This window comes from Gopherus evgoodei, chromosome 1 (genome assembly GCF_007399415.2).
Source record: "Gopherus evgoodei ecotype Sinaloan lineage chromosome 1, rGopEvg1_v1.p, whole genome shotgun sequence".
Taxonomy (NCBI): domain Eukaryota; kingdom Metazoa; phylum Chordata; order Testudines; family Testudinidae; genus Gopherus; species Gopherus evgoodei.
In genome coordinates, this window is record NC_044322.1 from 309,038,020 (window position 1) to 309,294,888 (window position 256,869).

A 256,869-nucleotide genomic window follows, 5' to 3' on the forward strand; every position below is an offset into this window, starting at 1 on the left:
GAGTTCAGTGCTTGTAATGCTAGGAGGTGATTGTGATTGGTGCAGACAATGCACTGTGAAGATTTAAGAAAATTGCCTGTTGCTTTGCAGGGCTCTGTTTGTTTTCAATTAATGGAATAAAGATTGCTTTCAAACCAAAACAATTCTTTTATTAAAAATACAACAACTGGAGGAGAGAGACAAACAAACACATCAGCACTGTGGGGGATGGGGAAAGGGAAGGTCCTAGGAGAAGGTGGGGTCCCTGGACAGTTAGATTTGTGTACGTCCAGGTATCCTATGCAACTTTGTCCTTTGGAGTACATTGCAGCGGGTACTGTACTTCAGCAGGGCTAAACTGCAGAGAGAGGGATGTTGAGTGCAGTGGGTACTGGGAGTCCGCAGGGCTGGACTGTGATGGTGTGACAGATTTATGTTACCAGTCTGCCTGAGGTGTCAGGTGATCAGGCTGAGCTGCAGAATCATTAGGGGAGGAGATGATGGAGCACACCAAGTGACTGAGTTTTAAAGCTTATTAATAAAATAATAAAATAAAAAATAACAGTGCTGAATGAGGGGGCTCCCAGCGTCACTCAAAGGAGGAAAGAAAGCGTTAGTACCCCAAGCCCTAACCCACTTTCATACTCACACACGCACTGCCCGGGGATGGCCAAACCTGGGTGTAACGTACAAAGAAGAGGGAAGAGGTGGATGGGAGTTCTTTCCTGTGCACAGGTCGTCCGGGGTCCGCTGTTGATCTTCGATTTGCTTCAGCTCTCAGGAGGGTTTTAAGACCTGGGCTCTTTTTGGTGCTTTTCTTTCAGGGACCTCTATCCCCTGTGCTCTTTGTACCAGTCCAAACTTGCTTTCTGCTGCGTCCTGAGCTTTCCCAAAACACACTAGCTTCAGGGATGCAAGACTCTGTTTTCCCCCTTGCTGGCATTCACCTTCTCACCAGTTTTGCAATCCCCTGCCCAGCTGACCCCCAACAGAAGTGGAGTGATGGCGGTGCACTCAGGGGCAGAGACGGAACGGAGGTTAGCTGGGGCGGGGTGGGAAGTGGCCAGTGGGTGCTGTGCACCCACCAATTTTTCCCTGTGGGTACTCCTGCCTTGGAGCACCCATGGAGTCAGTGCCTGTGGTCCTGCCACTCCTTCAATTCTTGTTTTATGGCCGCAGAGTGCATCATGACATCATGCAGAAAGTCCTCTTTAGTTTTTCGTGGTCGCTTTCTAATTCTGCGCAGCCGTTCAGCTGACGATAACAAAGAGAGGGACTGGGCTCCATCGTCATATCCGTGAAGCCAAAATACAACATTTTACAGAAGCAGTATCTATCACTAACTGACTGACCCCAGGCAAGCATACATGAGCCACAGGACACCCAAAATGGAGAATAACCACAGGGGCAGGGGAAATCAGTGTTCCAGGATCATACTGTACACTGGGCACATGGCTCTTGGGGAGAGACAGCACTGTAGTGGGAGCCTTATAATCATTATTGTCTCACAGCCTGTGGAAAATGTGAATTAATTATGGAAGATATCTCGCTGCTGAGGGTGAGCAGGGAATCAAGGGAGGGTCTTCTCCAAGACCGCAGCTTCCGCCCTGACCCTTATGCAGCTTGCCTATGTGCAGCAATGGTTCTCCCCCCACCCCCAGTGACGGCACAGTGGCGTGGGAAAGGTATCCTTAATGGGACAAGAAGCAAAGCAGCTCTGTCGAAGAACCTGCAGCAGCAGATTGCCCAATATCTCCATGAGAGTTTTGTGGAAATCTCTGAGGCAGATTCCTGTGAAGTTAGGGGGTCAATCCGCTGTTCCGCTGCTTAGACTAGGCATGCAGTGGTATGCGCATCAGACAGACACAAGCCTGCTTTCTGCAACCCTCCTGCCCCCAACAACTCGCTTCAGCGATTTCCAAAAGCCACTTACCAGGGACCTCCTTTCCTGTTTGCACTTCGCCAAGTTCCAACAGCTGTGACTGGCTAGTTTCCTCTGGGGTAGAGAAGAGCTCCTGGCTGCATACATCTCTGATCTCCAAGTTATCCTCTGCCTCTGGGTCCCCTTCTCCATCCTCGTCCAAGATTTCCTCCTCCTAGTTCGGTCTACTCTTGACTGGTGCACGAGCCACAGAAGTATCCACAGTGGCCTTTGCAGTGGAGGTTGGGTCGCCACAGAGTATCATGTCCAGCTCTTTGTAGAACCGGAAGCCTGTGGGCGCAGCACTGGAGCAGCAGTTTGCCTCCTGCACCTTGCAGTAGGTGTTCTGTAGCTCCTTCACTATGACCCTGCACTGCAGTGTGTCCCAGGCATGGCCCCTTTCTGTTATGAATCATGAAATCTGTAGGTATAATTTCTACGGCTGAAACGCAGCTGAGACTAGACAGCCTCCTCTCCCCAACTGCTGATAAGGTCCAGCAGCTTCGTATTGCTCTAAGTGGGGGATCGCCTGGTGCATGGAGCAGGCATGGTTGCCTGGAAAGATGCACTGAAACCACTGCATGCGTCACTGAGCGAACAGGAAGGGGACTTTCAAAATTCCCAAGGAATTTAAGGGGTGGGGAATTTAAGGCGTTGGTCACCTGAGGACAGGACAGTAGAGTTCAAATTGATGAACAGAGAGGTGAGAACAGGCATTGTGGGACACCTCCTGGAGGCCAATTGCAGCACTGTATTCAACCAGGCTGTCTACGCTGGCACTGTGCCGCTGTAACCCCTGTACAGAATGCTGTAGGCCTCTCATCAGGGTGTTTTTTTACAGCACTGCAACTGTGCAGTTTTTGCACACTAAGTGGCTTGGCCGTGTGTACACCTCAGGAGTTACACTGCAGAAAGCTGCTTTACTGTGCAGAAATTTGCCGGTGTAGACATGGCCTAGAAGTAAGGGGAAAGGGCAGATGGGTTGGGATGGTCAAATAATGGAGAATAAGACCTGTATGGGTGCTGGTTAATGAAATCATTTGTATATTGAATGAAGGGTAGTATTGATCTGCTGGAGACTTGCTTAGCAGTTACGGTATACTTTTAATGCTGTATTCTGCTTTCACTAACATCCTGCTTAACTTCAGTCTTTGTGTTTATGAAACAACTTAATAAGAATGCTGTTGTTGGAATCACTCTTTGAGTAATTAACATCCATAAAGGATTGTATGTGCAATTAAGCATTTCAAGGATAATTTCTTAAAATGAAAAGGTTGGCTTAAAATAATATCTTCTCTTGCAAGAAGGTGTGTAAATTCTAAGTGTAAAGTCTGGGACAGATGCCCATTATCCCCATCTGACTATGATCAAGTTCTGTATATATAAAAAGGTAGTAGCTGTAAAGAGTAAATATTTTTATAAAAATAGAGTGTATATCTGCTATATGTCCTGCTATCAGGCTAATACACATGGTACATTTTTTATGTTTACTTTAAAGGAATACAGGGCTTGATTTTTCCACTGCCCTTCAGATTGTGTACTTATTTACTGGTAACCGCGATAGTCTCCCCAAGGGGAGATGCACTGTACCTGGAGGTACTGCAATACCAGGTCAATGCGTGGAGTGGATGGAGCAAGATCCTATTCCATCTCCCTGTTCTAAAAAATCATTTAATATATAGTCCTGTGCAAAATAAGCTACCTTTCTGATTTGGTAGCACCTTATACAGGTGTAAGTGATTATACAAGGTGTACAGCAATGAAGAACTCAGGGCCACTATCTTGAAGGAAATTATTAAGCATATCTTAACTTCTGTAAACTTCTGCAAAATGTTATTTGGATTTCTTTAAGTCTAGCATATCATCTTTAGTTTAAGAAATAATAACTTCCATTTATGTGGCAAAGTAGTTAAAGCAAGAGCCCTCTGCTCCTTCCCTAATTACTGTAATAGCAATTAACTGACAAACACATGTTGGTTCATACTCCATTAAAAACACAAGGTAGCAAAGGTTTTCCAAGTGGGAAACAAATAAGTCATGGGAAGGATGACACTGCTCTTTAGTTTGCTTTTAAAAGAGTTTCCATTGATCTAAAATGCATAAATTTGTAGTGCACTTAATAATACAATAAGTACCACTCAACCATTTTTAGAACATATAGTCAGGAAATCAGCCCTAACTCATTAGTCTTTTTTTTCACCCTTTGTTCAAGAAAACATTCTCTATTTATAAAAACTTTGAAAATGATAGTCACCAAGATACTTCTTAAGAAGTAGTATAAAGTTTGTGATATAACTTAAAAACAAACAACAAGGAACCTTCCCAATGTTTCAGTCCCTGAAAATATCCTTGCAGTAACTTGGCTATATTAAAATACCACTTATGGCCATGGAGAATGCTATGAAAGGTGCTGACTATTATTTATATGCAAAAAGTATAGAATAGTTACATGGCCTCTAAGAAAATTGCTGTGAGTTCCCACATTGAGTCTGATCAAGCTGAAAGGAATCATTGGTACTGACTGGGCATGAGAGACATAGAGAATCCACCCCAGGAAAGGCTCCTGTGGCACGGACATTGACATCGTTACTGCCTGCGGCACACCAGGTACCAACAGACCATACCCTCACTCCGTATCACTGACTCCTTCGGAACAGACATCCCATGACTGACAATCACTTTCGGTACCAACACCTTCGGCACTGCTGGACCTCCGGTACGCAATAGACCTTTTGGTGTCTGATGCACCGGATTCACCTCTGCTCAGTGCCAGGGCCCCCGTACTGAGTTCATCTAGTGTTCCTGACTCACTGGCAACCTCCTGCTGTGCACCACCTTCTTCATCCATTGAGTCAGATAGTGAGCAAGAGGACGTGGTTTCCTGCTGTTTTTCTCGCCCTCCATATAGTGCCCAATTCCACTATGGACCACAACCATACTGTCCATCTGATCCCCAGCTGCCCGGTACAGGCAGCCATGGTACCAACCACCGGGCCCCTTCCCACCTTCTGAATGGTCCTACTGCAGGGGTCTCAAACTCCTGGCCTGCAGCCCTCTGTGGCTCACGAGCCTCCCCAGTGTGGCCCACAGGGCTCCAGCAGTTTTGGGGCTGGGTCTCTCCCTTGGCCCCACCTGCCGCCCCCAGGCTCTTCCCCCTCAGGAGCCCCAGCCCCTGGCAGCACAGCAGAGCTGAGCAGCGTCTGCCTGCTCACTCCAGTGGCTGCCAGCCCCTCCCTGCAGCCCAGGGGTGGGGCGGGGCTATGCCTCCATGTGCTGCCCCTGCCCTGAGCACCCCAGTGGCCAATGGGATGTATGGGGGTGGTGCCTGGGGGCAGAAGAGCATGGAGGCCCCCCGGCTCGCCCTGCCTTGGAGCCCCAGGTAAGCGTTGCACCCCCTAACCGCCTCCAAGAGCCTGCACCCCCAACCTTTCCCCACACACATTCTTCCGCCCCCAAATTCCCTCCCAGAGCCTGCACCCAAGACCCCCTCCCCCACCCACACTCTCTCCCAGAGCCTGCACCCCAGTCCCGCTAGGAAGATTCCAGGACTGGCACTGGCTCTAAGGTAAATTGAGTTTGAGACCCCAGCCTTACTGGGATCCTGGGCAGGCTCATAGACAACATGCCTCCCGTAACTCCAGCGTGACCTACCAGCAACCAAGGAGACATTCTCCTTCAGCTGCTGCTTCGAGGGCATCTGAACCACCCTGAACAGACAAGAGGAACAAGAGACTGAAGTCGAGGAGAAAGCTACCCCTCAGACTAATTTCTCATCATCACCAGACAAGATGGGTATGCCCCCTCCTTCATTATTGGCAGATTATTTTAAACTATTTCAGGAGCTTGCCCAGAGGGTGGCAGAGACACTACAGACATCACTACAGGAGGTGACCAAGTCACATCACAAACTAATGGGCATTTTACATTCTTCTCCCTCATCCAGAGTAGCCCTCCATATTAACAAGCCACTCTTGGACCCTGCCAAACTCATATGGCAGACCCCTGCATCGGTCCCACCAACATGTAACCGGGCTGACAAAAAGTATTATGTGCCAGCAAAAGACACGGAATTTCTCCTCTCCCACCAGCTTCCCAATTCAAATCATAGTGGACGTGATGAACTGAAGAGGCCACCAGCACCGTTTCAAATCCTGCCCACGACAAGGACTTGAAGCGCCTAGATCTTTTTGGGAGGAAAACATACTCCTCAGCCACTCTTCAGTTCCGCATTGCAAACTATCAAGCCTTAATGGCAAAATATGATTACCAGAAGTCTTCAAAACTCAATTCCTGTATTGAGCAACTCCCGGGTTTAAACAAGGAACAATTTAAGGCCATAGTTAATGAATGCCAACTGGTAGCAAAGACATCACTCCAGTCTGCACTCCACGCAGCTCATGTGGTGGCCTGCTCCATCTCTACTGCCATCATGATGAGACGAGCCTCTTGGCTGCACCTATCCCGCTTCCCTAAAGAGTTTCCAACAACTGTGGAGGACCTCCCCTTTGAAGGGACAAAACACCAAAAGACAATGCTTCCCTTCACACTTAAAAAAAACGTCAGGGCTACTCTTTGATCACTCAGGATTTACACACCTGGGTACAAGGAAAGTGTAAACCAGGGTAGGCAACCTATGGCATGTGTGCTGAAGGCGGCACGGGAGCTGATTTTCAATGCCACTCTCAGTGCCTGGGTCCCGGCCGCCAGTCCGGGGGGCTCTGCATTCTAATTTAATTTTAAATGAAGCTTCTTAAACAATAGTTTAGTTATACATTATAGACTTATAGAAAGAGACCTTCTAAAAATGTTAAAATGTATTACTGACATGCAAAACCTTAAATTAGAGTGAATAAATGAAGACTCAGCACACCACTTCTGAAAGGGTGCTGACCTCTGGTGTAAACATTTGTAAAAAATCAAGTTATTCAGTGTCAGTAAACTCAGGAGGAAGTTGATGAAGAATTGTAAAAGCAAGAAGTCTGTGGGTATTTTAAAAAATACCATATTGATCATTCATATTTCTCTAGTGGAGATCAGGCACCTGCTCCAAGTGGTTTTAGATGTACATTTGCTTATTTTGAATAGGCACAATGGATTTAGAGAGACAAGGTAAGTAAGGTAATAACTTTATTGCACCAACTTCTGTTGGTGGACAGTATAAGCTTTCAAACTCTTCTTCAAGTTCTTCTTCAGAGCTCTGTGTAGCTTGAAAGTGTGTACCTTCCACCAACAGAAGTTGGTACAATAAAATATGTTACCTATCCTATCTTTTGTCTTTTATATCCTGGGACCAACATGGCTACAACAACAGTGCAAACAACCATGGATTTTAAGCGGTTTCATAGCAATAAGATGTTTCATAATACCCATTAACTTAGATTATAAGTGAGAATCAGTTTGCTGTATTTACTGTGGCCTGTGGGCGAACATTTTTTCTACTTTTTTCCCTATTCAGAAGAGGGTTTTTTACTAGATTTTATTTTGTAAAACGTTCTTATGAGTTTTTACTTTCTGATAACAAACTTGTTATACCCCAGAACTTCAGGAGAATGGGCATTTGAGGGATTTATGCTTCACAGAATTTTAATAGTTATGGTGTGTCCTAGATGCTAATCAAAACCTAAAGGCTTTTTAACTCTGAAAATGTACCTTGGCAGCAATTAAACTGACATTCTTGACTAGTAAAGGTTTTAAGCTACTATTGCTACGTTTGTTGGGGGGGAAATTGTTGGAATTTGAGAAGCAATTGTGTTATTCCTTTTTTAATGTGTATTTTTTACTTCCAAGGTACATCTTAACATCACTTTTGCAGTAACAAAGAGATAATTCTACATACAAACTAGGGATAATGCAGTACTAAAGGCAGAGTACCAGTGTGATGGTCATGGTATAAAACCCAAGATTCTATAGAAATCAATCACTCAAGGAAATGCAGAATTAAACTTTAAAAATCAATCTTAACTTTCCCACTTAGCATCTCAAATTTTGCAAAATAATATAATACATAATGGATTTTATACAGCCTTTATAAACCATAAGTTACAATATATGCAGTCTTCAAACTTGGTTTGATATTTTTTCCGTCTCTTAATGAGTCCTACCAAACAAGCCAAATTTTAAAGAAAATTTAATTAATGGCTTTAAAAGTTCTATGCATGTTAAAGTTTCCAAATTTTGAGCTAGTCCTGAGTTCAAGTTGATTTTAACTTTTAGATCACTTGATAAAGATAAGTGAATATTCTAAACCATTCTGTATGTGTGTTTCTAATGTGCCTGTCACTGAGGGATTTGTACATCAATAATCATCACAGGTAGATAAATCAGACTAGTGTACAAAGTGACTTGCACTGGTGTGTGGGTCTTATCCCAAATTAGAACGGGACCATTTAGAACCAACTTTGTTCTTGTTTTACACTGGTGTAAATGACTATCCAAGGTGCAAAGATGCAAGTATGATTCTCAAATGTCTACCTTACCACCACATAAAGGCAACTCAGTGACGAGTGACTTGGATTTCAGCCCTTTTATTATTCCTTTAGTGTTGCCATAACTGCCTCCTGACATCGGTGTCCTAGACTTCATAAAGTATTATAAGGTTTGTAGATTTCAAACTTAGCATTAGTTTTTCTATCCAGTTATGTGATTTCTAAAGTTTAAGCTGCTTTAGATCGAGCAAAAGCCTAACAGCAAAGTCCATTGTACATGGGCACTTTTGACATTCGGTGACAGAGGTTTTGTTCCAGTAACTAATCTTATTGAATATTCATTAAAAGAACTTTCAACTTGCATAACTGCAGAAGTACTGAACCAGTTTGAAGAAAACTTGGGATGTTGCTTAGATCATAAAACATGGCAAAGTTAAAAAAAATTGGTTCACCACTCTTCTTGAGTTAGATGTGTTATGCCTCTCTGATCTGAACATAAAGTTATTTTTTCCTCAGTCTTTTAAAAAAAAAAAAAAAAAAAAAAAGCTTGCACAGATTTTGCTTAAACTTTCAAAAATAGTATTTGTCTCTGAAATGTGACTAGGCAGGGAAAACTTCAGTCCAAAAAATATTATGAGCAGCTGAAAAAGGGGAAATTTCAAATCACTTTATTGTATATACTACCAAATAAATAAGCTCAAATAATCATTTTTCATTTCAATAGTGTTTTCCATGAGAGGGGTCAAGGTGCTTGTATAAACATTAAGCCACACAACAGTTACTGTAACACATTTTTCATTTTGGACACTTACCTAACTATGCAGTGTAATTGTAGCCAGCCGTGTTGGTCCCAGGATAACGTTCCCAATTAAAAAAAAATCCCAAAAAAACAAAAAAAAACATGTTAGGCTGGAGTTACTGAGATGTACTCCCAACATTACCTCAAGAAAAAAAACCATCAGAAGAATGTTGTAATCATTCCCAAAACCAAGCATTGCAAACCCAAGAGATTCAGAGTTAAGATTAAACTTATAAAGGTCCTAATATATTAAGATACTAAAATGCACAATTAGGCTCTCAAGCAACCTTAACTCTGCCCTGTATTGGTCCCATGATGGGAAAAATAATGCAAAACTAATCTCTCTTTAAAAATTGATTTAATCTACTCTGGGACTCAAAACACTCATACTTTAATCACAACTGTATGTTTATTACATGGTTTCATAACAGGGAAATCTTAAATTAAAGCAGAATACAAATATGCCTCTTAAACAAATGCTTTTTTAAAAAAACTTTAAAAATACATTTTAAAAAACACTATGAATGAGTATATGTTCCTGCAACATGTGTGAAAAGCAGGGGAAATGACATAATCAAATTGAAAGCAGTATTTGAATCTCTCAGCCATACCAACAATTTCTATATAAATGTATTTTAAAATGCTGATTTTAATTTAATTATTTTTGTAAGGTTTCCTATGTTAACTCATCCCATTTGAACTTTAATTTTATTGCAAGTCACAGTTGCACTGTCAACAGATGACAATAGATGAAATTTAGAACATCCAGGAAGTCAAACTTTCTACAACTTTTAATGATCATATTTTGCTTTTGCTTAGAATTCTGTCTCCCCTGGCAGCTCGATTTTTACAGCAGGAGTATATTCAACTGAACAGTGCTTGCCCAGTAGTCTGGCTCTTAATTTAGTAGAGAAGGTCCTTCAACTTCTAGATGAAGTGCTTTTTATATTGTCTTCCTTCTCTGCTCAGTAATTCCTGTTAAACTTTTATTCCAGAGTTATACTAATATCTGCATGCTTATAAAGAAAGAGATTATGAAATCTTAATGGAGGGGGGATGACTCATGTTGGTCTTGATGTGCAAAGGTGTCAATTGTAAGTAGGAAAGGTCCTATTACTCTTGCAGTAGTGAGCAACCTAAAAATCAGTATGGATAGTTGAACATTTACTTACTGTCTGTTGGACTGAAGCACTAGCCTACGTGTGTATTACCAAGAAAGAATGATGCGAAGTCCCATATTCTGATAAATATGCCTGTAACCCCACTGTACACACTGTATTATTAAATGACATCAGTACTGGCCCCTAAACTCAGTTTACCCCTCACTGGCTCTATGAAGTTACTATCATGCCAGAATTTACTCAATGGAGAAAATAAATGATGTTCTTATTCTACAAGAACCAAAAGGCAAGTCAGGCAGCATTTCAAGCCTTCCTGACAGTCATTGCAGTGAGAGGGAGAGGAGGAACTGTTATGCTTTTCTGTCTCAAGGGGATTTTGGTCTGTTTTTCCCTGACCCTGTCTGGGTTTTTTGTTTGTTTGTTTGTTTGTTTGTTTTCCTCTCTTCTGTCATGGGGTGTACTCACCCTTCACTGAACAAGGAAGGGGCTTAGGAAGCCACATTCCCTCGCCCCTGCTGGGCATGCTCCAACTGGAGAAGCACTATAAAAGGAAGCAGCTCAGCTCAGTCAGGCCTGACCACTGAGAAGGGAGGACACACATTACCAGCTCCAGCCTGGGAGCTGCTGAAGCCCCAGATTGTGGAAGCCAAACCTGCGAGATCCAGGCTGGTACCCAGCCACCTGAAGACACCCAAGGGAGGGCAGAGCTACTGAGAGCAGCATAGGCTGAGGAACTTGTAGACCCTGGAGTGGCACAGACCGCTGCTTAAGGAGACAGAATAGGAGGTAGCCAAGGGGGACTATACATTGATACGGTTGCAAAACCAAAAGCTAAGTCAATGTGTTGCAGTAGGATATCTGGTGACCCAGTGATGAGTGTACTCCTCACTGACAAGACCGGTGGAGTAGGGAGGGTCCAGATCCCTTGGCCCCAACCACTACCACCACCCCGGGCAGTGGCCCACCCCACTATAGTCATTAAATCACACCTATCTGATTGTGGCCATTAGGCCACACAGCCTTAAGGAGGGCAGCTATACTGACTTTGGCCATCAAGCCACATCATTCTGAGGGAGAGGGCAGCCATACTGACTCTGGCCATTAGGCCACACAGCTCTGAGGGTGTGATAAATGAAGCGGGGGAGGGGGACTCCCTTTGATGGACACCCAGTCAGCCAGTTAGTTATAAAACCCCTGTTAGGAGTTGTTCTTTACTTGCTTTACCTGTAAAGGGTTAACAAGGCCACAGGTAAAAGGAAAGGAGTGAGCACCTGACCAAAAGAGCCAATGGGAGAGCAAGAACTTTTTTAAATTGGGGGGGAAAAACCTTCCCTTTGTCTGTGTGGTGTTCTCTGGGAAAGAGGGGAACAGCGAGCAGTTATGGTGTGACAAGCTTTAAGCTAGGTATGAAAAATCATCAATTCAGACCTCAAACCTGCTTATCTGAAACCCCAGATATGTAAGCATATTAAGGAATGTCTAGTAAGACACAATTAGGTTTATTTCTTATCGGCTTGTGGACTCCTCTGTGCTAGCCCCAGATGCTTTTGTTTTGCTTGTAACCTTTAAGCTGAACCTCGAGAGCTATCTTGATGCTTAATTTTTGTAATTGTTTCTTTTAAGATCTAGCAAAAAGCTCAAGTTCCAGATGTATTTTCTTTCTTTTTGTTTTTAATAAAATTTACCTTTTTAAAGAACAGGATTGGGTTTTTTGTGTCCTAAGAGGTTTGTGCATGTTTAATTAGCCGGGGGCAACAGCTGATTTCTGATGTTTTTCTTTCTCAGCTCTTCCCTGGACAGGGGGTGGAAGGCCTTGAGGGTACCTCATAGGAAGGAATTCCCAGGTGCACCTTTCTGGGTTCTCAAAAAAGGGGTTTTTTGCAGTTGGGTGGTGGCAGCATCTACCCAGCCAAGGTCAGAGAAAAAACTGTAACTTTGGAAGTTTAATACCAGCCTGGAGTGGCCAGTATTAATTTTTAGAATTCTTGTGGTGCCCCCACCTTCTGCACTCAAAGTGCCAGAGTGGGGAATCAGCCTTGACAGAGGGAGAGGGCACCTATACTGACTCTGGCCACTAGGCCAGGGTGCCCTGAGGTTAAGGGTGGTCAGGTGGGCTTAGCCATGGGGCTGCAATGCCCTCGCCCTACCCAAGAGGGAGATGGGGTGTACTCACTCAGCAAAATCTTGCTGTGTCCATTCAGCTCCCTGATACTGTACTTCTCATACTCTGAATTTAGTTTCCTAATAACTCCCTCTTCTCACGGGATCCTGCTGCTGCCACTCCTCTATGGTCACCTCTCCTCTTCTAACTGCTCAAATCTAATTGGCATGAAACCTTGTCATTATAACATTCCATCAAGTCCCCTATTTAAAAAGGGTCACTGCCCAGAAGAGTCATCTTGCCATTCAGATACCTCTCCATGTGTATCCTGTTTCATATTGACTGACCTGACCAGAGCATTCAAGAAGAGGATGTAAAGGAAATTGGCCTTCCACTTTCATTTCTTTGTAGCTGCTTTGCCTCCCTGGCCTGCTGCGTTCCTGAATTCCTGCCACAGCTTGGCTCATGCAGTTGTATACTGTGCTACATTAAGGAATTGCTAAGTAAATGTGTGCTTTTTGTGAAGTAAAATATGGGTTAAAAACGCCATTCTGTGGTCAGGAAACTGAGCTGGGATTTATTTTCAGCTACACCAATATTGGACACACCAATAAGTACACACCCAGAATTTTAATGCGGATCAGATTGGTAGCTTGTCCTTGAAAAATAAATTAAAACATATGAACTTACGGTACAACACAATTTAATTTATTAAAAGTGACAACCATATTTTATTGTCTTGATAACTAAATGTAAGGTCCAAGTTATCCTTGGAAAAGTCATTTAAAAAAATTTCTAATGTGGAAAGTTGTTGGCTTGGTTAAGTCTAACTTTCCACTTATATGCATACAATAACGTTTAAAGTCTTTGGTTCCCAAAAGCATGAAGGAACCGACTTAAATATTTTCTCTATTAATAGATGCCACTTCCGTGAGGCAAACGTGCATGCATGCTCTCTCTCAAGCATCCTGTTATAAAGAAAGAAACTTATTTAAAGAATAAACTTCCAGTTTATCAAAAAACTTTTTTTAACCTATCTTAATGAAAAAATAGGAGTTTAATACATTCTATTTAACAAATCAAACTAAAATAGCACAACCATATTATATAACCTTGTTACACTGACATTCTAATAATTAATAATGATTAGTAATTAATTATTTCAGGGCCTGATTGAAGTCATTAGGGTTGCTTGAGGAATAAGGTATTACTTGTCGTATGATTAATCTGCTGAATAGTCATAGGTCAGTGTGGCAACTGTGCTTTTGATGGGATATACAAAAGCAACAAGAGGTTAAGGAACTGCACTGGCTCAGCCAGTCCTGCCCTGCCCCACCTGCAAAAGATGCACAGACTGGGGAGGAGGAGTAAAAAGGGAAGCAGAACAGCTCACTGGTGGGCAGACAGGGAAGAGAGTACACTGTTAATTTGCAGATCCGAGGAAAGGGCTGAGGGAAGGCAGGGACCTTCCCAACTGCAAATGCCTGAAGGTCCTTTCTCAGATAGAACAGAGGACCTGATTCTAATAGCTCCTGAAACGAAGCATTTCCACCCAGGGCCATTCTTAGCCATTTGGTGTCCTACGTAGCCCCTCATGGGGGGCTGTGTGGGGCCCCAGGCTTTTGTGGGAGGGATGCCCCAGGTCTCTGTGGGGATGGGGGGCAGGCTTAAGGGACAGGGGGGAAAACCACCCCCCAGCATCCACCGGCAGAAGGCGCAGGCTGGGGTCCGGTTGCTCCACTTCCTGCCATTCTGGTGAGTGTGGGGGCAGGCTTGCCCCCACACTCACAGTGCAGTGGGAATAGAGTAACCCAGCCCAGCCTGCTCCGCTCTGCTCCCCTGGCTCCCAGACTTGGGGAGGCAGGGGGGAACTGTTCCCCAGCACTCACCGGTGGCACGGAGTGGGCTGGAGCTAGGGTGACTCCACTTATCACTGCTGGTGAGTGCAGGCCCAACCGCTGGTGGAAGTCCTCAGGGGAGTGGAAGCGCAGCTGGGGTGGAGCAGGATGAGGCGGGCTGGGAGTGGTGGAAGGGGTGGAGGGGCTGGGGCTGGGGCAGCATGCAGCTGTGTAGGGCCCCAGGAAATTCCTGGGGCCCTATGCAGCTGTGTACTTGCATGTGGGTAGGGACAGCCCTGATTTCTGCGTCTCTCATACTAACTCAGTTTGTGTTAATTCCTTTGGTTTTGTTTATGGACTACCCTGCAAGGGGAGAGATTGGGAAGTGACCTGGCTGTGGGGGGGGGGCACATCACAGGAGGAGGTATGCCACTGCACTGAGGAGGCAGAGCAGCTGGTGGCTGCTTCCCCCAGGAGAGAGAGTTGCCATGCCACACCTGGCCAGGGGATGGCACCAAGGTGGTGTGCTGACCACCTTCACAGGGCTGCTTAGCAGCTGCTCTACTCCAGTGGGTGGGAGGCAGTAGGTCATCAGAAAGAGAATATTCTCTGGCAGGTGGTGGGGAGGCTGGGAGTCAGGCCCTATTAGGAACATGGTGTTGAAGGCAGTTGGCAAGTTGCCTGTTGGGACTCACCAGCTGTGGGGGCCCATAGAGCATTAGTAGCTTAAGCACTTACAGTTCTTGCCGCAGCCATGGTATGCATAGTATGCTACTGGGGACTGGTTCAAAACAAAGTTTGGTGCCACAGCCCTCTAAAGACCCCACAAAGAGGTGATAATTTCATGAGTAGAGAGGTGGCACAGTCTGTCTCTTCCAGTCTATGTGACTGATCCAAAACGCTTGAAGTCAGTGGAAAAACTCCCACTGACATTAGCTGGCTTTGAATGAGACACAAACTTGATGCCACAATAACTTAGCTACATTTGGGGAACTGAAACTAAAGTTGTAATTGTGAGTGTACTCAGTGATAGGTCCATTCCAAGTTGCATGATTCTGCATAATTCTATGAAAATCAGTAGGTTGGTGTGAATTGGTGAAAGGCATGAATTTGTAGAAAAGGATTCATGATCTGTTAATTACATGGTCTAGATAATACTTAGTCCTGCCACGAGTGCAGGGAACTGGACTAAATGACTCTTCTAGATTCCTTCCAGTCCTATGATTCTATGATATAAACATTGTTACAAAATTGTTGTTTTTCCCAGAAAGATGGATCTGATTTATACTGTTTGCCATCGGATAAAACTGTTAATGTAATTTTAGTCCTGTTGAGCATGTTTCATTCTTCATAATATGCTATCAATCCATGAGGAAAATCTGTACTTTGGAGATTTAAAAAATAATAGAAGAATCGGTGAGAGAGCTGGCAGTGCCCAGATTAAGGTAAAGTGGCTCTCAGTTAATGCCAGTCATTGTTTATTTATTGCTTTAATAATGTTTTCTAACAATATAATTGTTACAAATGTCAGTATTTGAAATGGGGAGAGTTGGGATTCTTAAAAAAAAAAAGTAACATCTTGGCAGGCTTTTGATCTAATGGCAGAGTTTGTCTTTACTCTGTTAATTTCAACAGCAGAGTTTAATTTGCCTTTAGGGGTCAAAAAAGAGGTGTTGATATGTGGGGAGTGAGGAATAGCAAAAGCACAAACCAAATAGACAAAATATTATACTTAGTATCTATATATTTTCATAGTGGGAGGGAAACTTAGACCAGAACAAAGAGTAACAAGGATCTACATTCTGACACTAGAAACAGGCAGCATTTACAGATGTTAATATGCTAACTAGCTTTTTAAAAAAATGTTGTTAATAGAAATAAAGGAACAAAAAGGGAGAAAATTGAAATCTGTGTTTTGCCTAGTTGAGGCCTTTTTCAGCATTTAGAGTGCCAGAATCAATCCCCTTTAATACAGTTAATGGTATCAAATAGCTGTGTCAGCTGACAGGAAATAAGAAAGTTCCTATGGCAACTAAAAATATGCACAAGAGGAAAAATGCATCAAACAATATAGCAAACAAAATGAAAAGGAGTATATTGATGATAAAAACAAAAGAATACACATAAGCCCTACCTTAGTAAATGCATACCTTAACACCTTATTTTTAGTTTTATTTTTTCCAGGTGGGAAGCAATTCTTATGGATAATGGATACTTTAACCATGTCAAATTGTTTTCCTAAGATACAATTCACTCTTACAGGTTGAGCAACACAGGAAACAGAATGCCACATATTTATTGCATACTGTTTCTTGATAGATATATGCCAAACTACCCTCTTCACCACAGCATGGGCTGGAAAGGAGGACTTACTCAACAAAAGTACAGGTAGCGTTGGCATTTAGACTGCAGTGCCTGTATTTCTACCTATTAAAAGATGTGTTTTGAAAGAACTAGATTTCTATAACTAGACACAGGTGGCTTAAAGTAGAAATGAAAAAGAGCAATCCTGTTTATGTACCTTACTAGCTTACATATCTGGATAATCATCCTCTTGAGGATTACAGCATGCTGCAGTATCCACTCTCATAGCAAGATGTCACAACAACTGTAAGATTTTTAAGGGGAAGGGAACTTTGGAAGAGCTTCTTCAAGATAAGTGAGCACAGGAGGGTCACAGTTACCTCAATGGAAGTCAGGTAGAATTAAGATGGTATGTGTTAGTAGTGCTAAAGTACAAGACAGATTCTGCTAGCAGCTGCAGAGACAACAGCTACTGTACAAAATATCACTGCAGGAGGCTTGTTTTTTGAAGGACATCAGTATGGGAGTACAGTGGGTGGTCAGTACTCCACTAATTTACTCTTCAAGAAGGTATGGTTAGCAACAACAGTAAATATATAGTACAAATACAGTAGGACAAGAGGGGACCCTTCTGAAGGGACCATAGCAACTGAGCACGTGCCTATTCTCATCTCTTACACTGGTCAAAGAAATTACATTCCTTAAGTAATCAAATTCTCATGGATGTCTACCACTTTCTCTCAGGATTACTTTCCAATATCCAATAGGATGCCTGGGTTCTATCCTCGGCTCTCAGAGAGGAGTGGGGTCTAGTGGATTAGAGCACGGGGGGCTGGGAGCCAGGACTCCTGGATTCTCTGCAGGCCCATCCCATCCCCCACATCTTGTCCACTCTAGGGCAGCCATTTATCTGAGTACTGTGTGGGGGATCACCCATTTCTACCACGTGTCTCTGTTTTATATGATGTACATAAACCGAGGAGTTGAAGGATCTCTCTGCTGCCTCCCAGACATTGACACCCTCTCACAACAGGCTGCTGATGAAACTGACTCTCATGTCCTGGGGGGCCTGAGCTTCTTTCCTTGGGGTGGTCTGAGCCACTGCTTCCATTGTAATGTACTGTGGCGGGGTGGTCACCCCGCTCCTGCCCTGAAGGGCTTAAAACAGCCCTGGGAGAGCACTGTGGTGGGGAAAAATTTGGCTGATGGGGCCACGCCCCAATCAGGCCACAGCTGGCCCTATAAGAGGGCTGAGGGTCAGAAAGTGAGAGATGTACTCTCTCTAGCTTATTTGAGAGAGAAGGACCTGATTGCCTGGGAAGCTGATAGGGTACTTAGGGTGGAGCAGTGCTGGGGAAGGGTGGAGGAAGCTGGGGAGCTCCAGCCTAGCAAAGCCCTATGCTGCAAGCTGAGTAAAAGGCCCACAAAAGGATACTAGGGCTGCAGAGGAGTAGCCCAGGAATAGGCAGAGGCAGGTGGTCCAAACCCCCTTGCTGATAATGAGTGGTTTACAGGCTGCAGTCTGCCCCAGTGAGCAGGGGCTAGACAATGACTGGCAGTAGCCACTGAGGCAAGGTTGGGATAGAGGGTTAGGGGTACTGTGGTGGGCAGAACCCCTGGGCAAAGGGCAGCGAGGTCTGGGAAGTACATGGGACCAGTGGCAGGTGAGACACCGGCCTGCAGACGGCACTCCGGGCTGGAAAGAGCTAATTCCCTGGATGACCAGCAGGAGGTGACGCACCGATGAGTCATCACCCCTCCACATGTACATTAAAGACTAAGTGTTTAGCAAAAAAAAAAAAAAAAAAAAAGTCAAAGTATTTTAGAAGTGGTAAAAGGTCAAAGGGAGCAAGGAATGATACCAATATATTAGATTAGCTTCAATATGTTGTTGAGTGTTTAATTCTCAGGCAAGGCTAGATAGAGCATATTGAGGTACAGGAATATTTGTGTCATTCTGTAATTCACACAGGAAAGCATTAGGCTGAGATGAGATTGCTTATCTTGGCCATTTTCAGCACATGAAAACCTGAAATGCAAGACATGGGAATAGTTGGAGGCTGTATGGACTGGGATTGTAGGTGTTGTGGCCTAAGTAGTCAGAGCAGGAGTCAGGTCTAGTGGGTGGAGCAGATGGTCCAGGTTGGAGAATGAAGCCAAGGGTCAGCACCAGTCTCAACTGCCAATTACCACAGCCAGGGGTCAAGCCAGAATCTGAACCAAGGAATTAAAGCTGAGAGTCAGAGCCAAAGGTCAGATACCAATGCCCGAGCTTGAGGGTCAAACCAGAGTCAGGTAAGAAGCATAAGCGTGCGCAGCACATTCCATTAGGGTGTGCACCCAGGGAATTTTATTTATTTATTTTTTATAAAGGTGAACATCATAAAGGTTGAGGTGTGGGAGGGAGTGCGGGGTATGTGTAGAGGGGAGCAGTGTGCAGGAAGGGGCTCAGGCAAGGGATTGGGGCAGAGGAGGGGTGTAAGGTGTATGAGGGGCTCAAGGCAGGGGGTTGGGGGTGCAGGAGGGGTGTGGGGTGAGGCAGGGGGCTCAGGGCAGGTATCTGGGGTGCTGGGGGCTCAGGGCAGGGAGTTGGGTACGGGAGGGGTGTGGTGCAGGCAGGGGGCTCAGGGCAGGGAGTTGGGGTACAGGAGGTGCAGCAGGGGGCTGAGGACAGGAAGTTTGGGTGCAGGGAGGGGTGCAAGGTGCCAGGCAGGGGGCTCAGGGCAGGGAGTTGGGGGGCAGGCTGCAGGAGGGGCTAGGGCCCTGGCCCAGCGCCACTTGCCTGCAGTGGTGTGCTCCCTGCCTGCCTGCATGCCCAGGCCCCATGCCACGCCATTCACCACGTCCCTGCGTGGCCCCTGTGGGGGCGCACAAGGCTCCCTGCGCTGACCTTCCCATGCCTCCAGGTACCTCCTCCGAAGCTCCTATTGGCCACAGTTCCCCATTCTCAGCCAATGGGAGCTGCAGGGGGGCGGTGTCTGGAGCAACGCACGGAGCCCTCTGCCCCCTCCCCCAGGGCCCCAGGGACGTGCAGCTGTGCCGGCCACTTCTGAGAGTCATGTGGGGTCTGTGGCACCATGGGGGGGCAAATCCCATAGGCTGGATCCAAAGCCCTGAGGGTCCGTATCCGGCCCACAGGCATTAGGGTGTGCCTGGGCACACCCTGTGCGCACGCCTATGGTCAGAAGTCAGAGGCCGGGGGCAGAACCAGACTGGTAACTGATGATTGGAAATGAGTCAGGGATCAAGCACAGAGCAGGAGCACAGTGAGAACAGGAGTGAAGGCAGGAGTGAGATAGGAGCCAGGGGAAGAGTTGGAATCAAAACAGGGTCGGTGCAGGAGGCAGGCACAAGCAGGGTCCAATGCAGCTACCATTGGAAATCACCTTGTTGCTCAGACAAATGTCCTGTGTCTCTTAACATAAGAAGATAAGAATGGCCGTACTGGGTCAGACCAAAGGTCTATCCAGGCAGTATCCTGTCTACTGACAGTGGCCAATGCCAGGTGCCCCCAGAGGGAGTGAACCTAAGAGGTAATGATCAAGTGATCTCTCTCCAACCAACCATCCCCACCCTCTGACAAACAGAGGCTAGGGACACCATTCCTTACCCATCCTGGCTAATAGCCATTAATGAACTTAACCCTCCGTGAAGTTATCCAGTTCTCTTTAAACGCTGTTATAGTCCTAGCCTTCACAACTTCCTCAGGCAAGAAGTTCCACAAGTGACTGTGGGCTGTGTGAAGAACTTCCTTTGTTTGTTTTAAACCCGCTGCCCATTAATTTCATTTGGTGTCCCCTAGTTCTTATATTATGGGAACAAGTAAATACCTTTTCCTTATCCACTTTCTCCACTTCACTCATGACTTTATACACCTCTATCATATCCTCCCTTAGTCCTCCTCTTTTCCAAGATGAAAAGTCCTAGCCTTTTTAATCTCTCCTCATATGGGATCCATTTCAAACCCCTAATCGTTTTAGTTGCCCTTCTCTGAACTTTTTCTAATGCCAGTATATCTTTTTTTGAGATGAGGAGACCATATCTGTATGCAGTATTCAAGATGTGGGCATACCATGGATTTATATAAAGGCAATAAGCTATTCTCAGTCTTATTCTCTATCCCCTTTTTAATGATTCCTAATATCCTGCTTGCTTTTTTGACTGCAGCTACATACTGTGTGGACATCTTCAGAGAACTATCCACAATGACTCCAAGATCTTTTTCCTGATTTGTTGTAGCTAAATTAGCCCCTATCATATTGTATGTATAGTTGGGGTTATTTTTCCCAATATGTATTACTTTACATTTATCCACATTAAATTTCATTTGCCATTTTGTTGCTCAATCACTTAGTTTTGTGAGATCTTTTTGAAGTTCTTCACAGTCTGCTTTGGTCTTAACTATCTTGAGCAGTTTAGTATCATCTGCAAACATTGCCATCTCACTTTTTACCCCTTTCTCCAGATCATTTATGGATAAGTTGAATATGAATGGTCCTAGGACTGACCCTTGGGGAACACCACTAGTTACCCCTTTCCATTCTGAAAATTTACCATTTATTCCTACCCTTTGTTCCCTGTCTTTTAACCCGTTCTCAATCCATGAAAGGATCTTCTGTCTTATTCCATGACAACTTAATTTACATAAGAGCCTTTGAGGGATCTTGTTAAAGGCTTTCTGGAAATCTTCTGCCTTAAATTGCATGGTTGGACCAATAGGTGGAGCCGGGTGATCCTTCAATCAAGTATCCCGTGGATAGTGTGTTGGTGAGACTATAGTCCTACTAACTTCTTGGCCTATCAGGTTTTAGCAGATAATGGGTGGAGGCCAGGATGCAGCAGCCATGGTACAAGACCCAGGACATCACAGAAGCAAGAAACAGAACAAGCAATAAGGTAGAATCAGCAATGGTCCTAATAAAATCAGATTCATCATTTGTGTATCAAATAAACTACTTTAAATACCTTAAATTACAAATAAACAAGACAGTGTGTCTGATATACTAGGTTTTTGTTTTCATCTTATTCCTCTTGGCTGGTGGTAGGAAATGTAAGCATTTATCTGAGGTAAGCATCATTATTAAATATGATTTAATGCCTATGAAAAGTTACAAATTGACCTTGATGGTACTAGGTTTACTGTACTAAACTTGCATAAAATATATTTAGTCTCTCTCTTCTTTTTGTTTCCAGCTTTTACTTTTATAGATCACTGTATATCTCTTTCCCTCCTGACCCACACCCATTAAGAGATCTCATGAACTGAGATCACTGCTAAGTGGACTCTCAGGGAACTTAGAGAAAGAGTCAATGATTTCAGATGTAACATACTCTAAAATGTCCTGAATCTTAGCATCTGTTGCATTTACACCCTAGTGACTGAAAACAGATGGAAAAATGTTTCCACTTGGCTAAATAAGCAGATCTAGTGGAATGCTTTCTGCAAAATATTTTGAACTGCCAAAGAACAATGCTTCTCTGTTTTCATCAAGCCACTCAATAGCCATGGTGTAAGGTGCAGGCTGTTCACGTCTGGGTGTAATAACTGACTGTGGTGTTGAGACAGTAGATCTGGAAGTGTAGGCAGAGTCCAAGGAAGCCAAATGGAGAGGCTGTGAAGATCCGAGAACCAGCACTGTCTCAACCATGCTGGTGGTTCTGAGAATTACTCTGGCATGGGCTTGTTTTGATATGAGGCTCACCTGTGGAAAGGAATGCATACATGAGGTATGGCCCCCACCAAAGGAGAAAAGCATCAGTCACTTGGGCTGTGACCTGCTTGAAAGCAAAACTGACAGCATTTCCTGTTGTCATTCATTGCAAATGGGTCAACCAACAGGATTCCCCAGGCGTGGAAGATAGTTCCAAGCACACTGCACTTCAGAGACCATTTGCGATCCTGAGAAAATCTGCAGAGATATTGGCCAACAGTTTCTGGGAGCCCAGTAAGTAGGAGGGAATGAGAGTAATGCCTTCCTTGATGTAAAACTCTGGAATGTTTGCCTCTTTGTGATAAAACTGATTGGACTTTGCTCTTCTTTGTCTGTTTAGGTAGTATACCATGGTTGCATTGTTGGTCAGAACCTGAACTGACAAACCCCTGATGTGAAGGAGAAAGGTATGACAGACCTTATGAACTGTATAAAACTAGGGAATATAGATATAAGGTTCATTTCCTGTTCTGACCATAATATTCAGGTTTGTAAATCCCCCAGGTGAGCACCCCATCCCATGAGTCACGTCAATTATAATTGTTTTGGATGGAAGAGGGAACAGGACACCTCTGCACAAATTGCTCTGATCCATCCAGCACTCCAAAGATGCCAGACTGCAGCAAGTACGCAGACCAATTTGCCCACATAATGCCTGATTGGTTGATAGACTTGAGATTAGCCACCCCTGGAGGCTGTACCGGCAAAGCCTGGCACGTTGAGTTGCATAGGCCACATGGCATCAGGTATCTAATAACTTTAGGATCAAAATGTGGTGTTGGAGTCTGACTTGAGTGAAGCTCTCAGCTGAGGAATGTCCCAGAATCTTTCCAAGAGTAGATAGCCAATCAAATGTATAGAGCTGAGTAGAGTCCCAGTGCATTTTGAGTTTTGTGTTGGGGCTAACAGATTTCCCTTTACTTTCTATGGGCCCCAGATGATCGGACAGACCAGTGTATTGGATATTGTGGAGAGCCAATTGTTCAGATCTGCCTCAAATTAACCAACCATCCAAATATGGAAAGACATGGATCTTTTTTCTCCTCAGATAGGCTGCCATTTCTGTCATGCAGTTTGTGAATAATTAGAGCCAACAACAGGCCAAGCCAAGTACTGTGTACTGATTATACAGCTTGCTATCACAAATCTTGGAAACTTCTTGTGACTTGGCAAAACTACCACATGGAAGTAGACATCCTGCAAACCAGTTGGTACAATCTTGGGAAGGACTAATTAGTGCTAGAGACAATGTGAAAACTTACATATTTGACAGACTTGTTGAGACTTTGAAGCTCTAGAATGGATCTCAGGATTCCCTTGAAATGTGGAATTAGAAAGTATTGTGAATAACCTCCCCGCCCCTTTCCCAGTGTCAAATGGGAAATTCCTCTACAGCCCCTACATAGAGCAAAGTCTGAACTCCTTGAAAAAGCACTGACTCGTGAGAGGGTTTCCTGAAGAAAGATGGGGATGATGAGTGAAGATGTGAGATAGGAAGAAACTGGATAGACTATCTCAATCCCACAGTGCTTATGACCCATTTGTCCATAGTTATGGACTTCAAAGCATTGAGGAAATGAGAGAATATACCCCCAAATGGTGGGGAGGAAGAGGGTAGATTGCTGATGACAGTTTTGCTGTCCTTGAGTGGGAAGTCAAATGGACTGCTTCCCCATAGCTGATTAAGGATGGGATGCTAGTATAGTGGTAGAATTAGACTTTCCTACATTGAGATTTATGACTCTTCTTTGAAAAGCCTGTCTATGTTGATGGATAAAATAGCTGCCAATAATACCACTGTTGCTGAGGCCTATATTGGCATCTCCTGGGTGTTGGAGTGAAGAGTCACTTGAGAGTCCTTAAATAAATGTAAGTCTCATCCATTTTATTAGCAAATAAAAACTATCAACGGGAAGGTCTTCAATAGTTTTTTGAATGTCTGTAGCTATGCCTGAGTTTTGCTATCAAGATACTTTCCTTATTGTTATTGAAGATGCCATCATGCTTTAAGAGCATCAGCTACATCAACATAGACTGTAGTGAGATCTTGGCCACTGTGTGGCCTTCTGCAAGAAAAACCTTCATATTCTTCCCATGAATCTTCAGGTAACTTATCAGTAATTTTGGACACCGCATGCCAGTTCACAAAGCCATATTTAGCTAAAAGCACCTGGTGAATCACTATGCACATTTGGAGAGAGGAGGTTTGATATACATTTTTCTACCAAGTAATCAAGTCTCTTGGGTTTTTTTCTCTTTGGGAGTTGATTTAAGTATTCCCTGTCTTGATCCCTCATTGGCAATCATATCTACTAGAGAGTTGGATGCAGGATGAGCATAAAAACCGTTCTGGTAGTGGGAACATGATAGTGCTTATCCATGTGCTTAGAACTAGGGGCCAAAGTCTTTGCCAGTTTTAGAAGAACTTCATTAATAGGGGGGGCTTCCCTCCCCAGCGTGGAAACCTGGAGAATATTTAAGAGTTATGTGTGTGTTTTCTGACACGCTCACTTTGAATGCCCAAAGATATAATCATTCTTCTCAGTAGTTCCTGATGAGATTTAAAATAATCAGGAACTGGAGAAGACTCATCCAGAATTATAAAATCATTTGTGAGAAGGAGGAAACTGCTCCAGCCTCTCTCATGATGCCTCACCCATTTTATATATGACTAAAAGAATTTGAATTTACTATTGAGAGAGATATTCCTTTGCATTAGTAAATAAAGGGGAAACTGAGACAGATGCACCTCTCTTTCCACAGGAAAGTACCCCAGGAGGAGCTGTCCTATGACCAGGACTGACATTTCTTCTCTTTTTTAAATGAGAGAGAATAGAATGACTTACTATCTTTTTAATTAGATTGTCAACTCTTCAAGGCAGGGGACTTTCGTTCCATGTTTGTACGAGGCCTAATACAGGTGACAGAATCCTGATTGGGGGTCTCTGGGTGAAACTGTTAGGCAAATAATAAATAGGGCTGTCGATTTTAATTGCAGTTAACTCACATGATTAACTCAAAAATAAAGATTCAAAAATTAATTGTGATAATCAAGTTTTAATCACACTGTTAAACAATAGAATACCAATTGAAAATTTATTAAATGTTTTTCTACATTTTCAAATATATTGATTCCAATTACAACACAGAATACAAAGTGTACACTGCTCACTTTATATTATTTTAAAACAAATATTTATATTGTAAAACTGCACTGTATTACCTGTATGAAGTGAATTGAAAAATACTCTCTCTTATCAACCTCTTTAATCATGAAAGTACAACTTACAAATGTAGATTTTTTTTGTTACATAACTGCACTCAAAACCAAAACGTATGTTCCAAAGTTTTACATCAGTCCTACTTCTTGTTCAGCCAATCGCTAAGACAAACAAGTTTGTTTACATTTATGGGAGATAATGATGCTAATTTCTTATTTACAAGTCATCAGAAAGTGAGAACAGGAATTCTCATGGCACTTTTGTAGTCATCATTGCAAGGTATTTACATGCCAGATATGCTAAACATTCATACGCCCTTTCATGCTTTGGCCACATTCCAGAGGACATGCTTCCATGCTGATGATGGGTTCTGCCTTCAATAACTGTCAAAGCCGTGCAGCCGATGCATATTCATTTTATCATCTGAGTCAGATGCCACCAGCAGAAGGTCAATTTTCTTTTTTGGTGGTATTCTATTATTGTTTTAACAGTGGTGATTAATCATAATTAATATTTTAATTCACTTGACTGGCCTAATAAATAATTTGTACTGAATTTCTCATATTGTTGAGAACTCATTACAAGCTACATCAGTCAAAAAGGTGCAGAGACTGCAGCCAACAATGGGTCTTTCATTACTGTGCTGCTGTACAGCCCTGAACAACATGGTGATCATGGGCCAACATAATTTGCTGCTGACAGCCTTGCTTACATTAGCATTTCCACTGCTTTGTTGCAATGGTGGGAAACTCCTGTGACAGGGTGGCTGGGATTGGCAGTACTGAGAATGCCACACTCAGGGCAGATTGCAAGAAATAGGGCAGACCATCCCCAGAGCTGGTGATTTATTCTGTAATTTGATTCACCAAGCCAGTAACAGAAGAGCTTTTGAAGTACTACACTTGTTAACTGGAAGCCAAACACAGTTCCCTTTAGGTATTCCAGTCCTTGGCTACAACCCAGACAACCAAGTCAGTGAGGGGTTATTGAAAACCCATTTCACCATATGTGAGGTTCTTACTAGTCCCAAAGAATCAGACACTTACCCCCAGGTCTATATGACTCTCAGATCTTATTCAAATATCATGCTATCAGCCAATCCTTAGTAAACTAACTAAAGATTTATAAAGAAGAGAGTTATAAATGGTTAATAGATTATATACATACAGATGATTGCAAAGTCCTTATATCAGGTTTGTAGCAGTGATTGAATAGACTGCTGGCTTGCAAAAGTCTCTCTGGTAACTTCCAAAAGATTGGAAGGTCCATAGGTGCCGACTTCCTCACTGCCCCAATTCACCCCCTCCCAAGGTATCTGCCCCTCCACCGCCCTCGCTCTGCCCCTGCTCTGCCTCTTCTTCATCGCCTCCCCCGAGCGCACCACATCCCCACTCCTCCCCCTCCCTCCCTCAAAGTCCTAAGAACTGCCAAACAGCTATTTGGCGGTGGGCAGGAAGCACTGGGAGGTACAGGAAGTACCGGGGATGTGGTGTGATTGGGAGGAGGAGGAAGAGGGGCAGGGGGAACTTGGCTGCCAGCGGGTGTGGAGTACCTGCTAATTTTTCCCTGTGGGTTCTCCAGCCCTGCAGCACCCACGGAATTGGCACCTATGGGAAGGTCCTCAATCAATGGTTCAAAAAAATACTCCTTTCAGTTGTAAATCCACAGTCCAGAGAATTGGAGCAGGAAAGAGGCAAAATGGAGATGTTACAGGTGTCTTTTATGCCCTCTGCCATGTGCAAAGAAAGTTACTGTCCCAAACAAAACCCACAGCCCCTTTGTATGGAAAGTTACTAGCCCAAGATGGAGTCCAGGGTCACTTGAGCATATCACATATCCTTACACGTTTTGCAGAATCACAAGGAGTGGCCTCTAGCTCTTTGCTATCTGAGGCATCCGCAGGAAAGGCTTGCTGGGTGGGATGAGATTCTTCAATGGCCAATTGTGAGAGTGGAGTGTCTTTAATGGGCAATCAACACATAGCTGTCTAGCCCTAATGTAAATCTATTTGGGTGTCAACCAGGAATACAACACATGTCAGATACAAGCACATAGCCACTGTTCATAATTTCAGACACAAAGATGATACATGCATATAAGTAGGATAATAATATTTAGCAAATGATAACTTTTCCATTGATCCCTTACAGGCTACACTTTGTATAAGATTTATGGAAATTGTGTAACATTTTAACAACAGTGATATAAATGGTCACCTTTCTTATACACAGTATCACAACTTCCAAAAAAAAAAAAAAGGGCTATTGTAGCTGCAGCCCTAAATACTATTTAAAATTAAAACAGTGTCAATCTAAATTTAAATCATAGAATTGGACTGGAAGGAACCTCAGGAGATCTTCTAATTCAGTCCCCTGCAGTCAAGAGAGCATTAAGTATTATCTAGACCATCCCTGACAGTTGTTTGTCTGACCTCCTCTTAAAAATATCCACTGATGGAGATTCCACAACCTCTCTAGGCAATTTATTCCAGTGCTTAACCATCGTGATAGGAAGTTTTTCCTAATGTCTAACCTAAACCGCTCTTGCTGCAATGTAAGCCTGTTGCTTCTTTTCCTATCCTCAGAGGATACAGACAACAATTTTTCTCCCTCCTCTTTCAATCTTTTATGTACTTGAAAACTGTTATCAAGTCCCCCAGCCTTCAGTCTTCTCTCCTCCAGACTAAACAAACCATTTTTTTCAATCTTCCCTTGTACATCATGTTTTCTAGATCTTTAATCATTTTTGTTGCTTTTTCTAATTTGCCACATCTTTCCTGAAATGTGGTGCCCAGAACTTGACACGATGCTCTGGCTGAGACCTACTCAGCACAGAGTAGAGCGGAAGAATTACTTCTCATGTCTTGCTTACAATACTCCTGCTAATACATCCCAGAATGATGTTTGCTTTTTTTTTTTTTGCAACAGTGTTATATTGTGATCCACTATGACCCCAAGATCCCTTTCTGCAGTACTCCTTCCTAGACAGTCATTTCCCATTTAGTATGTGTGCAACTGATTGTTCCTTCCTAAATAGAGTACTTTATATTTGACCTTAGTGAATTTCATCCTATTTACTTCAAACAATTTCTCCAGTTTGTCTAGATGATTTAGAATTTTAATCCTGTCGTCCAAAGCATTTGCAACGCCTTCCAGCTTGGTATCATCCACAAACTTTATAAGTGTACTTTCTATGCCATTATCTGAATCATTGACGAAAATATTAAACAAAACCAGATTCCAGATAAGCTCTACCCCTTTCTTGTTAGGTGAACTCCATCTCTGCTTAGCAGCTCATCTTAGAACAGCATACCACGGTCAAGGAATCCTCACAGCCATCCTCGCAGCCAGGCATTCACCTCCAGGATGCATCTGTGTCTGCCTGGGCCCCTGTGCTTGACCAGAAGGGTCGAAGAGAACACCTGTGCCTCTAGGTCCTTCACTCTTACTTCAGGAGCCCTGTAGTCACTTCTGATCTGCTGAGGGTCATAACTCGCAGTATCATTAGTGCCCACATAGATGAGTAGCATGGAGTAGTAGTCAGAGGGCCAGATGATCCTCAACAATCCCTCTGTAACATCTCAGATGTGGACAGGGGCGGTTCTAGGCATTTTGCCCTCCCAAGCACGGCAGGCAGGCTGCCTTTGGCAGTGACCAGCAGAGCGCCCCCAGTGGCTTGCTGCCCCAAGCATGTGCTTGGCGTGCTGGTTCCTGGAGCCATCCCTGGATATGGGCCCCTGGCAGGCAGCATACCTCCTGGGATGCCATGTCAGACTGACAGATGGGTGCCTCCGTCTGCCTCAGAAGAGAGTCATCAACCACCACTACTCTATGTTTCCTCCTGGGAGTGGTGGCTGCAATCCTCTCAGCCTTGCGGTACATGGCTTCTGCTCCTCCACCTTTGGGGGCAATTCCTCATTGCTCATTCTTCATCACTATGGTGGGTGGGTTGGGGGTAGGGGTGGAGCACAGCCTGCTGTCAGAAGTAACCAGCAGCCAGTGTTCTCCCTGTGGCAGAGCCATAGCCACCTCTCCTGGGGGCACAACAACAGTCCAATCTATTTGGATATCTTTCTCAGCCTTGGACATCTCCATATGAATACTTTCAGTGAATTCCTCATGTGCACAGAGGCTCCTCAGCATAGTCACCTCCTCTGTATCTCTCCCACCTGCTTCCTGAGAGATTGCATCACCAGGCACCTTTCACACTGGATGGTATCCCCCCAGCTTTCTGAGTGGGAAATGCAGGCCACAGTCTCTGCAATATACACCAGGATCTGGGTAGAGGCATCCACAATGAGGTTCTCTGTATGGATATAGGTGCAGGTGGAGGAGACATTGCCCGTGCCAACACTGCTCCTGCAACCTTTCCCAACTGTAGTGATGATATTCTGACTCTGTCTTACAAACTCTTTCTCAAGCTCCCCTGTTTGCAGTCCCTTGGTCGCTTAGCCTCTGGCTTTTAAGGCCTTTTCTCCTAGGTCAGCCCACACCCCCTCATTAATCACACAGGGGGAGAGTGATCAACGATGATCAAGGACGATCCAGGGAACAAAGGTTTAGACAGTCCCAAAACACAGAATTCCAACTGACCTTGTAACTTTATGATAACCTGAAAGAGACAGAAAAACACAAACAGCCAAAAACAAACAGCCAAACAAGTGCACTCACCCTCAGATTAATACTTGCACCTTGAGGGGGATCTCCTCCTTTCCCTCTCAAACTTCCCTGTTTGTGGTCCCCTGTTTGCTAGCGAAATTGAAAGTGTAGCTAAAAATCCCAGTTTGGACAAGGCTTAAGTCTACGGCCAGAAAACTTGGCACAACAACTGTGCCAGCTGAATCACTTTATTCGTCTCAGTTCGGTGACTTAAGTCTGAAGACAATTTAAACGTCAGAACTCTTTGCTTATCTGTTTATCCATTTTAACTGTATATGGTGGTAGTTAGAGTGGGGCTCTCCCTGCTGTCATCACTCAAAACGTACACTGCTGCAGTATAGTGCAATGGAGGCCTGAAGTTTTTTTTTCTTTCTCTGTCTTTCTGACTGTCAAGGATTTGGTTTTCCACATAATTGAGTGTATGTGCAGTGTCAGCATAGACGGAGGAGAAAACTATTAAACTATAAAAAGGAGCTTGTTACTCTGAACTATTAAAGTAATTGAACATGTTCATTTCCATTCCAGAAATATGTATATGTTCATAGCATTGGGTGGAGGAACCCCACCCCATCTCAGGTCCAAAAGCAATATGCCTCAAGAAGAGATACACAAATTCCACTCACATTAGTGGAGAGTTTTATCCTTATTCATAACTTTTAATGTAACCGAATTATTGTTTTGTCCATTTTGTATTCATTACGCCAGCTGTGAAAAGCATGTAACCCCGCTTTCAGTTCTAGCATGTGCATCTTACAGTGCAGCAATCTCATTCAGAAGATCTGAATCTTGTCCAAATTCATTTTATCCCCTATATTTTGCAACGAGATTAGTGCAGTTAGTAGGCCACATCTATTGTTCCAGTGAGATTTTTCATTTTCACAGTTGTGCTGTGCTTGTGATATTACATTGCAGGTATAGACCGTTATTACCAGACTCATGCTGCAAGTCGCTGCATGTAACCACAGGCATGGGGAACAGTAAGTAGACATTAAATGCTGATGCTATTATAGCTTACTCTGCACTTTGGCTATTCAGGCTGCTATAGGTAATTCTCAACCGCCATACAGAAGCACTGTCATTGACTTCAAGAAAAGCACAAATACCTTGGCAGAACTTTAGGAACTGATCATTAAGTAATTCATAACAACGAACCAGAAACTGGGTAGTATAGCTGGACAATGGGAACCATTTTCTTAAAGTGGCTTGTGGCATCAAATACACGTTTTATTTTGTGTTAACAGAGACCACAACTGACACTGCCAAGAAATTATCACCCTTCTTACTGAGCAAAGGTGTGCATCCCTTAAGTACCTCAGATGACAAAAGGGCTCTGAAATCACCTAAGTCAGGATGTATTTGAGAAGTGAGGTTGCACATTGTACACCAAAGCAATTCCAGGAACAACTGTTGGCTGTGTACAGTTACCTCTTGATTCACAAAAGAGCTGGCTCTTACATACTGCCTTTGCTAACATAGTTCAGTTCACATCTGTAACACTTGTGGATTATACCTCATGGAATGTTTGATTTCTGTAACTTGCGTTCATGTTTGCAAAGTCACACGGGTGTAATCAGAAGCACAAATCAAAACGTTCGGCAGTACTGATTCCAGCATTTGCCTCTCCCCTCATTAGCGCTTACTGCTGTGTGTGCCTGAGTAAGTACTCCCTCCCAGCCAAGATTGTACCTGTAACTTGAGCGGCAACAAGGAAAGCAGAGGGCTACTTGTCAAATGAGCAAATGGTTGGAAGCATTGAGATGGAGGAGCTTAGAGTAGCTGACCAGGTAGATGGAGTAAACATCTTCATGTGAAAGCTGAAGTAACATTATTTTTCCCTCTGTTCCTTCGTCTGAGAGCAAGGCAACAAGAGAGGAACTATGCAAAATATGACTATTTTGGAAGGTTGTGTCAGCTGAAGAATCATAAAACAAGACAAGATTTGGGAAAGAAATAGTAAGACAAGAAGTAAACGCAGTTTGTATATTGGAATTGGAAAGAAACAAGCTTTAAAAAATATGCAAAAGAAAGTTAATAGATTCCCCCCCCCCCAATTAAAAACGCTTTCATTAAAAAGGACAATTTTTGTGTTGTACCTCTCAGGAAAGTTGGTTGTAGGCCAGAATGGACTAAGAAAGATGTGCAAAATACAAATAAGACCTGCGCAAAAACTTACTTTTAATATCTCAAAGTATGACTGCCAAAATGCTGACGATGCAATTCAAAATGCCAAAATTCACCAAAGTTCAGATTTTAAAACTCTCTTGAGCAAAAATCAGTTTCTCCTATAAAAAGTGTAACTTGTGTACTGTGAATACACTGAATTCCAAGAGCATTAGCTGCAGATATAACATATAAAGGCTCATTCTTGTCTCCTGTGAAATTTGTAACTTTGTCCCTCCATAGAACACCACCGCTGAATCTGGCCAACTGCACCTGAGCCTGCAATAGCAAATTATTTGGTTTATTCATTATTTTGGTTCCAAATGCATTCTTCATCAATAGCTAGCAACCACTGAATGGTAATCTGTCTGTTATCAACTCCTGTACAGCATGTCTATACTAGGAAATGGCACTGTTTCAACAGTTGGGACTCAGCAATCAGATTAGCTGATTGCTGGCCATGGTTTATTTCCTAGTGCAGAAAAGAGAGTAGTCTTGCAGCGAAGGAATGGGTGAATAAATCTGAAGTACTTGCATGCTACACCGTTCAAAAGCATGATCAGATTGTTAGGAGAAGAACAGCACTGACACTCTGAGTAAGAAAACATAACACTGCCATATTGATCTTCACTGTGAATTTTTACACCCATCACCAGGGGATACTTGGAGTTAAACTATGAGCTTTATTATAAATGATTCTGTATTTTTTTAATAAATCACTTTAGATTTATTCAGATTATTTATGTATTCAAATTATATTTGAAACTTCACTTTCCCTCCCATCTCTCCCCAATATGTCAACGAAGCACAAACAATTATAATTTGCTTTATCAGTTACTCAGTCATTAATCATTGGAATTAAATACCGTTCATGGATTTTGATATAACTTAAAAATAATGCTAATGAAATTAAAGATAAAAAAAATGGACATGGAAATCCAGCTATATGCAAGAGGGCCTTGCTCTAAGAAGGAACACTGGGAATTGGACGCTACCAACAACACTGCAAGAAGGAATTCTATCATCACGCTCCAAAGAAAAATCAAACACTTTCATTTACCAAACCATATTTATAGCAGAGAGGTGTTAGGCACACTGTTCTTATGCAGGTAGGAATATTTATTTGTACATCTGCAGACCAGACAGTGTGACAGTGCATTGTGTTTTTTGTCATCCTCATAAATTGAAAGTTGTCTCTGAAAGCCATAGACTAGTGGCTGTCAACCTTTCCAGACTACTGTACTCCTTTCAGGAGTCTGATTTGCCTTATGTACTTCCAAGTTTCACCTCACTTAAAAACTACTTGCCTACAAAAATCAGACATAAAAATACAAAAGAATCACAGCACGCTATTACTGAAAAATTGCTTATGTTCTCATTTTTACCATATAATTATAAAATAAATCAATTGAAATATAAATATTGTACTTACATTTCAGTATATACAGAAGTATAAACAAGTCATGGTGTGTATGAAATTTTAGTTCATATTAACTTTACTAGTGCTTTTTATTAGGGCTGTCAAGTGATTAAAAAAATGAATTGCGATTAATCATACGATTAAAAAAATTGATCGCGTTTAATTGCGTGATTAATTGCACTGTTAAACAATAGAATACCATTTATTTAAATATTTTTGATGTTTTCTACATTTTCAAATATATTGATTTCAAAAACACAGAATAAAAAGTTTACAGTGCTCACTTTATATCTATTTTTGATTACAAGTATTTGCACTGTAAAAAAAATAGTATTTTTCAATTCACCTAATACAAGTACTGTAGTGCAATCTCTTTATCATGAAGGTTGAACTTACAAATAAAGAATTATGTACAAAAAACCTGCTTTCAAAAATTAAACAATGTAAAATTTTAGAGCCTACAAGTGCACTCAGTTCTACTTCTTATTCAGCCAATCGCTAAGATAAACAAGTTTATTTACATTTGCAGGAGATAATACTGCCTACTTCTTGTTTACAATGTCACCTGAAAGTGAGAACAGGTGTTTGCATGGCAGTGTTGTAGCCAGCGTCACAAGATATTTATGTGCCAGATACACTAAAGATTCATATGTCCCTTACTTCAACCACTGTTCCAGGGCACATGCATCCATGCTGATGATGGGTTCTGCTCAATAACAATCCAAAGCAGTGCGGACCAACGCATGTTCATTTTCATCATCTGAGTCAGATCTCACCAGCAGAAGGTTGATATTCTTTTTTGGTGATTCAGGTTCTGTAGTTTCTGCATCAGAGTGTTGCTCTTTTAAGACCTGAGAGCATGCTCCACACGCTGTCCCTCTCAGATTTTGGAAGGCACTTCAGATTCTTAAATCTTGGGTAGGTTAGAAATCTCACATTAATTCCTTCTTTGTGTTTTGTGGAATCTACAGTGTGGTGAGCCTGGCACTGCAGCATCCCTTTGTGGCAGGGATGGGATGCAGGGCTGGCTCTAGTTTTTTTGCCACACCAAGCAAAAAAATATTTGCCTCCCCCCTCCTTGTTTTGGCTTTTACACATTTGCACTTTGCAATGTTGTCGTTTTGTTTTGTTTGACTGGGTGCGGTACTGATGCAGCATTGGGTAACAACTGCATCTGAATCTGCTTGAGCTGGGTGTATCTGCCTGAATTTCTTATGGAGAGAGGAGCTGAAAACCCCATGGGCCAGCAGAGCGCCTGAGTAACTCGCCGCCTGTGATATGTGCAGAGGGGAAATACAGAACAGAGAGGGACATTTCAAGAGGCTTAAATCACCACGTGCTTTTCTGCCCCTGTGTCACGCCTGGGTCTCTTGAAGGAGGGCTACAGAGTTGTACAGCCACAATTGGAGACAGCCCTTGGCTTTCCTGGGCACGCTCCATATTTTAGTCTTACTAGGAGCTGGGATGTTGCTTCTGCTCACTTTCTGCTCCTTTTGCTCATTTAAAATGAGCCTGGCGTTCTCCAAATCATTAACTGACATGGGTAAGGAGCATGCTGGAGAATTGCCTGCTGTGTGACGGATGCTAATTCCGACACTGCCACTTGATCAAAGGGTCGGGTCATTATCTTTAAAATGTTGTGCCTGAATGAAAGGATTTCTCCTGGCTCAGATTCATTTCCAAGGAGGTGGGGGCAGGAGAAAAGAAGGGGAAAGCCTGGCTAACCCTTGGGGGGGTATTTTCATGGCACTCTCTGCTGGTGTGTCCCCCTGAGCCCCACCGGCTGTATGGCAGCACAGAGTTACCTGGCTGGCAGCACTGACAGTGTTACTGGCCGCTTGGGGCTTCCTTCCCCGCCCTGGTAAGTTCTCGGCAGCTTTCTTGGTGTTCCTCGGGGGACTCCGGCTTTAGGAACATGAAGTTGCTCTTGGCGGACTCCGGAGTCAGGCAGACTTTGTAGCTGTAGCCTGGAGGGCCTCTGCCCGCCACATTAAGGCAGTTGCTGGGCACGTTGTTGCCCGAGGAGAGCTGGGACTTAGTGCTGGACTTCTTGAAGAAGGCAGCCAGAATGCTGCCCCTGGAAGTGTGCCGCCCCAAGCACCTGCTTGTTTTGCTGGTGCCTAGAGCCGGTCCTGGTAGGATGGGGTGTCAGCCCCTCACTACTCTCCAGTCCTTGCATCCGCCTCCCTGGGGGTGGGTGTTTATGGCCTCCTGGCCTTCTTTCCCCCTATCGCTCTGTCTGGAGGGGTAGCATGACCTAGCGGCCTGAGCCCATACAGCCCCCTACCAAGAGCAGGGTAGCACGGCCTAGTGGCCAAAGTGCATGCACCCTGTGGCGAGCCTGGCACCGCAGCATTCCTTTGTGGCAGGGGTGGGATGGGATGTCAGCGCCTCAACACTCTCCAGTCCTTGCATCCACCTCCCTGCAGGCAGGCAGTTACGACCTCCTGGCCTTCTTCCCCCCTACTGGCTCTGTCTGGCGGGGTCGTGTGGCCTAGTGGCCAAAGTCCATACCCTCACCCTTACGAGCAGGGTAGTGTGGCCTAGTGGCCAGAGTCCACACACCCCCTCCTTATGAGTGGGGTAGCATGGCCTAGTAGTCAGAGTCTATACAACCCCTCTTACGGGTGGGGGTAGCGTGGCCTAGTGGCTGGAGTCTCTAGGATTCCTCACGGTTCGGGCGTAAGGGGGCAGGGGGACTCAGGCCCACCCTCTCCTCCGAGCCGCGACCCAGGGCCCTGGTAGTTGCAACCTCTCCTTGCCACTCACTCGGCGTGGATTCGCCTGCAACACGCTGAGCTTCAATACAGCTCTAATGCCATATGTCTCTAGAGTTCCACTGGGTCACTTCCTACCATGAGTACCAGTTCATCTGCAGTGGGGGGTCCTCCGGTCTGTTCCTCCCCTATGACATCCTCTGTCGGGATCTCAGGAGTGCCTCGACTTGGCTGGATCCTGGCGTGCAGGCTGTCCCTCTTCAGGAGCTGGCAGTGTCCATCCTTCTTCTCCAGTGGTCAGCCCAACTGAGCTGCTCTGCAGGCTTTTATACCTGTTCTCCAGTTGGAGCATGCCCAGCAGAGCTTCCAGGGCATGGCTTCCTCTGCTAGGAAGGAAGAGTTAACTCCTGTGGTACCAATGCGGGGCCGCTCTGCCCCGTCACATATAGCAAAAGTGAACATGTTCTGGGTCATCATCTGAGATTGCTATAACATGAAATATATGGCAGAATGTGGGTAGAACAGAGCAGGGGACATTCTATTCTTCCCCAAGGAGTTCAGTCACAAATTTAAATAATGTATTCTTTTTTTAACAAGCATCATCAGCATGGAAGCATGTCCTCTTGAATGATGGCCAAAGCATGAAGGCCCAACGATTGTTTAGCATACCTGGCATGTAAAAACCTTGCAATGTCAGCTACAAAAGTGCCATGCAAATACTTGTTCTCACTTTCTGGTGACATTGTAAATAAGAAGAGGGCAGCATTATCCCCTGTAAATGCAAACAAACTTACTTGTCTGAGCAATTGGACAAGAAGTAGGACTGCGTGGACTTGTAGGCTCTGAAGTTTTACATTATTTTGTTTTTGAGTGCAGTTATATATAAAAAAAATCTACATTTGTAAGCTGTACTTTCACAACAAAGAGATTTCACTACAGTACTTGAAAAATACAATTTTGTTTTATCATTTTTACAGTGCAAATATCTGTACACTTTGATTTCAATTACAACACAGAATACAGTATATATGAACATGTAGAAAAACATCCAAAATATTTAATACATTTCAATTGATATTCTATAGTTTAACAGTGCTATTAAAACTGGGATTAATTTTTTTTTTGCAATTTTTTTTGAGTTAATTGTGATTAATTGACAACCTTACTTTTTAGGTAGCCTATTGTAAAACTAGGTAAATACCTAGATGAGTTAATGTACCTCATGGAAAACCTCTGCATACCCCCAGGGGTACATGTACCCCTGGTTGAGAACTCCTACCATAGACCAAATCCTCTGCTGATATAATTCTATTGAAGTCAATGGAATTATTCCAACAAAGAATTTGGCTCATAAAAACACTCATAAGTGCATGTAAATTTCACACATGGAACTGAATTCTTGACTAACTTATGACTTGACCCTTCAAGGCATGGTGGGATCTACAAAGGGACTTAGGAATTGCAGTGTTTAGTATCATAGCACCTATTGTTTAGGTGCCTAGAAAATCTCAGAAACAACACTGCATTCCACAAAACCAAGTTAGGCACCTTTTAGAGTCATTCTCTCTTGCTCTCTCTGGCCCAATAACTGTTCCACTGTGGACAAATACTTAAACTGTCAGGTTATGTCTACACTGGAATAAAAGACCCACGATTGTCCTGGGTCAGCTGACTTGGGTTCATGGCCTCAGGCTGTGGGGTAAAAAATTGCCATGTAGACATTTGGCCTCAGGATGGAGCCAAGGCTCTAGAGCTCTTCCTTCTCATGGGGTCTGACAGCCCGCACTCCAGCATGCTCAGAGGCCACCTACCTGAACAGGTTCCCCCCTGGGACTTAGGAAGCTGAGTGCTTATCTTCCCCCAGTTCATGGATCACTCTGGGACTTAGTTGGCAGATAGACATCTGGATGCCCGAGGAGGAGGCAATGCGCATCCCCAAGGATCTAAAATTTAGGTGCCTAGTGAGTGGAAAGTTAAGGGCCAAGTGAGTTTAGGTGCCTAAAGGGATAAGTGGCAGTTAAGCTGGAGTTTCCCAGATCACAGTGTGGCTGAGTCCAGGGATTTAGGTGCCTAACTCTGGAGTTTAGGCACCTATGTTGTTTCGTGGATCTCACCATTTGCTCCTCCTAAGAGTTGCTATGTGCTCTTGACTCCCATTTGAAGTTACTCAGCACCTTGTAGGATGGGGTCACATTAGTAATTAGACATGACTACTCGCATGCTGCACCTCAGGCAATGTTGTATGAGATTGTGTTGCAGTCTCTCTATAATAATCTTTGCATTGTAAAATATAACAATCCTATAAAAGGCTCATTGCACATATTAACCTGAAAACAAACAAAATGTTTTATTCTATCAGTAGATTAAAAATATTCAATTGTCTGTTTAGTACACTGAAACACCAGAATTGAGTGTTAATTTATTTTAACTCAGGTACACATTTCTAGCTATCACTGTAGCTATTTTTCTTCAAAAAATTATACTTTGGGAAGTAGCAGAAAGGTGATTTATAGGTTAAAATCAATCATAGTGGCAAATTCAATATCTAATGAAGTCTTTTTTACTAGCATTTAAGATTTGTTAGTGATTGAGAAAATATGAACAAATATCCCTATATGTTTTGTAACAGTTAATTTTGCTTGCTATTTTAAGGTCAGGAATGCACTGTCGCTTAATTTCTATCAGAATTATAAGTAGGGTGACCATATTTCCCTATGCTGAATACGGGACACCTGGTAAAATTATTCATATTCAAGTGAGTTCAACACAATTAATCAGAACTATGCACTACAAACGTTCAATTTAACGTCAAGTTGACTGAGCCCCTGTTAAAAAGAAATACTGCATAGTTGGAATCTTTTTATTTACCTTCTTCTCTTTAGGCTTTAGGGTTGACACAGGGAGAGGTGACACACACATACACTTCCATTCACCTCTCTCACACGTGGGGGGGCAACCTGACCCTCCCTGCCCAGCACTCTCCACCCTCTATGCCTGGCTGGGCCTCGGGACGGACCCACCTCTCTTAGTACCTGATGCTCCGTTTTCCAGAGTCTACAAAGCAGTGGGGCGGGTAAAGTCCCAACCTCCCCTACCCCCAGCTTTCTGCCAGGGTTCATAACAGAATGTGGCCAGCAGTAGCCTTTCAGCACTGTGCGGGAGGGAAAGGACGGAGCCGCTTCAAGCCCTGAGGGAGAAGAGGGGGAGCGGGGAGGGCTAACCTGGCCTGTGTCTTTGCAGAGTTCATCTCTTCCCCCGCCTGCCCCTGCTCCCCTGTGGCTGGAAGCAGCTTGTCCCTTCCTGCCTGCACAGTGTCGAAAGGCAAATAATTCCTCCAGGCTGCTGTTGGTCACTGACATAACTCAGCCACCTCCTGTTCCCTTGCTACAGCATGGTTCCTGGCCAATGGGAGTTGTGGAGGTGGCACTTGGGGCAGGAGCAGCCCCCTGGTTGCCCCTATGTATAGGAGCCAGAGGGGGGACATGCTGCTCCTTCTGGGAGCCACGGCACGTGCGAAGAGGGGCAAGACCATGACCCCGCTCCCTGGTGGAAGTTCAAGGGCCAGATTAAAACCTCTGAAGGGCCGGATGCAGCCCCTGGGCCATAGTTTGCCCACTTCTGCTCTAAACTAAGGGGAATGACATAAAGGTTGCACAGAGCCCAAAGAGGGTGAAGAACTTGCTTTGGGCATTTGTTTGTTGTGTCTTATTTTGGACTTTGTTTATCTTGGAAGGGCCAAATCACCTAAATCTTCCCTGAGGGAAACTAAGTCAATGAAGAAAGAAAACTGAGGCAGGGCTGCAACCTGATGCTGCAATGAGGTAAGCTGTGTTCTCACACCATGTTTTGCTTACATTTCTTTAAAATAAAACACTGACTTCTATATGAACTGTTAAAATGATCTTGTGCTTTGTTTTGGCTTCCTCCAAGCTTCAAGAGTAAATAGTCTACAATTAAATCAGTTTTCCATGTTGCTTAGCTTCATATGTCACACAATAAAAGATCTGAGAGTTGTTTTATATTCAGGGAAGTATCTCAGCAGGTAAGATTGTCAATTTATAGGTTTCATTATATCCTTTGTGTGTTTTATTATCATTCATACGTGTATTATGTAAGCAGAGTCTGAATGAGCTCTCCCATGACATCTAGTGGTGAGTTGTGGAAAAGGACTTCAGGGGCTGATCTCATTTGCATGGACACACCCACTCTGCCTAGGTGCTTGCCCAAATGATCACTTCTGGCTGGTGTTGGATCCCCAGTCTCCTTATTATTGGGGCAAGAGTAATAAAGGGTTGTTATCCTTGTTGTGTGAACCAAGGGGAGCAGAACTGTCCCTGGTATACCCCCAATGGAGTGACTCACCCTCAATGGAATGACACTCACTAGGCAGGGGCCATGGGTTCCAAAGCCCAGTGAGTTGAAAAAGGGTGGGTGTTGTTTAACTTTCTTGTCTGTCTGTCTGTCATGATATACAGTAAAAGAGCTAATTTTGACTTCATGGGGAGTCTTGTTGCATGCTGTAGAGCTGAAATCACTGATATCCAGGTATTAGATCTACTCTGGCACAGCTTCTCCATTGCAAGAGACTGCCTAGTGTGCACCAGCAGTGACCCCTACTAACAGCTGAAATCATTGAGAGCTGTGTTAAGTGGTGGGCCCTGAAGACACCTTGGCAAGTGTGCAGCTGGTGAAGAGATGTGGTAAGTGGCTAGCAGTATGGCTAGCAGAGAGACATGACAAGTGGCCAGCAGGGTGGCTGGTAGAGAGGGCCAGAGCAGAGCCCTGCAGAGAGGTGTGGCAATTGGCTGGTGGGGTGATGAGTGAGTGCCTGAGCAGTGGAGTATATAAGGTGCCTCCTTACCCCCCTGCCACTTCCACACAGAGTGGGAAGTGAACTCTGTGGATGAACCTCTGAACTCTGGGCTTGCACTGGCCAAGGACAGCAACTGTGAGAGGGGTACAGAGAAGGAACAAGCACGTTAAATGGACTTTTGGGTTGCTAGACTTAAGAACCCGAGGGGAAAAGGACACTGTGCAATTTACTTTTTTTTTTTGTGTCCAATCTTTTGCTCCTGGTTTATGTTTATGCATCCTAGTTGCAGTGTTTTCTCAAATTAATGCTGAGTTACTTCCCTCTTTTTAGTAAAAGTTTTTACTACACTGAGGGTATGTCTACATCTAAAATTTTGCAGCGCTGGTTGTTACAGCTGTATTAGTACAGCTGTATAGGGCCAGCGCTGCAGAGTGGCCACACTTACAGCAACCAGCGCTGCAAGTGGTGTTAGATGTGGCCACACTGCAGCGCTGTTGGGCGGCTTCAAGGGGGGTTCGGGGAATGCGAGAGCAAACCGGGAAAGGAGACCAGCTTCGCCGCGGTTTGCTTCGCGTTCCCCGAACCACCCTGCAAACCGCAGGGAAGGAGACCTGCTTGCTCGGGGTTCGGGGAACGCGAGAGCAAACCGGGGAAGGAGACCAGCTTGATTACCAGAGGCTTCCTCAGGTATGCTGGGATACCTGCTTATTCCACGGAGGTCAAGAAAAGCGCTGGTAAGTGTCTACACTTGATTACCAGCGCTGGATCACCAGCGCTGGATCCTCTACACCCGAGACAAAACGGGAGTACGGCCAGCGCTGCAAACAGGGAGTTGCAGCGCTGGTGATGCCCTGCAGATGTGTACACCTCCTAAGTTGCAGCGCTGTAACCCCCTCACCAGCGCTGCAACTTTGTGATGTAGACAAGCCCTCAGACTCTGTGCTTGTGAGAGGGGAAGTATTGCCTCTTAGAGGCACTCAAGGGATGGTGTGTAAGTGTCCTAGATCACTGGGTGGGGGCTAGAGCTGGCTTTGTGTTGTATCAGTGAAAAAGAACCCCAAGACACTGAACCTGGCACTTGTTGCTGCTGGCTCCACCTGGCAGAAGGGTTACAATTATATAAAATAAAAAACACAAAAAACGATGCAAAAGAAATGTTAGGGTTAAGTCAAGCAATTAAAAATTAGGAAAATCCAGAATTAAGGTTACCTGTACAATCTTAATTGTCCCCTTGTGCATCTGCATTATGACACGATCTTTAATTACATGATCACATACTAATTTTTTGATGGGACCCCGCCTTAATCACTGCACAAGATGGATGGTGCTCAGTTAATGAGCATATTCAATATTCTCTTTTATCCTCATTGCTCAATGTGTAGCCTTCACAGCTTATTTACTGCATACCATTCAAACCCTGCTGCAGAGATGACTCGTGCCTGTTGATATTGGGGGGCACAATGTAAAAGGGGAGCCACATGAGTGCACCACATGTTGCCTCTGGGAAGAACATTAGCCCCAGCTCCCTAGGCCAGAGCAGTGAATCCCGCTGGCTCCTGGGGAGCTGGGGCCATAGGAGTGGGAGCACATGTCTCTGGGCAAGGCTGGGGCTGTCCCTGGCCTGAGGAGACTCACAGCATCACAGTGTCTCTCTGACCTCCAGTGTCCTCACAGATACCTCAGCAGAGGAGGTACAGAGTGCAGGCAATACCCCTAGCTCAGGCTGAGCAGGGAACCTGCTCCCAGCTCCTTCACCAGCAACCCCCTCACCTATGCCCGACCCGGGGCCGCTGTGCTCTCCCTGCCAGAGTTATCTGCAGGGAGGACTCTTTCCTTCTTCTGCTGCACTTCCTCCTCCACCTCCCCCCAGCACATTTCTGGCTCACTTGGCCCCTGTCCCCAGCAGCCAGGCCCAGTCAGGGAGTGGAGGGGGCAGGACGGAGCTGCTTCTCACACCAGGTGAGGGTGGCCGCTCAGGGTCGCTACCTCTGTGCAGCATGGCGGCTGCCTGAGAGAGCCCAGCTGGGGAGGTGGTGGTGGCCTGCACATTCTGCTCCCCACCTAGGCCCCGCTGCTGGGAACAGGGGCCAAACGAGCTGGAGCCCCCCCGACCAGCATATTTCCGGCTCGCTCAGCTGCTGTCCCCTGCAGCTGGGTCTGGGCGGGGAGCAGAGAGGGTGGGCTGCTGCCACCTCCGCAGCTGGGCTCTCGCAGGCAGTCGTGCTGTGCCGTGCTGTACAGAGGCACCGACCCTGATCAGAGTCAGCCGGTGTGAGAAGCAGCTCCGTACTACTATCCGGCCAGGCCAGGCCTGGCTGCTGGAAGGAGGGGCCAAGCAAGCTGGAAATGTGCCAGCAGGGAACAGCATCCCCACCCCGCCTGACAGGCCAAGCAGAGAAAGACCTGCGAGGGCAGTTCAGTGCTGTGAGTACAGATTTATAAATATCTTCATGGGCTTTCCTATAGCAATCATCCTATTGTATCTGAGTGCCTCATAAACCTTTATTTATTTACTTTCACCACATGCTTGTGAGTTGAGGGGGTGGGATTATCCCCATTTTGCAGATGAGAAACTGAAGCACAGAGAGATTGAAGTCTAAAGTTTCTACTATTTTTAGTGCCCAATTTGAGGCACCTAGGGTCTGATTTTTTTCAGAGCAGTTAGCCTTATATAGCACTTTACATATTCAATACACAGCTCCCACTGACTTCAGTTGTAGCTCTGAGTGCTAAAAATTTCTGCAAATCAGACCTCCAGGTCTCAAGTCAGGAAACACGCAGTTAGTGGCTACCTCTGAAATAGTGTTTTAAATGTATTGCCTAGCATTGGACAAAGGACTCTGTGCCAGAGGTGAGGGTAGAATCCAATTCTCCTGGGCAGCATTCAACTTTCTTAACCTTGAGACCATTTTTTCTTCTCCAGCCATTCCCTGCATCATTCACTACACACCTTTTAGCTGCTGATACAGAACAAGCAGGGTTCCTACAAACAACAATCTCCACTAATCAACCCTGATTCATCCCCGGAAAAGGTCCATCTTGTGACGTACATGAGGCTAGGGTGCAATGGAAAAATAGTAGCTGATCATGTAGTTAAAGGCATAGAAACTTTCAGCCCAAACAATTAGTTTGAAAAAGCAACTGAGAACAATATCTTATAATGAGAAGCATTGGGTTGTAAGGTGGGTCTGAATGAGCTCTACCCTGACATCCAGTGATGAACTGGGGAAAGGACCTCAGGAGCAGATTTTATTTGCATAGACACACCTACTCTGTTTTGGGGATGTGTGTTACCACAGTGATCAATTTTGAGTGTTTTGGATTTGACCCTTCCCCTTTGGTATTTAAAGCAAACTAGACTCATTTGAGAGTTCTGGTTCTTTCTCAGCGATTGCTAGAGCTGAGCTCACTGATGTCAGAGGGCTGAATCTTAGACCTGGCGTGGATAGCATTTTGGTGAAGAGACAAAGGAGGAGAGGTAGCAGCAGAGAGGTTCCCCATTATGCAGTGAAATGATTGACAAGCTGAAATCACTCAGAACTCTCACTGCGAAGTGGTGGCTGTCATGATGGAGGCAGCTATAAGTAGTGGTAGTGATGACAATGGTGGTAGCGATAAACAGCGTCAGACTGCTGAGTGGAGACAGAGGCATCAGCCAATCCACCCAAATGCACCCCAGACTCTGGGGACGTTGCTGACCTCAGACAACAAGTTGTGAGTGGGGTTCAGTGATGGGAAAAGGGGAGTGGTGTATTAGAGACATTCATCCCTTGGACTTTCCCACCACCATGTGCAAAAAAGATTTTATACAGCCTAAGACAATGTGGGGCCTGTGTTTTTCTTATTGGTTGTTTACTTTCAAATGGTTTTTGCAGTATTTTCCCCAAATTAATACTTTTTTTCTTATTTTATTAAAAGTTGTCTTTTGTTATACATAGACTCAGTGCTTGCACATGGGGAAGTATTGCCTCTTAGAGGTGCCCGGGGTGGTGTTTAGTTTTCCCAATTTAGAGGTGGGGTCTCAAGCTGGCTCTGTTTTGTATTGTCAAGAGGAACTTCTACATATTGAACCCAGCCTTTGTTGCTGCATATACTACCTAGAAGAAGGATTACAGGTGTAAACAGCACTACCAGATCAGTCTATAATATGGATGGTAAAAACATACTGCTAAAAACTCAACATATGACAGTATATTATGATAAAATTATCAATAGTAATAGATGCTTTTCCTTCAGTACACATAATAATGAAGTCTCTCAGCTAATTTATTTCTCTGTTGAAAATCAGAGAAATAAATCCAAGTAAGAAGTTATTTGCTTATGTATAAGTGATATAGTGATAACCTCTACTTTGATCATTTTATTTTGCAATCAGTATCAGATATGGCAGATTTAAGATACTTACTGTAGATTGCTGCTCAGCTTTTATTAAATAGGTCTGATGTGAGCAAGATACATACCACAATATTATCAGTCTTGCTCTTTAGCTAAAGTTCAGTATGTACTAGTTACAGCAAATCATTTATATGTAGGTATCTGATGAGATAATGCAGAGTATGTGTCATTTCCTTGGCTTAGCTCAATGAAACTCAGGAGTGCGGTATCAGAACTTACATTATATGCTTCTAATTTTAGAACATGCAGAAAAGAGGTCCAAGTCCTTCAGGGTGTTGAGTCCTTTCAGGTGTGTATACTCTGCAGCTAGGAGTTAGCCGCCCAGTCCTGGTAGACAGACTCATGATAGCAGGGCTCAAGCTAGCCCTCTAAAAATAGCAGCATAAACATGGTGGCTCTGCTGGAGACTTGGGCTAGCCACCTGAGCTCAGGCCCAGGGAGTCAGGTGGGCTTGAGAGCCCAAGCTGCAATATCCACACTGATATTAGTAAGCACTTTAGCTGAAGCCCCATTAGTGTGAGTCTGTCTAGCGGGGCCGGGAGACTTGCTCCCAGTTGCAGTGTAGACATATCCTTTGACTCCAGTTGAAGCCAGAGGCTTGAAGAATCAGATCAAGAATTGTCTAACAAGCGGTACAAAATGGTATTTTTTACATTTTTGGAAGTTTTCAGTCATTTTGTCCATTTATTTTTCAGTCAGACTCCACTTACAGGCTGCTGCTAGGAAGCATGCTAATAGGAGTTCAAAAATACAGGGTTGAAGATATTATATAGTAGGGTATTATCAGCATAGTTTGTGTGTAGATAGCAAGTACTTCCCTTTCATTTGACATCCTCCGGCTGACCTAGTGATCTTGCTTGTGTTCATGAGGTTAACCCCACTACACTGATTCAGATAGAATTGTCAATGTGATCACATTCTTCTTTTCACTTGTGTGTGTCGTATTATAACAGAATAAAGGAAATCAATTTCTCATGGTGGCACAGAATCTGTTGGACATTGTGAAGCTATAAAAACCAGCATCCTGAAACCACATTTTATCCTCTTGTGACCAAACGAAAAATTAGAGGGCAACAAGATATTCTTAGCAAGGTACCAGAAAAGGAACTAGAATATTAAATGGAAGATTTGTCTTTTTAACTAGGTGTTTCCCCCATATTTCAGTATCCTTTATCTTTAAAAATTCTAACAGCTTTCCTAGGCCAAAGGAACAACTTTTTGAATAGCTGTTTTTTATAGTGTTCCATTGCAAAACCACATCTACCCTCAGCAGAAGCAGATTACCTAGAATTTACAATGTAATATTGTTTCTCTGAGTCATTGTAATGAATCCACATTAGTTCATTATCACTTTCACTCAGCACTGGCACATTATCCAAATGATGTTAGGTAGCTTGCATATCTGAATGTTGAAGTCTTATAAATGTTAGCTGCTGCTCTGATTTAGAACCTGAAGGGACAAAATGGTCTTTATAATGAGCATTTGTTTATTAAAAGAGTGATAAAATCTTAGGCAAAGCTTTACAACAAGATCAGGACTACTGAAATGTAGTGAAAAGTTGTAAATAAAATCTATCTTAAGTTTTGCTTGAGTGCCTATTACTGTACTGTCTCAGCTGTGGTCAGATTCTAATAGACAATACTAATATCACATCCATTACACTAGAACATAAATAAAAGGGCTTGATGTTTGAATTAGTGTCTGGAACCATAGGTCAGGTGCCAACAGTAACCCACCATTCAGTCGGTCTCACTCCCTTAATTTAAATCTTTATGGCCTAACGTCACATCACTGTTGACTATTTTCTACCTTTTTAGTTTGTATTGTAAATGTCAATGCCTAGCTCTTGGCTTTTGTTACTCTAGGAAAAGTGAAAAAGCACATGTCTTGCAGTCTATAGCCATTAATGCAATTTCTGTCACTAAACATTTTTCTTCCCGTGATAATCGTCTGATTTCTCTGTTTGATAGAGCCAACTCTGCTCCCATGGTTGTCATGCCCTTTTGCTGCTGAACATAATTGCAACCTGCATTTAAGGACTCTTGCCATTGTGACAATTCATACACCAATAACTACATTTGTGGCGTTACGTAAAAGATTATGCAGCCACAAACCCTATATATTGTACTATATTAAAGAATTTTGGATATCTCAGCATACGACTGGAAAATTCTTCCCAGCTTGCACGCAAGACATGGTTGATAAAAATCAATATGATTTTTTTTAAATCAAGAAAATTGGATTTTTTAAAATTTAAATACATTTTTCTTTTTAAAAATAATTTCAATTATTTATAATTTGAATTTTAATCTAATTTACTATTCTTTATTTAAATTATTTTAATAGATAAAATAATATTCTGCATCAATGAGCCATCTTCACATTTTTTTGAGTTAAAAGATGCTGCTTTTTTAATTACACACAGAATCAGGGGGAAAATGTCTAACTGTTGAGGTCACCTCATGCTTTATAAACATACCACAATGTCAAGCATTGCATTAAGTATCTATATATTTTGATCTTTAGAATGGCACAAATGCCGGTATGTATAGTTTTCCAAATGTAAGTACTTCCAATTTGTTTTATGAGGAAAAGCTTGTGCCATAATTACTTTTATTTTAGTTTAGCTAGTAGGTGCAGAGAGAATATTTTCTTCATTTGGACTACTTCATTCAAAGGTGAGAAATCGATTAGGAGTTTAAAAAGCAGGAAAGCTTCATTTTCCTTTTTCAGTCAATGATTAAAAACCAGATAGTAAAGGAAGAGATTACTAACTCTAAAAACTTGAAGGAGATGGAGGATTTTTAATAAGTGTTTACAATGCTTCAGGGGTGTCTAAATAGGTTAGGCCCCTAACTCCCATTGGGTGCTTTTGAAAAATTTACTGAACATCTCTTTACCCACCTAAATTTCTTTGAAATAGGTATGACCCATGGTAATCAGAAACAATCTGTCAATTGACTTAACTATAGCTAAGAACAGCCATACTGGATCAGACTAGTGGTCCATCTAGCCCAATATCCAGGCTCCAACAGTGGCCAGTACCAGGGTTTAGGGGGAATCTGCAGAACAGAGCAATTTGAAGAGATCTACCCTGTCTTCCAGCAGCCAGAGGTTTAGAGTCACCCTGAGCATGAGGTTACATCCATGACCATCTTGGCTAATAGCCACTGACGGACCTATGCTATGGACTTATCTAATTCTTTTTGAACCTAGATATACATTTAACCATCACCACATCCCATGGCAATGAATTCCACAGATTAATTGTGCGCTGGGAGAAAAAGTACTTCCTCTTGTTTGTATTAAACCCACTACTTAATAATTTTATTGGATGACCCCTGTTTTTTGAACTGTGGGAAAGGGTAAAAAACACTTCTCTATGCACTTTTCCCACACCATTCATGATTTTATAGACATCTTTCATATTCTCTGTTAATTGTCTCTTTTCTAAGATGAACAACCCTCAGAGTCTCTCCTCATATGGAAACAGTTCCATATGTTGATCATCTTTGTTTCCCTTCTCTGAACCTTTTCCAGTTCCACTATATCCTTTTTGAGATGGAATGACCAGACCAGGACACAGGTTTCAAGGTGTGGGTGCACCATGGATTTATATAATGGCATTATAATATTTTCTGTCTTACATTCTATCCCTTTCCTAATAGTTCCTAACGTTCTGTTAGCCTCTTGGACTGTCGCTGGGCATTGAGCTGAAGTTGTCAAAGAACTATCTGTGATGATTTCTTTCTTAAATGGTAACAGCTAATTTAGAACCCTTCATTATATATGTGTGGTGGGATTATTTTTTCCAATATGCATTATTTGGCAGTTATCAATGTTGAATTTCATCTGTCATTTTGTTGCCTAGTTACCCAGTTTTGTGAGATCCCCATAACAGCAAATATTTCCTCTATTTCATAAATCAATTTTAAATACAAAACATTTTGATAAACTTATTTTTGTTACATATGCATCACACTTAAGATTGTTTTTATTAATTAAATAAAACTATTTAAAAATGCTTTAAAAATTTTAAATTTCCATCCAAATGCAGCTTGAAACACATTCCAAGTAAAAAAGAGCATTTAGTAAATAAAAGCCTTATTCCCCATTTCTTAACATAATGAAAAAAGTAATAAAGAATCTGAATAAATGTATGATAAGCTATATAATTACCCAAATAAATGTGTATAGTAGATATAGTGTATCCTCCTAGTTAGCAGAACAACGTACCAGATTTAGCATGAAGACTATATTTGGTTTCAAATCAACATGTTTTAATAGTTGTACCAACCAATGAGAATGAATCTTTCATTAGAAAATAACTAAAAAAGTGCAAATGCAACACAAGATTCAATTGATTTAAATGAAGGTTTCCTATTTGTGGATTTAAATCATGATTAAAATCAGTGATTTAAATAAATCCACCCTGACCCAAGAGACAAAATTTTAACAAATGCTTTAGGCAATTTTTATTACAAATCTGCATGACTTCCTGAGTTTAGAAAAAAATTGGTCTTTGGAAATGGTTTCAGTCATGCTAGGAAATATCTGACAGCAATGCTTTCAGAAGGGGTCAGCAGTTTTGGGTGCCCAACTTGGGATACTCTGAACTTGTTTATTTCAGAAGTGCTGAAGGCCCACAGCCCCCATTTGAGTCAGGTAGCTGGGGATGCTCAGCACTTCTGAAAATCAGGGTTTGTCTATTTGGTGAGTTTGTGCCTGGCAAGCCAGAATGTGAATCCACAGAGTGCAGTAGGCTGATGCACTAAGTGGCCATGTCAACTCTACGGCTGTGCACTAAAAGTTCCCTATGGTGCTTTGATCTACTGGAATAGTAATAACTGTTTAAAATATTATGCAACATAAAATAATTTTGAATGTGGATGTTATGTTAAGATTTTTGTTGTATTTTTAGTGTTTTATGTAACTACTTGTGAAATAGTACCAGAATGCTGGAAATGAAGATTTGTGGGTTCTCTGCCTGGCTCTAAGAACAAAAGAGAGTCTCATAGTTAGATATAGCATAGCCAAGAGTTATGATACTCCTGTTTGGGTCATCTGCAGGAACTGAATGTAGGACCTCAGGATCAAAAAGTACAAGCCTTCATCATTCGAGCTAGAGGACCAGGTTCAATAGCATGGAGAGGAGACAGGTGCAGAAGGGGACAAAGACATATATTGTGTTAATGTGGGTACACAAATATAATTTGGTATATTTCTTCTTAAAGGCTGTGTGGCAAAGTGAATGAGAGTTGGGTCTGTTTAGCTTAGAGTTGGGTGTTCTATTTGTAGCTCTGCCTAAAGTGATATTGCAGACACAGTCATATTTCTTATTTGTAAACAGGTGAAGGATAATTGCCTCTCATAAGGGGAGATATAAAGCCTTGGTTAATAATAAAGTTTGTGAAATATGCAGAAATACTAATTAGAATCAGTAGCTGAACTGGCATGAGTGCTGATGGATTCTGACTTTACATGTTAGCCAGTAGTCCAGGGGAATATATGTTATCTTGTAGATGAGCCTGACATTTTCCAGTTCTGTAGGAATGCATAACACGCCTATCAAATGTGAGATATGTGACACTAGGCAGGTCTGCAATGCCACTGGCTTACTTAGGGATCTGCAGGGTTTGGAATTCTCTGTTGGAGCCAGTTAATTTCCTTCTGCACTGGAGGAGGAACGGCTGAGGGAACAGCAAAGAAACTCTTGCGTTATTAGGATAAATTGTTTTACAATCTCTGTGGAAGGGAAAGATCTGGGCCCACCCAGACGACCCAGATTCCCACAATCTAGTAATTATTACAACCCTGATGACCACACTGTGTTATTAAAGTGCCGCATTACCAGTAGTATTGACTGCTGCTGATCCTCCTTCACTAAACCTGACTTGTTACTGTCAGATGCAAGATCTTACTCAAAGAGAAAAAGAAACGACCTGCTAATTTTTAGACTGAGCCAAAGACAGTTCAGGCAGCATTCAAACCCTCTCCGTGGTTAGTGCAATGAGATATTGAAAAGCTGCTTCACTTGTGTGTCTTCAGTGGGATTTCAGCTGCTCCTTGCATTTTTGATTTCCTCTCTTGCTTTTTTCCCCACCTCCCTGACAGTGTTCTTTTCTCCCACTGAACCTGGCTTCTTATCAAGTTTCTCTCAGGGCCTGCTTCCCCCTTCTCTTCTCCTCACAGGGATCCAGTTGCTGCTGTTTGGTTATTCTCTCCAGAACTCTCCTATCTAATCTGAAGATCACTCAAGTCAACGGAGAGTCTCCCATTGACATCGGTGGACTTTAGATTGGGTCCTAAATGACCAAATCCAGCTTCAATGGAACCTTCTGACCTAACTCTTTGTCCCATACCCTTTTACAAAGGGATAGTGCAGAAAGAGTCTATCAGCTGTTTAAATACCAGAAGAGAGGAAAAGAATCATTCTTTGTGCTGTTAGTGTATCTTTCTGAGACCAAAATGAAAACTGACGTTCTTCCTGTCCCTTGCCACCTCCAGTTAATATTGTTATATGTTGATTTGCCTGCCTGGCTTAACTCAGTTTGTTTTGCCCCATAATCTACTTTGGGAAGAGTGTGCCTGACTAATTTTTATGTGCTCTCCATAGCCATTCCGTGGCATATACAAAGATATTGAGGCTTTAGGCCATTTTTCACTTAGCTTCAAGAAGGTGATGCTAGTCAGCTATTATACCTGGGATCTTCTTTTCAATAGTTTATTCTTAATTGCATCTTTCTTTAGGACACAGAAAAAAGTAATATAAGTAAAATTCACAGACACTGTACAAGTACTCTCTTTCCTCATTGCTTGCAAGGAACGATTTCAAAATCATTATCCTATATAAGACACTTGGACAGACAACCTGCTGGACTCCTTCCAAGAAACAGTGAGACATCCATCATAACAACAGAGTGTAATTACTTTAAGTTTGTATTCTAATTAATCTGAAAATAGTCCAGACATTAAAGAAGTTCTCATCTGGCTATTTTTTATCGACACAATGCTCAGGGCTGCCTATAGAATTGGATGTCCTGATTAAACAATGGTCTAATCAAGTCTTGCCTTTCTAAAAATACTTCCTGAGTATTGCAATGTGGAGGTGGTGAACTCTATCTCTTGAGGTTTTCTTATCCATGTTGTCCTCAAAGTTTTTTCTTTACCTGGCCACAGTACTGGTACACAGCATATAATGTCAATATTTTACACATATCTTTCTTTAGAAATTGATTTCTGCTGGAAAATGTCCTAAAATGGAAGAGACTTTTTTTCAAGTGTACAGTACCTTATGAACCGAGATCCAATCTAAATCCAGCTTTGGACACTTGCAAGATTTGTGTAAGACCATACCCTTTTCAGTAAACAGGAACAAATATTCTCTTTAGGATGACAGGGGGAACTGAAAATCAAGTTATCCTTCTCTGAAATTCCCTCCATGAGAGAGAGAATGTATTGTAGTCACATGCGTGTTGAGCATTATTTCTGACAGTCTCACTTTCAGGGTTCTCATTAATTTTGATTTTCTTCTTTATCTTAGATAAATCATTAAATATTATATGCATTATTTGTTTCAATACTTGTCTTCATCTCTCCCAAAGGAATTTTTCACCCAAATCAAGTTATACATATGTAGGTTCCTTTGGAAAGGGACCCAACTGCTCTCTCTTGAGTTAAGGGCAGGTAAGACCATTCCCCTCTCCTGATCCCAAGGGTATTCTGGAAGCCAGGAATTCCATTCTGTTTAGGGTCTTATATCATGCCTATTTCTGTGGTGTCTGAGCAACTACTAGAGTTAAAAAGTTTCTAATGTCAGCCAAATGAAGTTTCTTGTACACTTTCCCCCTATGTGTGAATCAGGAACAAATCAGTGAATTTTTCATTTGGACCAGAAAGTGGTGTGGTTTGCAATCATTCTGGGCCAGATTCTCTGCTTTGTCAAGCTTATGTTCAGCACAGCAAAGAGGATCAATTAGGGAGAGAGAGTCATGGTGTGCTGATCATCTATCTGCTTCTTGTGCATGTTACAGCAGCAGTCTGAACTAGAATAAGTCCTTCTACATCAGGGACACTAGCAGTTTAGTATGTGGATTCTTGTACTACAGTGTCCACATTATGGTCCTGATCTTGCAGTTTTGGTCCACATGGGCAGACCCATGTCTCTCTGCAGAGATCCACTGAAGACTATGAAGTTCTGCCTGCGTGGATCAGTTTGCAGGGCCGTATAACTCTTCCATGGATAGACAGAGGACATAGTTCTTTGCTTCTACTAATTTTGCACCTTCCCAAACACTAAAGTAATTATGACTTTAATCTCTTCTTTCTACTGCATTCTCACTCATACTTTTGCTTGACCCCTCTCCCCTGATACCCTGGTCTATTCCAATGCTTAATTACTTTAACTGTTACACTTTGCCTTCCTTAGTTTTAGGCCGTTACTCTTTGTTTTGTCATTTTTTTTTTGGTAATGTGAATAATCTTCTTCCTTTGAAAATATTTATACAACATGATCTTTTCTCCCTTGAGTCTTCTCATCGGAAGTCTGTAGAATTTGAGCTCCTTCGGTCTAACTTCCTATTTGATATTCACTAGATAATTATTTTTTTGCTGTGTGTGTATTCTTTAGCTTTTCAATGCCCTTCTTAAGCTATGGGTCCAAACTGGGTGGGGTCACAGTGATTTTCTAAGCTCCAGTATTCTATAACCCAGTGTCACATTTATGATGTTAGCTTAAATTCAGTCACCCCTCTTGAACTCTCTCTACATATCTCCAAATGAGGACAAGGAGGAAGGAAGAGGGAGCATCCATTAACCCTGCCATTAGCTAATGTAAAGTTTATGTAAAATATACAATTGATTATAGCCATCATGCACCTCTCAGATCCTCAATAATGTATTAAGATTGAGAAATGTAAATGTATATATTTCAGAGTTTTTGGGCTGAGCCTTATCTCACCTACATTGGCTAACTCTGTTGATTTAGGTGAATTTATGCTAGATATGCAGTAATGTGAAACAGAATTAAGCCCTTTGTTTCATAAATAAAACTATTCTTCCAAGGTATAATTAGATAGAAAGCTGACCTCTTGTGAGTGGATAGGACTTTTGGTGAGGATACAGTGAATCTTTGAAAAAATCAGAAGCACTGATATCCCCATGTGCTGGGTTTTTCCCAACAGGGAAATTTGTAATAACTTTTGAAATGTCTTCATTGATGATGACAATATGGATACCCAGTTATTCTGCCTCTTTGATAATTCTGGATGAATGAACTCTGGCCAGAAGATGAACAATAATTTATGATGTACACGTGTATTTACAGCAAGTGCTGAACTAATGTCTCTGCTGGGTATCTTGGGGCATTGTGTCTTATCTATGTTTATTTTTGGGCCCTGATCCTGTAATTGGCTCCATGTGGACACAGAACTTCACCTACATGGAGCTCACTGCAGGATCAGAACTTTAGACTGTAAGCAGGGACTGTGGTCATGTGTGCTGGGTACACTGCTGAGCATATCACCTGCCCTTAACAAAATAAACGTTCCATAGTATCAGATATCTTAGTTACCTTGAATCAGTCAGGACTTTTAAAATCCCTCTTGGTCCAAGTGCAATTTACCTAGGTAATCAAGAAGCAGCCAATTACATTCCCAAAAGGCATGAATAAAGCTTGTTTAAAAATGTTTATATATACATGCACACACTCAATGAGCAATATTAAGTATCTCTGGAAGAAAAGAAAACTTGAAGCAATTATTTTTCTAGTATCCTTGTTTATCTCAGGACATTTGTGCTGCATTACCTTCTTTTTAATATAGTAAGTGATAATTACACCCCTTGGGTACATCTTGGTGGCTGCCTAAAAGACATCTAGAGTTGTTTTCTTATTACTATGAAAAGTATTTGAAATGAGAGGCTATATATTCTTTAATATGAGGAGCACAAAAGGACACATGAAGAAACCTCTATCTTTTAAAAATGCTAAGTGCCTCTGAGATATGCTAAATACTAAAAATGAATGGCTCACCCCCCGCCCCCATAACTGTACCTCCCTGTTTTATTACTTTTATTTTTTCACCTCTGCTTTTTAATCAACTTTATGCACTAGGAAATCTAGTACAGATGAGAAATACCCTGTTGAATTCCCAAAATGTTTATAATCTGGCATAGAGATGCATGCATTGCAAAATTTCCCACCATAGTGTTCAATGACTTCAGTGGAGCCAGGATTTCACCTTAAGAGACTAACTTGTCTACAGAAATTACTCTGATAAAAGCCCCTGCCAAATAAAAGAATATAATTAAAATTGTTTTTTAGCAAAATGTGGTTACATATTGGTTGGAATGTGTATGCTTCTGTATATGGGGTGAAATGTACCCCGATGTGGCCAGCACTATGCTGAAATGCCCACTTACACCCTATTTTCAGTGGTACTTAAATGGTGCATAGGTCTTTTGCTGGCACCTGCACGGGGGGAATTTCATCCAGTGTATTAAAATGGCACAGTCAGTCTATCTTAAGTTACAGGAGATCAGTAGCCATCTTAAGTCTGTCTTTCCAGAAAAGCAAGAAAGTTTTGTTACTGAACAGCAACTGAAGCATTCTTTACTTATTTGCAGGTCCAGCACCAGGTTTTTTGCTGCCCCAAGCAAAAAAAAAAAAAAAAAAAAAAAAAAGGCTGGAATGCCCCCCCTTGAAAAGGGCCGCCCCAAGCACATGCTTGGAATGCTGATCCCTACAGCTGGCCCTGCTTATTTGCTAGTTTATTTAAATCCAGACTTAACGTGGAAAATAGACAGTGGTATTTACTAAAGATCAAGGCCTCATGGATTCTGTGGCACGATGTGACCAAACTCCACCGCAGCCGCTTCTTAATTCTATGGTGACATACATTTATTCTATCATCTTGAAGCAGACTTCACTCACTTGTCTCCTGCTCTTTGCTGCCCCCACCCCCACAATCATGGTTCATAGTTAAAAATACTTACCGACATAACATTGGTTGATTTTTCCACCACGATTATTTCTGAAGACAGGGTTTTTGTTATGGTCTCTTGGCAGCCCAGCTGCACTTCTCTGGCTTTGGTTCCCCATGATATTGTTCAGGAGACAACTACCCCTTCAGAGCCTCTTTCTCTCCATGTGCACCTGGGAAGAGGGAAGCTTGTAGCTACCTTCACCAGCTCTTCAGCACAAATCCCAGGCTTTGGCTGTTGCATTGTTCTCCAGGCTATCTAGCTTGCCAGCCTACACATTTGTCTCCCCAAATCCCTGGCCACAAGCTGGATTCTAGCTCTCACTCCTCATTAAAATGGAGCAGTGCAGGGAGCATAGCTAAATGGAACAGGGTCAGGAGCATTCACAGTAATCCAGTTTGTGACGGGATGGATCACAGAACCCCCCTTAGGAGCTGCCACCTGATGTGCCAAGACTACTAGTACCCCAGCTTTCCCTGCCAGCTTGGGACCCCAGCACCCTGTCTTGCTGAGCCAGACACTCCTGTCTGCTCCAACGAAGACTCAGAGTCTGAATTACTTGCCCAAAGCTGCAGGTTTACCTGAAAGCAGCTAAAAGAAGTGTTCCTGTCTTTAACACTCAGGTGCCCAACTCCCAATGAAGTCTAAACCCAAATAAATCCATTTTACCCTGCATAAAGCTTATGCAGGGTAAACTCATACATTGTTCGCCCTTTATAACACCGATAGGGAGAGATACACAGTTGTTTGCTCCCCCAGGTATTAATACATACTCTGAGTTAATTAATAAGTAAAAAGTGATTTTATTAAATACAGAAAGTAGGATTTAAGTGGTTTCAAGCAGTAACAGACAGAACAAAGTAAGTTACTAAGCAAAATAAAATAAAATGCGCAAATCTATGTCTAATCAAACTGAATACAGATAATCTTACACTCAGAGATGCTTCAGTAAGTTTTTTCCTCAGACTGGACACCTTCCAGGCCTGGGCACAATTCTTTCCCCTAGTACAGCTCTTGTTCCAACTCAGGTGGTAGCTAGGGGATTCTTCATGATCATGTCTCTCTTCACTTTGTTCTGTTCCACCCCTTTATATATCTTTTGCATAAGGCGGGAATCCTTTGTCCCTCTGGGTTTCCACCCCTCCCTCACTGGAAAAGCACCAGGTTAAAGATGGATTCCAGTTCATGTGACATGATCACATGTCACTGTAAGACCCCAAGCCTTAATTCCTCCCAGCCTGACTCACAGGAAGGCTTGCCTGCAAACAGAGCCATCCACTCAATTGTCCTGGTTGATGGGAGCCATTAAGATTCCAAACCTCCATTAATGGCCCACACTTTGCATAATTACAATAGGCCCTCAAGTTACATTTCATATTTCTAGTTTTAGATGCAAGAGTGATACCTTTGTACAAATAGGATGACTGCATTCAGTAGACAATGAACTTTGTAATGATACCTTACAAAAGACCTTTTGCATGAAGCCTATTCCAGTTACTTTATATTCACTCATTATCAATGTTTTATAAAATCATATAGACTGCAACGTCAGACAGTTAACTCTCCCTGGTGGGGAAAGCTGTAGAGTAAGAGGCAGCTGCAGACTTGCAATGAGCTCAAACATAAAATGGCAGATGCAGGGTGACAGCAACATTGGGAAATCCATGGCAGAAATGCTGGATTCTATGGCATCTTGGGAAAATATAGAATTGTTTAGTCCACGGGACCCTAACTGAAATGAACAGGCTGGTCACACCCCTCAGAACTATTTTTTCAGTCCCTTTGCAGACATGGGCATATAACATCACATTGGTTTACACTCATTTCACGCTGGAGGTTTCCTCTGCTACTATAAGGCCTAAAAACATAACCTTTTAAAAATGAAAGGTTTGATTCTGGTGCACAGTTCTGCAGCAAGGGGGCATGGGTAGGATAGGATTATTTGGCAAATTGCATGGCCCTGACTGCGTGGAAGTCTTGTGGCCCTGCACATGATTCATTAGATTATGGAGTCAAGATTTCTGTGAGTTTGCTCTTACTCTTTAACAGGTTGCATACATCTCTAGCCTATCAGGGAAAAACCACCTTATGTGCACAAACCTTGAGAATTCAAAGAATAATGCGCATATAATATGACAATCCATTATCTGCTTGCCACATAATTCTATGTTTTAGAAACTTACCCCCTGCACATAGCTTTCAGAGTCTGAAAGCAAAGAAAAAGCAGATGCAGTGCAAAACACAACCTACTGTTAAGTGAAGAAAAAATCAAATGTGAAAATAAAAATTTATGCTCAGTGAGCTGAGGAACACAATTTTTAAAAGTTGGCTGAAGAAAGTATGTGATGTTGACTTCAGTATAAAGACATATTGAAATTGGAGAGCTATATGAAATAAGTGCAAATGAACAACTGTCTAGAAGCTAATTGCTCCTGTTTCCATATAATTTAAAGTGATAACATTCACAATAGTTACTTCATCATAGAAATATTCCAGAAAAGAGGAAGAGTTCTGTGAAACTGAAAGAAGGATTTTGCCCTAAATCTCTCAAAAAGCCTTGGGCCTCCGTGCTCTCCTGTTAAGGAAAAACAATAGGGGATTCAAAAAGCCACTTATTTGAATTCACCCTTTCCATAAAGGGTGGAATTTGCCCCATGAAACAGCAGGGCACTTGGCCCCCAAACTCTGTGGATCTTAGATGAGCTAACAGAAGAAAAGGTCTATCCACAAAGAGGTTCCTTGCTTCTATAGTCACTTGCCTATCCCAGTACCTGCAAATGGTACACAGCTACCTGGCTATCTGCCTCCTCTTGACAGTATGGTTCCTGCAATCGGTATCCATGCTGCTAGGGACTCCCTATACTGCCTGCTGTTCCCAGAGTCTCTTGGAGTGTGTTGGTTGCACTCTTAGGCCATGTCTACATCTAAAATTTTGCAGCGCTGGTTGTTACAGCTGTATTAGTACAGCTGTATAGGCCCAGCGCTGCAGAGTGGCCACACTTACAGCAACCAGCGCTGCAATTGGTGTTAGATGTGGCCACACTGCAGCGCTGTTGGGCGGCTTCAAGGGGGGTTCCGGGAACGCGAGAGCAAACCGGGAAAGGAGACCAGCTTCGCCGCGGTTTGCTCTCGCGTTCCCTGAACCACCCAGCAAACCGCAGGGAAGGAGACCTGCTTGCTCGGGGTTCCGGGAACGAGAGAGCAAACCGGGAAAGGAGACCAGCTTCGCCGCGGTTTGCTCTCGCGTTCCCGGAGCCACCCAGCAAACCGCAGGGAAGGAGACCTGCTTGCTCGGGGTTCCGGGAACGAGAGAGCAAACCGGGAAAGGAGACCAGCTTCGCCGCGGTTTGCTCTCGCGTTCCCGGAGCCACCCTGCAAACCGCAGGGAAGGAGACCTGCTTGCTTGGGGTTCCGGGAACGGAGAGCAAACCGGGAAAGGAGACCAGCTTCGCCGCGGTTTGCTCTCGCGTTCCCGAGCCACCCAGCAAACCGCAGGGAAGGAGACCTGCTTGCTCGGGGTTCCGGGAACGAGAGAGCAAACCGGGAAAGGAGACCAGCTTCGCCGCGGTTTGCTCTCGCGTTCCCCGAACCACCCTGCAAACCGCAGGGAAGGAGACCTGCTTGCTCGGGGTTCCGGGAACGAGAGAGCAAACCGGGAAAGGAGACCAGCTTCATTACCAGAGGCTTCCTCCTTCCACGGAGGTCAAGAAAAGCGCGGGTAAGTGTCTACATTGGATTACCAGCGCTGGATCACCAGCGCTGGATCCTCTACACCCGAGACAAAACGGAGTACGGCCAGCGCTGCAAACAGGGAGTTGCAGCGCTGGTGATGCCCTGCAGATGTGTACACCTTCAAAGTTGCAGCGCTGTAACTCCCTCACCAGCGCTGCAACTTTCTGATGTAGACAAGCCCTTAGTGATGCATTGTAAGTTGACAGGTGAGAGGAAAAGAAGGAAAAGGTAGCACATGATGACGCCCACAGGCCTGGATCAACATGAAGCACCCACACAGGGACTACACAGGAACAGGGGAACATGATGTAGAACTGGCACTCTCTGTCCCTTGAGCCTGGATTCTGGATTTGAGGTTGCCTCCTATCACAAACGTAGAGGAGTGTCTCTTGGGTCTCTTGGGCTTAACAATGGAATTAGATCACAAAGAATACTGTGGAAATCAAATACCTGATAAAAATGCAAGTGACTTTAGCATTGTCTGAAAAGAGCAAAATGACTTTCTAAGAATAATAGACTAAAAATGACAGTGAAAAATCATATTTAGTCAAAAGCATATATCAAAATATGTTTTCTTTAGAAATCCAATAGCAATTAATCTATAACCACAGTGACAGTATAAACTTAATAAAATCCAGGCACCAAAAACATTTTAAGAGTAAAGTGTTAAAATTAGTCAAGCGAGTACAGCAGAAACATTAAGAACAAGATTTAAAAAATGATAAAATCAAGAAGAGAGTATGCAGGCAAGGGTTCAAACAAAGCATTTTCCCTAGTTCAAACCACATTTCGTGGGATATAATTTTGACCACAATCCAATTTTATGCATCTGGCAGAAAAACTTTGAGCGGTTTTTCTTTAAAGAAGCAGCACAGTGGCAGAAAGGAACCAGTTCTGATCAGGGCTCACTGGAGGAGCCTTCAGAAATGCTAAGGTCATAAGGGCCTGTGTGTCTGGTTCACCTGTTGTATCCTCTCTTGCACCTACACTATAAGATGTGTAGGACAAGTACCATCTTCTTGGAGTCAGTGACCTAGGGCAGGAGACTTGGGTTCTGTTCCCAGCTCTGCCATGGGATTATTTTGGACAAGCTACTTTCCCTCCATGGGCCTCTGTTTCCTGACTTGTAAAATGGGAATAATGATGTGGACCTCCTTGGTAAAATGCTTTGAGATCTATGGATGAAAAACACAGTGTAAGAATTAAGTTTTATTATTATTGTTCGTTTGTTTGCACAATGCTCCCCTGATTCTAATACTACCATAATAGAAATAAGAAACAACAACAAAAGGAACCCTGATGATCATCTTGTCAGACCTCCTAAATACCACAAGCCATAAAATTTCACCATTGAGTTTGATCAGAGGAACAGTAGACCTATTTTTCATTTATGTCTTTGTTTTAAGAACAAAGGCCCTGTAAGTGGGTGTTGGGAAATTATTTCTTAGCTCTGAAGATAGAACCCAATATGCAGCAGGTGATGTGAGCGAGAGCAACATGTCACATTTCAAGCTGACTACCCTTCTCACTGTATTTGCCAGTGGTTATGTACGTTTTGATATACAGCAAGGAAAATAGCTCTATGTAAACATAGCTCCCTTTCATTTCTTCTTTCTCCAGCTGGTCAGCCACAGTCTAACTGTTTCTTCTTTTTATTTCTCAGCACAACCAGGACCACTACAAAGCTTTTATCCTTCAGGGAGTAACTCCTCCAGTCATTTGAATCAGAAATGTAAGGAGGTCTGAGGCCTCCTCTGCCCCCTGCTAGAGGCAGTAGTGCCCTGACACCTCCTTGCTTAAAAAAAAATCCACTCAGCCTGGGCTACCAATGAGACTTAGTTTTTGAGGCCTAGAAGGGAATGGAGGAGATGTGGATTAGTAGGGAGGTGGCAGTCCAGTTAAGAAGCCTTGCCTGGTTTCCTCTAGTGCTGAGTGAGCACGGGATGAGAGAAGAGCTGCTTAGTGCTACCCCAGGGCCCTGAGGCCTTTGCTTAAGCACTGTGACTAGGTGGTCACCTTTTGTGTTTGTTTATAGTTTAAAGGCACAGACAGCCAAATCTTGCATTTGTTTATTATTAACCATTGAAGACTGACACTGAACTAATAGCACAGGTTGATTTGCTCCAGCCTGGGTGCCACAAGGGGCAGGGAAGCTATCCTTTTTTTAACAACCTCCGCCCCCCCCCCCCAAAAAAAAAGTTCCAACCAAAAACCATAGCCTCTTTGTTTCATAAAAACATGATTTTAAGTATAACTAACAGGAAAGAAGAAATTTTGCCACTACCCCTTTTCCCGTCCAATAAACTGACCTCTTCAGGGTTATAGCTGCTAACTAAGGTTGGCAACTATTTAATCGCACAAACCCAAACACCCTTGCCCTACCCCTTCCCTGTGGCCACGCCCCTGCCATGACCCTTTCTCCAAGGCCCTGACCCCTCTCATTCCATCCCAGGGCTGGCTCCTACAGTTTTTGCAGCCCCAAGCAGCGTGCTGAATTGCTGCCATGGGTGGCGGGGGCAGTCCGTGTGCCCTTAGGGCAGCAGGCGCATTTCCGCGGTGGCAGCAATTCGGCGACAGCTTCTATGTTTAACTGAAGCCACTGCGGACAGCTAAAACATAGAAGTTGCTGCCGAATTGCCGCCCCTGTGGAAACGTGCGTGCCACCCGAAGGGCACCGGACTGGCCCCCCCGTCTGCAGCGGCAATTCAGCGCGCTGCTTGGGGGCAAAACAACAGGGACTGCCGCCCCTTGCATATTGCACCCCAAGCACCAGCTTGGAATGATGGTGCCTGGAGCTGGCCCTGTTCCATCCCACCTCCTTCCATTGCTCATTCTGCCACACCCTCACTCATTTTCACTGGGCTGGGACAGGGGGGTTGGGATGTGTGTGAGGGGTGCAGACTTTTGGCTGGGGGATGGGGCCAAGGAGTTTGAAGTATGGGAGAGTGCTCCGGGCTGAGCCTGGGCAGAGGGCTGGAATGCAGAAGGGGGTGAGGGGTGCGGGCTCTGGGAGGGAGTTTGGGTGCAGGAGGGGGCTCAGGACCTGCGGTAGGGGGTTGGGCTGCGGGCTCCAGCTGGGCGGCGTTTATCTCAGGAGGATCCTGGAAGCAACTGGCATGTCTGGCTCCTAAGTGCAGAAGTGGCCAGGCAGTTCTGTGAGCTGCCACTGCCTGCAGGCACTGTCCCCACAGCTCCCATTGGCGGCGGTTCCTGGCCAATGGAGCTGTGGAGCTAGTGCTCGGGGCGGCTGCACACAAAGACTCCCTGGCCAACCCTGCGCCTAGGAGCCAGAGAGATGTGCTGCGGTTGCTTTCGGGAGCCACGTGGAACCAGGGCAGGTAGGGAGCCTGCCTTAGCCCTGCTGCGCTGCCAACCGGACTTTTAGCGGTCTATTAAAATCTCCCAGATTACTTTCTGTAGCAAAGAGGAGATCAAGGCTGATTCCAAAAGATTCCTGGCCAATCCGGGAGAGTTGGCAACTCTACAGCTGACTGAAGTTATAACTGGAACAAAAGAAGTGTCTGTCTGTGCAAAGGCAAAACTCTGGCTAGAGAAAAGCAGACAGATGCTGTCTGTAGCTATTCAGCAATTGGAATCCTGCTTGGTACTTTATAAAGCAACTACTTGTGCTTATCAAAATGATATTGGTTAAGGTGTGAGTATGGATGTTTCTTTTTTTCTGGAGGGAGGTGGGGAGGGAAGATTAATAAATGGCTTTGGGCCTATTTGGTGCCACAGATGTGGTGAGCAAATGCATGTGAGCTGAAATCCCCTTGATTAAAAGGGAAGGAGCTGTTGCCAGGGAATTTTTTCACAACAGCCCCAGATTTTAGAATAAACTCTTCCCACCCTAGTCTGCAACAGCCAAATCTCAATCTCCAGGGCAAACCAAATCTCATATCTTCTCCCACGCTTTTGAGGAAGGATGGGTGAGCTGATGTTTGAGATGAGAGTATTGTGGCCTCCCATGACTAATCTCCCAGTATTTTTGGGTTGCATGGGAGAAGAGACAGTTTTTGGGAAAGTTGTGTTTTGTTTCTGATTTTGGAAGGTTCTAACTAAAAGACGGTTACTCACCTTTGTAACTGTTGTTCTTCGAGATGTGTTGGGCATATCCATTCCAGTTAGGTGTACGCGCCGCGCGTGCACATTCGTCGGGAAAACTTTTACCCTAGCAACTCAGTGGGCCGGCAGGTCGCCCCCTAGAGTGGCGCCACCATGGCGCTCCATATATACTCCTGCCGGCCCACCCGCTCCTCAGTTCCTTCTTGCCGGCTACTCCGACAGTGGGAAGGAGGGCGGGTGCGGAATGGATATGAGCAACACATCTCGAAGAACAACAGTTACAAAGGTGAGTAACCGTCTTTTCCTCCTTCGAGTGATTGCTCATATCCATTCCAGTTAGGTGAATCCCAAGCCTTACAAAGGCGGTGGGGTCGGAGTAGTGAAATGTGGCAGAAATAAAACTGCCGAGCCAGAGGCTACAGCCTCTCTTGACTGCTGAACCAGGGCATACTGCGAAGCAAAGGTAAGGACCGAGGACCAATGGAGCTTCGCGACAGGTCTCGTGGGTAAAAACACGAGCCAGCAAGGCGGCAGATGAAGCCTGAGCCCTGGTAGAATGCACGGTGATGTGGCTTGGGGAAATATGAGCCAAATCATAACAAGTGGGGATGTCCGCCATCACCCAAGATGAGATCCTCTGAGAGGAAAACAAGCAAGCCCTCCCTTTGGCCCGCTACCGGGGCAGAGCTGGGGCACCTTAGGAAATGATTCTGTCAGCACAATATAATGCGAGCACTCCACAGATGTCCAAGGAGTGCAACGGTTATGCCCATTGCGTTGAGCTGTGGGTAACATGAAAGGCCAAAACACCTTAGGGAGGAAAGCCGGGTGCGGTCATAACTGCACCTTGTCTTTGTGGAACCTTCGTAAGAGCTCTGATCTCAGAGACCCGTCTGGTCAAGACTAGGCTGAGGTCCCAGGGCGGGGCTGGGCGGCGCACCCGAGGGGCAAGCGCTCCAAGCCCTTGAGGGACCTCGAACCCATAGAGCGTGGGACACTGAACGTCCATCTTAGCCTGCTGGAAGGTAGGGATGGCCACTGAGAGTATCCTCAGCGATGATACCGCCAGATCCTGCCGCTGAAGGCCAGAGGCAGGCCAAATAGAGGGGATCGAGACCTCGGCAGGAGCAAGATCGAGCGTACTGCAGCTGTAAAGGAAACGCCTCCACCTGGCTCGGTATGTTGACCAGGTGGAAGGCTGCCTGTCACCCCGACTCAGGTACGCAGAAGCCACCATGAGGCGAAGAGGCTGCAGGTCCGAGTGACGAAGCCTGTCATTGCCCTGAGTGATGAGGTCTGGGCTGACAGGCCGAGCAACGTGGTATGTCAGTGCTGCCTGGTCCACTCTGGAGTGATCATGATGATGCACGCTCTGCCCCTGCGGAGTTTGAGCAGGACGTAACGAACCAGTGGGAACAGTGGGGAGCATAATGCAGTTGGCCGTTCCACGGCATCAGGAATGCGTCCAAGATTGATTCCGAGGAGAGACCTTGGAAGGAGCAGAACACCTGGCATTTCCTGCTCTCGCGGTGAGCGACACAGGTCTGTGTGAGGAACCATCTCCACTTCCGGAAAGCGGGACGCCTCACATGGGGCAGAGTGATCACTCGTAAGACAGGAAAAACCTGCTGAGTCAAGAGTTAAGACGTTCCGAACGCCTGGGAGAAAGGACGTCGCCAAGCTCCATCGAGTGGGCCATGCAAAAGACCCGGAAAATGGATGGCCTCCTGACAAAAAAGGGGGAAGGACTATGTCCCCCCTGAATACTTATGAAGCACCTGGCCATTGTGTTGGCTGTAAACACCGAGATACAACGGCCTCGCAGCTGCCGCTGGGACCCCTGGCATGCCAGGCGGACTACTCTCATTTTTGGGGCATTAATGAGGAATGCCAGCTCCCTAGAAGACCGAAGGCCCTTAAGCTCGGAGGTGACATGAGCACTCGAGCAGAGAGATGATGCGTCCGCCGTCAGGGGCAGTGAGGGCTGGGGCGGATGAAACCGCATCCCTGTCCACACCAAGGAGGGAGTTAGCCACCACTCTAGGGAGCCTAAGGCGTCCGAGGGGAACGGTGACTACCATGACCACTGGCTCCCTGTCCAAGCGGTACACTGAGGTGGGCCGGACTTGGAGAGACGGAGGCGGAGCTTGGCGTGTTTGGTTACAAACTTGCGGGCAACCATGGACCCAGGAGACTGAGACAAGAACGAGCTGAGGTCGTTGGGAAGCCTTCAGACCTCAGATGATTGTTGCCATCGCCTAAAACCGCAGTTGTGATAAGCAGGCTCCGGCTAGGTAGGAGACCAAGAGAGCCCCTAGGAAGCCCAACCTCTGCGTGGGAACCAGAGTGGATTGCTCTATAGTAATCATCAGGCCTTGATCTGTGAATAAGACCGTGACGATGCCCAGGGCTGAGTGGTTTGTGTCTCAGAGTCTCCTCGGATAAGCGAATCGTCCCAATACGGAAAAAACGCATATCCGACATAGCTACGGTAGGCGGCGACTATGGCCGTAAACCGGGAGTATTCACCGCTGGCTATAAAGCGGAGGCATCTCCCGTGCGGAGGGAAGATGGCATTGCGAAAGTACGCGTCCTTCCTATCCAGGGCGGCATAGTAGCCCCCAGGAGGCAAGGATGGAATAATGGTTCCCAGGGATACCATGCAGAACTTCAACCTTATCCCAACCGGTTGAGTCCATGCAGGACCAGGGAGGTCTGAGACCTGTGTTCGAGTGGGGGACTAGGGCATAACGGGAGTAAAACCCCTAGCCCCTTTCGTCCGCTGAAGGGGGACAGGGCTGGAGCAATTTAAAGGTGGTACCTATGCTCCATCGTGCGCAGGACCCAGCGATCTAAAAGTAACTGGGGCCATGCCAGGAGAAAGCGGGATCAGGATCCCGTCCTGCGACTGGTACACCGCCCTCCGGCGAACCTTGGAAGGTCCGTCTTTGGTCCCAGTGGTAATTGCGAGGGACCTTGACTTTGGCTTTTTAGGGGGCCTGACGTTTGTCTGCGACCACCTTGGCCTTGCCGTTTTCCAGAGTTCTGCCTCTGGCTAGGCACAGAGTATGGCGGCTGGGGCCATAAAGGCCTGCGTTTGGTCGCAGGCGTATACATGCTGAGACGCATTAGGACCCTATTGTCCAGCAGGCTTCGCAGTCTGGGGCTGTCTCTGCCGCGAAGATGCCTTACCAACAAAGGGTAAATTCTTTCCCCCGTCCTCCAAGACGGCAGCGAACTCCAGGTGGGAGGTTCGAGGGAGAAACTCCTCCACCCAGGTGCTATAATTATCGCAGCTAAGCAAGGCTTGTTGCTTTGCTACCCAGAGGTGCAGGGCCCCTGCAGAGTACACCTTGCATTTGCCAAGGCTCTTTCTGCTTCGGGGCTGGCGCCCGCTGGCCATCATATCAGGATCGTGGTCCTGAGCATAAAATCTGCGCATATGGGCTGACACGGATGCGTGTCCGGACGGCCATGGAGGTACTAAAAGAAGGCACGGGCCGAGACTCTGACTCACTCGGACCTTGCCCAACTCGGCACCGGGGACCGGCATCGGGAGGCGTATCGGTACCTGGAACGAGATCCAGACCCGCAACCAGAACGGTGTTGGGAGGTCGACCGAGATCTCGAGGCTCGGAGAAGAGCTACAGGAGTCAAGGTACCTGCCCCGGTGCCAGATGTCGGAACGGTGCCGATAGCGGGTCGGCGAACGGGATACCGACCGGTGCAGCGAGTGTGACCAGTACCGAGGAAAACAGCACCGGGACTGCCAGTGGTGTCCGGCGTGCCGACAGGACTTGGAGTGTCTGCGGGACCGTGATCATGAACGGTGCCGCTCTGCTGTACTGACAGGGGACAGTCCCTTGAAGAGACTGTATTACCCGTACCGGCGGTGCCCGGGTCAGGCAGCACTGACTCTGTCATGGCACTGAGAGCCCTCGCCGTTGGTAACATCTCCGGCGTGCAGGGAACAGCAGGCTCAACCACAGTGCGTACTGGGGAGCTGTCAGGCACCGGATTCGACGGCCCTCGTGGGGCCGGGATCCACGGTACCGAGGTCATCAGAGCTTCGGTAGGAGCCGGAGCCGGGCGAACCGAGTTAGATAAGCTGTCTGGCTGCGGTGCCGTCAGCACTGAAGCAGCGGGAGTAATACGCTCAACCACGGCGCGTGCCGGGGAGCCGTCGGGCACCGGATTCGATAGCCCTTGTGGGACTGGAATCGACGGTGCCGATGTTGTCGGTGCCTCAGAGGCTTCGGTTGGCATGGAAGCAGCCGGAGCAGGAGCTCAACCACGGCGCGTGCCGGGGAGCCGTCAGGCACCGGATTCTACGGCCCTTGCGGGACCGGGATCGACGGTGCCGACGTCATCGGTGCCGCAGCAGGTGTCGGTGCCGGGCGATCCGACTTAGACTAGCCCTCTGGCCGCGGTGCCGTTGGCACGGAAGCAGCCGGAGCATTAGCTCGACCACGGCGCGTGCCGGGGAGCCGTCAGGCACCGGATACTACGGCCCTTGCGGGACCGGGATCGACGGTGCCGACGTCATCGGTGCCGCAGCAGGTGTCGGTGCCGGGCGATCCGACGTAGACGAGCTCTCTGGCTGCGGTGCCGTTGGCACGGAAGCAGCAGGAGCAATACGCTCAACCACGGCGCGTGCCGGGGAGCCGTCAGGCACCGGATTCTACGGCCCTTGTGGGACCGGGATCGACGGTGCCGACGCCATCGGTGCCGCAGCAGGTGTCGGTGCCGGGCGATCCGACGTAGACGAGCCCTCTGGCTGCGGTGCCGCTGGCACGGAAGCAGCAGGAGCAATACGCTCAACCACGGCGCGTGCCGGGGAGCCGTCAGGCACCGGATTCTACGGCCCTTGTGGGACCGGGATCGACGGTGCCGACGCCATCGGTGCCGCAGCAGGTGTCGGTGCCGGGCGATCCGACGTAGACGAGCCCTCTGGCTGCGGTGCCGCTGGCACGGAAGCAGCAGGAGCAATACGCTCAACCACGGCGCGTGCCGGGGAGCCGTCAGGCACCGGATGCTACGGCCCTCGTGGGACCGCGATCGACGGTTGACGACGTCATCGGTGCCGTAGCAGGTGTCGGCGCCGGGCGATCCGACTTAGACGAGCTCTCTGGCTGCGGTGCCGCTGGCACGGAAGCAGCAGGAGCAATACGCTCAACCACGGCGCGTGCCGGGGAGCCGTCAGGCACCGGATTTCTACGGCCCTCGTGGGACCGGGATCGACGGTGCCGACGTCGTCGGTGCCGGGCGAGCCATCTTAGACGAGCTATCTAGCTGTGGTGCAGCTGGCACAGAAGCAGCAGGAGCAGTAAGCTCTACCACGGCGCGAGCCGGGGAGCTGCCAGGCAGCGGATTCCCTGGTCCTGGGGGACTGGAATCGACGGAGCCGAAGTCATCGGTGCCTCTGCAGGTGACGGTGCCGGATAACGCAACTGAGGCGAGCTCTCTGGCTGCGATGCAGGTGGCACGGAAGTAGCGGGAGCAGGGGGCTCAACCACGGCGCGTGCCGGGGAGCCGCCAGGCACCAGCAGGAATCGTAGACTCTCTCGACCTCGGAAGAAGGGAGCGGTGCCGAGTCGACATCGGTGCCGGCGACGGTCGGTGCCGAAAGGCCTTGGTGGTACCGGCGGGGTCCGGTGCCGAGGAGGCGCTTCTGCCCGCCGCTTGAACATCGCTCCGCGCCCAAGGTGGAGGGGCAAGTGAAAGTCCCGCACCTTTTTGTTCTCGGCTTAAAAGCCTTGCAAATGGGGCACTTATCTGTCAAGTGTGATTCCCTGAGGCACTTCAACAGGAGTCATGTAGATCTCTCTTCGGCCGCGGCTTCTGGCAAGCCGGGCCCCTTTTTAAAACCCGGTGAGCCATGCATGGCTCCGGCACTGGGCTCATGGAAGGGGCTACTTCCTGAACCCCGCTAACTATACAAATATATATATAAAAGTGTTATAACTGCATAATTATATACGAGAAAACGAGTAGCTAGGGAAGTGGAGGTCAGCTAAGCCGCGCTCCACTGTTCCAACGACCGACACGGGCGGTAAGAAGGAACTGAGGAGCGGGTGGGCCGGCAGGAGTATATATGGAGCGCCATGGTGGCGCCACTCTAGGGGGCGACCTGCCGGCCCACTGAGTTGCTAGGGTAAAAGTTTTCCGACGAATGTGCACGCGCGGCGCGTACACCTAACTGGAATGGATATGAGCAATCACTCGAAGAAGAACCTTGTTGCATCCAGAGAACATTTTCTTCAAACTTGAGTTTGAGCAGAATTCACATCTTGGCTCCTGGGTATCTTATCTTTGTTTATGGCTTGGGAAGATAAAATTTATACTTCCTTAGTCTTAGCCTATGAATTTTCAGTCCAAAAAAAGCTTTAATGTCTTTAAGTTTAACTTATTTTTTGGAGCACATTAGTAAGGTAAATCAATTTCTGCTTGTTCTCTGATATTGCTCTATCCCAGTTTCTTTTAGATTATTTTATAACCCTTTTATTTAATTATTTTCAGATCTGGCTAAAAGGAGTAAGCCTTTGAGTAATAAAACAGACTATTTCTCATACTTGATACAGCATTTGGGAGGTTATTTAACTTCCTCTGATTTAAATCTTTGACACCTTTGTTTGTTTTTTTTTATGACAGGGAGATCCAGTACATTATGCTTTCTTAGCTACCCAAGTTTCCCTGATAATAGCTGTAGGTTTTCAAGATTGTCACTGATAAAGTTCAAAAGGAGAAAATTATGTAGATGTAGCTAGCATATGAAAAATAATCACAATCCCTGGAATCCCCTTGAACAAATTTTTTCAGCATCTTTTACAGAGCATACTACAGCCACATGATCAGTGCCAGAATGGTAAGAGTACGTTTGTGGTTGTTTGGGGCCAGATTCTCGGTTGATATAAGTTGACCTATTTTTCACTGACTTAAATTGTTCCTATGCATTCATACCATTTTTATTTAATGGAATTACAGAAGTGGCCTGGCTCCTAATCTGTTAATTTAGAAGACATTTCTATCTGAGCAAAAAATTGTACGTTGTATTAGAGATGGAAATATTTCTGAATGCCATCACCTTTGAATATTAATCATTTTAATAATGAATACCAAATGCACCAATTTCCCTTCTCTTCCTTTTTGGAGAGTAATTATTTTTGCAGTTAGGTAAGCTTGAGAAGCACTTTCTTTATATTTTGAAAGACTGATGATACAAAGAATCAAAGAAGAGGAAAAGATTACAAGGAATGGTAGTGTTTAGAGAAAGGTTAATGAGGGCAATTGTGCTTGCGTAGATGTTTTTTTAAAAGCCCTAGTTCAGGCCTAATCAAAGTTTAAAGACTACCTAGGAAGATAAGCAGTTCTAACCAAGTGTCCATTGATTTTTACCTGAGTAGTTCAACTGTCAAAGTGGGTTAAACTCATCATGCCAACTGTTTCCAGCATTGTATTTCTAAGTGCAAGAGCTAAAAGTGTAAGTGTAGAAAGGATCACAGGATATGTTCAGTAGTGCAACTTTTTTGACATACTGTGGACTTCTCCATTTACATATTTCTGTGCAGGGGCTGGGCACATTCCAGTTCTTAGGCTTCTGGGGCACAGGATTATTGAACCTTAATACCTTCCTGTGCCTCCTCCTAGAACTGGACTGGCATGGAGAGCACATACTGCACCATTTAGAAGCATGAATGAAAAAATCACTACTGAGTGTACGTCCCTAGTGCCATAGAAGCTGCCCTATCTTCAGTTCAGTGTGAGCTGTGGCTAAAACACACAACAAAGCCAGAAATGAGTGCAGGTCTGTTGGCTGTTTGGCCAGCTCCCTTATCTTTCCTGTGGCAGAGTGGAGTAAGGTGTTCTGTCTTTGCAAATGGTTAACAACAGTGTTTTAATTCTGGTGACTCTTTGATTTGCTTCCCTGGGCTCAACTGTATTATCTACATGTTGGGGACTGGGAAGAGACCTGTATAGTCTATACTTCTCCTTTGTAATTGTTCATAATCTTATCACATAAATGGAAACTCTCCAACACAGAAACTGCTCATTTACCATTTTCTATTTGGTGTTACATCTACAACTTGGCATGCTCAGAGAAATTCTCAGAATTGATCCAAGATCAGCATGTTAGAGAATTCTTCCAGCTTTTATTTTCAGACTATTAAATAAATAAATAAATGAAATTCAATCTTGCATAGCTTTTCCTTAAGGGCATCCACTTTAGAAACCGTGAATTCATGGAAACCCTGCCTGTTAGATCTCTTCATTACATCAGAGTAGATGTACATCCTATACTCTCAAAACTTTTTACATGAAGTCACTAGACCTCCTCCTGGCGCTGGCCAAAGTAGCCGTCTACAAAACCAGGAGGAGGATGCTGGATGGGCAGGTGCTCTGCGACTCTGGGGCCTATTTCATTCCTCCCTTCTCTTACGTATCCGAGTAGAGTTCCTTTGGGCAGTGTCTGCAGGGCTCCTTAAACTGCTTTGAGTAGCAGTGGGCCCTGTCCGGCATTCTCTGCTCAATGTCCCCTCTGGATCCCTAGTTTTGAACCTATGACCCCCACTCCCGACCCTGTTATTCCTTACTTGTCCCACATCATCAGTTGAGTCCTGGGTCCAGTGGTTCCTTCCACAAGACTAGGGGAGGGACCTTTAGACATGAGCAGGCCTGTGTCCACCCACCTCCCAGAATTTCGATAAGGATCATTTCCTCTATGGATCATTTCCTACTGGTCTCCTCTTTCCCAATGGGTAAGGAATCAAGGATAGAATCTCAGACCTTCTGAGAATCACAAGTCTCTTCCCTTTGGGGTTATCATAACTCTAGTCCCAGATTTGGACCTTAGCGTCCAAAATATGGGGGTTAGCATGAAACCTACAAGCTTAGTTACCAGCTTGGACCTGGTACTTGCTGCCACCACCCAAAAATTAGAGTGTTTTGGGGCACTCTGGTCCCCCTGAAAACCTTCCCTGGGGACCCCAAGACCCACATCCCTTGAGTCTTACAACAAAGGGAAATAATCCTTTTTCCCTTCCCCCCTCCAGGTGCTCCTGGAGAGATACACAGACACAAGCTCTGTGAATCCAAACAGAGTGACTCCCCCTCTCCGTTCCCAGTCCTGGAAACAAAAGCACTTTCCTCTTCACCCAGAGGGAATGCAAATCAGGCTAGCAAATCCAACACACACAGATCTCCCCCTGATTTCTTCCTCCCACCAATTCCCTGGTGAGTACAGACTCAATTTCCCTGAAATTTCCCAGTAAAGAAAACTTAACAGGTTTAAAAAGAGAGCTTTATATAAAAAAAAAATACATACAAATGGTCTCTCTGTATTAAGGTGACAAATACAGGGTTAATTGCTTAAAAGAAATATGAATAAACGGCCTTATTCCAAAAAGAATACAAATCAAAGCACTCCAGCACTTATATTCATGCAAATACCAAAGAAAAGAAACCATAAACTTACTATCTGATCTCTTTGTCCTTACACTTAGAAACAGAAGATTGAAAGCAGAACTACTTCTCCAAAGCTCAGAGAAAGCAGGCAGACAGACAAAGACCTCAGACACAAACTTCCCTCCACCAAAGTTGAAAAAATCCGGTTTCCTGATTGGTCCTCTGGTCAGGTGCTTCAGGTGAAAGAGACATTAACCCTTAGCTATCTGTTTATGACACGCCCCCAAATTGCAGACAGTGGGGAAGCTCACTGGCGGCAATTTCCTTCTAGAACTTTAAAATAAACAGATTACTACAACACATGCACCTTTACATATACTACTAAGTATATAACTAACAGACTTTCTACATTTTAAGAACCGCTTTTTAACTACTAATTCTGGGAAACCTCTCACGGGAGAGAGCATCAGCAACTTTGTTAGAAGCTCCTGTGATGTGTTGAATTTTAAAATCAAAATCTTGGAGAGCTAAACTCCAACGAAGAAGTTTCTTGTTGTTCCCCTTGGCAGTATGAAGCCACTTTAGTGCAGCATGGTCAGTTTGTAGTTGGAACCGCCGTCCCCAAACATATGGGCGTAGCTTTTCCAGGGCGTACACAATGGCATAGCATTCCTTTTCACTGACTGACCAGTGACTTTCCCTCTCAGACAGTTTCTTGCTGAGAAACACGACAGGATGGAAGTTGTGATCTGTTGCTTCCTGCATGAGCACTGCTCCTATACCACATTCAGATGCATCCGTGGTTACTAGGAATGGCTTGTCAAAGTCCGGGGCCCTGAGCACAGGGTTAGACATGAGTGTCGTCTTAAGCTGGGTAAAGGCCTTTTGACACTGATCAGTCCACTTAACTGCATTTGGCTGGGTCTTTTTGGTCAGGTCGGTCAGTGGGGCAGCGATTTGGCTGTAGTGTGGTACAAATCGCCTGTAGTATCCGGCCAAGCCTAAGAGGGATTGGACCTGCTTCTTGGACCGTGGGACAGGCCACTTTTGGATAGCATCCACCTTGGCCTGTAGGGGGTTTATGGTTCCTCGACCCACCTGGTGCCCCAGGTAGTCACTCTGTTTTGGCCTATTTGACACTTTTTGGCCTTAACAGTTAGTCCAGCCTGCCTGATGCGCTCAAAGACCTTTTCCAGGTGTAGTAGGTGTTCGGGCCAGGAGTCTGAAAAAATGGCCACATCATCGAGGTAGGCGACTGCAAATTCTCCCAGTCCAACTAGTAGACCATCTACCAGCCTCTGGAAGGTGGCGGGTGCATTTCGAAGGCTGAAAGGAAGGACATTGAATTCATACACCCCCGCATGGGTGACGAATGCTGACCTCTCCTTGGGAGGTTCATGTAGCGGTACTTGCCAGTACCCCTTGGTTAAGTCTATGGTAGAGATGAACTGGGCACGTCCCAACTTCTCCAATAGCTCATCGGTGCGTGGCATTGGATAGTTTCTGGACGAGTTACTGCATTTAGCTTACGGTAGTCCACGCAAAAGCGTATTTCCCCATCTGGTTTGGGTACCAGACCACTGGAGATGCCCATGCACTGGTAGATGGTGGATTATACCATCTGTAGCATGTTCTGGATCTCCCGTTCTATAGCAGCTTGGGCATGAGGAGACACCCGGTAGGGTGGGGTTCTGATTGGGTGAGCATTACCTGTGTCAATGGAGTGGTATGCCCGTTCAGTCCGTCCTGGGGTGGCTGAGAACAATGGGGCAAAGCTAGTGCACAGCTCCTTGATTTTTCACTGCTGCAGACGTTCCAGGGTGGTTGAGAGGTTCACCTCTTCCATGCCACCGTCTCTTTTTCCGTCGTAGTAGACACCGTCAGGCCACTCAGCATCATCTCCCTGGACTGTAAACTGACAAACCTGTAAGTCTCTGGAATAGAAAGGCTTGACAGAATTAACATGGTACACTCTAGGCTTTAGTGAGGAATTGGGAAATGCTATGAGGTAGTTTACAGTTCCCAGGTGCTCTTGGACGTGAATGGCCCTTCCCATGATGCTTCCATCTTATGGGCCTGTTGCGCCTTCAAGACCATAACCTGGTCTCCTACCTTGAAGGAACGTTCTCTGGCATGTCTGTCATACCAGGCCTTTTGCTCTTCCTGAGCATCCTTTAGGTTTTCTCTAGCAAGGGCTAAAGAGTGTCGGAGGGTGCTTTGTAGGTTGCTTACAAAGTCCAGAATGTTAGTTCCTGGAGAAGGCATAAACCCCTCCCATTGTTGCTTCACCAACTGTAATGGCCCCTTAACCTCGTGACCATACACAAGTTCAAACGGTGAAAACCCTAAACTGGGATGTGGTACAGCCCTGTAGGCAAACAGCAACTGCTGCAACACTAGGTTCCAATTATTGGAGTATTCGTTGATGAATTTACGTATCATGGCCCCCAAAGTTCCATAAACCTTTCCACCAGGCCATTGGTTTGATGGTGGTACAGGGTGGCAACCAAGTGATTCACCCCATGAGTTTCCCACAGTTTTTGCATAGTCCCTGCCAGGAAATTAGATCCTGAATCAGTAAGGATGTCAGCGGGCCAACCGACCCTGGCAAAAATGTCTGTTAGGGCCAGGCACACAGTGTTAGCCCTGATGTTGCCCTAGAGCTACTGCTTCCGGCCATCGAGTAGCAAAGTCCACTAAAGTCAGTACGTACTGCTTTCCTCTGGGTGTCTTTTTTGGGAAAGGACCCAGAATATTCACAGCTACTCGCTGAAATGGGACCTCAATAATGGGGAGTGGCTGGAGAGGGGCCTTGACCTGGTCTTGAGGCTTACCCACTCTTTGGCATACCTCACAAGACCGGACATACTTGGCAACATCCTGCCCATCCCCTCCCAGTGGAAGGACTTCCCCAACCGGTCCTTGGTTCTGTTCACCCCAGCATGGCCACTGGGATGATCATGGGCTAAGCTTAAGAGCTTCCCCCGGTACTTAGTTGGAACCACCAACTGTTTTTGCGGCTGCCATTCTTCCCGGTGTCCACCAGAAAGAATCTCCTTGTATAAAAGTCCTTGGTCTATAACAAACTGGGATCGATTAGAAGAGCTGAGAGGCGGTGGGGTGCTCCGTGCCGCCGCCCACGCTTTCTGAAGGCTGTCATCTGCTTCCTGCTCAGTCTGGAACTGTTCCCTTGAGGCTGGGGTCACCAGTTCTTCCTCAGACTGTGGACTTGGGCTTGGTCCCCCTGGAAGCGATGTAGATGAGGGGTTTGTTTCCGTTGCTGGTGAACCGCTCTCCGCTGGTGCACCTGAGGGTATTTCAGGCTCTGGCTGAGCCTTTTGGGTATGGCTGTCTTTTGCTTCTGCCAGTTCTGGCTCGCTGGTGCCCTCTGGCATTGAGTTTGAAGATGTGTTGCACTTGCTGGTGCTGGTTGCTGTTCCAGTTCCGGGCCTGGGACTGGAGGTGCTGTGGCTGTTTCAGTGGTAGGCATGGAATCCGGGTCCACTACCTCTGTCTGGGTCTCTGGTAACACAGACGGGGCCTCTGTGGACAGCTCAGGAACAGGAATGGGTCTGGAAGCTTGCCTGGTTTGGTTATGTGTAACCATTCCCACTCTCTTGGCCCGCTTCACCTGGTTGGCCAAGTCTTCCTCCAGTAGCATGGGGATAGGATAATTGTCATAGACTGCAAAAGTCCACATTCCTGACCAGCCTTTGTACTGGACAGGCAGTTGAGCTGTAGGCAAGTCTACAGCTTGTGACATGAAGGGGTAAATTATAACTTTGGCCTTTGGGTTGATGAATTTGGGGTCTACGAAGGATTGGTGGATAGCTGACACTTGTGCCCCCGTGTCTCTCCACGCAGTAACCTTCTTTCCGCCCACTCTCAAATTTTCCCTTCGCTCCAAGGGTATTTGAGAGGCATCCGGGCCTGGGGATCTTTGGTGTGATGGTGGTGTAATGAATTGCACTCGCATGGTGTTCTTGGGACAGTTGGCCTTGATATGTCCCAGTTCATTACACTTAAAGCATCTTCCATCTGTTGGGTCAGTGGGCCGAGGTGAGTTACTGGAGACTGGTGAGGTGGAAGAATAGGGCGTCTGTGGCTTGACTTGGGTTGTATGTGGGGTCTTTGGCTGTCCTCGGTTGTAAGGTTTATGGTGGGTGTGCCCCCTGGGGTATTCGTTGCCCTTGACCGTAGCTTTCTTGCTTTCTGCTACTTCCATCCATCTGGCTTCAATTTTCCCCGCCTAAGCGAGATTTTTGGGTTTTCCATCTTGTATATACCGTGTGATGTCCTCAGGAACACCATGCAAGAACTGCTCCATTTGTATGAGGAGGTGCAGTTCTTCCAAGGTTTTAACATTGTGTCCTGATATGCAGGCCTCATAATTTTTCCCAATGTAGTAGGTGTGTTTGGGAAATGACACATCTGGTTTCCACTTTTGGGTTCTGAAACGCCGACGGGCATGATCCGGGGTTATCCCCATCCTGTATCTGGCCTTGGTTTGAAAAAGTTTATAGTCGTTCATGTTTTCTTTAGGCATTTTAGCTGCCACCTCTGCTAAAGGTCCACTGAGCTGTGGCCTCAATTCTACCATGTACTGGTCTTCAGGGATGCTGTACCCAAGACAGGCTCTTTCAAAATTTTCCAAGAAGGCCTCGGTGTCATCACCTGCCTTGTAGGTGGGAAATTTCCTGTGCTGTGGAACGATAATTGGCGCAGGGTTGTTAGGGTTGGCTGTGTTTTGCTTAGCCTTTTCTAATTCCATGGCCTGTTGTGGGCTTCCCTCTGGAGTTCCATCTTTTTTTGTTGTTTGCCACCATATCATAACCTCTAGTCCCAGATTTGGACCTTAGCGTCCAAAATATGGGGGTTAGCATGAAAACCTCCAAGCTTAGTTACCAGCTTGGACCTGGTACTTGCTGCCACCACCCAAAAAATTAGAGTGTTTTGGGGCACTCTGGTCCCCCTGAAAAAACCTTCCCTGGGACCCCAAGACCCACATCCCTTGAGTCTTACAACAAAGGGAAATAATCCTTTTTCCCTTCCCCCCTCCAGGTGCTCCTGGAGAGATACACAGACACAAGCTCTGTGAATCCAAACAGAGTGACTCCCCCTCTCCGTTCCCAGTCCTGGAAACAAAAGCACTTTCCTCTTCACCCAGAGGGAATGCAAAATCAGGCTAGCAAATCCAACACACACAGATCTCCCCTGATTCTTCCTCCACCAATTCCCTGGTGAGTACAGACTCAATTTCCCTGAAATTTCCCAGTAAAGAAAACTTTAACAGGTTTTAAAAAGAGAGCTTTATATAAAAAAAAAAATACATACAAATGGTCTCTCTGATTAAGGTGACAAATACAGGGTTAATTGCTTAAAAGAAATATGAATAAACGGCCTTATTCAAAAAGAATACAAATCAAAGCACTCCAGCACTATATTCATGCAATACCAAGAAAAGAAACCATAACTTACTGTCTGATCTCTTTGTCCTTACACTTAGAAACAAAAGATTAGAAAGCAGAAACTACTTCTCCAAAGCTCAGAGAAAGCAGGCAGACAGACAAAAACCTCAGACACAAAATTCCCTCCACCCAAAGTTGAAAAATCCGGTTTCCTGATTGGTCCTCTGGTCAGGTGCTTCAGGTGAAAGAGACATTAACCCTTAGCTATCTGTTTATGACAGGGTGCAACAGCCAGACCTCAGATAGCAGGCACACAGCGTGTATTTCAGTTCCCCTCCACTATCTGCTGGCTTTGCAGGAGTGGCAGGGTGGAGCTGCCTCGTCTCAGAGCAGCTGCTTAACTCCTTTCTTATTGGTGGGGATTAAGAGTGGGGTCACAAAAACCAAAAACAATGTAATATACATAACTCACCAATACAGCACAAATTTGCAAATTGCTAGTCTCAATGTACTCTTCATGGACAATCTCCAGAGCAAGAATTAGTCACAGAAGAAATTGTCGAACAAGAGATATACCCGAGAATTTTGCAATTTGTTTGCGGACAGTTCACAAAAGAAAAAAGTGAATAGTTATCTAATAAATTATTGAGGTTGAATTATTGGCCCAATGCTAGTAAATAACACAGGGACAGAAGAATTACTGTCTTTTGACATATCAGAGGTCCTATCTAGTCTGTATCCTGTCTCTGACTGTGGCTAGCACCTGAAGCTTTAAAAGATGGTGCAATACATCCTATAATTAATATTATGTAGCTATCTGCCCACAATACTAGTTCTTAATTTCAGGTAGTTTATGCTTGGCTTATGCCCTGCGTCATAACACCAAACATCTCAAAAGGCTTTTATTTGCCTCCTCCCCTACTATGACCCTGTTTAAAATAAAATCAGAATAAAAACTAATTTCTAGAATTTACTTATATGTTGTGCTTTTTTTTTTTAAGTGACTCAAGGTATTGACTTGACAGTCCCAGAGAATGAAGTCCTGTATTTAACCAAATAACTGATACAGCATAGGCAGTGGCAAAGGAAACCTCCCCATACTGCCATGCTGTGTATTTTAAAGTAGTCCTTAAAGGACCAGCTCTGGGAGGGGAGGCTGGTTCGGCTTCCATGATCACTTTTGCTTTGGCTGCTCAGACTGCTATCTCCCGTGAGATTCATCACCAAATGTCATGGTAGATTTTTGTTATATAGCTACCTGTTTACTATTAGCTGTATTGAGATCAACATTTAATTTCACATACAGGTTCTCTGCCAAACATATACAGGTTGCCAAGCATTAACAACTTTCAGTCACTACTGTGCAGACTCATTTTTCCTTGCTATTTGAAAAACTTTATTAACTTTTTATTACGCATGCATGTGACCTTTTCTCCTGATATAATTCAATTCTCATGTTAGTATTTCATGATAATAAGTCTATAAACTCCATGAATTCTCTGAAATGGGATGTGTCACCAGATGATTTGAACATTCTGAACATGTTTTTCTTAATGATCAGTTATTATCACGTGACTTGAGTACTTTATTTTGTGGATTTCTGATTGTTTCTATAAATAAATGTTTGAGCACTGGTTAGCTATTCAACTGCTAACATGAGTAGACACTGTGGACTGATGGAGCATTACAAACAACTGTTTATAGAGAAGATTAATAAGACAATGTGCTCACTAAACCTAAATCCTGATACTCTCCCATTTTATTGAGTGCCCGACTATTTTCATTTTCATTGCAAAGTTAAGGAATTAGTTCTCTTGCGATATTCTTTACTGTTGAGAACCTATTTTAATGACTGCAAAAACAAATAGATGTAAATGAACAGAACGTTGCTTGTGCATTTCAGTGATTTCTCTTGTATGGATGACCTTGAGGACTTTTCTTATTTTCTCTAGTCCTTCTTCTATTTTCTGTCTCCTTGGGATTTTTGTGCCTTGTTCTCCTATTCTTCTGTTCTTTGAGTACTTTCAGATTATTTCACTCTTCTTGGGCTGTTTCCTTACTTCTTAAAGATGTCTGGTTCTTAACTCTTTCCGTTGGTGTTCTTTCTTGTGTCTCTTGTAGCATCTTTCCTGTTTCAATGCAACAGCCTTAATTAACATGCAGGTTTTCTTTAATAGATGAAGCACTCATGTCTTTGGAATGTACATAATCTTGTTTTAGAACACTGAGTTTTGTTTCTCAACTTACTAGGTAAAGGTGTATTTACTTTCAGCCATTTTGTACAGCTAATGTATCCTGCCAGTATTTCATATTGAGTAATACATTCATTACCAATACCAAGCCATTCCTTTTGTTTTCCTAAAATTAGATAGGAATTCACATAACTTGTGACTCATTAATAAGAATGGGCTAGATTGATACATGTACACTCCTCCATTTATATGAGTGGAGCAAGCAAGACTGGAACATCTGGGGTGAGAGCATGGAAGAAGGACAGAGGTGGGTCTGGTGCATGCTCTCCCACTTTGGAATCTATGGAAATCCCTCTGTAACTACTGGAGAGTGCATGTTGGGGGAGAAGTAGAGGCACCAATATCTGCACCATGTTCCCTAGACACCTGTTGGATATCCACTGAGAGTGAAATCCTGGTGCCTTTGAGGTCACTGTGAGTTTTGCCATTGACTTTAATGGGACCAGGATTTCACTCAAGAATTCCTTTCAGAAGTTAATGTTAATGTAGAAGTAATATTAACCCCCCCACCACCCCCAGTAGCTTCTGCAGCCATGATGAATTAAAACTATTCCTGCTAGGCCTTAATGCAAGGGGAGAGGGACAGGATTTGTCTATGCCTTCCCCCTCTTTAAAGAGCAATCTGTAATTCCTCAGTTCTGTTCCTGCTAAAAGCTCTCCCCATCCAATATATGACAATAGAGTTAAAAACTGTCCAAATGTTTTCACCAAAATGTTCCCATTTATAAGTTTCAAAAATTAGTAGGTGTGGAAATACTGTAAAAAGTCTCAAAGAGATGAAATTTCTGAAAGATAGTTGGATTTAAGGTGAGAATTCATAAAAATGTCTTTAGTTAGGCATAACTGAAAAACTTACAGCTATCTATGACATACATTTATATTGATTTGATTTTTTTAATTAGGAAATTTTTTTCTTTTCATTGTGAAAACCTCTTTGAGCAAAGCATTAATCAGTTGTCTTTGCCTCTAGACAACTACTTGACTGTATTGAATCTGTAGAAGTCTTCATAATACAATGCACCATGTCACAGAAAACATTTAGATGTTAAACTGATAATCACTATTAAATGTCAAATACATATCTGAGATAAGACCCTCCAGACTGGGGTTTGACACTGTGAATACACCTAACTCAGTGCTCAAAGGCACTTATCTGAGAGAAATGGATGGTAACTGCTGATGGACAGTTCTGTTCCCTGCTCTGTCACTGGCCTGTTGTGTAACTTTGGTCAGGTCATTACATTTTACTGTGCCTCAATTTCCCCCTCAATAAAATGGAATAATTATGTTCGCCCTTCTTTCTAAAGTGCTTTGAGATCTAATGATGAAAAGTGCTAGATAACCCTGTTGCCAAGCTGTTGAGGTGAATAGAAAGGTTTCTGTTGATATCAGTGGAATTTAGATCAGACACTGTGACGGACAAATGGTGGGAGTAGTAGTAGCACTATGTAAGATATTGGGACAAATTAAAGCTTTGTAAAGCAACTGAAGCTAGTGGAGTTACACCAACGATGAGTTAGGCCCCTTATCTGAGAGGGAGGTTAACTGAATTGGAGAAGATTTCCTAGATATTGCAGAGCACATGGGCAACGGGGAACAGACCACTCACCCAGCATGAACAGACATCTATTACAGGCAGAGAAAGATTTCTTATGAAGAAGGTTTGAAATGATGGGACAGTTTTGTTTAGAAAGGCAATGAATAAGAGGATATGAGAGGTATACAAAATTATTAGTGTTATAGAAAATGTGAAATCGGGCCTGCCTATCTGCACAATACAAAAACAAGTGGACATTAAATGAAATTGAAAAGTAAAACCAGGGGTGAAAGTAACTTAAAGAACTTACCAGTATGCCGGAGTTCTGAGCGGGGGCATGGCCTCAACCAGAAGAGGCAGGGCCTCAGCTGGAAGAGGCGGGGCCTTTCAAGATTTAAAGGCCCTGGGGCTCCGGCTGCGGCTGGGAGCCCCAGGGCCTTTAAATCACCCCAGAGCTATCAGCTGCAGACGTGGCTGGAAGTCCTGGGGCTCAGGGGTGAATTAAAGGGCCTGGGGCTCTGGCCACTGTGGAGCTCCAGGCCCTTTACATCACCACGGGAGGCCAGCTGCTGGAGCTCTGGCAGGGATTTAAAGGGCCCAGGGCTCCCCGCAGCGGCGAAAGCTCCGGGCCCTTTAGAGCCCCACCTGAGCTCAGCTGCTGGAGCTCCAGCGGGGATTTAAAGGGCCCGGGGCTCCCTGCAGCGGCAGGAGCACTGGGCCCTTTAAATCCCTGCCTGAACCCGGCTGCCAGAGCTCTGGCGTTGCTTAAAAGGGCCCGGGGCTCCACGCAGCGGCTGGAGCCCTAGGCCCTTTAAATCACCACTGCAGAAGCTGATCCAGTCTGGCATGGCTTACTGGCTCTTGCCGGTATGCTGTACCGGTGAGTACCAGCTTACTTTCACCTCTGGGTAAAACACTGCATAATTAACTTATGGTACAGATTTCCACAAATATTACTGAAGCTAAATGTTTAGGAGGATTCAAGCAAGGAGAAATTCTTTGTATGGATAATGAGAATATCCACAACTATATTGGATAGGACTTTATGGCACGAACTGACCACTAGCTGACAGGTTAGGGGAAAAGAACCAAAGTGTGTAGGATATTTCATGAGTGTCCATTATCATGTTTCTTGCTACTTCCTCTAACATGTCTGCACTGGTCAGAAGGGGATACTGAAGTAGATAGACCACAGTTCTGAACAGGCATAGCAGTTCCTGTGTACCTGGTTTTAATTACAGTTTCTGAAACAATACTAAATACAGTTATTTGCATTTACAGTAAAACTGTGTTCAGCACCAGTTCAGTTTCACAAGTTGCTGACACCTGTTGTCAGGAACAGGTAATTTTCAGGATTGATAATTCTACAGAAACTGAACTCTGCCTGGGAACTTAACTGAAGAGGAGTAAATTCATCCTTGGGATAAACCCATTGACTTCAGCGAAGTTACATCAGAGATTAATTTGGCCTTAACCTGTTTTGCTGTAGTTCTGTCAGTGGAGCTGCGTCTGCTGGCAGCATTGCTGCTGCTTGGGCTGTTCTATCTGTCTTTGTTCAAAGCAATAACAGGAATTAGATGGGGGTCAGAGAAGGGTGATGAAAATGATCAGAGCCACGGGAAAACTCTTTGTAGAGATAGATTGGAAAGACTGGGATTGTTTACCTTAGGAAGCAGATTAATAAGAGGGGATACAATAAAAGCACATAAAATAAGGAATGGTCTAAAGCAGGGATTCTCAAACTTCATTGCACCGTGACTCACTTCTCACAACAAAAATTACTATGCGACCCCAGGACGGGGGCCCAAATCTGAAGCCCAAGGTGTGTGTGTGTGTCAAAGCTGAAGCCCGAGGTGGGGGAGCTATAATCTGAGCCTGGTCACCCAGGGCTGAAGCTGAAGCCTGAGCCCCTTTGCCCAGGGCTGAAATCCCTGGGCAGTGGGGCTTGGGCTACGGCTTCAGCCCCAGGCCCTCCAGCAAGTCTAACGTCAGCCCTGGTGACCCCATTAAAATGGAGTTGAGACCCACTTTGGGGTCCCAATCCTCAGTTTGAGAACCGGTGGCAGCTGGTTTCAACCTGTGGTCCTCAGACCCCTGGGGGGTCACAGATTATTTCCAAGATTTCCAAAGGGGTCCGCACCTCCATTCGAAAAGGTTTAGGGGGTCCACAAATGAAAAAGGATTGAAAACCACTGGTTTAGAGCAGTGAGCTCAGGAGCTTCTGTTATCGGTATTTGATGACACAAGAACACAGAGACGTTCAATGAAATTAAAAGTTGGCAAATTCAAAACCAGTAAAAATGGAAATACTTTTTCACATAATACATAAACAAAGAGGGAACCTCATTGCCACAGGATGTCATTGAGGCCAAAATTTTAGCAAAAAGGGTTTGGGCATTTATATGGCTAATGAGAATATCCAGAGATGGGATAATTCTAACTACTTTTGGAAGCGATATTGACTTCATGCTTCAGGATTTAACACAGCCTACAACTATTAAAGATTAGGAGGAGACTAAATGTGCGGTCAGCTGCCTAATGCAAGGTTTCTTGCACCCTCTTCTGGAGTACCAGGTACTGGGCACTGTCAGAGCATACTGGATGCTGGACCACGGGACTGATCCAGTCTGACAAATCCTGTTATATATATCTATTATAACTTATAGTATACCAGGAAAGAGTGTCCTGAGTCTGAATGCACCTCCCACCTCTGTCCTGGCATGGAAGTAACTCACACTTCGAATTCACATCTTTTCTCATCATGCAGAAGCTGGGACAATTTATTCACTTATCAGAGATTTATATAGTTGTAAAGGGGTCTTTCCCATATTCCCTTTGATTCCCCTCCTCTCCCACAGACATCATAAGTGGCAGAGTCATGGCAAAGGAGGTTGAGATTGGGCTCTACGGAAAACCATTAAATACATTCCTGCGTCAGTTAGAGGAGTTGGTTTGGCTAGACAATAACTGAGGTGGTCAGTGACTCTTTTGTGCTCCCAGATCTTGCCAGCTCATGCCCAGACCTTTAAAGGCATTTGGGTGCCTGAGTTAGCTACCTAAATACCATTGAAGATCTGGGCCTCGGGGCCTTGGCTTGTGTTCTAAGTGATGCTGCTATTTTTTTCATTAATTTTAACTTCTCTCCTTTCTTCCTAAGAGATTCTTTGAATTTTAGAAGTTCATTCATGTACAGGGACTTACACAGATAACTCCTGTTAGCTGTCACTAATGGGAACTTTGCGCTTAAATCCCTTGTGTGTTGAGGCGATAACATACCATTAAGTCTTTCAAAGCAAACTCTAATTTATGATCATTCAGCGGAGAAGTAACTACAAAACTTCTCCAATTAACTAAAAGTATGGAGTGTAGAACTCTAGACACCCAGCTATATTATGCTCATCAATCGCTAAAGTAAGTGACTAGGTAGAGAGCCCTTACGAAGGGGAATCTGTTGTTAACATTACAGATGTAACCTACAGACTTTCTAAAAAAGATATTAACAATCTTCTTCAAAAAAGAATAGATTGCAGGTGTGCAAACTGCTCCCTGTTTTCTCTGTGTCATGAAAACGCAGTCTGTACTTTCAAGATCAGAAGATTCAGTTGCAAATGTTCCCAGGGTACTTTTCAGACAGACTGTGGTCATATCTGAATCTTGCAGTTTGCAGGTGTGTGAGCTCCCTGTGGACACTACATACGGTTACTGCATCTTTAAAGCCTGGCACCTTCTGGACACAGAGTACAAAAAGACTTGTTAGGTGGAGAAACAACATGGGTGAGGTAATACCTTTTATTGGACTAAGGGTACGTCTACACTACCTGCTGGCATCTAGTGTAGACGTGATAAAATTGATCCTCAATCGCTCTGCCATCAACTCTGGAACTGCACCGCGGTGAGAGGTGGAAGTGGAGTCGACAGGGGAGCGGCAGTGGTCGACTTGCCACCGTCCTCACGGCCAGGTAAATCAGCCTAAGATACACTGACTTCAGCTACGCTATTTGCGTAGCTGAAGTTGCGTATCTTAGGTTGACACCCTCTCATTGTAGACCTAGCCTAACTTCTGCTGGTGAGAGAGACAAGCTTCAAGCTACACAGAGCTCTTGTTCAGATCTGGGAAAGGTACTCAGAGCATCTCAGCTAAATGCAAGATACTTTAGCGTAAGTAATTAGCACATATTGTAAGGTACCATTCAAGGTAGAGTGGTCTGTGAAAACCTCTGCAGTCATAGGACATAGGACATAAAGAAGAAGCTGGTGGGTTACAGAATGTAAATTCAGTGTTAGGTGGAAGCAGTTGCAATTGGAATGATTTGGAGACTGAAAGGGGTCTGGATGCAGCTTGCAAACAGGGACTCTCACTGTGTTAACTTGAATTTGTTTTTACTTTATTGTCTTGTTGCTCTCCTGATCAAATTAGTCATTTTACTTAAAATGAATTGCACAACTGGTTGATTGGATATTGGGATACATAACAACCCTACTGCTTTATTTTAATTGGCTAGATTATTTTAATTTATTATAGAAATAACTATTTGGATTGTGACCCCTCAAATGTTTGTGCGCACACTTCATTGAAAGCAAGGGTGTTGTTGCAGTGACTTCATGGTGGCAGGGCTGGCCTTACCATGAGGCAAATTGAGGCAGCCGCCTCAGGTGCCAGAGTGTGGGAGAGGTGCCACTAGGACCCAGAGCAGGAGAGGGCAAACTTTTTGGCGTGAGGGCCACATTGGAGTTGCGCAACTGTATGGAGGGCTGGGTAGGGAAGGCTGTGCCTCCCCAAACAGCCTGGTCCCTGCCCCTTATCCATCCCCTCCCACTTCCCGCCCCCTGACTGCCCCCCTCAAAACCCCCAACCCATCCAGCCCCCCATGCTCCTCATCCCTTGACTGTGACTCTGGGAAATGTGCATGAAATAGTGCTTGGCTTTGCAGAAAAGATATTTCCCTAACTGTAGAGGGGCAATAGATGGCGCACACATTCCCATTTTGGCACCAGACCACCTTGTGATGGAGTACATCAATAGGAAAGGGTATTTCTCCATGGTATTGCAGGGGCTTGTGGTGTTTCACTGAGATCATCGTGGAGTGGTCTGGGAAGGTGCATGACACATGCATTGGCTGGAACATTGTCCTGCATAGAAAGCTAGAAGTGGGGACTATCTTTTCAGACCAGAAGATTACAGTGGGGGATGTTGAAATGCCCATAGTGATCCTGGGAGACCCACTATATCCCTTACAGCTGTGGCTCATGAAACCTTATGCAGGAAACCTGGACAGAAGTAAGGAGAGGTTCAACAACAGGCTGAATAGGTGCCGGATGACAGTGGAATGTGTCTTTAGCAGATTAAAGGTGCACTGGTGATGCCTTTATGGCAGGTTAGACCTCAATGAGGATAACATTCCCATTGTCATAGCCATGTGTTGTATGTTGCATAATCTTTGTGAAGCTAAGGGTGAAAGGTTTGCTCAGGGGTGGAGTATTGAGGCAGACTGCTTGCCTGCTGATTTTGAGCAGCCAGATACCAGGGATATCAGAGGGGCCCAGAGAGGGCCAATTTGAATCAGGGAGCCTTTGAGGCTACATTTTGAAAATGAGAACCACTAATTTATATCACTGTGATTGGCACTGCAATGTTATGTTACATGTAGTTTTCCTAGGAAGCAATGGTGATATCTTGGACCTTACATTCCAGTAAGCAAATGATTAAACTGCCTGTGTATGTATTGGTAGTGCCTGCTATCTTAATTTGTAGAAAGCAAAGATAAGTTACCATTCAAAAACTTTTCTTTTGTTGCACAAGAACCAACATACATACACAAAGATGCTTGGTGGGAAAGGAGGTACCAGGGAAGGGAAGGGCAGACTTTCAGAGCTGTGTGTAGGTCCAGCTATTATTTTGAAAGTTGTCTGAGGAGGTGGAGTGATGGGGAAACCGAGAAATCCCAGAAAGTGGAAAGGACTGTGCAAGTGGAGTTTGTGGGTGTGTGAAAAAGATTTCTGAATGTGCTGCAAGGGAGGGCGGGCATGCATCTGCTCAGCCTGTAGCATTATTAAGGACTTCAGCACCTGCATTTGGTCCTCCGTGACTTTAATTATCCGCTCAGTAGCATCCTGAACAAACTCCTGATTTTCCTTTCTGTCTTTCCTTTTGGCTTCCCTCCATTCTTTCTGTTCCTTTTTCTCTGCATTGGAGCAATGCAGTATGTCCAAGAACCTCTTTTTCACTCCATCTTGGGCACTTTCTTATCTGGCGGAGACACTCGGCTGGTGTGTGTCGGGTGTTCCTGAAGGCCACATCTGCCAAAGCAGAAGGACCAATGCACAGAAGCACGATTGTTGTGTGTTCATGCACAGCATTGAAACATTTCAGTAAAATACACCTTTTGTAACATAACAATCACTTTCTCATTGGCCCTGCCAACTTTGAACATTTCTATATCCTGAATCCACCTTTGCACTATACAAACCACAGCCACTTACCAGGCATCTCCTGTCCTGTTTCTTATTCACCAGAGAACAACTGCTGAAATTGGCTAGATACCTCTGGAGTAGAGAACAGTTCCTGACTGCCTGCCCGCCCCACAAGGTGACCCCGTCAGGAGCTCCACATCATCGTCTAACTCCACCTCTTCATCAATGACTTCATCCTCTGAGTTAGGTCGTCTTTCCTCTGCCTCCAAGTCCACCAAAGTATTCATGGAGCTCTTGGCGGTGGAGGTGGGGTCACCACCAAGGACAGCATCCAGCTCCTTCTAGAACTGGCAGGTCTTAGGTGCAGCACCAGAGCTATGGTTTGCCCACCTCGCCTTATGGTACGCCTGCTTCAGCTCCTTTATCTTCACTCTGCACTGTAGTGTGTCTCAATCATAGTCCTTTTCACACAAAGCACGAGAAATCTGCCCATAGGTGTCAAAATTCCTATGTCTCAAGCACAGCTGGGACTGTACAGCCTCCTCTCCCCATATACGGAGCAGATCCAGCAGCTCTGCTATGGTCCAAGAGGGAGAGCGTTTGCTGCGATAACCTGCCATGGTCACTTGGCAAGATATGGTGAGACCATGCCGAGCCAACAGAAAATGGAATTTCAAAAATTCCAGGGGCTTTAAAGTGGTGGGGTGGATGGTTGTTTACCTGGCTGCAAAGCAATGGAGGTCAAATTGCTGACCAGAGAAGTCACGATGGTCATTGTGGGACACCTCCTGAATCCCAATTAAAGTGATAAAATTAAGCGTGGTGTCTACACTGGCACTTTGTTGACAAAAAGCCTTATGTCTCTCATTAGGCTGGTTTTATTTTGTCGCCAAAATGGGGCCTTTTTGCTGTCAAAAGTCACATCACAGTGTGTATGCATCCACTGTTTTGTCAACAAAAGCTGCCTTTTGGGGACAAAACTTTGTAGTATAGGCAAGGCCTAAAATCAGAATCAGGGCTGCCGTTTTTCCATTTTGTTATGCTAGAAGTTGTTAGTTGCTACCAGTATGCATATCTTTGATCTAAAGGCAATCACAGAAAGTGTTAAAGCTGATGAGCACACTAACCATCCCCCCATTCAAGCTATTAAGTCCCTTTTTCAGAGTAAGCTGAAACAATAACAACCACCATCCAAGGCACTGGGCCACATGAGAAAGCTTAAGCAAGAACTAACTCATAGGGCTTGTCTACATCAGAAAGTTGCAGCGCTGGTGAGGGAGTTACAGCGCTGCAACTTTGAAGGTGTACACATCTGCAGGGCATCACCAGCGCTGCAACTCCCTGTTTGCAGCGCTGGCCGTACTCCCGTTTTGTCTCGGGTGTAGAGGATCCAGCGCTGGTGATCCAGCGCTGGTAATCCAATGTAAACACTTACCAGCGCTTTTCTTGACCTCCGTGGAAGGAGGAAGCCTCTGGTAATCGAGCTGGTCTCCTTCCCCAGCTTGCTCTCGCGTTCCCGGAACCCCGAGCAAGCAGGTCTCCTTCCCTGCGGTTTGCAGGGGGGTTCGGGAACGCGACAGCAAACCGCGGCGAAGCGGGTCTCCTTTCCCGGTTTGCTCTCTAGTTCCCGGAGCCCCGAGCAAGCAGGTCTCCTTCCCTGCGGTTTGCAGGGGGGTTCGGGAACGCGAGAGCAAACCGGGAAAGGAGACCAGCTTCGCCGCGGTTTGCTCTCCCGTTCCCCGAGCAAGCAGGTCTCCTTCCCTGCGGTTTGCAGGGGGTTCGGGAACGCGAGAGCAAACCGCGGCGAAGCGGGTCTCCTTTCCCGGTTTGCTCTCTAGTTCCCGGAACCCCGAGCAAGCAGGTCTCCTTCCCTGCGGTTTGCAGGGGGTTCGGGAACGCGAGAGCAAACCGCGGCGAAGCTGGTCTCCTTTCCGGTTTGCTCTCTCGTTCCCCGAACCCCGAGCAAGCTGGTCTCCTTCCCTGCGGTTTGCAGAGGGGTTCGGGGAACGCGAGAGCAAACCGCGGCGAAGCTGGTCTCCTTTCCCGGTTTGCTCTCCCGTTCCCCGAACCCCCCCTTGAAGCCACCCAACAGCGCTGCAGTGTGGCCACATCTAACACCACTTGCAGCGCTGGTTGCTGTAAGTGTGGCCACTCTGCAGCGCTGGCCCTATACAGCTGTACTAATACAGCTGTAACTACCAGCGCTGCAAAATTTTAGATGTAGACATGGCCATAGAGAATAAGAGAGCGGTTGCCCTGGGGACTGATTGCAAATAAATACAGGGAGTGGGTCATGGATTTGTTGGAGCTGTGTGTGGTGTTTGTGCCTTCTGTGTTCAGGGAAACAGAACTCTGTGTACATGCTTTGTAAATAAACAGGATGGTACCAAAGAATATAACTAACTCATATAATCAATTTCTTCTCCTGATGGAAAACTATCAGCAAGGCCCCGAATATTGGCTAAATGTTCACAAGTGTCTCTTTGCCTTATGGACCTGGTCTTCCCACATGTGTAGGAGTATTCATTACTTGCATAAGTAAACATTTGTAGTACTGCAATGGCCCTGACTCTATGAACATTTGTGTTTAACTTTGCATTTGGAATCTGATTGCTAAATGAAAGAGGCACTCCCTCTACAGGACACTGTATAAAGTGAAAAACCTATTTTTAGGAATAAGCATTCATGTTTCTTATTGGTAAGAAATTTAAGTCACCATGGCATTACTGCAGGTAGTAGGAAGTGCAATATATTCTTTTAATGCTACTACAGTTTCTACTGTTACTGAAGGCATTCTAAATGTAATCCAGTACTTTAAAAAGACACAGTATTGAACATAAAGATATGTTTTGCTTCAAACTACTTTATACTTTCCCCATTTTGTTTGTAATTTTAAAATCTGCTATACAATAACCAAAATGTCAGATGTATAATAACATATTATGAAATATTTAACACCATTTCAAAATTATTTTATTCACATTTTTAGAAAATAGCAAAATGTATTTTCCATTTTACTTATTTGTAATTGCTGAAAATGTGCTCTCACCTATGGTGACCAGACAGCAAGTGTGAAAAATCAGGATGGAGGTAGGGAGTAATAGGAGCCTATATAAGGAAAAGACCCCAAAATCAGGACTGTCCCTATAAAATCGGGACAGCTGGTCACCCTACTCTCACCTTTGGTAGGTAACTAAGGTCACATCTGTACAGCTGTGCTGGTGCAGCACATCTGGTGACAATGCTTTATGCTAGGGGTTCTCAAACTGAGGGTTGTGACCCCTCAGGGGGGTCACAAGGTTATTACAAGGGGGATCATGAACTAGCCTCTACTCCCAAACCTTGAGTGTTTTTAATTTATAAGGGGAGGAGGGGCACACTCATTGGTTTGCTGTGTGAAAGGGGCAGGGGTGAAAGTAACTTAAAGGACTTGCTGGTACTCCAGAGTCCTGTGGAGAGGGAGGGGCCTCAACCTGAAGAGGCGTGGCCTCTATCGGAAGAGGTGGGGCCTTTAAATCCCCAGGCTTTTAAATCAGGATTTAAAGGGCTCGGAGATTCATCTGAAGCTAGGAGCCGGGCCCTTTAAATCACCCCTGGAGCTACCAGCTGCAGAGGCAGCTGGGAGCCCTGGGGTTTGAGCAGGGGTGAAAGTAATTTACATTTCTTACCCATATGGTCCAATTGCAAGCAACCCACCTCTCCTATGTACTTCATGGATCCCTCCCACTGCATGACACAGATAGAGAAAATAAAGCTACTATTACTACTACCGGGACTGTCTGTAATAAAATGTTACTACTGGAAAAAGCCTGACAAAGTGAAAACTCACTGTCACATTTTTCTCTATGACTTCCCTCCTCCTCCAGCCAGGCTGAGGACACTAGGCTCCATGCTTTCTCCCTGCCTGGCACTGAGCAGCAGCTGCAGGGGCTTCCCTCTAGCTTGCAGCAGGGAGACTGGCTGAGAGAGAGAGAAGCCTGCCTCCTGCATAAGAACAGTTTAAACTCAGCTGTTCCCTGCATGGTTCAGTAACATTTCAAAGAGGATCTGCAAGCAGTCGGGACATCACAACCATGATCCTCTGCTGGGGAGGGAATGGGATAGATCTGAACATGGAAATGGTTCCTGATTTTGACTGTGTTTTTTGTGTATAGAAGATTCCCTCATCCTGGGGGCAGAAAAGAACTGCCCCTGCCATGGTCACACACTGTTCTTATGCAGGCAGCAGCAGCAGGCATCTCAGCCAGTGTCAGTGTCAGCAGTGTCTACTGCAAGCTAGAGCCTAGAGGAGAACCCCTGCTGAGGGTGGGGGTGGGGGTGGGGAGAAATGCAGAGCCTTGTCTGCAGCCTGGCTGGAGGAGGAGGAGGAGGGAGATGAGAAACCAATGTGACAGTGAGTTTTCCTCTTCCACCTGCTTTAATTAGCTCTAGATTTAAGCTGTGCAGCCAAATGCTTGTATTTGTTGTGTATATAGGTATTGGAGACAAGATCCCCTCATCCCAGGGACAGACAAGGACTGCCCCTGCCATGGTCAAACACACCCTCCCCACTCCCCGCAGCTACTGTGAGTGAAATTAACAAGGATGCCAGAAACCACTCCTAACCCTGAGGGCTGAACCACACAGGGAACAGCTGAGTTTAAACTGTTCTTATGCAGGGTCCAGGCTTTTCCCTCCCTCAAACAGTCTCCTTTTCTTACCAGTCCTCTGTACCGACCTGTACCTGCTTACTTTCACCTCTGGAAAGGGGTCACAATACAAAAGTTTAAGACCCACTGCTCTATGTTGATGGGAGAGAGCTCACCCACTGGCATAACAAAACCATGATGGGCAGAAGCTGTGTTGCTATGACATAGCGCTGTGCACACAAGCACTTATGTCTGTGTAACTTATGTCACTCGGGCGGAAGTATTCACACCCCTGAGCGACATCAGTTATGCTGACTTAGGCTACAGTGTAGACATAGCCTAAGTCTAGTCCAATCTCTCTCATCCAGCGCCACAGAGAAACTACACAACTCATAGCCTGTGATCACATGATCAACACCCATTATCTAGGAATCCTCATATTGCAGTAAGCAATATACAGATTAACCAAAATTAGGCAAAGAAACACTGAAGATTTGGGAGCCATGAAGAGTGTCAAAAATGAAAACAGAAGAGTGTTGATGGAAGCTGGCAAAATCATTAGAAGATAGCAGCAGTTCTGTGAGAAACTGCTCAATAAAAAGGATCTGAGGAAACTGTTGAGGGAAGTGTGTGTAAGCAACAACCTCACAATTTCTTAGCATAATGAGTTGTCAGGCAGCACTAAAGAGGATGAAACATGGCAGTGGGATTGGATGGTGCAACAATTGAGGCATTTAAAGCATTAGGCCATAAGGGAGTCGTGGTGATGATGATAAACTTTTTCCACTTAATCTTGAATTGGAAAAATACCCAACAAATGGAAGAAGAGCACATTGGTCCCAATCTTCAAAAGTAAAGGTGATGTTCAAGAATGCAGTAAATACAAACCCATCGAGTTAATGAGTCACATGGTGGATGAAATGGGTGGAAAGAATTATGGAGAAGAGATTTCATGAGGAACCAGAACCCCAAGTAAATGACAATCAATTCAGGTTTATGCCAGGAAGGTCAACCATAAATGCAGTATTTGCAGCCTGAATGTTGCAGAGCAGAAGTACAGGGAGAAACACAAAGAATTGTGTTTGGTGTTTGTGGACTTGAAGAAGGCTTATCACAGAGTTCCTAGAGGATTGATATGATGATGTCTGTGGTCATGCAATCTGCTGGAGACATCAGAGAATTTACAAGTGTAACACAACAGCAGTGAGAAGCAGCTTCAGCTACAATGAGCCATTCATTATACAGATAGGCCTACATCAAGGATCAGTCTTAAACCCATGCTATTTGTGATTGTAATGGACATGGGATCAGAGGAGAGACTCCATGCAGCATGCTTTTCACTGATGACATTATATTGTGTCATGAAGATAAATACTCACTGGAAAAGGATATAGAACAATCGAGGGCTGCATTAGAAAAAAATGGTTTACAAATCAGTCAGCATAAGTTGGATTACATGTAATGCTTCTTTCAGAGGGACACTGAGAAGCCAGTAGTTCTAAATAGTATAGAGTTAAAGTCTGTGGAACAATTCAAATACCTCAGTTGAGTGTCAAACTATAATGGGGATGTGGATGTTAGGAGCTGTATGAAGAGCACTTGCTGCAAATACATGGAGCTGATGGGAATTCTCTGCGTTAAGGATATGCCAAGTAAACTGAAGAACAAAGTGTATAAGACCATGATTAGGCCAACCATGACATATGGGTCAGAATGCTGGCCAGTGAAGAACAGAAAACAACAACTACATCAGAGTGCCAAAATGAGAATGCTCAGGTGATGCTGGGTAAAACAAGAGCTGATATGCTGTGCAGTAAAATAGCATGAGCCATGATGCAGGTAGCTCTTATAAAGGAAAAGCTGTGGAAGCATCAACTGAGAAAATTGGATCATGTGAAATGACGAGGCATGGGATGTGCTGGTCAGAGAGTACAAGATCTAGTAGTCATAGGACAAAGACCACAAGGAAGACTCAGAAAAAGATGATTTGAGATGCTGAAGGAGGACATGAAGAAGGTCAGTATCTGCTTGGAAGATACATTCAACAGGAATGCTTGGAGATGAAGAACAAGAACTGCAGACCCCGACTAATGGGGCAAGGTGAAGACAAAGAAGATTATATTGCAGTGATCTCTCTGTCTCCACTCAGGTCCATTCTAAATTCTTTGATTTCATTATCTTCCCTCAGAAAATGAAGGATACCACTAGCAGCTGAAGGCGCCCCATCATTCTGGAGGTCCAGGAAGCAATCCAGAAGACAAGGGCTAGCTAAGCTTTTGGAAATGCTGGTTTCCCAGTAGACTTCTTCCAACACCTATCCGAAACACTTGCCTCTCTGTGTGTACATTAATCTGTGCATGTTAATAAAATCCTAAAAGGAGATGTTCTACTTCCTATCCTGCAAACTGCCCGTATTTCATTACTGCTAAAACCCAAATTAATATGCCAGTTACTGCCCACTGTCTATGATAAATAGCAACAGTAAAATATTGGCACAATATCTGCACAGAAACTGAAGAAAGTTCTCCCAACCATTAAACATACCAATCAGATGGGCTTCATTAAACCACCTGCAACATTTGATAACCTAATATTAATCTCTCAGACCTCCATTGCACCTGTCTCTGTAGATACAAAGGCATTTGACAGTCCCAGTCTATGCTCTTGTCTCCATAGGGTTAGATTTGTCCACAAAACCTCTATATACAGCTTAACCTATGGATACTTACTTGTATTTGGGACACAAGACAGCAGATACCGAGACCCCATTCTCATTGGGTATCTCTCTATTCACAGATCATGAAAAAGGAGATGGTGCTTTTTTCCATCCTCATACTCAAAAATGGCTGAGCAGATTTTCCTCAATCTTCCCATAGAGATAAAAACAAACACACTTCAACTCTTCAACTGACCCCAACTATGGAAAATTCAGCCAAAAGGAGATGAAAACAGTCTTACAATGGAAACTCTTTTTGCACCTATAATAGTCAATCCAGTCACATATTTAGACACTGAATGGTCTCATGAACTGCATAATGTTAATTAGCTTTGTTTGAGTGAGATTAATATAAAAAAAATCATATATTTAAGATTATGGGGCTCTAGTCAAACTGTGTGAAGGGAAATTATGGAAAATTGGAAGTTGGCATTCTATCAGGATATACTGCATGTATTATGAACTTGTCCAAAAGTCAAATTTTTATTATTACTGTCAGGGAAAAGACCACCACCCAGTTGATTTTGGATCAGACAGCTTGAGGCACCTTTAATTGCTATAACAAGACTAAAGATTACAAGTATGCATACAGGGAGAGACAGCGTAATCCCATGCAAGGGGTAGGCTGCTCTGCCCTTTACAATTTTTACCAAGCTTATAAAGGTTAAAACCGCAAAACGTCATTCTGGTAAATTAATATTGCAAATCAGCAAGCTATTTCAACATGTATCATGTGTACCGTATCTGGTATAAAATATTATAATTGAGCAAGCTATTTCAACACCTATCACACATTTTGGCAGTGGGTGAGCTGGTCATTCTATAATTGAGCAAGCCATTTTCACACTTATCATGCGTTTTGGCAGTGAGTGAGTTGGTCATTCTGTAACTCCACCTTGCAGTTATCGTAAGCAAGCAATAATTATCATGCTATATTTTGGTTAAAGCAGCTGGCACTCAAGTGACCCCTTGTCCCCCTCCTAGTTCCTCTTTTGTCAGTGTTTCATACCCCGCTTTCTTATATCTAGTTTCTCCACACCCAGTGCCACAGTATGCAGATAAACAACTATGGCTTTTATTTTGCATTTATTTAGCTTGCATGGGCCTGTAAACTAATAAAGCTAAAAGCATATAATTGTTACAATATTATATGTTAAAATCACAGATGCTTATATCAATGGCAGGGCTCTGCAGCAGGGACTGATAGATTACTATTTCAATTAGGGCCCTGATACAGCATCCGACCAGTGACAGCAACCTCCCAAAAGGCTTTGGTGGCAAGACAAGATCCCATATAAACAGTTGCAAAGCTCTATCCAATGAGACGGGTGTGTGTGTGTGTGTGTGTGTGTTATGTTCCCTCACATTACAGTAACTATTTTGGCTGAAAAAATGTATTAACTGTACATTTCATTTATTTTGCAGTATCCATAGATAAAAATGATTTTATATTTAGGTATTGCCTTTCACATGTTTCTATGGGAGTAAATGTTTTTGCTTTCTTCTTTGATTTTTAAAAAGTAACTGTCATAGTTAAGAAATTGCTATTTTACTCTGAAAGGTGCTTGATATACAGTGTTAGCAGATTGAACTAGCTGATGTTGCTGCTTTGAAGAGAATTACACAAAGGCATTTTAAATGGTTTAAAAAAACTTCTTGGAAATGGCTGCCACAAAGTTAATTATGTGTTTAAATAGGAGGAACAGATTTCTGGAACACAAGAGTGCTTTTGAAAACCAAAAGTGGTGTAGAGATTCAGTCCTCAAGTGCAGGAAATTGTGATGTGGCAAATAAGTAAAGAATTTGGGTACAAAGGTGGGAGGAAAATATCTATTTTATAAATGCATAAAGACAACATCGCTCTAATGTACTAATTGTACTGTAATAACAGCGCTTTGGCCCTGTCTTGAAGAGTACTCAAGTTATATTGCTATTATGGTGTAATATATGTCCTGCCTTGTGTTACTGCATACTTGAAATATCTAATAGACTTGTCATTGGTGGTGTTTTAGTTCCTTACATCTGAAGACCATTGGCGAGATCTTCAGTTAGGGCTTGTCTTCATTATGGGAAGATTGATGCTGCTGCAATTGATGCAGCAGGGGTCAATTTAGTGGGTCTAGTGAAGACCGGCTAAATCGAAGGCAGAGCACTCTCTGGTCGACCCTGGTACTCCAGTTCTCTGAGAAGAGTAGTTGAAGTTAACTTGAGAGCATCTCCCATTGACACTGCGTAGTGAAGACAGTAGGGTAGGTCAATCTAAGCTACAGGTTTCAGAGTAGCAGCCATCTTAGTCTGTATCCACAAAAAGAACAGGAGTACTTATGGCACCCTAGAGACTAACAAATTTATTTGAGCATAAGCTTTCATGGGCTACAGCCCACTTCATCAGATGCATAGAATGGAACATATAGTGAGGAGATATATATACATACAGAGAACATGAAAAGGTGGGAGTTGCCCAAACAACTCTAAGAGGCTAATTAATTAAGATGAACTGTCAGCAGGAGAAAAAAAACTTTTGTAGTGATAATCAAGATAGCCCATTTAAGACAGTTTGACAAGAAGCTGTGAGGATACTTAACATGGGGGAAATAGATTCAATGTGTGTAATGGCTCAGCCATTCCCAGTCTCTATTTAAGCCTAAATTGATAGTATCTAGTTTGCATATCAATTCAAGTTCAGCAGTTTCTTGTTGGAGTCTGTTTTTGAAGCTTTTCTGTTGCAAAATTGCCACCTTTAAATCTGTTACTGAATGGCCAGAGAGGCTGAAGTGTTCTCCTACTGGGTTTTGAATGTTATGATTCCTGATGTCAGATTTGTGTCCATGTATATTTTTGCATAGAAACTGTCTGGTTTGGCCAATGCACATGGCAGATGGGCATTGCTGGCACATGATGGCATATATCACATTGGTAGATGTGCAGGTGAATGAGCCCCTCATGGTGTGGCTGATGGGATTAGGTCCTATGATGGTGTTACTTGAATAGATATGTGGACAGAGTTGGCATTGGGCTTTGTTGCAGGGATAGGTTCCTGAGTTAGTGTGTTTGTTCTGTGATGTATGGTTACTGGTGAGTATTTGCAACAGGTTGAGGGGCTGTCTGAAAGCAAGGACAGGTCTATCTCCCAAGATCTGTGAGAGTGAGGGATCATCTTTCAGGATAGGTTGTAGATCTTTGATGCGCTGGAGAGGTTTTAGTTCGGGGCTGAAGGTAACAGCTAGTGGTGTTCTATTATTTTCTTTGTTGGGCTGGTCTTGTAGCAGTAGTCATGTTTTCTTTTAATCTAAGCTACATTGACTCCAGCTACGTTATTCACATAGCTGGAGTAGCGTAACTTAGGTTGACTTACCCCGATAGTGAAGACAAGTCCTTGGTGTAAATAGGCATGGCTATTTGTAAGTCAACTTAGCTCCCTTATATCTGGTGAGAATATGACCCTATGGTGTATTTAAATGATACAAGATTTATAATAGAAGGTAACATACAAATTTAAGAGGTTTCCCAACATATTTTTGTTGTCTGCAGCGACTGTTTCTCTTTTTCATTATTACTGTATATATTTCACTTGGGCTTTGCCTTTTAATCTAGTTGGTCTCCCTCAAACTGCTCACATGAGCACATTCTACCACAGAAAGAGACATCTGCTTTTGCGTGTATTAATAATATGCTGTTGTATAAATGATTAATATAAGACACCACAGGCCTTGAGTTACGATGTGGTAATTCACACTTAGCTCTTAGACGGCTCTCAGCCTGCAACCTTTTGATTCACAATGCACTAGGCATGATTTATTACACTGTAATTCACACTCTGTTGTTTCTAATTGCTAAAATTTAGTGTCTGGCATGTACAGAATGGATGATACAGTTGATTAGGATGTGCAGATCAGATCTTGCACCCAAAGGGTACAATTGAAGTAATTCTCCAGATTGGTTAATTATGCACCATTTGAGATGACAACTGAAAGACAAAACAGTGAAGCAGAGTGTAAGGGCTCAATCCTTCAAGGTGCTAAGCACTCAGAACCTGATCCAGCAAAGCCCTTAACTTTGATCATGTTTAAAATTAAGCATATGCTCAAGTACTTCTTGGATCAGGACCAGATTGCTTAGTATCTTGCAGGATCAAACCCAAAGGAAACCTGTACAACCCTTTCAAAGATGAGTCTAGGAGCTTAAATTCATAACTTTGTTAGACATTAAAAATCACAACCGTAATAAAGACATTGGATTGATGGCTTATTACAACAATCCGTAACCCAGTAACTCCCCTTTTTGTCCTGTGACTACAGGGGTGTTGATGGGCACCTTCACCTTGAATAGTACCTTAGATTATGTGCTAACTACTTATACTTATGCTAAATCACTCATTCCATCTTGTATTTAGCTGTGATGACACTCTCCCTATCTTTCCCAGACCTGAAGAAGAGCTCTGTATAGGTCAGAAACTTGTATCTCTCACCAACAGAAGTTGGTCCAATAAAATATATTACCTCACCCACCTTGTCTCTCAAATCCTAAGACCCTGGTAAACACATGCAGGTTTCTTGAGCATCTGTGTTCATAGGATCTGATGAACAGAGGGTCAGTAGGATAGAACTGTACAGCTTTTGAGGTCAAAGGTGTTATTTTCCTATTTACAACCATGGTGAAGGGTGAAGGAAAAGACCATTGTGTACAGAAAAGACCAAGCCCTTGCTCCTTCTAAATAGAGGAGATAATTACAGTTATTAACTGGCTATGGATATTGAAAATATCAATTGAAAATTGAAAAAAACCCAGAAAAATACTGCAGATTCCTAAAAAGATAGGTCAGATTGGTTGAGAATTAACTAGCCTCAGAACTCCATGTTTAAGAGCTATGGTAATTTCCCTGAATGATCTAGTAAATTTCTTGTTTACATTTTTTTTACTCTTTGTCAATCAAATGATTGATTGTCACAGTTGATTGGTCGTGAAAAGAAACCTTTAAGTCTCAGTTTGCAAGCTTGTCTACACAGGGAACGGCTCCCGGTGCTGTAATAAAACAACCTCCACAAAGGGAATAGCTCCCAGCACTGTAGCACTATCTACGCTGCCACTTTATGATGCTGAAACTTGCATTGCTCAGGGAGGTATTTTTTCACCCCCCTGAGCGAAAACAATTTCAGTGCTGTAAGTAGCAGTGCAGACAAAGTCTTACTCTGACACATAGCTGCATGCATTCTGTCCATGCCAAACTGAGGATCTGAATCCTGCAGAGAACTGCTCTCTGGATGTGAGCAGAAGAATCACCTTAAATTATGATGAAGTCTCTGAACCTGAACTACAGAACGTTTCTTTTTACAAATAACAGGAAAACAGGGCAGAGGGTCAGATGGTGAGATGCAAATCACACAGCTAAGTTCCACTTAATCAGCATGACAATCACACTTATTTGTATAACATTGTGCTTCACAGAGGTTGTTCTCACACTGATCCTTAATAAAGGGGATAAACAGCTGATGAGAATAACAGCCAGAGGAGATATTTCTAGTCTGCTATTGTTCTTTTACTTGGCCAGTCTCTTTGCAGCCTAAGGGTATAAATAGAGAGACCTGTACAGGGGATTAACATACTTTCTTTCCAGCACTACTGATAAGCCAAGGTGATGACTCTATTGGCATTGTTTCATTTGAAAGGTTTATTTCACTCAGACTTTCTGAAATCCATCACAAAAGCAAAAACTCAAGAGTTCTGGGGCTCAGTTTCTTCTTCCTTCCCCACGGGAACGAACTAGGCAAAGATTACCTGCTTGGTCACTGAAAGATCATTAAGGATCTAGCCACCCTGTGGGCATTGTGGCAGTAGATGTAGCCCTTAAGTCCTGTAAGTGCTGCTTAAAACAAACCAACCAAAGTTCTACCTCACATTTCCTGCTTAGCTCTGCCTATGGACCAGGAAACCACAGTCAAGATGCATGTGAATATTATGTGCCCTTACAAGCTCCCGATGGATACGAATATGGCAGAGCCACTTTTTAACATACTGTGGGTAATAAGATTGATTTCAGCTTCACTATAAATTGTCTAGTAAAAAAGATAGATGCTCTTGCCCTTCCAATTAACTTTGGGGGTGGTGATGGTGGAATAGAACAAATACAGCACTCTTTCCCACATATTTCATCCTTGAAGGGAGATCTCTATTTGATACCCAAACAATTAAACAATGGGGGATGACCAAGCCTGGGGAATTTCTGATCTTATAGGAAACTACTTTTCAGCTCAGTTTCTCAGCGTAGCCCATGCCAGGGCAAGACAGAAAATTGACCTCCTGGGCCCCCAACGCTCTCAGCTTTTTATCGGAACGAAGTCTCATATTCCCTAGAAAGATGAGAATCCTTCCCATCAACAGAATCTGTGTGTTATCTGTCCACAGGGTAACGAGATGCAAGTGCTCTATACTACTTTATAGAAATGTCTGTGTGCTGATTGTCCCATTCAGGCTGCCACTGAGTTCCTGATCTGCAAAGACACACTTCACGCATGCTTAATTTATGCTGATGGAATTACTCACTGCTTTTAAAGTTAAAGGGTTGTTTTGGTGAACGAGTGCCTATGGTATTTATGGCAGTGTTGAAACCAAACAGAAACCAAACATGGTTTGTTTGAATTCCGCTCTGCAAACTGCAGTCACTGAGATTTGCAGAACTCTTTGCTGTTTTTATATTCACTGAAATATCATAGGTACTTTTAGAAGAACAGTGGGGAAAATTGCAAATTGTTTCACTAGAAAAAGACAGTGACTTTCAGGTGGTTGGCATGTATAAAACTTGAAGACTCCTGTGTGGGGAAAATTATGTGTGGACAGCAAGTATAGCCCCCATGTACTCCAGGCTGCTAAATTTAGAAATTTTGAATAGATTTAGTGATTCTCTAATCACATTCAACCTTTGATAGTTTGAAAAACTGTGACCAAATTTAAGTTTTCACTCTAACCGTACACATATAGTTGAGGATAAATTATTAGACAACCTGGATTTAAAGGAGTCTTCTGACCCTGTTGCTTGACATTCTTGGGAAATAAATTAATTCTTTGAGCCTCACAGCTGAAAATTTCTAACCCTGCCAATATCAGAGGATCAAACTAGTTTATTTATAGGGCACTCTGACCTTTCCAGTTGTAATACAGTTTTAGGCCAGGTAACAGGAATTAATGAAACCTCTGTGTACAGCAAGACCCTAAAATAGGGGATTCTGTATTCACTGAGCTGTGGGATTCATACACGTGGTTTAATTATAATTAAAGATGGACCAAAGAGGTAGCGTCAGATTAGGTTGAATTATTATTATTTGTGTTGCAGTACTAGAAACCCCGGTCATGGATCAGGACCCCATTGTGCAAGGGGCTGTACAAACACAGAACAAAAAGACAGTCCCTGCCTCAATGAGTCCACAATCTAAATATAAAATGAGGTACCAAAGGTGATACAGCAGCCAGGAGGAGCGCAAGGAACCAACTGAATAAGCCAATAATGTTTTAAGAGTTTGGGTCCAGGTTTGAGGCTGAATCAAAGCTAGTGCCTGGGTTCAGATTTGATGGTGCTGAATGGCAGAAATATCACAAGAGCTGCTGACATTGTGAGACTTCCACCATCTTGGGTCAATGTTTTGTGACAGCAGCTGGTCTTATGAGATTTTGGCTGCCCTGAATTAGATGTGCTAAATCTAGGCACTTCCTGGTTTTGAATCAGAACTGGAACTAAAACTATGGAGTTCAGGGTTGAATATTCTAACCCAACTCAACTATTTTATACTGGATTTGAGTTCTGGTTTTGGACATCTTTTTCTTAGAAAACATGACTGAGTATAATGTAAACTATAGTGTAAACTTTGGTGGATACTTATGAAGCAGTCTCCTGGACAGGAGAAGAGGTAAGTTAGCGATGACCTGTCAGATTCTTTGCTTTAGTTGGACAATGGAAAGAGGAGCGGGATACCTTTAACCACTTTTAATAGTCCTTTAAAGAAAATGGTAGACAAGAACCATAGCTTCTCTGTAGATCAAATGACAGCTGGGACTATCCCACCTATTTGTTCTAATTATTACCCCTCTAAAAATGTGGTTGATTTTTAATCTACTCCAAATTTTCCCTTCCTTGACAAGTTATCTTTGAGCTGAAAGGAACATCTGGAAAAGGAAAGCCCTTTCCTGAGCCTTCTGTCTGCCAACTTGGAGGAAGGAAGGAGCTGCTAGTGGCACATCACTTTTAAAAACTGAAGCCTCCGTGGTTAATTAATCCATCCATCTTCTCCAGTGACCAATCCTGGAGTTGTTTTCAAATTGTAGGTGGAGTCTCAGCTCTGTCCTTTTTCACTTGCTACTATCCTGGCCTTTGTTTATTTGTATTCCTGTAGCACATCTGAACTCTAGCTCTGGATTATGACTCCATTGTGCCAGGTGTACAAACACAGAACAAAATGACAGAGTCTGACCCCAGGTGCTTACTTTCCCCAGGTCTTTACTTGTTAAAATACCATAATTACAAGGTAAAAGACATTACACAGTGCCCAGCAGACTGTATATGCTAAATGCAGGACATTAGTCTTAACCTTGGCTTCATCATCAATACATTTAGTATTTATTTCAAAGTTATATTTGATACAAGATTTATTAAGGATTTAATATTGACTAGGTGAGCTTTTTCTTCTCAGTGTATTTTGTTGTGTGTCATTAATGAGAATGTATACATTGGTGTTATAAACATATACACAACAAAAAAGAACAGTGCCATCCCTGAGCCCCGAAGACCCTTGCTTTTGATGAAATGTTTCAATTCTAATAGTTGAAGGCAGCCCACACAGTGTAACTTCTTATCACGTTTGTAAGGTCTGTTCCTGTCTATGCCATTTGACTGAGCATTTTGGTGTAGGGATCCAATTTTTGTTTGACACTGACCTTCAGTTGTTCAGTATCACACATATATACAGAGCTAGAGTCTCATTTAAGATCTGCAGTAGCCTCTCCTTTGCCCCATCCTGCGCTCTGTCAGGAGGAGCTTGTATGTAGAGGAGAATCTGGCCTATGGTGTGGGTATAAAGGTTAAGGCTAAGATTCTGACATGGAGGCCATGGTGTAAATGGTAACCGTTAATTTTAATGATGTCTGTGACCCCTGCAGCAGCTATAGGCCTGGCTTCTACTTTAGGCATTGCGATCTGACCCACGTGGTCGCAGCACCACTCAGGTTTGCTATGTCTCTCCCTCAATATAATCCAACTATACATATAAAATGATGGGGTCTAAATCGGTTGTTACCACTCAAGAAAGAGACCTTGAAGTCATTGTGGATAGTTCTCTGAAAACATCAACTCAGTGTGCAGCAGCAGTCAACAAAGCTAACAGAATGTTGGGAATCATTAAGAAAGGGATAGATAATAAGACAGAAAATATCATATTGCCTCTATATAAATCCATAATATGCCACAGCGTGAATACTGCATGCAGCTGTGGTTGTCCCATCTCAAAAATATATATATATCAATTGGAAAAGGTTCAGAACAGGGCAACAAAAATGATTAGGGGTATGGAACAGCTTCCGTTTGAGGAGAGATTAATAAGATTGAGACTTTTCAGCTTGGAAAATTGATGACTAAGGGGGGATATGATAGAGCTCCATAAAATTATGACTGGTGTGGAGAAAGTAAATAAGGAAGTGTTATGTATTCCTTCTCATAATACAAGAACGAGGGGTCACCAAATGAAATTAATAGGCAACAGGTTTAAAACACACAAAAAGAAGTACTTTTTCACACAACACATAGTTAACCTATGGCAGTCTTTTCCAGACGATGTTGTAAAGGCCAAGACTATAATAGGTTTAAAAAAAAACTAGATACAATCATGGAGGATAGGTCCACCAATGGCTATTAGCCAGGATGGGCAAGTGTCCCTAGCCTCTGTTTGCCAGAAGCTGGGAGTGGGTGACAGGGGATGGATCACTTGCTGATTACCTGTTCTGTTCATTCCCTGGGCATTGTCCACTGGCGGACAAAAGGATACTGGGGTAGATGGACCTTTGGGCTGACCCAGTATGGTCGTTCTTATGTTCTTTTGAGATGGAAAAGCTGCAACCTAACATACAGGGTCACAATGCTCAGAGTGGAGAGCTAGGTCCAGCCCTGTGGTATAGGAGCTGCTATTGTGGGGTATATGCATGATGGGCTTACTCCAGCCCTACGCCTGGGGCATCTCCTCCTCACTGGGGTGGGTTTGCTCACTAGCCACCCTCCCCTCCCTCAGCCTCTTCTCCACACCAGGTGTGTTCATTCTCCATCCCCAGGACCTCCCCTCCTCTCTTGAGTGGGCTTGCTTATCAGGACTTTTGGGGCTGCCTGTCCTTGCTGGAGTGAGACCTTTCTTCTACACTCCTCCCTCTCCTTTGGGCCATGATCTTTCCTGACTATGGGTTTTTTCCCCCCCATACCTGCACCATGAAATCAAGTACAAATTTGCATGACAAAATTGTAGCCTTAATAATAATGGATTAAGAACAGTAGTGGGATATATTTTCAAAAGGGCAAAGTTGCATGTGCATGTCATCAGTGAAGGGTTTGCTTTCCTTCAGCCAATTTTTGGGCCAACCACAGTGTTCATAACCATGCTATTTGAATTAATTTGACAAGATATGATCATGAGACAAATGCTAGCAAATTAATTTACAAAAATAGCTAGAGAGACAAAGCGGGTGAGGGAATATCTTTTATTGGACCAACTTCTGTTGGTGGAAGGGACAAGGTTTCGGGCTTGTAGCTCCTCTTCCCATACTACTTCTTCAGAGCTCTGTGTAGGTTGAAACCATGTCCCTTTCTCCAATAAAAGATATTACCGCACCCGCCCTATCTCTCAAGTATCCTGGGTTACAATACTGCAAACAAAAATAATTAAGTAAGGCTGAATTAGACCTTTAACAAACACTTTGCACTCTCAGGCCCCATCACATAAAGTCCAGTCCTGAGACACAGTTACAACATGGTTTGCACATGTACTACTTAACCCTTTTATTTGTCTCATTCTTTATTTTAAGCAGGTCCCCTTACTCAATTATGTTTAGATGGTTAACAATGCCTCAGTGAGCTAGAAAGAGGTTTCAAGCACCTCTGACTGCCAAAGGCAAGCTGAAAAACTAGTGATTTAGTCTTTGATTTAGTAGCAAAACCTGTTTTCATTACTCAGCTTGAAGTCCTGAGGACAACCCAAATTCCTGTAACACTGAGCTTTCAATAAGACACTGTTTACTCCACTGTGCTGTCAATAAGGTGTTATTACTTTAATTGCAAGATACGAAAGGATTTTCTAGTTGCTCCAATTAGGGATGGTGAGTGTCTTATTCTTTTCCTTGCAGCTCACTGGGAACAAACCAGGGAAAGAGAGAAACACAAGGAAATTTGATGAAACTATTCTCTGAGTTTATGCCTTTCAATTAAAGCATTTAAGATGTAAAGTTGCATGAGGTCTCTTATTTTTAAAAAAATGCTCCTGGTGTAGAAGAGTATATAACATGCAACATTATGGAAAACATGAAAGCCTGTGTGTGTGTGTCTGTGTCTGTGTGTGTGTTTAAAACAAACCATTAAAGGTATAAAAAGCAAGACACATTTTTGTCAGGGCTTGTCTACATCAGAAAGTTGCAGCGCTGGTGAGGGAGTTACAGCGCTGCAACTTTGAGAGTGTCCACATCTGCAGGGCATCACCAGCGCTGCAACTCCCTGTTTGCAGCGCTGGCCGTACTCCCGTTTTGTCTCGGGTGTAGAGGATCCAGCGCTGGTGATCCAGCGCTGGTAATGCAATGTAGACACTCACCAGCGCTTTTCTTGACCTCCGTGGAATAAGCAGGTATCCCAGCATACCTGAGGATACCTCTCTGGTAATCAAGAAAACTCCTCTGCCCTGTGCTCACCTGACCCCTCCTTTAAATGCCCCGGGAAATTTCAAAAATCACCTTCCTGTTTGCTCAGTCAGGCGTGGAGAGCAATTAATCAATCAATCATTCAGCGACCATGCCTCCACGCAACAAACGAGCCCCAGCATGGACCAATGCAGAGCTGCAGGATCTAATTAGTGTGTGGGGAGATGAGGCTGTTCAAACACAGCTGCGCTCTAGAAGGAGAAACTACGATACCTATGGTCAGATATCGCAGTCCATGATGAGAAGGGGCTACGAACGGGACGCCTTGCAATGCAGAGTAAAAATTAAGGAGTTGAGGAGTGCATACTGCAAAGCCCGTGAGGGAAACCGACGCTCAGGAGCAGCCCCCACAACCTGCAGGTTTTACAAGGAGCTGGATGCCATTCTTGGGTGTGACCCCACCGTGAATCCTAGAAGCACGATGGAGAGTTCAGAGCAGGGAGACGTGGGGGATGGTGTAGAGGATGAATACAGTGATACTACTGGCGTTGAGGGGGACACCCCGGAGTCTCAGGACACAGGCAGCCAGGAGCTCTTCTCTAGCCCTGAGGAGACTAGCCAGTCCCAGCAGCTGGAAGCGGACGTTGATGAGGAAGCTGAGGATCGTGCTCGTGGTAAGTAGATTGCAATGCTTTGTGCTAGCAGGATTCTCGTTATGGCTGACTGCATGCATGCCTAAACGAGGAATAGCCTATTGATTTGATCTATGACATCTGTGTAATCTGCCTGAGTAATCTCTTGAAAAGTTGCAGCTAGATCTTGTGCAATGTGCTTTAACAAGTTTATAGGTAGAGCCACCGTGGTCCCTGTCCCGTTCATGCTAACTCGTCCGATCCACTGTGCAGCGAGGGGTGGGGGGACCATGGCCGCACACAGGCGAGCTGCATAGGGGCCAGGGCGGTATCCGCATTCCTGTAGAAGACCCTCCCGCTCTTCCTTGGTAACACGCAGCAGTGATATGTCTGGCATTATGAAAGCCTGTGGATAGTTTAGGGATAATTGAGGGCAGGTACCTAGAAGCACGGCTCCCCAGCGCAAGGCGCTCTGTTTCCTCTGCCCCAATCCACCAAACCCCCCCCCCCGCCCTTCCCAGCACGTAGGCATCCAGACGGAGTGCTTCTTCCCCCCCTTCCAAGCGGGAAACGTGTCCTGCGGGGTGCTTCTTCCTCGCCTATCCCCCCTTCCAAGCTGGAAACCTGCCCTGCTGTGTGCTCTGTCCGTCCACCCCCCCCCTTCCAAGCGGGAAACGTGTCCTGCGGGGTGCTTCTTCCTCGCCTATCCCCCCTTCCAAGCTGGAAACCTGCCCTGCTGTGTGCTCTGTCCGTCCACCACCCCCCCTTCCAAGCTGGAAACCTGCCCTGCTGTGTGCTCTGTCCGTCCACCACCCCCCCTTCCAAGCGGGAAACGTGTCCTGCGGGGTGCTCTGTCCGTCCACCCCCCCCCCCTTCCAAGCGGGAAACGTGTCCTGCGGGGTGCTCTGTCCGTCCACCACCCCCCCTTCCAAGCGGGAAACGTGTCCTGCGGGGTGCTTCTTCCTCGCCTATCCCCCCTTCCAAGCTGGAAACCTGCCCTGCTGTGTGCTCTGTCCGTCCACCACCCCCCCTTCCAAGCGGGAAACGTGTCCTGCGGGGTGCTCTGTCCGTCCACCACCCCCCCTTCCAAGCGGGAAACGTGTCCTGCGGGGTGCTTCTTCCTCGCCTATCCCCCCTTCCAAGCTGGAAACCTGCCCTGCTGTGTGCTCTGTCCGTCCACCACCCCCCCTTCCAAGCGGGAAACGTGTCCTGCGGGGTGCTTCTTCCTCGCCTATCCCCCCTTCCAAGCTGGAAACCTGCCCTGCTGTGTGCTCTGTCCGTCCACCACCCCCCCTTCCAAGCTGGAAACCTGCCCTGCTGTGTGCTCTGTCCGTCCACCACCCCCCCTTCCAAGCGGGAAACGTGTCCTGCGGGGTGCTCTGTCCGTCCACCACCCCCCCTTCCAAGCTGGAAACCTGCCCTGCTGTGTGCTCTGTCCGTCCACCACCCCCCCTTCCAAGCGGGAAACGTGTCCTGCGGGGTGCTCTGTCCGTCCACCACCCCCCCTTCCAAACGGGAAACGTGTCCTGCGGGGTGCTCTGTCCGTCCACCACCCCCCCTTCCAAGCGGGAAACGTGTCCTGCGGGGTGCTTCTTCCTCGCCTATCCCCCCTTCCAAGCTGGAAACCTGCCCTGCTGTGTGCTCTGTCCGTCCACCACCCCCCCTTCCAAGCTGGAAACCTGCCCTGCTGTGTGCTCTGTCCGTCCACCACCCCCCCTTCCAAGCTGGAAACCTGCCCTGCTGTGTGCTCTGTCCGTCCACCACCCCCCCTTCCAAGCGGGAAACGTGTCCTGCGGGGTGCTCTGTCCGTCCACCACCCCCCCCTTCCAAGCTGGAAACCTGCCCTGCTGTGTGCTCTGTCCGTCCACCACCCCCCCTTCCAAGCGGGAAACGTGTCCTGCGGGGTGCTCTGTCCGTCCACCACCCCCCCTTCCAAGCTGGAAACCTGCCCTGCTGTGTGCTCTGTCCGTCCACCACCCCCCCTTCCAAGCGGGAAACGTGTCCTGCGGGGTGCTCTGTCCGTCCACCACCCCCCCTTCCAAGCTGGAAACCTGCCCTGCTGTGTGCTCTGTCCGTCCACCACCCCCCCTTCCAAGCGGGAAACGTGTCCTGCGGGGTGCTCTGTCCGTCCACCACCCCCCCTTCCAAGCGGGAAACGTGTCCTGCGGGGTGCTCTGTCCGTCCACCACCCCCCCTTCCAAGCGGGAAACGTGTCCTGCGGGGTGCTTCTTCCTCGCCTATCCCCCCTTCCAAGCTGGAAACCTGCCCTGCTGTGTGCTCTGTCCGTCCACCACCCCCCCTTCCAAGCGGGAAACCTGCCCTGCGGGGTGCTTTTTACTCACCCGGCCCCCCTTCCAAGCAGGAACCAAGACATCCCACTAACATGGGAGAATTTTAAGCAAAAGTACTCACCCCACTGCTAGACATGTCAGCTTTCTTGAAGTCTACAGTGTTATGTGAGGTATGTGAGAGGGATGCTACCTACAGTTTACAGTGTCCTTCAAAAGTTGATAATAAACAATGATGCCCTGTGTTTTACATGTCTCTGTCTCTACTTTTTCTAGGCAACTCGAGTAATGCAGCTGTGTCACCAGCCTCACGTAGATTGCAGAATTTGAGGCGCAATCCTAGGAAATCAAAAGAGGAGCTGATCAAGACCGTTCTGAACCACTACAACAGGGAAAGTAGGAAGACTGAGGAGTGGAGAAAAAGTGAACAGGAATGGAGGCAGAGTTTACAGGAATGGAGGCTGACTGAAAGCAGGAGACAGGAATTGTCTGCCAAAAGAATAGCCAGGCAGATGATGAGACTCCTGTCTCGGCAAACCAAGTCTTTTGAGTCTCTTGTAGCCATGCAGACAAATATAAACCGTGATATCCCACAGCCTTCCCAAAGCACTGTTACTTGTCCCCCTGTGTATCCTCAAAATAGCTTTATGCAGCACCCAGTTCCTTATTATCATCAGCTGCCCCCAACACCTATTAGGTCACCTAGTAACCAAGATATGTTTAATTCTTACCCAGTGCACTCCACCCCAATCGTCCTGCAGCAAAGCAACGGTGACTTGCATCAGGCGGTTTCAATTGAGTAAAATAGGAAATATTAAAACATCTGAATGTACGGTGAACTACCCATACCCCCTTTCCTGTTTTTTACTGTATGACAAATAAAAGGATTTGGTTTGTATTTCTTTCCCTATGTTTTATTGGTGATAGAAATGGTTAATTATACACAGCAATGTAAAGCAAAGCACAACACATGCACCAATCATTACTGCTGGCTCTCAGCATCAAATTGCTCCCTTATAGCATCCCTAATCCTTGAAGCCCTTTCCTGGGCCTCCCTGTTAGCCCTGCTCTCTGGCTGAGCAAACTCATTCTCCAAACGTCTAACCTCGGAGGTCCATTCCTCACTGAACCTTTCACCCTTTCCTTCACAAATATTATGGAGGGTGCAGCACGCGCATATAACAGCGGTAATGCTGCTTTCCATCAAATCTAGCTTCCCGAAAAGACTGCGCCAGCGGGCTTTCAAACGGCCAAAAGCACGCTCCACAGTCATTCTACAGCGGCTCAACCTGTAGTTGAACCGTTCCTTGCTCCTGTCAAGCTTCCCCGTGTATGGTTTCATGAGCCATGGCATTAATGGGTAAGCGGGGTCTCCCAGAATCACAATGGGCATTTCCACTTCCCCTACTGTTATCTTGTGATCTGGGAAAAAGGTCCCGGCCCTAAGCCTCCTGAACAGGGCACTGTTCCTAAATATGCGTGCATCGTGCACCTTTCCAGGCCATCCAGAGTAAATGTCAGTGAAATGCCCACGGTGATCCACAAGCGCTTGCAGAACCACAGAGAAGTACCCCTTGCGATTAATGTACTCCGATGCCAGGTGGGGTGGAGAGATAATAGGAATATGCGTCCCATCTACTGCCCCTCCACAGTTAGGGAAGCCCATTTCTGCAAAGCCATCTAAAATGTCCTGCACGTTCCCAAGAGTCACGGTTTTTCTTGTCAGTGTTCGATTAATGGCCCTGCAAACTTGCATCAGCACCATTCCAACGGTGGACTTTCCCACTCCGAACTGGTTCGCCACCGATCGGAAACAGTCTGGAGTTGCCAGCTTCCAGATTGCAATAGCCACCCGCTTCTCCACAGAAAGGGCATCTCTAAATCTCGTGTTCATGCGCCGCAGGTTGGGGGCGAGATCATCACAAAGTGCCATGAAAGTGGCTTTCCTCATACGAAAGTTCTGCAGCCACTGCTCGTCATCCCATGACTGCAGGACGATGTGATCCCACCACTCAGTGCTGGTTTCCCGAGCCCAAACGCGCCGCTCCACGGAGCAGAGCATGTCTGTTATTGCCACTAGCACTGTACTGTCTGCATATTGATGCGATTCAGTACCATTGTCCCACTCCTCAATGTCAGTCACACGCACATTTAGCAGCCTAAGGATTAGATCAACAGTAAGGCGAGATGTGCTGGCAATAGTCATTAGTACGGTATTCAGTACCTGAGGATCCATTCTTGAAAGATAATGCAGAAAAACCGCTTTAGAGTCACAATGCTGCCACAGTGCTCCGCATGTGTACCAAAGCAACGCTGGCCGTTGGAACAGGAACAGGAACAGGAAGCAGAAGGACAATCACACTTCCTTCCCCTTCCCACAAGCCCCAGCGCCGCTTTGGGACGAGGTGCCCTGTGGGATAGCCGCCCACAATGCATCACTCCCAACAGCGCTGCAGTGTGGCCACATCTAACAGCACTTGCAGCGCTGCTAGCAGTAGGTGTGGCCACTCTGCAGCGCTGGCCCTATACAGTTGTACTAATACAGCTATAACAACCAGCGCTGTAAAGTTTTAGATGTAGACATGGCCTCAGTTAGGGAAAAAAAAATCTCCTAGTTCCTCCCTCATTAAAGGAAAATTGCAGTGAATCGTTATGGGGCCATAATCTGCCATTAATCCAGAAGCACAGGCCTTTGAGATGTAGCTCAGTGGCAGGATATGGCTTTTACATAGCTAACTAAGTAGTTACTAATTAACAACAGCTATGGAAAGAATTTTCAGTTTAGTTCTTAAAAATACCTGCCACCAGGCTATGGCTCCATAACTGTGAATGGAGCTGCTCTTCCATTGGTGACCAGTGCCCCATTACCGATACTTCTCAGCAGAAATTGTTGTCTGATCTAGTTTATGACACAGACTTTTAAAAGACACAATAGTTAAACATGTCAGTCTCGGGACTTCCTCACATTCTCCAATGCTGCTCAGGTACATTTCCTGTCACAGATTCCACTAGCAGGCTGTCAAAATGGCAACTTCCTGTTAGATTCTTGCTTATTCCTTTTAAAACTACATTTAAGGCCCAGTTCTGCACACTTGTAGCCATGTCTATAATTTTCCCATTCCTTTAAGTTGCACACATGAATAATAGGGCTTGTCTACACAGAAAAACTAATCTGGATTAAGATAGGGTGAATAGTTAAAGCACTGATATCCACACATGGAGTTATTTGGGAATAACTATTGCACTTTAAATTCACATCCTACTTTAATCTGAATTAATTTCCATGTGTAGACAAGCGTTTGCAGCAGTGAAGGATCAGCAACTAGAGTCTTTAAAGATCAAGTAGGACTTGATCAGCAGATTAATCAAGTAAAACACACGTGGGAATGAAGCTATCTAAACGTTTCATTCATTAATTCAGTAAAAAGATCCATAGGCAATGGGACACATTGGGCATACTAACTGTAGGAAAGGGATTTCCCAGGTAGAAGAGGTAAAGATTTGCTCCTTCTCAATGGCCAGAGACTCCCTCTTCTCCCCGCTGCAAAAGATGCTGTCTAATCTGCTTCCAGACCTGCAGACCCTAAGGAATTAGCAAATCCCTGTACCATCCACTTGCAGATTAGTACATTTCCTACCCATTGACTGCTGAGCTGTAGATAATTGTCACTAACTTGCACTAGTGTTGCACTGGAGATGAACAGAAAAAAGCCCCCACAATTTTACAATGGCTTATTTGTAGATGACTCAGTGTGATTCAGTTCAGTCTGGGCAGGGCAGGGCCAAACAGTCAGACTGGTTTAGAAAATGACTGGTTGAATGAGAAAGGTGTGTCTGTAACAGGAGACAGTGGTTACGCAGGGCTAACCTGGATTCTGTACAGTGGAGGTAATACACTAGCTGGCTGTATGGCTGTGGATATAAGCAGATATTGCTTATTGACTCATGGGCATTAGCCAAGGGAAATGATACAGGTGGCTGGTTAGTAAGTTGATACTGTCAATAAAAACAACTTTTATTAAACAATTGTTATTAATGGTGTAGATTATTAAAATGGAACATTTGCTGAATTTATTTTTCTCCACTTATGCTGGTAGTTTGGATTTCACGCAACTTGGACAGTGGGAACAGATGTCTCAATCTAAACTCATTTAATTAAATTTTTCCATTAATATTGTGTTTTAGAATACATACATGCCCCCCCTGTGCGAATTCCTGCGTGCCTTTCTTCACCACTTCCGGATAAAGCTGCTGCTTCTCATATTCAAGGCCCTCCTCAACTGGTCTGCTCTTTACTTTTATCAATAGCCCCCTTACTCAAGCACTCTGCCAACTGTGCTAGTCTTGTCTACCAATTGATCAGCTGCTTGCATGACTGTCTCGATATCTGCCATGATGCCCCTTACACACCCTCACTGAATATGGAAATGGAGGGCAAAGGAGAGAATTGCCCAGGGGCCCTGGTGGGGGCCCAGCTGCCATTACTGGCAGCACAGCATGGCTAAGGCAAGCTTCCTGCCCGCCCTTGCTCTGCATTGCTCCCAGAAGCAGCCAGCACATCCCTGCGGCCCCTATGAGGGGGTTGTTGCACGCTGCCCCCACCCTGAGCGCTGACTCCGGAGCTCCCATTGGCTGGTAACTGCAGCCAATGGGAGCTGTGAGGGCAGTGCCTGCAGGCAGCAGCGCTTGGAGACCCCTTGGGCCCCCTGCCTAGGAGCTGCTGCCAGAGGGGTGTGTCGGTTGCTTTTGGGAGCCACCTGAAGTAAGCGCCCACCCAACTGACCTCCTTCGACGCTCAGCCCCCATCCCAGCCTAGAACCTGCACTCCCAACTCCCTCCCAGTGACTCAGTGTTACCTGAGTCTGCTAATCAACTTAAGAACACTTTTTTTTTTCAGTGAAGCTGTGCTCTTCAAGTCCCACCTCTGCTATCTGCCAATTAATAATGCTTATTTGCAAGAATAACAGCATTTTATTTATACTTTAAAATTAAGCAAATGTGTTTATTTTGGTATCCTTTTCCCCTTAGCTGCCAATGTTTTTGGGGGGGTTAAAAGCTCTTTGATGAAGGGACAGCTCTTAGCACAGTAGGACCTGATCAGGGCTCTGGCACTACCACAATAAAAATAATAATGTACAAAAACTAAATCTTGAGACTAAATTACCTACCCAGCTGCCCAGTGTACTGACTGGAGAGCCAGTCATAGCAAGAATGTGATCCACTCTGATCACAGTTTGATTTTGTTTGGAATTTGGGTTATATTTTAAAAGTAAAGGAGGAGGGACTGGGAATAAAATATGTATGCAGATATGTTATAACCATATTGGTCCCAGAATATTAGAGAGACAAGATGGGTGAGGTAATATCTTTTATTGAGCCAACTAGAACAGTAATCTTGAGACTAGACAATTCAGCAAGCAGGCTGCAGTGACTAAACTAAGATGCTGGTGAATTAATGAGGGACCCTTGATGAGTATGCGTAATGCCCATGAAGATAAATTGCGGGACCTGCATGTGCCAAAAGGCTCAGCGCAGTGGAGGTGATTCAAAGCAGTAACATGTTCTGTACTAAAGTTGTGAGTTCTGCAAAGGGGAAAACTGTCCTGGGGGGGGAGGAAAGGGCCTGGCCCAGTTGCGGGGGGGTGGGGGGGGTTGGTGGTGCTATTATAAAACACATTTTAAAAAATTGAAAAACCACCCATGGTTGAATATAAATAGTTTCTCAAAGGGCTGGGGGAAAATTAGAGCGTTAAACACACAGGCTCAGGAAGAATTCAAATCTCCAGCATGTTGCCAAACACTGTGTGACTTGCACCTGGGTCTTGCTAGCTGGGTGACCTGCAAGGCATTGGCTAGGAATAGGGGTGGGGGAGGCAGCACAATTCCAGCTGTGTACCCCCTGTTTGATGTGTTCAACTAGCTCTTCACCAGGTGTGAGTGGCATGTTATGAATGCAACAGTGTGCAGTGCTGGTGCAGGGAGGATGGAGCTTGGACAAGAAGGGCTGAAGAACCAAACTCTCACCCAAGAGTACCCACTGCTTCTATCAGCATACCCACTCTCTCCTAGGAGCACCTCCCCTATTACTAACACATCCAGCAGCACCCATCCAAGCACCTTTTCCCACCCAGTAGCACCCATCAGAACTCCTCCCCATCCAACAATCCTTATCAATGCCAAACCAGTCAGATTTCTTCTGTGACTACATGCCTTTGAAGGCTCCTAATTTTGGGTGCTATCTTGGTCTTCCAAGTGGCTGGCTGGACCTCCCATTGGAACAGGGTGCCTTCAATTGAGCTAAAGACTCTACACTTTTGCAGGGTGACTGTCTCCTCACTAGCCCTGCCTCCTCCCACAAAGCCACAGCCTGGCTGCAGGCTTCAGCAGGAGGGAGGCAAAACCCCTCACCAACAGCCTGGGGAGGGAGCAAGATTCTGGCTTCCAAACACATAACCGAGATGAGGAGACTTCCTAGCTCCACCCACAATGCAGGAGAAAAGGAACGGCTGCCCCAGGGGGAGCCAGAGAGATGGCTGAGTGCAGGGACACTCAAAGTGGGCAGGGGGCACCAGGGAGAGGAACGGAACACATAAAGGGAAACAGAGCAAGAGGTGGGGAATTCGTCAAATTCAAGGACTTTAGGAGGATCCAGGAAGAGAGGGAGAGATGGGGGAGATGAATGATCTGAGGGCATGGAGGTGGGCAAACTGATTAATTTAACTGTGGTTAAATCTACAGCAATATCTATCAAATATGCAAATTAGGCTCTAGTTGCATAAGCTCTCCAGATTCCCAGCCCACATCTTTCACAGGTACCCTGTGACCCACCTGGATGATTTTTGGCAGGTGATATGTGTGGATTTGAGCTTTTTTGCCCTCTAATGGCTGGCCAACTGAGGCTAATGCACCATAATACTACAGAGACCTACGCAAAATTCTTCTATAACTGGAGGGAGCATCCTCTGCCATGAACCAAGTGTGAGTTCTGTTCCTTGAGCGGCATGGCGATGGTTTAGCTGATGACCAGGGTGTACGTGTGTGATCCTGTATTGTTAGTGTAACAGATTAAAGCTACTGAACTACTGAATGGCGAAAATATACCAACTCAGCGTGACGAAAAGCAAGAGTGGTGAGTTAATAAGTACAGTTGCTAAGAACCTAAATCAATTCTTTGCTTCATTGTTGACTAGCAAAATGGAGTTGTATTCCAGAGATTAGTGCTGTTTTTTAGGAGCTAATCATATCAAAGCACACAATTAACAAATTAGGAAAATAAAAGGTGCCAGTCCTAATGCTGTCTGAGCTTGCAAATAAAATCCCATTTACAGAGCAGGCTCAGGAAGAATTCAATACTGTGCTATTACTAGACTACTGAGAAATATTTCTTTCTTACTAGAGAAATATCCCCAAAATAAATGAAAGTTCACACAGGTTTTGTTGTTGCTGTTATACCAAGTCATGTCCTAATCACTGGGTACATATACAAAGCCTAGTATAATGGGGCTCAGGGCTGGGGCAGAGGGTTGGGGTAAGGGGGTGGGCTCCGGGGTGGGGCCAGGGATGAGGGGTTTGGGATGCAGGTTGCCCTGGGGCTGCAGTGAGGAGAGAGGACTCCCGCCCACCCCCAGCCCTCTCTTACTGCAGCAGCTTGGGGCTGGGGGAGAGGTGCCTCTCCCCAGCTGAAGCAGCTCTGGGTGGGCTGGGCTGAGGAAAGGGCTTCTCTCTCCTGGCCCCGGCAAGTCCAGGGCAGGTCTGCACTGGGGCCGGCAGAGAGGGGCACCTCTCCCTGCCGTGGCAGGTCTGTGCTGGGGGAGAGGCAGCTCTCTCTGCTGCAGCCCTAAGCCCCTGTGTGGGGCTTAATAGGCAGCTGCATGTCCGCCCAGCTTAGTGGGAACTTAGGCCCTGATCCTTGACTGGGTTGTATATGCCTAGGTAATACAAGTAAATATTTGCTCCAAAGCCACTTTGCGTGTTTCTTTCCTGAAAGGAATTACAGTAACCCCCATCCCCCTTTTACCAGACATGAAATGACAATTGGAGCATTAGGCAAAATCCAGATCTGGTGTAAATTGGTATAACGCCAAAGGCAATCTCTGGGCCAAATTCTTTTGTGAGGGATGGGTGAGATTCTGTGGCCTGCATTGTACAGGAGGTCAGACTAGATGATCATAATGGTCCCTTCTGACCTTTGAGTCTATGAGTATACAGTGGAGTAAGCTACACAGCTGGAGTATGTTAAAAAAATGGGTGCAACTGGTGAAGCGGTGGAAGCTGGTATGCAGTGGGTATGCAAAATAAGAGCAATTCACTCGAACAATGGCAAAAAGGGAAGGAGACAGCAGGGAAACTACTAACAGGAAAAGCAACTAACGGGCTGCAAAATAACTTATTCTTGCTAATGCATATGAGCTGCTTGAAGTGTGAGCCCTAGGCTGGACTGCCTTGTCTACAACAGGATTTAAGCACATTAACACATTAGCTAACATTTAAAAATAGATCCATTTTCCTAGCATAGACATGGCCAAATATGATGCTACAACCTCTATACCCATAGCTTGTAAATTGCACTCAGCATCAGCTGAGTTTATGTCAGTGAGAGTTTATGTCATCACAGCACCTGGCCATGTGAGAGCAACAGTGTAGATGGGGTACTGGCATTTTTATGGCTGGGCTGTCAGTCTGCTCAATACAGGGCTAGACACCACTGTGGTAAAAACAGCTAAACTAGTGCTCTACTGTTACCACCACTATGGAGCTACACTGGTGTTAAAGAGCAGCTGTGTGGAAAACATAAAAAAAGGCTAGTGCAGAGAAAGTTTGTGTCTGAAATGGCCAGAGAATCTTTTATCCTTCAAGCTGATCCATTCTCCTAGGCCTCTGAAGAGGGTATTGTTGGGCTAGAGAGGCATAAGAGAGTTAAGTGGCCTGAAGTTTGAATGGATGATGGGAAGAGGAAGAATTCATGAGTGCAGTAAGATCTGTAGATTGTTTCCAATTGTACATACATGCCCAAGTCAAATAAACACCCCAACCCCGTATACAGGGGTATAGGAGTAACAAACAGTAATTCAAGCTGATTGTGCAGTCCCAGATAGGGGATAAACCTGGACTAGCAGGACCCCCAAGAAGGAACCAGCAGGCTGAATTACCTGGAAGTGGGGTGCTCATTATAGGCCTGATCCTGCTGGAATAAACTGAATCCCATATCTTAAGTTTTTATGAGCGCATAATGATTTCCCCCCTCCATATCACAGCTCTGCTGTGGAAAAGGAGGAATTCCATCATCCAGAGAATTTAGAAAATAAGCTGATAGTTCTCAATAGCAGTGGCACAACTTCATGGCAAGAACTTGGAAAAGGACAGTAATATGGAAAACAGACAATACTGATATTCTAATAATTTAAAAATGGTACTTGGCAGCTCTATTCTGCTTCTAAAAAAGGACAACACAAATGAAGACACTGAATGCATTTTAAAATAAATTTTATTAAAATGATAAATATAAAGAAACATCTTAATGTTCAGAAAGTAATAGCAAATATTCTTAACAAAAATACAAAATGTATATTCTTATGTGTCAAATCATATCAACTTCTGAAGAACCTTACAAATATTGGCATTGTTATGTAGTTTATAAAGTTGCTCAGATAGACTATTAAAGAGACAAGGTGGGTGGATAATATCTTTTACTGAACCAACTTCTGTTGGTGAGACAGCCAAGCTTTCGAACTTACACAGACCTCTTTATCAGGTCTGACTTCACTGAATTTATACCAAAGATGATTTTGGCCCACAGTGGATGCTGATGTCACAATTTGTGATCTGCAGCATCAAAAGCGAAAAACCTATTTATATTTCAAGCAGATTCTAATTTCCCTTTAAAAGATTAGTGAAATATTCTCCGAGTGACCTAGTTTCAAAAGGAGTTACAAATACTGTTGTTTTTCCTCTCCTGAATGTTTCATTCTTATGCTTCAAAAAGTTCAGAAAGGCCTAGTAGTCCCATCTTTAGCAGGTGTAGATAAAGTCTATGTAAACTGCACAGAATGTTAAGTATCTTTTTATTTAAGATGTTCTTTATTCAGGCACCATACTTTTCACTATCTGTAATTTTGAACTGTGCTTAAAATAAGACTCTCTCTCTCTCTCTCTCTGTATATATATATAGATGATATAATGGATCAAAGGCACTCCTGGTATAATGTTATCCTGAAGAAGGAATAATTGCCAGATGTGGATTAAGACTACTATGTTCAGGAGAATAATGCTAGGTGACAGCAAAAGGAAGAGATAGTACATGCCCTTGGGTATACAGGGATGAGGTCCAGTGGATTGACTAGGTCACTGGGGACCGGTAGCTCCTGCATGTTAATCCTAGCTCTGCCACAGATCACTGTGTGACCATAGGAAAGGCACTTAACCGCTCTGTGTCACAGTTTCCCCACCTATAAAGTAGGTGATAAGTGTTGTGAGGTTATTTACATAAGGCCAAATCACGGTCCCGTCTCAGGCTGGTCTCTCTTCCATTCCCTCGTGATTTTGTCCTTTTTCATTAGTTAAATATTTCCCCCACCAGCACTGTTCTATAAAAGAGTCTTTAAGGTTAACATGGATTTTTTTTTTTGCATGATGATCATAGATGCGTGTGGCACTGGGGGTGGCTCTGGCTAGCTACCCAACCTCATGGGTAGGTACTCACATGGCTAGCCTGAGCTACTGTAGCTACACTGCTCTTTTTAGTCTGCTGGTTCAAGCAGAGCTTGCAGGTGTCTGTCTACCTGCCCTGGAAATCACATTTCCTGGCTACTGTGTTGACACAGGATATTTGGTGATGGATTGAATTGAGGCTATCACAGTAGGTCCAACCCTGCGTTCCTTGCACAGTGAAAACTATCACTAAAGTGAATGGAGTTTTGGTTGTGAAAGATAGAAAAGTGAGCCCTCTGTGGATATTGATTTAATGTGTGACAAGAATTGAAACTCTCACTCTTGTTACAGGTAAGAAGCCTCCAAGAGCATACAGGTTCAAAACACAATGGGCAAAATGAACTACTTAATGTACATCAACTGGCTAAAGACACATCACCTGATTCTCCTCTCACTCATACTGCTGTAAAAAGGCGGGATCTCCACTGACCCTATGCAGGTATCAATACGAGGAGAAGCAGGCTTGCAGTGCTTCCTCTCATTGTGATTCAAATCCATTCTTATCACGTTGATTGAAATATCTTGTTATCTGTATAATCCCCACTGTGCATTTCTTAGCTTCTATGGCACATAGCAGGCTTATCGTGGCAACAGCAATGGCTGAACATCCTAATGTTTAGTTGTCATCATCTTTTTTCTTCTGTCTCTTTCTGATTTTGGCTTTTCCTCTTAGCTTAATTATATAGCCAGTGATGGAATTATCAAGTGACAGCTGCTTCAAGTGATCACAACTCATTCAATGGCAGCTAAAGTGACCAGACAGCAAATGTGAAAAATCGGGACAGGGGGTGCGGGTAACAGGAGCCTTTATAAGAAAAAGACCCCAAAATCAGGACTGTCCCTATAAAATTGGGACACCTGGTCATCCTAATGGAGGCTGTATTGTTTTTAATACAAATGATTTGGTTTCTGAGATTATGTGCAAATTGAACAGCAGACGAAATAACCAATGGCTGAATGAAGTGGAAGGCACCGTGCTGCATTTCAGAATGAATGTGCCCCTTCTTACAAGGCAACAGTTTAGAGAAAACCAGATGACTTATTTTCTGTCCAGCTAAAACTATTAAATACGTCATTTCTCTTTTTCCAGGTTATACTGGATCTCAAGGTTTTGTATTTCTATAGCCAATGATGTTCCAGACATGGCCGAGAGTTACAAGACACTATTTGCTAAAGGGAGTTAATCCTCAACTTTTGATTAGCCATTAGTAACATTTTGATTAGCCATTAGTAACCTGTACTGAGCCGGTTAAGTACTGTCTGTGTGTAAAATTCTTAGTCAAATTTAGGTCGGAAAGTGCCATCTTCTCCTTTCCAGATTCTGTCAGCTATTTTCCCCATATTTTTTTTCATAACTTTGAGATGATTCTCATGCAGGAGTGTCTGTGTTAAGTATTTCTCTCGTTTGATCTTGCTCTTCGTCTTTTGTGATACATCCGGAATTACGTACGAAACAATAAACTTCACACAGTATATGACATGCTAGGGAAGATGAAAATCAAGAATGTCATTCATGCAGAATAGCCTATTATTATTATTACTAACTAGGAGTTAAAAGCCCATGCTGTCGCACAGGTGTAATTCACAAAGTCATGCATGGAAAAAAAAAAGCCAAAAATGACTGAGATCTTAAAAACTGGATGGTAACTGATCACAAATCCCATTCATGACTGAACCTGGTGATATTTTGAACAAAAAGAGCTCTCAACCATGTTTGTAGCTGTGTCCATTGCTGCACACTGACTCAACAGATATTTTAGGCTTCAGAGTGATGTTTGGGGTGACTGTGTGTGCTGGCTGTATGGTTGTGCGTGTCCTTGTGTTGATTTGTGTATGAGTTTTGTTTTGGGAGAGTTGTGTGGATCTGTGCAGAAAGTAAGCAAGGGACAGTGTGCGGTGAGTGTGCTGTGGTGAGAAGCTGTGTATATTTGGGGTTATTGTGTATGCTGGCTGTGTTGCTGTTTGGGTAGTTGATTTGTATCTAGGGGGAGTGTGCTGGAAGAGTGGTGTTGATTTGTGCGGGTGGTGAATATGCGTTTGTGCTGTGATGTGACAACTGGGCCAAGTAATCCACCCTCTGTGCAGTCTCCCTCATACAACCAATGAAATTGTTGCATGCAAATAGGGGCAGAGTAAGGGTGACGGATGATTGAGTTATCTCTGCTATCACAATGGCTGAGGCCTCTTGGCATGGCATAGATCCATGCCTTACTGTATTATGCACTGCACAGGTATAATTTGTATAGTTATAATGGCTGAGAACTTAAAAACTGGATGGTAACAGACCACAAAACCAGTGATGATTCAACCTGATAATATTCTGAACATAAATAGCCTCCAAAGCATGCTTATAGCTGCTTCCATCACTTCACGCTGATTGTACAGACATAATAGGCTTCAGAATGACACACAAAGTGACTTTCTTGCAATCTTATTATATAGATGAAATGTTACATTAAGGTACATTTGTGTTTTATACCAAAGTAGCTAAATGTCCCAATGAATACAGAAGTCTAGAAAGGAGCAATGTCCTGGGAAAAATTAGTTGTCTGAAAATAAGAGAGACCCAGGAACTCCTAATTTGTAATCCTGGCTGTGACAGTGATTTCTCCTGTAGCCTTGGGAAACTTGTTACCTGATGACTTCCTTTCTGGGATTGACCTCTCCCCACTTTTCCTCCCCATCTGGCTTGAGTCTCTCTCTTCCTGTAACTATTGGAGCTGCGGCAGACTTGTTCAGATGACTCTAGGACTTGGGTACATCTCCTCTGACCTCCTACCTGGACACTGACCCAATAACCATTGAAGTCAGTAGGAGTCTTTCTATTGACTTCAGTGGGCCTTGGATCAGGCCCTTGATGAATTTTATACAGAAACATTTAACTAGTGTGCTCCTCCCACAATCCTAAACTGCTTCATACCTCCCCAGATGCCTCCACAAAAGCCTCCACCTTTTCCCAGATGGCTTCCACCATTCAGTACTTCCAAAGCTGTATGGAAATACAAATGTCTTACTAGTAGATGAAATAGAATTTTTGTAACAACAGTGCTGTATTCCACTCTCTATATGGCCACCCAATAGACTTAGCTGGGGTATACTAGGAGGCAGGTCAGTCCCAGAAAGGAAATCATCATGTAATACGTTTTCCATTCTGGATCCTGCCCTCTCCCTGAGACATTTGGGATGTGATGGGCATTAAAGAAAATTAAAAGGGTGGGACAGAGAAGCAGAAAATAATGCCAACTCTTCCCTAAACTTAATAATATTAGAATATTTTGAAGCAACTGCTTGGAATATCTTCCTTTAGAAGGCTGCTTCTGCAGTGGAATAGAGGCCAAACCTGTATTGTTTTACTGAAGTGCTGATGGATGACAAGGTGGCACTTTACAGATCTTCTGTGATGGGCAATGCCCTTTTTGTGTCGAATGGACTGTGATCCCTTATAATTTATTATTTGCATTGTGGCAGTACCTAGGAGTATCAATATGCAAGGCACGGTACAGCCATAACAAAAGAACAGTCCCTTAGGCTTGGAAGTGTTTACAGTATAAGGATATGATGAGACAATGAGTGGATACAACAGATTTGGAGCTGGTGTGCACAGAACAATGGAGGGGACAATTATAATTAGTGTAAGTAAGCAGTGGTCACTACACACCAGCCGCCTTGCAGTGGGTAAGTGTTTTGGCAGAGACACTGGTGAAAGGGCAGAAGGAGTGTGGCCAAATTCCAGAGATGGAAGAACCAGTCTGCATTGCCTCCAATATTTGTACGAAGGGAGGCACAGCCCAACTCTCTTGCACTGTGGGAGAGGTCAGAGTACAGAGGTCATTCAACCTCTCTGACTCAGAACCCCCATTTTTAAAATTGGGATAATAACATTTCCTTATCTGCTATATCAGATATGATGTGGATTAATGTCTGTCTGTAAACTGCTTGGTAGATGAAACATATTCTATAAATTACTATTATTACTAATATCAGAGGGGTAGCCTTGTTAGTCTGGATCTGTAAAAGCAGCAAAGAATCCTGTGGCATCTTATAGACTAACAGACGTCTATTAGTCTATAAGGTGCCACAGGATTCTTTGCTATTATTACTAATGTCTGCTCTGCTACTGCTTTTAGCTGCTTACCCATCAGATTTGCAGTTCAAGATTTTATTGCAAGTCTCATGATATTTAACTCTTTCTTAATCACTGGATTCCAGTAACTGGGGATTTATGTTAGAATCTTTGCTTTTCCTCTTTTTTTAAAAAATAGTAAGTTTCTAGCTCCCATGATTACAAAGAAAAGCTTGAAAATGCAAAACCTAAATGCTCAAAACCCAGACAGAAAATAAAAAGAATCTAACCAAGTTGGCTTCACACTTGAGAACCATGCAGCTTCTCTGCTGCTCCTTTCCCAGCTAGAATTACAGATGCCCATATCTACCGTATAATGCTACCGAGCAGCTATTTTGCTGTTCACAAAACAAAATGAATAACTTTGAGTGAAGAACATAATTAATTGCAAACTGAAAGTTCTCTTTTTATTGAGGGGAAACCTAAAATTATATTTAAAAAAATCAAGACCGAATGTACTGACCTCCATGACAATGATGAAAGACAACTTGGCAGCAATCACATGCCAGTAATATATGTTGTGTTCATACTGATGTTGGTGCCCAGGAGGGTATCGGAAATCACGATATCTAAAGACAGTTCAGAAAAGTCAAGAAATAATTTCAGTAACCCCTGCAGTAATGAACTATGGCCAGGGGATGGAGCAAAATATGTCACATTTAACACAGCCCACAGTCATGAGCTGTATACAACTGAAAGGATGGGTAAATTTTACATCTACAGAATAAGCTGAACTTAATGAAATACATTTTTTCTCTACTATACCAAAAATATGTTTAAATTACCTTTTATATTATTTTGCATAATGTATTATTAATTATTGAGGGAAATATAATGAATCAAAGATTTAGAAAACTCCATGCTGTTTTATTTTACCTTCTGACTGTTCTTGAGATTAGCTGAGTCTTAATATTACTAAAGAGATTTTTATAAACAAAATTAGGATATTTTCCAATGACGAGAATAATTATTTGACACTTGCCTGCACGTTGTTTGGTTGCCAAGCCAAGGAAGTGAAACTGGTTTGCTTCCATTTTTGAAGTCCGCTATATTGAAGACAGAAAGCGTATTGTTGATATAGCCCTTCATGGTGTAATTACTGTGATTCCCATAGGGAGGGACTGAAAAGGACCAGTAATAAACCAAACGAGGAATCATGTCAGACGTAAAAGCAATGATCATTGCCTGTATTTTAGAAGAGGAAGACAAAAAGGGAGTAGTATTTAACTGGCAGCCTTAATACATACATAGCTTTTCCATGCACTTTAGATTTCAACAAATATGCATTACTGCACTAAAAATCAGAAAGTTTGCACTTTTCCTTTGAATGGTTCTCTCTGCAAATAGATGTGCAGTCATTCAGTGGCATAAAACAATCTCTCTGGAATGCACATTCTGTATTGTTTCTAAATTACATCTTTTGTGCAGGACACCTTCAAAGAGTTGCGCAATTAAAGTTTTTTTCTTACGGCTACTCTCATACTGTATATTCCACTTCAGTCCACATGTTTCCTATCGACATCTGCTCACCACATATTTTAAACAACTACTGCCTGATGAATTTCAAGTAAAATGACACACACTAAGAACCCTACCATTACAAATAAATTAAAATCCACAAGGAACATTTTAAAGATAATTCAAACTTAAAAAGCTACAGATCTTTCACCTATAACCTCCAAAACATTCCTTAGGGGTCATACCCAGCCCACATTCATTTCTGCAGCTGCTGGCTAGGAGATTCCAGTTATCAGCAGATGTGGAAACCGCTCCTGATACCAAGACAGTATTTCCCATCTTGCTAGCAGCTGCTTAATGCCAGTTCATATATTACATGGCCTCTTATTGCCATCCTGTTCCAAAGAGTACCTATACCCTACTCAGAGTGAGTGCCATAAACTGTATGTGGTAATCAGCCCTGTGGTTTTTTGCGGGGTGGTTAAAACAGTGACTCACAAAGACCTCCTGTTCTGGAAGAGTCATAGATTCCAAGGCCAGAAGGGACCACTGTGATCATCTAGTCTGACCTCCTGTACAACACAGGCCACCGAACGTCTTCAAAATAATTCCTAGAGCAGATCTTTAAGAAAAAACTCAATCTTGATTTAAAAACTGTCAGTGATGGAGAATCCACCTTGACTCTTGGTGAATTGTTCAATGGTTAATTACCCTCACTGTCAAAAATGTATGCCTTATTTCTAGTCTGAATTTGTCCAGCTTTAACTTCCAGCTCTTGGATCATATTATCCCAGCGGTAGGCAACCTATGGCATGGGTGCCGAAGGCAGCACGCGAGCTGATTTTCAGTGGCACTCACACTGTCTGGGTCCTGGCAATTGGTCCAGGGGGCTCTGCATTTTAATTTAATTTTAAATGAAGCTTTTTAAACATTTAAAAAATCTTATTTACTTTACATACAACAATAGTTTAGCTATATATTCTAGACTTATACAAAGAGACATTTTAACATTTTTAGAAGGTATTACTGGCACACAAAACCTTAAATCAGAGTGAATAAATGAAGACTCGGCACACCACTCCTGAAAGGTTGCCGACCCCTGTATTATACCTTTCTCTGCCAGATTGAAGAGCCCATTATTAAATATGTTTTCCCAATATGGAGACTTATAGATTGTGATCAAGTCACCCTTGATCTTTTCTTTGTTAAATAGATGGAGCTCCTTGAGTCTAATCATTCTAATGGCTCCTCTCTGAACCCTCTCTAATTTATCAACATCTTTCTTGTGTTGTGGACACCAGAACTGGACAGCAGCAGTCGCATCAGTGCCAAACACAGAGAGAAAATAATCTCTCTTCTCCTACTTGAGATTCCCGTGTTTATGCATCCCCAGATTGCATGAGCTCTTTTGGACACAGCGTCACATTGGGAGCTCATGTTCAGCTGATTATCCATCACAACCCCTAAATCATTAGATAGGTTCATCCTGGCTAGTCAAATGTTCTCCTTGGCTGCCTGATATTTAAAAGGCTGCACTATGAAGAAGGATCTTCATTGTTAAACTCTGCAATTGAGGGACTAGGCACAGGCCCAGTTTAACAACTGGGCACAACAGGCTTTTGCCCCGCACTCCCAGTTCTGGCTGACATCTTGTGTTCCAGAATCTAAAAGCCAAAAAAGTCTTTTGTCCTTGTGGCAGCAAATAAAACCTTGTCAACGTGAACAGAGTAGCTGATGCATTGATGGGGAAAGAGAATGGGAGCCAACTGGGGAGACCAAAACCCAGAGTGGGAAATAGAGAGGTAAAGACAGTGAATGAATGAAAGCCAAAGAAAAAGGGGTGGGATTGAGTGAGAGGACAAAATTAGATACAGGGACAGAGGCAAGATTTAACAAAATCAATAAAGGCAGTGAGGAAAAATGGACAGAAAAGAGGAAAAGGAACAGCGATTACAGAAAGTGGAAAATGGAAGGAGAGAGAAGGCAATAAAGTAATGGAAAGAATAAGGGAACATGTATAACTTCAAAGTTGGTAAAACTGTATTCTAGTCACATTCATGATAGCCTTTATGTTTAGGAATGACGTTCAGGGTGAATTTATATTTAATATACATAGTTCCTCACTTTTGGGGTGAGGAGTGACAAATATTCTTTGCCAAGGAGCAACCTTTGTACCTAAGGGAAGACTTGATTTGAGGACATTTGTGATGGATACAAAACTCTGTGTATGTATGTGTGTGTGTGGTGGGAGAAGGGGGTAGACGGAAGACTGTGGAGATCTCTCTCATATGCTGGGTAATATGTCACTCACCAAGTAGACCCACTGTAAAGAACTTGATGAGCAAGGTGGCAGGATCAAGAGTCAGACCCTGGTTCCAACTGGACAAAACTCCCATTGACTTCTATGGTACCAGGATTTGGCTTTAAAAACCTGATTTCAACTTTTAGCGTGTTCTGATACTTTGAAGTTTAGCTGAGAAAACTCTCATCCATTTAGCTGACAAAAGGAAAAATGGCAGTAGCCTATGGGTAAGGAATCTTGTTTTTAAGTTTTTGAGGATAAATAACTACTTATGAAGGATTTTTGTAACATATTCTAGCATAAATTAAATGTAGGGTATGTCCTTTTAAAAACCATTTTCAAGAAACTCTATGAAATGCTACATTGTTTAAATTTACACTAAGATTAGTTGTTTTTAGCATACAAATTCTCTCCAAAGGGTAATGTTAGAACAAAAATGCATGATATTAACAAGTTTTCTAATTGCAGGGGTGGGGTGGGGGGTTCCCCTCCTGCAGAATGATCTCCAGCTGTGTTGCAACAAGGACAGAAACATGAAAGCTAATTCTACTGTGTCGTCTAAAAGGAAACGCCATCCCCTCGCCCCCAAACTGTGGGCTGCTTTTTGGAAGATCATGCTGAAAAAGTACAAACCAGTAGTGTTCTCCATTTCCCAAGCTACACTGAACACAGTTTTCCATTTATACCATAACAAATTAAAATCAGTCTTCAAATCAACAACATCTGCTCTGGCATGGTACAACAGCAGCTCTGCTGCTTGAACTGCAAGTCCTAAGACTGGTAGTTTTACACACAAGTTTCTTGTAGCCCTGCAGGTGCTGCAAAGGTAATATATGCAGTGGAAGACTATATGGTGCCTTAGGCTATAATAGCTAATCAGCAATAGCAAAACCAACAGTTGAGTGGAGAAGAGGAGATATAGATTCTGTATATTCAGGCTAATCAATCAGGTGGGAGGTACAGATGGTGAGGGAAAGTTCACATATGTATATGTAGAAGCCCATACCACAAACAACAAAATAAAACAAAAAACAAAAACAACACCAACAAAAAGCTCCTTCTTATATTTGGGCTACCGCACCATATCCTGGTGCTTAGCAAACTTCCATCCAAAATGAATCTTGAATCCCTTGTATTATTGGAGACGCAGTGCAGCCCCAGCTAGAAAATCCGAAGGATCTTCTGGAGGCTGGCCAGGGATCCCAGGTGCAGGACCAGGGACTTGAACTGGTGCTAGAGCAAGGACAGGACCAGCTGGTTGAGCACCTTCACCCTCCCTTGAAAAGAAAGGCACCGGAGTAGCCTCTGCAACTGGTTAGCCACCCTGGCCTCGAGATCAACCAAATTCTCCAGCAGGGAGGGATTGGTGGCAGAAAGATAGATGCTCAAATAGAGCAGTGGACCTGTGCCCCAGTGGACGGCCCATAGCGCAGATGGGAGGAAAGTCACTTGCCACCTGTCCCTGACCACTGGGCCAGAACTCTTGACCCAAGAGTAGGCTGCCAAATAGATGGCTTGGCAAGTCTCCATTTGCACTACGTCTCCCACATCCTGGAGGACCAGGTTGTTGGCATACGCTGACTGCACCACCCACAAGACCAGTTCTCAAAGCACCAACCCCAACATCCCTTTACGGAGAAGACAGAGGAGGGGCTCAATAGCCACAGTACAGAGCTGGCTGGACAGCAGGCAGCCCTGATGCACCCCTTGACTGAAAACGATGGGTTCAGTCAAGTCCCATTTGAGCTTGACCAGGCACTCCGCAGAGATGTACGGCACCTGGAGAAAGCCCATGAAGCAGGGCCTGAAGCCAAAGCCCACAGAGCACCCATGAAATACTCACGATCCATCCTGTCAAATGCCTTCTCCAGGTCCAGGGACAGGAGGGTGAGTGACAGACCATCCTGGCATATGAGATGGAGTAGGTCTTGGACCAGATAGAGGTTGTCAAAGATGGTCTGGCCTAGGATGGTGTAGATCTGGTCAGGGTGGTGTATGTCTATCAGCATGGACCCCAGCTGCAGTGAGATGGCTTTTGCTATGACCCTGGAGTCCATGCTAAGGAGCAAGACTGGGCACTAGTGCATAAGGTTGCAGATATTCCCCTTCTTAGGCAGCAGAGCAAGCATGTCCCACTTGCTCGACAGGAGGAGCACCTGCTTCCTAAGGACTCGGCCCAAATGGAGGTGAGGTCTCAGCTGAGGACATCCCAGAACACGCAGTAGAACTGCACGGTCAGCCTGTTGATGCCCAGAGATTTGTTGGTTGGCATCACACAGAAGGCTTCCGAGAACTCAGACCAAGTGAGAGACTGCTCTAGCCAGTCCTGGTCACCTGTGCTGACTGTAGGGAGTCCGTCCCACAGGGTCCTGCAGGCTTCAGCATCGTTTGGCTCTTGAGTCCCTTGTGTTTCCTAAAACAACTGGGACTGGAAAAATTGCAGACGAGCCACTCACTGTGATCCTGCAGCCCTTATGTACTAATAATTTCACTGAAGTGAAAGGGAAATGTGTTGGTACTCAAGGACTATAGGATTGTAGTAGTAGTAAAGCTGCATTTTAAATTTACCTGACTAGTGGTGATTACAAGTATTATACATTTAAGAGCTGTTGCCTGCCTTTTGAGAGAGTGTTTACAACTAGTCTGAGGTAGCAGGATTTGTCTTATGGGAAAATGGCAGACAAGTAAGTAATCAATTGTAGGGGGGAATGCATCTTCAATAATCTAGAACTCCTTGTGCTGGAGAATGTGAGATAGTCCCCTCTTCTGTCTTGTGGAGGGAAAAGAGAGAGAGATAGACCAAAATTAGTTCTTTGGGTCAGTTTTCTATAGAACCTAAAAATAGAACACTCTAACAACTTCCCGGGCACTAAAAGGAATCCAAACACATTAAGGTATCTAAATGCATAGTATCAGAGGGGTAGCCGTGTTAGTCTGGATCTGTAAAAGCAGCAAAGAGTCCTGTGTCACCTTATAGATTAATTGTTAGTCTATAAGGTGCCACAGGACTCTTAAATGCATAGTTAAATCACCAAAACAATCTTAACAATCTACAGTCTGCCTCTGACCTGTAGAGACAGCATACAATAACCATAACGATTATGATGAAGACATTTTAGGGTTTGTGCTCCCAGAGTAGTTTAAACTAATTTTTTAAAATGCATTACTTTTTTTTTCATGATGTCTTTACAGGGCAGAGTTAAGGTTGTTTGGATGTCCTAACTGTGCGATAACATGTTTGGATTTCTTTTGGTGCATAACTGCATCAGGGTTATATGTGTTTTATTATTAGGTTTGTAGCAGAGTGACCCAAAGGAAGTTACTAATAGGTGCTCAGAACCTTACCTGTAGCTTAATAGAGCTATTTTTGTCTGGGAATTTTCCTGGTTTTTTTAATCGAAGTTATTATTAAAAACTTTGTAAATGAACACTAAATAAGAAAGCCCAACCCCCTGCCGGTGCCATGAAATATTTCTAATGATATGAAGATATGTACTATCAATTCTGAGTCATTTGTATGTTAACTTTTAGCACCAGATTCACCAATAAATTCTAGCTGCTTGACACCACCCTTGAGCTGCACAAATCAGCCAGACATTACTGGACATTTAAGCTGGATTTACAGTTGCTTTGTATCACCAGAGTAGCACAAAGCAACTTGAATGTTTCTATCTCTTGTTTTCCACATTTGCTTGTGAACTCCCCTTGCTCTAAGTTGTCTTCTTGTCTGCACTCCCCTCTATAATCCTTTATGCATCTGCATACACATGCACAGGAGTAATAGTAATTTTTTGTTATTTGTCATAACTGAAAAATGAATCTGTCAGCAGAGGGCAGGGCTGCCCAGAGGATTCAGGGGGTCTGGGTCAAAGCAATTTTGGGGGCCCCTTCTATAAAAAAAATTGCAATACTATACAATACTATATTCTTGTGGGGGCCCCTGCGGGGCCCGGTGCAAATTGCTCCACTTGTTCCGCACCCATGGGTGGCCCTGGGAAAAATAAACCTTCTGCATCTCGGCACAAACCCAGTTTTGAGAAAACTTCTTTACAAGGTGTCACTGGTTCTCAGCATCAGCTAGTACTAAAAGACACTAAAGCTCATTAAAAGGGGGTTGGACAAATATTTCCCGTCAAAACTTTTTCTGGATCGAAAAAAAGACGGTTACTCACCTTTGTAACTGTTCTTCGAGATGTGTTGCTCATATCCATTCCAATTAGGTGTGTGCACGCTGTGTGCACGTTCGTCGGAAGATTTTTACCCTAGCAACACTTGGTGGGTCGGCTGGGTCACCCCCTAGAGTGGCACCGCCATGGCGCCGAATATATACCCCTGCTGACCAAACGGCCCTTCAGTTCCTTCCTGCCGGCTTCTCTGACAGAGGGGAAGGAGGATGGTTTTGGAATGGATATGAGCAACACATCTCGAAGAACAACAGTTATAAAGGTGAGTAACCGTCTTTTCTTCTTCGAGTGCTTGCTCATATCGATTCCAATTAGGTGATTCCCAAGCCTTACCTACGCGGTGGGGTCAGAGTGAGATGTTGCAGAATGCAAAACTGCTGAGCCAAAGGCTGCGTCATCTCCGGACTGTTGACCCAGAGCATAATGAGAGGCAAAAGTGTGGACTGAGGACCAGGTAGCTGTGTGACATATCTCCTGGATGGGTACATGAGCCATGAGGCAGCAGATGAAGCCTGAGCCCTGGTAGGATGTGCAATGAGGTGGCTCGAGGGAACGTAAGCCAAGTCATAACAAGTACGGAGACAGGTAGGCCCTTCATTCGGTCTGCCACTGTGATGAAGAGTTGGGGCGTTTTACGAAAGGGTTTTGTCCGCTCGATATAAAATGCGAGCGCTCTACGGACGTCTAGGGAGTGCAATTGTTGCTCCCATCATGATGAGTGTGGCTTCGGGAAGAAGACTGGAAGGAAGATATCCTGGTTGACATGAAAGGCCGAAACCACTTTAGGAAGGAACGCCGGGTGTGGTCGGAACTGCACCTTGTCCTTGTGAAACACAGTATACGGTGGGTCCACCGTGAGACCCTGAAGCTTGGAGACTCATCTGGCCGATTTAATGGCTACGAGGAAAGCTGTCTTCCAGGACAGGTATAGTAGCGAGCAGGTTGCTAACGGCTCGAATGGGGCAGACATGAGTCTGGTTAGAACCAGGCTGAGGTCCCAGGTTGGGGCGAGGCGTCGTACTTGGGGGTATAGGCGTTCCAAGCCCTTGAGGAACCTAGAAACCATAAGGTGCGAGAACACGGAGCGGCCACTCTCCCCTGGGTGGAAGGTAGAGATGGCCGCCAAGTTTACCCTCAATGATGATACTGCTAGGCCCTGCTCTTTGAGAGACCAGAGTTAGTCCAAGATGGTGGCGATCGAGACCTCAGTGGGAGTAACATTCTGCGTTTCGCACCAGCAGAAGAAACGCTTCCACTTGGCCAGATATGTTGACCGAGTGGAAGGTTTCCTGCTACCCAGGAGTACTTGTTGTACTGAGGCAAAGCAATGTAACTCTGACTGGCTTAACCACACAGCAGCCATGCCGTGAGGTGAAGGGATTGCAGGTCTGGGTGGTGAAGTCTGCCTGGTCCTGAGTTATGAGGTCTGGGTGAAGAGGTAGGGTAATGGGGTTGTCTATTGACAGGTCAAGCAACATGGTGTACCAGTGCTGCCTGGGCCACGCTGGAGAGATCATGATCAAGCGAGCTCCATCCCTGCGGAGCTTTAGCAGGACCCTGTGAACCAGAGGGAACGGTGGAAAGGCGTAAAGCAGTTGGCTCGTCCACGGCATCAGGAAAGCGTCCAAGATTAAGCCCAGGGAGACGCCTTGGAAGGATCAGAACATCTAGCATTTCCTGTTCTCACGGGAAGCGAAGAGGTCTATGCGGGGAAATCCCCACTTCCGGAAAACAGAATAAATAACATCCGGATGAATAGACCACTCGTGAGACAGGAAGGATCTGCTGAGTCGATCCGCCAGAGTGTTCCAAACCCCTGAGAGAAAGGATGCTACCAGGTCTATTGAGTGGGCTATACAAAAGACCCAGAGTTGGATGGCCTCCTGACAAAGGGGGGGAGGACCGTGCCCCTCCCTGCTTGTTTATGTAATATATGGCCGTTGTGTTGTCTGTGAACACTGAGACACAACGGCCTTGCAAGTGCTGTCGAAACGCCTGACACGCAAGGCGAACTGCTCTCAGCTCTCGGACATTGATGTGCAAGGCCAGCTCCTGAGATGACCAAAGGCCTTGAGTGCGAAGATGTTCGAGGTGAGCACCCCAGCCGAGAGATGATGCGTCCATCGTCAGGGACATAGAAGGCTGGGGTGGATGGAATGGCATCCCTGCACACACCAGGGAAGGTGTCAGCCACCAGTCGAGGGAGCCTAGGATGCTTGGGGGAATGGTGACTATCATGTCTATGGCGTCTCTGCCCGGGTGGTATACCGAGTTGAGCCAAGATTGGAAGGGGATGGAAGCGTAGCCTGGCGTGTTTGGTCATGAACGTGCAGGCAGCCATGTGACCCAAGAGACTGAGATAAGTGCGAGCTGAAGTTGTTGGGAAGTTCTGTAGGCTTTGGATAATTGTTACCATCGCCTGAAACCGAGCCGGTGGTGAGCAGGCTCTGGCGAGATTGGAGTCCAGGATGGCCCCAATGAAGTCTATCCTCTGTGTGGGAACCAGAGTGGATTTCTCTGTATTGATCATCAGGCCTAGACGTATGAATAGGTCCTTGATGATGCTCACATGATGGATGACTTGTGTCTCAGAGGTCCCTCGGATGAACCAATTGTCCAGATACAGAAAGATGTGTATCCAGCGGCGGCGGAGGGAGGTGGCGACTACAGCCACGCACTTTGTGAATACTCTCGGGGCTGTAGAGAGGCCAAATGGTAGGACCGTAAACTGGAAATGCTGACGGTTGTGCAGGATAAATGGCGATTTGAAAATACGCGTCCTTCATGTCGAGGGCGGCATACCAGTCTCCGGGATCCAAGGCTGGGATGATGGTCCCCAGGGATACCATGTGGAACTTCAACTTTATCATGTGATGAGTTCTCGCAGGTCTAGGATAGGTCTGAGACCTCCCTTCGCCTTGGGGATTAGGAAATAGCGGAAGTAGAACCCCTTCCCCCTTTTGTCTTCTGGTACTTCCTCCATGGCTCCCATGGCAAGGAGCATCCGCACCTCTTGTAAGAGGAATTGCTCGTAAGAGGGGTCCCTGAGGAGGGACGAGGGTGTGAGGTGGAAGGGGGGGGGGAAATAACCTGGAGGTGGTACCCAAGTTCCTCCGTGTGTAGGACCCAACGATCTGAAGTTAGCTGGGACCAAGCAGGGAGTAAAAAGGAGAGGCGGTTGGAAAAAGGAGGGAAAGGATCCTGGAAAGTAACTGGTATGCCATCCTTGGGCGCACCTTCAAAAGTTTGGCTTTGGCCCCGTAGGCGGTTTGAAGGGACCCTGATTTTGGCCCCCTTGGGGTCCAGACTGCCATCTACGATTGCCTCGGCCTCACCTTCTGCCCACGTCCTGTCTTGGTCTAGGCGGGGGATAAGGGCAGTGAGGCTCGGGACAGAAGGACCTGCGCTGAGTCACCGGGGTGTGCATGATGACCCTGTTGTCCTTAAGGCTCTGCAGCCTGGGGTCAGTCTTTTCAGAGAATAGGCCTTGACCGTCAAAGGGCAGGTCCTGTATGGTGGTTTGTAACTCAGGTGGAAGGCCTGACACCTGAAGCCATGATATTCGCCTCATGGCGACACCTGAAGCCAGGGTCCAGGCTGCGGAGTCAGCTGCAGCCAGGGAGGCCCGAAGAGAAGTTCTTGCCACCTTCTTCCCTTCCTCCAAAAGGGCAGCAAACTCTAGGCGAGAGTCTTGGGGAATGAACTCCTTGAATTTCTCAACCGCCATCCAGGTGTTATAATTGTACCGGCTAAGCAGAGCTTGCTGGTTTGCCACCCTGAGTTGGAGGCCCCCAGTAGAGTATACCTTGCGGCCCAATAAGTCCATGCGCCTAGCCTCCTCTGATTTTGGAGCAGGAGCTTGCTGGCCATGGCGTTCCCTTTCATTGACAGATTGCACGACAAGGGAGCAGGGAAGAGGGTGCACGTACAGGTACTCATATCCCTTAGAGGGTACCATGTACTTCTGCTCAACTCCCCTGGCCATGGGTGTAATAGATGTTGGAGATTGCCAGATGGTATCGGCATTTGCTTGGATCGTACGGATGAATGGCAAGGCCACTCTTGTGGGGGTGTCAGCTGACAGGATATCCACCACCGGGTTCTCTATCTCCGGGACCTCCTCCACCTGAAGATTCATATTCAGGGCCACCTGCCTCAGGAGGTCCTGATGTGCCTGCAGGTCAATTGGAGGAGGGCCGGAGGAGGATGTCCCCGCTACCGCTTCATCTGGAGAGGAGGAAGAGTAAAGGCTAGGGACAAGAGGGTCCTGCGTGGGCTCCTGTTCTTGAGTAATGTCAGGCTCAGGTGGAACTTGAGAGACCGTCGGCTGAATGATAGCCTCCTCTGTACCCGCGAGGGGGGGAGGGGGGGCGGCTGACCGTTGCCTACGGCACCCAGTGTTCCGATGGTGCAGAGCGGGATGGCACTGGAGGCGCACCTTGGGCTTGATGGTATGCCCAAGGTGTCCAAAATGACCACTGATGGGGTCCCTGTTCCTGAGCCTGGGTCTCCTGGAAGACAGGGCCGGGCACTTCTGAGTCACGGTCCTGTGCATGGGAAGCAATGTCCACGTGAGATGACACAGATGTGTGACGAGATGGCCAAGGAGGAGCTGAAAAACCCTGGGAAGGGTCTCCATCTCTAAACGACCTCTCCCTGTGTGGCACCAGAGAGCGGTACCGGGTGTCATACTGGTACCGGGAACAAGACCGGGACCTGCGACTGGAGCGGTGCCGGGAGGTCGACCGGGATCTGGAGGCTCGATGTCTGGAGCGGCTGCAAGAGGCGCGGTGCTGGGAACGGTACTGGGAGCTGGATCAGTGCCGAGAGTATCGGGCCAGCGAACGGGACGCTGAGCGGTGCCACGAGTGCGACCGGTAGCGAGATGGAGAGCGGTGCCGGGACTGCGAGCGGCGTAAAGACCGGGATCGGCGACGGGACCGAGAGCGCTGGTGGGACCGTGATCGGTGCCTCTCGATGGTGCTGACAGAGAGTGGCCTCAGCAGGGCAGGCTTGCCTATCGATTGAATGACCCTCACCGGCGGTGCTGGGGGTTGAGGCAGCGCAGACTCTGTCAGTGCGATCAGCTCCCTCGCCGTAGAAAAGGAGGGAATTGTGAGCTCAACCACGGCATGCGCCGGGGAGCTTTCAGGCACTGGACTCGACGGCCTTTGCGGGACCGGAATCGATGGTGCCAAAGCTGTCGGTGCTGTGGCAGGTGTCGGTGCTGGGAGATCCGGCTTAGGTGGGTGCTCCAACTGAGGTGCAGGTGGCACGGAAGCCGCAGGAGTCTTATGCTTCTTAACCCGCGGAGAGAGGGAACGGTGCCGAGCAGACGATGGTGCCGGCGACGGTCAGTGCTGAGGGACCTTAGCGGTACCGGCTCAATCCGGTGACGAAGAGACGCTTCTGCCTGATGCGGACTGTCCAGCGCTCGGTGCCGAGGGCGGAGGAGTAAGAGCTGCCTCCATCAGGAGCTGTTTCAGACGAAAGTCCCGCTCCTTCTTCGTCCTGGGCTTAAAGGCCTTACAGATCCGGCACTTATCTGAGAGGTGGGATTCCCCGAGGCACTTAAGGCAAGAGTCGTGGGGATCTCCTGCTGGCATCAGCCTGTGGCAGGTCGAGCACGGTTTGAAGCCCGGTGAACCGGGCATAGGCCCCAGTACCGGGTGCGGGGAAGGGGCTAATTCCCGAACCCCTCTCAACTATATACGCTAACTATAACAAAGAATGAATAAAACTAACTATAACTATAGAATTTATAACTATATACACGAGAATTAATAAAAGAACTACGAGTAGCTAGGGAGGTGAGGATCAGCTAAGCCGCGCTCCAATGTTCCAACGACCGACACAGGCGGTAAGAAGGAACTGAAGGGTGTTGGGTCGGCAGGTGTATATATTCGGCGCCATGGCGGCGCCACTCTAGGGGGCGACCCAGCCGACCCACCGAGTGTTGCTAGAGTAAAAATCTTCCGACGAAGGTGCAAGCGGCACATGCACACCTAATTGGAATCGATATGAGCAAGCACTCGAAGAACTAGGGGTTTTTAAAAAGCAGAAAAAAATCACGGACTATGTTTGCTTTCCTTCAACATTTGTTGTGGTTTTTTTAATTGAAAAGCTGAAATTAGTCTGCCAAAACCTGAATATGGATTGGGGTTTCAGAAGTGTGTGGCCAAATATTTGCTGCTTGCTGTGTTTGATTGTTTAAAGAAACAATACAAAAATTCTGCTTAAAAAAAATCCAAAACTTCTGAACCACCTCAGCTTGTGACCAAACACCTGAGCCCATCCAGTCAGAGATTTTTTCAAGTTTCTGATACTCTGCTGGCTTTCTTGACTCATATCTGTCTCCATAACTTTGGGTTCATACTGGGTCAAACCAAAGATCCATCCAGCCCAGTATCCTGTCTCCTGACAATGGCCAATGCCAAGTGCACCAAAGGGAGTAAACCTAACCAGTAATGATCAAATGATCTCTCTCCTGCCATCCATCTCCACCCTCTGACAAACAGAGGCTAGGGACACCATTCCCCGCGGGGCTGCGAGCTCCAGTGGGGCCTGAGTTTCCTCCGCTCAGCCTGGAGCTCGCAGCCCCGCCTCCTTACCATGCGGCTGTGAGCGAGGCGGAGCTCAGGGGCCCCGCCGGAGCCACACTGCCACTGTTGAGCAAAGCTCCTGGATGGGCTGAGGCTCCAGGAGAGGGGCGGAGACGGGGTCGGGTCAGGCTGGGACTGGGGAGTGAGCCTCAGCCATTCTCGTGGGGGCCCCTGCGGAGACCGGGGCCTGGGGCAAATTGCTCCACTTGCTCCTCCCCCGGGTGGCCCTGGCAGAAGGTTACACAAAACCTCCTTCAGAGAAACTCACCACAAATTGCCCTCTTTCCAAATGACTGATTGTTCACTCAATAGTAGCGAAGCCAAACTGCCCTCTGGGCAGATGATAGCACCATATGAAGTCAGAACTGGCTATCTTTGCTAAGGACAGCTTGAGGCCTCAGTACTATTGAGAACAATGGAAGATGGTGGCCATTTTGAGAAGGACATTAACTGAGAACACTCTGTGGCTCAGTCCTGCTGAGGGGGGAAAAGGCAGCCATTTTCAAAGAGGGCAGTTGGTGGAAATTTCTGAAGGATGAGATTATTTGTTAGCTTCTGCTGGAGAACAAACTCTTGTGTACTTCATAATGGCAAAAAAGACCAACATAGTCTATGCATAAGATTTCAGTATGATTTAACTATACGAGACGTTTGAAGAGTCTGCACTTGATTAATAAGACCATAAAAAGATCTGAAACCAAGTACTAAATTTCATAAAGGACTTTTTTTTTTAAATTAACTTTAACTCAGACTGATCAATGGATTTACTTGCAATTCTCAGAAAATTCATTTTACACTCAAAGGATAAGTGCTGTAATTTTGAGGCTCCATTGTATTTTTCAAACCTAACAAAGCTGTTGAATCTCTGCTTTAAGTGCAAAACTACTTAGAGGGGGGAAGCACAACCATAATAAATACAATAATAATTAATAAAGTTTAATTACAACCTAATTTCTTCAAAATCCATGCAGTTACCTGAAAATTCATTCTGCATTCAGTGAGCATTGTAAGTTTAGGGAGGACATATTCTTCATACATAATGGAAGGTTGGACACAGAATTTTCTCAAGGATGTCACATTGTGAAAAGTGAAACTTCCTTTATTTAGGCCTAGGGTTTTTGAGAACATGTAAATGACTTTGGAGCCAAAGTCTCATTTTCAAAAGAGACTTAGGATGCTAGATATTTACGCTCCTAAACGCCCATGTCACTTTTAAAAATGGGACTTAAGATCTAAGTTCCCTATAAGCTGAGTGGCCACAGGCTATCAAGGGCTGCACAAGTGGGGTGAGTTGCCTCTCCTCCTGCAGCAGTCCCGGGGCAGCTTGGACCCCAATCTCCTCATCCCAAGCCCCACCCCAAAGCCTCCTGCACCCTCAGCTGGAGTCCTCACTTCCTGCACCCCCATCCTCTGCCCCAGCCCTGAGCCCCCTCCAACACCCCAAATCATTCATCCCTGGCCATACCCCAGAGCCCACACCCCGAGACGGAACCCTCACCCCCAAATCCTCTGCCCCAGCCCTGAGCCCCTCCCACACTCCGAACACCTTGACCCCACCGCCGCTACACATCACCTCTCTATTGGTGTGCATAACAAAATTAATTCCGCACATGGATGTAAAAAGTTAGAGGGAACATTGCTTAAGATCCTAAATTACTTAGATGTTTTTGAAAATGTTACCTCTAGTCAGTCTGGCACGATACATATTAATATTTCACATCCTCACTTGACTAGAATATTTAGAGTATTCCATTTTTTATAGTTCTCAGGTCATACTTACATTGGTCACCACTGCCAGAATTGCTATTCCTTGCATGATTGGCTGCCATGCTCCTATATCTTGTGCTTTCTGTGGCACCATGCGTCTGAACTGGGTTGTAATCTTCCAGGCGTCAACTCGTATTTCCAACAAATTATTAACAAGAGCCAGAAGAGGAGCCAGTGGGAACGATGCCACAAATAAAGTGACAAATCCAAACTGTATAACTGCCAACGAGAATGTGACATACGTTGGTGATGCCTTAACTCCAATGTGTATATATTTACCCACACCATGACAAAGACAGGAATGCATGTTTTAAAGGTTAATCAGAGACTTTCTCTCTCTCAAACAGCAGACCTTGTTTGAACATACATGCAGAAAAGTACAATAAAGCCCTGAAAGATAGTGAGGCCTACCAAGAATGAACAATAGACTGTAAAAGTATGTGAGGTGCACACTCGCACAAAAAAGCCATAACTCGTATATATGAACTGTTCTGAATATTTAAATATCTGCTTCTTTTATATGTCTTCTTATCTTTCAGGCATGTAAATTTATTTATTAATCCAGTGCTATGCTGAAAAGCCTCAATTACGAATCACATTATTTGGTGTTTGTGTGCTGAAATAAGTATGATTACAATCACATTAAAGTATGGCTGGTTGCAAAGAAATTAAAGTTTTGACAGCTTCCAAAAAGCAAAAACTTGAAAGCTGCTGTAAATCTACAGTAAACTGGTATAGGAATGTGATGCTGCAGTGCTGGAGTTGAAGATGGCAGTCTTCTGGCCCCTGACTTGCGGATAGGGTAATAGATGAAGAGGTAACAGACGTAGTCATACAATCCCTAGCTACTGAAGCCATATTGTCTTTGGTTGTAAACTGGATTGTCATTTATTTGATTTAGACTAACAATTTTTTTTACCTTTATTCATTTTGCACAAGCTTTAATCTCTATAACATGTTTACACTATCTATAAAATCATCAGACATTATTCATCTGAAGAATTTAAAAAAAAACACCTTTGAGTACTGAAAATATTTCATATGAATCAGAATTGCACTGCTGACTTACCCATTTCCAGATACTCATAAAACAATCCAAGTTTTCCAACGGGTTGCAGATGGTAGTCCTGCTCCCAGCGGGGAATAGTCTTTTCTGATCTGGCAGCTGAGCGACATCTTCCAATTAGATTCTTAACCCAGCTATCAGTCAGGAGAGAAATGATGATTCACATCGTTAGTCTACTCTGCCAAAGGCTGAGCTATTGCAAAGATATTGCTCTGGTGGTACAGTCAAGTTTGAAAATTCGTTTTTGATCATAACTGAACTACTGAAACTTCTTAATACAAACAATGGGTCTGGGATCCGCTATTGCCTTGTACCTTGGGCAGTCATTTACAGTAATGCAAAGTGGGTGTACAACACTACCATTCTGATCTGTTAGCATTTCACAACCACTTTGCACTAGTGTAAAAGACAGCATCAGGTGAAAAGGCAACAGAGAACCAGGCCCAATATGTTCCTCAGACTGCACAGTTTTTAATCCCTCCCCCCCAAAAGCTCTTGGTCTGAAATGCGAGCACCAGAATTTAGGAAAATTGATGGTGTAGTTATAACTATTTCTATCTGTTACCTTAGAATAAGGAGCGGCAGCAGATGAGCTTTTAAGAAAAAAAGAGGGGTATTGTTTGCACATAAATGTCCTTCATAATAAGGGAAGAGAAAATTTCCATTTGTAATAAGAGAAATGCAAAATGAAATATCAGCCAAATGCTTTTAAAGATTTGCATGAGGCATCACAGTTTTACAAAAGATGGGTTATTCCTTAAAATATACAGGAAGGATTGCTTTTTCAATAGTGTTCCAAATTTCCCATGAATCCACCTTCTAATGCATCCCTCACTGTGGTATCTGGGCTTAAAGTAGTCCTTAAATATATCCTGAGACACAGATGCACTGAGACTGAATCTGAAACTGTTTAATATCAAGTAAAATGTGACACTCTTCCTTTATACATTATTCTTTCTCCTTTCTCATCTTTCTTACAATTTTTGGCCTAATCATTGCAAATAGGAGTTCAATGGAAGCAAGATTTGGGCCTTCTCTCTTTTCCTCCATTTCTAAGTCTTCTTTACCCATATTTGTGTTTTAGGTCACTCCCTATTTCCAATCCCCTTCTCCACATTTTCTTCCTGGTCATTTCCTCTTACACTTCCCTCCTGCCCACCAGCCACCTGTTATCAAGGCCCCAAATCTACACTCCCTAATAAGGTTCTCAATATTCTTAATGTTATCTTGTTTAAAGCAGCTTTATTTGTCAGACAGCATGCTCTCCGTCTTGTAATCTTTCTCCTTCATTGCCTTCAATCCATGTATTGTTGTAGCCAGTGTGTATTGCTTGTGTCTGATTTAGATTGCAAGATGTTTGTGTCTGGAATCATTTGTTTTCTGTATTTGTATAGCCTTGTGCATTCTCTCAGTGCTCAATAAATAATAAAAGTCCCTGATGCATATCCAACTCACTGCATACTTCACTTGCTCCTCTGAATCACCGTATGTAGACACATTTTAATCTTCACAATTCAACTTTTCTCATCCTAAAGCAATAGTAATGCCTGTTGCATTACTGTTACAATGATTAAAAATGTCAAAATTGGGTGGATCTAGTTCTTTAAGTGCAAGCAATACCAGGCCATGTTAAGAATTGATCTGGGAAGGAAGCATGAACCTAGGACTTGACTACTGGTTGCAAGTGGTGATACATCGTGTGTGGTGATGGATAGACATAAGTAATGGGAAGAACAGATAACTGGCTAAGCAAACTGGGACAATCACTGGCATAAATGAAATCAACTAGCACAATGAGACTTATTGGCTGTCAGCCTGAAGAAGGAAAAACTGACTCCTGTGGCAATTTTTTTAAATCTACAGATGTAAATACACAAAATAAGGCCTGCTGATTCTAAGGGACATATTCTGCTTGTATTTGCAACAGGGTACACTTGAAGTAACTCTCCTGAAGGCAGTGGAGTTACTTTGGGTTTACACTAGTGTAAATGGGAACAGGATCTGACCCTAGTTTCTAGGACTCCCACCTCCAGTTTTCAAGATACAGTCAAATCTCGCAATAACGCGCCTCGCCATAACGCGAAATCGAATAGAAGGTGATCATAAGTTGGCTCCTCTTCAAGGCCTAATATCAGTGGTCCCCAACACCATGGTGCCCGCCGGGACATTGATGTGCCCCTGCCTAGTGCCCAGCATGGGAGAGAAGCTGCGGCCCTGCGCCTGCCGGGGACAGATAGCACCAGCGCCCAGAGCCTCGGAGTTCTCTGTCCCCGGGAGGCGTGGGGCCGCGGCTTCTCTCCCCTGCTGGGCACTAGGCACTAGGGGCACTAGGCACTAGATGGCGCACATAAATGCACCGCGTTGGGGACCACTGACTTAAACTGACCGGCTTGAAACCCCACTATACTGCGACCCTGCATTTATTGCGATGGAATTTTTTGGACCCCAAACATCGCGTTATAACGGGGTTTCACTGTAATTGTTATTATTTACAATTGTGCATACTTGATCAGTGAAGAAATGTCATAAATTTCCATTACAACTCCATCAGATACGTATTTAAATGAGTTTGTGCTGGTTCCCTCTCTTCGCCACCTCCCTTTGCTATACCTTTTCCAGCTTTCTGTACTTAGATCATTCCCTGTCTCCTGACGAGGGCCAGGGCAAGTGCAAAGATGTTTCACGCCCTAGGCAAAACTTCCACCTTGTGCCCCCCGCCCTGAGATGCTCCCCCCGTGGCAGCTCCCCCCCTCCGCCCTGAGGCGCCCCCCTGTGGCAACTCCCCCCGGCCTGGGGAGCCATGTGGCAGCTCCCCGCCCCAGCTCACCTCTGCTCTGTATCCTCCCCGACTACGCCATTGCCGCTTCACTTCTCCTGCCTCCCAGGCTTGCGGCGCCAATCAGCTGTTTGGCACCGCAAGCCTGGGAGGGAGAGAAGCAGAGCGGGGCGGCGTGCTCGGGGAGGAGGCGGAGCAGAGGTGAACTGGGGCAGGGAGTGGTTCCCCTGCGTGCTGCACCCCGCCTTACTTGCTGCAGACAGCCCTCCCCGCGCCCCCGTACCCCAGGTCACTCCACCTAAATGCCAACGATGACCAGGGCGGCCGCAAATCCAGCCATCGCGGTCGCCGCCAAAGGTCCTGAAATGCTGCCCCCCAAATGCTAGTGCCCTAGGTGACCGCCTAGGTCACCTGATGGGTTGCACAAACCCTGACAAGGGCAATACTATTTAATAAATTTGTATAAGTTACATAAAAGAGATGCAGCCTATGGTTTTACTGTATCATTTACATTCAACATTACCCTTTGGGAATGTCTGTCATATGAACAGAGCTGTGAATGTCAAAATACAACTACAAAAATATATTTAAAAAACTAAAATAGCATTTTGAATACTTGTTCTGTGGAAAGTCTGACACAGAACAGTAAACACTAAATCGCGGTATGCCATTTAAAGCAATAATAAGGTGAAAATTGTCAAGAGTAGCCTCCAGTTTTGGTTGCCTCAGTTTTGGGCAGTCAACTTGAGAAATGTTGGGCCTGATTTTCGGTAGCGCTGAGCATCCACAACTTGAACTGAACTCAGTGGGAACTGGGAATTGATAGCACCTTTGAAAAATCAGGCCCCAAGGCTTTTCAAGCTGGGCACCCAAAAATGGCACCCAAGTTGGAAAATGTTGGTCTTGTTGGTCATATGCTCAGGTGCCTGAGCATATGCTGCTATTGAAATCTAAATGCCCACTTACTTCAAACAGAAGCAGGGCCTCAGCCATCAAATATTTGACTTTTTTGTTGCATTAGGTCACTTTTAAAAAACATTAGGTACTTACGGAAGAAGCACTTCTTGAACGTTATTCCAAATTGCTTTACCTCCCATTATTATTGTTAGCTGCGTTGTAAGTTCAAGGAGACAACCACCTGGATCACACTAAAAGTTGAAAGAAGTATGAAAAACGCTGCATAATTCTTCAGGCAAGATTAAAGTGTTTTAAATAAAATATATACTAAAATTTTAAAAATTATATCATTTTAACCTTAAAAATAACCCAGGAAGACAAATGAGACAAATCCCTTTGATAATTTAGACAAAAGGTCTAATAGACCAAATCTGACATTGCTATAAATGGGCAGGATACCAGTGAAGTCAATGGAACAATAGCCCAGATCACACAGCCTCTCTGTGTTGCACTGTCATTACAAGAAGATCACTTTAGTGGAGGGGGATCCACGGATGGTGGAGAACTGGTGCAGAGGATGTTATACCACCCTCTATCTTCTGTTGATATAGGTGTTCATGGGAAAGCGAGTATGGCTGGGTCTTTGTTATGCCACAGTGGGTTCCTTGTGAGTCAATGACAACCTAAGTCACTTTAAGAAACCTTGAAGCTACTCTAAATTATGCTAAGGGGCCAACCCAGCACACCATTGGCCTGGAACTGGGGAAGTGAAAAGGCTAGCATTGAACTCCCCTTCTGTGCTGTACACTCCTTAGCAATAGCTGAAGATCTAGGGCTTGTCTACACTCAAAATGCTACAACGGTTCTCCTGCTGGTGTAGGTAATCTGTCTCTTTGAGAGACAGTAGCTAGGTTAATAGAAGAATTTGTCTGCTGATCTAGCACTGTCTACACCGGGTATTAGACCAGAATAATGACATTGTTCAGGGGTGTAGATTTTTCACACCCCTGAGCGCCATAGCTGGAATTGACCAAACTTTTTAGTGTAGGTCAGGCCCTAGGCTAACATTTTACACTATAGTGGATTCTTACCTCTTCATTTCTGTATTTTCCTAACCAATAAACTGGGTCCCCAGGGTATCCTACAAATTTACCCTTAAAGAATGCAATGTAGAAACATGAAGAATAATAGTTGACAAACTGGAATAAGAACATCTTCATGGTCAGACTGTTTTCATAATCAGTCTGCGTCCTTGGTAGTTCTGTAGTTTAAAAAAAAACACATCAAAAAACAAAAAGGAAAAGAAAATTAATATTTGAACAGCTTTAGTGCCTCCGTCAAAAAATGTGCATGTGCCTTGCATGCTTGAATAGAATTTACAGCACAATTTAGATTGTTTAGGTTCCCTAATACAATGTACCCATTATGTTAATTATAAGACTATTGTAAAGAGGAAAGAATTTGTTTTTTGATGCTAAAAGAAAAAAAGCAATATAATTCTCTATTGCTTTCATAGAAAGAGAAAATTCTCACAGACTCAACAAATAACAAACATAACATTTTGACCTGACGGAAATAAACTATATTAAAATACCACTACTTTACACATCTAAAGTAGAACAGCTACTTTAATGTAGATGGCCTGGATGGAAAGAATAGTAATATTTGTGAATGGTTATCTGTTTAATAACGAGAGAAAATCATCTAGCATTGGACCAGTGACCATATTCTATTTATTTACAAAAAAGGGGTTGTTCCCTCCATAAACAATAGCTAATGTACTTGAATGTGTTATGCGGTACTGATCTGTTTTCACAAAGCCTGGGTATTATAGAAATCTTCCTAGCTTTGTCTATTTCACAAATACAAAGCTGTAAACAATTGATCTTTCATGCTGGCTATACAAGGATTTCTTAGGCAAGGAGTAAAATATATTTCTTTGATGAAACTGAAAAGCTATATTTGAAAAATTCTAGAAGTCATTGCATGCTATAGAGGGAAAATTCTGAAATACTTGGTGTAGATATTCATTTACTGGGAGAATGATGTTGTTTTCTGTTACAGTTCCTAGCTAAAGCATAAACTTACCAAAGTCAGTAATCATGATTGCCACTTTTTCATAGATGATGTTCAGAATCATGATGATTATAAAACTGATGATTGAAGCAGTTACTGAAGTGGCTGCCTGGGGAGTCAGGTACTTCTGAATTGCTTCTGTTCCATTAATGTGCCGTGGCAGCTTTGCAGAAAACACAAAGAAAACTGAGAGTCTGTAGATGATGATGCCAATAACTGAAGCAATGATCAAAAGAATCTGAAAATAGAATACAATATATATATTGGTGTAAAATCATATGGCTTGGGAAAAACAGTGGTTTGAAATATATATTACGAAGGGCAAAGTGAAATTAATTGGAACCTCTTTCTCCCCATCCCATAATATGAGAGCAAGGGGATGCTCTGTGAAGATAAAGCACAGTAAATTAAAAACCCATAAAAGAGAAGACTACTTTGTGTAGCATACAATCAACCTGTGGAAAAAAAGATGGATAATTTTATGACAGATAATGTTTGTAGCTATACAAGCTAAGATAATGAGAAAGGTATTCAGATCTCATGCTTTGGGGCATATGATGGTCACTTCCTTGGGTTAGAAAAGAATCTTCTCTTCCCAACACCCCATGTATGGCACTGCACAATTGGCAGGATGCATTCAGGAGGAAAAACACTGTATATGAGCCAGGTATTGTTGTTGTGGATTGTAGCCAAAAAAAAGCAACTGCCCCTCAAGAGAAACAGGCACATTTTAATTAGGGCTGTCAATTAATCGCAGTTAACTCGTGCTATTACCTCAAAAAAATTAATCGCTATTAATTGCGCTGTTAAACAATAGAATACCAATTGAAATTTATTAAATATTTTTGGATGTTTTTGTACATTTTCAAATATAATTGATTTTAATTACAACACAGAATACAAAAAGTGTACAGTGCTCACTTTGTAGTATTTTTTATTATAATTTTTACAGTGCAAATATTTGTAAACAAAAGAAGTAGTGTTTTTCAATTCATCTCATACAAGTACTGAAATGCAATCTCTTTATCATGAAAGTGCAACCTACAAATGTAGTTTTTTTGGTTACATAACTGCACTCAAAACCAAAACAATGTAAAACTTTAGTCTACAAGTCCACTCAGTGCTACTTCTTGTTCAGCCAATCGTGAAGAGATACAAATTTGTTTACATTTATGGGAGATAATGCTGCCCGCTTCTTAATTACAATGCATCTGAAAGTGAGCACAGGTTTTCACATGGCACTGTTGTAGCTAGTGTTGCAAGATGTTTATGTGCCAGATGCACTAAAGATTCATATGCCTCTTCATGCTTCGGCCATCATTCCAGAGGACATGCTTCCATGCCGATGACAATCGTTAAAAAAATAATGCATTAATTACATTTGTCCAATCTCTTTATCATGAAAGATGAACTTAAAAATGTAGAATTATGTACAAAAAAACCCTGCATTAAAAAATAAAACAATGTAAAATGTAGAGCCTACAAGTCCATTCAGTCCTACTTCTTGTTCAGCCAATCGCTCAGATGAACAAGTTTGTTTACATTTCCAGAAGATAATGCTGCCTGCTTCTTGTTTACAATGTCACCTGAATGTGAGAACAGGCGTTCTCCCTTAGGGGAGAATTGTATGTCTCCTGCTCTGTGTTTTACCTGCATTCTACCATATATTTCATGTTATAGCAGTCTCGAATGATGACCCAGCATGTTGTTTGTTTTAAGAACACTTTCACTGCAGATTTGACAAAATGCAAAGAAGGTGAGATTTCTAAAATCTGAGAGGGACGAGGTGTGGAGCATGCTTTTAGAAGTCTTAAAAGAGCAACACTCTGACGTGGAAACTATAGAACCCAACAACCAAAAAAGAAAATCAACCTTCTGCTGGTGGCATCTGACTCAGATAATGAAAATGAACATGTGTTGGTCTGCACTGCTTTGGATCGTTATTGAGCAGAACCCATCGTTAGCATGGACACATGTCCTCTGGAATGGTGGTTGAAGCATCAAGGGACATATGAATCTTTAGCGCATCTAGCATGTAAATATCTTGTGATGCTGGCTACAATAGTGCCATGCAAACGCCTGTTCTCACATTCAGGTGACATTGTAAACAAGAAGCAGGCAGTATTATCTTGTTCATCTGAGCGATTGGCTGAACAAGAAGTAGGACTGAGTGGACTTGTAGGCTCTAAATTTTACATTGTTTTATTTTTTAATGCAGGTTTTTTTTGCACATAATTCTACATTTTTAAGTTCATCTTTCATGATAAAGGGATTGGACAACTGTACTTTTATTAGGTAAATTGAAAAATACAATTTCTTTTGTTTTTTACAGTGCAAATATTTGCAATAAAAATAAATATAAAGTGAGCACTGTACACTTTGTATTCTGTGTTGTAAGAAATCAATATATTTGAAAATGTAGAAAAACTTGAAAATATGTAAATAAATGGCATTCTATTATTGTTTAACAGTGCAATTAATCACGATTAATTTTTTTAATCTCTTGACAGATTAAATCCCTAATTTTAATCAGTCATATCATCTGCACTGGTTGAAATAATACCTTTATGTTCAGTATTCTCTTTTCCCTTGTTTTTTGTCATATCTGCTTCTTTCCCCATTTTTATTTCTTATTAGCTATCTAGTTTTTATTCAGATTGTAAATTCTTCAGGGCAGCGAGTTTCTCTTCTTATACGTCTGTAAAGTGACATTTATCCCCTGCCCCCCCCCCATAGACATAATACCATAGTAATAAACCAAATCACAACACATGTTACAAGATTCTCTTAGCATTCTGAACCCCAATCGGCCAGTTAGTTATTTTCCTCACTGTGCTTGAGACATGAAAACCCAGAGCATAGCCTCTTCCCTGCTGGCCAGTCAGCATTCTGTACAGTCCCTGTGCTCCAGCTTCATTTCTCATCACTGGTGATGGTTTTCCAGCTACAGGATGTTGTACAGGCTCTGGAAGCATGCAATATATTAGAGCCCTCAGCTTTTAGAGATGGCTTTTCTGGGCCGGCCCACCATGTTACATATTGTTTCATGGATGGCTGGACTTCTTTCAATTTTTAGTTTTAATTAAAGTAGCAAGATTGGGAAAATCAAAGAGCTCCCAGCTTTGCTCTTTTAAGTGAAACGAAAAAGCTGAAAGAGGCCCAGTCGTCCATGACACGCTATTGAACTGAATGGCTGGAACAACAATGAAAGAAACTGTGAAGAAGGGGGAGAAAAATGCAACCAGGTCTGTCCCCAAGGTAATCCTCTGTTCCACTTACTAGCAAAACATGTATCTGAAAATGCTGATGGAGGAAACAGTGGACCATATTTTCAAACGTAGCCCACAAGTTGTAGCCACAAAATATGCATAAGTATGAACTTATATGCACGAATATCTTTTCTGCATATGCAAATGCATGGTTGGTGTATGCAGTTATGTGTTTGGGCATGTGTGCAAATGATTTTTGGGTGCAACTTAAACATCCATATTTGAAAATTCAGACCAGCCTGCCACTTTATTGACTCATATATAGTTTAGTTTTTCATGAAGCTATTATTTGTCAAGAGAAGTATATTATATTAAAGAATAAGATCAATAGAATTTTACCCAGAATAAGACTGCACTTATACCGAAGGTCATCCGTACACACTTTCCACAGGCAGTGTATGGCACATGCTCTTCTTGCTGGAAAGAGAGTTGATTTAGAAGGGGTTAATCATACATCTGCTCTTCTTTTAAATATATTTTTCATGTGATCTGTTAAGCACTTTGATACTTTTAGGGCACAAGAATGGGAATCAGGATCCTAGTTTCTATTCCAAGACCTGACATCTTTCCCGGGTCCCCCTGGCAATTCATGTGGGCCCACGCTTAAAAAAAAAAAAAAAAGTGTCCACTGATTTTGGGTGGTTCAGTTTTTGGGTGCCCAATTTGAGAAACGTGGGACCTGATTTTCAGAAGTGCTAAGCACCCACTCACATCAGCTGGATTAGTGGGTGCTTAGTACTTCTGAAAGTCAGGTCCCTATGTACCTGAGATTTGGCATCCAAAAACTGTCACCCAAAATTAGTGGACACGTTGAAAATTTAGGCCTCAGCCTCTTTGTCTCTCAGTTTACCGCCCTGTAAAATGAGGTTGATGCCTACCTCACCCAGGTGTGATGGGACTTCACTGATGTTTTAAAAAATCTTTGAGACACTCAGATGAAAGGTCTATATAATGGCAAAAATATTATTTTTTAGCCAAATCTTCTCTATCTAAAAATACCTTAAGAATTGTTTAGAATTATCCTTGTGTAGTAAAGATAAGCTTTGTGACAGACCCAGACCAGTAGGGTATAGGAGTCTGGTAGAGGGCAAATATATTGGTCACTGGATGAATAGTTTTCTGTTTCCTGAGTGACCAGAGCAGGGCCTGCACTAGAGTAATCAGGAATCTGCTAGAACCAATTAAGGCAGACAGGCTGATTAGATCACCTGCTGCCAATCAAGGCAGGCTAATCAAGGCACCTGGGTTTAAAAAGGAGCTCACTCCAGTCAGGCGAGGAGGAGCCAGAGGAGAGGAAGTGTGTGTGAGGAGCTGGGAGCAAGAGGCAGAAGGAGCTGAGAGTGAGAGTGAGAGGCTGTGCTGCTGGAGGACTAAGGAGTACAAGCGTTATCAGACACCAGGAGGAAGGTCCTGTAGTGAGGATAAAGAAGGTGTTTGGAGGAGGCCATGGGGAAGTAGCCCAGGGAGTTGTAGCTGTCATGCAGCTGTTACAGGAGGCACTATAGACAGCTGCAATCCACAGGGCCCTGGGCTGGAACCCGGAGTAGAGGGTGGGTCTGGGTTCCCCCCAAACCTCCCAACTCCTATCAGACACAGGTGGGGCTAACCCAGACTGTGGGGAAGATCACTGAGGTGAGAAAATCTGCCAGTAAGTGCAGGACCCACCAAGGTAGAGGAGGAACTTTGTCACAGCTTATTAATAAAACCAGGTATCCTGTAGCACAAGATTATAACACAGAAGGGGCCACTTAGGGTAGATTTTTAACCATGTCAGTCTAGTTTTGGAACTTTTCAAGTCCTCTATTATAAACATTAATATAGTATGACTAGAACATGAAAGCAAAGCAAATGATCCGGTAAACCAGGTAGTGATGCAATAACAAAAAAGAATAAAAACCTGACAGCTGAGTTGGAGTGAACCGCTAAAGCCACTTGAAAACGTATATATATAAAAAAGGAGCTCTAAACTAAGAGCCTCATAAATGTGTATTGTGTTTCACTAGAATGAGAATTATTCCTGTCCAGGTGAACTCATTAATGTTATTAGCATCCATATATGCTTGACCATAATACCTGTTTGTGCTTCTCTCATTCAGACACCTGTGGATAACAAAATCTGAATACTGTATGAAATGCAACTTCTCTTCCTCCATTTTGTCTTGTTTTTTACCTGGCATAGCTCCAGGCTTTCAAGAACAATGAACAATCAGTGAGTCTACGGTTGCCAACCCTCTAGGATTGTCCTGGAGCAGAGGTAGGAAATCTATGTCACGCATGCCGAAGGTGGCACGCGAGTTGATTTTCAGTGTCACTCACACTGCCCGTATCCTAGCCACCGGTCCGGAGGGCTCTGCATTTTAATTTAATTTTAAATGAAGCTTCTTAAACATTTTAAAAACCTTATTTACTTTACATACAACAGTAGTTTAGTTATATATTATAGACTTATAGAAAGAGATCGTCTAAAAAACGTTAAAATGTATTACTGGCATGCGAAACCTTAAATTAGAGTGAATAAATGAAGACTCGGCACAGCACTTCTGAAAGGCTGCCGACTTCTGTCCTGGAGTCTCCAGGAATTAAAGATTTAATATTATGTCATGTGATGAAACGTCCAGGAATATGTCCAACCAAAGCTGGCAATCCTATCAGTTACCACTGTGGGCTTTTCACAACAAAAATTATTCAATGCCAGGCTGTTACCTGGGTTTAGAGGTACCATTTTGTGGCACCAGATCACTGTACTGCAGTCCCTCTGGCTGTTCGGAAACTGCCCTTTAGTAATCCCCCCCACACTTGGTATTATGAATTACAGAAAGTTGTCAGTCCCAAGGTTGCAGTAATTGGTACAACCAGCTTCAGTGATAAATTTGATTTCTGTGAACTCCAGACCTCACATTTTAGCCTGATACAGACTGGTGTATGCTAGGCCTGTAATTTATTAGATCAACATATTGAGTCAGATCCTCAGCTGGTGCAAACAGAGGTAGCTCCATTGACTTCAGTGGAGAAATGCTGATTTATATCAGTTGAAGATCTGGCCCATCACTTTCATGAGGTCTTTGTTTGAATTTCTAGCTTTTACAGTTTACAGTATGACCAATTCTAAAAACATTCCTTACCTGTGTGATTTCATTTGTTACTACATGAGTGCATCGTGCTTCGTATTCTGGACGTATATATTCTTCCTGCTCTAAAAATTCAACAGTATCCCATTCATATTCCAGTTCAGCCTGACGTCGCTTCCAAAACTCCAGAAACAAAGTAACTAACCAAAGGATAACAAACAGAATGCTATCACATGTGCACTGTATAGCGTTTGAACTCCTATCCTGTAACATGTGAATCATTAATTTTTTAGATCACTTTTCAGAGACATAGAATATAACCTTTACTGACAGTGCCAAGACTTTCTCAGGGAGAAAATAACTGGATCTATTTCTTTACCTAATTACTGCTCTAATGATGTAGATGTTTTTATGATATAAACCTGTGGATTCTTTATGCTAAAGAATGCACAAAAGTTTATTTTTCCTTTCTGAAAATGTATAGAATATGAACAATTTGGATTTTATATTGCAGGATGGGTTTCAAAGCAGATTGTTTGATTAATTGAAAGGAAAATAATTTTGGAGAGTTATGGATGTTTTTAAAATAAAACCTTAGCGCATATAAAAACTTGCCATAGGGAAAAGGCTAATGCCCATTTATTATACACTACAGAGTGAGTGCCACACCTACTAAAGGTTTTCCAGAAACAGTTACAGTCAATTCACCAAAATCAAGCATGCAATAAACAGACAGGCTCTAAGGGCCAGCTTGGGAGAGGCCATTGCATGAGCACATCCATGGATGGAAGGTTCCTACCTTTACATGGCTTCACACGGGCCTCTCACACTGGCAATCCGTGTGCTCCTTGAACTCTGGGGTGCACAGAAACTACTCTTTCCAAGCAAGAGGCCAAAAAAGGGGAAGTGGAGTCCTGATCTTCTGTATCAGCCTGCAGAGCAAGGCCAGTGAACCAAAGAGGAGCAAGCTCCCCCATCCCTACATCGGGCCATTGGTCTGTTCCCCAGAGTAATTTAGAGAATCTCATCGATGCTCAAATTAGCACCAGCTTCAAAAGGTCCTCAAGGACTGTTCCAGTGGCCGGGAATTATCGGAGTGCATGGTTGTCCTGGCCTTACAGCCTGCTGCCCCTCACCCTGCCACAATTCCCGTGCTAGCAGCCAGGAAGCGGATGTGGCCCAAGAAATGCTATGATAGCTCGGTCACTGAGGGAGCTGCCTACACAAAGGGAATCCTCCAGGTGTGATAACTTTACAGCTGTTTTGTACCGCTCAGGCCTCAGAGCAGGGAGGGTTCTTCCGTCTGTATTTTAACTGATCTTTTCTTTCATTTATTCTGTGGAGGCATTCTCTACTGGTTAAAACAAATGACGGGGAGTCTGGAGATTTAGGTTTTAATCCTGTCTGGTCTTGGACATGTCACTTACTATAATTTAGTAGTCCAGACCCACTTTGCAGGGGGTATTGTGAGGCTGAATTCATTCATGTTTTGTAATTGAGTTCTCTGAAGGGAACATATTACAGAAGTACCTTTATTAACAAGTATATTAATGGTAGCAATGCAATCATAGGGCTAAAAATGTATCATTCCTTAAATTATTTGGACCAGTCTATTTACAAAAGTATTACAATTCAATGAAAATTACAACTGAAATGGCATCACTTGGATTCAGTACAATTTTGATCGTCAATTCACCTCCTTATAGAGCGGGTTTATGATGAGAATACTAACAGACCCTTGTAAGCAATATTGTAGTTATGCAGTTTAACTTTCCATTTATCATTTTTGGAACAATACTACAAAACAGAAAATCACAATTTTCAATTAAGAGGCAAATTACAAATAAGATAACTATTGGGACAACAGAAAAAGGATCAAATTAACATCAAACTGTTCTAATCTTTGATTTAGGGAATTTCCTGCTGGATCTTGAGCATAGTATATCTTTGAAAATTTCTTAAAAAAATCACATTTAACGTAACAATTATTTTATTGAAATAGTTACTTTAAAGCACGTTATATTAAGTTCATTATCAAAAGATCAAGGTAGAACATGTTTTACAATAACAAGCATATTAACCTTTCGTTATCAAGCTGACATATTGTTCTAAAATGTTACAGTAGTTGTCTTCTGTACACTATCCTTCATGCAGCACCACTGATAACAAATAAAACTTACTTCTGTAACTTTGTTGACTAGCTTCCAAGCCAACATTACTTATTAATCACCCACTAGTAATCACTCTGGCTAAGGGGCTACAGTTAAAGCCAATTAGCAACCTTGCTAATGTGGACAATCCACAGAGGCTTAATGAAGGTGGGGCCCTCAGGCTCCTCCCTTGGCCATAGACAATGTTGTTATTACTAATTCACAGTCCCCATCTCTCTGATGGGAGAGGAGGGGTGGGAGGAAATGTCCTGACTGCTCCCAATCTCTCTGGTAGAAGGGGAGGTAAGGGAGTAGAGGTCCTGGCCACTCCCCATCTCTCTAGTGGAAGGAGAGGAGGGGGTAGAGGTCTCGGACCTGGCTCCCCACTTCTGTGAACCCTGGGCTGCCATCTCACGCTGCCTCCTCCACCGCATCCACTTCCAGGCTTGCTCTGGAAGAAGAGATTGTGGCTTGGTGAGGACATGGGTGACACTATGAAGTGGTGGTGGAGGGGAATGAGAAGGAACCCCATATACACCTGCAAACCTCCTGGTCAGGAGTGCATGCGTAAAGCAGAGTCCTGTCAATGAAGAAATTGGGAAGTAACACATACTACTACATCTCTGCTACTTGGCAGGTAAGGTGGGCCCCCTTGTTAAGAAAATGCTAGTTCTGCCTCTGCGGTCAGTGAAACAAGACACTTTCTGGAAAAATAAACTTTGCGTTGTCCATTGAATCTAGTACAGAATAGAATCAGTCAGTGGGAACCCCATGATTAAAGAGACACTTTCACTGCCACAAGATGTCCCCAGTGCTTGTAATTACTGCATGTTTAGCATACCAATTACGTAAATGAAGAAGGAAAGAAATAATTACTAGAGTATATAATAAATGGCTCTATTTTTCCCATTGCCTTTCTCAGTCATGCAGCTGCTAGTAGGAATAGACAGCTCCAAGATTCCCTGGAGAATAACAAGTCCTTTGCCAGATATGTTTAAGCATGTGGGCTCCTGCCGGCTTAACATTGGGCAGTTCTAATCCCTTCTTCTTACTTTTCTCCAAATTTAAAAGGATGAAGCAAACACTGAAAAAACCCCAACATTCCTATCTGCCACTGGAAATCCTCAAATCAGTCTCCAAATGATGCTGAAAAGAGTTACCGTCATGCTTAATTTTTTCGTCTGAATCCCCTTTTGTAATATTGCTGAACACTAGAAACTGAAATAGTTGTTCATTTAGCTACATTTTTGGCATATGCCTTAGGTCTGCCCAAAATTAGATGACAAAACCGTAGATAGAAAGCAAAGCCTTGAAATTGACTTACCCCATATTCCCATAAATACCGCAAATACTAGTGTTCCGAAGCTATCGAATATACACAGTTTCTGTAAAGAATTAAAAAATAAATGCTTTAGCTATAATGGGTCAGTAATTTTTCTACACGGGATAAGAATGCTGAAAGAACGTTGCACATTTTGATTTTAGTTTTACATGGTTTAATAAAGAATCTTCACCTTTCCTCCCAGTATTTTTCCAATATGCAAAATCAAGGAAATTAAATGAAAAAAACCTACATTAAATCTATGAGACAAATATGCAGCAAAAGGATATACAACTGCTGTCGTATCAATGTTGCACCAATTCACTGTACTGGAAGAGGAGAGCCAGTACTTCAGTGCTAGGAATTTCAGTTGCCATGACACACACACATTGTATTCTCTCTCTCTCTCACAAACACTCACAGAGCAAATGAACAAGTAATTCTGAGGAACAAGAAGTGACATGAAAAACATTAACATATTTAATAAGAAAACACTGTTTTGATATGGTAATTGTGGGGTTGCCCTCCGCCTTTTCCTTCCAACATTTCCCTTTTCATGTGTTTCTCTCTTGTACCTTTCATATTTCTGTGCTGAAGAAACATTAATCTTGCACTGGTGGGGGGAATAACACTGCTGCTACTTTACCCCATGGATGGTGTAAGAGAAAATACAAAGGCTATTGTAAGTGAACTTAGAAGCCCATTTCTGCAGGATATAAATGGCACATTACCTTAGAGGATTCACAGGTGATAGTGAGGTTCCAGTATGTACATTCATGATCACACTGCGGGCACATTATGATGTTGCCGCCGATGTTGGGATCACACACTTCTTGGCTAAAAATAAAATCAATCAATAACACAAACACGAAACTCAGACTACCTTTTAATGCTTGTAGATGATGGGTACGTCTACACTACAGGATTATTCCGATTTTACATAAACCGGTTTTATAAAACATTGTATAAAGTCGAGTGCACGCGGCCACACTAAGCACATTAATTCGGCAGTGTGCGTCCATGGTCCAAGGCTAGCGTCAATTTCCGGAGCGTTGCACTGTGGGTAGCGTAGCTATCCCATAGTTCCCGCAGTCTCCCCCGCCCCTTAGAATTCTGGGTTGAGTGGCTGTTGGGGCAAAAATCATTGTCGCGGGTGGTTTTGGGTAAATGTCGTCAGTCATTCCTTCCTGCTGGAAAGCAACGGCAGACAATCATTTCGCGCCCCTGGATTGCCCTGGCAGATGCCATAGCACGGCAACCATGGAGCCCGTTCAGCTTTTTTTTTTACAGTCACCGTATGTGTACTGGATGCCGCGGACAAAGGCGATACTCCAGCGCTACCCAGCAGCATTCATTTGCTTTTGTATGATAGCAGAGGCGGTTATCAGTTGTTCTGCACCGTCTGCTGCTGGTGTAAATTGGCGATGAGATGACAGTTATCTGTCCTTCTGTGCTGTCTGCTGCTATCATGGGTGCCCCTGGCTGAGATCGGCTGGGGGCGCAAAGGCAAAACTGGGAATGACTCCCCGAGTCAATCCCTCCTTTATGGTTTCTAAAAATAGAGTCAGTCCTGCCTAGAATATGGGGCAAGTGTACTAGAGAACCAGTGTATCAGAGATCACAGCTGCTCCGTGTCAGATCCCTCTGAAATGATGAGCTACATGCGATTCATGGGGGGTGCCTCTGCAACAACCCCACCCGTTGCTTCCCTCCTCCTCCAACCTTCCTGGGCTATCATGGCAGTGTCCCCCACATTTGTGTCATGAAGTTATAAAGAATGCAGGAATAAGAAACAGTGACTTGTTAGTGAGATAAAATGAGGGGCAGGTAGCCTCCCGGTGCTATGACAGTCAAGGCAGTACATTAAGCGGTGCTGGGGAGAGGAGCCCAGCATGCCGCTGCTATGACAGTCCAGGCAGGACAGAATCTTTTCTTTACACAGGAAAGGGAGGGGACTGATGGAGCTCAGCCCCTAGTTGCTATGATGAGGACGGTTACCAGACGTTCTGTACCATCTACTGGGAATGACCGAGAATCATTCCTATTTTCACCCAGGCGCCCCCAGCCAGCCTCACCTGAAGCCAGCCAGGAGCACTCACGGGTTGATAATAAGGACGGTTACCAGTCCTACTGCACCGTCTGCCACCGGGCAGGGGAGAGGAGTGAATACTGCTCTTCACTGCTGCAGCATCGCGTCTACCAGCAGCATTCAGTAGACATAGGGTGACATTGAAAGAAGTCAAGAAACGATTTCTTTCCCTTTTCTTTCACGTGCAGGGGGGAGAGTAAATTGACCATCTATTCCCTGAACCACACCGGACAATGTGTTTGAACCTACAGGCATTGGGAGCTCAGCCAAGAAAGTAAATACTTTTCGGAGACTGCTGGGGACTATGGGATAGCTGGAGTACTCAGTACCCCTCCCTCCCTCCATGAGTGTCCATTTGAGTCTCTGGCTTCCCGTTACGCTTGTCACGCAGCACTGTGTAGCCTGGAGATTTTTTTTTCAAACGCTTTGGCATTTCGTCTTCTGTAACGGAGCTTTGATAGAACAGATTTGTTTCCCCATACAGCAATCAGATCCAGTATCTCCCGTACGGTCCATGCTGGAGCTCTTTTTGGATTTGGGACTGCATTGCCACCCGTGCTGATCAGAGCTCCACCCTGGGCAAACAGGAAATGAAAATCAAAATTTTGCGGGGCTTTTCTTGTTTACCTGGCCACTGCATCCGAGTTCAGACTGCTGTCCAGAGCGGTTACAGTGGTGCACTGTGTGATACCGCCCGGAGGCCAATACCGTCGATTTGTGGCCACACTAACCCTAATCCAATATGGTAATACCGATTTTAGAGCTACTCCTCTCGTCGGGGAGGAGTACAGAAAGCGGTTTAAAGAGCTCTTTATATCGATATAAAGGGCCTCGTAGTGTGGACGGGTACAGCGTTAAATTGGTTTAACGCTGTTAAAATCGGTTTAAACGCGTAGTGTAGACCAAGCTGATGTGATAACTCAGTGAAGTAAGGAATATGTTGCTAAGTGCGCTGCTTTCAGACAATGTGCCTCCTCCAATTCCACTCTTAGCCTTCAATATACTGCAAATTAGACTATGAAGCCTGGAAGGAATTATCTCCCATTACTCTTGGTGCTATTCTCTAAAACAAATCATATTAAGAAGAAAACAGAGATCTTAAAAAATCCTATTGTTCACATTTTCAGGATTTCAGGGTGACTCTTTTACCTGATTTACAATGGGCAAACTCACCCTATAATGTTCAGTCTGAGCATGGTGGTAGGGGAGATCTGACCCAGAAAAGTGAGGAATTCTCTTCAGGCCAGAGAGTGGCTGCAGAGTCACTTGGACCTGGTCTACACTACGCGTTTATACTGATTTTAGCAGTGTTAAACCGATTTAACACTGCACCCGTCCACACAACGAGGCCCTTTATATCGATATAAAGGGCTCTTTAAACCGGTTTCTGTACTCCTCCTGACGAGAGGAGTAGCGCTGAAATCAGTATTACCATATCGGATTAGGGTTAGTGTGGCCGCAAATCAGCGGTATTGGCCTCTGGGTGGTATCCCACAGTGCACCATTGTGACCGCTCTGGACAGCAATCTCAACTCGGATGCAGTGGCCAGGTAGACAGGAAAAGCCCCGCGAACTTTTGAATTTCATTTCCTGTTTGGCCAGCGTGGAGAGCTCACCAGCACAGGTGACCACGCAGAGCTCATTAGCACAGGTAACAATACAGTCTCCTGAGAATCCAAAAAGAACTCCAGCATGGACCGCACGGGACATACTGGATCTGATCGCTATATGGGGAGAGGATTCAGTGCTAACAGAACTCCATTCCAAAAGACGAAATGAAAAAACATTTGAAAAAATGTCCAAGGCCATGATGGAGAAAGGCCATACCAGGGACTCAGTGCAGAGCAGAGTGAAAGTTAAGGAGCTCAGACAAGCCTACCAGAAAACCAAAGAAGCAAACGGAAGGTCCGGGGCAGGGCCGAAAACATTCCGCTTCTACGCTGAGCTGCATGCAATTCTAGGGGGGGTCAGCCACCACTACCCCACTCCTGTCCGTGAATTCCAAGGTTGGGGTGGTAATCTCAGCCATGGCTGAGGATTCTGTGGACGGGAAGAGGAGGAGGAGGAGGAGGAAGAGGAGGACGAGCTTGCAGAGAGCACATAGCACTCCGTTCTCCCCAACAACCAGGAGCTTTTTCTCACCTAGATGGAATTACCCTCCCAGCCCTCTCAAGCCAGTAGCCCAGACAATGAAGCCATGGAAGCGACCTCTGGTGAGTGTACCTTTGTAAATATAAAACATAGTTTAAAAGCAAGTGTTTTTTAATGATTTATTTGCCCTGAGGACTTGGGATGCATTAGCGGCCAGTATAGTTATTGGAAAAGTTTGTTAACATGTCTGGGGATGGAGCGGAAATCCTCTAGGGACATCTCCATGAAGCGCTCCTGGAGGTACTCCAAAAGCCTTTGCAGAAGGTTTCTGGGCAAGGCAGCCTTATTCCGTCCACCATGGTAGGACACTTGACCACGCCATGCATATAGCAAGTAATCTGGTATCACTGCATGACAAAGCCTAGCTGCGTATGGTCCCGGTGATTGCTGGCATTCAAGCAACATCCGTTCTTTATCTCGCTGTGTTATCCTCAGGAGAGTGATATCGTTCATGGTAACCTGGTTGAAATTTAGGAATTTAATTAATGGGACAGAGATGGCCATTCCTACTCGGCTGCTTGCCTGTTGCTTAAAAGAAATCCTTCCTTGCAGATAGCCAAGTAGGGGGAGGGGGGGTAATGGCGCTGAGCTTTTTCGCTAGCAGGGATCTTCCCTGCTACCAGCCATGCAGTGGGGGGGGGGCAGGGGGGTTATTAGCAGTGATCTTCCACGATACCAGCCACGCGGTTGGAGGAGGGGTAAAGTGATCATCCCAGATAATTGGATGGGGGGGTGCTTTCTGCTGTTGCATGTTAACAGGAAAGAAGCAGCACTGAATGGGCTTTGCTTGGTATTTGGGAAAGGAGGGCACTCTGTATATGAAGGCTGCAGAAGCCGAAAGACAATGGCTTACCATGGACGCATACAATTCTGAATTCTGCTGCCTGGACCTGCGTCTGTGAGATCTGTAACATCAGAGCCGCAGGCACTCAATATTAAGATGCAAAATGGGACTTTGTAGTAAAATCACATGTGCTATGCAAGGTGAATAGTGTTGTTCATTGTGAAAGGGTATAACCATTGTTCTGTAAAATGTATCTTTTTAAATGCTTCTCTCCCTTTTTTACCTCCCTCATGCAGCTGCAAATTTTTCAAGCCTCCCTACTCCATCCCGAAGGCTATCTCAGATAAGGCGGAGGAAAAAAAAAGACGCGAGACGAAATGTTCTTGGAAATCATGGAAGTAACCCGCAATGAAAGAGCTCATCTGAACGAGTGGAAGGATGTGGTATCAAATTACAGGAAAGATGCCAGTGAACGTGAGGAGAGGAGAGACGCTCGAGATGAGAGGTGGCGGCAGGAAGATCAGAGGTGTAGGCAGGAAGATCAGCGGTGGCGGGATGCAACGCAGGGGCTGCTGCGTGATCAAACTGACATCCTCCGACGTCTTGTGGAGCTTCAGGAACAGCAGCAGGGTCACAGAGTGCCTCTGCAGCCCCTGTGTAACCATCCTCACCACTCACCATGTTCCATATCTTCCTCACCCAGACGTGTAAGAATGTTTGGGGGAAGGCTTCGTGCACCCGCCCACTCCACCCTAGTGGAGAGCCCAACCAAAAGGCTGTCATTACTTTAAAATATTTTTAGTGGCCTTTTCCTTCCCTCCTATCCTCCTCCCAAACCACACCCGGGATACCTTGTCAGTTCTCTGCCTCTTTTTATAATGACTTTTTAATAAAGAATAAATGATTTTTAAACGATAGTGACTGTATTTCCTTAAGCAAGCTGTAATCGAAGGGGGAGGGTGGGTTGCTTACAGGGAATAAGTCAATCAAGGGGGGTGTTCATCAAGGGGAAAAAAACACAACAGTCACACCGTACTCTGGCCCACGACGAAACTCGTTTTCAAAGCTTCTCTGATGCGCACCACTTTGTGGTGTGCTCTTCTAGTCGCCCTGGTATCTCGCTACGCGTAATCAGAGGCCAGGTGATTTGCCTCAGCCTCTCACCCTGCCATAAAAGTCTCCCCCTTACTCTCACAGAGATTGTGGAGCAGCAATAACAATGGGGACATTGGTTTGGCTGAGGTCTGAGCGAGTCAGTAGTGTGCGCCAGTGCGCCTTTAAACGGCCAAATGCACATTCTACCACCATTCTGCACTTGCTCAGCCTGTAGTTGAACAGCTCCTGACTACTGTCCAGGCTGCCTGTGTATGGCTTCATGAGCCATGGCATCAAGGGGTAGGCTGGGTCACCCAGGATAACTACAGGCATTTCAACATCCCCAACTGTTATTTTCTGGTCTGGGAAGTAATTCCCTTGCTGCAGCTGTTTAAACAGAGTAGTGTTCTTGAAGACGCGAGCATCATGAACCCTTCCTGGCCATCCCACGTGGATGTTGGTGAAACGTCCCTTGTGATCCACCAGTGCTTGCAGCACCATGGAAAGTAACCCTTGCGGTTTATGTACTGGGCGCCCTGGTGCTCCGGTGCCAAGATAGGGATATGGGTTCCATCTATCGCCCCACCACAGTTAGGGAATCCCATTGCAGCAAAGCCATCCACTATGACCTGCACGTTTCCCGGAGTCACAACCTTTCGTAGCAGCAGCTTAATGATTGCTTTGGCTACTTGCATCACAGCAGCCCCCACAGTAGATTTGCCCACTCCAAATTGATTCCCGACTGACCGGTAGCTGTCTGGCACTGCAAGCTTCCAGAGGGCTATTGCCACTCGCTTCTCAACTGTGAGGGCTGCTCTCATCTTGGTATTATGGTGTTTCAGGGCAGGGGAAAGCAAGTCACAAAGTTCCATGAAAGTGCCCTTACGCATGCGAAAGTTTCGCAGCCACTGCGAATCATCCCAAACCTGCAAAACTATGCGGTCGCACCAGTCTGTTCTTGTTTCCCGGGCCCAAAATCGGCGTTCAATGGCTAGAACCTGCCCCATTACCAGCAGGATCTCCAAAGTTTGAGATAATTCTGTGTCCATGTCCTCATCACTCTCGTCGCCGCTCTGCCGTAGCCGCCTCCTCCTCACCTGGCTTTGCAGGTCCTGGTTCAGTATAGACTGCACGAGAATGTGCGAGGTATTTACAATGTCCACGATTGCGGTCTTGATCTGAGCAGGGTCCATGCTTGCTGTGCTATGGTGTTTGCACAGTTCAGCCAGGAAAAAAGGCGCGAAACGGTTGTCTGCTGCTTTCATGGAGGGAGGGGTGAGGCTGTACCCAGAACCACCCGCGACAATGTTTTTTGCCCCATCAGGCACTAGGATCTCAACCCAGAATTCCAAGGGGTGGGGGAGACTGCGGGGACTATGGGATAGCTACGGGATAGCTACCCACAGTGCAACGCTCTGGAAATCGATACTAGCCTCAGTACATGGACGCACACCGCCGAATTAATGAGCTTAGTGTGGCAGCGTGCACTCAACTTTATACAATCTGTTTTACAAAACTGGCTTATGTAAAATCGGAATAATCCCGTAGTGCAAATATACCCTTGGAGTAGCCAAAGTGGCTGAAGTAGTTCTAGCTACAGAGGGCGAAAGAGGATCAGGGGATCTGAATAAGTGCAGATCCAGTAGCCCCTTCCCACCAATGTCTCTTTTCAGGGTGTAAAGAGGGAGCAGCATTTCCCCTGTGCTGCTGTTCTGCCTATTCTCCTACAGAAGAGGGGGGGAAGGAATGTCTTGAGTTCCAAGCAGTGCCTTTTAGCAGGCCCTCCACCTATATGTGAATTTCACCTATGAGAAAGGTTTTTCTCTCCCTTAGGGATTAGCAAACATAAATGGACATGCTATGGTAAACTGTACTGAAGTTTTGATTTTTCACTGTTTTCTTTACATTTTTACATTATATGTGGATTCACATAGAAATGTCAAACTATAAAGAATGAAAAAACCCAAAATCTTAAATACAAGTCATTCGTAACCTTTCACGTTTGTCTATTACTTTTTTGCCCTGTACACTACATCTTTAATTTCAGAACCAAGTCAGTTGCTATTCTTATTCTCTGTATTTGTTTCTCCATTAACTTGATTTTTGTTCGGGCAGGGATTGATCCACCACTCACTGTAGTCAATGGGAATCATTTCAATGACTGACTAAGTATTGGATCAGGTCCTTAGTGAGCCCTTTTCATCCAGTTCCCTTGATTCTGTTTCAGATGCTGTGCTGTATTCTTTATTTTCTCCGCAGGATTTATTGTCATTTTCTTTCCCTGTTTTTTAATTTCCTTTTATGTATTCTTTATTTTGAAGGCAGAAAACTGATTCATATTTTGGGATGCTCTTTTAATGTTTTAGTTGCTTTAATCATTTTGCTCATCTGCCCCTTTCATTCCATGTCCTTTTTATTTGACATGAATGTCTCTGTATATTCTGATTTGTAAAAGCCTTTGGGCCATAACGTGCCATCAGATTTATAGCACAACTCCCCACTGATTTCAATAGGGAGTTCCGCTTAAAAGCTGATGGCATGATATAGCTCTTTGTTTGCTTACAGTATGTCAGGAATGAGAAGGAGGACAGAGAGTAGAGGAGGGAACATGCACAATGAGAAAGGAGGATGCAAGGGAAGTAGAAGAAATAAGAGGGCATCAGAGGACTTTCATGTCCCTTGGACTAGATGACCCAGGAATGTTCTTGTAGCCCTGATATATACTTGTCATTTTCTTTTCACAGTGTTCATTCAACAGCACCATGAACTTCAATCTGGGATCACTAACAAGGTTCCTTTTTTCTTATGCCTAGAAAACTCTGTGCTATTTGTGAGTATTCAGAACTGTGTCAATATGAAAATATATTTGAACTGTCCATCTGGTACCTCCATGTGCAGTTGTCCTTTGTTATGTAGCCATACAAAAAACAGGCAAGTCCTACTACTGCTGCCATGATCAGCATGTGAGTGTAAAAACCAAGCCAAGCAAAATATATTCCAATTTTCTCTCCATAATATTTCCTGTGGGGGGAAAAATATTCTTTGAAAATGCAAATAACTCCACATTTCTTTCTCAGACAGCTGTCTATTCCAAATATTTAGGGCTACTCTATTTTCATATTTTTACACTGTGTGACTGCAGAAGTACAACAGCTAACCATTTCTGTGAATTTACATGATTTTTTATATTTGCATGAAATACCTACTTCTCACTGAAGCTCAATTTTGATTGGTTACATGTATCTTATAAAGTCAGAAACAGAGCATGCTCAAACGTTTGTGCAGATATGGGCGTACATATCTGCAATTAGAATTAAGGCTTGAATCTTCAATGTACCAAAACATAAAAATGTTACCTGAATTCCTAGGTCCTTCTGAATTGTACTGATCATATGCATACCCACCTGACAAGATCCAATGGCTGCAGTTTGTAAAAACTTCGAGGGTGAGCCCATTCCTTGTAAAGAAGATACCGTTCACTAGGGCAGTTGGGGTCCTCTAACCGGCGATTGAATCTAGACTGCAAAAGAGAATGAATATGGAAACACTGTCCCATAAAATAACTGCTTATAGTACCCAAACTTTATGGGCAGCTGAACCAGTTTACATGACTAGACTGTAACTGTACCATCCAGTGCCTCTTCAGCCCCACTGGCTGTGTGAAATCTGATCCCCGTGGAGCTACACTTGTGAGACTAGTGTCTGGAGTAATCTCTTAGCCCAAGTTCCATTGCAAATTACAAAAAGAAGTAGGAAGTAAGCAAACAGTGACAGTACAGAGGCTTGTCATTAAGGATCCATTCTTGCAAATACTTATGCACATGCTTCATTTTAATTATGGGAGTCATCTCATTGAAAATAATGGGGTTTAGTCATGTGCTTAAACATGCATTTAAGCAGTTGCAGGCCTGGGGCCTAGAATTGGGAAAATAAATAGAAAAGAATCAGTTCTAATTAAAAATGAGACTTTAAGTACCTCTTACATACTATCAGGCACTTTCCTCAGGACAGTGATGTACTATAATGAAGGCTGAAAACTCTGGAGAATAAATGAAGGGCTTTCAGCATCTGTTTCAGATTCAAAAGAGGGTACAGAGGGAAACAACCCTTCATTTCCTTGCCAGGTTGATTGTAAACATATTTGGTGAAAATGTGAACTTGTATTAAGAATTTTTAATGGCGTTTTCCATTCTCATTCTATAGTGCAACAAGAAAGGTGATGAAGAAGAACACTTGGCTTTCCCTCTTTGAAAGGGAAGTGATGCATCCTGGGAGTTTCTGGCCATGGAGCATCATAGAAGATATAGACTGGCGGGGGAGCCTGGCCCATAGAGGACAATAGGGACATGAGGCAACTGAACTACATACAACTCCCATCAGGGACCTCTGCAGCATTTCCAGATGAAAATATTTCAGTTTCTGGGTGTTTGGTTTTTGAAAGGAAAATTGAAATCTTCTGTGAAAAGACACTTTTTGTGGAAAATTCTGTTTACTGGAAAAATCAATATTCCTCTGAAAAAGAGTTTTGAAGGAATATTTTCTTCTAGTCATTGTCTTCAGCTATGACAGTCAGTGAACAAATAAAATCAATGCCCATATGTATTTTGCTATAGGAATTATACATATGTCTTCAATTAGCATATAAATTTATTCCCAACTAAGACACCTGTTCCAAGCATTGGACTTACATCGTGAAGAGGAAATGCTGCCTTGTAGATCCCAGAGTCCAGGAGTCTGTTAATACCAAACTTTTTCACATTGTCTTTTACTGCATATTCCACACGGGAAAGAATAAAATGAACCTGAAAAATACAAAATGCCCTGAATCTCTTGCAATTTGTAAGTGAGGAATATAAACTATAACTGTCATAGAATATTAGGGTTGGAAGGAACCTCAGAAGATCATCTAGTCCAACCCCCTGCTCAAAGTGGGACCAATCCCCAAACTGCCCCCTCAAGGATTGAACTCACCACCCTAGGTTTAGCTGGTCAATGCACAAACCACTGAGCTATCCCTCCCCCCCAAATCATAGATATCACCACATCTATGATTGTGACATAGATGTCACCACAGAATCATAGATGTTAAAGAGGGGCAAGTTCTCTGTGTGAAATTCACTGTACAAGGCCACTGCCCCATTTAAGTCCCACTTAAACTCTATTTTGGGGCATAAGTGGAACCCAAGTTGGACAAAGGTTTGGAATTTCACCTCATTAGATCATCCAGTCAATTTCCTAGTCAATGTAAGATTGTTCCCTACATTTCTATGTGTCAGGAGGGTTGGTTGTTATTGGTAATGGTGGTTGTGTTGCTCTGATTGACTTTGGCATGGTCTACACTGTGGTGGAGGGAGATCGATCTAAATTACGTAACTTCAGCTACCTGAATAACATCGCTGAAGTCAATGTACTTGGATCGACTTACCGTGGTGTCTTCACTGCGGTGAGTCGACTGCTGCTGCTCCCCCGTCAACTCCGCCTGCGCATCTCACCGAGCTGAGTACAGGAGTTGACGGGAGAGTGCTCGAGGATTGATTTATCATGTCTATACTGGACACAATAAATTGATCCCCGCTGGATCGATCGCTGTCTGCTGGTCCGGCCAGTAGTGAAGACATACCCAAAGGGAAATAAACAAATGTCTTCATGTGGGTATAGAGACAGAAAAGATATAAATATTTATATTGACTTACAATTCGGCTTCTGGTTGCAGGGTTGAAGAAGATGTCCTTGTCTTGAATATAAAAATCAGATATACGAGCCTTTTCAAATGGGGCAGTGAAAAACTCTTGCTCTGGTTTGATGATATTTTCATCCACTCGGAGGAGTCTGCTAAACCAGTTGAAAGCTGAATCTCGGGTTTTCAGGTCATTGGGCTTCAGAGGCAATTTGATGTGCATAACTTCAGCATATGTACATAGCACTTCCCAAGGCGCGTGCACTTTTACAAAAATAAGCTTTTCATTTAAGACCTAAAGTGAAAGAATATTAAAAATATATGTGCACAAAAAATGAAAGCAAGGAGCCCTTCATAATACTTTTAAGTAACACAGATTTTCCCTTCTTTTTAAAACCCGTAGAAGATCAATTCCAAGGTTTATTCTTTATCCAATTTAGTGAACATCTCATTAACTTCTGTAAAGACACTGAAGGGAGATGAAAACTCTCTGGAGAGAATGGTATTTTAAAAAGATCACTAAATTGTTGCTTTAATGGTAACACCTTGCAAAATATTTTACAAAGCAATTTAAATTTTAACACACGTTATCTATATGGATTTCTTAATGCTGTTTATAGATCTAGTCCTCAGGAAGCTCACTATTAAAAAAGATTTTGAACCATGAGCATTGCAGGATTACCAAAACCTGCACAAACTTACAATGTACAATTTCCAAGTAGCAATATATCCATGCTGGATTTTCTCCTCACAGTTCTCCATGTTGCACGCTGAGGTACATGTTATGGTCAGAGGGCCAAATCATGTGCTGGGATGCACAAGTGGAGCTTCCACTGCAAGTTTCTATCTAATCAAAAGCCTAAAGATGTGGATTTTGAGCCCAATTTGTGAGGAAGTGGCATGTTCCAGAGCTCATTATATTAGAAAATAATCATAAAAGTACTTCGTGCCAGATTCTGTGCAGCATCTTCTGGGAGCCACAGCACAGAAGATGCAGCTCAGGAGGAAAGGAAGGGAAGATCTATCTTTGTGCTGTCTGGATTCTGGGATACTGTAGTGGCTAACGTGGCCTCCATTGTAAATAAGAATATCCCCAGTGGCTGCATCATCTTGTAGCAGTCTATCCAGGGCTGCCTACAGGCTGGAATGCAGCCCAGAATCTCCACAATGCTGAGTGCTACAGCTACTCCCACTATGCTGGGACTTGCAAGGAGCATCCACCTAGGGCCACTTATGTCAGATCTATGGCTGCTCTTTCATTAGGCGAATTCTCCCCAGCCCCTGGTGTCCCATTTACAATTTCTATATGCCACAAGGGCAGGGGGCAGACCTGGCCCCTTAGAATGTTTACAGGGCTTAATGTTTTCAAAGTGCTGAACAAAGTATTTAATTTTCCCAACTTGTCTGTGAAGTAGGTTACTACTACCTCCATTTTGCAGAGAAAGAAACAGACACAAAGCTTAAGTGACTTTGCCCAAGGCCACAGAGCAAGTCAGTGACAGATCCATGATTTCAGCACAGAGATTCCTGGCTCCTAGCCAAAGAATAGGGAAAGAGGCAGCAGGGGGAACCTCTTATGACCCGAACATTCGGATCTCATAGGAATAAAGAGGGGGAAGAAGCTATAGTGCATTCATGGACTTCATTTCCTTTTCCATATGGAGCCAAAGTCTTCCTTCAGACACATTAGTCCACACAAAGGAAAGGATACTCACTGATCTTGTTGCTTCAAGTTGCAAGCCATTGCTTATCAGATTAGACTCATATGCTTGCCTCTTCCTCTGTTAAAATCAATTGCAAATAGTAAAATATCTTTGTTTGCTGATTTATGTCATTCATATAAAGTAGTGTACATAAAATAAAGGAACAGTATTGTCAAACAAAAGTGAAGAATTACCCAGATGATAAGTTATTATCCTTAATATCTACATTATAATTGCTATGGCAATCAGTGCTCTATTAACCACTAGTCCAGGCCTGCACAACATGCGACCCTCGGAGGCTCACTGTGCAGTCCACGGGCGGTGAGTATGTGGGCTCACTGTGTGGCTCGTGGGGGGTGAGTAGGCAAGTGGCAGGTGAGGGAGGGGGGCTGAAGAGGCGGGTGGGTAGTGGCGGGGGGTGAGGAGGCAAGTGGGTGGGCAGTGGCGGGGAGTGAGTAGGCGAGTGGGGGGATGAGGGGTTGAGGAGGCGAGTGAGGAGTCAGTGGTTGACCTGTTCTACTGATTTGGTCTGGCTCCCATCCCCTCTCCAAGGGTTGCAGCTGTCTGGAGGTGCTGCCTTCCACGCCTTCCTCAGTCACACCTCATTCATTCAACAGGGCAATTGATTACAAAGTGGGGGGGAGATCTTATTCTACTTCTAGCAAAAAGACATTTTTCTTTTACCTTAATTATACTACCTTAGGGGCCTGCTCTATAACATATTACCAAGGTTCAATACTGCTGTTTCAGTGGGGAAGTGCTGGGGAAGGAGGGTTTGTTTCCGAGGGGCGGGCGGTGCTGGGAGTGCGGGGGGCACGGTGGTGGGGGTGTGTGTGTTGTTTTTTGAGTGGGCTTGGTGGCGCTGGGGGGGGAGGACAGGGCTGGGGGGTTCGGCCCTCAGCTGTTTTCTTTGGATTAATATGGCCCTCGCCACTTTACGAGTTGTGCAGGCCTGCACTAGTCTTATACTCTTTTCTAACAGCAATAACACTTTAAAATGCAGTTTTGTGGAATACCTGCTCTCTTGGATTGCTGAAGGCACTTGACCTTTAGCCCATGTTTTACAATTACAGGTGGGCCGAGCCATGAGTTCAGATCTTGATCTGTATCTAGCATTTCAGTCTGATGCATCACAGAGATAAGTCAGCCCCAAATTTTGTCTCTGTGAAAACGGTCATCCACATTGGCAATCTTCTCCTTCTTTTCTCATCTAATTTAACCACTGAGGGAATCCCTCCTAGTAGCAAATATTCTTCCCTTCCAAAATCTTGCTATGACAACCAATCCCCATTTCCCTGCCAATAGCCTGCAATTTTTTCCATCTTTCACAACAATGACATAACCTTATATTATGATTCTAACTAAATCCTTACCAATCTCACAATCCATAAATGCACCATCCTAAAATTAAAAAGCTGATGGCTGGAGCGGCTGGAGGGGAAGTGGTGTTGTCCCAGTAGTCCTCAGTATCCCTAGGTGGGGGCAAAGCCTGGTTTCATAGCCTTTCCTCATGTAACAAAGGAGTTGGCTGATGGGGCAGCTACAGACCCCAGATGTGTACAGTGACAGTAATTTGTTGAAATCCGTGAGAAATGTTAATTTCACTCACAGACTGTATCTCACTTGGCAATCTATCCAGAGGCTCAAAAATCTGAAATCTGTCTCTGATGCTCAACTCTCCTCTGTGAACTTCCTCAAAAAATCCTGAATAGAACAAAATAAGGAACTCACAAAGAGATTTGTATTTTAAAAGTTGATGTGAAGTAGACCAAATTAAAGCTACTTGAAACCGTCTATATAACTCCTCTATGAACAGTTTGTTCATCCAATTGATCACATATTCTAGGTGAAGATCCATATTTAGTCTTCTGGGTTATTAAGTGCAATAGATTGTTTTCGTACCCCAGACCATTTTCTTAGTTGTTTGTATTGTCCTGTGCTTAAGGACTTCTGGTCTCAAAACTTCTCAAACAAGACTTCTCAAACAAAAACAGCCCAGATCCACCTACTCTCGTACCCTGCATCCGGCTGTAACCTCTGTACTTAAGGTTCAGTCCTACTCCAACCATCAATGGCAAAACTCTCATTGACTTAAGTGGAAGCAGAAGCAGTACCTTGATAGAAACATGGGAATTGGCATACTGGCTCAGATCCAAGATCCACCAGGTATCCTGTCTCTGATAGAAGTCAGTACCAGACACTTCAGAGGAAGGTCTAAGAACCCCACAGCTGATGTTGGATAATCTGCTTTCAATTTAGGTTTCATCCTAATTGCAAATAGTTAGAGATTGGTTTAAACCCTGAGGTTTAAAATCCCTTCCAAAATTTTTGTTAGCATTAACTATGATAAGTCTGGATATTCTTGAGAGCCCTATAAATATCCAATCCCTTTTAAGAACTTGTTCAATTCTTGGACTCAACAATTTCTTGTGGTAACACATTCTACAGTTTAATCCTACATGTGAAAGAAGTATTTCCTTTTATCGGTTTCGAATTTCCAACTTTTATTTAATTAAATTGAATATTCATCCCGTTGTTCTTATGTTATGAGACAAGGATAACAGAACTATCTTCTTTATGCCATTTATTATTTTAATCTTTTTATGATGTCTCATCTTAGTCATATTTCTTCTTGATGCCTGCTGTCATTTAACTAATACATAAAGCACAAAGACAGAAAGCCTCTTTTTTCTAGAGAACGTAAATGTTGATACTGTGCTTATTGACATGTATCTAATCCTTTTTTTAATCTTGCTAATCAGTTTTCTTCAATAATAGTAGCATGGCAATGACATCCACAAGTTAATTTGGTCTTCAGAACATTAAAGGGAGATCTGTCAGTCACCAAGAGAACATGGGCTCATCAGGCTTAAGGCATCCTGCTGATAGTTGGGTGGGAGAGACTACAAGAAACAACCCTTCAATCTTATTATTGCTATCTCTCATGATTTTTTGGGGAGGTTTTCTTAAAGCTACTAGTTCTGTCATCACAAGATTCTCCATTTCGTTTTTTTCTTTAAAAAAGTAAGTTTCTATTGCTCATGGTTGCAAGACTAATGCTTGAAAATGTGAAGTGAGTGTACTGTAAAGGCTCATAAACCTGAAGGCAAAGAAAAAAGAAACCCTATATAGTAGAGTTATATATATCGTTACGTTTTAAGCAACTCGTGATTTCCGCAGGACTGACTCATGATTTTTGAACACTTGGGACTGGTAACACTGATGACTCCACCCTGACTGTCAATGATAATTTTTAATAATTGTACTTGGAAAGAAGTTCTGGACCCATCTCCCCATGCCCATTTATAATTCTTGATTTCTCTCCTGACCCAGTAGGTGAGGTGAGAAACTGGGAGCAGGATACAAGTAGGGCTGCCACAGGAATAGAGACTTTATTTCCAGGAGTTCCTCACTACCCTCAGCCCTGCCAAACAAATCTCTCTACCAGACTGCAGAACAGGTGTGGTTGCCCTCCTTCCTTAACTTAATGGGCTCATCCATCTTTCTTACCTCACTGCAAGATGGGTCATCTTGGCACACAACCAGTTTATGTAGCTTGCTGTCTTTTGCAGACCCAAGCAATGGCATAAAATGGACCTAAAATATGATATTTGTTTGTAGTGCTTATTTTAATAACACAGATATTGTTCCTTTTCTTCAGGCATGACACATTCAAAAACAATGGAAGAAGTAATGTTTTTTTAAATTGTTCAAACCAATTTTCCGTTTGTCAGGTAGCTAAACTAATTTAGATGAATAATATTTGATTAGCAGGAACAATTTAGAAAAAGACTGTTTACTTATGAAATCAAACCTCTCATATCCTGCTAATCTAGAGTTCTCTGTAAACTCTCTGTAGAAATTGCTGAATATCAAATATTTGCTGTTGGTTGTTTCTTTGTTGTCTGGATAAAGATTTTTTTTTTAAATTATTTTTATGAAGCATGGATTGTTGTATCTTCATTGGTGACCATGATCAGAAATGAAGGTTCTGATCCAACTCTCACTGAAGTCAGGGAGAGTCTTTCAATGTAAATTGGATTAGGACGAAAACCACATTATCTGTTAATGTATTTTGAATTTACCTTTCTATTGCTGTCTCATTAGTTTTCAACTACAAGCTATTTAAGGATCCCAGCAGGAAAAAAAAAAGGCATATTGGAACACTTACTGAAACTCTAATTACTTGTAACAGAAAATAGTCCACGGGGTCTGAACTGAGCACATCAATTGCGAGGATTTAAATTCATACTTCATGGGAGAAATTTTAATCTCAGACATGCTTAGCACACCCTCAGATATCTTATAAAATTTACTTGAAATGCACTCCACCCATTGGAGTTTGGAATCTAGTCCTCAATTGTTGTGATTTTCAACAGTGCTTGCTATGTTAGTTTCAGGTAAACTTTAAAGGGCTCAAAGTTCAAGTTCAGATGCTTATATGAAGCTTATCAACTTCATATATATTAAGTGAATTGAAAAATACTCTTTTTTATTTTTAAAGTGCAAATATTTCTAATAAAAATAAATATAGTGAGCACTGTACACTTTGTATTCTGTGTATTCTGTGTTGCAATTGAAATCAACATATCTGAAAATCTGGAAAACATCCAAAATATTTACATAAATAGTATTCTATTATTTTTTAAGAGTGCCATTAATCACAATTAATTTTTTAGTTGCGCGAATAATCACGATTAATTTTTTTAATTGCTTGACAGTCCTTAAATTAACATGGGTCAATTTCTGTCCTCAGTTACACTCATGCAATCCCATTAGAATTATTAGGGATGTGATGCTACTGAGCTGTCACACTGCAAAGTGACTCTGGTGAAAATCCCTTGACCAGGCTGACCTTCTCCATTACAAATTCATTTTCTGATCATTCAGTTCTACCATCTTCCTACCTAAATACCTGTCCTACAATGGGGTGTAGGCAGTGTGACTTACTGGTCAGAACAGGAGCCTGGCCTACTGGGTGGAGAAGAATCAGAGGGTAGAACCAGAGGCATGGTCAGAGGCCCAGCCAATGGCTGGAGCCAGCAGTCAGAACAGAACCAAGGTCAGAAGCCAAGGTCATAGTCAGCAGATTCTAAGACAACGGTTGGAGCCCAGAAGTCAGAAAAACTGAGGAAGAGAGCTGGAACTGGAGCAGGCATAGGTTAGAGCAAAGTCCAGTACAGGAAGCAGGCCTGGAACAGCTGCAGGAAAAGAGCACATTGAGCAGCCACTGTGCAGCTCTCGCTTCAAGGCTTAAATGGTGATCTGTTGGCCCTTTTGTCTAATCAGGGAGTATAGTCACCTTGTGAGGTTTTAATGGTCCCTGCTGAGCTCAGTGGGGTGCTAGGTGATCATGCCTGGAGCTAGCTGAGGTCCTGACAGTACCTCTACACTGCCCCTTGAGGGCTCCTGCAAGGGTCCCTCAGCCCTGGCTTGTCAGTGTATCTTCCATGAAATTACTGCAGGAGACAGGGAGTATGAATGTTTTCTTTTGGTTTCCAGAATTGCTCCTCTAGTCTGTACCTCTTCCAATCTATCTAGAGCAGGGATTCTCAGGACAAATTTTTTGCTCGCCTCAGAGTGCGGTCACCAACTTTTGCGGGTGACCGCTCTCACACTTTTTCCTAGAGTACTTAATTAGTTTTAGGAAAAACAAATAAATATGCACATAGATATGTCCAATCATTGCAATTTATTTATTGCTAACCAGTAAGTCTGCTGTGAAAAGTGGTATTAACCAACATACAAGTATCACTTTTCACAGCAGACTTACTCAGCCCTGCCAAGCCTGGGGACAAATTAAGCCCTGGATATCCGGAAGGATGCGGAGGCTGCCAGGGGCTAGAGCCTGAAGCCCGGAGCGGGATGCTGGGGCCTGCCGCCGTGCAGCTAGGGCCCAAGGCTGAAGCCCAAAGCCTGAGTCCCATCACCCCGGGAAGGTAGGGAATTCACCAGCTGCCAGTTCCTCCAGTGTTGTGCCCCAGGTGTCAGCCCAACCCGTGTTGGCAGCCCCAGCAACCAACACCAAGGAAGCACATCCAGGAGCAATCGGGAAGGGGAGGGAATGCTGCTTTGCCCTCTCCTCCCCCTCAATCAGAGTCCAGGAGGCTGTGGCCGCAAGAAAAGCCCCTGGTGGTTGCATGCGGCCAGAGTGGCTGCATCTGAGAAATGATGATCTAGAGCTTCCCCTGACCTGCTTGGAGTCAAGGACCAATGAACTTTGTATTCCTCCTATCCCTGGACAGTAACTGGAGCATGGATGGAGAGGATGGTCTACCAGGTTGGGGAAGGAGGTTGTCAATGAACCATGTAGGGAGATAAACTTAAAACACGGGTGTATCTTTGAGGCATTCTGGGAGTTGAAATTTGAAGGCCACTGGGTTTAAATCAGTGGCCACTTCTGAATACATGGATCCTAACTATCATTAATTTTAATGAGTCAATGACCTAATTTCTGCCCTGACTTACATGTCACAAAATAGGTTGTGTGGAGTTCAATTCAGGTCAGAACTTGTCCCAGTAGGTATTATCCTTATCTATCAAGGGTGAAATCCTGTTTCCATTGAAGTCAATGGGAGTTTTGCCATTTTCTTCCACGAAGCCACAGTTTCACCCCAGGAGAATATACCCCTTTGGATCTATTACTCTTCAATAAACCAGAGTTCTAAAGCTCTATATACAATAAACCCTTGGGTAATAGGTATGTAAAGCTGCTAGGAGAGTCAAAGAAAGAGTAGTACAAACAAGGAAACTCAGTCTTTAAGCACCTTGAATTACACAATGTGCTGGATATAAAGTTTGGTTTTTTTCAGTTTATTATTGATCAGGGACAGGCAGTGAATATGCAGTATTTAAAGTTGATCATAAATGACAACATTTCCCATTTTGGTTACTTGTAATAGTATTGCATCATAAAAGTAGTAGTCAATTTGCCCCAAATGAAAATATAAACAAATAAGTAATAGAGCATGTAAAAGACAACATAAAGATTAGAGATTACTCCAAGGCAAATAAAATCTTTATACATAAAATATTTCCACATCTTTCTGGGAATTCTGATAGGCCAAAATGCTAATTCTGTCATTACATTTTCTATTTATTAGTATTTTCCCAGGCTGCAAAATTTCATAACAAATAAATAAGCCGTCTTCCCTTCCACCTCTTAGTTACCGAAGCTTTTGTTTTATCCCCTCCTCAATTATTCTAACTCCCTTTATTTCTTTGTTTCTCTCTCTCTCTCTCTCTCTCTCATAGCAGGGTGCAGTAAGACCCAGAGAAAATCCAGTGCATTACTTGGAAGGAAACAGGAAGTTTTACATGTCTATACATAATTTGCTTATGAAATGAAGTGGTGTAGAATACTCTCTCCACAGCAGGTGCTCTGAAATGAAAACAAGCATCTATGCACTGGAGATACTTTTGAAAACTGGGTTTTAATAGTGCACATTTCAGCAGAGATTTTTTTGTAATAAACCTAAAACCATCTAATAAACAAGTGAGGTCTAATTGCACAGAGTGAATAACAGAGTTGATGAGGGAGGGACAGCCCAGGCAAATCCTGCCTTTATCTCAGGAGCAAATGTACTTGGAGCTCGCCCTCATCTACTTTATCATCAAAAAGGCAGAAACCTCTCACCTTTTAAAGCTGCCAGAATCCTATTCCTTGACTAACAGATAAGGAAAGTGTATTATTAAATCCATGCCAGCAGTATTTGATGTGTTTTTCAACATTTATAGAAATTCACCACAGGATTCTGGTCACCGTGAATAACTCACTTCCTCTCATTCCACAGTACAAAAACTTCCCAGATTAAAAGGGAAACAGTCAATTTTTCTTTACCCTCTTCTTCCTCCTCTTTCTCAACCTTTCACTGTCCTCTCGCTTCTTCCCTTCACTCATCCATCACCTGGTCCATATCACCCTCCAGCTTTGAATCCTTTTACTGGTTCTCCATCTATGAATATATCAGATTCAAACTCCTTGTTCCAGGCTTCAAGACCCTGCATAATTTTGACTCTCCCTAGTTCTCCATCCTTGTCTCTTTGTGTCACCAGCCATCTCCTTGGCTCTACTGATACCAATCTCAACATAAAGAACGAGGAGTACTTGTGGTACCTTAAAGACTAACAAATTTATTTGAGTGTAAGATTTTGTGGGCTAAAGTCCACTTCATCAGATGCATGTTTGTCCTAAGATCCTATAACACTGCCGTGCCTTCACACTGTCCCTATTCATGGAAGGCCCTTTCCTAAAGGCTACTACCTCTCTACGTTCAAATCTTTCCTGGACACCCACTTCTGCTGTGAGTCCTGCAAAAACGTATCAGATTGATAATGGCAGAGTTGACAAGTGATTGGAAATAGTGTGTATATATCATGGAAAATACACCCTCCACACTAGTCTCCACCATGGCCACTTGTATTCCACTATCCCCTCTTTTTGTGTCCTATGGACCCTGGTCCTACAATTCATAATATGTAGGTATATTACTGCACGTACACAGAGCCTCACTGACTTCAGTTGGGCTCCACAGGGGCACTGCAGTCCGGGCACATGCAACAAATTACAGGATGACGCCTTAGATTGTAAGCCCCAGGGGACAGGCGACTGAACCTTCTTTTATGGATGGAAGGCACCTAGCATAATACTGATACTCTTACTGGTCTGATAATTCAAGAGTTAATTTTATCCACATAATAAAATACCAATAGTTTATTGCACATGTTTAATTTTATAACTATTTGGAAAAGACACTCATTTAAAAAAAATACATTTGGGTTCTGACCAAAAATGACAAACAAAAACATAAAAATGTAATTGATACGAACGTGTTTCCAAAAGGGCAGCTTTTTGTTTTTAATTACCTCTCCACTTCATTTTATTTTTGGTACTTGTGACCATGTGTAAAGCTACATCCACCCACTGTTGTACTCTATTAAACACCACTAATGACATTCCTTATGGCTGCCTCAGCAATGCCAACTGCAAGCCTGTGCAATGAATATCAACCCATCTAGCTACAAGGCTTTTTACTCCAACTCCTCCTTTTCTCTAAGGCAAGTCACTATTCATAAACCTGCTGCTTTTGGTATTGTGTTGTATCCTTGGCCGTCTCCAGCATAGTCTATTAAAACTCAAAGATTTAAGAGAGAAACGTTGCTCGGATACAAGAGTGAAGTCCTGTGTTAAACAGGGCTGCTTGGGGGGGCAGCAAGTGGGGCAATTTGCCCCAGGCCCTGGGCCCCGCAGGGACCCCACCCCACGAGCCCTGGCCTGGCATGCATTTTGGCGGTGGGGAGCCCTTCAGTGCTGCCGAAGACGCAGAGCGACTGAAGGGCCCCCGCCGCCGAAGGCCCGGACTGCTGCCGGGTGAGTACAAGTGCCGCAGCTGCCCCACTTTGCCCCAGGCCCCCTGAATTCTCTGGGTGGCCCTGGTGTTAAAATGCACCTTTCAAGTTTAGGGATGTCTACATAATCCTAAAATTAAAGGGACAATATCAAGAAGTCCAGGATTAAAATGTGACCTACAATGCCTATGCGCTGTAATAATACGGCTGGTAATGTTCTCTTGGTTCTACGTCTTTATCAACAAAATCTGCTGTTGGGCATATTGAAGAAATTAAATAGCCATGTCTGACCTTTCTCTGTAGCAGTTCATTAGCACTATTCCTACTGTAGCACTAACAAGACACTGGTGTGAATAGGAAGCTGACATATTACAGGGGATCATGGTGGAGGATCAGACTGTTGGGGTGACATGGGAGAAGAAAATATTGGGGGAACCGTATTGCTGGGGGAGGAACACGGAGAGTAGGAAGGTATGGTGTTGCTGGAGTACATTTGTGTGTATGTATGAGAAACAGGTGTTCTGGAGCAGGCATGTGGAGTGGGAAAGATGGATGGAACAGATTAAAGCAGGGGCTTTAAGGCAAAGCGGGAAGAGGGCCCTACCTCCTGCCTCCATGACCTGTTTATCTCCCTCCACACCTCAGGCTTAGCCCTTTTGTATTTTGTCCTGATCCCTTTCTTATGTGCATACATTTAATGCTGAAAACTTTACCTATGTAAATGTTATACACCTTAAAATATGTTGAGTTTGGAGTTCATTGAAAAATAGGATGCATTTTTCATGAACATTATCCTTTTTTTCTTGTTGAAAATTTTTGGAATTTGAAACTTTTTGACCAGCTCTTTCTGGGGCAAAGGACTGTGAGGAGAGAGGATATAGGAAGTGACAATCTGCTCTCTTTCTTCATGCCCTTGCCCTAGTCAAGATTATTCTTTTTAACACCCTATTTCTCCCTGGTGCAGAAAAGAGCAACAGGGATGATTAAAGGCCTGGAAAAAACTCTCATCTAAAGAAAGGTTTAAAAGATTGGGGTTGTTTACCTTGGAAAAGAGATGAATAAGAGGGTTATTATATATGCACATAAAATAATAAATATCAAGAAGGCAGATCAGGAACTTCTGTTCTCCCTGTTTTATAACACAAGAAGAAGGGGAAAATTTAAAAAGTGGATAATTCTGAACTGATGAAAGGAAATACTTTTTCACGCAACGTGTAATTAGACTGTGGGATTCAGTGCCATAGGAAGTCATTAAGGCCAAGAACTTGACAAGATTCCAGTAGGGATTGGGTATTTATATAGTTTTCAAGAAAATCCAGAGTTGTCATAATTAATGATGACTAAATCTTTGGAAGGTCTATTAAACTTTTTGCTCCTGGGTTTAAGCCAGTCTCTAACTATTAGAGACTAAGATGAGACCTATATTTGGAACAGACTATTGAACATCTGTTTACTGCTGGGTTCTAACACCTTCCTCTGAAACATGTAGCTCTGGCCACTGTCAGAGGCAGGATACTGAACTAGATGAACCTCAGATATGATCCGGTCTGGCATTCCTGTTTCCATGTTCCTCCTCCCACCCACTCGTAACACCCATGTTTTCCCTATAACTCCCAGCAATGCCCTCTCTTTCCCATTCCTCTCCGTGCCCCCACAACTGTTTTCCAAATTAACCCCTCCTCCATATCCCCCAAAATCCTGGTCCTTCAGGACACCTGAGTTCTCTGCCAACCATCTACTACCCCTAGCGATCCTTAATATGTATCAAGTCAGTGATGAAGCCCCAGAGCACTTCAGGTGCTGATGCTTTCGTTACAGAAATCTAACCCTGTGAAGTGCACAGATGGATCACCAACTGCAAGCTTGGCCCAAGCTCCGAGCCATCTGGGAGCTCAGGCATGGAGGTCACCACTAATCCCACAGTTTATGATCATCCCTCACATTCAAGGCCAGATCCTTGGCCCCACTGCTGGTTGCTTTGTGCTAAAGCTGCCCTTATGGGGCTGATGGGGATTTCCTTTGTGTAAGCATAGCCCTGAGCAGCTTAATGCCAGCACAGCCAGCTGTATGCTCTCTATTCCCAGCACCTTCCTCCTGCAGCATGGTGGGGCACGTCAGGAGCAGGAGGGAGTGTGCTCAGAGTACGCTATGCCATCCTGTGCTACTGAAATGGCCCTAACAGGTCATTCCAGCTGGTGCAAGTTGGGGTAGTCCTGTGACTGTTACAGCTTGTGCCAGCATCCAAACCAGCCTTCACTCGTGCTCAGGAGAGGGGGAGTGGAAAAGTGGTGGAAAAAAACTCCCCTCAATGTGTAAAGCAGAGCTCAGCCACACCTGAGGATCTGGTCCTCTCTGTCTATAGGTTTCCACAGTGAAGGCCTGGGGTACTCCGGTGCTCACTTGGGTGTTTAGGTCAACACAGTGACACTTCTGGCTTTGGTACCTTTCTAGCACCGGCTAACTTGTGGAGGAGACAGCCTACAACAACAATTCCTTGATGGTTCTCTCAAGGGAAGTGGTCTGTGAATTAAAACTGCCCTATTCCTCACTGCCTAAAAATCAGTCTTTATGAGTGAAACTTGAGAGTTCAGAAAACTTGCTGCTGCTGAGAACATGTGGGCTGAAAAATCAGCAACCACAGGGAAAACACATGTAATTTTTGACTAAGCAACATATAAACATCTCTATTCCAATTCCCTGAAAGAAGTTTCACAGGCTAGGTTAAGCATTCCAATGCACAGACACGTTGGTTACTCCAAACAAAAGTGAGAAATAGTGCTTAAAATACAAATCTGGCTTCACTCTGAACTATGGAATGGGTGACCTTTTTTTGGCAAAAAGTAAATTCACTGAAATATGCAGTTTTCAGGGGCATTGATACTATTTGCCAAACTGCATTTAGAGAATAGTTTCAGCCAAAAAAAAAACCAAACAAACAAAAAAAGAAGGGGAAAAAACAAGAAAAAAAAGGACAAAAATACTGAAAAAGTCAAAACATTTTGTAACATTTCATTTTGACCAATTCCCCTCCGCGCTCCCCCAGCTTTCAGTTTAGCCTGAACTGAAAAATCAATTATTTTTTCCATGGTAATTATGACCAATGCCTCCATGAAACAAAACTGAGAAACACCTTACCATTTGCTTTTTATTCACACTCTTCTTGCGATTCTCATTTTTGCTCTCATCTTCATACACCAAAACAAAGTCAATTCTTCGCTGGCCGTCGTTAAAGAACAAGGAGTCAGGTTTTTGATCAAACTCTGCCTGCAAGGAGTGCAGAACATTTTAAATATGAAGATCTTTACAAGTCAGTTTTTTTTCTCTGTTGACTATGTACAGAAGTTGAGGAGTAGAAAAACTCAATGTCAAGTCATTACAGTAGCAACAAAACTCAGGATCATACTGTTCTCTTTTGTAAAGAGCCAGGTGTCTGTATGACATAAGGACAGCAGAACCTTTACCTAATTTTCTCCTTCAAAAATTGCAGATTAACTTTTGCAAATATGGCAATGGAAGGATCTTAGGTGACAGTACCATTACCAAATAAGACATCTGTCAAGTAACTTACATACCATTGTGATATACTGTTACAGATCCTTGTTATAAAACATTTTGATTCCTGCAGGGACTCTCACAATAACTGGCTTCCCATCTTTCCCAGAAACTTTGCCAGAAGTCTGAGCTTCTCAACAACTGAAAAATCCTTTCATGGCTCCATACATACTAATATCTATAAGAACCAGTGTCACATGCATGACCCTGAATCAGAGAAGGATATGGCCACAGTGCAAATGCATTCACAAAATGTAACACATCCCATGTGGATATACTTCTTATTTTTATCAGCAAAATCTCAGCAGCACAGAACATTGTTAAACGCCACACATCCATCATGTTATAATATATGCCAAAATCAAAAAGATTAATATATCCATAAACCATCACCCAGTCCCTAGAGGAACATAGGATAGATTGTCATATCCACTAATAACATCTCAATGTGTTAATTCATGTGTATGATATTTTAGGCACAACTGATGATGGGCTTGATGGAGAAATTTGAATGCTGGAGTTACATTTTTGCAGTTAGTTTGTGGGAATACTGGTGGTCATCACCACGTGTAATCATGCTTAAGGTTAAGATTTCATCACAGTTATTTTTAGTAAAAGTCACAGACATGTCGTGGGCAATAAACAAAAATTCAGGGAAGCCAGTGACCTGTCTGTGATTTTTAGTAAAAATCACAGGGGAGGAGGGGCTGAACACCAGGGGGTAGGACTGAAGTCCGAGCCCCACAGAGGGGGACTGACAGCTGCAGGGCAGAAGCTGAAGAGATCTCTTATAGGCCTGGTCTACACTCGGCGTTTAAACCGATTTTAGTAGCATTAAACTGATTTAACGCTGTACCCGTCCACACAACGAGGCCCTTTATATCGATATAAAGGGCTCTTTAAATCGGTTTCTGTACTCCTCCCCAACGAGAGGAGTAGCACTAAAATCGGTATTACCATATCGGATTAGAGTTAGTGTGGCCGCAAATGGACGGTATTGGCCTCCGGGCGGTATTACACAGTGCTCCACTGTGACCGCTCTGGACAGCAATCTGAACTCGGATGCAGTGGCCAGGTAGACAGGAAAAGCCCTGCGAACTTTTGAATTGCATTTCCTGTTTGTCCAGCGTGGAGCTCTGATCAGCACGGGTGCAGTCCCAAATCCAAAAAGAGCTCCAGCATGGACTGTACGGGAGATACTGGATCTGACCGCTGTATGGAGAGACAAATCTGTTCTATTAGAGCTCCGTTACAGAAGACGAAATGCCAAAGCATTTGAAAAAAATCTCCAGACTATGATACAGAGTCCACAACACAGTGATGCGTAACATGCGTAAAGGAAAGCCAAAAAATCAAATGGATGCTCATGGAGGGACGGAGGGGGTTCCGAGGACTCCAGCTATCCCACAGTCCCCACAGTCTCCGAAAATCATTTGCATTCTTGGCTGAGCTCCCAGTGCCTGTAGGGTCAAACACATTGTCCGGGGTGGTTCAGGGTCTATCTCGTCAATTTACCTGCCCCATCATAAACAAATAGTTAAGGGTTAATAGAACAGAAGTACTTCATGTCTCTTTTGCCTGTAAAGGGTTAACAAGATCAGTGAGCCCGGCTGTCACCTGACCAGAGGACCAATCAGGGGACAGGATACTTTCAAATCTTGAGGGAGGGAAGTTTTTGTGTGTGCTGTTAGTGTTTAGTTGTTGTTCACTCTGGGGGCTCAGAGTGAAGAGACATGCAACCAGGTTTCTCTCCAATCTCTCTGATACAGTCTCTTATATGTCCAAAATAGTGAGTACTAGGTAGATAAGGCGAGTTAGGCTTATGTTTGTTTTCTTTATTTGCAAATGTGTATTTGGCTGGAAGGAGTTCAAATTTGTATTTTGCTGAAAGGATTTTACTTTGTACTTGTATACTTAGGCTGGGAGGGTATTCCCAGTGTCGACAGCTGAAAGACCCTATAACATATTCCATCTTAAATTTACAAAGATAATTTTTACTGTTTTTCTTTCTTTAATTAAAAGCTTTTCTTGTTTAAGAACCTGATCTTTTTTTTTATTCTGGTGTGAGATCCCAGGGGACGGGGTCTGGATTCACCAGGGAATTGGTGGGGAGAAAGGAGGGAAGGGGGAGAGAAAGGTTAATTTCTCTCTGTTAGGATTACTTTCTCTCTCAGGGAGAATCTGGGAGGGGGAGAGAGAAGGAGGGGGGAAGGTGGATTTTTCTCTCTGTTTTAAGATTCAAGGAGTTTAAATCACAGTGATCTTCCAGGGTAACCCAGGGAGAGGAAGTCTGGGAGAGGCAACGGGGGGAAAGGGTTTACTTTCCTTGTGTTAAGATCCAGAGGGTCTGGGTCTTGGGGGTCCCCGGGAGAGATTTTGGGGGGACCAGAGTGTACCAGGCACTGGAATTCCTGGTTGGTGGCAGCGCTACAAGTACTAAGCTGGTAATTGAGCTTAGAGGAATTCATGCTGGTACCCCATCTTTTGGAAGCTAAGGTTCAGAGTGGGGAATTACACCATGACACCTTCCGTGATAGAAAAGGGGAAAAAATCGTTTCTTGACTTTTTTATATGTCACCCTATGTATACTGCATGCTGCTGATAGACACGGTGCTGCAGCAGTAAACAGTAGCATCCTCTCTCCTCCCCTTCCCGGTGGCAGACGGTACAGTACAGTAGGACTGATAGCCATCCTCATCATGAGCCCGTAAGTGCTCCTGGGTGGTCTCAGGTGAGGCTGGCCGGGGGCACCTGGGTAAAAATAGGAATGATTCCCAGTCATTCCCAGTAGATGGTACAGAACGGATGGTAACTGTCCTCATCATAGCAACTGGGGGCTGAGCTCCATCAGTCCCCTCCCTTTCATGTGTAAAGAAAAGAGTCTGTACTGCCTGGACTACCACAGCAGCAGGATGCTGGGCTCCTCTCCCCCGCACAGCTTAATGTCCTGCCTGGACTATCATAGCAGCTGGAGGCTGCCTCTCCCCCATTTTATCTCAGTAACAAGTCAGCGTTTCTTATTCCTGCATTCTTTATTACTTCATCACACAAATGGGGAGGACACTGCCACGGTAGCCCAGGAAGGTTTGGGGAGGAGGGAAGCAACGGGTGGGGTTCCTGCAGGGACACCCCCTAGAATGCCATGCAGCTCATCATTTCTGCGGGATCTGACATGGAGCAGCTGTGCTCTCTGGTTCTCTGATACACGGGTTCTCTAGTACACTGCATATTCTAGGCAGGATTGACTCTATTTTTAGATACCATAAAGGCGGGAATGACCTGGGGGGTCATTCCCATTTTTGTCTTTGTGCCCCCAGCCAACCTCAGCCAGGGGCACCCATGAGAGCAGCAGATGGTACAGAACAACAGATAACCGTCATCTCATTGCCAATTTACAATGGCGCAGCAGACGATACAGAACAACTGATAACCGTCTCTGCTGTCATGGAAAGGCAAATAAAAGCTGCTGTGTAGCACTGGAGTATCGCCTCTGTCAGCGGCATCCAGTACACATACGGTGACTGTAAAAAAAAAGCTGAACGGGCTCCATGGTTGCCGTGCTATGGAATCTGCCAATACAATCCAGGGAAAAAGGGCGCGAAATGATTGTCTGCCGTTGCTTTCCAGCAGGAAGGAATGACTGACGACATTTACCCAGAACCACCCACAACAATTATTTTTGCCCCATTAGGCACTGGGATCTCAACCCAGAATTGTAAGGGGCAGGGGAGACTGCAGGAACTATGGGATAGCTACGGAATAGCTACCCACAGTGCAACCCTCTAGAAATCGACGCTAGCCTTGGACCATGGACGCACGCCGCCGAATTAATGTGCTTAGTGTGGCCGCATGCACTCGACTTTATACAATCTGTTTTACAAAACTGGTTTATGTAAAATTGGAATAATCCCGTAGTGTAGACGTACCCATAGTCATGAAATCCGTGATCTCCATGATTAAATCGTATCCTTAATAATGCTCATCCTCACGTCCATTTTGTTAACAACTAGACTTTAATGTCATTAGAATTCTCACCCAGTTTGAAGAAGTGGGTGTCTGCATGGCTTAGGTTAAACTGGAAGATGTTCATGACATTGGGCCAGATCCTCAGCTGCTGTAAACTGATATAGCTCCACTGAAGTCAATGGAACTATGTTAACTTATGCCAGTTTAGGATCTTATTTCCAAAGTTGTATGAGAGAAGACATGTATTCCTAAAGGTTTGCAAAACTGCTGAAAACAAGAACTTCTTTCCCTGCCTTTCCTATATTGACCCAGATATCAAAGTAACGACTTGCATGAGGCAAGATAAGGTTATATTCTTCCTCCTTAAGCAAAATAAATACACCTCTACCTCGATATAACGCTGTCCTCGGGAGCCAAAAAATCTTACCGCATTATAAGTGAAACCGTGTTATATCGAACTTGCTTTGATCCACTAGGTGCAGCCCTGCCCCCCTGGAGCGCTCCTTTACCGCGTTATATCCGAATTCGTGTTATATCACGTCGCGTTATATCGAGGTAAAGGTGTATCTCTAAACAACAAACAGGGGTACAAAGGTATTTGGAATGGCTTTACTCACTGTTGTTTGAATGGTAATGTTACTTATTATTACTAACGAGTTTAGATACAAGTGTTATAAATTACTCCAGCCTTTAAAGGTTTGGGATAATTCATGTTTAAAACTTCTTGACATCCAGCATCTTTAGCTTATTGCAATGACACAGAGTATCTGTTTGAACCAAATCAATCAGCAGTTCTCATTTCTTAGAATTATAGGAGTTAGAGCTGAAAGCGACCTATTAGATCATCCCACTTGGCCATTCAAGGACTGTCTGCAACAGCGGTAGTTTTAAATATAAAATGCAGCACTGCTAGTGCAATCTCCAGACTAGTTTTAAATGTCTTGTAATTGGGCTTAGCTGCATGGTATCTACATTTTAGTGTGGAGTTAAAATATCAAATTACTGTAAAATAGTTATGTTTTGTTTATAAATTAGCACCCTCTCTTCTCCTGAAGCAGAACCTGATCATACTTTTACAGCTTATTACATTTCTTGGAATTAAAATAAACAGTGGAGTGATGTTAGGCATTGGATTTGTATTTTTATCATACTGATTCTACCTTGACAACTATACTATCATTTGCATTTTAAAAAACGAAACAATATGAACTTGGGAAAGAGTCAAATGACTAAAATCAAGTCAGCAACCAGGTGTTTGAAATATAACAATCATACTAAAAAGAATGTATAACATTCCTGTTACTTAAGAGATAAAGACAATAAATGCTAAGTGGGCCAATCTCTATGCTCATAATTACAATAGACTCTCATGTATCTAAGTTTATAATAGAAAGGGGAAGATAGAAGTGACCCATATATTTAGGTAGCCAAACACCTTCTATTATAAAAGGATTCTTGTAATTTTTTAAAGAGAAATTCTAACACCTCTGTTGTTTGCAGAAGGCCTCAGACATTCAGCAGAAAGACTTCAGGTTAGAGAAGAGCCTTTTCTTTGTCCCATGAAATTCTGTTTAGGTTTTCTTGAGATTTAAACTGTTGAAAATTACTATTTCCCTCTTCTCACTTGTGTTCCTCAGGAAAATTCTGGCAGTATTTCAAAATATCTGAACATGAACATTCTAAAGATCTGGGCATTCACCCCCACTGAAGTAGCAGCAGATACAATACTGAAAATACAACTGAAGAGAGCTGTTGTAGCAGCTGTTGCAGTGGGAGTGGGGGAAAGGGAAGAAAGCCAGGCCAGATTTCTGCCAATCATTCCCTTCTTTCTCCCCGTTGGACCCAACACATGGTCCAGCAGACTATGCCCTCCCCTGGGCAAAAAACTTTTTTCAAACTGCTGGCTGGTTTGGTCCTGTAGCTCAAATGGTAAAAGTTGCAATGCTGAATGTACAGCGTTCAGACTTTTACGATGATGAATAACGGGGGGTGGGGGGGATTGTTATGGTTGCACATAAAATTTTTGTTTGCTTTAATAGGAAATTACATTAAAAATCCAATGTTAAAATAAAGTCATTTAGGTTGCAAAGTTAAGCTCTCAAAAGTAGGGCCGGCTCTAGGTTTTTTGCCACCCCAAGCAAAAAAAAACGAAAAAAACCCAAAGCTGCGAAAGGTAGCCAGAGCGCCGCCCCTGAAATTGTGCCGCCCCAAGCATGTGCTTGGTTTGCTGATGCCTAGAGCCAGTCCTGCTAAAAAATTAGGAAATGACAGATTTAAGGTTTCCCATGCCACCTTAATTTGCCCCCCCTTGTGTGCATGCATTATGAGGCAGACTTTAATTACATGATCACTGAGGCCAGTGTTTTCCAGCAATGAAAACAGAGTAATTTCAGATTTTTCAAGCTGTATATTTTGGAAATTTCAGATATGAATTATAGTGATACAAAAAATACACGTATCGACAAACCTGAGCAATACGTAATCCTTTACAGAAGGAAACTGCACTGGGGAAGGGGATAGGAGACAGCTGCACTGGAGAGAGATGGAGAACAGATGCTGGGCACTGAGGGCTAGAGCCAGGCCAGCTGTGTGCTGGGGTGAGGGGGCAGGAGCCAGCTGTGTAGGGGAGAGGAGAGACAGATCTTGGGCACTGACAGCCTAAAGCCAGCTGTGTGATGGGGAAAGGGGGGAGGAGCCAGCTGTGTGCAGGGAAGGGGAGCAGGGGAGAGGAACTGTGAACGCTGCCAAGAGTAGGTTCAAGGGCCATCCGCTCTGCAGCATGGTGAGGGAGCCTGGCCCCACTGCCAAGTGCCCTGCCTGCCCAGGAGAAGCTCCACAGAGGTTTTTCCAAGCACAGGCCTGTGTAAGAATGGGAGAAGTTGGCGACGAGCCTCAACAGCAGCCAGCCCCCAGCTTCTGCCCTGTGCCCTGGGGATGAGTCAGGTGTCTCCAGCCAGAAATTGGTGGAGGGGGGGGGGCGCATCCCCACCCCTCCTTTGATTGGCGATTCCAGAACTGAAGAGTCATTTTGGAAAAAATTGTGGCAATAGCAGCAATTTCCAGAAAACACCGGCCCTAATGATCACATACTACTTTTTTCACAGGACACATGCCTCATTCAGTATGCAGGACAAACATATAAAGGGGTCAATTGAAGATTGCATGGACAACTTTAAATCTGGTATTTCCTAACTTTTGAGTGCTTGACTTTGCAACCTAATTTTCTTTTAATAATGTAGAGGTTTTTTTGAACGTAACAGTATATAGGGGCAATAACACTATAAGCATGCAGAGGCTGGTAAAACATTCCCCAGTGTCCTACGTTTCACTAGCATGCATATGTATCACCTTTTATGTAGCTGAAAGATTAAGCAATTTTATTGCAACTTCATGAATCCAGGTCCACAAAGGGTTCACAGTTGTGAAAATATAGCTGGAAGCCCATTTTTCAAATGTAAGTCCACCAGGAAGCCTTTGTTTAACTTTTGTTTTTTGCTACTGTAAATAGTGTCCAGTTTTCCCCACATTACACACTTTATAAAGCATTAAAGTAAAATAACAGATTAAACATGGGTATTTATCATTTTGTTGTAAAATCAAAATTATGAAATACACAAATTTACATTAATGTAATAGTAAGTGCTACAAAGTTAAAATGTTTAAAGTCGGAAAATGCAGAAACTCAGGTTCCAATAGTCACACTAACTCAATTGCATTGTACATCCCATATATTTTATTGCACAGCTTTTGTAATGTACAGTAATAGATTAAGCAACACATTTAATTGAAAAAAGAGAGAAATAGAAAATAGCATATCTGTGTAATGCAGCTAAATTAACAAAAAATAAGATTCCAGCAGAAATGTTATTTCATCTATTCAACTATAATGTTACATTATTATACTCTCTTACTTTTCATTTTCAGGTTTAAAACTGTTAAAATGATGCTTCAAAATGCTGTTATCAGGGATTAAATGTGAGTGGAGGGAGTGTGGGGGGGGGTTCCAGGAAATACTCTAGAAGAATTTAAATTTATTATTAAAATTAGCTGAACTGGGCTGCAAATTTAATGAGTTCTGCTTAAACATCAATGGCTTAATATAGCCCAAACATTATAGAGAGGTCCTTTGTATCTGATAGCCCTCTGTTCGGGAAGAAATAATCATGGGTCCAATTTTCACAGCCACAGTTTAATCAGCATTTTAAGTAGTGATGCAGATACCGCTATTCCAGTCTGACATTATAATGCCCTAATATATAGCAGACTGATATTGATCAATAATGTTAAACAATATGAAACAATACATTTACCTGGTGAATAATTACATTTAGCACATATTATGTCATGTTTTTGAAGACTCAAAGCACGACACAGTACACTCCAATCAATCAATCAATCAATCAATCAATCAATCAATCAATCAATCAATCAATCACCACAACACCTTTGTTAGGTAGGTACCAGTTATCCTAATTTTATACATAAGGAATCCGAATGAGAGGAGACGGGCTAGATTGTGGGTAAATGTTTCAAATGCACCAAAATAATTTAGGAACTTATGTTCCATTTTCAAAAGTGATTTAGACACTTAAGTCACTGAGGTGCTTTTGGAAATTAGACCCTGTAATAACAATTGCCCTGAATAAAGAGTGGTGTGTAACGTCTATGCCCTAGAAGCCAGACAAAGGAAGAAACTGTGACTCAGAGTGACAGTCCTCTGTCTTTTCCTGGTTCTGTATTTAGTAAATTGCTGTCCCCGTGAGCCTAACTAGCTACTATGGTAAGTGAATTAAGGGGCACTGAGGCAGGGTTGTGCCCTCTCCCCATTTCTCTCCACTTCCTTCCCATCTACTTGCTAATATGAGCGAGTATCAGGCGAGTAGCCCTTGCTCTCTCATCGTCAGGACAAAGCTGCAATCTGAACAGGGAAATAAAGGGGATTTTATCCTGAACAGCTAAGTAAGATCTGGGATAACTTGGCTGGCAGTGACTGGACCAAGGCCACGTGGCGAATCAGTGAGAATCTGTAGTGGAACTGAGGACATCCTGACTCTCGGTCCTGTGCTCTAGATCACTGTGCCTCTCTGGCACAGAATGCTATTTGAACTTTTATCATACATATGTGAAACCTCACTGCATGAGACTTCTCCAGCAGAAGACAAAAGGGTAACATTCTAGCAGTGAGCATTCTTCAGCAACAGCTTACGTTTATGCTCCAGTTTCATGGAAACAAAGCCACATGGCATTAGCCAGCGTGAAATGTGTCTACATTTACAGCAGTATCTCAGGACACTCAAATGGTCTGTGGGTGGAGGCAAGGAAGATCAGTAAAAGGATGAGAATGAAGAAAAATGCGTGAACTAGTAAAAGCCAAGATTCTTGTTTATTTATCTTTTACTACACCATGAACAAGCACAACATTTTAAGGTCTGTAGATAATCTAACAGAAGTACTTGTGGCATCTTAGAGACTAATAAATAAATTTGTTAGTCTCTAAGGTGCCACATGTATTCCTGTTCTTTTTGCGGATACAGACTAACACGGCTGCTACTCTGACACCTAGATAATCTAAGTGACAAGACCCTCTGCAAGAGTGACTTGTCCAACTGGCATTTTCATGGCAGAAAACCTAAGATCGCAGTATCTTTGAACTTATGGAAGACGCCTTTCACAAGATTAATTGCTCTTCAGTAATTCACCATTGTAGTAAAAATGTGCCTGCCTTGGACATCATGTTATATATATTGGGCCTTATCTGCAGCTGATGTAAATCCCTGTTAGAGAGACTCGATGTCCTGATATTAGGGGCTTTGTCTTATATAGGCAACTATGCTCCCTGCACCCTTCCAAAAAAGTATCCTGATTTTTCACATTGCTATCTGGTCACCCTAATCCCTATAGCACTAGTGAAGTCAATAGGACTGTGTCGTTTTACACCACCTGAGAATCTGACCCATTGTTTTGCTTTATCTTTAAATTAATTTTCCCTTACACATAGAATAACATAACCATAACACAACATCACAGAAGCTCCTTTGCACTAGTGTAGGCTGCTTTTTCATTGATATTCAAGTGCCAAGCTCACGATCCATATTATGACTCAGACAGTTCTATTAAAAATCAAAAGAACTATAGTGCTTTGCTGAATTTCCTTTTGTTGCCAGATGCCATCAGCCTGACATGGAATTAAGTTCTGGTCCCCGGATGTCAGCAGTTAGTCTGGAAACAAGTTATCCTTCTGTCATGCCCTGAGCTTAACTATTCAACTTGGGCAGAGGGAGAGAGACTCTCTCTGAAAGGAACTCAGAAAGACTAAAACAAAATAATTTCCATATGGCTTGGGACCTCTTCAGGCCAGAGATTTTCTTCATTGTGTGAATTACACAGAGCCAGACTCATTGCTGGCACTTGACATAATAACCATGTAGGCCCCTAGTTCTGCCACTCTTGCATTGAGTAGCACTTTACTCTGGAATATTCCCAAAAGCTCCACTGTCCCTTGACCTAAAAGTCACAAAGCGCATGAGACGGTCAGAACAGCAGGAGGGAAAGCAGCATTTTAGAAAGGCTGAAGGGATGCAAACTAAGAGTTGGGCAGGCTGGACTGCAGGAAGTTGCTGTAAGGCTGGTCTGTATGGCGCGGCAATGTGCACTACAGGGATGTGATTTCTAAAGTACTCCAGCATGTGCTTGCTGACTGGCCTGTGTAAACCCTGCTGGCTCACATTAAAAAGTCCCAAGCATGCATTAACATAGTGATGGGGAAAGGGCAGATTTTGGAAAAGATGTAAGACTACAGAACTTGCACTGCTAAAGCTGTAGTACAAATCTTTCACAAGTCTGTGCTTGAACAAGTGACCTGTTGGGTGTTCAACCAACCAGAGGCCTGTGCATGACAAAGCATTCACTATTTACCGGGGATGTTTTCCAAGATATGTTTTGTATCTCCCATGACAAGATGAATGCTGCTAGTGCTGCAGTGGTGGTGCAGGTACATCCCACACACATTCTGGGTGTGGTGTTCTGTCTCATCGAGAGGCACCGAGACCACCTGGAGCAGGGGTGGCCAACCTGAGACTCCAGAACACTATGCAGCTCTTCAGAAGTTAATACGCGGCTCCTTGTATAGGCACCGACTCCGGGGCTGGAGCCACAGGTGCCAATTTTCCAGTGTGCCAGGGGGTGCTGCTCACCGCTCAACCCCTGGCTCTGCTGCAGGCCCTGCCCTCACTCCAGTGTAACGAAGTGCTAAAACAGAGGTAAGTTTTAGTTCTGTTTTTAGCAACAATGAGATTAGCAAGCATCAGTCAAAAGGAAAACTTTCCTAAATGGTTTCAGTAGCCAACATGTAAAAGGAGAAAGCTGCTTCCCTTCTATTTACTGAATGAAGCTCAGTACTAAAACTAAAGCTTTTGCACCAGTTGGAACAGAGAAATATACCAGGAGTCATTCGTACCCCCTTGACTTAAGAAAACTGATGGTAACTGCTGACATATGATGATGTCAAAGTCATTTGACTGCACTGTGCTAACATGCATCCAACGAAGTGGGTATTCACCCACGAAAGCTCATGCTCTAAAACGTCTGTTAGTCTATAAGGTGCCACAGGATTCTTTGCTGCTTGTGCTAACTTAGGTTAGACATCCAGCTGACTTCATGTTATATTTTTCATGTAACTTTTGCAACTGACAGAAGAAATTTGTTAAGCTTTATTAGGAAGAGGCCAGAAGTCTTTACCTTTACATAAGGCTGAAGCCAGCGCTCCCTTGTAGGACTAGTTTTCACCCCCCATATATGGGAAGAGGTGGGGAAATTCACACTTTCAGGATCTTTGGGTGCCCTCTAAGGCTACATTTGCACTGCACTCCACTGATGGTAGCGTATAGGGTATGTAGCTACACATGTTGGTTAAAGACTCTGGCAGCTGGGAGGCAGCAGGGCTTTCCCTGCTGGAGCCTTTTCCCACTACCAGAATCTTTCCCTGCGGTGGGGAAAGACTCCAGCAACAGGACACTACATTGCTAAAAGAAGCAGTGTAGACAGGGAAGCACTGCGTGGGCAGGGAGAGAGCTGTCCAGGGTTATGTACTCGGGCACATACACACACCCTTCAGGCATGTCTTTACTTGCCTCACAGTTTACACTATTTATACTGGGCTAGGGGAGCTACCCACGTATATACTTGACATGCTTCTTTCGGCAGCCTACAGTGTAGATGTACCCTCAGGCTGAAAGGTATGATCTGAACGGGTATGCTAATTTACTAGTTAGAGTTTTTGGGATGATTCCTCCCATGAAGTTGTTGAACTTAACTCTCTTACAGATTACAACCTTGACAAATTGGAGAATTGTTCTGAATTCAATGAGATGAAATTCAGTAAAGACAAGTGCAAAGTACTTTGCTTAGTAAAGAAATTTCAGATACATAGCTACAAAATGGGGAATAACTGAGTAGGTAGTAGTACTGCAGAAAAGGTTCTGGGGTTATAGTGGATTGCAAATTGCATATGAGCTGACAGTGTGATGTAGCTGTGAAAAAGGCTAATACCATTCTGGGGTGTATTAACAGGAGTGTTGTATGTAAGACATGGGAGATATAATCCTACGCTACTTGGCCCTGGTGAGGCCTCAGATGGAGTACTGTGTCCAATTCCGGGTACACAGAGGTGTGTGCAAGGGAGGGGCAAGCAATCAGAGCAGGCACAGAACTCTTCCGGGGCCACAGGAGAAGGGGGGAGAGCCAAAAGCAGCCAAATTTTTATTCCTGTGCATGCTCCTGTGGGCACCACACCTTAGGAAAGATGTGGACAAACTGAAGACAGTCCAGAGGAGAGCAACAAAAATGATAAAAGGTTTAGAAAACCTGACCAATCAGGAAAGGTTAAAAAAACTAGGAATATTTAGTCTTGGGAAGAAAAGACTGAGGGGAGACCTGAAAACAAGCCGGTTTCCAGCCAATAAGAGCTGTGAGGATGGTACAGGGGGCAGAGGCAGCACACAGAGATATGTTTTCAAACCGGTTTGAGGCCTGACCTCCATATTTATGTGTGTAATCTGAGATCACATTTTTCACCCTAAAATGAAGTGTCAGTGCAAATCTGAGTAGCTGCAACTCCAACTTACATGAATTGTGGCCACAGTCTTGTTAGAGATGCAGCTATTTTGGACTCATGCATGAATCTGAGCTGCAGACACTAACTGCAACTGCAAAAGGAAAGCCACTCTTCTGGAAGCCTACCCTTAAATTCTACAAAACACTTTAATTTCATTGGAAATCCAAAGGTAAACTTAAAGTGAAAGAGTACTCACCCACTCTGAAGTATGAAGCTTTTGCTGGTCTGGCGTTGTTCCATAGCTGGGAACAATAGTCTGTGCCATTTCTTCCAAGACTAAAAAATAAACAAACAGAAGTATAACATATTGTAGTGCATTTTTTGTAGCTTTTAAATAAGTGGCTTGGTGACAAAGTGCTTTACTGCACTTCACATTTTCAGGCTTTGCTTAATTTTGTCCTTCCACACTTTCAAATACAGTCAAGCTTGATTAATCAACATACAGTTGGGGTGACTCTTGACTCCTTTAGATTGATTTTGTCTTTGGAGTTATTCTTTATTCAGTTTTGCTAGTGTAACACCCTTAATTTTTATTTGGAGTAGAAGACTTTCTTTTAGCACCTCACTATTCATAGTGGAAGAAAGGTTATCATTAAGTCTAGATTCCACCACCTTTACTCACATGCTAAATAGTACCTTACTCTGCAAGGAGCCCTGTTCACGTAATATAACTAAAAAGCCAAAGGGGTATTTTCCAACTTAGGCCTGGTCTACACTACGAGGTTAGGTTGAATTTAGCTGTGTTAGGTTGATATTATAAGGAATGCGGCTACACAACCAACCCCATTCCAACCACCTACAGGGCTCTTAAAATCAACTGCTGTACTCCTCCCTGACGAGGAGAATAGCGCTAAAGTCCACCTTCCTGGGTTGAATTTGGCGTACTGTAGACGCAGCGCTGTGCAAATCGATGGTATTGGCCTCCAGGAGCTATCCCAGAGTGCACCAATGTGACTGCTCTGGACAGCACTTTCCACTCCGATGCACTAGCCAGGTACACAGAAAAAAAAACAGGAACTTTTTAATTTCATTTCCTGTTTGGTCAGCATGGTGAGTTCAGCAGAACAGGTGGCCATGCACTCCCAGAATCACAAACAAGCTCCAGCATGGAGCAAATGGGAGACACTGCATCTGATTACTGTATGGGGAGAAGAATCTGTGCAGGCAGAACTTCAATCCAGCAGAAGAAATGCTGATATATGTGCCAAAATCACACAGGGCATGGTGGACAGAAAATTAAGGAGCTCAGGCAAGCCTACCAAAAGACAAAGGAGGCAAACAGTTGCTCCCGGTCACAGCCCCAGATGTGCTGCTTCTATGATCAGCTGCATGCCATTCTAGCGGGGGACCCTACCACTACCCCACCACTGTCCGTGGACACCTGCAAGGTGGCAGCCTCATGCAACATGGAGGAGGATTTTATAGAGGAGAAGGATGAGAATGTGCAGGCTAATTATCAGATATTTATGAAAGGTGAATCATTGTGAGCCATCAGGATTGTGACCTTCCCTAAGTTTTAAATATGAATTTGACATTATTCCCATTTCGGATTCTAAAAAGAAATGCCCTACATGCCTTAAAAATGGAAGGGATGGCCTTCACCATGGAAAGGGTCACTGGGGCACGGGCACCAGCCCAGAAGTACTGAGTGAGGAGCCTGGGCCCCAGCATCAACCCTCGCCAACTGTAGTAGGCAATTTGATTAGATGGTGCTTTTAGAAGGCTATTTAAACAAGTATCAGATAAACAGGCGAGACTTACCAACCTCACTAGTACTTAAACTATATTATATATGCCCAAATCCTCAGGAGGTGTAAACAGGTATTACTCTGTTGACTATGCTGACTTACGTCAGCTACGGATATGGCCCTACAATGCTTGCAGATCCAAGATGTAAAAAGACTTTGAACAGTGTACCACAAAGGAGAATAATGTTTATGGTTCCAAAGCTGTACATTGTTAAAGTTACTTATAGTTTGGTTGAGACTTTGTAGTAGATGTTGAGCCATCATTTTCTAGAGCTTTAGTGTGGCGATGGTATTTACTCCAGGGAGTAAAGCAAAAACAACTCCATGAATTCTCCATCAGCCTAAGCTTCAGAAACATTTGAGTCATAACCTAAATATTGGCCCAGTTGGATAATCAGAGCTGGTCAGCTCTCAAAATAATCATTTCTGAAGCTGATGGGGGAATTACAGAAAAATCTTAAACGCTGGCCAGCACAGGCAAACATAAAACAGGAAGGAGCCCAGCAGTGCAGTTGAAATATCAGACACATACTAAATCCTATTACAGGTAATGAGATAACAATGATACAATTCAGCATTTACTGTAAGGTTACCACATATGCCCATCATTATTCTTTTTGTAAAGGCTCAATCCAAACCAGTGTGTGGAAATGTGAATTACATATCTCCTACATTAGGCTCCTGTTCATCACTTATACTCCTAAACATCAGTGCTGCACTGAGTTAAAGGCCTCTGCATAGTTTATCTCTGTCCGTGGAATATGTCTGAAATCCTATGGAGGAGAAAGGGAAATTGCCTATACTGCAAAAGGGGCAGGGGCTAGGTGGAGAGTAGATATTTTGTACCATTGGGAGATGCGGGCAGCCGTGCCTGTGGACAGTCATGCCTGTGGACAGTCAATGTAAACAAACTGCCTTGTGACCTGCCAGTGGATTACCCTGATGGGCCATGTGTGGCCCACGGGCCTCAGGTTGCCCACCACTGTTGCAGACAAAGCCGTAGTCTCAGAAAGAGAACACAAGAAATCTGATAGGTTTGTCTGGCCTGTGATCCTGCTTTGTTCTGATTTTTTAAGTGGCCAATCCACCAATTCTTCTAGTTTTGGATGGTCCTTTTTGGCAACGTAATTTTTCTGTGTTTTTACATGGACAAAATTTCATCTTAATTTTCTCATTTTTATCCTAGTTTGAGTTCATTGCTCAATGATACTCATTTCTTTATTATATTCCTTCCAACAGATCCTACATCTCACTCAAACTATAGTTCCTAGATTTATATACATTACTTTATTAAATATCCTAACAATAGCTTAGAAGGAAGCATGACCTACAAGTTAAAGACCAGGGGGTCAGATTCTGTGCTGCATCTCCTGAAAGATGCAACTCGGAAGGCACATTTCAAGAAGAGGGGGGGACAGAAGTCCCTTTATGGCACCTCTGTGTTGTCAAGATTCTGGGATGCTGTGAGGGAGAAACAACTTGCAGCGTAAGGTAGAGCAGAGCCAGGAGTTGCTCTAACTCACAGTGTCCCCACAGCTTTCTATAGGTTACTCTGCAGCCAAGATTAGCCACACTGCAGAATACACTGACCATATCCCTGGACGTATCCTTGACATTCCCTTACGAGGCTTATGAGGCTCTTTTACAGCCAATATATTGCTGTGGACAGGCTGTGGGAGGGGTCAGAATTTGGCTTCAGGACTGCATCAGGAGGCCTGGGTTCTGTTGTTGGCTCTGGCACAGATTTGCTATGTAATCCCAGAGAAGTTTCACAGCCTTAGTTTTCCCATCTGTAAAATTTGGATATTTGCCTAACTCAGAGGCATAGTGAGGCTGGATTTACCAAGGTATGTAAAATGCCTTGAGAGCCTGTCACAGGGTAGCTGGCCCTTTAAGGGAAAATGGGGCCTCAGCTCACAAGTGACAAGATCAGTTCACCTCCCCAGGTGGGTAATGAATGAGGTAATGAGATTAACTCAGGCCAGGTGTCAGAAGGGAAGGCATGAAGGGACAGATTCCTGGGTAGTCCATGGAGAAGGGAGTTTTGAGTGGGAACCTAATACTCCAGGTAGGAGGGCTGGGCCTGAGAATCCCAGGCAGGACAGAAGCCTGGAGAATTGCACCTGGCTGGATAAAGCAGCTGTAGGTGAGTGCTGCTGTGAATAAACTGAACTGAACACAGTTCTGGGAGGAGGACCTGGGGTTCTTGACTCAAGGAATGTGAGGAACTTGAGTGACAACCAAAAGCTGGAGCAGAGAGAAGGAAGTGTCTTTTTTTATTTTTTGTTTAGTTTATGTAGACCCAAAGTAGGCCCCTGTCAGAGGACTTACGTTTCATACCTTTGGGACTGTGTGGTGTTGTTTGAATGTTGCTAACGGTAAACTGAGGCAGGGTGCTGGCAGGGACACCCTGGACTCGTGAAGGAGTGACTAGGTGGTGGCTGACCCTGTTACAGAGCCTGAGATGGAAGGCCCTATGGAAGTGTAAAATATTACTGAAATACAAAGTATGTCATTTTATCATTTGGCTGCTTTTGTGTTGCAGTTTCACTGAAAATGAAAAATTTCTATTATGCAGCAGCTAGTTGATACTAATTGTAAGCTGTTTATCTGCTTTTGTAGTCTCTTTGCCTTATTTTTCAATCAAATAATTCAGTTTTACATAGCATTACACTATTTCCATTTTATGGTGGAGGATGGGTGAAATCTCATTGAATCTGATGGGTATAATAACCATCCTTCACTAAGGATAAATGGAAGAAGTGGTTGGAGTAAAATAATTGAAACAACAGTAGACACCACCTGAAACACAGACCAAATGCAAGCCTGGTCAACAGGGTTTTGCTAGGTATCATTTGATGGAGGTGTGCATTGTTGAGCAGAAGCAGATTGAAGGAGCTTGGCTTATTTATCCTAATGAAACAAAGGCTGAAGGGAGCTCTGATTGCTGTCTATAAACATGAGAGGGATAAGCAGCAGGGAGGGAGAGGAGTTATTTGTTAGGGGTCAGTGTTGGCACAAGACCAAATGGATATAAACTGGCCATCAACAAATTAGATGGTTTCTAACCATCAGGGGAGTGAAGTTCTGGAACACCCTCGCCAGGGGAGTAGTGGGAGCAGAAACCCTAACTTGTTTTAAGACTGAGCTTGATAAGTTTACATAGAGGATGGTATGATGAGACTGCCTATATTAGCATATGGACCATCTATGACTGCTATTAGCAAATATCGCCAGTGTCTGGAGATGGCACACTACGTGAGGAGGACTCCGAGTTACTATAGAGAATTCTTGCCCAGGTGTCTGGCTAGTGGGTCTCGCCCACATCCTCAGGGTCTAACTGATTATCACATTTGGGTTGGAAAGGAATCTTCCCCTAGGTCAAACTGGGAGAGACCCTGGGCTTTTTTTTTTTTTTGCATTCCTCTGCAGTGTGGGATACAAGTCACTAGCTGGTTTGAACTAGAACAAACAGTGAATTCTCTATAGCTAAGTTTTTATATCAAGATTTGAGGATACCAGTAACTCAACCAGAGGTTATGGACCTATTCAGGAGTGGATGGGTGAGGTTCTGTGGCCTGCGATCAGGAGTGGCTCTAGGCATTCTGCCACCCCAAGCACGTCAGGCAGGCCGCCTTTGGCGGCTTGCCTGCGGGAGGTCCGCCGAAGCTGCGGGACCAGCAGACCCTCCGCAGGCAAGCCGCCGAAGGCAGCCTGCCTGCCGCCCTCGCGGCGCCGGCAGAGCGCCCCCCGTGGCTTGCCACCCCAAGCACGCGCTTGGAGTGCTGGGGCCTGGAGCCGCCCCTGCCTGTGATTTGCTGGAGCTCAGACTAGATGATCACGATGGTCCCTTCTGGCCTTATACTGTGAGTCTTGGGAGAAAGCGGAGAAGTTTTTAGGGCGAGTGCTAACTGGAAAGAGGCTTGCAACAGAGAGCAAATAAACTGCCACCTGTTTGATTCTTACTGAGTTTGGGGAAACAGGATTTTGTGCACATTCTTTCATGCAATCCTCTTTACTTACAAATAAATACCTGAGTCATCAATTTGTTTGCATTAAAAGGAGAATCAGCATGACTGTATATTGACTGACTGCTTGGTGAAAAGGGAAATGGTTATTCAGGCTTCTAAATCATAGCAGGGTGACAGCTCTTCTATACTTTAGGGTAAGACCAGCTTTCTGTTTAAAACTTGGTTGTTCTAAAATCCATACAGTTGATCAGACTTGCTTGAATTTTGGTGTGCCTCACAGGGGTGTGGGGAGTAAAACAGCTTTTTTCTTAAAGTTGACACATTCTGGCAATTTGTGTGGAGCTGTGTGTTTCCCCCTACCCCCTCACAGATGGAGATCAAACTAAGGCTCATTGCACCAGGGTCTCAAACACTTGATGGTTACCGCAACAGAGTGCAGGGCACCCACCAGCTCTTTGAGGAAATCAAATTAAAATGTTATTTGAAAAAGTTTGCTTTTCTATTTAGGCACCCTGAGGCTTCAGCATCTGTTCACATATTGAATGCACTACACTGAGCATACACTGAAAGAGAGGCTAACTATTTGGAAAACGACTCAGGATTTATACAACCTGTGTGGCTCTGGGAGTATGCTATGGGCTTGGAATTCAAGTACTGCATGTTCAAATCTGGCTCAGGGTAGGAAGGGGAGGGGAAAGGTATACTGCCTTTATCAAAGGGAGATTTTTATTTTGGTGAAATGTTATTCAGTACAGAAGAATATTCAGAAGGCACTAAAATAAATAACGTCTATAAATTAATATAATGTATTTTAATGAAGTATACTACACAAATGCTTGCTGGGAGTGGAGGGTGATTGAGGTAGAAGGATATGCAGGGAGATGGATTGAGAGAATCACATGATGGGGACTAGACAGAGTGACGGGGTACTGAGGGAGACTAGGACCGGGGTGCCTGTAAGCCCCACATTCCACTCCCATGTGTGTCACATTCAGGGAGTCACCCAACCAATCTCCAGGGGTGTAACGGAGGTAAGGTCGCCCTGTAATAGCTAATACCCTTCCAAAACACTGAGCTCAGCAAAACTCAAGATACCTGAAAACCAGGAAATACAAAATTATGCTAAATGCCCACATAACTTTAACTGTGCCCTCTTTGAGCAACGCCCCAATACACACACACATTTCTTTTTCCCTGTCTTTTCACTACAATGGATAGGTGTTACTTGCACTTGTCCTTTTAGCCTCAAACACTAAGCCTACTTCCCTGGCAGAATACCATTCTGGTAAAATTTAACCATCATTTTATACCCTTTTATACCCCCTTCAGACTTGCACAGAGGATACCGCCTAAACATATACTTCCCCCTACCCATCACAGAATCCACAGATTGCTGTCATATTCCACTATACTACTGACAGTATCCTTGTCATGAAGACCCTAGTGCCCTGTTACTGACACAACCTACACAATTCTGTATTGAAATGAGGTAGACTGGAACCTCAGGGTGCACATGCACTGTTGATAACAAGGCAGGGGGTGGTGGTGCTCAGACCCAGACCTCCTCATATCACAGCTCTTCCAAACTGCTCCAGCTTATCCTTCTACTGTTCAGTACAGCTACACCTGAGGGCTTGTCTACATTTACATTTTATAGTGCTCTAACTTGCTGGCTCGGGGGGTGGAGGGGAGATGAAAAATCACCCCTCTGACAGCAGCAAGTCTGAGTGCTTTAAAGTGTTGGTGTAGACAGATTCCGAGCACTGGGAGTTGCACTCCCAGCGCTCGGAACTAATCCCCTCGTGAAGGTGGATTACCAGGAGCACTGAGAGAGCTCTTTCCCAGTGCTCGTGAGTGATCACACTCACACTTCAAGAGCTGCTGCGGGAACGTTCCCATGGCAGCGCTTTGAAGTTTTCAGTGTAGACATACTCTAACACCGTGAATGCAGCTGGAATGCATGCAGATAATTCCCAATAGTGATTCCCAGCTTCAGGGATGTAGTTAAGGTTGTGTGGGTGTTTACCTTAACCCTGCATTTCCTGGTTTTCAGATGTTTGAATTTTGTGGCACTCAGCACTCTGGAGGGGCTTGAGCTATCACTGGGAAAGTGTCAAGTATCAGAGGGATAGCTGTGTTAGTCTGGATCTGTAAAAGCAGCAAAGAATCCTGTGGCACCTTATAGACTAACAGACGTTTTGGAGCATGAGCTTTCGTGGGTGAATACCCACTTTGTCAGATGCATGTAGTGGAAATTTCCAGGGGCAGGTATATATATGCAGGCGAGCTAGAGATAATGAGATAGTTCAATCAGGGAGGATGAGGCCCTGTTCTAGCAGTTGAGGTGTGAAAACCAAGGGAGGAGAAACTGTTTTGTAATTGGCAAGGCATTCACAGTCTTTGTTTAATCCTGAGCTGATGGTGTCAAATTTGCAGACGAACTGAAGCTCAGCAGTTTCTCTTTTAAGTCTGGTCCTGAAGTTTTTTTGCTGCAGGATGGCCACCTTAAGGTCTGCTATAGTGTGGCCAGGGAGGTTGAAGTGTTCTCCTACAGGTTTTTTTATATTGCCATTCCTAATATCTGATTTGTGTCCGTTTATCCTTTTCCATAGCGACTGTCCAGTTTGGCCGATGTACATAGCAGAGGGGCATTGCTGGCATACAATGGTGTATATTACATTGGTGGACATGCAGGTGAATGAGCCGGTGATGGTGTGGCTGATCTGGTTAGGTCCTGTGATGGTGTTGCTGGTGTAGATATGTGGGCAGAGTTGGCATCGAGGTTTGTTGCATAGATTGGTCCCTGAGCTAGAGTTACTGTGGTGCGGTGTGCAGTTAGTGGTGAGAATATGTTTCAGGTTGGCAGGTTGCCTGTGGGCGAGGACTGGCCTGCCACCCAAGGCCTGTGAAAGTGTGGGATCATTGTCCAGGATGGGTTGTAGATCCCTGATGATGCATTGGAGAGGTTTTAGCTGGGGACTGTATGTGATGGCCAGTGGAGTCCTGTTGGTTTCTTGAAGGTAAGCATAGCGGTCAGTAGCTTTTCGGTATAGGGTGGTGGTAATGTGACCATCACTTATTTGCACTGTGGTGTCTAGGAAGTGGACCTCCCGTGTAGATTGGTCCAGGCTGAGGTTGATGGTGGGGTGGAAGCTGTTGAAATTGTGGTGGAATTTTTCCAGAGTCTCCTTCCCATGGGTCCCGATGATGAAGATGTCATCAATGTAGCGTAGGCAGAGCAGGGGCGTGAGTGGACGAGAGCTGAGGAAGCGTTGTTCCAGGTCGGCCATAAAAATATTGGCATATTGTGGAGCCATGCAGGTGCCCATAGCGGTGCCACTGATCTGGAGATATATATTGTCATCAAATTTGAAATAGTTGCGTGTGAGGATAAAGGCACAGAGCTCAGCAGCCAGTTGTGCTGTGGCATCATCAGGGATACTGTTCCTGACAGTTTGTATTCCATCTGTGTGTGGGATGTTCGTGTAGAGGGCCTTTACATCCATGGTGGCTAGGATGGTGTTTTCTGGAAGGTCACCAATGCATTGTAGTTTCCTCAGGAAATCAGTGGTGTCACAAAGATAGCTGGGAGTGCTGGTGGCATAGGGTCTGAGTAGAGAGTCCACATATCCAGACAGTCTGGGAAAGAGATAACTTACCTCTGTGTTACTGAAGTTTTTTGCCATTCAATTATCTAGAGAAGCCAAACCAATCAGAACAGAACTACTCCAAGCATCAAGATCTCTTTGCACAATACTGATAGCATGCAATCTTAAAAACTGAGTTCTTTGCTTCAATCCTGTCAGACACCCCAAAAACTCAGGCACGGCAATGAGTAAGACACCTACTGTGTAATCATGAATGCAAGGCCAGTCTGCCAGAACTTTCAATTCTCCAATGTCCTCAAACATTGTTACCTTGCCATAAATGTCATCTCTCACTTTCCTGAGAGTACCTGGTAAATGAGAGCACTGACTGGTTGTCACAGCAGTTTAAAAATAACAGAGTCCAAATCCTTCACTCACAGGGGAAAAAAAGAAATGGAACACTGCACTCTCATGGGGTACAATCCACTCCTGAGCAAAAGGTCAATACAAAGCCTATATGCCAGTCAGCACCCACTGAGTCTTTCAGAGGGATTTGCCTGCTGCACAGGCTTTATACTTGTGCCCTCTGCACATGGGAAGAGTTACAGAGAATTATTTAGGGGAATTCACTGACTGACTGAATAAAAACATAATCATACATTTTGAGACAACTGGGTATCACCAGTTTAAGGTTTTGGAGGGAGACAGAGGTACTTACTAACCTAACAGAAATGTCACAAATTAAAAAACCCAATAAACATTTACAGTTAGTAAATAAAATACAATAAGTTTTTATGTGAATTTAAATATTCCCCTGCAGTGTTCAGTCTAACCGCGAGAAGCAGTATATGAAATGGATTAGACTTAATTGTCCAAACTGAATGAAATGACAAAATAAAATAAAGGGGTTAACAGATCTAGATTTGCAGCTACTGAATGGAGTCAGATGGCCCTGGCTCTGTTCTGTTCATCTGGTATAAGCTACAGTGTCTAAGTGCACGTCCAGACTAACCCGCGGCATCGGCGGGTTAAAATCGATTGCTCGGGGATCGATATATCGCGTCTAGTCTGGACGCGATGTATCGATCCCCGAGCGCGCTTACATCAATTCTGGAACTCCATCAACCCGAACGGATTTCCGGAATCGACACGGAGAGCCGCGGACATCGATGCCGCGCCGTCTGGACGGGTGAGTACCTCGATTTTTGAAATTCGACTTCAGCTACGTTATTCACGTAGCTGAAGTTGCGTATCTAAAATCGATTTTAATGCCCTAGTCTGGATGTGGCCTAAATGTAGTGGAATCCTAGGGCTTTCTTTCAGGATGCTCCTTATTAAGGAGTGCTAATTGTGTGACTGAGTTCCCTAAAAGAGGGACGGATGCTCACGTTGGCATCTGATCACACCAGTGGAAGAGTCTCCATCAAGGAAAGCAGATGGGCCCACCTCTAGGGCACAGGCCACTGACGCGCAAAGAAGCAAGGAGCCTTCTGAAGACTGCCCCTTGCTCACAAGGCCACATCTCACAGGCACTGTTCCAGGAGCTCTGGGAAGGGATAAAGAATGATACAGGGATACAATCTGGCTCCTGAAATGAAGTCTATTCTGCAGCTTGTTGTCTAAAAATCATACGTCACTCCAGAAGACCATGGGATGACTATGAGTGGTCTCTCCCCGATTCTGAGGAAACCAAAGGTCCACAGATGAATTACTTTGACCTGGGATAGGACAAATACTCAGGCAAAGGCATCTCCTAGCAAAGGATGGCTATCCACACATCAGACATGAGGAACTGACAATTGTTGTTTCTATCACAGAAGAGGTAATGCGAATATCTGCCAGTACATAGCTACTGGAGTCTGGCTTCTTCAAAGTCTACAGAGCACATGTAGTATTTGGGGAGAGATTGGTGCACAGCCTGAAATGGGCTTTATGCATCTGCTCACTCTAAAGAGGAGACCCAAGGCTAGGTCTGAAGTCCCCTGACATTTTGGTAAATAGAAAAATATTAATTAAAGCCTAGAACCTTGTTCTGGCATTTTAGAAGGTAAACGTCTTGTTGCTTTAAGCTAGGATCTCAAGCACACTTGAAGACCAGTGGTGGGAGAGGCTGAATCTGAAGATGTAACTATCTTGGACTACTAAAGAAATTCCCAATGAAATAAAGAGTGTCTCCCTAAATGTGTGAGGATTTCCCTTTTCCAAGTACCAGTATCCAACTGTGGAAGGCTGAAGATGCAATTGAAAAAAAAAAAGCTGTGCACCATAGGGCCATGGAGTCAATTGAGCTGCGCATGAGCAAAGGATGAGCTGAACATACGCTGATATAAGGTAACCTGACAGAGTGTACCAACCCTGCATGGGGCAGGTGGGGGTAAAAGAGCTGTTCCAGGCCCAGGAGGTCACACCGCCTTGCCTCTGCTGGGCATGCTCCCAGTGGAGGGAGCATTTAAAAGGGAGTGACTCGGATCAGTCTGGGCTGACTGCAGCAGAGAGAAGTGGGGTGCAGCAGCCTCCTGCTGGGAAGCTGCCAAGCCTCCATGCCACTGGCACTGAGCCTCATAGCGAAACCACTGGAAGAGTGGAGGCTGATGACTCACCAGGGCCAATGGGAGAGACACCGGCTACATACTGGTGGAGAATACAAGAGAATCCCATGTCCAGCTCATGATGACCCCAGAGTGACTGGAACAAGGGTAGGAAGTGACCCCAGAGCATGCTCCCTGGGTATCAGGCCCTGAGCCCTGCACGAGGGCTACTGCTGCAAAGGGCCATGGGTCGGAACCTGCTGGCGTAGGGTGGACCCAGGTTCCCCTATCCGCCCTTGCCAGTAGATGACGCTACCCCTGAACTGCAGCCACTGGGTGGAGTGACCTTTGGTCTCTTGCCAGTGGGCGACACTACCTTGATCTATAACAGACAGAGAAATCGACCCTTGGACTCTCACCATTAGGCGTTACATCTTGGAATACTTTGCATTGTGCCAGACCGGACCACACAGCCACCTCCAACATGTAGGAACTGGAGCATTTGCTTCCAAAGCTTCAACATTTGCTTCAAAATTACAGGATGGGGTGAAGGGGATGACGACCTGAGGAAGACTTCCAGAATACACACTCTTTTCCCAGTCTTGGCTGAAACTCAGAATTCACAGCCAGCAAAAACTACTCCTTAGTTCAGGAGATAAGATACTCTAACCTGCTGTTTGGTTTTGGGACTGCGTAGATTTGTGGGGGGGGGGGGGGAGATACTGAATTAGGACTAAAGTAGTGAGGCGTGATCTTTACCTTTCAAAAGAAGGCAAAAAACCCTAAAAACCCGAGGAAGAGGGGTGGGTTGCAATATTGACACCAGAAGTAAGGGAGTCTTCTTTCCTCCTTGTTAGGTGGATATGTAGCACTATTTGTCAGGATCTTTTCAATTGTTAGATACTATCTGGGTAACAAGAACAGTTGTTCTCTGGGATAAACTATTTTCAGAACTCACTTGTGAGCCCAGCCATTATGTTCAAAGACTACAAAGGGATCTTTACATTGTTTGCTTTATTACCCTTGTGCAGGTCTTAGCTTAAAAATACATGCTACTAAAACCTGTGCTCCATTTTATGTAGGGGCATGTATTTAAAAATGAAATTGATCTTTTTCTTTCTAATGAGCTGTCTTATGTATGCAGTATTTATAGTTAACAAGGTCATATCACTTTTTAATATTAGAACTTAGTTCTCTCCTTATGGTCACTTACAGCTCCTAATAAGGGTGGGTAAGAAATAGATAGCAATTAGTAATGCCACAATGGCTTTTAAACTGTTGGTAAATTACATTGTTAGCATAGTCACAAACCGCATGTGTGTAAGTATTATTAAACCAAAGACCAAACTACATCACCTAATAAACATTTATTTTAGTTTCAGAATATACAACCTGTATGTAGTAACACACACACACACACTACTCAATCTTAAAAGAAGTGCAATGGCTGTCTTGAGAGACTCTTCTTTTTTGTTTGGAAGACTTATTTTTAAGTTGTTTCCCCCCCCCCACCCCCTACAGCTGTACAAACAGAGCACTGAGAACAGATGATCAGAAATCTAAAACTAAAATATCTGCTAAGACTAGCCATAAAGACAGAGACAGTTCTGTGTTGAGAATATAAATACAAAGAACACCACTATAAAGCCCTGTTGCTTGAAACTGGTCCGAGCCAAGGTAACTCTTAAGAAAAGGAAGCTGCAACTCGCTGATTGTTACAAAGTGACAGATGAGGGAAATGATTATGCTAACTGTAGTGTACATTAAAAAGGCACGAGACTGGAACGTTTGGGGATTCAGTAACCAATTATTGCTCAGTTCTTGTGTCCAAACCTTGATTTGAAAGTTGGCCACTTGCCCAAAGGCTGGGAAAGGCTCTTAACTGCCTGTTTGTAGGCAATGCTGACTCATCAGAAAAACAAAGGGCCATTGAAGTCCATGACAAAACTCCCATTTATTTCAATGGGAGCTGGATTGGGCCTGATGTTAGTTTATATAATGGACCGTGGGCCAGAGTCTGATTAGTTCCACTGCTATAAATCCAGAGTAACAGCAGTGAAACCCAAATGCTAATGCCAGATCTTCACTAGGGTAATTCAGACCAGAATTGAAACTCCAGAGTAAATTGTACTGATTTATACACCACACAATCTCAATGGGGTGCACAAGGAGTAAATTAAAGCAGAAACTGATCCATTAGTTTGGCAATGGTAAAGACTCATTTTAGAGGCCAAGCAGTTATTCTTCCTGCAATGTGGTTAAGAATTATTACAAGTTTCATGTATCACTAAGGCCAAATCTAGATGAGGAAAACAGCTTGTTTTAAGATCTGTTTAACACTATTTAAAGCCTGTTACAAATAACAATGCAAGTAATGTTTAAAAAGATGTTATCTGGTGTGGTCAAACCTAGGGCATAATGGACTAAACTGACCAGGAAATTCAAAATCCTTTCTGTTGACATAGGCCTGCCTTGTTCCCTGACAGCAGCGCATTGAGAGAAGACCTCCACACACGGATCTTCTTCAGCTATGTGTGGGCTTAACCATCTCTGTGCCATGGTCCCTGAGTCTTCACTGAGAGCCTTTGTGGGGCTGGGGATATGGACTGGAAGAGGGTAGAATAGTAGCCATGTTACCTGACTCCTTTCCCCTGAATACCAGAAAGAATCTGCTGAGATGCAACCCAGTCTTCTCTTCTCCAAATCACGCTCTGCATCATGGAGACCACCTCCATTTTTAAAGGGGATATCTGAAGTAGTGGGGAGGTCCTGGCCAGGCTGCCAGGAAGCTGGCAGATTATGGATGTGAAGAAAGGTGCCCCGAGCTAGTACAGAGGGCTATGAGCTTCCGGGCTAGTGGACTCATGAAATTTGGAAGCTGAATCAAGCACCAATGCAGGATTTCCACCTCCAAGAATAAATCCCCTAAGGAGAAGACATCTTCTACTCTGGCCTTGTGGGGATGGGATTTCATTTCTCCCATTCAACTACCTTGGGAGGAATGGGAGGCATGATTTACACTGCAAGCACTACAACACAGAGTGAAATCCAGAATCCGTTGAAGTCGATAGCAAAATTTCTATTGACTTAATTGGGCCAGGATTTCAATCTACACTGATAGATTTGATAGTGATTGGGTTACTAGACTTCCATATAACAGATGGTGTATGTACCAATGTCCATAGTTAAGGTGCACAGAGGATACCAGTGCTAGAGTATGGACAGAACCATTGGTTAACAACCAGTGCCCTCCCCCAAAGGAAAGACTGCACATGGTGGAGGCTCAGGTTCTCACACCTGATGGGGAGAGCAACTAAGGGGGAGACCTGTCCCCTCCAGAGGGAAGGGCACTCCCGGGGCGGGGCTGTAAAAGCTGAAAGGGAAAGGAAAGAGGCTTACAAGGGAGCCTGTCTTCCCAAGTGAAAGGGCAGGGCAGGGCCAGGCCAAAAAAGGGGAATAAGGGTGGGGACAAACAAACAGACCAAACAATCACAACAGGGGAAGGGAGATCCTCAAACAAAATGTACCAAAATGAACAAAGGGAAAGGGCACCAAAATGGAGGGCAGGCCAGGCCTCAAGCTGGAACTGGGGAAACAACAACACTGACAAAAAGCTGCTGCTACTAGGAGACTACAGGCAGCAGAGGGGGAGCCTCGCTGCAGCAACAGCCGCAGTCAAGACAATCTCCCACCATCAATGCCTGAAAGAGTAGTATGAGCAGAGCAGCCACATACCCTCCTCCAGCTCCAGCTGCTGGAGTAGCAGCAATGGCAGCTCCACACAACAAGGAAGCATGCAGGATGCAACTGCTCTGGAAATGAAGCTGGGTTGGGTAATGAAAGAGGCCGTTGTTTATAGGGCCCTGCCACATTTGTGCCAGAAGCTGGAAAGTATGTACCTATTGTGGTTCCCCGGGGACAGGGGCCTAAATCTGCCCAAAGCTAAAGTCCCACCCCTTCAACAAAGGGGGAAAAGCCACTGAACCTAGACCACAAGTAAATACTGGGGACAACAAATGAAAAAACAGGAACAGGATGAGGTCAAAGGTTGAAATTCAGGGCGAGGGGTGTGGGGGCGAGGGGAAGACACCAAGCAGAGAACTCCCGACAGCACCCACTGCTCCTCAAAGGTGTCTAAAGAGTCAATGGACACTGCTTGGAAAGTATGTTGTGAATGAGGCAGGGGATTAAAGGAAGAGAAAGGATGGTTTTATGGTTAGGACAGTTTAAATGCTGCCCTGGAGAATTCATTCTAGCCCTGCCTCTGCCAGAATTGCTATGTGATGCTAGAGCTAGGCAAGTCACTTAAATAACATTTGTCCCAGGTGGCTACTAATTGTGATTCTCATTTTCTAGATACTCAAAGTGAGACATGTGAGGCTAGATTTGCAGAAATGCTGAGGACTCGCAGCTGAAGTTTGTTCAAAGCACTGCTCTGATAAAATAATAAAAAATGTTACGTACTCTGAGAAATCAGGCCCCAGGTGTCAAGTCAGACACCCAAAAGTACTAGACATGATCATTTTGGTCTCATCCTCTGTCTTTCCGTCCCCCACCTGTGAAATGGGGATGATGTCGTCATCTGATTTCACAGGGGAATTAAAAAGTTAAATTCATTCTTTGTGAAGCCCTCAGATACTACAGAGAGAGGACTGTAAAAAACATCCTTGAGGAAACAACTATTCAGTGCAGGATTTGGATAATGGGTATTAAATAAAGTGGATGGAGGACACATATCTTTTGAGGGTAAAAAACACTGTACTAACTACTAATTTATTGAATGAGGCAGCAGACCTGTAGGGGAAAAAATAGTGTGATTACGTAGTTAAAGACTGTATCATAATGTATGTGCACAAAGAAGGCTGAATTAAGATAGCACAGACTAGCTTAACTCTGGCACTTCCTAACTTCTGTGTGCTTGACTTTGCCACTCTAATATTGGGATGTAATGTACAGGGCCGGCCTTAGGATTTATGGTGCCCTAGGCGAGATTATTAAACTGGTGCCCCTGTGCCTGATCTGCTCTTAGCAACACAAACATAAGCTTACAGTATTGGAAAACTTGCCACATTCACGTTATTAAAACCAGTTTAACTTAATTAAGCACACTGTGATGCTGATGGACTAGCACTAAAGAAGCAGCACTATAGAAAAAATTCTGATATGACAGATTGATGCAAATAATATTTTTTTTAATTTATCAAAATTTTATTGGAAATTTATATGAAGAGGTATTGAAACAAAGATTTGTTTTTAATTAAAAGCAATCTTTCTGGCTTTTTGGGCTGCAAAATCAGTAATAATGTCATCGTATGACAAAGACAAAGTCGTGTCTTGTTCGATTGCAAGAATAGCAAGACCAGTTAAGCGTTCCTCACTCATTGTAGAGCAGTTTTTAATGAGCTTTAGTTTTGAGAAACTCCGTTCTCCTGATGCTACTGTTACAGGAATTGTCAGTAGAATACGAGTGGCAATGTACACATTAGGATATATGTCAACAAGTTGCGGGTATGAATAAACTGTACAATGTCCATCACCGATTTTGCATGTGGCAACATTGATGACAGTGTACTCAATTCTTCGTACAGTTCAAGTCCATTTAAATCAAAACTATCTCCGTGCTTCAGGAGGCTCTCTAGGTTCTTGCACTTTGTCATTAGTTGCTCTTGTTTTCCTATTTCGTTGAATTTAGTTATGTCATACAAAAATCCAAACTGTTCATGGTGTACTTGCAAGGTATTAAACCTTTCATCAACAGCAGATACTGCTTTATCCATCACAACATTAAAAAATTCAACCTCAAATTTCTTCTCTGGATTGTCTATGGGCATGATCTGCTGTACAGATTCTTCACAAAGAAGTGTCCCTGGCCTTTGTAACTCATATTAACTATGTATTTACTTTATGAAAGTTGGAGAACACATTGTGAAAACGTAAAACATTGGCTGCCCAACTTCTGGGCTGGCAAAAGTTATACTGACTCACAGGGAAAAAAAAAAGCAGGAGAATCTTAGTACAACATATGGTCACTCTATACCAGGGGTCGGCAACCTTTCAGAAGTGGTGTGCCAAGTTCACTGTAATTTAAGGTTTCTCGTGCCAGTAATACATTTTAATGTTTGTAGCAGATTTCTCTCTATGTCTATATTATATAAATAAACTATTGTTATTATCTGAGGTCTTGGCCACCGGTCCTGCTCAGGCCACTGCCAGCTGAGTAAATGAAACCCCAAACTGGCAGCGGGCTGGTGGCTGGAACCCTAGACAAGGATCCCAGGCCCTGCTCAGCCCGGTACTGGTCTGGGGTTCTGACCACCAACTCCTGCCAGCCAGGATCCCGGCCGCCAACCCCCCCTCAGCCCACTACCAGCCTGGGATTCTGCTCACCCAGGCTGGCAGGAGGCAGAGTGGCGCTGGCAGCTGAGCTCCTGACTGGCAAGGGGCCGGCAGCCGGAACCCCGGAGTAGCAGTAGGCTGAGTGCTGCTGGCATCCCAGACTGGCAGCAGACTGAGCCACTCAACCCCCCACAGGCCCTGCTCAGCCCGCCACCAGCCCACTCAGCCCGCTGCCGGCTGAGTGAATGGAACCCCAGGCTGACAGCAGGTTGAGTGGTTCAGCTGGCCTGCTCAGCCCACTGCCAGCCTGGGATTCCTTGGGGGTCCCCAGGCCAGCAGCAGGTGCTGAGTGGGGCTGATGGCTGGTATCCCAGCTGGCAATAGGGCAGCAGCCGGAACCCCAGAGCAGTGATAGGCTGAGCTACTCAGCCTGCTGCTGCATACCATCAAAAATCAGCTCACCTGCCACCTTTGACACATGTGCCGTAGGTTGCCGACCCCTGCTTTATACACTAGTAAGGAGATGAGCATATTACAGTTGTTGGAGGGCTCTTATCAGGAGTAACAAGCTATAGGAAAGTCAGTCAACATTTTTTGTTTCTCTAATGAAAACTGGCCCACTCCCTGCCTCAAACCAAACCTGTCACTAATAATTGTCAACAACTTAATTTTCTGTTTTTGGCTAAGATATTGATTTTTTTTTTTAAAAAAATATTGAAATTGGATTCAGGATTGTTAGCAAGAATTTTTGGCAAACAAAGTTGTTAAATGACAATCTAAATGGCAACACAGTACTGCTTTCATGCTTGGCTCACCCCCCAACCTGCTGGTCCAACAGCTGCAGTAGAGGAGGAGATAGGTGGAAAACTGCAGGACCCCAAAATCCACCTCTTGGGGTGCAGAGTGGCAACAGCAGCAGCAAACCCTCAGGTCCAATCACACACCAATGGGCACCACCACCAGCCTTACGGACCATGGTGAAGTTAGCACAGCATCTGATCTCAGGGACGGGGCACCCATGGAGCCACAGCAGCTCATCCTGCCCTGTGCAGCTCCCCCCGGATGAGATGATCGCTGGCAGCTGCCAGCCCGGGGGAGAGGCGCTCCCCAGCTAGGGTGACCAGATCCAGATGTCCTGATTTTATAGGGCCAGTCCCGATATTTGGGGCTTTGTCTTATATAGGCACCAATTACCCCCACCTAGAGTGACCAGACAGAAAGTGTGAAAAATCAGGACAGAGATGGGGAGGGGGTGTAAAAGGAGCCTATATAAGAAAAAGACCCCAAAATTGGGACTGTCCCTATAAAAATAGGGATATCTGCTCACCCTACCCCAATCCCCTATCCTGATTTTTCACACATCTGGCTAACTCCAGCCAAGCCCTGTGTGACATTCCAATCCTGGCTGCCTGCCGAGGAAGTGAGTTACTTTCACTTTCATTCCTCAGCAGGCAGCCAGCCAGCCTCCTCCCCCCACCTATCCCCCAGCACCTCACCCAACCCAGCCCTGACGGAGGGGAGGGAGGCGAGAGAGAGGGGTGCTCCTGGGGAGGAGGGAGAAAGGAGGGGTGCTCCGTGGGGCAGGGGAGGAGAAGAATGGATGTTATGGGGCACAACAAAGGATACTGGTTCCAGAGCCGCAGAGCCTCCCTCACCTCACCTCAGCCGGGGGGAAAGAGTCACACTCATAGGTGAGCTTCTTCCCCAACCCCTATCCCCTCCCCTTCCCAGAGACCCCAGCAACCAATGCCATTCCTCAGACTGTGCTGCATTCGGCTCTTTCTAGGACCCAGCAGCCCTGCTTCTACACTGTCTGGGCTGCCTGCAGAGTGGTGCCCTACACGGCTGCCTATTCTGCCTATGCCTAAGGACGGTCCTGGTAATGTATGACTGTCAGCTGTTGCCAATAAGGAACCAATGAGAGCTATATTAAACTGATATCTGCATTTGAGCTCACACATGTTTAAAGGCTTGTGTCTTTAACCAACAAGCTGGTCCAATAATAGATATTACCTCACCCACCTACAGTCTTTAAATTCTTGCTGGCTACACACAATGTAATTAAACAGCCAGTTACAACCAAACGAATATTGAAACATTTTAGAGGTGCCCCTGACCAGAAATGATGTAGCAGTAATTGTTCCTGAAGGAGGGGAAACTTTGTTAAGGCTCTAGAATTACACCTAATCAAGTGATCTGATTAGTAGAAATATGTGTAGAAGCTATAAAAAACACTTCTTACTGCCTGATCATCTTAAAGTGTGGGTATTATGAAATACGTGACTGACACAATTCTTCAGCAACTTGCATATCAGATTTGCTAAGTTTTCAAAGTCAGTACAAAGTGTCTAATTTAATGGAAATGTAACTTAATACCAGAAAACAAAGCTGTATTTTGGCTTTGCACAGCCACTATTAATAAAAAGTTTTGGATCTTGTTGACAATTCATGAAACTCAATGACTACAGCTTGTTCCTAGCTGTGTTTTGATAACTTAATGCAAAACAGCTGTGGCTTTGAAGACAGTGCATGTAAGCTACCTTTTGGTGGAAAGAGGCAAAGAAGGAGCAACAGGAAGGATATACTTGTGCTCACAGCTTTCTATTAATGTTCAGCCAAGTACGATAGTAAGGGTAATTTATTTTTGTCTACAGCCAGAGTGTTGGGTGCACTGTACAACAGAACAAGAACAAACCAAACATGACACTAACATACAAAAACAAATTTGGAAAATGTGAATAAAACAAACAACACAGGGCCAAGAGTGATTAAACAAAATCCCACCCTGAAGGTGTGGGGGTAAGGGAAGTTGGATGATAAATGGCAGGCCTTTTATAAAATGGAGATGGACCAAGGCCACGGATGTCACTGGGGAAAGAATTTTACACTATAGACCCCACCACCTTATAGACTCATAGACTCATAGGTCAGAAGGGACCAATCTGATCATCTAGTCTGACCTCCTGCACAAGGCAGGCCACAGAACCCCACCCATCCAGTTTTATAACAACCCCTATCCCAGAATCGAGTTATTGAAATCTTCAAAACTGGTTTGAAGACCTCAAGCTGCAGAGAAACCACCAGCAAGCGACCCGTGCCCCATGCTGCAGGGGAAGGCGAAAAACCTCCAGGGCCCCTGCCAATCCGCCCTGGAGGAAAATTCCTTCCCGACCCCAAATATGGCGATCAGCTAAACCCTGAGCATGTGGGCAAGAGTCACCAGCCAGCACCCAAGAAGGAATTCTTCTTCTGCCTGATTGTCTGATGACCTTAATCAATGGTGGAAACCATAAAATTTGGGTGATGTGTGAGTGCAGTGATCGATCGATACTCTGCTAAATGAGCAATCCTGAAATACAGCCAGGGAAAATAACGTTACAGGCTTTAAAAGCCGATACTGCCAGTTTAGTTTACAGTTAGCTAATATACAGAATGGAAAACAGGAAAAATATAACAGCCACCTCAAACCAGTGAACAATTGTGCTGCTGCAAAAGACGCCACAACCCTTCTGAGAGCCATGAAGTGAGGGGATTACACCAAATGAATCTTATGGTCACAAGGCCAAGTGTACTGTTGCAAGATCAGCACAGTATAAATAAAGACATGACTGACAAGTTATGCAACTAAAGCAAATTCCAGGACACATCATGTGGAAAGGCTATCGTGTTTCACCCTGCTCCTCTCAATGCTCTTTTCTTTGCTATATGTGAACAATTCTCATTGTGAACAGATGTACAGGAGTGAGCTTCCTCTATGGACAACTGCTACCTACCGGCAAAACTATGGTCTTCTCAGGGTTGAGGACAAAATAGTTGCAATGCATCCAGCTGGCAACATTCATTTTTCCAGTGCAGAACTTCAATTTACAGAGTACACAGCCCAAGAGGTACGTACAGAGCTAGATCATTGCAGGCCTTGCATAGTTACAGAGTTAGCAAGAACCCACCATCTGCAACTGTACAACAGTCTCACACAACAGAACGAGCACAAGGACAGCTTTCTCCTTCCTGCCCCTGCTCGTTGAAGCTGTAGAAGGGTGGGGCAGGGACAGGATCATGCCTTCCAACCCCCTCCACACCCCCATGGATTAAGAGTGGTGCACTAGGAGGAGCAGTATGCTCCATCTAAATGGGTGAGTGCATTGCACTTCATGCTCAAGGAACAGCACTGGCGGAGACTATATCCCTAGTGCTCCTCCTGGGGACAGTGCAGGATCTCGAGGACTCTATGCACAGATGAGATCTGAGTGCCACACTCTAGCCCACAGCTGTGTACAATACTGATGTTACTCCACCACAGGGATACTCAGACTGAGATTCAGGAGCCTGAAGTGGCTCTTTAATGTGACTCCTGTGACTCTTTGCAGCACCTGATATTAAAACACTGTTTGATTTAATTATTCACCAACCTAAGTTATTAACCAATCAGGTTGCTTTTACTATGTTATTAACGACTTGTAGTTAATACAATAATAACACTTCATCAATCATTTATATACTAAATATTTTTTCCTGTCACACTGTTTAAATATGACTATACAGTACTATCGTTAAGGCTAAGATTTTGTTGCACATAGTTTTAGTAAAAGTCGCAGACAGGTCACGGGCAATAAAGAAAAATTCATGGGAGCCCGTGATCTATCCATGATTTTTAATAAAAATATGCGTGACAAAATGGGGAGTTGTGGGGTCCCCACACCATCCTGGGGGTCCCGGCTCAGAGCTGCAGAGTCCCTCACCACCCATGGCTCCAAGCTCCAGGGTACCCTTGCCGCTCATTGTGACTGGGAGCTCAGTGCCCTGAAGTTCTCAGCCACCACAGGAGACAGGGGGACCCTGTAGCTCCTGTGGGCTCAAGTCACAGAGGTCTCTGGAAGTCACGGATTCCATAGCTTCTGTGACAAAATCATAGCCCTAACTACAGTAAATGAAACAATGAATTCACACTACTGTGGGTCTTTTGGGTAAGGAGGGGAGGGATAGTTCAGTGGTTTGAGCATTGGCCTGCTAAACCCAGGGTTGTAAGTTCAATCCTTGAGGGGGCTATTTGGGGAACTGAGGTAAAAATCTGGGAATCAGTCCTGCAGGGAGCTGGGCTATATGACCTCCTGAGGTCCCTTCCAATTCTATTGTTGATCACTAATTTGGCTCCTGAGGCTTTAGGTATCGCTGCTCTAACACATGCTTAGAAACCTTCTCAAAGGGCTTCTTTTGTGCACTAAACACATGCACATTTCCTATTCCATAGTGATGAGATGGCTGACTTCTGTCTTCTAGGGCTGGAACCAGTGAGGCAGTTTTAGAACATCAAAGCACACAGTAAATACACTACAAAGGTGCAGTTTGTAGACTCCAGCAGTAACTTTACCCTCCCACAGGATTGGGCAGGAAGATGACCAGAAGACAAAATAAGACCTAATGTAAAAAGAACATGAGTAAATTTGAGTCTATAGCTGGAGCTGCCACAGTTGTGACTGCAGATGGTCGGCTGCTCGCGCGGCTCCGGTGGACTTCCCGCAGCCACGACTGCGGCAGCTCCACCGGAGCCGCGGGAGCAGTGTGCATGGCGGCGAAATTGACTTGCGCCTAGGGCGCTAAAATCCCTAGCGCCAGTCCTGTGCACAGTATATAAACAGTATAAACAAGTCACTGCCTGTATGAAATTTTAGTTTGTACTGACTTCGCTTGTGCTTTTTATGTAGCCTGCTGTAAAACTAGGAAAATATATAGATGAATTGACATAACCCCTGAAAGACCTCTGAGTACCCCGAGGGTACATGTACCCCTGGTTGAGAACTACTGCTCAGGAGCACAGTTGGGGGGAGGGTGGGGCGAGGGGAGTGGGTACGGAGCTTGAGCAGAACTGTCAAAATAATGCACTGACCACTCCTTAATTATTGCCTCAGGAAAAGCTAGTGCCTCAAAGGGGGCAGAGAGTAAGTGGAGACGTGTCCACTATATGCTAGCCAACAGAGTTGGCCTGCTGCACATTACATAGCATGCTACACTCTTTAATGTACTTATGTATTAGGGACCTATGAGACAGAATGCCTCCAGTGCTCCTAACACAGGGCTGTTTCTACCAGGAGCAATCTAGCCCTGAATGAAAAACAAAAATACTGCACACTTGGTGTATATTTTGGAAGAAAGAGGAAGAGAGAAACCAAACCTAAAACCACACAAGATCAGAAAGAAAAGGATTAGGCATAGAAAGAATAATACAAATATGACCCACTGATTTACACAATACTCAATATTACATCCTAATAAGCGTTGGTGATGCAACCGTATGTGAGAATGTTGTTGAGTGTGATTATTCTTATACTATCCCTTACCAAAGCTAACAGAACAGCATGCTGATACATACCACCTGTAGATATGAAACAAGCTACATTTTAAAAAAATGTTGGCACATTCTTTTTTAGTGTGTTTAAGAAATGAAACTCAGATGTTCAGTAAGAAATGGAAAATTGTGCTGATACAGTCATGGATAATGGGAAAAGATGCAGAGTTGTTTCCTAGATGCAGATATATATAAAATATTTCAACTACCTCCAAAGTAAACTTTGCTTCTTCAACTGCAAGGTATTTTTATAATGTCAAATATATACATTTCTACTTTTGTTAGCTTTAGTCATTGTTTTTAAGCACAGTTAAAATGGAGGCTCTTTATCAATGCTTTTTAATTGTAGCTGTTCATGGTCATACTACTTATGGCCTGATCCCATATTCCCTATGTAAGAAAAACTCTCCCCTAGGAGTTTTTTTAACATAGAGAATATGGTGTCATTGCTTTGTTAGACTTATTACAGATGAGATGCGTTTATGCTGAATTTACATTAGTAAGATTTTAATGATCACCCTCACTCCACTCACTTGGCCAACAGACTGTAGTACACTCGACTTAGTTCAGTATGAGAAATTTAGGGTTGCCTCTGAGGTGCAGAAGTAGGTCCGATTTTAGGACTGAGCTCTGTCTTTTCCTGCAGGTCAGCCTGTGCTATGTACATCTCAATACTGAGTGCACCTTGTATCACCCTTGACTAATTTTCTTCTGGTTGATATTTTGATTAGCATGGATCAACTCTACAGGGAATCACATTCTGCCTCCTAAGGTCAGGCGGGCTATGGGGGGGGGGGGTCACTTGAAGTGGTGGAACAAAGAGGGAGAAAGTGAAGGGGAAGCTGGATGGCAAAGAATTGTGCAAGCTCCTCTGAGAGTTAACAACGAGATCTTTGCTTGGCTGCAAAACAGGATGATCAGAGTTTGTTTCAGTGTGAACTGCATATGTTGAAATGTACAGAAAATCTATGTAGCTGCCACATGCATTTGGTCTTTAGTTTTATCTTAAAAATATAGGATACACATATACTCCCAAAACATTTAATTAAACTCTTTCTCCACTCAAAGCAGCCATAATGTTGGAAACTTCTGAGGGAGACCAGGGCATAATTCACAGGTTCACATAATACCATCATTAACAATCTCTTCAAATGGGGTTTCTCTAATGACCTGCATGTAGATTCAGTCAACTTCAGACTATGTCGCATATCCTTGATGAGTGCCCACTGACTGACTTTGAAGGCAGTTTACAGGCTTTTCATCTGGCTGATGATGAAGCTATTAAATAGCTTGTGATTTGAAAGCGAAACCATGGCTGAGAAGGAGGGAGGCATGGATAGCTCAGTGGTTTGAACATTGGTCTGCTAAACCCAGGGTTGGGAGTTCAGCCCTTAAGGGGGCCACTTAGAGATCTGGGGCAAAATCAGTACCTGCTAGTAAAGGCAGGGGGCTGGGCTCAATGACCTTTCAGGCTTCCTTCCAGGTCTATGAGACAGGTATATCTTATATTATATTAACATTCACGGTACTTAGCCCAGTAAACATACACATGAATAAATTTACTCATGCAGATAGTTCTGTTTCCAGGATTGCAGCAGTGAGGGAAGTCATTTATAGCTAAAGGTTTGTGTAATAAGCTTGTAAAATGTGTGGTGTGTCCTTCTGTAGGGGCTGGTACACAGCCTGTTGCTGCCAGTTAGTGGAATTATTCCTTTACTCAAGCAATAAAGGTCTGGATTCTGGTCTGAAGATCCTAGATTCAAAGCCTACTGAAATCCTGTAAACATAATAATGCATTTCATGGATTGTGCCCCATATGAGGGGAACAAGCAATGTTTCTACACATTAATGAATAACAAGACACTAGAAGCATTGTGCAACTCATGTCAAATTACATAGGTTGTGATTGCTTTTTCCAATGTGCTTTCCTGGGAAATGTCTAAGGTGACAGTTGTTACTGAGATCTGAAATAGCCTAGCACAAAATCACAACAATTCTGTTTTGAGGGTTGCAAAGGAAACAAGTAAGCAGCAGCAAGAGCCGTTTGTTATTTGGTGTCTATATGTCCTATAGCCTGTCTATCATAATCAAGAGACCGTCCAGAACCTTGCCTAATTAAAAAACAGATATACTGTATGTGTGACTTATTGAATCACTGTTGTCTCAACTTCTAGAGAGGCTGCAAAAATAGTTAACCTTATAGTCAAGTGTTTGGCAAGCTGCTTCCTCCAAGTGTTATCTGCCCCAGAACCAAAGAGCATCATTTCCAAATGCACCTGAGTTATGTCAGCTCAGGGAGCTATTCTTGAACCTGTGTCTAAGTATGTGTCACCAATGCCAAATCTCCAGGCAGCTGTGAAACTAGGTTTTAATGAGAACTGAAATCATAAAATATCAGGGTTGAAAGGGTCCTCAGGAGATCATCTAGTCCAACCTGCTGCTCAAACCAGGAACAATCCCCAGACAGATTTTTGCCCTACATTCCTAAGTGGCCCCTTCAAGGATTGAGATCCCAATCTTAGGTTTAGCAAGCTAATGCTCAAACCATTGAGCTATCTCTCCCCCACACTGTAGTAACCCCTAAGTTACGTGGTATTGTTTCTGTTCCTGACCAGATGATGTAACTGTTATAAACAGGAAGAGTCATTCTTGGCCCATGAATTACCCATGAGCAAATTGCCACTTTTATGAATTCATTCACTATGTGTAATTATTTGTGTCTTCTAAAGAGAGCTGTGACAGCACTTCTGCTGCTGCTCTTCATTCGCATTAGCATTTGCAATACTTTTGAGTTCCATGAACACTCTTGGAAACAAGAAAACACCCATTTGCTTAGGAGTATGTGAACAAGGGGTGTGAGCGGCAATGAAGTGTGTTGGTAGGTTGGAAGAATAGCTTTGATTCTTTTTTTTAAATGGTTTGACTTCTGAATCTGGATCTTTGTCCATCCGTCATATCTTTCTACTGAAGCCCCATCTTCAGCCTCCCTGCATATTTTCAACTCTTCCCATCTCACCAAACTCTTCAATCTAGATCCTGCCCCATACTGTGGCTTCTTTACATTACCTAAGCCTAGAGCTCTACCCTCTAGTTCAAATGCAGTGTTTACACTGATGTCAACAATACTCCCCAGCTTGTATTTGAGAGCAAAAGTGGTAGATCACTGGGCCAAATCCTGAGAGCCTCACTCTATTTTTACTCATACACATTTTAACAAGTGGTTTCCCAGTGCTGTACTGCCAAAACTTTAATAAGGGGCTCATTCAAAATTTCCACTTCAATTCGTGATGCATGTGACATTTCCTGGGTAAAACACTCTACTCTTCCACGAAAAAATCCATCCGTTCCACACTCTTTCTTCTCTCCTCACAAATACAACAACTCTATATCTTCTCCCTGCCCAAACAACCAGTCCCCTTGCCATCAAACTGGGAGAGGCGAGTGCCATTTAACAATTGTGCTTCCTCCTCCTTAGCACCTCCTGAAGGCTCCTCTAGATGGCTCCTTTACTTGGCAGCCATTCCCTGCAGCAGTGATGGCTGAGGGATTGTCCTGTGGATTCTGCTGGCAGTAGTGGTGAGAAGCACCGAGAGTCTTGTTTACAGGCCCAAAGGCTGGCTCTGTTAACAGGGGCTCCCCTTAAGCCCTGTCCAACTCACCAATGAGCTCTCCCTGCGAAAGGGCTGAGAAGAAACTGAGCAAGGTCCTCTGAATTTGACACAATGTTAATCTATAACTTAGTCCTTTCATTCGCTCCACAGAATAGAAATAACACCGAACACCCAAATTGTCATACATTTAGCCCACTATTATCCGTCATCTGCAAGGGCTCTTTTCAACTAGTGCTTGTGTAGAAAAGGGATGCCTGCAGTTTTTTAATGCAAAGAGAATGGCGGAGTGGGAGTTTGTTCTGAATTAAGTGCTGTATTATGTAAATATTTAATGTCCCATGGTGAACCACATTTAAAAAAATCCTGAAGAACTTGATTGACCAGATTAAAGTGGCAGGGGGAGAAAAAAAATCACTCCACATGAAACTGAAAGGAACAGAAACTGTAAAAGAAAAACAAACCCCACAACTGGTGGCAGTCACTACAAACCTTGGCTTTTCAGTTATTTCAAAAAAAGAATAGTAACTAATGATTTAGATGGAAAGTATTTAATGTAAATGTTAAATGAGGAGGTTGTTCTTATTCAGCCTTCTTTTTGAAAGTGAGCCGCAATTTCAACCACATGAGGCATGAAATCAATTAATGAAAGTTTATGCCTCAGCACACTTGTAACTACACTGTTTAAAGTTGTCAATTTACGCTTTAGTACATTTTTGTTAATTTCCCAATCTGGATGTGTAATAACTAAATATATGAACACACAGCATAAGCTTGTCTCTCTAAACCATTTAGTCTTCCTAGATTTTCCTGATAAAAGGCCAGTTTAACTGGTTTGAATTTTACCCCTGTACAAACATGACATGCAAATTTAACTAATATATCCACTACTGCAGACAAAACAACTAGCCTCTGGCCTTTTCATTATCCTCTTCTGATTAAATAGTATTATGCACTTTTAATAGTTTCATTATTGTACAAAGACTGAAGTGGAGCAAATACAGTAGGACATTTATATCAATACAGTTTAGAAGTGACAACTTTATAAAGGAGAAACGTAGTTGGACATAGTATTGCTGTAGGTACAGACAAGGGGTACAATCATAGTTCCTGATTCATACACGGGTGGTACTCCATCTACAGAATAGGGAGGAGGCAGCTTCCTCTACAGCACCATTTCTACTATTACCTTGGATTCTGCGGAGTAGGGACCAATCCGTGAGCCCTGGAATGAAATCCTGGCATTACTGATGTTAATGGGAGTTTTGGAATGGACTTGAGTGAGGCCAAGATTTCACCCCTGAACATCACAAGGGGAGCAGGGAGGCACAGTGTTCTCCAGCTGTACAGTGCTCGGCACTGAAAGAAGGCACAGCTATACTATCTTAGCAAGCAGAAATGTATTTCAGTTGTTCATATAATTCTCCAAGAAAATGCCAATATACCTATCCTGGTGTGAAGCAGAATCACATGAAAATGACAGATATTTGGGTTAAAGCATAAAGGGTGAACCCGATGAAGGATTCTACAGGAAGACATTTGTTTTACATAGGGCTTGTCTATATGGAGAAGCAGTGCACACTACAAGGATGTGATTTCTAACACACCCATAACATTGCACATTAATGGATCTATATAGACCCTACCAGTGCACACTAAAGGTTCAATAGCACACTTGAACATAGTACTGTTTTAAACAGCATTACACTAAAGCGCAATAGGGAACCTTTAGTGTGCACCAGCAGGCAGGGTCTACATGAACCAATTAATGCGCAACACGTCAGTGTGCTTTAGAAATCACCATCGGCAGGGTACATTACCCTGTTGTTTAGACAAGCCCTTATACAAACTGGCAGACAAAAACTATATTTACTGACTTTTATGTTTGCAGGAGGACACAACCCACCCACACAAATCTTTAAAAGCACAACCATAAGAAGTTGGGAGAACAGACTCCTTTCCGCCTTCATATGGCTTACAACACTGTCAATAAAACACTCCAGTGTGCCATTTCCATTTCCAACAGACATCCAAAAGCAACACAAACCTCAGCTCCATCAAGCTTGCACTCTAATGCCAAACCTTAAGATTGACCTCATATGTTTATATATTAGACCATTCAGTGTGGCAGGTTCTTTCAATTCTACACTGCTGAATGATGAATTTGGATAGCAAACCTGACAGAATACGACTGCAGGTACAAGTGATCTCAGGGACATTACCAAAGGAACTGTTTCTCATTTTAGGTCATTAAATGCTTGTGGGTCAAGAATCTGTTTAATAGTACATCTATACTATAGACCAACACTTCACAGTTGTTACAAAGGACGATGCCAAAGACACATACTGAAGCAATGACTACAGCACAGAAAATGAAGTTCTGTTTTTCATTATTTTAGGCTACAAAGCTCAACAATTGCATTGATCCTTCCACAATTCTTCTCTTCTGACTCTTGCACTCCCAGTACAAAAACAACAAACACAAACCCTCTGTGCTTCCTATTTCTGTTTACGCGCCATTAAATTCATGTCTTGTTAAAATACGCACCTGCAGAGTCTTTATAATCTTAATGTCTTCTACACTGTTTAGAAAATGTTTTTTCTTATATCAAGTACAGCATGCTTAGTTTCTCTAGCGCACACTTAACTATTTCATAGTGGAATGGACAACCCTTTTCCTGACCTGCTCCTGCTAGGCAAGACTTGTCTAATGGTGCTTCTTTCTCCCCGTCTCTTTCCCGCCCCCGTTGAATACCGAGTAAGTCATCTCACACTGCCCAATCCAAACAACCAAAGAAAATTCTTTCAGCTGTCTGTGCAAAAAGAAAAAATGGAAAATCAGTGCAAGGCCAGTTACATTTGCTATTGGCAAATGCTCTTACCCACAGCTCAATGGTTAGTTCTTGTTTTTTAAATGCAGTATTAGAAACCTCAGGGTTGTGGTTAGTTACCCGCTGGGGTTTGGCACATCTCTAGTTGCAAACCAGACCATTTGAATCCACAGCATCCAAGACATCATCTTCTATGAAATTACAAGCCTGGGTGCCAAGAAATGCTAGGATGAAGTGGTTTAAAGGATATGGTAAGATGTACCTTGACAAGAATGGTGCCCTTTAAAAAAAAACTTTTTATTTTGTCATTAACATACTTGACCTTTCCATGCATGTATTATTAACAAACCTTATTCATAACCTATATCTGTTACTTTTAAAAGATCCATTGATGTTTGGTCAACCTCTTATAATCTGTGTATATATTCTGTTCAAAGTCCCAAAATGGTCACCATACATCCTAAAATCTACTTGATCCTGATATAAGGCTGTCATTTTTCCATATAAGGGGTTTCCCGTACTTTATTTCTCCATGCCACTGACGTTGGGGGATCTGTCCATTTCCAAAACAAGCTATCACACATTGGGTAATTGTGTTATCAATGGGTCCTTCTTCAAGTCAATAATCGCTAAAGTAATAGAGCCGCTATGGATTCTGTGGGTAACCTAACTTCAGTTGTCTTGAAAGTTCTATTCTTTATTTTCCTCCAAAATACTATTGCCTTAAGGCATTCCCACCATAAGTCAGGAAGGTCCCTATTCTGCCACATCCTTTTCAGCATTTATGACTAAAGCTGAGCAAATAATGGGGTTTTTTGGTTCAAGAACTAAACCAAAAAATCCAAAAGAAAATCCAGTTTGATTCAAACCAAATCAAAACCAGAGTCAACCAAAAAAAAAAAAAATTGATTTGGTTGTTCCCCCCTCACCCCATGGCTTTTTTAAAATAGGCTAAATTTGAAATAAAAATGCTGGTTTGATTCAAAAATTTGAAGCAGGAGGAAGTTCAGGAGATGAGAAGTTCTATAAAGAGAAGCAGGAGGAAGTTCAGGAGATGAGAGGCTTCTACAGGAAAGACCATGACATCAGGAGAGTTTTGAGTCCTGTGAGTGAGAGGCTCCTGGGGGAAACTCTGCTTGGCTTTGCACTGGGAGGCCAGAGCCAGAAGGCTGAGCTCTAGCTAGTAAGAGCTTGGAAGGCTGGCTGAGAGAACAGAGTGGGGCAGAAGAAGAGCTCCGGTTATGATATAAGATGCCAGAGCTATATATAAACATTAGTGTTCTTGTTTTGTGGTTATTTTGGGACCCTGAGGATTGTTTTGAACTGTTACTGTTATTAAACCAGTTCCAGGCAGGAGTGGAAGCCTAATGCAGTTCTAAAGGGGCTGTGAAGCAGGGAAAACAGAGGCAGGGTGCTGCAGAGTAACCTTTGGGCACAAGCGAGCACTCAGGAGGCAGCGGCTCAGTTATAGTCAAATTTTGCCCAACTCTATTAATGACTCTTTTTAATACATTTTATACGAAGTAAGGTACCATTCATAAAGTATTTATAATATTTTTTCTTAATGATTACACAACTAGATGGGTCCTTCCTCCGCTTACTTTCCCAATCATAGAATTGGAGGACTGGAGGGGACCTCGAGAGGTCATCTTGTCCAGTCTACTGCACTCATGTCAGGACTAAGTGTTATCTAGACCAACCCTGACAGGTGTTTGTCCAACCTGTTCTTAAAAATCCCCAATGATGGAGATTCCACAACCTCCCTAGGCAATTTATTCCAGTGCTTAACCACCCCTGACAGCTCGGAATTTTTTCCTAATGTCCAATCTAAACCACCCTTGCTGCAACCCAAGGCGCATTGCTTCTTGTCCTGGCCTTACAGGTTAAGGAAACAATTTTTCTCCCTCCTCCTTGTATCAACATTTTATGTACTTGAAAACTGTTATCATGTCCTCTCTCAGCCTTCTCTTCTCCAGACTAAACAATCTTCCCTCGTAGGTCATGTTTTCTAGACCTTTAATCATTTTTGTTGCATCTTTCCTGAAATGTGATGCCCAAAACTGGACACAATACTCCAGGGTGATTTCTTATTTCAGATCCTTTCCCCATTTTTCTATAAAGGTATTCTTATATTCTAGACACCTCAGTAACAATTTGCTATACCTGTGTTTCTTAAACTTTTAAGGTTGGTGACCCCTTATTCAAAGTGAAAAACTTTCACAGCCCTTATATGTACTATAAAAGATACTAAAGAGTATCACTGATAGGCCTGTATAATTTGTCTATGTTTTTGCAAGATGTTGACAGACTACTTGACCTTCAGAGGCAAGGGAGTGCAAGGAGTGAGTTTTTCTTTGTTTCAGATTGTACTATAATTTCCAACACCTCGCAACTCCCTTGACTGCCTTTTGTGACCACTTCTGGTTCATGACCCACTGGTATAGAAATACTATTATACTATGTGGAGATCAGGTCCTTTGAGGTGGCCTTTTCGGACTAAGGGATTTTGTCCTTGTTAATGGTCTTCTGAAATCTGGACTTTCTACATGGGTTTTGATATAATGCCTTAGTTGCAAAATAGCCAGTGCTAGTGTATTAATACACAGTATGAGTTCTTTGATGTTAATTTCCATAATTGAATAATTATGGAACATCTGGCCAATGGTTATACAGCTTTTTGTCTCAGGGTATGGCTACATTTGGAATTTCAAAGTGCTGCCGCGGCAGCGCTTTGAAGTGTGAGTGTAGTCAGAGCGGCAGCCCTGGGAGAGAGCTCTCCCAGCGCTGCATGTAAACCACATCCCTTACGGGTGTGGTGTGCAGCGCTGGGAGCCGCGCTCCCAGCGCTGCTGCCCTGATTACACTGACGCTTTACACCGCTGTATCTTGCAGCGCTCAGGGGGGTGTTTTTTCACACCCCAGTTGCAGCGCTGTAAAGTGTGAGTGTAGCCAAGGCCTCAGACATCATATTGTATTCAACAGAGCTGGTTGTCTTTAACTGCCTATTATGGTAAGTTTTCTTTATGAATCAGAGCTGAGAAAAGCTTGGTTATTTTACTTCAGTTCTGTTTTAGCCAGTTAGGTGCTTGGGACAAATAGTCAAACTGGAAAAATTTTTGTGAATAATAATGACAGAAAAAAACTACTACCTCTGACATATTCAGCAGCAAATTCTGAGAGAAATTTTGTTTTAAAAAAACCCTTTGTGGAATGTGTTAAAATAGTTAAACCTTTAAGGAAGCCATTGTGATATACATATTTAATAAATATCACAGGCACATAAGAAAACAAAATAATTGCTGGTAAACTTATCAAATAACACAAATTAGTTGAATAAATAGAGATATCCTATCTCCTAGAAGTGGAAGGGACCTTGAAAGGTCATCAAGTCCAGCCCCCTACCTTCACTAGCAGGACCAAGTACTGATTTTTGACCCCGATGGCCCCCTCAAGGATTAAACTCACAGCCCTTAGTTTAGCAGGCCAATGTGCAAACCACTGAGCTATTCCTCCCCCCACCTTCTGCCTACCATTCCACTCAATGAGCATTTGACTATATGCAATTTTCACCTTACGGGCTGACTTCAGAACCTAACCCTCAGGTACGATGCGACTCCCCTGTATACACCGGACTCAATAAAGTAATTTCACTTGCAAGATCAGGGAGTGTATTTTGGAGAGCCAGGACTTAGGGGGTTATAGTGGATAACCAGCTGACCATGAGCTCCAATATGGAGTGTGACAGTGGCTAAAAGAACAAATACTATTCTTGGATATTTAAGAAGATGTTATTTTAAGCATATACAGCATTAGTAAGACCATTACTGGAATGCAATATTCAGTTTTGGTGCCTGTACTTCAAAAGGATGTCACAAATAGGAGAACATTCAGAAAAAAGCTAGAAGAATGATTTTGAGTTCTGGAACATCTCTCTAAGAGTGGGAAAAACTAAAGAAACTTGATCTATTGAATTTTTCCAAGAGAGATAGTTAAGAGGTGACTCATCATTGTAAGTGTGCATGAAGAGATGGTATTTATAGAGGGCTCTGATCTGGCAGACAGTCAAATAAAAAATTAAATTATTGGAAGCTGAAGCTAGATGAAGTCAGACTAGAAATGTGTTGCAAATGTTTAACAATGAGGGTTACAATTGGAATACTCTGTCTAGAGAAATGGTGGATTTTCCATCACTTAAAGTCTTTAAATTAAGACTTAAGATATGGGCTAGATGTAGAAGTTGCCTGGTGAAATTCTATGGCATATGTTATTCAGGTGACTGGACTAGATGATTATAATGGTCCCTTTCTGGCCTTAACATCTAAGAAGATATGTGAACGGTGTTTGCATTTCAATCGATTTTTACAGAATACAAATTCTTTAGTGTGCTGATCCGTACCAAGGGTTTAAAGAAGGTGCAGAACTGCCAAAATCCTTCCCACTCTTTCACTTATTTAAGTTGAAGAATTTTAAAGAATCACATTCAACATTTTACTATCTCTCACTAGTGTTTTCCCAGAGGGCCAACACTCCATGAAACTAGAACTATCCAGCATTTAATTACTGGCATATATATGTGACCAATATTAAAACACTACCAAGATCAGACAAGCATTCCAAATCCATCATAGACTCAATGGACAATCTCATCCAAACATTAAATGCATAACATAAAGCCTTGTATTAACTGGGTTAACTATTTCATGGCTACTAACCCCTCCTAGCCATCCTAAGGTTTTATTCTGCTGTCCCTCTCCACAATATCTGAGGGCCTTCCACGAGACATAGGCTGGAATAGTGAGGTCCTTAAAGGATTTCATAGAAACACTCTGTTTAAGGTAGGGATTATTTTTTGTTTGGCGATTTTTGAATTTGTTTAGCTTGTTGATTTTCTTTGTTTTTAGTTTTTTGTACATAGAGGGGTGTTGGTGGTGTTAACGTCAGAGAGGGAATGTCATTCTGCTGGAAAGGTGGAAAGTCTTTGTCATTCAGAAAGATCTTGGAAATTCCTAATGTTTGCCAGACTCTTGATTCCTTTTGTTTCTTAAATGTTCTGGTATCTTCCAGAGATTGTAAATTACAATTACTGCAAAGCAGTAATTATGCTGTAGTTACATATGTATATTGCCACTTACATGTATTTTAGAAGATTTGTGGAAAAAATAATAAAGACTATTTTAAAAAAAAAGCGAGGTAGCATTCGTGTGGGGGAGTTCAGGCATGATTACATTCTATTCTATTTTGTTGCTGGGATGCTGTGTAGTAAGTGAAAGTAAAATGGGGACAGAGTAAGATGTTAGAAGGAAGAGGGGAAGAAGAGATGCATGTAAACCAAAGGGTAAGATGTATAGAAGGATAAGTAGGCAGAGAACATGAGCAATAATTAACAATTGGATGGCTATTACAGGGATGAATCATTGTTCTGTGTTTGTAAAGCGCCTAGCACAATGGGGTCCCAGTCGATGACTATGGCTCCTAGGTGCTATGCTAGTACAATAATAAATAAAAACTGCACTCCAAAATTTCTGAATTTCCACCATATTTGTCTGTGAACGTGCAAGAAAGTCCACTTACTACAAATATGTTAAAAAAAAAGAAATCCAACTTCTGTCTTCATATGCTAGAGAGGCAGTGAACATGGAAATGGGGACCAGAAACTAATGAGCTCTAAATCACCTCTGCCACTTGCTATGTGGCACTGGGTGAGGCCCTTCATCTCTCTGTTCCTTAGTTTCCCCATCTGCAGACCAGAGATAATACTTACCCACCTGAGAGATTCTCACACAAAAGATGCCAGATAGATGCAAAATATGTAAATCAAAACTAAAACTAATCTAAGAATTTGTGTTTTTCAGATTAAGTTTGTCAACAAGTTTCTCTCAATCTTTTGACAATGTTAGGAGAAAAACTGCCTGTGGAAACAGCAACAGAACTGTTGTTGCCATAGGGTATGTCTACATTACAGGATTATTCCGATTTTACATAAACTGGTTTTATAAAACAGATTGTATAAAGTCGAGTGCACGCGGCCACACTAAGCACATTAATTTGGCGGTGTGCGTCCATGGTCCGAGGCTAGCGTCGATTTCCAGAGCGTTGCACTGTGGGTAGCTATTCCGTAGCTATCCCATAGTTCCCGCAGTCTCCCCCGCCCCTTAGAATTCTGGGTTGAGAGCCCAGTGGCTGATGGGGCAAAAATCATTGTCGTGGGTGGTTCTGGGTAAATGTCATCAGTCATTCCTTCCTCCGGGAAAGCAACGGCAGACAATCATTTCGCGTCCTTTTTTCCTGGATTGCCCTGGCAGACGCCATAGCACGGCAACCATGGAGCCCGTTCAGCTTTTTTTTTTTTACAGTCACCGTATGTGTACTGGATGCCGCTGACAGAGGCGATACTCCAGTGCTACACAGCAGCATTCATTTGCTTTTGCATGATAGCAGAGATGGTTATCAGCTGTTCTGTATTGTCTGCTGCCGGTGTAAATTGGCAATAAGATGATGGTTATCTGTCGTTCTGTACTGTCTGCTGCTATCATGAGTACCTGGCTGAGGTCGGCCGGGGATACAAAGGCAAAAATGGGAATGACTCCCCAAATCAATCCCTCCTTTATGGTTTCTAAAAATAGAGTCAGTCCTGCCTAGAATATGGGGCAAGTGTGCTAGAGAACCAATGTATGAGAGAGCACAACTGCTCCGTGCCAGATCCCGCAGAAATGATGAGCTGCATGCCATTCACGGGGGGTGCCCCTGCAACAACCTCACCTGTTGCTTCCCTCCTCCCCCAACCTTCCTGGGCTACCATGGCAGTGTCCCCGCCATTTGTGTCATGAAGTTATAAAGAATGCAGGAATAAGAAACAGTGACTTGTTAGTGATATAAAATGAGGGGGAGGCAGCCTCCCGCCACTATGACAGTCCAGGCAGGACAGAATCTTTTCTTTACACAGGAAAGGGAGGGGGCTGATGGAGCTCAGCCCCTAGTTGCTATGATGAGGACGGTTACCAGCCGTTCTATACCATCTACTGGGAATGACCGAGAATCATACCTATTTTCATCCAGGCGCCCCCGGCCAGCCTCACCTGAAGCCAGCCAGGAGCACTCACGGGTTGATAACAAGGACGGCTACCAGTCCTACTGCACCGACTGCCACTGGGCAGGGGAGAGGAGTGGATACTGCTCTTCACTGCTGCAGCATTGCGTCTACCAGCAGCATTCAGTAGACATAGGGTGACATTGAAAGAAGTCAAGAAACGATTTCTTTCTCTTTTCTTTCACATGTGGGGGGGGGGCGGGAGTAAATTGACGAGCTATTCCCTGAACCACGCCGGACAATGTGTTTGAACCTACTGGCATTGGGAGCTCAGACAAGAATGCAAATACTTTTCGGAGACTGCTGGGGACTGTGGGATAGCTGGAGTCCTCAGTACCCCCTCCCTCCCTCCATGAGCGTCCATTTGAGTTTCTGGCTTCCCGTTATGCTTGTCACGCAGCACCGTGTAGCCTGGAGATTTTTTTTTCAAACGCTTTGGCATTTCGTCTTCTGTAACGGAGCTTTGATAGAACCGATTTGTTTCCCCATACAGTGATCAGATCCAGTATCTCCCGTACGGTCCATGCTGGAGCTCTTTTGGATTTGGGACTGGCATTGCCACCTGTGCTGATCAGACTTCCACGCTGGGCAAACAGGAAATGAAAATCAAATTTTCGCGGGGCTTTTCCTGTTTACCTGGCCACTGCATCTGAGTTCAGATTGCTGTCCAGAGCAGTCACAGTGGTGCACTGTGGGATACCGCCCGGAGGCCAATACCGTCAATTTGCGGCCACACTAACCCTAATCCGATATGGTAATACCGATTTTAGCACTACTCCTCTCGTTGGGGAGGAGTACAGAAACAGATTTAAAGAGCCCTTTCTATCGATATAAAGGGCCTTGTAGTGTGGACGGGTACAGCGTTAAATCGGTTTAACGCTGCTAAAATCGGTCTAAACACGTAGTGTAGACCAAGCCATACTGAATGGTTCCTGCATTATCTCCAGAGTCTTGCTCTCCCAAATACTAAAAGAGTACCAAAACTGCAGTATAAAAACTATTATTAAATATGAAAGCAATTCTTGTAGCTTCAGTGAAAAAAGGATTTTTCTTCTATTTGAATTTTTTTTGGTGGTTGTCATTGCTTTGTGCCAGTCAGTCGCTTCATTTAGTATTCCAGCATGAGCCTAGTACAGCAATAAATAGCAGAGCAGAGCAAGCTGCATATTAACCCTTCTATGCATATGCTCAGCCTAATATGTTTTGGCTGAACAGCAAACCAAATTCCCTCATGATCCATCTCCAATTATTCTGCAACAGACATTCAGCCTGTAGTGCGCTTCAAGATGAGGGCTGACTGAGATGTACCTTAATTGATTTTTAGTTAGATTACTAAACAGAGAGACAAACTGAAGAATAACAGAAGTGACAGGAGTGGTGCAGAACAGACAATGGTTTGTACTGTAGGGATTCATATCCCATATGTAAACCACAGAGGGAAAATCTCTCCCTATGAAAATAAAATTGAAAATGATGTTGACTTGTTAAAAGACCAGATGCATTATTAGGTCACTGAGTCCAATACCAGCATCTAGTGCAGAGTAGACTAATTTGAAATCTTCCACAACTATATGGTTTGCAGTAAACTATAGCAGAAAGTAAGTTATATTTTGGTAGGTCAGGAAATCTCCTGACAATTGACAAATTCCTTTGCTGATTGGAGAATCTGGCACATATATATATATAGGATTTATCTTTCTAGAGTATCATTCAGGCCCTAGTACTGGAGTGCATTACAGACCTCATAGTGTGTTCATAGTATTTTATGTAAGTAAACTATTAGAAAACATTTATTGTGCTCTAAATTTACTTACGTAGAATATTGTGAGATTTTGAATAGCAAGAGAAGAAGAATGAGAATGGGTGGGAAATGAGTAGTATGAGAAAATAATTAGTGCATCCTCTTGGGAGAACAGAATTAAAAGCAAAGGTAATGAGGTGAGGAATCACAGTAATTATTCTTCTGTATTTGTACTGCAGTAGCACCCAGATGGTCAGTTATGCAAGGAACTCCACTGTGCTGGATGCTGAACAAAACATAAGAAGAAGTTAGGATCTACAAGGGATCTTGAAGACGAGGAGAGAAATGTGCTGGATTCAGAAATGGGCAGGAAGCTGCTGTAGATTTGTGATGAACTTAAGAGGCAACAACATTAAGGACGAACAGGAAGAATTGTTCAGGATGGGGTAGGAAGAACTAACTAGAAACAGTGGCTTAAGAGCTAGGAAAAATTTAAGACAAACAACTGGATCAAATATGAAATCTTGTTTTTTAAAAAAGTACCTGGCAGGCATGAGCAGAAAAAGATATGGATTGGTTCACCTGTAGTTAAGATCACATGACAATGCAAAGCAGCATCCTGCAAAAGATGTTTCAGTGGTTATAGCAGCACATTTTCAAGACCAGACAAATGAGAGGCTAGTTTTCAGGTTCAAATAATGCACCTAGGTTCTCGAAGAGGGGACAAGTGTTTGATTTGAGTTGGCAGGAGATGAGATGTTGGAGTTTGGGCCAATAATGCATACCTTATTGACTGGATATCAATTTTGGCTAAGACAAGCTTAAGGCTGTTATGGTAGATTTGGGAGTTGATGAGATTGAGGCAGGCAGACAGGCTGAACAGTGAATTGAGTATATCTGCAGAGAAAGAATACCCAAACTAAAATTCAGAAAAGAGATCAGTAGAAGGAGATAGAGGGGCTAAGGAGTGACTACTAAAAGGCACCATCATGAGAAGACCTATTTATTCCCAATCACACACATAAGTACACCTAGAACAGGGCAAAAAGAAGAAACGAACTGCCTGAAACTGCAGCAAACTGCTCCATGCAAGTGACAAGGACGCTTTGCTGAATGGCTCTTCCATCTGTGAAAATTGCCTTTAACGTTAATTCCTCTAGGGAGAACACTGAGAAATTTAGGAAATCCCCACACATATATATAAACAATTTAGATGCAATATGTGGTCTGGCACTAGCAAAAGAACACAATATTTTGCAGAGCTGTCCATAGTAAAATCATTTAAGGTGGTTCCTAGAGAAAAAAATTATTTTGGGAATTTAGCTCCTGCCTCTAAAATATAGAGATGTCCACGCACTGGAAAAATATCCTTCCAACTTGCTAAAAGCCAACCAGAAGGCTAGACCATGCAGTCAGTCCTTACTCAGCCAAAACTTCCACTGACTCAAGGGAGTATTGCATGACTACAAATTTGAAGAGAAGGCCCGTTAATACTATATAGAGCAGGTGCTGCTTTTTGGTAAACACATGTGCACACTGCATGAGAAGGCTGGATGCAAACATGCGAACTGCTAACTTCTCTGACTAGCAGTTATATTTCATGGTAAACTTCCTCTCCATACATAGCTCTACAGTTACTGTAAAAAACCTGACATGTAACCTGAATATTCATGCATTAACAGAACATGCACTTCACCAGGCTGAATAACAGTTTCAGCAAAACTCTATGATGGAATTTCTCTGTGTAACAATTTAGGAGATCACCCCTTCCCACTTTGTAGTTAAATTTCCAAAATATCCTTGTTGTTCCAAACTGTGTATCCTGCAAGTACATAACCCATGCTAGCTGGCTTTGGAGCTGAACCCAGCCCAGATCCAGAGCTGATATACAATCCGAACAGTAAACAATTGAGTTGTTCACTGAGGGACAGGATGGAAAGAAAAAGTCATGAGGGAATTACAAATTTTCCAAGTTGAAAACTAGTTTTGCATCTTCCCTTTAGTATTGTGCAAATACTCCCAAGGGCTTGATTAAACATCCATTGAAATCAGTGGAAAATTCCCACTGATTTCAATGAATTTTGGATCAGGGCCAAAATCTGTGCAGTTTGTACTGAACACATAATAAACCCCATGAAGCTAGTAACATGCTTTAGTTTTAGTGGCACTTCACAAGAGTTAGTGTTTACAGACATCTGTGATATCATGAGGATCAAACGGTGTTCGTGCCTTCATTTTGCTGTTTTCTACAAATACAGAATTTCAAGCCCAATGTTCTGAAAATATCAACATTGTGTAATTGACATTAGAACTACTCATTAGCTTTTGAATATTAGTAAGCAGGAATCCTATTATATTTTTAAAACTTAACATATGGAAATCTACTCACTCTCCCTTTGATGAATCCAGGATAATATCTGATATCCAATCTCTTCCACTGACATTTATCATTGACAAAGACAACATGTCAAAGATAACATGGCTGCATTTCTTGCCTTATTTTGGTTTTTTTTAATCAACTTATGTAGAAACAAAAGGCTTCTGGATGCCATGGCTATTATCATCCAACAACATAGGATCAGATCCTCAGCTGTGTAAATCAATGTATCACTATGGAAATGAATGGAACCACATCAGTTGTTATACCTGCAGAGATTTAGTCCTTACATCTATAGTCTGTAAGGGAGATACTTTGACAGAATTCAGTCCAGTAAGAACACAGAAGAGATAGCTCTGGCGAGTTGCTATTGGTACAGAAACTAGTCTATAATCCTAACAGACATAACATTTCCTCCGGTCATTTACTATTGGTAGTATACATGTTCCAGTGAAAAAGTCATTCTCTGTTGGGGGCCAGTCTTCTCCCTGCTTTGCTCATTGCTTCTTCCCCATCCTCGCTCTCCCACCTCTTGTTCGGCTGTCAAATTAAGGCACTTAAGCCTGGCAAGGCGAATGAGCAATCTGCTTTCTCAGGACAGGTATGCCAATAGCATAGGCCAGATCAGCTTCAGGGGATCTTGTGTGTGGTGGAAACTGAATTATTTTCATTATCCAAAGGTACTGGGCCAATCTCACCTTCACCTTCCTCCAAAACAGGCTCTGTCTATGATCTGGGATCCTGGCTACATTCTCATGATTACTGCAAAGTGCCTCCTCTGTGTCATCAAACTGAGTTCCTTTTTCTCTTCAAAAATAGGCCAGTTTATGGGTAAAGTTTTCTATATATTTATGCATACTAAAATAGCTCAATATTGTCTTTCACATGAAAGGAGGAAAGATTATTTTCAGGCTAACTGTGAAAGACAACCCATTTCTACATGCATCACTTGTGCTGACAAAATTGTGTTTTCTGTCTTCGCGCCATCATCTGAGAAGTCCCAGACCTTGCACTTGAAACTTGCAGAACAAAAACGATCATAACCTAAACTCTGCAATTCACACTAAGCCAGGTATCTCTCTGTCTCTCACCCCCATTCACACACACACACTGGCACAGGCAGCTTCATTCATTCCATAAAAATCTCAGGCCAGCATTTTCGAACGTGGTATCTAAATGTAAGCACCTCAGCTCCATCCTCGGGGCCGGCATCTCTTTGGCCTCACTCTTCACAAGTTCAGAGCAAAACGAGCCGTCAGGGATTTAGCTTCGACATGAGCTGAAAGTTTCTCGTCCCAGCGTGCTCTTTCCCAGGTATGCAGCAGGGCTGGCAAACGGAGATTTTCAATACGTGAAAAGCAAAAAAAACCCAGGTGGCCACTGAAGCCCCCTCAGTACAATTCTCGACCTTCCTCCTCCTCCTCCCCAGGAGGAGACTAGAAACCACTCTCTTAAAATTAATCGCAAGTAACGGGCGCTTCCTCCCTTCCTGAGGTTTGGGGTCAGGACTATCACCCCCGCTCCAACACGGCCCCCTCCACGTGTCTGTACTTAGCTCCAGGACTCCCTCTTCTATTTCTAGGGTGCCGGCTCTTCACCTCGCTCCCAGCCTGCCGTGATCCAACTCTTACTTACCAACCTCCCCATCCTCTTCCTCCTCCTCCTCCTCCACTTCCAGCAGCACGTCCTGGTTCTCCGCTGTCATCCTCCCGAAAGGTTTGTCCCCACTTCGTACAGACTCGGCCTCGCACACAAGTTCGGTCCGTTCCCCTGGAGCAGGGGCTCGCGCGAAGCCTTCCTGGCAGGACCGAAAGCCGGCAGCTGCGCTGAACTCCGCTCGCTAAGTCCCAGCCGCGCAGCAGCGAGCTCTGGCTAGGCGTGGCAGGGAAAGGGAGGACGCCTGGGGAGGCCAGATTCGTACAGAGCCAAGGGCGGGCAGGGCTGCAACCCCACCCGCCTAGCGAGCGTTGCTCAAGGCGGGAGAGTCTCTCGTTGACCTGAGAGACAGGACAGCAGAAGGGAAAGGAGTGACTGGCCAACCCTCCCCTTTCCGAGCAACGCCCGGACAGCCAGAGTCTGACACCTTCTCCCTCCCCACCCCTGCCAAAGCAGAGACACCTCCCAGCTGCCAGAGCCCGAGCATTCACTCCGACTGCCGCAGGGCACGTCCCTTCACTGTCTAGCAGCCCAGGGTTATGCCACCGCTGGCTGAGGGGCAAGGGAAGGTCTCCCACTGAAACTCTGGTGGGCCCATTTCCACACTGAGTTCTGCCCTTTCCTGTGTTCTGAGTCTAGACAGTGGCAGAAGAGGAGTTAACCAATTCCCCTACAGGATCAGTCAGTCCTTCCTTCCTGGGTTGGATGTTTATGGGAGTGTTTTCAAAGTGGTAGCCAGGGCAACGGCCGTGTGTTTAAAGTTTAAGGCCCTGCTTTGAAAAAGTAAAAGCAAAGGTGGCCAATTTCTAACTAGTAGCAAATTGCGACCTGCATGGCCATAAAACAAAAGTGTGTGGAACAAACATGGCCACATACATGCCAACCCTTCAGCCATTGCCACTGTACTGATGTCTGGATTTTATAGACTGTGGCCTATGCTGAAATTGGTCAGATTCCCATTAGGTATGACTATTCCTTATTTCTATGGGAGTAGCATACAGAGGTCCAAGTCAGAATCTGGGTCCTGTTAGCTAGGCACTATATCACTGAAGACAAGGTTCCCACCCCAAAAAAGATTACGGGGCATGTCTTCACTGCACTGTTAGCTCAGGCCAGAACTGAAGTTTGCTCCTAACCCAACTCCTGTCCACACACACAAATCTCTGGCTTGAGTAGTGCTTTAAACTTGAGCTAACTGGCCACTGTGTCAGGGTATGTGTGCTGAAGCTCCACTGCCACTGATGCCGAAGCTAGTACATGCTGTGGGGGTGCAAAAGATCAAGTTACAGCAGCTCATCTGCTAATCTGGTTACTCTGGGTATGGCTGCTTTGTAGTGTGGTCACTCTAAGGACTTGACTACACACAGACAGTACGTGGCAAGTGAGGGTGTGAATCTACAGCACACTAGTTTGCCATGTTGACCCTGCTACCGCACACTAATAGTTCTGCAGTACACCTACTCTTAGTGCAGTAGCACTATTAACAGCCTATTAATAGCCAGTTAGTGCATGGCTGTGGCTTCATATCCTGGCTTGATGTGCACTAAGGGTATGTCTACACTACGAGATTACTCCAATTTTACAGAATTTGAATTTTGTATAAAGTCGAGTGCATGCAGCCACACTAAGCACATTAATTCGGTGGTGTGCGTTCATAGTACCGAGGCTAGCGTCGACTTCTGAAGTGTTGCACTGTAGGTAGCTATCCCATAGCTATCCCATAGTTCCCACAGTTTCCCCCGCCCATTGGAATTCCAGGTTGAGATCTCAATGCCTGATGGGATAAAAAACATTGTTGCGGGTGGTTCTGGGTACATGTCGTCAGGACCCCCTCTCCCTCCCTCCGTGAAAGCAATGGCAGACAACCGTTTCATGCCTTTTTTCCTGGGTGAACTGTGCAGACGCCATACCACAGCAAGCATGGAGCACGTTCAGCTTAACGTAGCAGTCATGAACATTGTAAACACCTCACGCATTATCATGCAGTTTATGCTGAACCAGAACCTGCAAAACCAGGCGAGGAGGAGGCAGCGTGGTGACGAGAGTGATGAGGACATGGACACAGAATTCTCTCAAATCTCGGGCCCTGGCGCTTTGGAGATCCTAGTGTTAATGGGGTAGGTTCTATTCGTGGAATGCCGATTCTGGGCCCGGGAAACAAGCACAGACTGGTGGAACTGCATTGTGTTGCAGATGTGGGATGATTCCCAGTGGCTGCAAAACTTTCGTATGTGTAGGGCCACTTTAATGGAAATTTGTGACTTGCTTTCCCCTGCCCTGAACCGCAAGAATACCAAGATCAGAGCAGTCCTCACAGTTCAAAAGCGACTGGTGATAGCCCTGTGGAAGCTTGCAATGCCAGACAGCTACCGGTCAGTTGGAATCAATTTGAGTGGGGCAAATCTACTGTGGGGGGCTGCTGTGATGCAAGTAGCCCAAAGTAATCACTGAGCTGCTGGCTATCAAAGGGGACATGCTCGTCACATATTGGATGCTTTGCTACAATTGGATTCCTAACTGTGGTGGTGTGATAGATGGAACCCATAGCCCTATCTTGGCACCAGAGCACCAGGACAGCCTGTAGATAAACCGCAAGGGGTTATTTTCAATGGTGCTGCAAGCACTGGTGGATACAGGGACGTTTCATCAACATCAATGGGGGATGGCTGGGAAGGGTTCATGACATTCACATCTTGAGGAACACTAATCTGTTTAAATGGTTGCAGCAAGAGATTTACTTCCCAGAACAGAAAATAACTGTTGGGGATGTTGAAATGCCTATAGTTATCCTTGGGGACCCAGCCTACCCCTTAATGCCATGGATCATGAAGCCATACACAGGCAGCCTGGACAGTAGTCAAGAGCTGTTCAACTATAGGCTGAGCAAGTGCAGAATGGTGGTAGAATGTGCATTTGGACATTTAAAGGGTCGCTCTCACACTTTACCGACTCGCTCAGACCTCAGCCAAACCAATATTCCCATTGTTATTGCTGCTTGCTGTGTGCTCCACAATCTCTCTGAGAGTAAGGGGGAGACATTTATGGCAGGGTGGGAGGTTGAGGCAAATTGCCTGGCCGCTGATTACGTACAGCCAGACACCAGGGTGATTAAAAGAGCACACCAGGAAGTGCTGCACATCAGAGAAGCTTTGAAAACCAGTTTAATGGACTGGCCAGGCTACGTTGTGAAAGTTCTGTTTGTTTCTCCTTGCTGAAAACCTGCCCCCTTGATTGACTCATTCCCTGTAAGCCAACCACCCTCCCTTTGATCACAGGCTTTCTTGCAAAGGAAATAAAGTCACTATCATTTAAAAACCATGTATTCTTTATTAAATGATTATAAAAAATAGGGACAAACTGACAAGGTAGCACGTTGGGAGGAGGGGAGGAGGGAAGAAAAGGCCACTTCAAAACTTGTTGAATGACAGCCTTTTGCTTGGGCTGTCCACTGGGGTGGAGTGGCAGGTTGCACGGAGCCTCCCCTACCCTGCGTTCTTGGCCATCTGGGTGAAGAAGGCTATGGAACTTGGGGGAGAGTGGAGGACAGTTATACAGGGGCTGTAGCAGCACTCTGTGATTCTGCTGGCTGTTCCTGAAAGCTCCACCAGACGCCGGAGCATGTCTGTTTGATCCTGCAGTAGCTCCAGCGTTGCATCCTGCCTCCTCTGATCTTCCTGGTGCCACCTCTCATCTCGAGCGTCCCTCCTGTCTTCACGTTCGTTGGCCACTTTCCTGTACTGTGAATGATGTGTCCTTCCACTCATTCAAATGAGCTCTTTCACTGTGGGTTGACTGCATGATCTCAGAGAACATTTCATCTCATTTTTTCCGCCGCCTTATCTAGATAGCCTTCAGGACGATGGAGGGAGGCTTGAAAAATTGCAGCTGTGTGAGGGAAAAAGGGAGAGAATTACTTTAAAAGATATATTTTACAGAACAATGAGTATACTCTTTCATGGTGAACAACTCTATTCACATTACATAGCATATGTGATTTTGGTACAAGGTCGCATTTTGTATCTTAATATTGAGTGCCTTCGGCTTTGGTGTTAGACATCACAGATGCAGGGCTGGGCAACAGAATTTGGCTTGCATGTGGCCATGGTAAGACGTTGTCTTTCGGCTTCTACAAGACCTTCATAAAGCAGCGCCCTCCTTTCCCATACCAAGCAAAGCCCATTGAGTGCTGCGTGTTTGTGTAACGTGCAGCAGCAGAAACCAAACTAACCCCCCCCGCATCCAATTCTCTGGATGATCCCTTTACACCCCTCCCACCACCACGTGGCTGGTATCAGGGAAGATCCTTGCTAGCCAAACGCGAACAGCTCAGCACCAATGCCCCCCTCCCCACCACCGCTTGGCTAACTGTAGAGAAGGATTTATTTTCAGGTCACAGGCAAACAGACTAGTAGGAACGGCCACCTCTGTCTCCTTAATTAAATTCCCATATTTCAACCAGATTACCATGAACAAAATCACTCTCCTGAGAATACACAGTGGAATAAAGAATGGATGTTGCTTGAATGCCAGCAAACACTGGGACCATACACTGCCAGGCTTTATCATGCAGTGATACCAGATTACTTGCTACTAGCATGTCGTGGTAAAGTGTCCATTCATGGAGGACAGAATAAAACTGCCCTGCCCAGAAAGCTTCCTGGAGATGTCCCTGAAGGATTTCCGCTCCATCCCCAGACATGTTAACAGACTTTTCCAGCAGCTGTACTGGCTGCGAATGCATCTCAAGTCCACAGGGCAAATTAATCATTAAAAAAGTTTGCGTTTAAACCATGTTTTATATTTACAAAGGTACACTCACCAGAGGTCCCTTCTATGGCTTCATGGTCCAGGATACCGCCTTGGGAGGTTTGGTAGGGTACTTCAGTAAGGCTGAGAAAAGATCCTGGCTGTTGGGCAGAACAGTGTGCTGTGTGCGCTCCTCAAGCTCGTCGTCCTCCTCCTCATCATCTTCCCCATCTGCAAAATCCTTAGGTGGGGTAATGGTGGCAGCCCCCACTAGAACTGCATGAAAACTCAGTGTAGAAGCGGCATGTCTGCGACTCTGCACCGGACAGTCTGTTTGCTTCTTTTGTTTTCTGGTGCGCTTGTCTGAGCTTCTTAACTTTCACGCGGCATTGTAGTGAGTCCCTATTGTGGCCTCTCTCCATCATGCCCTTGGAGACTTTTTCAAATGTTTTGGCATTCCGTCTTTTGGAATGTAGTTCTGCTAGCATGGAATCCTCTCCCTATACAGCGATCAGATCCAGTACCTCCCATATGGTCCATGCTGAGCTCTTTTTCAATTCTCGACTGCATGGTTACCTGCGCTGATCAGCTCTCCACACTGGGCAAACAGGAAGTGAAATTCAAAAGTTTGTGGGCTTTTCCTGTCTACCTGATCAGTGCATCCGAGTTCAGATTGCTGTCCAGAGTGGTCACAATGGTGCACTGTGGGATAGCTCCCAGAGGCCAATTCTGTCGAATTGCAGCCACACTAACCCTAATTCGAAATGGCAATACTGATTTCAGTGCTACTCCCCTCGTCGGGGGGAGTACAGAAATCGGTTTTAAGAGCCCTTTATGTCGAAGTAAATGGCTTTGTCATGTGGACAGGTGCAGGGTTAATTTGATTTAGTGCTGCTAAATTTGACCTAAACTCATAGTGTAGACAGGCCTAAGGGTATGTCTAAACTGCAGTTAGACATCTGCAGCAGGCCTGTGTGAGCTCAGTCATGCTTGGACTGCAGGGCTGTTTAATTGCCCTATACACTTTCTAGGAGTGGACCTTGGCAAGTTTTCCTCATGGTAAAACTAAATACTTGGTCTTCATTGTGTTTTTTACTTCAAGATAGTTTGCGCACATTAGTTACCCAGAGGTAAAAAACCCCACCCATTTAGCAGTGAAAGCTAGGCCTCACACTTCTCTGAAGCTTTTCCACACCACAAACTTTTGCCAGTACAGCTGTGTTGGCTAGGAGTGTTAAAAAATCACACCCGAAGCCAACATAGCTATGCTGCCAAAAGCCCTAGTGCAGGGCTTCTCAATGCATGCGTTGGGACCCGAAATTGGGTCCCCAGAATGTTTCAAAGAGTGGATGCTGGGCTGTGAGGGGGCAGGGAAGATGTGCATGTTGGGGCAATAGGGAGTGGAGTTGTAGTGGGGCTGTGGGCAGGGGAGTGCTGGGCAGTGGTGGTGTTGTGCAGGGTGCTGTTCATTTCTTGCGGAGGTCTGGGGGGCGCGCTTGGCATAGTGGGTCTGGGGGGGCTCTGGTCATAGGAAGTCAAGGGGGTTTTGGGCGAGGGGTTCTGTGGCGTGGCAAAGGTCCGCCCACCACCAAGGGGAAGGGGCATGCTGGCATCACAGGGCCACTGTGCATCTGGCAACTGCCAATTTGTAAATAGTGCCCTTGCATTGGGCTGGGTGGAGTGGAGCTGCCCCTGCCATGCCATCCCCCTAGCTGCCCCTCCATGCCATGCTGCATTGCCTCAATGGGGGTCCACAAATATGTTTGGTGCCAGGCCTACAAAAGGTTAATCCGGCCCTGCAGAGCTGCCACCAGCAGCAGCACAGAAGTAAGGGTGGCATGGTATGGTATTGCCACAGTTACTTCTGTGCTGCTGCTGGTGGGGTGCTGCCTTCAGAGCTCAGCACCTGGCCAACAGCCACTGCTCTCCAGCCACCCAGCTCTGAAGGCAGTGCAGAAGTAAGGGTGGCAATACTAAGACTCCCCTAAAATAACTTTCAACCCTCCTGCAACTCTCTTTTTGGTCAGGACCCCCAATTTAAGAAACACTGGTCTGCCTTGTGAAATCTATATACACCTGTACCTCAATATAACGCTATCTTCAGGAGCCAAAAAATCTTACCGCGTTATAGGTGAAACTGCGTTATATTGAACTTACTTTAATCCACCGGAGTGCGCAGGCTCCCCCCTGGAGCATTGCTTTTCCGCGTTATATCCGAATTTGTGTTATATTGGGTGGTGTTATATCGAGGTAGAGGTGTAGTATAGGGCAGGGGCAGGCACCCATGGCACACGTGCTGAAGGTGGCACGTGAGCTGATTTTCAGCACTCACACTGCCTGGGTCCTGGCCACTGGTCCGGAGGGCTCTGCATTTTAATTTATTTTTAAATGACGCTTCTTAAACATTTTAAAAACCTTATTTACTTTACATACAACAATAGTTTAGTTATATTTTATAGACTTATAGAAAGAGACCTTCTAAAAACGTTAAAATGTATTACTGGCACGCAAAACCTTAAATTAGAGTGAATAAATGAAGACTCGGCACACCACGTCTGAAAGGTTGCTGACCCCTGGTATAGGGTAAAAGCACATCAAAGACTAGATTTCATGAGGGAAACCAGATTTCATGGTCCGTGATGCATTTTTCATGGCTGTGAATTTGATAGGGCCCTACCCATGAGCCAGATCACAACTCCACTCACACAAATTTGGTCCAGTCAGGGGAAACCTGAGCGGCACTTTAACCACAGAGGTTGCAATTTCGAGTGGAGAGCCAAGACCAGCCAGCCCCAGAGCACAGGAGCCGACTCTGTGGGTTGCATGCAGGGCAGGACCCAACCAGAACCACCGTAGGGCAAGGCAGGGCTGTAACCAGCCCAGAGCACAAAAGCTGCATGAGTGGCTCGGGTCGGTAACACCAGGCAGCTTGGATCAGCTCCGGGTGGCAAGCAGTGAGGCCAGCAGCCCCAGGCAGAAGTGGTGGGGCTCATGGAGGGAGTACTACCTTCACCCCCAACTCACCTCAGTAGGTCACCCAGCCTGCCTGGGTTGAGAGAGCAGGGGTGCAACCAAAAAATCTGGAAGGGCACATGACCTCATGTGCACCCCCCCCCACATGTTGCCGTTATTAGAGGACACAAATATGCTTGCTCACCCCAGGCACTAAAATGCCTAATTATGGCTCTGTCTCAGGGCCTCCACCCCCAGACTATTTACTGGGTCACGACAGGTCATAAACATTTACAAATGGGTCCTGAGCCCGAAAAGGTTGAGAACCACTGCCCTAGTGTATACACAGTTATACCAGGAAAAGGGTCCTTTTGCCAATATAGCTTACGTTGTTTGAGAAGGTGGTTTAACTATACCATCAAAATACTGTAACTCCTTTTATCCATATAACCTGCATCATCACTAGGTGGCGATAGCAGCATAGCTATTGATGTAGCTATGCTGGCAAAGCACCTGTAGTGTAGCTGAGCCCTCCTACATGGAGTAACTTGAGTGTACTAACCCGAGTTAATGGTTGCAATGAAAACAAGCCCTGTATAGAAGTAACATGTTTCTTTAGCTCTTGGAACATTATCTCCTTGTAACTTGCATGCTGCCTGCTGCAGTCAGACTTGCTAAACTCACTAACATGGGAAAGGATGCTCCCTTGGTTTAGATGAATTTGAAGGCAGTTTAAAGCTGGGACCACTGCAATGTAAAAATCATACATTGTAAACAAACACTTATTTATTTTTCTATTAGTATCTTAGATTATTAAAAGGGAAATGAGTATAAAAATCAATTTACTCGGTACTATGCCTGTTCACTTTTTGCATTTCCACTTGTACATTTCGTTTTTGTTTGTAGCCACTTCCATACCATTAGTGTTGCTGTGATTATATTTCAAGCTCTGCAAGGAACTTTCATTTGCTTAAACCCAACTGTTTCATTATGGTCTTAGGTTTGTAAAAGCTGTGTTGTTTTGTTTTTTAACAAAATCAAGCTATGGGCCAAATTTAAATTGATAGTGTCCTTTTAAAAGTATTGTAACATGTTCATAACCACCTTAAATTCCACGGTTGTCACAGATCTATATACTACTGCCACTCATATTTTCATGCCAACAGCAGAGAGAGAGATCAGATTTTCTTATTTCAAAAGCAAAAGCCCCAAACACTAGAGCTAAAGGAGAATCTCAGTTTGATGTTTGCAGTATAGGGTCTATGACACAGTCAGTTCTAATTCTCTTCACTATAGTGCAGAGCTTCACATACATACTAGCAAGTTCATTGCAGTGTCTCACTCTTGAGATAAACATTTTTGTGTGTGTGTGTTTGACTGAGCCATTGAAAATATCACTAATTTTTCTAAAATTTCAATTATTTATATTGTCTTAGCTGGCAAGCCCTGATCTGTTGTTTATTTAAAAACAAACAAATAGACTAATTTGGGGGGCTAATATAATGATGTAAGGACAGAAGTGTTACAAAAACTAAATATTCTTAGCAGGAGCCACTGCAAAGATTTAAAAAACTGACTAATGATTTTGTGTGCCTCCATTTTTGTTGAACATCCAATCTTTTGAAAATTAGGTAAGGTGCCTTTAAATTGTCTCAGGTTGGACATCCAAAAATGGAGGCATGCAAAATCGCTACAACTGAAAATGCTGGCCCTATGTATGTAAGGAAGGCCTGCGGGTGTAAAAAAGGAAACCCATGCAAGAGAGGTGTTGTATTAGTTTAGATGGAATAAGTGGGTTGAAGGTGTTAATATTACCCAGTCCCAGCAATATTAAACAGAATTAAGCAAGATTCAAGGTTTGACACACAGAGCCCTCAGTCTGCTTAGTTCCATGACAAACACAGCATTACAAATCATTTCAATTTGTTATTAAAGATGAAGAAAACAAGTAAAAACAGTTACTTTACATTTCAAATGCTTTATTAAATAAGGCTTTTATTTTTACAACATTTTTTATTCTCATTCCTAGCTGGAGAGAGTTGGGAGAAAGTCTGGTGTTTCAAAAGCCCTTGGATCTGGTAGTTTGAAATTTAATTCACCCAGCAGTGCAGTAGCAGCACTGGAATTCTAAGGGTGTATTCTGTCAACAGGGATGGGGAGTTACCCCAAATGTTTATTTCAGTAAAAATCTGTTTAAGCAATGTAACCTTCAACCATTTAAAACAAACTTCATTTTATGACTTTTGCTTTTTCTTAAAAAGATCTTTTAATTAAACCTTCAGATTATTACCAATCACAGAAACTATAAACCTCATTATAAAAGAAAAAAATGAAACAAAGCATTTATTAAAAGATTTCAAAATTAGTAACTTTAAAACAATTGTTAAGCCTCTTTTTTAAGGCAAAACATTAACTGTTTGTTTGCATGCTTATTTCAACAAGCTCAAGACATGTAAGAATTTTAAACAAACCTTGTTTTAAAATTCTAACTTTGAAAACAATTGCTTGTTGCCAACCTGCGAGATTCTGAGTATAATTAACCCTTTAGGCCCAATGTTGGGCTGCCAAAAATGTATTAATTTAGGACAGAATAAAAGGGGCCAAAGATATTAACATAACCCAGTCACTATCCGACATTAAACAGTGTAAACAAGGTTCAGGGTTTACAGGTATACATGAGACCTCAGCTTGCTCGTGTCATAGCAAAATGCCATTAAAAATCCTATTGATTTTTATTAAAGATACAGAAAAGGAAAAACAGTTAAAGCATTTGAAATGTAGAGTATTAAGTAAGGCTTTCATTTTAACTACATTTTTGTTTCCTTTCCCTTTAGCTGGAGAAAGTTTTAGAAAGGAACACCCATCCTCTAACACACACCCCCGTTCAGCAGTCTCTTTGATGGTATCAAAGATGGTAATAACTGTCCTGTTGGGGAAAGGGAAAAATTGAGTTGAGATGGGCTTGTAGCTGTCATATGTCCAGTTAAATCTCCAGTGGTGTCTAGTACTGGTAGAGATGATGATGTCATCTGGATCCCTCTCTCTGACCCGATCTGGTCAGGACATCCTTCAGGATTAGGAGGAAGAAGGCCCGGGGTCCCAGAAGATGATTGGGGATAGCAGCCATGATAGTGAAGTTTGCTACAGTAGCCTCCATCTGTTTTCCCCCTCCCATTTATTTAAGAACCCTTTGACAGGGTATACCAGGCCCTTTGAGATCCCCTGCTGGAGGTCTCCTGGTCCTACCTCATTCCAGAAAAGGAGCAGTGAATATGGGTCCCTCCAGGCTGGCCTAGAGAGGCTGCAGGGAAGCAGCCAATCAGAGTGCACCAGGCCCAGTTAAAAGGAGCTGCAGGACTGAGCAGCTCGGTGGTTGGTTAGGACCAAAAGTGTGAAGGACTAAAAGACTGTAGAACTCCACAGGTAGAGAGATGGGTGAAGTCCTGCTTAAGCAGCGATGGGGCTGGGAAGATATCCAGGTGCAGAGGCCTGGGAGAGAGAATGCTGATTAAAAAGGGGGTGGAGACTGTTAAAAGCTCTCCAGGCAAAGAGGCCTAAGTGAAGACCCTGTGAAATCAAGACAGAAACTGAGAAACTCTCCAGGCAAGGAGACCTGGGGGACGCCCTGCTCAAACTGGGAACAGAGAACGCAGGAAGAAGAAGGGGCTCTGTGGTAAGTGGCCCAGGGAATAGTAGCAGCAACCATTATAGGAAGCAGCATGTGGCTGCTATTTATAGGGTGCCTTGGTTTGGACCTGGTTCCCCCCCTCAGCCATTGAAGAAGTGGCCTAAGCCCAGAGAAGGGGACAAGTTTCATTTAGAAGCCCAAGCATAGGGCTGCAGGATGGGACTGAAGACCCTCCAAGATGGCCAACCATTTGTTGAACTTTGTTACCCCATGGTAGGGGACTGAAGTTAAGGAGTTACCTGGCTACAGAGTTGAGACACCACAGAACAGTTAAAGTTCAAGAGTCTCCAGGGAGAAAGCTCTGGTGGCACAGCTCTATAACAGGGCAGGGACAGACTTAAAGCTAGCCCAGAAGGGGCTGAGAACTAAGCCCAGAGGCAGGCAGAAAATACAGATAACGGCACAATTATAGTCCTTGTTGGCCCTTTGCACCTGGCCAACAGAAGGTGCTCACATGAGGTGAGTGTCCCCTGTCACAGACTCCCAAAGCGAATGGTGGCTGGAATAGCTGTCCTCCCCACTATTTTGTCCCCTGGTTAGGCCTAATATCTGACACAAGCAAACTTGGTTAATTAATTTCCACTTCAACATCTTCTGTTTTTACCAAGCATAAGTTTAACAAAGTGCTAGATCATATCAACAGACTCTTTTGTTTAGACTAATTCAATCTTTCTGTCTCCTTTTTGTATTTTTCCTATCAATATTTATTATAGGTCAGTGTTCTCAATTTCATTGCACCTTGACCCATTTCTGACAATGAAGTTACTACAGTACAGACCCGTTTACATGCGGATGTCGGGAGTCAAGCTGTCATGACCACGTGTTAAGAGACCACGGGTTAAGAGGGCCATGCTGAAATATTTTAAGATATCTATATATACATGTATAATTATCTAGGATTACATATGTATTCACAGCATCCCAAATTCTGCAGGCCTATCTGTTAACGGCACTTTGCAAGAATATAAATGTGTAATCTAATAAAAAGATTATTACTACACAGGAGTGAAAGTAACTCAGGACACTTACCAGTACGGAGCAGGGGCAGCTCTGCCCCCTGGAAGGGGCAGGACCTGGGGTGAAGGGGTGGGACTAGGGGTCAGCATCCCCCAACCAGCCCTTTCAGGCCACCTGATCCACACCGCTGGGGTTCCTGTGGTGATTTAAAGGGCTCAGGGCTCCGGATGCTGCTGCTGCGGTAGCGGCGTCTGGAGCCCTGGACCCTTTTAAATAGCTGGCCCTGGGGCAGCTGCTCCCTTTGCCCCCCTCCCGTCAGCAGCCAGGGGAGGGCAAAAGAGGCAGGGACCTTAAAGCACTGCAGGGTCCTTTGCTGAGGCAGCGCTCTAATGTTGCTGTGCCTCCTCCCCCCATTGGTGGCCCAGTGCTGCCGCAACAAAGGACTGTCCTTAAAGTGCTGCCATGGCAGCGTTTTAACTTTGCTGCTCCTTCCCCCCTGTTGGCGGTAAAGACGTACAACATGTTTCCGCTTCACACTTCCTGTCGATTTGTATGTCAGTGATTAATGAGCAAATCTGTACCGCTACATGGCAAGTTCCTGTACCGCGTGTTAACAAGTCTTGTGTGTTAAGTAGGTAGCACTGGGAGGCATGGCGTTACCGTGCGTTAAGCGGATTCATGTGTAAATGGGTCTGTACTGTACATGACTCCAGGAGGTGGGCCAGAGCCGGAGTCAGAGCCCTGACGATCCGGGTGGGTCGAGAGAGGACTGCAGCCCAAGCCCCACTGTCCTGGGTGAGAGTGGAGCTCAGGCTTCAGCCCTGGGTCCCAGCAAGTCTGATGCTGGCCTGGTGACCCCATTAAAATGGGGTTCTGACCCACAGTTTGAGAATTGCTGTTATAGGTTATTATGACATCTTATGAACTTGCACATACATTTCACAATTAATCTCACAATTAGAGCAAATTTGTAGGCCCAGTGATTACAACAGAGGAATGCTGGGCCATGGGCTGGACAGAAAGGAGTGAAAGCTGAAAGAGATCTGGTTGAGTGATGGTGGGGATGGAGAAGGGGAAAGGGCTGCACTTAAGGTGTAAGAGCTAGTGGTAGTGAGGATGAAGGGAAAGAGGTTAGCGGAGATGAATATTGTGGGTTGGGTCAAAGCAACCTGGTGGCAAGAAGGAAACCACTTTGAACCAGAACCTTCTTTTCTGCATCTGAGTATGAAGTTTCTCAGAGTACAGCCTGTTGCAGCTTACATTCATCCTTTGCTTTGTAGAGCAGATAGGATATTATGATGCTTAAGATGCTTGTAGTCTGCTAGCCTTTCTGGTAAATTTTTAATTTGAGCAACCTGGCAAAAACAGAGGCCATTTGTGTCAGAGGCCTCTTCTGCTCCCTCAGAGGATATGTGTACATTGCATCTGTGAGCAGCCTCTCAGCCTAGGTCCACAAACGTGTTAGCTGGGTTCATGCTGGCACGCTAAAAATAGCTGTGTAGATATTGAATTGAGGTTGCTGCTTGGGCTATCAAGCTAAGGAGGCAAGAGGGGAGGTGGCTTGAGTTACAATGTCAAAACATTTCTCTAACGTATCCCTTTCTGTAAAAACAGACTCTTTAAGCTTCACTCAGTCATTAAGTCCTCTATATTCAGTTTCACACATTACATTTGAATTACACTTATATTAAAGACAATGGGACTGTGCAACTTAAATTCTACAAGATTCTTTGAAAATGTACAGGTATTTGTTTCTTAATTTTTACACCTGCAAATATTTCTATAGATACTCTTGGCAATGAATCAAAAGCCCAGCAGGCTGGTTATGTTACTTTTGTGAAATAGTTATTAAAAAGCAAACCAAGAGGGGCCAGGGGAAATAAAGCAACAGCACCACCCAGCTGCAAACCCTTTGTCAAATAGATAACAGCAGGAAATCTGTTAAATCAAATCTGGTTTTGTAA

At 44.1% G+C, this 256,869-nt stretch overlaps 1 protein-coding gene and 1 pseudogene across 6 annotated transcripts; both read right to left on the reverse strand.

The window, feature by feature from the left end:
* Positions 1–3,474: 3,474 nt before the first annotated feature.
* LOC115644653 lies at positions 3,475–3,641 on the reverse strand (annotated as a pseudogene).
* A 117,981-nt stretch (positions 3,642–121,622) lies between these two features.
* Positions 121,623–243,202, reverse strand: ANO6 (anoctamin 6). 6 transcript variants are annotated; one of them, XM_030548906.1, is made up of 20 exons: positions 242,542–243,200; positions 198,946–199,025; positions 185,255–185,383; positions 172,784–172,849; positions 171,085–171,363; positions 170,080–170,193; positions 168,796–168,911; positions 168,278–168,412; positions 160,004–160,109; positions 159,276–159,336; positions 155,856–156,001; positions 153,073–153,150; positions 149,477–149,627; positions 148,480–148,649; positions 147,542–147,639; positions 143,719–143,849; positions 142,663–142,868; positions 127,319–127,521; positions 126,800–126,905; positions 121,623–123,695 (listed from the first exon to the last, which is right to left on the reverse strand). In XM_030548906.1, the coding sequence occupies exons 1-20, from the start codon at positions 242,609–242,611 to the stop codon at positions 123,489–123,491; spliced, it is 2,652 nt and encodes an 883-aa protein (XP_030404766.1). In that variant the 5' UTR covers positions 242,612–243,200; the 3' UTR covers positions 121,623–123,488. The 6 variants fall into 6 exon arrangements, with proteins under 6 accessions (XP_030404766.1, XP_030404764.1, XP_030404765.1 ...); XM_030548904.1 differs by having other exon boundaries at positions 149,477–149,702; positions 242,542–243,199; XM_030548905.1 differs by lacking the exon at positions 242,542–243,200 and adding an exon at positions 240,919–241,119 and having other exon boundaries at positions 149,477–149,702.
* Between the last annotated feature and the right edge of the window lie 13,667 nt (positions 243,203–256,869).

Coding starts and splice junctions, on each gene's coding strand:
- ANO6 (XM_030548904.1), bottom strand. CDS start 242,611: ATGACAGCGGAGAACCAGGACGTGCTGCTGGAAGTGGAGGAGGAGGAG. Junction 172,850..185,254: donor GTGTGAATAAAAAGCAAATG/GTAAGGTGTTTC, acceptor TGATTTTAACAG/AGGAAGAGGCAAGCATATGA. Junction 153,151..155,855: donor TAACAAATGAAATCACACAG/GTAAGGAATGTT, acceptor CTCTCTTTCCAG/CAAGAAGAGCATGTGCCATA.